This window comes from Acinonyx jubatus, chromosome D2 (assembly GCF_027475565.1).
Source record: "Acinonyx jubatus isolate Ajub_Pintada_27869175 chromosome D2, VMU_Ajub_asm_v1.0, whole genome shotgun sequence".
Taxonomy (NCBI): domain Eukaryota; kingdom Metazoa; phylum Chordata; class Mammalia; order Carnivora; family Felidae; genus Acinonyx; species Acinonyx jubatus.
In genome coordinates, this window is record NC_069393.1 from 22,736,530 (window position 1) to 23,024,887 (window position 288,358).

Genomic DNA, 288,358 nt, shown 5'->3' on the forward strand with positions numbered 1-288,358 from the left:
TCAAATATTTTCTCCTTTAAACATGAAGAAACTGAGGTTCTGAGAGATTGTAACTTGTTCAAAGTTACATTGCTAGTAAATACTGAAACTGGGATTCAGAATGGAAAATCAAAGTTTGCTATCTACCAAGGTCAAGACCTTATGGTGTGCACCAAGGGCATCAGTCAGAGATCACACCTTCTCTGTCCTGACATTTGGGTGTTGGAAAACTTCTGTGAATAACTGTTAAGGGGGAAGTGCCTTAAACTCCCTGCAATACACAATTTCCTTTCCCAAACCTCCATTTACCCAAGTGGCAAATGGGGCTTATTCTCTCACTAATTTATTTCCCAAATATTTACTAAGTGAATACTATGGAGAATACCATTCTAGGTTCTGGGCCATCAAAGGATTAACAGAACAGGCTACATTCCTACTCTCAAGGACATACATACATATGTACATACATACATGATAAATATATAGTAAGGCTTTAGGGTAGTGATAAGCATTCTAAAGAAAAGTAAAGCAAAGTAAAGAAATAAAGGACAAGGATTGGTGGTTTAAAATATACTCAGGATTTCAGTTTTATTCAAGTATGCTGAGGCCAACAGATGAGGAGACAGTTGCCACTGAAAAGATAGTTACCCATAGTTCCCAATTGGAAGGGGCCCATGGTGCCCTGCAGGGCCACAGAGGGAAGCACCAGGATCAGTCAGAAGGCACAAGGAATAAGAGAAAAAGTGGGCAAAAAGCCTCTGTTGTGGTTTTCGTGGAAGGGAATGGGAAAGGCGGGGCAAGCAGTTGAGCTGTGGGGTCTGGGTTCCAGGAGTAGACACTGGTACCTGGCCCTGGGTGATTTAGTGTCTGGGACTATAGGAGATTGATCAAAGGAGATGGGTGGGAGTGTGGCTCAGGATTGGTTGGTTTACATATCAAAATCAGGCTTCTACCCCAAGGCAAGTTGTTTGCACTCTCTAGGAATTAGCCAACCTCCAGAGAGGCAGTCTTTCCCCAGCCCTGAGTAGTCAAAGCCTCTTAAAGTATGGGGGGGGGGGGGGGGGGACATGGTTAGTACACCAAGGAGTTGGGGAAAGACATCATTTTGTAGACTAGTCAGGGAAAAAGCAGGATCAGAGCAGAAGCCTACAGGAGGAGAGGTCTGGGGAGGAGCCTCAGACAAAGAGCAAAGCAAACCCCAAAGCCCTAGGGAGAGCAGGGCTGGTACTTCAAGAGCAGCAAGAGGGCCAGTGTAAGGGCAAAGGAATGCAGTAGGAGAGGACAGTAGGAGCCAAACCTCTCAGAGCTCTGGAGTCCATGTTCCAGAACTGTCTCCTAAGTAGGAAATTAAGGGAAGACATTGGAGGGTATCTGGGGAATGTTTGTTTGTAAGTTGACTTATTATAAAAAATTTCAAACTTTTACCAAACTAGAGAAAAATAGTATAACAAATCCCCATATTCTCACCATCCTGCCACAATTGTCAATTCAGATGACCTCATTCCATCTAAGCCCACAATATTATATAGAAAGAAATCCTCGGCATCAATGTCATTTTATATTTCAGCATATATATAAAGTGTTTTTAAAGCATGACCAAAATATCATAATCAGACCTAAAAAATAACTAAATAAAAATAATTCCTTGATATCATCAAACATTCAGTCATGTTTCCCCACACACATACAATTATTTAAGATCCAAATAAGGTCCAAATGTCTGTGTCTTAAGTCTCTCTTCATCTGTGAGATCCTCTTCCCTACCCACCCTCCACACCCTCCACACTGCTGAAGATGACCATAATCCAGGTCTTTGCCTGGGACTGAGGGTGTTTCCATGATGCTGGACTTTCAGTACTGAAACCAAGAATGTACAAGTTGGTTCCCCTCTTGCTCTACCCCCTTACTACTTATTTGTTGAAGTGGCTGCAGAAGTGGCTTTTAGGCAAACAGACTTGAGCAATGGAATGCAGAAAGGGCCCACAGTGACCCCCTGGCTGAATGCAGTCAGGCTCATCAGGCCACCCAGTTCAAAATATCCATAGGCCCTAACTGACCAGTGGGCTACTTATAACCAGGCACAGTACCAAAAAAGAGGAAATTCCATATGTCACCATACCTCCTCATCTTCCTTCTTTAAAAACAACCCCACCCACTGCCTCGTTGCAGACAGCCTCCCCTTTACTGTCCTGTCTGCTGCTCCCTTGAAATGTATTCAATAAATTTCTATCTCCTTTGTTCTGCTTCAGGTGAATCCTTTCTCCACCCAGGATACTGGTGTCCACCCTGTATCACCCCACATTTGGAGGCCCCCATCAGATCAGGAAAGATACCACATTTAGACACCACAGTGGCCAAGTTATTTGTCATGTAGCATTCCCTGCATTCTAGATTTTGCTAAGTATGTTCCATTGTGTCATTTATTATATACCTCTATTCCTTGTACTGCCTGTAAGTTGACAATTAGATGTGGAAGGTATGGCAGATTTGGGTTTAATATTTCAGCAAGAAAACTTTGTAGATGGTAGTATGTTCATCCACACATTATGTCAGTTTCTCTCTCACTCTCTCTCTCTCTCTCTCTCTCTCTCTCTCTGTCTGTCTAATCTTAGTAGCCATTACTGGTACCTAGGTACATTTTTTTCACTAGAGAGTTTTCAAATGGTGATTTTCTAAGTCTAACATTGCTCTTTTATTTATTGGCAGAAAATTTTTTTATAAAGAGAAACTTTTTGTCATCCATTATTGCTTACCCTGATATACAGTCACTGAAGGATTCTGAAAGGGTGATGGCAAACATCTCTGGATGCTTTTCTAAACATCATGATGCTGCTATGTGAACAACAGATTGTGGGAGCTTAAGAATAGAATCAAGGAGACTCTATGGTGGCTAACCCAATGCTGTATGAAAAAGATGATAATGGTTTGAACTTGGGTAGAGGCAGTGGAGATGAGAAGAAGTGGTCAGATTTGGGATAGAGACCTGGTGCTGGTGGGTTGGAGATGAAGTATGAAGGAAGAGAGAGGAGACAAGAATGACTCCAATGTTCTGAGTAACTGAGTAGGTAGTGAGACATTTACTGAGATGGAAAGAAGTTGGGGAGAAACAGATTTGAGCTTAGGGAAGATAAAAAATGGTACAGTGAAACAAAATCTTGATGCCTGAATTGCATCAAGATATTTGAAACCATTCCAGATGATCTTAATAATATCAAATTCAAGAGATGCCTGGTCCACTAAAAATGAGACTTTTTCTTTTAAATTTGTAGTTTCTGCATCCAATAAGTTGACTCTTCTAAATATTTAGAAGTTGCTCTATTTCCAGTCCAGCACTAAGGATATACCACCAATGCCATTTATTAGAGCTATGATGCCCATGTAAACCCATGAGAGTAAGACATGAGGTCCAAATTATTACAAGTGTCACATTTACACATCAATGTATAGCAGCCAAAACTGTTACAGCAAATCAACTTAGTCTAGAGTCTAAATATTTCATGAAAGCCAAGAGCAGCCACTTTTCTCCCTGCTGATGTAGGCTTCTTTTCCAGGGCCACTGTGGATGGTTATACAGATACAACTCTAGGGAATGCCCTTCACACTGCCGTCTTTGTTCTTCCTTCCTGATGAAATCTCACCTCCTCAGGAAAATCCTGAAGAGAAATTGAAAGGCAACTCACCTCCGTGGAGATGGTGGCTGTTCTCCAGGCTGCCAGAGAAGCCCTGAGCAGCTACCCTTCCTGACCGCCCTGCCTGCATCACCTGCCTTTAGTCATGCTTTGAGGGCATGCTTTTCAAAATGAAATACCCCCACTGATACATTAATACATTTTAAAAATGCCATTCACCTAGAGCTAATCTAAAGGTTTCACTTGTCCAACATTTTGAACAACATCACGTGACATTTTGAATTTTATAATCTCTGGTGCGTTAAACTAAACGTGAGTTGTAAGCCAGCAGATATCATTGGGGGAAAAGAAGAAAAAGCAAACACACTTTTCCATGTCTCTCAGTAGGAATATGTGACACACTATCAATGGTGTAGGGAGTGAGGGAGCGATGTGAGTGAGTACATGCATAGATTTATTAGTAAACATATTCACACTGAATAAACCTTCAAGTTTCCCATATGAGGTGGGAGGCCATCTTGGGGAGAGGAAGTGGGACTGAGCTATGAACTATTACAAGACAAAGGTAATAATTTTACCCATAAGGAAGCCCATTCACATCATCTCTTAAATCCTGCATCAACCTCGTGAGTTAGGCAAGGCATGTTGGAATCACCCCATTCTAGAAATGAGAAAAATTAGGTCTGGGAAAGATAAGTAAATTTCCCATGATCCCATTGCTTATAAAACACAGAACAAATCTTCACATTCACATTCTGACTTTAAAGCCTTCGGCTTTGAGGGAGCCTCTGGCTTAACCAAGAGCAAGTAGGGGACTTGAGGCTTCAGTGGGGTAGATACTTCAAGTGTTAGTCTTTCCGAGAACCCCTCTTCAAAATCCATAGAATGAATGACCATTCTTACCCACCAATGCATTAAGCCAAAGTGGACACTCCTTCCCCAAGCTCTGGACTTACACCCCAAACTCAGTTGCCCCTCTTCACTGAGAACCTTTTTCCTGGAAGGTCAATGGCTATCAAAAATGGCCATTTTGGTTTTCTTTCATTATATGTCATTTATTTTCTAATTTTAAGAAGTACTACAAATTCGTTGTTTTTAAAAGTGGAAAATGTAGAAATGCTCCCTTGTGTTGGGGATAAAAGTAATTATCATTATTCTGTAAGTCAACTGCAATTGTATAATACAAATGTTTCTATAACTATATGCACTGCATTCGTAATACTATTCTATTTTATAGCCTGCTTTTTTTCACTTTCTATATCATGGGCATATTCCCAACCATTAAATATTTTACTAAAATATTATTTTTGACTTCTGCAGAGTAATTTTAGTCTACCCTATGGAAGTACCATTACATATTCAACCATTTCTTTTTTTGATGGACTTGTTTGTCCGTTTCAGTTTTCTTGTCCTTTTACCTTTTATCAGAAAGGAACGGGTTCATATGTACCCCATTATTTGTCATGCACTTGACTTGACTCCTCTCTGTCCCTAATTTCATACATCTGACCAGTCCCTGGGTCCCTCTGCCTTAACTCTTCTGTTCTTGCCCTCTGTCTTTCCTCCTCCATGTTACTACCAGTGCTCCAGTCCAGGCCCTCCCACATCTCTCTCCCAGACTGGGCTCCCTAAAGTCCATCTGGGCCCATCCCTTTCCATTCACCCACTTCAGCCTGAAGAGTCTAAAATTTCCAGCTGGACTATATCACTCTTTTACTTATAAGCCATTCAGTGGTCTCCCATAAGCTAAAGCCAATGCCCAGTGTCCATTACATGGAATATGAGGCCCTCGATGGTCAGACCTCTAGAAGCACGTTTTCAGTATCATCTGCCACTCTCAGCATCCAACTCCCAACCCCACATATAGCAAGTAGCCCTCCAGCAACCACTCCTGCTCTCTCAGGAGTCACATTGTGCATTTTCTAGCTCTGCCATCTCTGCCCATGCCATTCTGCTGCTCCTGAAAAGCTTTCTCACTTGCATAGCTCTTTTTAGTTGTTAAAAACTCTAATCAGGACCTTTTTTCCTCAGGAAAGAAGCTCCCCCTTCATGCCTCTCCTCATCACTGCACCTCCCCCACAAGTCTGTGCTAGGAGCCCCTCCCTGTGAGCGTTCCCACAGGCCCCATGCACATATCCATCAAACACTGCACATTGTCTGAAATGACATGCACGCCTGTATCCCTTGCTACACCATAACATAATCCAGTGCCAAGACCAACTCTTTTTTAAATTTCAATACCTGTAGGCCTATACACAACACTTGGCACAGCATAGATGCTGAAGAAATGTTTAGTGGATTCAATCAATTTATTCCAAATCAGTGAGGCTCCTGGTGTGCTTAATCTCAGACTTGTCCTACCTACTTTGCTTCTGAGTCTCATTTCTTGAGATTGACCTAATCTGATTGTCTACTTTTGGTCATTTACTGATTGTCTACATGCTGTGCATTTTCACATACATGACCTAAATTTAATCTCACCACAAACTGGCCAAGGTAGACAGCTGGTATTTCTGCTTCCTTCCAGCATTCACTCTCTTTCACCTTATAAACTTACTCCAAATTTTCTCTGCAGAACAATCCATCTCCTAGTCCAGAAGCAAGTGATTTTGGTGGAGTGGGGGATGCTAACAGCACACAGCAGCAAATGGGCAGATGGCCAAGACTAAATAAAGCCAAATAGCATAGCATATTGTGCTGGCCACAGCAATTGTTTCAGGGCTGAGCACATGACCAAACGAGCCAATGAGAGGCAAGAAACGCAGATGAGCAGCTGAGACAAATGTACATTCTCTTTCTCAGAAATGATGCCAGAACTGCTATAGCCGTCTTGCCCCACCTGAGCCTCCAAATGACACTAACAAAGAGAAAGGGGCAGCCAAGAAAGGGGAGATGAAGTTGTGATGATGTTGGATAAGCTCTAGAGTGAAGTGTGCTTAAAGCCTATGATCTGGACTTGTCACTTGCACGAGCAAATCAACTCCTTTTATCTACATAAGTCAACTGGCATTAGATTTTCTATCATTTACAAACCAAAATAGTCTTAATCCATATGCCTAAAGAGGAAGTATTATTAGATATAATTATTATAAACTAAGATTCCAGAACATCACTACAGGCAAACTATAGCTAACAAACAGCACAGCTAAGATTTCAATCTGGGATTTTGTAACTGTACTTTGCTGTTTTCAGTCATGTGATTAAAATCTGGCACAGTGTGGATGAGGGAAAGCACACACTTACACACGTGCACACACACACACAATCTCTGTACCTCACCATGAGATTTTCAATGACCTCTGTGGGTCATTCCGCTCCTCTCTCCACTGAAGACATATTAGTACATTAAACAGCTCTTAAGTTCTGCCTCACACGACACAGAAGAGTATTCCTAAAAATGTGAGTACGTAAGACTTTTTATTAGGCAAACTTTATAGTATAGAAAAATCCTTTTTTTAAAGGCATCTTATAAGGGGTCCCTGGGTGATGCAGTCAGTTAAGCATCTGACTCTTGATCTCAGCTCAGATCATGATCTCACAGCTCGTGAGTTGGAGCCCCATGTCAGGCTCTGCACCACTAGTGCAGAGCCTGCTTAGGATTCTGTCTCCTCTTCTCTCTGCCTCTCCCCTGCTTGTTCTCTCTCTCTCTCTCTCCTCTCTCTCTCTCAAAATAAATAAATAAACTTTAAAAAGTAAAAAAATAAAGGGGTTTTATGAGAATCCTTCTGCAAAGTGAAGAATCTTAATGTTGAGAAGAAACATTAAGAATCATTGGGAAGTGAGTACCTTAATTTAAATCTGGGCATTGATTAATCATGATTGCTTAAAAATAAGTTTGATCTACAATTTAAAAAGCAAAGGAATCCTGACAGCATGTAGGTCACATGTAAAAGACAGCACATGTCCTACCCTCTGTTTAGAAGGTTTGGACAAAGAGATCATTCAAAATGTCCAAAATACTTCCAAAGATCTTCCTGGATAAAGATCCTCAATTATGTAAGGAAACTTTGATAAAAGCAAACAAAGTCCCTTCTTTTTTTTTTTTTTTTGGTTTATTTATTTGTTTTGAGAGAGAGAGCACGCGCACACACAAACAGGGGAGGGGCAGAGAGATAGGAAGAAAGAGAATCCTAAGCAGGCCCTGTGCTGTCAGTGCAGAGCCTGACCTGGAGCTCAAAGTCACAAACTATGAGATCATGACCTGAGCCAAATCAAGAGTTGGACCCTTAACTGACTGAGCCACCCAGGTGCCTCACAAACAAAACCCTTCTACTGGAACAATTGGGTTATCTAGTAGTCATTAATTTAAAAAAAATTTTTTTTGAGCACCTCCTAAATTCCAAGGACTGTGCTAGGTACCTGGGATATGATATTAAGCAAAACCAAGAGAGTCTGTTCTCTTGGAGGTTATAGTATAAAAAGTGCTTTCTGCGTGCTGTGCTAGAAACAGGGCATACAGAGATAAATAAAAGTGGCATCAGCCCTGCCCTCACAGAGCTTCATCAAGTACAATATCTCTAAACTATTTTGATCGTTTTATTCCATTGTTACACTCTTGAGAAAGCATCCCTCAGAAATGTATATATACTTGTTCATAAATGTTATCCTTGCTCTACTTTTAAATATGTGTAGTATGGTGTATATACATTGAAACCAATGTTTTCCTTGGATGAGACCAAAATTTAATATAAAGAGTCCCAATATTTCCTTCCCAAACCCCTCATTAGAGACCAGTGGGCTAGTGGACTGGGCTTCCAATGGCCAACAATTGCCCTAACTGAATCACAGCTCCCTTCAGGCATAATCAATGATTGACCTCCACTCCGGGGCTAGCACTGAGCTGAGTAGTTCTTATTCTTTCCTAGAAAGCCACCAATCAGTGCCTGGTCACTGTCAGTGATCCTGTCTGGTATTTGCTCTTGAAATCAGGGCAACCATGGTCAAATCAGCTGAGTTTTCACTTTTCAACCCTTGGCTTTGGTATTGGGGAGACATGCTGCTTGAATATTCCTCACAAAATAGCTCACATACACACCAAGACAAGCTGGTTTATTGGCCAATGCTGGAAAACTCAAGAACTACAAAGAGTCTCCAGTGCATTCTCTCTGGAAAGACATTACCTGGACACAGCTGGCTACACACTCCAGCCAGGCTTTTAGTTAAGAAGCACCAGTATTCTTGGCATTCTCTATTTCTAAGGCCAAACTGTACAGGCCAGTGTTTCCTTACACCAATTTCTACTCATATTCCTGTAAATTAATTCAATCAGCATTTATGGAGTGTCTACCTTGAACAAGACACAACAAATAAAAACTTAGTTTTGCCAAATGATTTGAGCCGACACAGATATGTGGACTGAGAGACTCACTTATATGCAGAGCTCCCACTTTAAGAAAATTATTTCACAAAAAATGATTGCTAAGTAGAGTTTGCATGCCCATCCCCTGGCATCATTGTGAGCACACATTAGCAACCAACAGCATGCTTCCTTCCCTCATACGCTAATGAAAAATGATTGCTTGTCTTTCTAAAACCAAACCAATTACTCTTGTTTTTGTTGAATGGAAATTTAGCTTGTGTTTAGTGACAGAATAACTAAATCAGTCTTATTTGGAACCCAAGCATCAACGTGGATCCTGTCACTTTGCTGACAGGAAATGTAACCCAGAGAGCTTATTTGATAAAACAGGGCTGTTTTGGCTTTGAAACAAAAAATTCCACTCTTTTGACTTCAGAACGAGTGAACCATATGCCCTCACCTCCATCTCTCTCTTTCCTGGGCGCCTGTCCTCACGCAGCACATAACGAGGCAACATTTTACATAACCAGCAGTATCTGTTCCGAGCTGGTATACAAACGCCCACCTGATTGAATAGCACCATTTCAGAAGTGCTGCCTAATCACATTTTTTCAGGCTGTGTGAACAAAATAATGTTTCTTTAATTACGTGAACTCTTTATTTTTGATATTTTAATGACATTTTAGAAGATGGAACGGCCACTTCTCTTAGATCGGGTGGTATTAATCAGGTGTGACAGCTAGTTATTTGATACATTTTTAAATCCCACTTGTATTTTCACACGAGTAATCTGGGGCTTGATTTCTCAGTCCTGGGCCTGTACTGGCAACTTGTGTTTCTGCCCACAATGAGCAAAATAATTGAACCAAATTAGCACTATCTATAATTCAGTGGTAGCTTAGAGGCCTTGCTTTATTTTACTTTTTAAATGAAATGAAAAAGCATTCTCCCCCCAGGATGAATGTTAATAAATAAAGGTCTGTGAGAGCTACATTCTTCACCGTGTTGGTCCAACATACGTTTTCCCCTAGGGCTGCACCCAGCTGCTGGCCTATAAACATGGCAGGCCCATTTCTTCATTGAGCGTGTTTTGTGCTAGAGAGCTGCTCAGACACACATGGGGGCTCCTTTACCTGGGTCAGGACACTGGGGACCATTTAGTGCATCCTAGATGCTGTTTGGGGATCACAGAGTATTAGCATGAGGTACGACCTGGGCACATGTTTGTCATAAGTACAATAATTGTTAATTTGTTTGTCTCTCTGGTATTACACTACACTGGGAGCCCCCAGAGGGCAGGCACAAGTTGCCTATGTTTCATTGGACTTTGTAACCTCAGCACCCAGCACGGCATTAGAAGCATTTGCCTAGAGGCCATGCTCCTAGTAAATGAGTGTTTTTGTAGAATGCAAAGTATAAATATCGCTTGGTCCTCTCATTTTACAAAGATGATGAGGCCCAGAGTAGACTTGGTCAAAGTCACACAGCACATATACTTGAATTCCATTCTCAAGTCCTAGGCCAGTCTCCCATTTACTTTACTGGCCTACTCCATAAAGCTGAGGGTCTAAACAACCAGTTAATAATAAAAGCAATGGAACAGTGTTTCTCAAACTCTCATGGGCATATGAGTCACCTAGGGAGCTTGTTAAGGTGCAGATTCTGATTTAGTAGGCCTAGGGCGGGGCCCAAGGTTCTGCCTAACAAAATCCAGGTGACACTAGGACCCCGGTCTGTGGACTGCACTTGGAGTAGTGAGGCCAGAGAATAGAGTGATGAATCTTGCTGGCTCTGGAATCAGACTGGCAGGTACTTTCTGCACATTACTCTACGCTAAACACAACACTGCTACCGTGTGCCAGTCTCTCCACTGCAAGGTCTACAGAAACCAGATAAACAAAGCAGACAGAAGGGAGTAGAGGGGACTGAGGCAAACTGGGACATACGTGCTCTTTCTGAAGTAGTAGCTGCTGTTTACCTTGATTTGATTGTTACATCATGGGAACCAAAGTCCTTTGCTACCAGATCTTCTGAATTTTTAGAGAAAATCTGTATCATGGATTTTATATTTGAGGAAGAAAAAGATGAAAATGATAGATAGATAGATAGATAGATAGATAGATGATAGATAGATAGATACTGCAGTGATATCTCATAGTTTTTAAAAGTTGGCAACTACTTAAAATATTTCAAAGCACCTTGCAGGCCACCAATGGGCTGGATCCTGCCTCTATCTTGCTACTTCTATACAAACATATTCTCATTTAATCATCAAAACAACCCCACAAGGTGAGTACTATTATGCTTACCATTTTTCATAAAGGAAACTGGCCTACAGCCATTCGGGAGCTCCCTCCCTGTGTGTGGTTAGACAGAGTGATGCCAGAACTCAAGCTGGGAATGAAAATTCCCAAGCCCGATCACTACCCATCAGTAGCGATTGTCACAAAGTTCTGCCCAAATCTGTTTCTCAAATGTCTCCTGGACCATGGCTTATGTGCCATGTTCTAGCAAAAGGGAGAAAACACCGATAACCATTAAAAGGAATTTGCAGGGGTGCCTGGGTGGCTCCAACTCTTGATTTCAGCTCAGGTCATGATCTCAACAGTTCGTGAGCTTGAGCCCCACATCAGGCTCTGTGCTGACAGCGCAGAGCTTGCTTGGGATTCTCTCTCTCCCTCTCTCTCTCTTTCTATCCACCCCCGCCTTCTCTCTCTCTCTCAAAATGAGGAAATAAACATTAAAAAGAAAAAGGAGTTTGCAAATCCAACTGGCCCAAAAGATCAAACTTGTGACATAGGCCTCCTGAGTGCTGTGCTATCTCGTTCCCTCCACAGGGTCTCTCTGTACATTGTTTGAAGATAACGGAAAAAAATAACTAAATACCACCTTGAATCCTGGACTGGAAGCCACCTAATGTCTGTAGGCCTCTATTTGCTATGATGACCACCTCCCATCTTGGGCTGGTGGGAGAGTTAAGTGGGAGCTGTACTCATAAAGCATCTAAACCAGGCTCAGTGTGGTGCTCAGTAAACAGCCACCCCATGTGTACACAGTCCCCGCAATCTCCAGGCATCCACCCCCGGACCCGAGCACAGAATCTGAATGTTCCTTGTATGTCAAGGGATCTGATTCATGATGCGCCTTTCTCAGGAGCTAATCAAGAGGAAATCTCATAACACCAGAGCAGTGTCTGTTGTCCCAGGGTAATGACTTCTAGTGTCCCTCTAATGTCTTCTCTCCCCACCACCAGCAACAGCACCACCCTACCACTGCAGCTAATCCCCTGTAAGTAACAAAGTCTATGCTCGGAAGACAGGACAACCTGGTCTGGAACCTATCGTGTCCCTGGTTGTGCCACCTCGGTTATATCACATGAGCTGCTGGAGGCTCAATGTCCCCAACTGAGAGTGAGAACAATAATCTCTGTCTTCTAAATTTTCTTTTTGTTTTTATAGGAATTAGATGAGATGTTGTACATAAAATACCCAACACATAGTAGGCATTTTGCACATTTTAGTCCCTATAAAACCTCTGGCCAACCTTGTCCCAGAATATCACTGGGTAAAGAATGAGGAGATTATACCAAACTTATACATATTCCTACACATCCACACTGCGAAAAAAGCTTATAAAGAAGACAAAATTATACCACATTGAGCCCTGGACTGGGAATAGAGAACTTAGATGTTTGTTTATAAACAAACATGGAAATGCAAACTGTAATTAACCCCATTTTAAAGGTGGGAAGACAGAGGTTTAGAGAGGCTAGATCATTCGTTCAAGATCACTCTGCTATCAACAAGGAATCGGCACCTCATTCCTCAGTAGGTTCACACCAAGATAAGTCATTTTGCTTCATCCATCAAATACAGATCTCGGTAATATCCAACCATATAAGAAATTCATATTTTTGTCCTGGCTCTTGGGGGTCTTCCCCATGAAATTCTTTACTGAGACTACAGCAGGATGCAGCCACTGTTGGAAAGGAGCCTAAGGGCAGAGGCTCGCCCTCAAACACGCTGTTCTCAGGCCATCGTATTAGAGACGAGTCCTGTTTGGTGATCTGCCCCAGTCTCCTTTCAAGCTGGCCTGTGTGGACAGTTGGGTAGTCTCTCTCTTGGATCTAAACTATTTTCAAGTGGCTCAGATGTCCAGGATGGAAAGGATCCTTTTGATACAGATCAAGTTCAGCTTTGATCATTAAACCATTCCCTACTTCCCTGTGAATTTTCACCAAAGCGGGAAACTGAGCCAATACATGCCCATCACCTCAGAGGGGGGGTGCTATGGATCAAGGCCGGAGAGAGGTAGGGGCACAGCTATCTCCTCTAAGCCGTGTGAAGACACCCTGTTAGGACCAAAATCCGGGGCGAAAAGAGGTACTTTAAATAGAAATCAAATACTGCTACCTACCCTCTCTTTCTCCCTTGCTACTCCCTTGCAAATAAACACATAAGGTTTATGATTGGATAAAGGTTTGGTTTCATTCCAAGCATAGAAATGGGTTTAGAAGACTTCAGTTTCCTGTCTCCTAACTTTCCTGACCACAAATATTTTTTATTGTAAGCCATGAAAGCAAAGGGTTATTTAATAAATTAACACTTCAAATGCCTTTGGTTCAACCCTCAGTTAGTCCTAAACTCAATTCTAAGTGCTCAGGCACTTAGTCCTGCCTCATCTGTCTCCTAATTCCTTCATCTAGAAAGCTTTAATTCCTATCGTTGCTAGATTTTATGGTTTTTACAATACTTTATTGAATTGCTATATTGTAATATTTCTGCCCTCCACCCCCACCCCAAATAATCCTTTATGAGGAAGCATAGACACAGCCTGGAATGCAGTGAGGGAAGCACAGTGGTCTTTACAGCATTTCACAAATTTCTCTTGGCCTCAGAAATCACAAAATAATCACATTAAGAAAAACAAAACAAAACAAAACAAAAAAAAACACAAAAATCTAGCCTTTTGCCTGCAGGACAATGCATGGTTTTTTATTAAAAGAGGAATTTAAATTCCTTCTGTGCACAGACTGTTTTAACTATAAAGGCTTAGAAAATTAATTTTTGCCTATAATCTCTTATAGATAATGCTATAAAAATATTTCCTCTTTAAGAAGCATATTTCATGCAAATATCAAAAAGCCTTTTATCTGTGTTCAAGATTTCTTGTTCTATTTCTGTCCCTTGTTTCCTTCTCTTCGTAGAAGATCAGACTTCAGGGACCCTGGAGCCCAGAACTGGCTGCCAGGAGGCAGAGCCCAAGAGAGGCCATAGGTTGACCCATATGCCATCTCAGGGCCCAGACGTTGAGCATCCCTGCTGAGCTTCTTACCCTGTGCTGGGCACTGCGCCACGCACTGGGGGCCGAGAAGAGGTGTGCTCGAAGGGTGAGAGAGGCAGAGTTCCAGTCGGAAGGATCACGAAAGCCTGGTGCTGTTGCAACAGACCGGGCAGCAGTGCAGAAAGAGAGGCAAGGGCAAGAAACAGCATCTTCCAAGCAGTGTTGCCCAAACCTCCCTCTCTCACAAACCGCCTTCAGGATTTCTGCACATCCTAATACCACCTGTCTTATTTATTTCATATGTTCTTGAGACGATTCACTTTTTTCCTTTAATTCAGCCTCATCCCAAGCAAACACTTTGGTGAAAGGCACTGTTTATTGAGCTGCTCTATGTTTGTTTCTAATATACATTAAAATAAGTGCAACCATTAAAATAAAATGTTTATCTGGGTGCCCCTAAAAATTATCTCAACCATACCACCAGGCATCCCCCCCAACCCACTTTGGGAAACCCTGCTGTTATGGACTGAATGTTTGTGTCCTCCCCCACCCCACCCCAAATCCATATGTTGAAATCCTGCCCTCTAATGTGATGGCATTAGGAGGTGAGGGCTTTGGGAGACAATTAGGTATTGAGGGTGGAGCGCTTATGAATGGGATTAGTGCCTTTAATAAAAAGAGACCCAAGAGCTGGCTCTGAGTCTCTGCCTTCCACTCCATTTATGTGATGGCACAGTGAAAAGGAGGCTGTCTGTGAACCAAGAGTCAGGCCCTCAGCAGGCCTGATTGAATCTTCTGACACCTTGATCTTGGACTTCCCAGCCTCTAGAACTATAAAAAATAAATAAATAAATAAATAAATAAATAAAATAATAATAATAATTATTATTATTATATATATATGTATATTGCTTAAACCACCCAGTCTATTTTATTGTAACAGCCTGAACAGATGAAGACACCTTTCTTAAGATATAGAAGACACCAGGAAATGGCAGGAATGAGAAAAAATTAGCTGGGAAAAAATTAGCTGAGTTTCCAAACTATGTCAGGTGGTGGGGGTGGGGGGCTCCCCATCTGTGTACATACTCCCCAAACGAAGCACTAAAGTTGAATGCTCAAGACACCTTCAGCCCCATCTGATTCCCTTCTGTCCCAGAGCCCCAGGAGACATCAGTCCCCGACCCTGCAGACTCCTGCTGTTTGACAGAGAGTGGGACCTGGATAAATCTGACCAAATCTATACTAATCACTGGAATGCCCACTGAAGTGCACCTCCCCACATTGTGGTCCACACGATAAGCTCTCATTCGGCAGAGACTGTGCTCATTGTGACATTCATCTGCCCTCAACACAGTGCATTTATGGCCCACAAAAAGGTATGATACCTTTCCATGCCCCAAGTATTGGACCTTGTGGTTTACTAAGCTCCTGAAGGCAGCTGTGGGATAGTAGAAAGATTGAGGTTATGGAGTCAAGTCTCTCCTGGCTTTTCTTCCCAGACATTGACCAGATGTGCAATCTTGGGTCAGTTCCATAAATCCTGTGACTCCCAACCTCCACATCTGTAAAATGGAGATAATGATCCAAACTTGTAACAATTTTTTTGGTCAGGGAGGTGGGGACAGGGCTGGACAAAATGCCTAGTGTATATTTAAAAATGCCTAGCACATAATTTGAAAGTACACAGTAAATATATTTTTAATATGAACTATGCAGCCGTTAGAAATGACCAAATCATAGGGGCTTCTGGGTGGCTCAGTCCGTTGAGAATCCAACTCTTGGTTTCAGCTCAGGTCATATTCCCAGGGTCGTGGAATTGAGCCCTACATCAGTCTCTCTGTGCTGAGCGTGGAGCCTGATTAAGATCTTCTCTCTGCCCCCTTCCCCCATTCTCTCTCTCTTAAAAAAAAAAAAAAAGACAAAATTATAGTAGAGAAGACTATAAAAATAATATCAAAAACTCTTAAGGTAATTTTTAAAATATCCCAAGTATTCTAATTTTAATATATTATAGTCCGTTTGTATATTAACTCTAATTTCACATGAAAAAAACTGCATATTTATGGACAAAGACAAATAAAAACACAGCCAAGTAAATAAACACAAAAAAATAAAACTTGTGCATTAGGGCTGAGAGATAGTTTGGCATGGAACTGAAGTCCTGAGTCCATTAAACTGAGCTTTAATCCCAGTTAGGCCTCCTCCTGAATGTTATCTTCACTAAATTACATAGTCTCTCTAAACCTTGGGTTCCATTTCAGAAAAACAGGGATATTAATAATAGTACCAACCTCACAAGTTGGCTTAGCTGGTATTCGTAAATTCTGATACCGAATAAATTTGCAATAAACAGTCCTGATATTCAGGTCATAGGATTATGTGTGATACTTTTACCTTTTAAGAAAGGATTTTTGTTCACTATAGAAAATGTAAGTAGCCAAATTACCACGACATTCACTGTGTTTCTATTGTTCAACCCCAAAGTCGTACGGTGGGTTAAGAGCAAAGGCCCCACTGCCACTAGGCTGCCCAATCAAGGCTAAACCACACCTGGGCAGCTTGTGACCAAACCAGAGGGACAAAGGTTCACTTCCCACCTGGCACAGTCGAATAGGACGTAATGATCCAAGTGCCTTTTTGTCACACAGAACAAATGCATCTGAACTGTCCCTGGGCTGTGTGTCTACCACTGCCACGTCCAATTTTATTTCACAGCTCCATTGGAAAAATTTAAAGCCTCTTCAATTTAAGCTGCTTTTATTTGTATTCAGACTAAGATAGAGTGTGGGTGCCAGGGGATAACTTGACCATTTTTAAAAAATTCCGTTTGACTACATATATTTTTATCAATTTGGGAAAGCTATCAAAGCAAGCATTTCCACTTAAAAGCTTGGAAATAAAGCTGATATCATCTAGTTGGGGGAGGGCTGGGGAAATCACTACAGCAAAAAAAGACCCTTTTGTGTATCCAATTTCACATTGCTGTTGTCATGTACAGGATGTATATTTAAATGTGTTTGCATATTTCTAAACTGATCATACATCAAAATTAGAGCCATATTGTTCCTTTTACAGTGAAACTGTTTATATAGGAAATATTGTACCAAACATTCCCTGCCTCCACCCTGGGTTGTGACTGATTGCAGGGTGAGATAAAAGCACTTATGTCCACAAACAGGAGAAAAGCCTATATGCATGCAAGAAATCAAAAGAAGGTGTGATTTTAACACAAACACTATTATCAACCAAGAAAAAAAAGATTACCGGAGTTTATGCAAATTCAGAGAGAGCAAAAAGCATATACTTACACACTGACAATCTGAAAATTAAAGGCTGGGTTAGATTACAGAATTCAGTTTGGTACAGTTCAAAATAGCTCCTGGATGTCACTTTATTTCTACGTAGCCAACTGAATTAGAGTCATTTACAAGGGACAGATATGGCCCACCAAGGGGAATCCATTTCCTACTACACTATAGGAAACAGTGACATAAAGCTGGCCCTTTGATTCTTTAGCATATTCTCCAGAAGAATTGAGTTGGTTTCAGTAAATTTTCCCTCCTCCACACTCAGCCATTTTTTCCTTCTTCTTGCTCAAAAGCTTGCTCCAACCACAAAGTGAAGTGGGAAGTTGGCAATTATCCTATAAATCCAGGTTATGTTGTTTGGTCAACAGAATTACAGATTTGATGGAGCTTAAAGGAATTTTTAGAAATTACCTTATCTTGCAACTTTCAGACTTTAATATTTTGTCAATGAAATCATATGTAGAACCCCAACATATAAATTCAATTTTAACAGTATTTTGCCATAAATTTACTTAAAAAGCAAACAAGAAAAAGTCCTGATTTTAACATTTAACCTCTTTTATTTTTTTAATGTTCATTTATTTGTTTTGAGAGAGGGAGAGCCAACCAACATGGGGAGGGGCAGAGAGAGAGAATCCTAGGCAGGCTCTCTCCTGTCAGCGCAGATCCCGATGTAGGGCTTGATCCCAATGAACTGTGAGATCATGACGTTGGCCAAAATCAAGAGTCGGACTCTGAACCTACTGAGCCACCCAGGTGCCCCTTAACATTTAACCTCTTATACAATTGACAAATAAAGATGATAAGACTGATTTGATAAATATAAAATATTGATATTTGGAATTATGAATGACAATTCTTATATCTGCCTCAGCATCTAGTTCATTGCTTTTGAGAACACTCTCACACAAATAAGTAGTGTAGAATAGCAAGTTTTATATTTTAAAAATATAAACTGAACACTTTATTTAAAAAATTTCAGATGTCAGAGGACACTTTATGCCAAGGCCTTCACAAAAGCAAGGCAATGTGGCCACACAAGTAAAAGGATAGACAGGCTGTAATATTTAGAATTGGGGGGAATACGGTTTTTGTTATTATAATTCTTAAAATTGAGTAGAAATCTACTTTAAAATTAGATTCCAACTAACTGTCTACAAAACTCCTGAATATGGTTTGAAAACTACTGATCTGGTTCAATATCCAAGGAAACCAAGACCCATGATTGAAATGGCTCACTCCAGGATGCAGAGCAAAGCAAGTGACAAATCTACTTCTGTCACTCCTCTTCTTGCATGGGAGCATTTTTACTTCTCTGCAGATTGTTCCCTGAGCACAAAGTATATTTTATTATCTCCCAATAAAATAAAGTAACGAAAGTCTCAATGACCCAACACCCCAATCTCATCATATTATCACCTGCCATTCTACTCCCACTTTTTAAGTTTCTTGAAGAATGTCTACCAATGCCATCTGTTCTGCAGTCAGTTCCAACGTGACCACCCCTCCTACCCTGCCACCAAATCCCAGAGTCCACTGTCTTTTTACTAAACTTTATTGTCTGTCACCTACACCAGACTACAGACTTTACAACAGAAATTTTTGCACATTTTGTTCATTGACACATCCTGATTACCTGGCACGATGCCTCACTCACAGTAGGTGCTTAATAAATATTTGTTGAATAAAGTAGTAAGTCATGTTAGGGTCCCTATCATTTGTGAATAAAACTGATTATCAAAAATCTCTAAGGGCAGAGTTCTATTTTAAAATAACACTTGATAGGGGCACCTGGTTAAGTGTCTGACTCTTGATCTGGGCTCAGGTCATGATCTCATAGTTCATGAGTTCAAGTCTTGAGTTGGGCTCTGCACTGACAGTGTGGAGCCTGCTTGGAGTTCTCTCTTTCTCTCCCTGCCCTTACCCAACTCGTGCTCTCTCTCTCTCTCTCAAAATAAATAAATAAACCTAAAAAAAATTCCAATGAAGTAAAATGATACTTGGTAAAGGACTAAAAAGGAAGCAATTGCCCAGGAAGCATCATTACAAACGGCTCTAGAAACACTTGTATTGTTATAAGAGACCAAGTTTTTTTTTTTCTTTTCCTTTTCAGAGAGAGAAAGTGCAAGCAGGGGAGCAGCAGAGGGAGAGGGAGAGGGAGAGGGAGAAGGAGAGGGAGAGAGACAATCTCAGGCAGGCTTCACGCCCAGCGAGGAGCCTGACTCAGGGTTCAGACTCAGGGCTATGAAAACATGACCTGAGCTGAAATCAAGAGTCAGAAGCTTAACTGATTGAGCCACCCAGGCACCCCTCTAAGAGACCAAGTTTTAACTCCACTATGACAATCAGAGACTTTCTCAGTTTTGTGTTTTATCAGATGTGTTTTGTATAGATGACTAATGCTTCTGTTTTCCATAAGGCTTGCAATTTGGAGCTTATATATGCCCTTTTAATTTTACCTGTCAACCTGCCAGTTCATTGTCAAGCTCCTCTCCTTCTTGTCAAATGCAGCTAACAGAACCAAGGCATACTAGTGATGTTCTGTTTCCCAAACTCCCATACTTGCAAGTAATTGCAAATGGCATTTCTTACCTCTGTATACCTTGTTACCTCACCTTCTATAATGTGGGTTGCCACCTTTCCATCCTCCAGGAACAGTTGCTTGCTCATTACCTAGCCCCAAATAGCACATAATCTGGCTATGCTTCAATAAGAAATGACCAATCAACAGCTTATGATGATAAAGGTTTATTTCCCACTCATCTCGCATGCCAGCTGTAGGACAGCTGCAGCTCTGCCCCATGAGTCTTCTCTATCCTAGGACTCTTGCTCAGGGATCAGCCCCTCTTGGAGACATTGCATTCTCGTGGCAGGCAAAAGGAAAGCAATGGTTCTTAAAGCTTCTGCTCAGACAGAGAATATGACACATTGCTGCTCATATTTCATTGGGTAAAGCAACTCACATGGCAAAGCCTGATGCCAATATTTGGAATATATTCTTGCCATGGAGAGGGAGGTCTTGTAGAGGAAGACATCCTGTAAAGATGGAAGTAGCAAGAGGGGTAGTAAATATTTTGGGAAAGAAAAAGTAATAATACTGTCCTCTACAGTTACAGTTTGGATATTGAGAATGAGAAAAAGACCCAAGTCTGGAGGGACTCGCCTATTTCTAGCCTGGGGAATAGAGCAGATGATGATGCCATCCCTCCAAGTTTGGAAATATAGGTGGAGGAGCAAGTGGTGAAGACAAAGATTATGGGTTACATTTTGAATATGTTGAGATGTTGATGGCCATGCAATTGCTGGAATAGAAATGGTGGTTTGACACCTGGTTACACTACACCAACTTAGATTTGAAAGACAGCAACTGTGCCAACATATGGTTCTAGAGTCATCTACATGTAGCTTGTGGATGGAGGCACATGAGTGAATGAGATCTCCTCAGGATTGTGAAGGAAGAAAGACAATACATTTATGACGTATTGATGTATGAGAAAAGTACATTCTTGGCACTCCCAATTCAGTTGTGAGCAATGCAATGAGAACCTACAAACGAGACTGAGAAGAAGGAGGAAAAGATCCAAGAGAGGCCCATGGAAATCAAGGGAAAGAAGATTTCAGGAACTTGTAGACAGCATCAAAATACTAAAACTGACAACTAGTGAATGCTTACTAGGTACCAGTTGCCATTTTAAGCCCTTCACACATATTTTTTCAATTAATATCCACAGTCTCTAGGAAGTAGGTTCTATTTTATAGTGAAAGAAACTGAGATAGAGACAAGCTAGATGACTTGCCCATGGTCACACAATAAGTAAAGGAAGAGTGATGTGGAACCAAATTGTATAGTTCCAGAAATCACTCTATACTTCAAAGTTGATGGAGGGAAGAAAAGGGTGAAAGCTTGATTGCCAAAAGCTGTTAAGTGCAGGGAAGGTGAGGAAATGGAGTGGTATGGCAATCCAAAAGAGGAAACAATTACCTGTAGTTGAGCTGACCAGGAGAAACTTCATAATATCATTACTAAAGGATGAACATACATTGGACATTCTTTCCTTCCTCCCTTCTCTCCCCTCACCCTTCCTTGGCAAACCTATCGTTCAGAATTGTGATCTTCTAAGAACGCCATCTAAAGGGCAGATACATAGGAATATTTTCAACTTGAGTAGGTTGTCCATTCACTGTAATGACCATCCTGCCATTGGATATTGTGGCAGAGAATGTTGGCTGGTCACCACTATCTCTTCTTTTCCTGTAGACAACTACATTTCCCTGTGTCCTTTGCATCCTACATGGTTATGTGACTGAGTTCAAACAATTATATGTGGAAAGTAATGCTGTGTTCCAGGCCTGGCCCATAAATAACACCTCCACGCAACCCCCCCCCCACTCCTCCCTCCTTTGCCTGCTTCCTCTGATGCCCAACATGACCTGTGCTGAGAAGCCACATGTTGAAGATGGCAGAGCCTCCCTTCACCTGGATATCTGAATGACTGCAAAGGGAAAACACCTCAATGTTACCAATGAGCAGCATCTGGATGAGATTGTTAAATGGTAAATTTTCATGGTGTTAAACCTCTAATATTTTAGAATTTGTTGCAGCTGTTATTACACCCTTAACCAATACAAGTATCTTTCTCTATTCCAGACACCTTGCATTTTCATTTCTTGAATACCTGCATGTTTCCCTGAGAACTTTTTGTACATTTTTAAACTTTTCTTTTAAATTTGTTTGTATGTTTGTCTATTTATTTATTTATTTTGAGGGGAGGGGAAGCGGGGTAGAGAGAGAGGGAGAGAGAGAGAATCCCAAGCAGGCTATGCACTGTCAGTACAGAGCCCAATGAGGGGCTCAATCTGAGGAACTATGAAATCATGACCTGAGCCGAACCAAAAGTCAGATGCTTAACTGACTGAGCCACCCAGGCGTCTCTATCTCTAAATTTTTATACATCATAAATTGTACAGTCTCAGGAGACCAGATAACAAGAAGAGAAAATTCAAGTCTCTTTGGAAGAAGAGATCATAAGTCCACATCAATGTTTGACTCTAAACTCCCCTGGGCCACCTTTTCTTTATAGACAAAGAAGAGCATAGAGTAGACATGGCCTAAACCTGTTTGTAACATAAAACGTCTGTTTCTATGATGTAGTGACAAGGGTGTCAGCAAGAGCATACAGTGGTGCGATGATAAGGTGTCAATGAGACCAGACACTGGTGTAATGGAAAGATTGCCAGATTCAGAGTCAGATAACCTTATTCCAATTGCATGACCTCGGGCATATCACCTAATCTCTTAGTTCCCTCCTTTCTAAAATAGACATAAAAATACCTACTTTGCAGACAATTTTGTTTATTCAACCAACATTGATGAGGTTGCACTGCCACATGAAATGAGCAGGTACATATATCTGTGTAATGCTTTGTAAGCATAAAGCACTCAACAATTGTTGATGACTATGTTTCTGTATCTCTCTAATGAGCTAAGTTTCTGCTAAAGTGTGTCTGTTCTCAAAACCAGTAAGAGAGATAAGAATATGCCACAGTGACATAAAAACCATATATGAACGACCCAATCCTAATATCATCCTCAAGGGGGAAAAACTGAGAGCTTTCCCCCTAAGGTCAGGAACAAGAAGGGATGTCCACTCTCACCACTATTATTCAACATAGTAATGGAAGTCTTAGCCTCTGCAATCGGACAACACAAAGAAATTATAAGGCATCCAAATTGGCCAGGAGGTGGTCACACTTTCACTTTTCACAGATGACATGATACTCTATATGGAAAACCCAAAAGATTCCACCAAAAAACTGCTAGAACTGATTCATGAATTCAGTAAAGTTGCAAGATATAAAATCCATGCACAGAAATTGGTTGCATTCCTATTCACCAACAATGAAGCAACAGAAAGAGAAATAAAGGAATCAATCCCATTTACAATTGCACCAAAAATCATAAAATATCTACGAATAAATCTAACCAAAGAGGTGAAAAATCTATACACTGAAAACGATAGAAAGCTTATGAAAGAAATTGAAGAAGACACAAAAAAATGAAAAAAGATTCCATGCTCCTGTATAGGAAGAACAAATATTGTTAAAATGTCGATACTACCCAAAGCAATCTACATATTCAATGCAATCCTTATCAAAATAACACCAGCATTTTTCAGAGAGCTAGAACAAATAATCCTAAAATTTGTATGGAACCAGAAAAGACCCCGAATAGCCAAAGCAATCTTGAAAAAGAAAACCAAAACAGGAGGCATCACAATCCCGGACTTCAAGCTGTATTGCAAAGCTGTAATCATCAAGACAGTATGATACTGGTGCAAGAACAGACACTCAGATCAATGGAACAGAATAGAGAACCCAGAAATGGATCCACAAACGTATGGTGATGATGATGATGTTGAGCATTTTTCATGTGTCAGTTGGCCATCTGGATGTCTTCTTTGGAGAAGTAGAAGAACTAATCTTCGACAAAGCAGGAAAGCATATCCAATGAAATAAAGACAGTCTCTTCAGCAAGTGGTGCTGGGAAAACTGAACAGCGACATGCAGAAGAATGAACCTGGACCACTTTCTTACACCATGCACAAAAATAAACCCAAAATGGATGAAAGACCTAAATGTAAGACAGGAAGCCATCAAAATCCTCGAGGAGAAAGCAGGCAAAACCCTCTTTGATTTTGGTCGCAGCAACTTCTTACTCAACACGTTTCCAGAAGCAAAGGAAACAAAAGCAAAAATGAACTACTGGGACCTCATCAAGATAAAAAGCTTCTCCACAGCAAAGCGAACAATCAGCAAAACTAAAAGTCAACCGACAGAATGGAAGAAGATATTTGCAAACGACATATCAGATGAAGGGTTAGTATCCAAAATCTATAAAGAACTTATGAAACTCCACACCCAAAAATCAAATAATCCAGTGAAGAAATGGTCAAAAGACATGAATAGACACTTCTCCAAAGAAGACATCCAGATGGCCAACCGACACATGAAAAAATGCTCAACATCACTCATCATCATCAGGGAAATACAAATCAAAACCACAATGAGATACCACCTCACACCTGTCAGAATGGTTAACATTAACAACTTAGACAATAACAGATGCTGGCAAGGATGTGGAGAAAGAGTATCTCATTTGCATTGTTGGTGGAAATGCAAGCTGGTGCAGGCACTCTGGAAAACAGTATGGAGGTTCCTCAAAAAATTAAAAACAGAACTACCCTATGACCCGGCAATTGCACTACTAAGTATTTATCCAAGGGATACAGATGTGCTGTTTCATAGGGACACATGCACCCCCATGTTTATAGCAGCACTATCAACAATAGCCAAAGTATGGAAAGAGCCCAAATGTCTATTGATGGATGAATGGATAAGAAGATGTGGCATATATATAAATATATATTTATTTATATTTATTTATTTATATAAACACACACACACACACACACACACACACACACACACACAATGGAGTATTACTTGGCAATGAAAAAGAATGAAATCTTGCCATTTGCAACTACGTGGATGGAACTGGAGGGTATTATGCTAAGCGAAATTAGTCAGAGAAAGACAAATATCATATGACTTCACTAATATGAGGACTTTAAGAGACAAAACAGATGAACATAAGGGAAGGGAAACAAAAATTGTATAAAACCAGGGAGGGGGACAAAACATAAGAGACTCTTAAATATGGAGAACAAACAGAGGGTTATTGGAGGGGTTGTGGGAGGGGGGATAGGCTAAATGGGTAAGGGACATTAAGGAATCTATTCCTGAAGTCATTGTTGTACTATATGCTAATTTGGATGTAAATTTTAAAAAAATTAAATTAAAAAAAAAGAATATGCCATAGCATTATAGCCAAAGGATTATAATCTGTCTCGGAGACTGCAAAAAAGGGTTTTATAAAATTGGCCCCCATGTCCCTCTGGCCACTTTGCTATTTCCTCAACTCAGAAACACGGGTTTCATTCATTGCTTCCTCTGTGTGTGCCAGCATCACAACACTAGGTCTCTTCCTCTTTTATAGACTCTACAAGTCCCCGTGTACATCTCATAGGCAAGAAACAGGATTTCAGCCAATGGTGAGCAGGGAGCATAGCCCATCAGGCTGCAGCACCATGTCAATTCACCTTTAAGGTCCGTGCTTTACTGGCCCCACCAGTGCTTTACATGCTCCACCAGCATCAGGCAGGCAGATCTCATTTCTAATTCTTACTAGATGTCAAGGTCCTTTAGGAACCTGGAACCAAAGAGCTTTAGTCTCTCATGACCACCTGCCATTGCTACCATGTTCTTTGTCAGAGAAGGCTGCCTCAGATTAGGGATCACTGAATGTCAAGACAGGACAAAAAAGTGAGGTTGGTAGGCTATTCTCTGATTCATTTTTTTCTCTTCCAGAAAACATTTCAGGTTCTGAAAGAGTACTGCAACTAAATAGCTACCTAAAGGTTTGTAAACCAGAGAGGTAAGTGTCACGAGATGAGTGACTGACTCTCCAATCCTCAATGTTCTCAACTGTAAAATCTGAGAAATAGCATGTGTTTTGTTCTGCCACACAGGATTGTTGTAAAGCACAAATAAGATCACTTCCACAGATGTAGGAGGTATTATCATTATTATCTTTATCACTATCTAACTGAAGACCAACACCAAGACCTATGCCTCAAAATCATGTCATCAATAGGGCATATTCTAGGTCAACAATACTGGATGTGGGACTACAATATTTCATATTCTACACAGTGAGGATCTCTCTGAGATTAAGGCCTTGAATAATAGTAAAGTCTCGGGAATCCAGACACTGCAAATTCAGAATATATCACCCCACAGGGGCAGCTAAACTGAACGTGCCTTTGCACCAACTACAGGATAAGGACTTAATGTGTAAACAAGGCTTCAAGGGGAGTATTGACCCTACTCTTGAGTTGATCTTCAAAGCATTTTGCTCAGAACTTTAAGAAATATTTTCAAAGCAATGTCTTCCTATAAATAAGTAATACAGCAATTCAGAAATATTTTTACTGCTTTGTTATGGCAAGTCCTATAAGGGCCTACTCATGAAGACTCTGTTCACTGAGATTTCTTAATTAAAAATGTTTTTGCTGAAAATATTCTATAATTTATACTTTATAACAAGAATAAAAATTACCTTTTATTGAGTGCCTTTTGGGGTACCCATAATATCATTTAACCCTTAGGATAACGTGATAACTTCAAGATATATTGTAGAAGCCATTCTTTTCTTTGTACCAGCAGGAAAGCTTGGTTTGAAGAGTCTAAGTAACTCATCCAGTGTCCTTAAGCTAAAAAATAATAAAGCAAAGATACAAACCAAGGATTAAATGATTCTAAAGCCCTTTCTCCTAACCATTTTTCTATTTTATCTTTTAATTAAGATTCTTTAATCCAGTTAAGTCAACTTGGTAGAGACTTTGTTGCAATGAAATATGCCAAAAGGGTCAGCATGTTTCTAGAAAACAGTAGCCACACTTGATCAGATCTTTATTAAGTCCATTCAGCCAGGCTGGGTGTCTTCATCTGTGGATGCCACAGGAGGTTTCGCAATCATTGATCATGACTTCCAAGTTCCCCTTGTAGTCAGGGAATTGATAAGCTTAAGAAATGACCTGTGTAAGGTCATAAAATCACCTTGCAGTTGGGAAGTGGGATCACTGGCTAATTCAGGGGCTACCAGGCTCATTTACCATCTTCTCCCTGACCCTCCGCTGACATTGGTCCCTGAAGCAGCTCTGGCACTTAGAGGGAAGGTGAAGGACAAGAAACATTAGTCTTTCCTGATCCCTCCCAAGAAAGAAAAGAGAACCAGCTGGAAAGGGCAGTGCAGTTGTTTCACGGTAATACAGGCTTTAGAGAGAGCTGGCCCCAACATAAGGAATGTGCAACTCTATCCGCTGCTGGTTTTCTCCCTGAAGAGAGACCTTGTGGAACATAAACTTCAACCAAGAATTGGATTTTTCTTACAATGTCAACAATTACTTTGTTATTAAAGAAAAAATCTGGGAGGGAGACAGCAGATGGGCACATCTGACAAGAGACAGGGAGGAGGGAGCAGTGTTCCAGGTAGTGGAGAAATTGTTCAAGGACAATTTGTGTGTGAAAATATAACCCCTATAAATCTGCCAGAGCCAACAGGGCTGAAGACGAATCACTTACAGAAACGTGTCTGTCCCTCCCCAGCAAAGCTGACCACGGGCTTAATTTAGGTGCACGCCCTGTTTGTACTGGGTTTCAGGTATTTTTTTTAAAGAGAGGCATGGGAAACAAAGAAGTAAATTGATATCAGTCCTCTTGCTTTGTCCCGTTAGTAGCATCTTTTGCCTCCTGGTATTTTTAGAGCTTTGATTCAAAATATAAAAGTGTACGCCATAATCCAGACCAGCGAGCATATCATTGCCTTGGCAATAGAATATTGGCCTAAGAGCAAGAGAGCCAACTTTTTGTCCCCAATGCCATCATCAACTTTCTTGTTCTTGTCGGCATGACTAAAAAGGATGGCAGAGCTGATCCATTATTTAACCAGTTGAGAATTGCCTAAGCAGCTTATTCAACCCGTTAGGATATAAGTCACATTAGGGCAGGGGTTCTTTTTTTTCCTTTGCTCATGTCGCATCCCCAGTGCCTGAACCATGACTAGTTCATAGTCAGAGGTCAGTCATTATTTGTCACATTAATAAATGAATCATCCATCCATTTATCCATCCTTGAAGACCAATGCAAAGTATGCATGGGTTTTCTTTCCATGGAACTGTAAATGACACTCATTATCTCACTCAACTTTCTCTCTGAGACCATGGGTAAACATATTTCCACATTACTTTAACTGCTGGTCCACAATTTTGGAATAGGAGCTCACCTCTGGGACTGTCTTACACCAACAAATACTTCCACTTAATTTTCAAACCACCCCTACCAACTCTTCAATAGTGACCTACTTTCTTAACTTCATGTGTTCAACAGCTTGGATAAAATAGGTTACAGACAATTAAACAAAGATTGGGACTCAGAATTATTGCTGTTTTAGATTATCAGGTTACTGTTTTATTCCATCATAGTTTTTAAAATGATCTATCAGCTTGTCATAGGAGATTTTAGAAGAGAGACTTCCGATGTGCCCTTGACTAAGTCATTCTTTCTTAGCCTACATCTTCTCATTTGGGTAGAAACACTTGGACTAAATCAGATGCACCAAGATGGCAATACTCAGAGTGGTTGAAAACCATGGACACTTCCTATTTGACCTACACAGAAGTTGTGTGTGTGTGTGTGTGTGTGTGTGTGTGTGTGTGTGTGGCAAAGGTGAGGGTGGGGGTGGGAGAAGAGGTAGGGGAGTTTAGTTGCTTAGTTGCCAAGAGATAAAGACATCTTCATATAAAAACCCAGAAGTCTAAATACCTGTCTTCTCTTTAGAAGTCACACCTGGCAACATTGGGTCCAAAGTCTTGCATAGGAACAGTTAGGAGAGATTCCCTTTCTAGTTAGATCCCTCTGGTTCTCCCAGTGTCCTCTGACCCACATCACTCCTTAATGCTGACCTCTGAATTAGGTGATCTTTGAAATTCCTTCCATATTGAGCATTCTCTTATTATAGAATTGTACACAATGCTGTCAATTGCTAATCAGCATTTAATGAGACTCTACAAGGGGTAAAATTCCGTTGTCACTATATATGACTTATGTATTTCTTAAGAACATGGGGACACTTGATGCTCTGAGTCTGTTTCTTCAACATTCATGAGGGGCACTGCTGCTAAACAAAGAGCTGTGAGGCCCCCATGTCCAACCCCCTGCCCTCACTTTGAATGTAAAGCTAAGGGATTAAAATGCTACCTTACTGCTGCTTCTCAAATATGCCCAGATATTAACTTTGAATGACTATAAACTGTAACAATTTGCTCACTGACTTTTTTCTAGTCAATGAAGCAGATAGTATATGTCATAAGCCAGTACGTTTTTCCTATGGGACTCAGTAAAGCTATATTTATTTTGAATGTAAAATAAAAACAGCCCATAAATTTTGTTTATTTTTATTCTGAATAATCCCTTCCATTTCTCAAATTCTGTGATTCTGTGTTGTTGTTGTTGTTATTGTTGTTGTTGTTGTTGTTGTTTTAATGTCTTTCTCCACCTAGAACAAAATACGTCAAAACTGGAGATATTCTACAAATATTGTATTGGAAGAAAGAAATAAAATTGGAGTTGCCTAAATATGCTCTACATGCTTTTTAATATGTTACCTCTGGCCTCACAGGAGCCCTTTGAAGTGGATATTATCATCTTACTTTTACTGTGAGAGACCAGTAAGAGCTCGAACTTGGTGTGGTCTGATTAGAAATCAAGCTTTTCCTACCATCCATCATGGCTCCCTAGAAAAGTCTGTTTCCTAAACTGTACATGGTTTTAGATTGAAGTAGGCTGAATACCCCTCCGTTACTGACTATTAATAAGTAGATACATTCTTCTCAATGAGGGACTTACTTCAGAAAATTAGTAACTAGCAGAAAATTGTAAATTTCTCAGGTTTAGAGATAATTACATTTCATCTTTGAGTTTTATTTCCAAAAAAAATTTTTAACAACGTTTTTGTTTCCATTTTATTTATTTGTTTGTTTGTTTGTTTTTGGGTACCTTCTATTTACCACAAGTGACACTGATTTTTCTTTTAGTCGTAAAAAGTTGTAAAAGTGAGTCAATACAAATAAATAGCAATGAAGGAGAAACAATACAGGTAGCAAATTGATAAAGCAAACATCAGAAAGAAAACATGTCAATGTCTGAAATTGGAGAAAGACTAGTCTGAAGGAGGAGATGACTTACTCTAGTTACAAGTTAATGAAAGTCCCTCCCCAGGGAGCAGTCATCTTATTGGCTGAAAGTGGAAAAGGACCAGAAATAATAAAGGGTAAAAAAAAAGAGAGATGTTAATCAAAGAAGAGACCTCTTTTGGTCTTCTCAGTGTTTCTTATTTCCTCCTCCGTACACTACTGTCCTGTCCCTTAATTCCACCCCACCCAGGGCCTATTATTTTTCTATTAGAAAGTGCATGCATTTTTTTAAAAAACATATAATTTATGGTCAAGTTAGCTAACGCACAGTGTATACAGTGTGCTCTTGGTTTCCGGGGTAGATTCCCTTGATTCATCACTTACATACAACACCTAGTGCTCATCCCAACAAGTGCCCTCCTCAATGCCCATCACCCATTTTCCCCGCCACCCCCATCCCCATCAATCCTCAGTTTGTTCTCTGTATTTAAGGCCCGCTTATGATTTGCCTCCCTCTCTGTTTGAACTATTTTTTTTCCTTCCCTTCTCCCATGGTCTTCTGTTAAGTGCATGCATTTTTTAAATCCCACTTAATTGGTCACTGACAAATCTGACTCTTCTCTTGAATATTGAATATTGAAGGCACTCAACTCCAGTAAAAAATTTTCTTCTCTCCTCAGTAGAACAAATGGAAATTATCTAAATAAAGATAATAAAATAGATAAATAAAAATTCCTTCTGCAAGAAAGAACATTAACAAGAACACAAAGGAGAAAGCACCAAGTATTTAGAAAGACATCAGCATCATTTTATTTAAATGCTCCACTGTTTGTAAAAAATTCTTAATAGCTTGCAAATCCAATTTTTCCACTACCAATTTTACCCTTGGCCACTTGGCAAGCATTGGCTTTTTTTCTTTTCCACTTCTGTTACCCCTGTGCAGAATTTGAAGATTTGGATATGTGAGTCCTGAATTATGAACCATTGCAATGAAAATATCATCTCTGTGCTGGGAATAGCATGAAGAAGCATGAGGACCTAGACTATTACAAATTACTGGGACCAGATTATTCCTCCACCCTACTCTACAACAGAGATTCAGAACACACAGAGAATAGAGACATAAAGTCTCTAAGCGTAGTTGATCTGTATTGAAACTCTTTTATAATTTAGTAGACACAATTGCATCTAACTTTTATACTAACCACATATCACTCATTGCATAATTATCGAAGGATTGAAAATGTATGACAGATGTGCCATAACTCCCCCCACCCACACCATGGCAGACATTACTAATCAATCATGGAACTATTTCCTGTTAGAATGGGGCTGAGGAAGGAAGGCCAGAAAAGGTGTGCCTGATTAACCCTTTCCCTCATAACAGAATCCAGCTTTCCAAGGACTAATACTCCCATGACTGCCAAAATGAAAACCTCCCCTTTTTAATGCTGGATAAACATCATTCAAATCTTCCTCTTTTGATTCTTACTTCAGCAACCCCAGGCAATTCACAAACACATTCTTTCTTCTGTCAGATCTTAAGGCAATGGGTCAAGTTTCAGCTTCGGCCAGGTTACTGCCATGGAGAAAATTAAAGCTGCCTGCGTATGTTCTCTTAATGAGTCATGTCTGTATTCTAAAGGCTGTGGGTAAAAATCCTAACTCAAACTTATTTGACACATTTTTCTTCCTGAAAAACCCATTTCACAGATCAAGATTTAGGCAGTTACTTTAGGAAAAGTTGCCAGAGTACTATTTTTCAGCATATTAATATTCCGCCTTGTTTGGGTACGAGCTGCCCTCATCTCCCTATGACCACTTCAGCCACTCAGACTTTTCCTTAGTGGATGTCAGTTCCAGGTAGTTCGTCTCACTGATCATACATGAATTCTAGGTGTTGACCACGCATCCTTATAACAGCAATCTCCTCTGTGACATAGGATTTGGCTTATGGTTTAAAATAATGCCCAATCATGCCTTGGATAAAGCTTTTCCACATCCCTTATTTTACCTTGTTCTCACAATACTTCTATTAGGTATGACCTCTTCATGTCATTTGTCCCATTGGCAGATGAGGGAACTGAGGCTCCAGGAAGTAACTGAGAATATGTCTTAGTGATGACCAAAGTCTATAAAGTACCTCCTACCTCTCAGTATTGAGCTAGAAGCCAATTAAACCCTTGCACAGAATAGGTTTTCAACACAATGAACTTTTGAAGCCCCGTGCATTGAAGGCTTAGTCTGGTAGATTGTGTCTAACTTTAAATCACCAGGTTTCTCTCTACTGAAATAAATACGTTTGCCACACCTTAGTCATTGCTGTTGTTTCCCCCTTGTTGTTATTTAGTAGAGTTCCTGTCTCTCAAGGGAAGAGCAATATAACTATACAACTTATTCAAAGAGTCGCAGCCAAGGAAACACTGCCTATGGAGTTCCAGGAAGGGTGAGATGGTTCTCAGCTGATAACATCAGAGAATTCTCCATAGAAGAGGGGCCCTTGGGCTGGATTTCAATGAATGATAGGGATGGGAATGATGAGTAGAAGCATTTCTTGGAATTATATTCCAAGGAACATAAATGCCATGAACAAAACTTCATGACAATCATGAAGGTTTTACTGTCTTTTCAAGATTCTGTTTCCCACTATTTGACATAGAATATTAAGGATCATCAATGGCTTTTTAGGAAAACAGTTCTTCTGTGTCTGAGGTTAGAAGGTGCCTTGAGGTTAGACAGAGACCCAAGGGCACTAGGCACATTTACTTTGCAACTGGTCATTGATTCAGTACTTGTCCTTAGGACTAAATCACTTATCAGTGGCCCATTCTTTGATGTACACAATTAACGTTGTCTCATTCTCATGCGAAGTGCTATGCAAACACAACCTGAAAGAGTTCCAGGTCACCTCCTTCCAACAGTACTGCCACCCTTAGGGCCCTCCTATTTAGAAGTTCTAAAGTTACTATAACATTTAGTACTTCTGTATTTCCCAGCTGGTAGTTAGGTAAGAGAAACAGCAAGATATCAAAGGAGGAGACTCTTCAGGAGGTAGAGGAGAACAACAAATGTTCATACAGAGAGACTGGGAAGGGAGAAATAGGTGCCAAGCCAAGCAAAATCCCCAAATTACCAAAATGAATTGAATTGACTTGCTCTAGGCTCCTCCTCAGATCAGATACCCTTTGTATCACATCCAATTAAAAAAAAATCTACCAGTAAACCACTTTCTATGTGGTAGAAAAGTTAACTGCCCCACCAAAAAAATTCACACAATACAGTTACTTACCCATCCTGGATTCCCTCAGGTCTCAATTTCTAATAATGGATGGTTTAATTTTTAACCAGATAAACTTATCCTCTTTTGGGGGTTAACCAGCTAATGTTCCATTCCCCAGGAGATGATTCCTTAACACCATAGGGTCAACTTTATTATTTTTTTTTTATTTCTGAATCCTACAAATTATTCACATCTCCCTTAGAAGCTTCCTCCTTAGTGAATTTGAGCAAGTTATTTAATCTCTCCATGCTTCAACTGCTAAAAAGGACTGCTGAGAGAGCTTCATGTCATACAATTTGTAAAGATTAAAAGAAATAATTCATTCAAAGTATTTAGTGGAGCTCCTAGCCCATAATGAGTGGTCAATAAATGTTAGCTGTTAATTTCACTTTGAACCTTCTCTGGTTACAGTCACTGCCTGTTTTGCACAGCTGCACAAGGTTTTCAAGTGGCAAGGAAGGTTGAGCACTTTCTAGTGTATATATGTGAGATATATAAAAATACATATATAAATACATATACATTACATTGTAGAAATTTTGAAACTACCAAAAAAATACAAAGAAACATAATTGTCTTAAATCTCCTATTGACATAAACTTGTATGTTTTAAGTTAAAGAGATTTCCTTATTAAAACAACACTATTTTTAATATCTTCCCATGTCAATAAACATGTTTCTATTACATTCTTAATGTGTGCATATTTTTCCTTCCTGGGATTGTGCCATCATTTTTATAGTCAATCCACTATTTCAGTTACTCATGCTGCTTCCAAATTTTTGTTACTTTAAACAATGTTCTGGTGTAAATTTTATATTCTTTTTTGTGAACTTGTCCAAACTTTTCCTTAGCATAAATTCATAGATGGAGAATTTCTGAGTTTGAGGGTAGGCTGTATCTAAAGGATGTATTATATACTGCCCCGTTGTCTTTCAGAAGGACTATACAAATTGGCACTCCCCTCTGTAAAGCAAATTCTGTTCTCTTACTTCCAACTGAACATTGGCTACTCTTTAAAATCTTTGCCAGGTTGATAGGTTGTAAATCTAATTTCATTTTTTAATTTAGTTTTTTTAATCAAAAGTAATGAAGACAACTGTTTAATACATTCATCAAATATTTGAATTTTTTCTTCTGTGTCATCCCTGACAGTGTCATCAGAGATGTGGTAGAATGTGTATTAAGAGTGCAAACTCTAGACTGATTGCCTGAGTTTGAATCCATGCTCTATGTCTTTCTAGCTGTGTGATCTGAGGCAAGTTACTTATCCTTATCAGGCACATCAGTGCCTTCATCTAAAATGTGAATAATACTGGGGTGCCTGGATGGCTCAGTCAGTTGAACATCTGACTTTGGCTCAGGTCATGATCTCACAGTTCGTGGGTTCAATCCCTGCATCCAACTCCATGCTGACAGCTCAGAGCCTGGAACCTGCTTCGGACTTGGTGACTCTCTCTCTCTCTCTCTCTCTCTCTCTGCCCCTTCCCCGCTTGTGTTTGCTCTCTTTCTCAAAAATAAATAAATAAACTTAAAAAAAAGAAAATGTGGAGACAACTAGTACTTACTGAGTACATGCAGGCAGTTAGGACATTGTTTGCCTGTTTTTCATTGGTGTGTTGGACTTCTTTCAGTGGACTGATGAAGAAGATGAAGGATATCCCAAACAAGTAACAGCATAAACAATGCATAAAAGAACATGAAGTGTCATGCTAGCTCCTACATTTGAACCTTTCCAATATTTTCATGTGATTTAAAGAATGAAAAACAAACATGGTTTCATGCATTGTTTTTCACTTCACGAAATCCAATTTAAACCAAATGGAAAAAAAATCTTGACAGCTCATCAACATGAAATTTCCTTGGTCTAAGCATGACACTGTCCTCCTGGGTCTGGCAGCTCTGTGCTGTCTTTTACCTGTAATGACCCTTGTTGAGCAGGTGCGGTGAAGTATGGCTACTCTTGTTTTAGAATTCTACGGGCCCCAGGCTCTGGATATCAGAATGGAAGTTATACAGGAATATCTCTCTTGTCCTTGTTGTGCAGCACAAAGGGGGATGCATAGAACCCAACTTTGTGTTCTAATATTGTCCTCATGTTTGGGTAACTCTACCTAAAAATTCAGTACCAAAATTTCATGAAGCATCAAAAGAAACCTCAGACTTCATGTGGTTCAACCTTTTCTTTCATAGTGAAGGTTCTAGACCCCTATAGTCACAACAGACCTAAGAATGGGAGAGCAGAGAGCTCAGCTTTCTAACTTTTGGAGTTTAGGGGTGTTCTATGTAATTTGTCTAAAAATGGTTTTTTGGGGTTTTTTTTGGGGGGGGTTGGGGTTTTTTACATTCACAGATTCACAGAGTATATTTATTTTATTTTATTTTATTTTATTTTATTTTATTTTATTTTATGTATGTCTGTCTAAAAATGTTTAAACCCAGCTCTTCAGTGGCTCAGTTAGTTAATAGTCAGACTCTTGATTTTGGCTTGGGTCATGATCCCAGGGTCTTAAGATAGAGCCCCATGTTGGGCTCCATGCTGGTTGTGGAGCCTGCTTAAGATTCTCTCTCTCCCTTTTCCTCTGCCTCTCCCCCATGCATGTTCTCCCTTCCTCCTCAAAAAAAAAAAAAATGTTTTAACCCAACCCCAATGTTAACAGGATCAGCTAAACATGGAAGAGCCACAATTACCTTATACCTTTTCTGCTTGTACATCCCATCCCAGAATGGCTTGAGGCATTTTATGAAGATGGAATTCAACAGCACATATTTGAGAACTATTTGTGTAATGTGCTAAACCTTCCTTTTCAGAGTTTTGCCTTACAGAAGTCATCCAACACCACTTAACATCTCTGGGTCTCAGTTTCCCTCATATGTAAAACAAGGGTTCAGTTTTAAAATGCCTTCCATAACAAACATTTCATGATTCCATTTACAGGCCAGTATAATAGCTCAAAGAATAGACTATCCCAAGATACAATACTTCATAACAACAGAAAATCCCCACCCTCAAAATTACTATTATTGAAAAATAGCCCAAGGGGTAAGCATAAATTAATAGGCAGGCATAGGATAAAATTCAGGACTCCTCAATTCTAGACCATGACAAGCCAGTACACTCAAAATGGGTATTGCTCCCCCTCCCCCACCAAAAAAAAACCTTAAGAAAGAAGACATTTTAAAGATCATCTCACTCAACTTCACAAATAGGACTTTTCAATACTTCCAAGTAAAAATTTCAAAAGCTGCTTTTAATATCATCTTCTCCATGGTGTTTTCCCAAGCTGCAGTCCCTGATTTTTGTCTAGTATCACAGTCTGGGATTCACACCTCTGGTTGTACATTAAAATTCCCGGCTTGGGGGAGGAGGGTAAAAAATCTCTATGATTTGTGTACCTACCCTCAGAGACTCTGATTTAATGGACCTGGGGGTGAGACACCAGCATCTTATCTTATAAACTCTCCAGATGACCCTAGTGTGCAGCCAAAGTTGACTGCCACTAGTCTAGATGAACTGACTCCAAAGTGAGGTGCGTAATTCATTAGCACACTGAACGAAATTTTAGAATGTCTTTTTATATGTATTTTATCTAATTCTTTTAAATTTCTTTATAATTTAAATCTTTGACTATATTAGTATATTTTATTACATTTGTAACATATAGGGTAATGGTAAATATACAATTTATAAACAAATACACTTTTATCTGGTGTGCATTCCAAAACAAAGGCTTCCTGAAAAAAGTGTGTCCTCTAAACGTTTGAATCTAAATAATTCATTGGGTAAGTAGCCATTTCTAGTAAGTGGGCCTTTCTTTAATTATAGTTTTCAAGGCCTGTTTTTAGCTTACTTGTATATTGTTATTTGTCTTTCATTTGTGCATTATGTCTTGTCTCCCAAAGTAGATTGTAAATGCCTTTAAGGCAGAGACTGTTTCTTGCTTTTTACTACCCTCCACATTTCTTGGCATGGTGACACATGGTTGTTCAGTTTTGGACAAGCCTCAGTTTCCTCACTCAAAAATATTGATAATAATAGTACCAACTGCATAGCATTTTTATGAGGATTAAATTTGAGACATAGTTCCTAAAATATATTGTGGATTCAATGAATGGAATGATTTTATTAGTTTGTTGAGTTGAACTCTTACATCCCATACATATGGACTACATAGACTAACAACTAGACTCATAGTCTAACATAGTCTAACATAGTGTAACAACAACAACAACAACAACAACAACTCCAAACACTTAAACAAACATAAGGACACATAATAGATGTTCAGATTGGCACATGTATAAAATGCTATGAGACTATAGCTCAGGGAACAATTTTTCCTAGAGCCTTGAAGCATGAATAGGAGTTTTCCTATAGACAAAGAAGAGGCATATGCTTGGAAAGATAGCATAAGAAAATATACAGAGCACTGATTCTCAAAGTACCATGGGACACCCGCAGACCATTCTGGATCATCCACAGGGTTAAAATAATGATCATAATAATGCTAAGATATTATTTGCTTTTTTTCACTTACATTCTTTCAAAAAAGTATAGTGGCATTTTCCAGAAGCTATATGACTTGAGATATTCAACAGATTGAATGTAGAAACAACTATGAGAATCCAGCTGTCTTCCATTAAAGAGATTTGTAAATGTAAAACAATGCTTCTCTTTTCACTAAGTTTCTTTGTTTTGGAAAATATAGTTATTATTTATAAAAAAAATGTCATGCCAGTATGTAATGAGTTTATTATTGTTATTTTAAAATTAATATTTAATTTTTTTAATATTTCAATTATAATTTATATGATAAATATCAAGATATATATATTTATATTTAATATATCTACCATAAACAAAAACTTTTTGAGGTCCTCAACAATTTTTAAAAGTGAAAAGGGTCCTTAGACCACTAGCATAAAGGCATAAAATTTCATGGTCTGTCTAAGGAATAAATGAATAAATGAATACATGCAGTTAGCTGCCTCCAGTTCTTTTTGGAAGTAGACAGAGTATAAATTATAAATATATACATCACACATTCATACACAATGAATCTGATTATCATATCCTCTCAGCCCATGAATAACAGATAAAATACACCAGAATGCTGAAAGAGTTAACCTGAATTTATTGTGATTTTTGGAAAAGAGGGGGAAGCAGATTTAGTTAATCCAGTGAAAGTCATCACATGTAAATTTGCAAACTAAAATACTCCTTGGGCTGAGGTCATGTGTTTAATTTTAGCAAGCAGGGTGAATATGTTTGGATAGGTATTTATACTAAGTGGTGGACTGAGCTGGAGATAGGTTTGGCAGTGGAAACAGTGATACAATCTTTATTATTTTCAATGCAAAAAAAAAATGAACTATTAATGTGATGTTCTGGTTGAGAATTTAAACTCTCAAAAAATCTGGAAATTCAAAGTCATGGTACCCATAGCAACCATAACTCTGCCCCCTTGCATGCCCAGTGTGGAGTATTTTGTATTGCAGTACATGCTGTGAAATCTATGCCTAAATGTGCTATATAGCAGAGTTACAGTTGCTGTGGGAACTGTAACTTTGAATTGCCTGCCTTTTGTGTCATTAAACTTTCAGCTGAAGTATTGCATTAAAGGAATTTTTTTTTCCTCCACTGCGTTCCCTCATTTAAAAAAATTGATTGGGTATTTTTTTTTAAAAGGATGTAAATGATGTTAGACTCAAATGGAAGGATAATGCATTCTTGTTTCCCAGATATATGCACTGATATAGCATTAGTGAATTACCACATTTACATATTTCAACCTGCAATAACGAGTCATAAAATAATCCTCTATTTATATAGCACCTTTAATCCTGAAGGGTCCCATCACACACACAGACACACAGTAACCAAACTACATTGGATGAGAAAATTCAATAAATATTTAACAGCGCCCAACAAAATTATACAGTGCTTTAGGACAAGCAGTAAGGAAGAAAGGCACTGTCATCCAGTGGTTGGAACACAAGCCAAGGAGTGGGAAATCTCACACTTCAGTCCTACTTTTGCGATGGCATTGGCTCTCTCCTTGAGTCAATGATTTGAATCTCTCACAACGCTGGGTGTTTCATTTTCTCTGTTGACTGAGGAAGGATTTCCGGGACCAATGGCAAGGAAAGACTCCAGAAGGTCATTTGGTTGTGTCTACTATTCCCAGCCAAGGAATGTACCTACGTATTCTAGAACGGACAACTTCTACTACAAAATTCTGCTACAAAGGGCACAATAGTAAATATTTTAGGTTTTAAGGGCCATACGGTCCCTGTCACAACTACTCAACTCTGCTATTTTAGCGTGGTAAAAGCCATAGACAATACATAAATGAATGAGCATGGCTGAGTTCCAGTAAAATATATTTATGGGTGCTGAAATTTGAATTTCATATGATTTTTATATGTCACAAAATATTATTCTTCTAGTGATTTTTTTTCAACCATTTAAAAATGTAAAACACATTCTTTGCTCATGTACAAAACAGGTGGTAGGCTATAATTTGCCAATCCTTGCTCTAGAAGTTTGGGTTGCATGTCAGGCTCAAGGCTACCTTTAGACAGAGATGTGCTTCTAAATATTTAACTAGCTTCCCATCCTTAAAAAAAAAAAAGTATGTGTTTGCCTGTTTATATCTAGATCTAGATATGTACATATGTATATATCCAGATTTGGATATATACAAATATGTGGGTGTATTATACATTATACATTTTGCTGATATACAGGAATTGTAGCACAAATACACAAATAATAATAAAATATACAACACTTTTCACTGTCAATTCCATGTAGCCAACCTATTTGCATAGAATGATTGTTAACTATTTGCTGAACTCTTGTATAACTATTTTGCTTACCTATGATTGCATTAACAAATGAGTATAGTTCCAACATGAATGTCAGTTGATCTTTTCATTTATATTAAGGAGTAAGACAGAAATGAAAAAACAAAGATGTATCTCAGAACTTCACTCTTTCATTAATGACATGAGCAACTTCTTTGCTGAATCACATAGTAACTTCCAAGTATTTTCTCATTGTTTTTTGCACTATTCACAATATAATTGGTATAGACTTGACACACTTCTAATTTGTGTATCAGTCAGGGTTCTCTAAAGAAGCAGAACCAATAGGATGACTGTATGTATATTGGCTCACATGATTTATGGAGGCTTGGAAGTCTCAAGATCTGCAACTGGCAAGCTGGAGAACCAGGAGGGCTGATGTGAGACTCAGGAGAGCCAATGGTGAAAGTTCCAGTCCAGAAGTCAGCAGGCTTGAGATTCACAGAGCCAATGTTTCAGTCGGAGTTCAAAGACTGGAAAAGAACTATGTCCCATCTCCAGAAGCCAGGCAAGAGTCTTCTCTTACTCAGACTTTTTGTTTTATTCAGGCCTTCAACTGATTGGATGAAGCCCATCCACACTGGGGGACGGGGGCAATCCACTTTACTTAGTCCACTGATTCAAATGTTAATCTCATCCAAAAAAATCCTCACGGACATATCTGGAATAACATTTGAGCAGATATCTGAGCACCCCGTGACCCAGACTGATATCTAAACAGAACTATCACAATCTTCAATATTAACATTTTCTCTATCATTTTCGTAAGTCTAAACAATCAACAAAACAATAAATTAAGCCCTGATTTGTAATGTTTGCTGAGTTCCATGGTTTAAATACTCCCAACACTATCAATTTCAAGCTACCAACATACCAATGGCCATGGACTGAGAAGAGATGCTCACTAGCACACCATCTTACAGTATTGCAACCATAAAAACACAAAAGGTAAAAATAGCCTGAAGAGTATAGATAATAGTAAAATCTAGGAAAATAATTAGAAAGCAATGAGTTTTGAGTATGTACTACCTTTGTTTTTAATACAATATTTAATTATAAGTTTATATAATTTAATGTTTAATAATAGATATGTTTAATAGCCAGCTTGCAAAATTCCTGAAAACGTAACAATCAGATCTAGAGAGCCCATAATTGTTGGTTCTAGCACACCTTGAGAATGGAATTGTGTACGTCCTAAGTAAGGTTCATCTGGCCCCTACCTTCTCTGTGAAAAGACTGAGCAACTTCATTTCAGCCAAAGCTTACTGAAGAGAAGAACAGGAACAATCTCACTACTCTTCTTGGTATTATTTTTCCTCTGAAGTACTCAGATCTCTTTACACCCTTAGTGAATTACTACATTTACATATTTCAACCTGTAATAACAAGTCATAAAATTATCAGTCTGTGGCATGGCAAAATGTAGGTGGAGGCAGCCAAGGGACTTGCTGGCGCTTCCGTGGGTTTGGTTGATGGCCTAGCACAGGGGGCTGCGACTACACAGATGACCAGTCTGGATAATTCTGCCACAATTATCTGAGAAATCCTGACAAAGCCAGAATTAGGGTTTGAGTCCTACAGATAATTATAGCCATGGACAGGGAGACAGAAAATCAGTGAAGAATGGTCCCCTTGACTTTCAGTGTAGTGATTTACCTACCATACCCACTCTGCTTCTAAGTAACGAGTTACTTAATGCCTGTCAAGTAATTTTAAGTCATAAATCACCAAATACAAGGCATCATTAACGTTCATTTGAAATGGCCCAGAGAAATCTTTAGTAGGCACTATATGAGTCCCCCAGTAGAGCAAAGGCTCCATGTCTGTCCATTTTCCCGCCTTCTTTTAAAAAGAATCAGGTACGGCAAGATGTTTTAATAACCTCAAATGGCTGGGACCTCTGTTTTTAGAATGAGCTAAGATAGCTGTCCCCAGCAATACCATGTTGAGGGGCAATGTGATCAAATTCTTTATTAATATGTGGATCACAAAGGAGTGTGAAAAATAAAGAGCCTGTATGTTACCACCACCCATCCCCCCAGCACTTCAACACCTGAGATGAAATGGTCTGTCATCCCAACAGAGGAACAAGGTAACAATTTAGTCAAATGTCATATGGGCACCACTGCAGTGTGTGCAACCTTAAAAAGAAGAAGAAATGAAGCTTATTTGCTTCTAAACTGAATAACGCATAAATATGGAGGCATTTGAAGGAAATGAATTATTCAAATGAAGGAGGTTTGGGTATATTTGTGATCAGGGGAAAGGAGTGGGACTTGGCTTTCATTTATAAACAAATGTTAAAAAATAGATTCAATATTGTTACTATAACTGGAAATGGCTTGGGCAAATTTATCCCAACTTCCCTGAGAATACCTGATCAATCTCAGATCTGGAAGGAAAATCAAGATAAGATAGGAAGTCGCCATCTGTACTAAGGACAGAGGAACTTGGGGCCTCTGTGTCCACAAAGGGCACCACATGACCCCTCCCTGGGGGATCTTCTCACAGTTCCCTGCTTCTCTCTCGGCTTTGGCCTCAAGTGCACGACAAATCTGAACCAAGCTACCGACCTTATTGCCTGACAGGAGCTGGCGACCCAGCCCAGGAGACAGGCGACAAACACGAGCCCCATATTTAAGATGTAGCTCAACCTTTGACCACTAGAGGTCTCCTGGAAAGCAATGACCCGTATAACCCGGTTTATCTTCCTTCAAACCAATAGACTTGTTGCACTAAGACTTGGCGAGCCTGCTCTGCTGGAGGCCGCCTTATTAATAACGCCACCCACCCCCACCGCTGACTACGGCGCCAGGCTTGGGAGGGGGAGGGGACTAGGCGGTGACTGACCCTCAAACACTGCTAGTTTTTCAGTCCACGAATCAGTCTGAGGACTCCGGGGCTACTCCCTCGAACCCCACTTCCTAACCAAGCAAGACGGGAGAGAGCCCCTAACTCGAGGTCCCCAGGTGGCAGCACGGAGTCCCACGGACTTCCAATCAGCGATGGACTAGCCAGCGGACCAATGTGCAGAATCACCTAGCATCAGGTCCACCAACAGGCCAGGATCCACCCTCCCCCGGCTTCGCCCCACTCCTTCCTCCCCGCCCCCCTTCATCTCCTCCCTTTGCCTCCCGTCAAAGTGGCCGGAGTTTAGCCTGTGGAAGGAGATTAGGGAACCATTCACCGTCCCTGTTCTGATCCATGCGGTATTTTCTGCAAAAATTAGCTGCTTCTAGCTGGAAGAGGAAAGGAAAAAAGAGGGGGGAGGCGAGGGGGAGCAAGAAAGGAAACAGCCAGGTTGAATTCCCAGTCTTTATCAAGCAATTCGCTCACCAGTGAAAGCAAGCTGCAGTGGCAGATTCGAGCCACATGCGGTAGTGTGTAGCAATTAGTAGATAAAATGCTGACTAAAGTGCTAAAACATGAAGTATTATTGTAGCCAAGGTCAAAAATGCTTCAGTTGTCTTTTACAATTTGGGGAGGGGGAGGCCCAGAGGTGCGCAGAGAGATTTGAATTTTCGAAATGGTTGCCTTCTTTCTTCAAACTGTACTTTTTTTTTTTATGATCCTGTTTATTATAGCCCAAGCTGCCTAATTATGTCACTGCTGGTTTTTGCAACTAACTTAATCCTCCTGATCCTTTATGAAACGATTCACAGACACTGAAAAAAAAATGTGGCTACTTACTCCCCCCTCCTTGAGGGGTGAGAATGATTTTTTTATTTTTTACCCTTCAAATAAACCAAATAAAACAGGGGGTTGGATTTTTGGGCTAGCAAAGCAGCAGGAATATAGATGTGTAGGTACAGGTTCCTGTGTTTCAGTGTAAGAAAGAGCCCAGAAATAGTGGGTCATATAAACATACACTGCTTTCTTTCCCACTCCTCTTTTATACACATTGAGTCCCAGCTATAAGCTTTTTATAGATAAATAAAGCAGTTGCTTTCATGATTATAACTGTCCTGAATGGATTGTCTTCTTACAACATTCAATCTGTTTATGAGTATTTACTTTACATTAGCCCAAGGACCCTGCACTGCAGGAGTTTGCCTCTATTCCCCTGGGTGTCGGTGTCTCAAGTCTTACATCTGCTCTGTGATTGATGGAGCCTTGAATCCACGTTATTACTCTCTCACAAGCAGAAATCAAACAGGCTATTAACTACATTACTTCAAAGAACTGTTTCAATACAATCTCCTTATCTTAATTGAAACTTTCTTTGTATGGATATTTGCTACACAGATAATTTACAGGTGCCTATCAGCATCACGTTAAAGAGGTAAAATAGAGGATGTTTTTTGGTTTTGGTTTCTTTTTTTTCTTTTTTTTTTTTGTAAACACACACCATTGTGATCTGTGATTTTAAAAGCCATTTACAGGATTGGACCAGAGGCTTGATTTATTAGATTTTATTATTTTCATGGGGGTGGTAGTGGGTGGTGCTGTAAAAAGAGAGGGAAGATACCCCTGGGATCCAGTTTTGAAATTTAGCATTCATCTGATTACGAGACTGCAGATATTCAAAAATATTCAGACCTAGATCCCTGCAATTGTTAACATCTGAAAAACCTTATCGGGAGTTTACGAGAAGAGAGATTACTCAGCATGCAGCCCTAGTTCAGCTTCTACCTTGAAGAGACATAGAAACAGCGTTTCTAATTAGATGAAGTCCCTTACAGACACTTAAAGACTTACAGCACCAAAACCAGCAGAAGTTGCTTAGATGCTCTAAAGAGTTGTGTATTTTTTAAGAGAGAGATTTAATATACAATCCAGGGATACCCTCAGGCATTCTGTTAAGGTTTCCTGCATAAATGCTGCTGCATTGGTCATACAGGAAACTGACTCAGAGTCGATCTCAAACATGATCTTGTCAAAATACTGCAATTCAAGTTTTTAAATATAGGATGTCTTGAACTGGATGTATATATTCACGCTAACAGGACAGCGACTAACTGAAGCCTTAGGCATCTCTCCTGTATTTAAAAAAAAAGATACGTAAAATGCCCTTCAGTCAAGTCCATTCATTCATATGTAAAAAAATGAACAAAATGGGTTATTCTAATCAAACGTCTGCAGTATGCATCATAAAGTTAAAAAGAGAGAGAAAACGCTAGAGAGCTGTAATTTCTCTTTGTAACCCATGTTTATAAAATAGAAAGATCAGATGAAATTTCAAGGAAGATAATTAAAGAGTGATGTGCAAGTCATAATCTGGCTAATGCAAAGATGGGAGACTGCGAATTGTTACATTGTCCTCCTTCATGGTGCAGAGTTGTGATATTACTTTAAATTATTAAAATAGTTTTCATCTTTAAGAATACCGGCTCTCTGGCATGGGCTTTTATTACTTATTGTAATTGGAGGATCTGCCATTTTCTTTCGTTTATCTCTGTGTGTATAGAAACGAGATAGATCTTGCCTTTTATTACTTCCCCATGTTCTGAATCAAAAATGTGGTTTAGATAATGTTAAGTGCCCTAATTCTTACTGCAGTGGACGCAGACGTTATGAAAAGGCATAAAAATACACACAGAGGGTCTTTCCACCTCAAGTCACTGAATATGAGGCATTTGTGTTCTGCCGGGTGTATTAACTTCAGCCATGTGAATATAATTTTCATTAAAGTAATCCTGTTTCAACTAGATGCTGTGACTAGAGGTGAAACGTTGCGAAAGCGTTAAAAATAGCTTACTAGTAATTTCAACATCCTGTAATTTTATCACAGATCAAGTTTCAACTGTCATACTATACAGACCTTATTCCCCATATAGTACATGTTTACTTTTTTAGCATGCCAGACCCACTTTAGAAAGATTGGTGCCAATATAATAAAATCGGGAAGGGGGGGCGGGAGGCACTGGAAGGAGTGGGAGGAGAGCGGGGAAGGGGGTGGGGAGCGTGGGGGAAGCGAGTACACCATTTTACATCAACACTGCGAAAATGCAATCTAGCCTGGCGGAGGACGGGCAGCTGGGTCGGAGCGAGCGAGGGCTTTGCAGTCTCTGCCTGTTCCTTGTTCTGTCGCTCTTAAGTTTCTCTGTGTTTGCATAATAGCCGTGCATGCAAACCTCGCAATGCTCCAGGGCTCCAGAACAATAAATATACACATTTAAAACCTTTATTGTCTTACGGTTCATGCCCCCGGTTTTCAACAGCTTAATTTCTGGTTGTATTTAACTAGTTTGCAAATGGATTTTTTCAGTTTCAAACTATTATTGAGGAAGCTCCCCTCCCTTTTTTGGCGGGGGAGGGGATGGGGGTGGGGTAGGAGTCGGTATATTATTCCTGTAGCGCTGGGTTATATAAACACATTATCATTTGAGAGCGCCCTTGGCGTCCATCAGCATTGTAAACACGTACTAGTGTATATACTTCAAAATTAAAGAATGCACACGCAGAACCGGGAGCCTGAATTCATATTCCGAGCAGACTCGCTGCTCGCATTTATTGATTTATCATGCATCGTTTATTGTTCCAGTCCCTAAATGCAGTCGCTGTCCGTTCAATATTGTTTGCAAAATCCTGAGATGTTTGTGCATTGCTCACTTGTCTTTCTGGGTTTTTTTTTTCCGCTGAGTATTTTTTTTTTGCGAAGCGAACAAATGCATTAATATTTATATGTTTATATAATCGATAACCCACTTTTCCCTTCCATGTAAATAGGCATCAAAAGATAATTTAACAGATTAGTTCTCGAAAACATGGCAGTGAGGAAGCGTAATTTAACTATCAAACAAATCTACATGTCTAATAACAGCAAATCTGCTAAGGAGCATTAGAAAGAGGAGCAGCGCCCCGGAATCTCTGCAGGAAATGTTCTTTATATTAGACATATACAAGCAGGTCCTGTCAGATGCAAAGCGGAGCTCGCGAGCTCTCGTCTCCTCCAAAAATCTCACTAGACGACACCCCTAGACAAGGGAGATTGGGCAGAGGGAGATCTCATCTTCACACAGTTTTAGGGTGGATTTTATTTTTACAAACCTTCCTATATGTTTTTTGCCTTGATCCATCCGCTTCCCGCCGAGATCGGACAGAACCTTACTTCCGATTATGAATTTGATCATCCCACATTTGGAAGGAAACCTACACAGTTTTGACAGGAGCTGAAAATTGAGTCGTCAGAGAAATATTAGGACATATTTTCAATCATTTTGGTGCCGAAGGGGAGGCAAGAGCTCAGTTTTATATTGAGACATTACGCCAGCTTAAGGCAGAGAATGTTTTTCCCTGCCAGGACCTGATGCAATCCATTCAAGCCAACAAGTTTGGAGAGAATGTTGAGTTCAATCAATTCAGAACGTCGAGATGGAGCCCAACTCACTCCAGGTATTTCGCTCTCCTCCGCTCCTCCGATCCCGGCACCCCCCGGCACCCCCCAGCCCCCCAACTCACCCACACCTCTGCACCCACCCACACCCCCCACAAACTTTTCACCAAACTTTTACCCTCTGCATCCCCCCAAATCATTTTTATTGTTTAAAAAAATCCCTGCACTGATCATACATACATAATGTAATTTTACCGCCTCAGATGGAGAAGTAGGGAGAGGTGGCGGTGGGGGTGCCCGGAGTTTTTTATTTATTTTTTATTTTTTTTTTATTTTTAAGGGAGGCAGAAAATTTGTGGGCTCTATTATTTTTCCACCCAGCTTTATATCTGTTGGCTCTTCTGTATTAAGAGTGTGGATGTCTGTGTGTAAATGTGTCTGGGAATAGATGTTTGTGCTCTGATGGCTACGTTATTTATTTGGTGCTTTTTTTCCCCTGCAGTGGGTCGGCTCACCGTGTGGCTTGCACGGACCTTACATTTTCTACAAGGCTTTTCAATTCCACCTTGAAGGCAAACCAAGAATTTTGTCCCTTGGCGACTTTTTCTTTGTAAGATGTACGCCAAAGGATCCGATTTGCATAGCGGAGCTCCAGCTGTTGTGGGAAGAGAGGACCAGCCGGCAACTTTTATCCAGCTCTAAACTTTATTTCCTCCCAGAAGACACTCCCCAGGGCAGAAATAGCGACCATGGCGAGGTGGTAAACTTATATCTCCCTCTCTTCTTTCTTTATTATCCCCCCCCCCTCCCCTAGTAATGCTTATTACAGGGCAAGCTTGAAAATACTGTATTCACTTCTGCAGGCGAGCAGGATCGACTCCTTTTTTAAAGGGGTAGCGCCACTAGCTGGGGCTCGAGTATTTTGCCATTGTCAGAGTTTGGCTGTCAGCTTTACAAAGAGGATCCAACTGCTGATTTTAGTCAAGATCAAATAACTTGTTCGAGAAGGGTTTTGTTCAAGGATGTGTGTGTGTGTGTGTGTGTGTGTGTGTGTGTGTGTGTGATCGTTCTCTCTCTTGCTACTGCCGCTTGAACATCACATGCTTTTTTATATTTTTTGCCTTTTGAAAATTTTACCTTCGCGTCTGGCTCGGTCGGGGCTGGGTGGATTTCTTTCGGTGGGTTTCGATATTCACTTTTTTTTTTTTAAAGTAAGTATTTGATATGTTTAAGAGGGCGGAAATTACGAAATGGAGGCAGAGTGAGATCAAAAGCTATTGAGTTGGCAAAGACGTGTTGAATAAAGTGATAAATGACAGGTACTGGAATAATACATTCAAATAACTTGCAGATCTGCCCGGGCGGATTTCAAAGCGGTCGTGTAACCGGCACAAACACGTTAAGCATTAACAACTATCTCTCGCCCCCACCCCCCTCCCCCTCGGACAAGCCATTTGATGTTCTAGTTCTCAATTACTCCACGCAAAGTGGACGTCTTCCAGCGCGATCTTCTGGGATGTGTGGGACCGGGACGGGGGAGGGAAGGGCAGAGGGGTGTGTGCTCGCCCACTGGCCCCGCGGGTCCCGCGGCCTCCGTGCCCAGACGGCGCTCCCGGGAAGGGTGGGGAGGGACAGAGCTTCGCCGGCACGTTTCTGGGCGGCCGCGGGGGCGCTAGCCGCGCTCCCGGGAGGACGCCCGAGGTGAGCTGCTGTCACCGGGCGCCGGGGCGGCCGCCTCCCTTCGGCTCTGTCATTTCATGTGTGACCGCAGTTCTGCGGGCTCCCCTCGTCAGCTGACCGACCTCAGCGCCGCGATACCCACCGGGGGAACTATTTTGGGGAGGCAGTGCCCTCGGTGCGGTGGGGAGGGAGGGCGCGCGGCCGCCTGGCAAGGCTTTGTGTTTCCCAAGCGAGAGCAGGGTGATCAAACTGAGACTTTTGAGGGCAGCTAGCTCTGTGCCAGGCCCTCGAGCTTTCGAGGTAGGTGTAGGATCTTTTTGTTAAATGAATGGTTCCGCGTTTAACTCATCCCGGAGCGTAGAGCTGCCTGCCAGTCCTTCCAGAATCCCTTGGTCTGATGGAGTTGATTTTACTTTTGGCATCGCCAGTTCACTCCCTCTCCCAGGCTCGAATTACCCATCAGTGGTCTGTGCCGGTTAATTACTGGAGTTCGTCAAAACCTTCGCCCTCGGATCTGCCTCTTCGGAAATAAGCCCCGCCCCCCTCCCCGAATGCCGCCTCCCCCCCCCCCCCCCCCCCCGCCCGCCTTCCACCGCCAGCTTTGGGTTTTAAACGTTCTTACTTCCCGACGTCTGCCTGCAATTTTACAAAGGTGTTGTTTGGAAATACTGTGAAAAATCCTGCAACCTACCAACAGGTTGAGCTCTTCCCCCTCCCGAGGTCTAGCTCGGCCCCCTCCCCCGACCCAACTTTCCTGCGCAGCTGTCTTCCTCCCCTCCCCCTCCTGATTTCTTATTATTTGCTTTTCAAATTTATTACTTCAACATGGCCTGTGATCTGGAAAAGGGAAGGATTAAATATCCAGAAAAGAGCTGGTGCCTAATAGACTTCTGACTAAACCCAGAAGGAAATTATTCAGTGTTTTATGAGATATTTTGTGGTCACACACACTCTCTCTCTTTTTTTAATTGAAATTGAAATACTTTTAAAGACCCCAAGTTGACCCCACTTGGTCCAGTTTTAATTTCTGTTGGTGTAATTAAATGGTGAATTCTGATTTAAGAATAAAAACAATAATAGCCCAAGGTTGCATCTGTTAGAACTGCTGGTAATGGATAGATATACAGTACTTTTAAACACACGATTTTTAAAAAATTGTTCATTAAGGGGAAATGAAAGTGAGCCGTTGTAATGATCTGTACATTTCGTCACTGCTATATGAGCCATACCTAAGAAAATTAATCTTGCCATTTAAAAGTAAACTCTAGGGGGTTTGGGGAGGGAGATGGCTCTATTTATAATCCTCAGCTGCGTATACATCGTCTAATATTATGCATGATTTGTTTTTTAATGCTAACACGGCTGGTAATTAGCTGTATGATTATACTTGTATATTTCATTAGGACTTTGGCTGATGTCATTGTGAATTATTCAGCCATATTAAAACAATTTTCAATTGAGATAATGACACGCCTCAAAATTATGCAAATGCAGGCTGCATTGTGCAAAATAATTATGACAAATGTAAAGCAGGTAGAAAGTTTCCCAATGCAGATCGGTTTTCCACCCTGGTGATGTCATTTCCCCCCTGGCCTAAGTTAGTCATTCATTAGCTGAATAGCAGCAGCAGTCTCCTCTGGAGGAGAGCCTACAGAAACCAGCATTTACTGCAGGCACCTAGAGGGGGCAACAGGGTCCTCTCATTAAGAAATTTGCTTTGTTTTCACTTACTCCATTAACTTGTTTATATACAGTGAGATGATTTTTGTTATTGATTTTAAATAGTTTTGAATGATGCATTTGCCATTTGCAAAGTGTGACCGAACGAGAAAGGTTTCTTGGTGATGTGCACGGTTACTTGGAGAAAATGTTCAGCACATTTAATCAGCCAGTACAGTTTATTTTAAGTAACCAAATGGAGGTTAATAATTTCTTGATTGCGCTGACATCAGCATCCATTTCAAAAGGACAGCCAGGACTCAGTATGCTTTTTTGGTTTAAGAGAACCATTCTGTCTATTTATCATTTCTTGAAATGTAAAGACGTCAGTTCTAAAAGCAGGAAAATTATCATTGTGCGAGATTAGAAATAGCGTCCCTGTGTGGTTTGCTGTGATCTGCAGAGGGCCTTTTTGGGGAATATTTTATTGATCCTTGCAATAACTGGAAGAGGCTGGATAAGGCAGGACTTTGTATGCCATTTTACAGATGGAGACAGAGGCTTAGGGAGATTATGTGGTTTGTCAAAGGTCACCAGAGTAGGACCTAGGTCTTCCTAAATTTTAGGGTTGGTTTATCTTCCCACTGAATCCCACCCTGCTTAATGCATCATATTATATTCTAGAAGTATGTACTAATGTGGGCAGGTGCTTGTTCATTTTAGAATCATGACCAGTCAATCAGTTTTGCCAAAGGTCACTAGATTTTAGGTAGAAGAACCATTCTTATTTTATAAAGTTCCGCTAATTCTAGCTAGTGGTAGCTAACAAGAATAGTTGCATTTTAGTACCATGATTCATCACCATTGACAATTTATTGTTAGTTGTACTGATTATGATAATGACTCGCATACTTACATGCACTGCTGCCTTCCCATACTTCCAGAGCTGGCCTCTGGTGTTGAGGAAGAGCAGTCCGGAGTCATGTCTTTTTTTTTTTTTTTTTAATGTTTATTTATTTTTGAGAGAGAGACAGAGCATGAGTAGGGGAGGAGCAGAGAGAGAGGGAGACAAAGAATCTGAAGCAGGCTCCAGGCTCTCAGCCGCCAGCACAGAACCCAACAAGGGGCTCGAACCCACAAACCGTGAGATCGTGACCTGAGCCGAAGTCGGACGCTTAACCAACTGAGCCACCCGGGCACCCCCAGAGTCGTGTCTTGATTCTGCAGCTTATTATTTGTTTGACCTTGAACCGTCATAAACACTCTGAGCCTTAGTTTCTTTAGCAGTGAAATGGGAACAATAATAAGGCTGACTGTCTATGGCTTGTTGTGAATATGTATGGACAAAAGTACTTCATTAACTGTGTAGTCCTTACATAAATAGAAAAGAGTAATGATTATGGTGGACTTTATGCTAGATATTCTTAATTTATAAACGATAAGCAGAATAACTTTTATGTCTGTGTGGAGGTTCCCAGGCCTAATCATGATACTGTCTTAAATTACCATGAAAGTGAATAGCAGGGCCATATACAAGGAGTTAAGTGTCTTTAGTAATTACCCACAATTGCCATTCAGCCAGTATCTCTTCAGAGGAGGAAAATGGCAAAGTAGGCGGGTAATTGGTTCTGTTACTGGGTAACTTCTGATTACATTCATTTTCAAAGTGCCAAGCGCTTAATCTATTGGCAATATACCCCCTTAAAATAGGTGGATGTGCAAGCTTGGATTCCAGCCTGACCATGGACTAGACTCTACAAGAAGCATTACTGGTCACCTGCAACTGTGAGTGTGGATGAGTAAGCCAATTCTGTCAGGAAGTCAGGATCTAGCACATCTGGGCATTACAGAGGCTAGCATGTAGTCAGGATTTCTAAAAGTGCTTACCTCATTAAAACTTGTCCAAATTTCATATTCCAAAGCGCCTGTTGAAATTAACTCAATTAGAATCTCTGGAATTGGGGTCAAGGATCCTGCGTTTTGAACAGTCTTGCTTTAGCTGTGTGATCTTGGGCAAGTTTTAAACTCTCTGTTCCTCAATTTTCTCATCTATAAAATGGACACATAGTGCCTACTTCTGAGGATTATTTTAGAGATTAAATGAGTTAATACATATAAAGTGTTTACAGTTGGCATATGGAAGAATCTTCAGTAATGGGTGACTCATTATTATCATTAACATTCGTATTACTGTTCTCCTTGAAGTTTGAGACGACTACCATAGACCTTCCTAAAGAAAGGTTTTCTCTATGAGAAGACGGCACGTAGGTTAGTTTACTAGTACAGATAGCCAATACAGGTCTCCCCAAATCAGGTTGGCTTTCATCCATGTGATGGGTTTAGCTATGTCACCAAGATAAAAAGCTCCTTGAAGATTTACATGTTTGTATTGAGGTATGCTGTCTGTCATCTGGATCAGCAGGATTTGTTTCAAAGATTGCCTGATTGTATCATATCTCAGGTTGGTCAGACACATTCTGAAATCCAGGAGGGGCTGGATGGCTACTCCATCTCAGGTCTATACCCATGAGCTGGCTTTTAAAAATTTCTGACACCTCTTCAGTGACCTCACTGGCCTTGGACAATTTCTTTAACTTTTCCAAGTCTTAGTTTCTCCATCTGTAAAATGGACTTAATGATCTCTACTTTGCCAAGAGAATTAGAAATAATAATAAGAAAGGCCTGCTAACTAACATAGTACTTAATACACAAGAGCTCAGCAAAGGATAGATGCAGTTATATTAGTTATTATTATTTTTAGAAATGATTGTAAACTATGAGAAGGAGTAACTTAACTGGCTGACCCTTTAGAACTAGGGTGAGAACTAATGAATTATATGGAGAGAATTTATTGGACTGTGACAAGTATCAGCGAACTAAGGCTGGAGGGCCAAATCTGAACCACTGTCTGTTTTTGTAAATAAAGTTTTATTGGAACATAGTCAGACTCATTTGTTTACACATTGTTTATAGCTGCTCTCAGGTTCCAGTGGCAGAGTCGAGTAATTGTGACAGTGACCATATGGCCCGCACAGTGGAAATTATTTACTATTTGGCCCTTTACAAAAATGTCTGCTGACCCTTGGCCTGTGGAGTTGATCTGAAATAGGGAATGTGATTGTGTACTTTTTCTCCTTCTTACTTGGGTTGGAACAAGATCCAGTAAATATTAAGAAATAATTTAACATTAATATGTCAAAAATATTTACATAAACAAATCTCTGTTTTAACATTGAGTCTAATGACGTTAAAAGTTGAGAATCAGTAGAATGTATACTGAGTTATATTTTGTATGGTTAAGATCCTAACTCCAGCAAATGTTGGTATCATCGGTCTTGAGTTAATCAAAAACTACTTATTGAATGCTGTACTTAGAGCTCTGCTAGGTGCAGAGATGGTTGCAAACACTTCATGGTGTGACCCTGTTTCTCAAGAAGCTTATCAATCTTGGTAGAGAGATGAGATCAACACGTTTTTAAAAAGGTAAAAACAGCAAAAGACGTTCTATAACACAGAGAATTGTGTTGACAATAAATGCAACATGTGGTCAAGGGAAGGCTCGCTATCTGCATGATTTTGGAACAAGAATTTATTCAGTTCCTCAGATGCTGATTGAAAGTTTACTATGTGCTGAACAACGGGATACAGAGATGAAGGAGAATGGCCTCAGCCCTGAAAGAGCTCATAGTTTACCCTCTTGGACAGACATGGGTCACAGAAAAGCTGTCAGACTCTCTCTGTGCTTCTTAAAGTGGAGATTAACTCAAGTCACTATTTATAGCCTTTCATGATCTTTCTGGAAACTAGAAAGTATTGTCTTTATCTTCGAAGTCTCATTCACTCAGTGCTTATTTATAGAGCACCTACTTTGTGCCAGAGCCTGTTCTAGGCCCTGGGGATACAGCCGTGAACAAGATAGGCGAGAATCCCTGCCCTCAGGGTTCTTACGGGGCCTTGGTAGGTTTGAGCCTCCCCTGTACTTTGCACATGTCCGTTCTGTGATGCTTATCTGTGTTCTTTCCCTTTGCCTCTCACTCCCGCCCCGCTCCCCACCCCAGGGTGGTTCTCAGGAACTGAGGGTTGGGCCTTACTCACCTCTGGGTCCCCATACCTTATTCAGCGCTATTCACTAAGTATTTATTGAATAACTGAATGACATAAGTCATTTAAAATGTCCTTTCCCACCACCTGCTTTCTTTAAGCTTGGCCCAGCATCTTCTGGCAGAGGACCCACTGTCGGCCATTCACACGTAGGCCAGCTGCAGCACCCCATCTCACACTTTTTATTTCTCTTCTAAAATCCACGGTTGTCTTGCACCGAGGATGTGAAACAGCATACAGGATTTTCTTGAGGTGTACTCACCAAAGAAATCGGTGCCTATTTGGGACTGGATGATGAGGCTGAGAGCCAGCATCTCTATCCATTTGAATACTTTTCCCACCTTCGGCCCTCAGCCCATAAAGAGTCAGGGCTGTGGGGTGGCACTCTGAGCAAAGAGTGGACTTGAGGGGAACAGTCCCTCCTCACCTGAGTGTGGTTGCAGCTACTTCCAGCCAGCATGTTTTTCAGACTGATGGTCTTAACTAGGCCAGTGTTTGATGGTGAGTCAAAATTGTAAGCAATTAAAACCTCCCTTGACATTTAGAGTGTCAGGCACATACTAAGGAAATGTTATTTTTATGAATACACGAGTCCATACATGTAAATACTTGGTTATTAATTATGAATCAAGCATACCATTGTTTGTAGCGGCATCTAGTGATACATGATGCAAGCCCATTTATCAAAGTCTGGTTTTAACCGATATCCAGAATATAATTGCTCAAATCAAATGTATTTGCGTGTCATTTATTATAGCCAGGGTAGTTGGATGTTTGCCATCTTCCACTCAGAATAATATTGTAGCCTGTGATTACCCTTTGGTTTGGCTTTTAAAGAAATTTCAAACAAATTTATCAGTTGTTGGATGAAGGATTCATTGGCTTCTCAGAGAGGTGGTCGTGGGTTTCCTGCATTTCTCGAAAAATTTGCTCCCATGTCCTTGCACAGGCACGGATGGCTTTTTCCAGCCACACCGTGATCTTTGCCGGCCCACTGGAGATTAGAACCCGGACCTTGGCCTTCAGAAGCACGGATCACATCCTGGCCTGTGAGCATCCGTATCCACAACACATTTCAAGCATGCAGATGATGATTATTACTGAAAGGGTGCTTTAGAATCATGCTAATGGCATCAATCTGTAGCACACACGCGTAAATTAATTCTGCTTTTAAAATCAGATGCACTGTTAGCAGCGTCAAAGATGGATATTTGACATTTATCACACAGACGAGGACGTGTGGTTTAATTACATGAATTTTCTATAGAATCTCTGTGGCTGTATAAATAGACGCACGGTAGTGTATGTCCTTACCCACGTGACCATCAAGTTCACAGCCCTGTCTCCATTCTTGGCCCACGGTGAGGAAAATGGAGGAGAGGCCATGTGTTACTAGTCAAGCTAGTGGCCCCACGGACATCTTTCCCCCCACCTTACCTTTCCTTTTTCGTGACTCGGAGCACACCCAGGCTGCGGAACACCCCCCCTCCTCCCCAGCATTGAGTTCCAAGCCTGATCAGTGGCACTAAACATTAAACTCTTGTCTTTGAGAATAATAGGCTTTGCTTTCTACACCCTCAAGCATGTTGAGCTACTGTGCAGGCTGGAAAATAAAAATGTTCTAATTGTGTCTTTTAAATAAGCATAGGAGTGAATTAATTAGACCATATTTTGTCTTTAGTTGCTTAGTTACACAATAGTATTCCTGAGCACGAGAAGATAAATTGGTTCTTTTTGTGCTGCCTGTCCCTTAATCATAATTACTGTATTGCTTAGGAGAGTAAAGCATACATAGATTTTGAATTTTTTATTAATAGTCAAAAATATGCATATGATATATAAAGTATATGCTGTTCAACCTGTTTTATATGCTTTTATGTGGGAAGAAGTTTTATTGTGGTGGTAACATTTGCATTAGTTGCTCAAAGATGTAGTTCTGGGAAATACATAATTGAAATGTTTTTGAATTGCTTTTTCTGGCCTTTTCAATCTTATTCAAAATAATAGTGCCTCCAGTCTTGGAGCAGTCATTCTCATTTGATTTAACATCTTTCTTTGCACTGCATGTGTGGTGCCCAGCTTTAACCCTGCAGAGCCTACACGAGGCTGTGATTCATAGGCCTCAGATGTCGCGCCTTACGTTTTGGGGCTCACGCTGTCAGGGGTCGGAGGCAGCAGGGCTGTGGAGCACCTGCATCCTGCCGCCAGAAATGCCCCTTGCTCTTGGCACACCTCCACATTCCTTGCAGCAGGCCCCAGGGTTAGAGATCGTAAGTGTGTGTTGTAGCTTGGGCTGGACAACACTCTGTGCTTGCCTTCTGGGGTCTTGGAAAATGGGATGTTGCTACTGGAACTTGGGTGTCTGGCCCCCTACCCCCACCCGCCACCAGGGAGGCAGCAGGAGTTTGACAGCTTGATATAGTTATTGAACAATGGGAGAGTCTGGCTTGAGACCCAAGATGCATGCTGGGTAAATGTATGTGAAAATTGACCCCATTGTTCTGCTGTATTTGAAAAGCAAGTAAATTATTTACAGATATTTGCTAATTAAAGCCCATGTTGTTTTACCAGCACAAAAGAACACACTATAACTGGAGACAAAGAACTAAGTGCAAATAATTTAAATTTGCTAATTCTGTGTATTCTTCTTAAGGGAGGAATATGTTTTAAAAATATGTACATGTACATATACATATTCATTGAAGTGTGTATGTACATACGGATATGGACGTGTGGTTTTTGTTTTGTTTTTACCCCCACATGGGAAGTCTTCCATGCTACAGAGATAACAGGCCAAGTTATCACCAGTTCCTTGTCCCTGGGCCTGCCCCAAGCCCCCTGTGGAACATGGAGTTGGAAATCATTTTGACAGAATGCTGTTTTCCCTTTAGTCCAAGCTTTGCTCACCATCATCTGGTTCGAGCTCAGCTTAGGGTACCACTGGACAAAAACAAACTATCCAGATAGTATGCCAGAGAATAAAAATGTTCTTTCTCATTGCCTTCTTCTCTGACTTTCCCCAACAACAGACTCAGGTGACTTTCCCCAACAATAGACTCAGGTTTAGATGTTTTTCCTCCATGACCACCCAGCTTTGGGGACATTCTGGTTGGAAATTTGCATTGTAGAATGAAGACCTCTGATATGGGTGAAGGGTTCAGAGGTGGAGAAGGTTGCTAAGAACATTCTCAGATTCTCAAGAATCCTTCTGGCTGGAACGTTGGCAGATCCGTAGGTGCGGCTGGTCTCTCTGGATCTGCCATCTGCACAGACATGTTTGGTTTTAGGCGTGACTGGCTGGATGTCCCTTGTCTTTGTTGATAAAGAGGATCAGGAAGACTTTCCATGGTCATCTAAGAAAAAGGCTCATGTCTGATTTGTCATGGACATCTTATCGACTTGCAGAACGTTCAAGAGAGCGAGTCTAGCCCCCTTTATTCAATGAACACAGAAAGGCCCAGGAAAATCTTGGCCACATGCTCAGAGTTCATGAGTGACAAGTAGAACTAGAAGCCTGCGCCCTCAGGCACAGCAGGTCTCCTGCTTTGAGGAAGGACTGCTCTCTTAAGGTTGTACTCTGAGGAAAGTAGGCAAGAGTTTCCCATGGGTGTATTCAGGGTGGGTCATTCGAGCGGCCTGTCTTATACCAGGAGATGATGCCTCTGTGGTATATCACTCATAAAATCACTAATGACAGTATGGACTTTAATGCCAAGATACTTACCCAAGGGTCAGTGATGACACAGAAACTAGGCTGGATATTCACACTCCCCTCTAGACCTTACCTTCATTTCCTCATTCTTTCCTGAATTTAGGAGGGCCCTCTGATGGTAACATTTATACTGGCTTAAGAAAAGCTTTGCCAAGATGGCACTCTTGGTGATAAATGGAATTGGCATTCCTGCTACATCTGATATTCATTGATGGTTTCTTTCATTCAGAAACGTTTATTGCATGCCTACTATGTGTCGTGTCTCTACAATGGGGATATGAGAGTTGACTAATACACAGATATAGATTTCTGTTCTCATAGAGCTTACTCATTCTCTCATAGTAAGGAGGGGAAAGCAACCTGACTGAGTTTTCCAAAATGGAGGAAAACCGTCTCCATCATCTTAGAACCCTATTCATACATTTTCTCCTAAAGGTTTCTCTTCTGCACATTCCAGAGAAATAGATTTCTGTTCACATAGAGCTTACTCATTCTTTCATAGTAAGGAGGGAAAAGCAACTTGATTGAGGTTTCCAAAATGGAGGAAACCCATCTCCATCATCTTAAAACCCTATTCATACATTTTCTCCTAAAGGTTTCTCTTCTGCACATTCCAGAGAAAATGCCCCAACTTACTGTTTTTCAAAACCATCTGCAAAAATTTTACCCATGGTGTTTTCAATGAAGTTACATTTTCTGTTTATCGACTAGCTATTAGTGTCAGGCATTGCATATATCTTGGTATGTAAATTAAATGCTCATTTAATTCTCAAAGAAATTCTCTAAGGTTGGTTGTATTGTAGCATTTCATACTTTATAGATGAGGCAACTGAGGCCAGGGAGGTTAAGTGACTTGCCTAGGGTCGCATACAGTTAAGACTCAGAGCCAGGATTGAAACCTGGATGTCCTCGATTCTAGCAGGACTCTGACCTTCGTGTCCCCTATCACTTTAGAATATATTGAGGGACTAATATTGGGACTTTCATCATTTACTGACCTATTCTCCAATTAGGCCTTCATGAACATTGTTTATTTTAGTCCTTCATTTATTTGTTCAGTATAAAACTCTTGAAAGCTTCTATCCTGCTCTCTAGGAACGTGCAAATTGGCAGTTGACTGATACACAGATGACTCATAATAATACTGTGCACTCGAGGAATAAAACGTTTAAAAGGGCTCCTTAAATCCCATGCCCCCCAAGGCAGGCATGTGGTGCCTCTTGCACATTTCACAGGAGAGGAGACTCAGGCTCCGTCCCTCCAGAGTGCCTTCTGCGTGCAGGCCAGCACAGGCCCTGGCGGGACAGAGGTGGGAAAGAAACCAGGCAGATCCTGCCTTCACGGAGCTTCCTGTCAGGTGGGGAGTACGTAATCAATCAAACAATCACAAGTCATGGGTGATTGTGTGGCAAGGTCAGTGTGATGAAGTGAAAATATATGGACCTGTGACAGGGGTGCCGATCTCGTTGGGAAGCTGTATGAAGGCATTTTGGAAAAAATAACATTTGAACTCAGGTCTAGAGAGATTCTGATGAACATTGGGAAGAGGTTTCTTGCCACGATGTGCAGAGTCCCTGCAGGATGATTTCTGGGCTGAGCCTAATCTTGGTGAATCCAGTAAACAGATTAGAGATGGCCACTGATGCCCACTGGAGGCACCTATTTTTCTATTCTAGATATCAGTGAGACACCTATCTAGCATCTTCAGAGCTGATTTACACTGGCTGGCTGTGGGGGTATTGAAAACAGGGGTCAGCAAACTAAGGTCAATCTGGTCAGCTGCCTGTTTTGTGAATAAAGTTTTATTGGCACACAGCCACACCCAGTTGTTTGCAAATCGTCTCTGGCAGCTTTCATATTGTAGTGACAGAATTCAGCAGTTGTGATAGAGACCATGTGATGTACAGAGCCAAACATACTTACTATCTGGCCCTTTTGCAGAAAATGTTTGCCTGACCCCTGGTCTAAATATATATATATATATATATATATATATATATATATATATATATTTAATGTTTTTATTTATTTTTGAGAGCGAGTGCAAGCAGGGGAGGGAGGGAGAGAGGGAGACAGAGGATCTGAAGCAGGTTCTGTGCTGACAGCAGCGAACCCAATATAGGGCTCGAACTCATGACCGCGAGATGATGACCTGAGCCTAAGTCAGACGCTCAACTGACAGGGCCACTCAAGTGCCCCTAAAATGATATTAGTAAAAGTAATAGTAAACTGTATGGTTATGGTTTCATATGTGACCTTTTATTTACTTCTTACGATGATAATGCTATGAGGTAGAATGTAATGTCATCTCCATTTTCCAGAAGGGCAAACTGAGAGGTTAGGTGACTTGTGGAGGTTTCTAAATTCCTTCATCAGGTAAGTTCCCAGAATGGGAACTTGAGGTGTCTTGATTCCAAAACACAGATGGCAAAAACGGCATGGCATCCTGCTGACAAGTGGAGGAACTGTATTAGAAACGAACTACTAACACAGGCAGTCTTAGAAAAAGGGTGTAGAACTCATTGAGGCATCCCCCAGTGAAGTAAAAGGCCATCTTTCAAGGCCCTGTTCAAAAGCCACCTCCTCCATGATGTCTTCCACTGTGTAGAGAAGAAAGGGACCTAGAGCTCATGCACCTGTGTAAGTGCCCACCAGGCCAGGCAGGTAAGATGAGGTGGAATGAGCCAGGTCTGGAAGAAAATATCGTGCTTGAGGGAAGCAGGGAGCACGTGGCTCCTTTGAATCGTGCCTCTCTCATCCTGCCGATCACTGCTGGGCAGGAATGTCATTTCATATTGCCAGATCTCTCCATTTTTCAAGAGAAGTGTCAGGAATCCAGATTTTCATGTAAGTTTAGTTGGCGGTTTGGTCCAACTTTCAAAAACACTGTGGGCCAAACAAAACATGTCTTCAGTCTAGACGTGTCCCCCGTTTCCCAGACTGCCACCTTGCACTCTCTAGAGCAAAGCTTTGGATTGTTACAGTTTTTAAACTTTTCTTGTATTTGGTCCATTTTCTGTAAATAAAGCAAAAGGAACCTACTGGTCCTAAAGGGGCAGCAAAGGAAAGACGAGGGGAGAGCCAGTAGACCAAGTCCTCACCATTCTCTCTAGCCAGAGTTCCAGGGTCTGGAGGGACGGAAGGACTGGTTGTGCCAGGACACCAGGGCTCTGTGTTGGCGCCCATAGTAAGTCCTAAGGGTGCAGGCACTGGCTGTGAAAAGTGTGTGTGACTGGGAGCATGGCCACCAGTAGCCATGCTGAAAGTACCCCAGAGGAGGGAAGCTTGTGAGCAGGTCCTTGAAAATAACCAAGGCTTTCACAGAAAAAGATTTTTGAGGAGTGAGGGGGATAGAAGGGGGCATCCTTGGCAGAAAAAGCTGTAGGCGGGTAGGAAGGGAGGACATAGCAATATCAGATATGGTCTGAGCTGGGCAAGAGGGCAGGGGTTTAGTGGAAAATAAGGTAGACTGAGGCCAGACTTCAGGGGGTCTAGCAGGTCAGACTTGACTGGAATCTGAAGGCAGTTCTGATTAATAATTTCACATGTGCATTTGATTTTTCTGGTTAGAATATAAACTCATAGTCTGGAAGCGTGAGAGAACCAAATATGAATACTTACTTTGCCAGTTAGGAGCTGGGTGTCATCCACTTAGTTAATCTCTCTGGGTCTCTGTTTCTTTATCTGTAAAATGGGTTCAGCTTGCTGGACTGTGAATCTCAAATGAAATTTATGTGGGCACAGAGCACCAAGCCATGGCCTGGCTTCTCCTAGGCCTTTCGCAGACGCTAGCTATCAACCCCACCCTTGCTGGTCAAGGGCCAAATCCTAACATTATTGTCTCAGTGAAGACTGTCATGGTGCTAGGTTGTTAATAGCTTATTAATAGGTAACTTACTGGTTGAGCCGTTGGACTACTAACTATTGTATGAAAATGATAATTGAAAAAACTGTCAATTTGCATAAAGTTAAACTTCCTGGATTCCCATCTATCCTGAGACTTTTCTGTTTCGGTGCAGAGCTTTTGATCCATGTTTGAGGTTTCCAGTCAGATCTCCATTCTGTTCTGTACCATTTAGGTCTTAAAGGACCTTGAGGGAGCATCTATTCCATCAGCCACAACAAAATAGGATGAGGTGGGAGAGTGATGGTGTCAAGAGACAAAATCTGCATTCTAGATGTTCCATATTGGTACACCAACGGAAGTTCAAACCTGCTGCTTCTCAGGTTCCTCCCCCTCCACAATGCCACCTCCAGAAGACTAGTGTTGATCTACTGAATGTGCACAACTTTGAATTTATTTTAAGTACTCTCACTTTCCCTTCATTAAAAAAACAAAAAGCCTCTCCTATTTCCCATTCTTAACCACCTCCCTCCCAATTTAAAAATGTGTTTCACCTTCTAGATGCCTCCTCTCCCTCCTCCTCCTGTGGTGGTGGTGATAGCAAGTGTATTCTCACACACATCTTTAAAATGTGCAAGGCAAGGTTCTGTTAAAAAGCAAAAACACATCAGCAAAAGGATGCGAAGGGAAGGGAAGGGGGTCCCAGCCAAAATGGCTGGGGGATCTCAGACGAAGGATCTTCAAAATAGAGACTGCCTGCTGGGCCATTAAATCCTTTTGCTTTGAGTTAATCCCACAGTGTATATCAGATTACTAGAATTCAGATGGAAACCCTGATGTAGTACTCCGTCTCCTCACCAAATTATTCCAAAATCGAGTGTACATGGGTTATAAATACAGAAAATAATTGAATTCTGTGTGTCTTAAGTGAAATAATCTGTTCCATTCTGTTTCTTGTGAATATTCTCCATAATAGTCTAATTGTGTTTTGTGCTCCTGGGAGCTGAATGTGTGTTCAGCAACAATGCATTGGGTTGTAAAATACGCATCCCCAACTATCTGGGCAGGCAAAAAAGATTGAGTAAAAAGGCTGAAGATGTTTTTCCTAATGCAAATTGTATGAGTCACATAAATGGTAGTGTCTTTTAAAATTATCAACAGGCTCTGGGTTTTTGTCTTTACAGTTATAGGTCCTGTTTCTCACTCCACATTTTTGATGTTATAGATCAGTAATTCAATAGACAGCCAAGCAGGTGTTCAAATCATTCCTGACCCCCCGAATTCCTTAAATGACCCCTCTAAGCAGCAGAGCGAAAACATTCTCAGCATGTCAGAATATTGAGATTCTCAGTTGCCTTAATATTTTTTTGGCCTTAATTTTTTTCTGCCCTTTTTGTTTGTTTGTTTGTTTCTCTTTTTAAGCAAAGAGAAGCCACATCTTGGCCATGAGGATTGGAGGATTGTACGTCTACAGGACCTGCAGATTGTGCTTATAGGTGACAGAATTCTAACTGGTCAGCTGTGTCAAGGGCCTTTAAAAGATGAATCTAGAAAAGGTGGGAGAAGGAAAAGAGAGACAAGGCTTGGGCTTCTCTGGTAGCTAAGGATGTAATACAATACTGCTCTTGAAAAACAGTTCTATTTTTAAACAGAGGCCTTTTGACTGCAAATTTTTATTCTATTCAATTCACCCAGTATTTATTATTATACCCACAGTTCTGTGGGGGTGCTAACAAGACGAGTAATATCGGCCCTTCTCCCTCTACTTGCTTAGAGGAGATAAAACAAAGTTAGCAACATACTTAGTAAGATTATCTTTTGCTTTGCCCCTTCCATCCAGAAAGGTATGCTCATATTGTTAAGTAGTTTTCTTAGAAATTTCTGTGGGTACTCCCCAAAAAGAAAAGATCTCTCATATGGGCAGTTGTGTCAAGATTTAGGCAGTTGCATGTAGTCTTTTACCACTTCTTGGCAGAAATTAGTTTAATTTTCAGGCATAGTGAAAATTGGTATTTAAGCAGTTTGTTTCACTGACTGTATTTCATGATCACACAAAAATGCATGAATGTATCCCATATTAAAGATTAGTGTGCCAGTTATCCATTGTTGTATAATAAGTTACCCCAAATTTTGTGTCTTCGAACATCATTTATTATATGTATTATTTAGCATTTCTGTAGATCAGGAGTCTGGGCGAAGCTCATTTGGGTGCCTCTGGCTGGGGGTGTGGGGCGGAGGGAGAGGGTGGGCTTGGGGGGTGGTTCTCAAACCTGTTGCAGATCCCGCCTGGGCTATACTCATCTCAGAGCTCACTGAGGTAAGACCTACTTCTGAGCTCACTCACTTGCTTCTCCATGGACCAGTTCCCAACATGGCAGCTGACTTTCCTCTCAGTGGGCAAGTGGAACAGAGGCCACAGTCCTTTTGTAACCTAATCACAGAAATGATATGCATCACCTTTGCCTAATTCTGTTTGTCAGCTGATGTGCAGCCCACACTCTTGGGAAGAGGATTACTCAAGGGCATAAATCTGGGAGGTGGGCATCATTGGGAGCCAGATTAGCCATCAACGATGGAACCAGTCATTTTAGCATGAGGCTAGTCAATGAGGGTTGAAGGATATTCTTCTTACCCTGTCTAGCTCTTATTACGTATTCTCCCCGGGTGGCTCCTTCCAAACACCTCCTCGCTCTTCTGGGCATTTAATTATAGAAGGCATACATGGTAGACAGCAGATTGCTTTAATCTTTTAAAGATTTGTTAGTCTTAGAGCATGTCAACAAGCCATATTGGGTCTTTCTTAAACCTAACATCTTGATCAGTGAATTTGGAGAGTTTTGCTGGAAAGGGCATTGTGTCTGGTGTGATGATAAGTCTGCAGAGGGAAGGGGAAGGAGGCCCCTATAGCTGGTATAATTACACAGGCTCCTTACTGCCTAAGAAAATAGGTATGTTTCATGCACAGTGGTTGAGGATGGGCATTAAATTAGGTTGGTATATGTCCATGTAAACACCCAAATGAGAGGGATTGTTGTCCCAGTTTGTGTCTCTAACGTGTGTCTACAGGAGATGAACATGTTCTAGCTACCCTTCAACCCTGTGCATATGTCAGAGACTTGCATCTTGTAAATTCTGTGGAAATCAGCTATTTCATGGAAAAACTTTCATGGAGGATGCAACTTTGTTTTCAACACAGTGTTCAAAACATACAAATGTAGGGGCTCCTGGGTGGCTCAGTCTGTTAAGCATCAAACTCTTGATCTCAGCTCAGGTCTTGATCTCAAGGTCCTGAGCTCAAGCCCCGTGTTGGGCTCTGCACTGGGTGTGAAGCCTACTTAAAAAAAACAAAAACAAAAACAAAAAACAAAAATAAAAACAAAAAAACAGGGACACCTGGGTGGCTCAGTCAGTTGAGCATCAGACTCTTGATTTCTGCTCAAGTTATGATCATACAGTGCATGAGATTGAACCCTATATTGGGCTCTGCACTGACAGCACAGAGCCTGCTTGGGATTCTCTCTCTCTCTCTCTCTCTCTCTCTTTCTCTCTCTCTCTCTCTCTCTGCCCTTTCCCCCACTCTCTGTCTCTGAAAATAAGTAAACATTTTTTTTAAAAACAAGAAAACCCATACATATGTAGGCATTAAAGTTTTGAGGAAAAGGTGGCATAAAGAAAATTTTGGTCAATTTTTAACAATGGAAATTGATTTATAATGCAGCTTCCATGCTAAACCTACTGGAAACTTGGAGAAAAGGAATCTGGATTCAAATTTAGAAGCATGCAACTGTGTTGTTTGTGTGTGTGTGTGTGTGTGTGTGTGTGTGTGTGTTTAACCTTTAGTTTGACATTTCACCATGTTCCCCGCAGTGCCTGTGTATCCTCTGTTTCTTCTGCATGCAATGTCCTGGGTTCTTCTCCCTCCTCCTCTCACCTCCTAACCTTGCTAGCTCCTTCTATTCCTTAGGGTCTCAGCAGAGAGAACTCCCCAACCACTCAATTTGAAATCATCCCCGGTTCCACCCCTTGTCTTTCATTATTGCCTCTTCTAGGTTTTTTACTTCCTATTTTGTTTATTATCTAGCTCTTCTGCCCCACCCCTCTCTCTCCCTAACACACACGCGTGCACACACACACACACACACACCCCATACACACCATACACTACACACCATACTTAATCACTGTAGGCTCCAGGAAAGTAGGGGGTTTTGTCTGTGTTATTTCTGACTATAACCCCAATGCCTGACACATAGTTGGTGCTCATTAAATATTTGTTGAATGAATGAACATGAATGAAATAACTTATGACAGTTTCTCAAATAAATCACGTTTAGCTGAGGGCTATTGTTTACTGTCTACCCACCCCCAAAACTGGCATCCATGAGTCAGGGGCTTCTTCCCCAGCTGTTCTAGTACCCAGCACAGCTCAGTGTAGATGCACAGAACACTGACAATGGAAGAATGCATGGATTCTCTGGCAAAGGACTAAAAAGGGAAGAACCTTCACTTCTTAGGCGAGAACAGGAGGCCCTGGGCACTGTGGGTTTCTGAAGGGCAGCACCAGTGTCTTCTTCCTCCTCATCTTTCCATGGCTGGTACTCAGTCCAGTGCTTGGCACAGAGCAGAGTCAACACAGGTTAATTGGATCAGATTGAGTTGAGTTAGGGAAAAGCTCTAACAAAATCTCTCCTGACCATAACCCAGTGTGCTCAGCTTGTGAATACTCCCGTGAAGGTGGCAAGGATGGTTCCTTCTGTATTCCCTTCTGCAACTGTTTTGTCAGAATGCCCAGAAGCATTCATTCGTCCATTCATTTATTCATGCATTCATTCACTTCCTCATTGCACTCAGGAGCGTGCTGGGTACCAGAAGTCATGGAAGACTATGCAGGTTTCAGAAAGCTTACCTTGAAGAAAACTCGGGCTTCATTCTCCGGTTTATACAACCTGCCTGAGGTGGCAAAGTAGTTGGAATCAGGCTGTTATAGTTGCTTGGCTCTGTCCTCTGTGCCGGCCTCCACACCACCGGCTTTGAACAGGAGTAGAAAGGTCACCCACTGTGGTTGCAAATTGGCTCTTGCATTAATCCTGGCTTATTCAAAAACACTCAATATTTTTCCAAACTGAGTTTAGAGCTTTTGATTGAAGCCTGAATCATTTACCACGGCAGAGCATATCACCAGTATAGGAAAAACTAGAACTTAAAAATACAAAGCCCCTTTAAGTAATCCAATATAGGATAATTACATTATTAAATAAAGCTGTGGGTCTCAAATTATTCCACTGCCATTGGACATGTAAGGATAATAATGTGAACTGCGCTAAGTGAACAGAGCAAAAAAAATGTTTAACAAGAGGGAACATGTCTAAATCATATGTTTATGTTTAAATAGAGGCTACACAAAACAGGAAGATTTACTTGGTTTCTACATTAAAGTGTTCTAAATAGGCATAAGGCTCTTGGTGCTTCTCTGTGAAGACTGCTCTTCTCATTAATGACAGCAGTATATCAAGACTCCATGCCAGATCACCAAAACCCTGAAGAATTCAGACAGCTTCCACCGTGGTTTGCATATACCAACAGGGGCAAAGGGTTTTTTCTCTTCCTCCTATTAGGGTCTTTCTGAAGTAGAGGCTCTGTTGAACTGTGTACCTGGGCAGGAGACAATGTGCCTGTAAAACTAGGTGGAAAAAGATCAGGAGATGTCAAAGGAATGGTCTGGAGTCATTCGGCATATTAGATCACCTGTGTTGGGTGGTAGTTGGGTTTGGGTTTATTGCTATTAGTTTTGCTTTTATAGAATGTTCTTCTAGGTAACTTACCTGAACTTTAACACTGGAATTGGGCTCATTTATCTCCTTTTGCTTATGTTTTAATGGCCAGAGCTAAGAACATGAGTGCCAAGCTAGTTTTTATTATGGCAACCTGAAAGTAGTTAAAAAAATAGACTGTGGAGTAAACACCCTATCTATTTGGCCAAAGGAAAGGTGGCAGGCTCAACCCCTGACTTCACACATCTTCAGTGGATATCAGATACTTGCTTGTTTAGAGATGAAATATCTAGGACACTGGGATGCATCTTCTTGCTTTTCGTGTAAATGGTTTTTCATCTTAGGGAGGAAAAAAAAAAAGCACATATGTGGTAAATCCAAAAGGAAAGAAGTGAAACTGAGAATTAATGAGATGATATTTCTGGTGCTTTCTTTAGAGATGGGCTTCTGGTCAGGGAGCAGGCTGCAGCCTAACAGGTTTTAGATTAGTGTGTATTAAAAATGTATTTAGGAACATAAAATATTTAGGATTTTTGAATTACTTGTTTGATACGCAAATGCCTTTGGCTATACCATGAAGGATGGTCGCATTACATCTGACAAATCACACCTCAGAGCAGTCTTCTGTTTGCTTACTCCCTCTAATTGTGCCAGGATGGCTTTCCAAAGTTCACTGAGCCACAAGCTTCACCCAAATGTCTGGTGGGAAGGAGGGGGAGGTTGGAAGAGAAGGGGCTGGCTTGGGAAATTGGAACCCAATACACTAATGAGCCTCCATGGCAAATCCATTTCATCATGTTCAGGGAGTCAAACGAAACCTTAGCACATACTTGAGAAGATATCTTCATCACTCAGACAACAGAAAATTCTTTGCATTTTTAAATAACACATGAATGGCAATTTCTGCCATCTTACTTTGGGGACAAGAACACAATACAAATCAAAAATTAAAATCCCTTTTGTTGCAAAATGACTTTAAATCCCACCCCCTTGACCTCCCAGGACACTGTTAGGGGTGAGTGCCCTTGTCCCAGGTGGGAGTAGCATGGATGGAGTATTACTACTGAAAGGGCTATGGGGACCAGTTTGCCAGGGAGACAAGGGTGCTGCCAAATCTGATTTCTGGTTCCACATCAGTTTTCTCGTCTCTAAAATGGGCCTGGGAACACCTACCTCAGATAGTCTTTGCAGAGATTAGAAGAGAGTATGTCTGCTAAATTCACGGATTAGTGTCTGGACAAAGTAAAGCATTTTAGAGTGTTCTGTTCCTCAAGGACTGAGGAGAATGACTTAGAATCCCAGACACTAGTAACTGCTTTTTGCCCTAACTACCCTTGGAGGTAGCCAGCCGTAGCCACAGGGGTATCATTGTTCCCAAAGAATTAAGAGGAGTGAGGAATACACAGGTGACATCTTAATACTGCTCGCTCTCACGCCCTCATTTTCAGTCACAGTGACACGATGTAATAATAGTAATAGCCATTATTTCTTGAATGCCTCCTCTGTGTTGACCATTGTACTGTGATAACTTCAACATCCTTATGACCCAGTGAGGGGAGGGTTTTTTTTAATCTTATTTTCCCCCATTTTTTAGGTTGTTTTTGTTTTTGTTTTCTTTTTTTTAATGTAATCTGTATAACCAACGTGGGACTCGAATTCATGACTCTGAGATCAAGGGTCACATGTTCCACTGACTGAGCCAACCAGGAGCCCTGCCCAATTTTTCAGATGAGACCTTGGCAAGATGATGTTATGTCTCAAGCTTAATGTGGACATTCAACCTAGTACAGCTGTGTTTGGCTGGGTCAGCCAGACTCAGAAGGCTGTGCTTTCTAAGTATCCCTTAGTTTCTCCCAACATGGAACATCCAGAGATGGTTTCCATTAAAATCGGTGTTTTTTGTCTGCTTTAGGCACAGCACAGTCCTTGGTTCCTTGGGAAGTACAAGAGAAGTAGAAATTAAGCAAAGGTACCTGCCACTAAAAAGTTTCTGCGATGCAGGCATTGACTGTAGAGAATAGAATTCCATGATTCAGCATCAAATACTGGTGCCTAATAAAGATTTAACATTATGTCAGAGGTAATAAGAACAGTAATTCCCAGTTCGGGGACCAACTGAGTGTTGATATCATTTTATTTTGTCTACTCAGGACATTAAAAAACAGCTGCTACCATCTATTGTCATCCTCATTTCTGAGGAAAAATGGATATTCTAACACCAGATGAAAGGAGGAGGGATACAGTATTAAGTGGAAAGAGTGTGCAGGGGCCCCTCTAGGTCAGCACTGCTTCCTTTTCTCTGCTGTCTGCCCTGTGTCTTTCCCTGGTGTGACTCCAGTAACAGGGCTCCTGGGCCCTGTGGCTTCCAGTGGGGTTTGGCCTTAGAGGTTCCCTGCCAGGACAGGGACAGGAGTGGGGGAGACATGTATTTACTCCCTGTTCTTATCCTGTGAGCTTCCTCCAGGCTGTAGGTGTCCTTCTAAGAAGAGTCACTGCCACTGGGAGAAGGGTCTGCTCTGATTTTGGTAATCATTCACTCCCACTTTGACCCTTTGGCCAAGACGTGATGATAATTGACCTGCCCTAAGCCCAAGTTCCTGTACGATCTCTCTCGAGGTTCCTTTACATCCCACCAACACCTTTGTCATTAGTCCCTTCCTAAAATCTTCCTTGGATTATCATTACACAAGTATTCTATCTATTTCCCACTGGGACCCTAACTGGTACAGAGATGGTCCTTGAAATCTAGCAAATTGAGCTTCGTGAAACGCTGGCTGCATGGTCTTCATTTTTCTCATTTCACGGCTGGCCAGTGAAAACTTCATCTTGTCGACCCACATTACCATTCTGTCCTGCCTGACTTTCTCGGACCTCTGACTGGCAAACACGTGCCTGTAGAGTGAAACCTTTTTACTCACCCTGTAGGTGTCCTGTTCGTGGAGCACATTAATGCCTAACTGGGAGAGTGATCGGCCAGAGAAGTAGGTGCCTAGAATGACAGTTATCTGAGCGGGGCTTGAAAGCATGAGAGTGGCCAACCCAGCCAGGCCCAGTGGTGGCACCTTCTGCCCCTTGCACACCATGGGCACACAGGCCTAGCACAATGGTTAGGGCACAAGCTGATGTGCTTGCACTGGTCTTTCTAAATGTTAACATTTAACAGTTTTTCTTCATTTTTAGCTTCTATCTAGTTGAAAATATCCCACTCTTGGGGAACCAGTTGGACTATTATTTTGGTTTCACGATTTATTTAGCTAACATCACCTGTTGGTATGCTTGCATTCCCGTTTATTGCATTTCAATTGCTACAATGAATATTTTAAAAATCTCGGATGTTTGGGGAAGATTGAGTTGAATATGCTGTGTTTTCTTGTTCTCATCCCATCCTCCCCCTGCCAACCCCTCTATATTACACTTATGTGTTCATAATCCTTTAAGCTTTATTAACATAGCTGAATATTGTTCTCCTAAGCAGTGATTGGTTATTGGTTACCTCATAGTGTTATACGGAAGGTTGCATTCATTTTCTCTCTTCTGAGGAATGATATAATCATAAAGATAGAGGTTTCTCTGTGTGTGAGAGAGACGTAGAATTAGATAAGTGGCTTAGATAAGTTGGGAGTTCAAATCTCTCTCATGTCACAGCCTACAGGTAAATGGTTCAGGGCTAGTGTGGTGGTTGTGCTCCATGAGGTGGTCCAGAGACCCAACTCTGGGCAACTCCTTTCTGTCTTTTTCCCCTGAGAGATTTGTCCTCATGTGTATGGTCCAAAGGCATATCCATTCCCTTTTAAGGGCATGACTGGGAAGTTGCACACACCACTAATACTCTTTTTTTTTTTTTTTTTTCGGTCAGAACTTGGTCATATGGCTGCACCTGGCTATAAGGGAAGCAGGAAAATGATGTGTTTATTCTGTGCCCAGCAATTTAGCAGTTTATTACAAAAGAATGAAGGAGGGATAGATATTGGGGGAAGCTAGCCACAGTTGGGGGATGTTAAATTTCCCTTGTGTCAGCTAAGATCTTTTCTTACAATAAGTCAAATGGGCTGTGGAGTTCCACTGAGCTTGAGCTCATTCTGAGACATCTAAATTGACAACACGGGGCTGGAATCTAGATGAATTTTTGGAACCAAACTGGAAAGTAGTCATAGGCTTAAAGGTAAATATTGGAATTCCCATGGAGAATATGCAGAGAAAGAAGATCTAGACCCAGACTGCATCTAAGGATATATGTTTCCTACATTTTCCCAGTAGGGAGATGGAAAAAGGAAGAAGAAAAATTGAACAAAGCAAAGAAATGTATGGGTGGTAGATGCTGGGTAGGTGTTCTTCCTGGATCCACTGAGTTTTTGTACATCTCATGAGCAGAGCCTTTGACTGTTCTGGACTTCCCTTTCAAGGATGCTTATGTAATGAACAGCCTTGGAAGACAGAGCTAGTGTCTCCAGCACAGAGGGCAGGCATAATCACTGCCCAGTATTAAAGATTTGGGTTCCCTCCGCTCAGGGTCTCACTCCTATAATGCACCCCACTGCCTGTGCAGGTATCATCTAGCTCTCTTGGCATCTCATTTTGGGAATTAGGTATTGGAGAAGCAACACAAACATGATCCTTTCACTGCAGCTATTGCTGTAAGCAATAAACCATTCTTTGTCTCTGACCAGGAGTCTTGTGTCCTCTGCCAGCATCCATGGAACTGTGGCAGGACAACTTGTAAGATTGAAAGTAGAGTAAAATCTTAGACTCTTCACAGTTCTTAATAAGAGGATGAGTTTCATCAAAGGTAGGGTTGTTCATTATCAAATGCCACTAAGAGGTCAAAGAAACCAAAGAATAAGAAAAGGTCTTGGTTTCACGATACAACACAATGGTTCTCAAAGTTTTTGGACTCAAGACCTTTTGCACTCAAATTACTGAGGACGCCGAAGAGCTTTTGTTTATGTGGGTTGTATCTATTAATATTTACTGCATTGTAAGTCAAAACTAGAAATAACTTAAAAATTCTTGGTAACTTATTGAAAACTGAAAATAAAATGACATCCATATGTAAAAAAAATCCAAAAAAACAACAACCCTGAATGTTAAGCTGAATCTCAAACTTTATTCAAGATTAAGTCAAAATGGATCATACTTCTATACAACTTTGGGAAGAAAACATAGAAGCTCTTTGTGACCCAGGATTAGGCAAAGAGTTCATAGGTGCAACAGCAAAGCCACGATTCAAATAAAACAGCTGATCGATTGGACTTAGCCAAAATTTAAAACTTTTGTTTTGTTGAATACACAATTAAAAGAATGGGAAGACAGCTACAGAATGGGAGAAAATATTTTCAAAACACATATCAGACAAAAGACCTGTATTCAGTACATACAAGAATTCTCAAAACTCAATAGTCAGAAAATAAACAGCCCAATTTGAGAAATGAGCCTGAAGACCTCAACCCACACTTCACCAAAAAGGATATACGGATGAAAAATTAACACCTGAAAAGATGTTCAACATCATTAGTCATTAGGGAAATGAAAATTTAAAACATGATGAGAAGCCACTGCATTTATATTATGATAGCAATAATAAGTTAATTAACAAACCCAGTATCAAGGGCTGGCAAGGATGAGAAGCAACTGGAAATCTCATCCATTGCTGGTGGGAATGCAAAATGGTAAAGCCACTCTGGAAAATGGTTTCTACAAAATTAGATATACACTTACCCAGTAGTTCCTCTCCCAAGTATTTATTCTAGAGAATTGAAAATGTATGTTCACACACACACACACACACACACACACACACACACACAAAACCATCTGGTTATAGCAGCTCTATTTGTAATTCACAAAGTTGAAAACAACCCAGTGTCCCTCAATGGGCGAATGGATGAATAATTTTGGGACACATCCATATCATGAGATACTACTCAGCAGTGAAAAGGAACAAGCTATTGATACATACAGCAACATGGATGGATCTCAGAGGAATTATCCTGAGTGAAAGAAGTAATCTCAAAAGATTTCAGATGGTATGATTCAATTTATACGACATTTGGAAAAGAGAAAAAAGATAGCGAGAACAGATCAGTGGTTGCCATGTGGTAAAAGTCATAGAACTATACATCAAAACAGGAAATTTTACTGTAAGCTAATTTAAAAAATAAGAACAGCAATATAAACCCATTATATATATTTGCCACATTTTTATGGAAATTAACCATATTTTCAAAAACAAAAAAAAACAGTGGCATTGTTTTACATTTTTATAAGCTCTTTACTGTCTAGCTTAATAGAGACAGCTGGATTCTCATATCTGCTTCTGTATTTACTCTCTTGCCTTACCGTATGTCATATAGTCTCTGGAAAACCCCACTATACACTTGAAAGAGAATAAGACTGCAAAAAGCAAGTAATGTCTTAGTATTATTATGATCTTTGTTTTGATTCTATGGACTACCTGAAATAATCTGGGGGATTACCCAGGGTTCCTGGACTACACTTTGAGAACCACTGACACAATACACTGTCCCAAATTTCAGTAATTTTCATGCATCTTGACTTTTTTTTTTTGGCTGTACCCACATGTCCTGTGTTTACTTAATGGTTTAGTTCAAATTGACCTATTTTTTAACTTAAATTTATTTAAAGAGGAAACATTCTAAATCTCCTGTAAATGGAAAATCAGTACCACTTTCCCATAAATGAAAAGTAACCACAAAAATAAATAAGCAATGAGTAACATATATATATATATATATATATATATATATATATATATATATATATATATATATGTAAAGTTTACCCGTGAGCCATCTAAACTCATCTCTGCAAGGACTCAGGACAATGAAAATGGGAGTTAATACTGACGTACCACTCATTTATGTTAGCCCATTTAATCCTCAAAATTACCATAAGAGGTAAATAGTATTATTATCCTTTTTTTCTACATACATACAAAATCTTGAAGCACGGGGAGGTTAAAGAAGTTTCTCAGTGTTCCATGGTGAATAAATTGCAGACCTGGGATTTAAACCCAGGCAGAAGGCTCCTGAGTCCAGGATGAATACTCTGTGGGCAGATAGGAAACCTGGGTTTTTGTCTAAGTTCTATTGGAAGTTGGTATGAGGATATGTCATAAAATGAAGGAGGTGGAATAAATCAGGGTGTGCAAGTTTAAATGTTGATTGGCTGTCCGGGGGGCCAGGCAGGTAAGGCAACAGGGAGTGATGGGGTCAGTGGTCAACTCGAGATCTCGCATCTTATCTAAAGAAAGCAACCACTTCCAACTGTTTGGGGGGACGTTTTTGTTTGTTTGTTTTGGCAGAGATATCATTTTATTTTACTATTTCATTTCATTTTATGAAAAGATGGACGTCTGGATACCTTGTGCAAAGTTTTCCGATTTTTAGAACATGTGCAGAGGCCGGCAATACACAGGCAGGCTAATTCATGACTAGATCCTTTCCTCTGACATAGAGGATTCCGTGATTCAAAAAGCTGTTTTTTATACAGTGGTAGACACAAAATCCAAATTACAGAAACAAGCCGTTTAAAACAATGATGAAAGGGGATATGGGCTCCGATAGCATCTCAACACAGCCTACATAAATATTGATCGGGAACTGGGTTAATTGAAAAGCCAAGGTACATTAATAGAATAACAAAGTGTATTTCTTTGTGTTCCTTTTGTGTTGTATTAGAGTAAATCAGCAATATTTATCCAGTGCTAATTCTCGGTTTGCAGAGAGCTAATGTAATCATGAGATGAGCTTATTGAAATTCTTTTCTTAGACATAGAGGCTTGCCCGAGAACGGCGTGTATTAAGAACTTTAGTCAAAGCTTGCTCAGAATAGTAAATACGAACATGTGATTTATGCCATTGTGTGTACAAAGCAATGTTTCCTGAGACATTTTCTATATATATGTTAGCTGTTTTGTTTTTTGGGCTGGTCTGCTGCTTCCCCCTCCTCCGCTTATCAGATTTCCTTCTAAATCCTGGCATTTGACAATGTTGCAGGGCCAGTTTCTCTGTGAATCCACAGTAAAACATACTGGTGGTTTCACAATTAATCCAAACTTGGGTTTATGGCTTATGTGTGTTTATGTGAATTCCTGCATTTGTTTTTATATATGTGTGTATATTCATAAAGTCTGTTTCTGAGAGAGAGAAAAGGAGGGAGAATAAAATCTATAGACTGAATCTTGAAAGATGGGTTTATTCATCAATGACATCATAAGGATTGTATTTTCTCTTGGTTAATAAACTGTTTGTTTGGCGGGCGTTGTAAGCCAGCCAGCGCTAGTCATGCCATTTCTTGGAAAAGATCTGAAGTAACTGGTAATTGACATGATAATCATTTGATCATAGCGCTATTTGAAAATAACACTCATCTCCAAACTTGTCTCTTCTAAGGAACCATATTTGGTAACATTGTTGCCAAATTCCATCTTTGCCAATGTTGAGTCTTCTATACCATGATACTTAATTATTTTCAGTATATTCTAAACTTGATTTCTGGTGTGCCCTGTCCAGAAGCTGTTCCCATATGCTTTGAAACAATATCCAGCCTGAATTTTCATTCTGACATTTAATAATCACCATGTAATAGCTATAAAATGCGTGACAACTACAGATCTTTTATTTCAAGAGGATGGTGTAGTGAATCTGAGTGAAATCATCCATTGAAATGGTACTTTGTAATATGCCCCATTGTTTATAAAGTATTGAATTTTTTTTTTCAGGAGCAAAGGATAAAAACAGTTTCCACTTTGGGTCCCATTCAGGGGAAGTTCATATTTAATCATGATAAGAGAAAGGACTCCATTACGAAAGTTTTACTTTTCATTTTTGATAGAGTATTTATTTTGCTGCTGCCTAACAAACTTTGTTCTCAGAAGCAGCTTGGAACTGGATGAGGAAAAGTGAAATTTTAGATCCTACCTTAAAACATTTTTAAAAATGAAATCCAGGGTTTCTCATTGTGTGAAGCTTATCTTAATAAACCCTTTTTTGTTTGCTTTGGAGTAACGTGTGCAGTACTGTGTGTGTGTGTGTGTGTGTGTGTGTGTGTGTGTGTGTGTGGAGGTGGGGGGCGGGAAGGAGGAAAGAGTCATGTTTAACAGCAAAATTAGCCAAAATCACTTGTGAATTCCTTTTGTTTAATAGCTTAGAGACATCTTCCTGTTGTTGTTTGTCAAAAATATTTCTAAGATTTTGTAAGCTTAGGGGTTTTCACAGCTAAGCTTTTCTTCAGAAATGTGAAGTAAAAGAAATGAAAGAAGTCAGTTCAAGTTGAAATGTCAAATGCTTCAAATAATTTAACTTAAAACCCAGTGAGATGATCTTAAGCTTTTTCCAAGGAATCTTTGGATAGGAGAGGCCTTCCTTTGCTCCATGGATGGATCTCTATTAAATATCTTGCTAGATTAATTCTGAGTCAGAAAAGTTGGTTGTTTCCTGGAAGCAATTAGGGATGCTTAAAATTCAAATTTATGATCCATAGGAGAAACTTAAGTTTCAACTACTTTTCTTAGATTCAAAGGCTTTCTCCTCACTCACCCTCTCTCTTCTTACCCCATATGTATTAAAAGAAAAAAAATCAGTTCATTTCTCAACTTACAAAGTTTTTAAGAAACATGAGAATGTGTAAGTTTCTTTCAGTGGGAAGCACATAACATTTATGAAGTATTTCTTTTGGGATTACATCACAGTTTTATTTAATTTTTAGGACAAAAGTTAAATTCAATATTTGTGTATAAGCCAAGGGAAAATGTACCATAAACATAGGAATTTGGGGGTGAGTCAGAGTTCCAAGAATCCCAGATTTACTTAGACCATTTATATAGAGACAGGCTAACCATTAGTCACCTAGTTCTCGCTTTTTACTTTTGCAATTAACTGCACCAAAAAATTAGCTTTCACCTGAGTGGTCAGATAGGCAGCATGGGCTTTGGCAGCTAGCATTAAAAATAGCTATCAGAATTACTGCTCTAATCATATAACAAATATATCTTATAAATTATTTTTCAACTAGACAGCTATCAGTGAAAACCCATTGAACTGAAGCGAGCTATTAAAGATACTCTGTCACCAAAAAACACATTGTTTGCTCGTGTAGGGCTAAACCACTCAAATGGTATTTCAGATGGGCTTTGTTGAAAATTTGTCATTTGCCTCTCAACCACCAATAATAGTTTTGTTCTCCCCTGACCACCTCTTGTAGGATGAAGTCATTGCTGTTTCCGAAAAGGTAATCGTGAAGCTTGAAGACCTGGTCAAGTGGGTACATTCCGATTTCTCCAAGTGGAGGTGTGGCCTCCAGGCTGGGTCGGTGAAAACCGAGGCCTTGGGAAGGAATGGACAGAAAGAAGCCCTGCTCAAGTACAGGCAGTCAACCCTCAACAGTGGGCTCAACTTCAAAGACGTTCTCAAGGAAAAGGCTGACCTTGGTAAATAGAATTTGTACTTCCAAATCTAACGTGTGGGCGGATACAGTAACCTACTTTTTTTTTTTTTTTTTTTTTTTTTTTTTTTGGTCACAGACTTTTCTGGAAATCCTGCCATATATATAATTTTACATATAAAATTTCTTTAGCCTCAAAGGGTCCTCGGAACACCTTATGGGCACGTAGTCTGGGTGTGTAAGGGATGGGTATTACCTGCCAGATCACAGGGCCTTCTTGGCGTGGAGCCCTGTGCTAGAACCTGTGGGATAGCACACGTGACCTCAGGCAGCTTCCACGTGGTGTCAAGGCGTGAGACTTAACTAGGACACCTGAAATAGAACTAGTGAAGAGTTTAAATATTTGTTCTAAGTAGATAGTATGACATCTATTAATACCATGTCAGAATTTCATGTTTTCATGTTGGGTGGAAAATGAAGTGAGGAAGAGAGGCGAGTGACTTCATGTGGAGCAGGAGAGCAGTGTCAATGCGGGGAAGCGTGGCGACTCGTGGCGTAGGTTTCCCTGGGCTTTTAGCATTCGGAGATCACCATGAACATATTTTTTTCTTTCCTTCCCTCCCTTATTCCACTATGAGTTTAAAGGAGAACTTGAGATTTGGAGTAGTTATTCTAATTAGTGTTCGAATCCTGACTCTCCTGCTTATTGGCCGTGTTTTCTGGGCAATTTGTTTAACCTCCTAGCCTCGGTTTCTCTATGTGAAAAATATGAGAACTTTACAGGGTCACTGAGATGTAAGATACAAAGGGTTTCGGACCGTGATGACTGGTATATAGGAGGGGCTCCATAATTAATTCTATTGCTTTTTCTTAACAGTTTCTTCTCCAGTGCCTTTTTGTGCCCTTTTCTTGTGTTTTGGTGTTTTTTTTTCCTCTTGTTTGTACGTCCCTCTGGCATTCAGTGACTTACTCTTCTAACATTGCTCAAGACCAAAGTTGTTGACCTCTGATTTAGACTCGTTATTTCCTCTTTAGGCAAAGAGGAACTTCACTTTTAACATATTAAGGCATCTTTTTCTTTCATTCTGGCACAATGCTGATTTTCATAGCCCTATTTTATGCCTTAATGTGACAACTTCCTGTTTTTTTTTTTTAACCTAGGATTTAACTATTACGACAAACCTAGACGATTTATTTAATTGACATAAAGAGACTACATAACAACAGTAACTGTCTTTCATGGGATTCTGATTTGTGATGAGCTGTACTGTGCTTTGGGACTCATATTAATATTTTCTTGCAGTTTGAATCAATGACCAACAGTTTCCTGTCATCTTTTGGTAGATGTCAGGCAGTAATATTTTGGACATGGCGGCCTGTCATGTGTACATTTAGAGAAAATTATTTAATCTGGTGGTTTTATATTAAAGCCAATAAATTGATTTCTTAAACTTCCTATATATTCTGTTACACGTCCCAATTTTATGAACACACAAATGACCAGTCTTCTGACCTGTGCTAATGCTGAATAATAATACATCTGTTGTATTCTTTTCCTAATGTATGATCTAAGTTGTATTGCTATTGTCTTATGTTTTCCTTAACATTAAAATGTTTCTTTTGTTCGTTTGATTTTTTTTTTTTTTTAGTTATGGAATATACTGTTACTAATAAAAAACTAAACAGGAAACCCACAGGGGACAAAAGGATGTGTAGATGGTTAAGCTTCTTGTTGCACATATAAACAAGAGTATTTATAGTGGAACTGTTTTCTGTTTAAAATTGATAGTTTATTAATGAATATGAAAAGAAACTCAATCTCTTAATTCTAACAAAAGATTTAGAGGGTTTGATCTTAGTGAATTCTAAAAAATGTCCATGACCTATTTTTTAATAACTGATTTCAGAAGAAATTGATTTATGGTGAATATTCAAATTACTTAGTGGTGTTTTAACTCTAGCTGTTCATTAGACTCACCAGGGGAATTTTGAAAATAATACTGATTGCTAAGTCCAGCTTCCCCAAATTCTTCATTCAGTGAGATTGAGACAAGGCCAAGGAATGTGTACTGATAAAAGACTTTCTAGGTGATTCTATTTTTTTTTTTTTTTTTTTTTGGTCTCATTTGGGAACAGCACTACAATTAGTGCTGAAGAAGGGAAAATAATCAACAGGAGATTTGATTGGGAGGCTCTCCTCTGGTGAACAAGAAACACCATGTACTTTTCCTTTCTTTGTTTTTTAATGTAAAATACCCCTTTAAGGATAGAATTTGGGGCCTTGAAATTCTACTCAGTTGGTATGAACTGTGGGGAATTTGAGACAAATAGCTTTTGTAATTGGAATGCACACTGTGTTGTAATAATGTGGAAAGAGAAACAAAAACTTTCCTTAATGTAATGAGTTTCCATTATCTGCCTGATCTAAGGTTTACAAGTCTACATTGTTAGGATTTATATTGGGGAGATAGGGGGTGTCATTTGCTGTACGCATTCCTGTCCCAGCAACTTTCTCTTCAACCTCTCTCTTCCTTTCTCTGTCTGCAACATCAAAATATTTGTTGTCTGTACTTTTCTTTCTGCACAGTGGTTTTCTTATCTCTCTTTCTCTTGGCCACACTGAAACCACTTCCAATACCACATTGTTAATGGAAGTTCACACACTTATTAGGTTTTTCCTTCTGTAGAACACTTCCAACTCCTCATTGTTCTTACCAAAGAAAGAAGATGAACTCTGAGATTACTTAAGACCCCCCCTTTTTTTTTTCTGGTGGAAGTAAGCAAAGAATGGAAAGATCTCACCTTTCTGTGGCTAAAATAAAACTCCAGTACGTTATTTTTTTAACTGAAGTATTTCATCACGTTAAAACATCAATAACAACATACTAATTAGGTTGATTCTTAAAGAAGGGATTCTACCATCTAAAAGCTAATTAAGGAACTCTTCTTGCTCAACGTTTAGGTAGAATAAGCTCCCTTTAATCCCGGTTTGTGTCACTTCCTGTCCCTCTCTGAATAGTAAAAAAAACAAGAATGTTCTCACAAATGTGTGTCTGCCAACAAATTAATACTCCGCAAAGAGAAACTCTGCCCCAAATGGCAGCTTCCAATAACTGCTCTGATTCAAACCACAGTTCTTATTTTTTTTTTATCCCCTTCCCCTTTAAGGACAATATTTGCGGATATCATGTTTGCTTTTTACAAAATCTCTGCAGTTTTCGTTTAAGATTCTAAATGGCTGGTGATAACATGACACATCTAGGTAGTGGGAAAGACAACAATCTTCAAAAACACTCCTGAGATGTGTTGCAGCGCCTTCGTCCCCTTCCCTCCTCTTTGTCCTTTTCAAAGAAAGAAAGTTCAGTATGAAACCAATTCAAATTATGACTTTACTCAGTGAGATGTTTTACCTTCTGTCAGTTTCATACTGAAGTTTATAGAAAAAGAAAAAGAAGAAGAAAGAACTGTGTTAAAATAGAAGGGTTAAGGAATGTATTATTCATAAGCATAACGAACACAGGAACCTGTTTTTCCAGAAGAATCGGGTTGATTAAATCATTCACTACACAAGCTTCTAGTTATTTATTTTTGTCTTTAGAATTACAGTACTTAGCTTTTGTAATAAAGTGGACTTGATACCCATATTTGGTATGGCAGTTGGAAGTAGTCAAATGAAGAATTATTTCATTTTACGAAATTTTTAGCAACTAAGGAATATAAACACTATCAGTTAAACATAGCAAACTTGCATTTTTTATTCCTTGGGCTATAGTTTGAAAAAAAATCAAATTATTTTATATAACACTGCTTCTTACAGAGTTCCTTTAAGTGAAGTATGAAAGCTGCAGAGTAAGCTTTATTGGCCTATAAATATGTCATTATAGTTGGACTACATTTATATGCTTTGGATTGTTGTTTAAGCCAAGAAAATATGTCTCTACAGGTTGACTTTTTATTGAAACCCTTTGAGGCATACAACAGAATGTATTTTAGGCCAAGGTTATTAAAAGAGCATTTTTATTTTTTTGCAGCAGACTCATTGTCAATTATGCTGCCACAAACTGTCTGTGGATGGGCAGTTATAAATGGTTTCATCTCCAAATGTGTCTCTAGAAAAAGAAAGAAAAGATAGAAGCATCTGAGCTGAAATTGAGAAGAGAGACCAAAGGATGTGGGTGTGGGTACAGCTGAATTTAATGATGGGGGTTCCCTCAGTTCAATTTCTGTTTCTAAAGGCCCATCAGATTGAGAAAGTGTGGCTTCCCCTGTCCCTTCTGGTGCTTGGATTTTACTGTACTCTGGGGAATAAACAGCAAGGTGGTTGAAAGAGCAGTGGATGGGAGGTCAGGAGACTCTTGGCTCTACTTGTCCTGTAGATCTGTCACTCGCTGGAACAGTCTGCAGGTGTTTGTGCCTTCAGGTTCCTTGGATGTAAAATCGGTGTAATAGTGTGTACCTTGCTTTATCTCCCTGGATTTTTGAGAAGGTCAACTGGGGACTAATTAGTTAGTGTCAATGGCAGCATTTGTGATACTGAAGTCCTAGTATTTTCACCATGTTACTGTGAGAAGGAGGTTCTATATGATAGGGAGCTATGTGGTATGATATTAGTTTATTTGTCCCTTTTGAACTTCCTGAATCATGTGGTCTAGTGTTTAGGGCAGGGTTTATTCTCATTACTGTCTGCCTCAATAGAAGACGGTTATTAAAATCCTTCTGGCCTTTGCTTTAATATATTATATATAATATATATTATATATGTATTTATTTATATATTATATATAATGTGTATTGTGTATATATAATATGCACATATATTACATATTAAATAGATTACATATTATATATTAAATATATATTATGTGTATATGTATAAATGTATATAAATTATGTGTGTATATATAATGTATATATATTATATGTTGAATATATAATATATATTAAGTATATATATTATAAATATATACTATGTATATACATTATGTATACATGTACATATGTATATATATACATATAAATTATGTGTATATTAAATATAAAATATATGTATGTATTTGTAAGTTTCTTTACATATAGATTTTTTTTATGTTGTATAACTTTTTTCCTTTTGATAATTTTGTCAAAATAAACTGGGCCATTAAGTGCCCAGTAGTATAAATGACTTCTCTAGTACTTTTAGTTAGAAATTAACTATACTGCTTGGAAATCTTGGAAGCCTTGTGTTTCAAATGGTTATTTCAGATCACTTTTGAGTTTGATGTGTCAAGCTGCTTCCAAGGGTGTGGATTGGGTCATGATTCTTATTCTGCATTGAAGAAAACAGTTTAAATGTCTGCATTATGAAGCATGGTAAGGTGCTGATGGTTTACCATAATGAGGAATTTTCACCTGATACATCTAAGGAACTTGCTAGGATTGAAGACATGCTAATTATTAAGACAGTCCTTTCCTTCCTTCCTCCTTCCTTCGTTCCTAGATGTAAACTTCGTATATTTATTAAACAGTACGTATTTGATGTATTTCATGTACGTATTTGCTGTTTACGTTTTAACTTCCATTGCTGGGTTAGCTGTACTGTTTTCCCTAAGGTAGAAACTTGTGAAGTTTCTTAGATGGTATATTGTTGAATTTTTCTATTCATGAATATCATAAGGAATCCCTACGGAAGGACCCCTTCACTGAAACAGATCTGGCCTTTATAGTAGCCTTGAGTTCAAAATAGAAATCAATTACATATGGAGCCTATCAGAAATTTGTAAAGGTACTTTCTAAAGGAGTTTCTCACAAGGCCTTCTGACAGTATTGTTGTGTGAACCACACATTCTTTAAAGAAACTCATCATGGCACAGTTAACACTACAGAAGTATGCTGTCAAAGGGCCAACATGGCTGTTTCCTCAAGGTTACTTCATGCCACTGTAAAGTGACAGCCCAAAGGACCTTTGACAGGAGTGAGTTCATACTTCCAAGAATCTGTATCCAAGATGTTCAAAGCTTTAGAACAACTTAATGATGGGATATTTTCTATGGATCTAGGAAGACATCAGGGAGATTACTTCATTTCATTTCAACGTTAAAATTCAGCTTGCCCACGTAATCAAATAGTTGAACGTTGTCCTGCAATAATGGTAGAATGTGTGTGTAAGAAGTGTCTTGAAAAAATGACAGTCATGTATTTTGTCTGCACTTAGCCATCTTGGCTGTTCCTGCTGGAAAGGAAGTCTGCAAAATCTAACCATGTGCGAGCCAGTCAGCAGCTAGTCATGGATATTGCTGTCTAGATATTCGTGTTGCCATCATTCATGAAGGCTCATTCCAAGTTAAGACCCTTTCATTTAGAATTTCTGTTGACTTGTGCATCTTCTAGTGTTTTCTAGAATTATGAATGCTTTTTAGAATTCCAGATTCCTATCTTCTCTTGATAATGGACTGAAGATGGGTAGTCAATAGAAGAGAAATTTGTAGAATTTAAGAGTTTATTCTTTTAAAATTGGAGATCTTGGGGCAAAGGTAGGGGGAAAGACATGAAATTGGAAATTTCAGTGCTATTTTTAGTATTCAGGTTACCAGTATTCACCACTTGGCTACAATGCATGAACAAGGTAAGAAACTCATGCTTTTTTCTAGCTCTTCAGAGAGTCATTAGGCTGGACATTGATGTCGTTGATGTTTCTTCTCCCCTTTCCTTGAAATAGTTCTCAATCCCTATTATTATATTATTATTATATATATACTCTAATATTAGTGTTTATTTGGCTGAACAATCCCATTTTTTTTCAGTTTTTCCCCAGGATGTGGTTTTAAAATCTCTCACCATCCTGGTTACTCATCTTAGGATCCACTTTGGGTGTCCTTTTACACCTGCTTACCCATTGATGTTTTATGAGCTCATCTGTGCTAAGAAACCTAGACCAAAATGAGAGGCGGCTTCCAGTGGAATAGAGACTGATAACATCCTTCAGGCTTGGCAGGCTGCACTGACTAACATATGAGACTCTAATACCAGCTGTATCATCTGGACTTCTACTTCTCAGAGCAAGAAGGAGGGAAAATATGTTATTTAGCCACTATTCCTGAATTTTAGTCACCTGGGTTTTTTTGTTGTTGTTGGTTTGTTTTGGTTTGGTTTAGTTTGGTTTTGTAGTAGTATTAAGTGTAGACTATTATCTAATGAACATCATTGTCAACTAAGATGGCAGGAGTCTCTGTGGCTCAAAACCAGTGCTGTGCTTTTCTAGCTTCTGTTGTTCCTGTAGTTGTGTACTATAGCATTTAAGGTAGCACTTGCCCCAGTTGAGTTTTGCTTCAATAAAGGTCTACAGTTGAATACCAGCTTGGTGTCCAGCTAGTTTAACCTGCTCCAATCAAATAAGATAAAGACCAAGAAGTATTCCCTAAATTATCATATGTGTTATTTGAATGCATTATCATTCTCCCGGACTCCAGCTGTTTTTGCTTTTTCATTTGTTTTCATTTTCTGTTCTTCTGGCATTTGGTCTTTAATCAGATACTCTGTGGTCATGTCTGTGATAAAAAGACCATGATGGGGAAAGCAATCAACCCATAATTTTGTTTTATTATTTCATTGATTTCATTATTTATTATTTCAGTAATAAGAAATGTTAATTTCACAATGAACTATCTGTGATGGTCACCATCTGAGGATAGATAACCAAAGATGAAAGAAATTTAGGTGTGGTCACACACAGAGACACAGAGTGTGTGTGTGTGTGTGTGTGTGTGTGTGTGTGTGTGTGTGTGTATTTATGTATCACCTTTAGCCTGGTTACATATCTGGGGCTACTGGAGAAAGTCTTCTAGGGAACCTTAGCTTCTTGCAAACTCGTTAATTTCTGGTATCATAGATGAATTGATGAACTTGAAGCAATAAATCTTTTTGCATTTGGTGACAGGAGTGCAACATTGACTCTGTGCCTCTAATGTGCTTTAAAAATGAGGTTAGATTCAACAGTTCCCCTTCCAACTGGAGATACATAATGCTTTCCTCCTATTCTTGTAACCCTAAAATGTTTCTGTTTGCTTTCCACCTCTCATCTATTGAGCCTCTGCATGGTTACTGACTGCAGGCTGTTATTATAGCTGCTGTCACGATGGCCTCACCTTGGAGCACAAAGCACATACATCCTATGTGTGAATTGATGTGACTTTTCCAGGGGGTTTTGTGAGCAGATATTTGATTGGGGCATTTAGACTTAATTCTCTTTAGTGTTGACGCTGATTCTTCCAAACAGCTCGTTTATCTTTTAGAGTACTTGAAATGTGAGGTTTTATTGCAAAACATTAATTTTCCTAAATGTCAAAGATGCGCTCCCCTTCTCTCCTCCAGCATTATGTGTTTAAGTCTGTAGTTTGTGCAGGTCACTGCAGAGAAAAGCTGAGGTTTGGACTTTTACCCCGTTTTAATAAATATATTTATTTAGGACAGACTGGAATAATGATGGGTTTTCAAAGCCTTTACGAAGTGCTTCATGCACAGTAGGGGCTGAGCAAACAGTGCTGCCATTTCGGGGTTTCCTGATTGCCTCACCTTGTGTGTTTCCAGTTAGTATGCTGGGATGAAGTAGCCTTCCTTCTTTCTTTCCTGAAATCCCAGAGCCGTGCCTTGCCGCGAACTTTCTTCCTTTGGACCTCTCCACTTGCTTTCTAAATTTTCAGTAATTTTTAACATTTTTATACTTCTGACCCTTTTAAAATACTGGCTTTCAGCCTGTAGCCCTCCTTTCTTCAAAAACTTCATGCCTGCTGGATAAAGTACAATGTTGTCGGCAAGCATCCAGTGCTTTTCTTTCTTATTAAATAACTTTCACTGTTGTTGTTTTTATTATTACCCATGCTATCCATATTGAAAATGCAGGCATTGCAAACAAAAAGCAGAAAAATGTAAGCTGCTTCCCTCCCACCCAGAACTAACTGCTGTTAGCACTTTGATATATCTATATGCCAGTGGATATCATATATGCAGAGACCATTCATATGCATATACCTTTTCCCCATAAAAACAAAATCTAACGTTTGCCTCACTGATTTAAATTCATACAGATGTGTTGCGACAGTGCCTTCATGTCCTAAAAGCGTCCACACTGTTTCTTCCTGCCTGCATAATGTTTTATCATAGAGGTGTTTCTATGGTTGGACATTTTGGTTACTTCTGTTTTCCCAAAACTCTGTGAAATTCTTGTTGCTCTGCACATACCCATGACTATCTCCGTATATATTTGTAGAGGCAGAATTGCCAGCTCAAAGTGCACTTGGAATGTTAAGACAGCCTATCTCTCTCCCTTATCTCCTATTCCTTTATGTAAACCTCCTGCTTCAGTCTAACTTGTCTAACTGCTTGGTCTTCTTTCTCTTTAACAACATGGACCTACCCTCCCGCCCCCCGATCTCTGCAGTACACTTTGAGTGGCTCATGCCTTCACTCATTCTTGAAATGCCCCTTCCAGGACTCTCTACCTATAGAAATTCTCTTCTTTAGGACTCAGTTTAAGCCCTGAAAGCCCTTGTATGCCATTCAACTCTTAGTATTTTCCCTGCTTACAGAGCTCTTATCATACTTAGTGTCTCTACCACCTACTAAGCTCCTTACTCTGTAATGAGCAATAGAATGCAGTATCTTTTTCTTATCTTCCCCATAACAGTCTTAGGTCTATCATGTAGGCACTCTAACTTCAAAGCTATACCTCCTAGGTTGAGTAAACATGCGACTTTTATAATCAACCTCTGAAATCTCTGGTGTTCTCTGCTCCGAGTCGAATTGGGATCCCTGTGTGCATACAGTGGTTGACTTCTTTTCCAGCACTTCCTAGGATGACACCCTCTAGAAGAGGGGCTGTCTCATTGGTACCTGGGAGGAGAAGCAATATGCTGGGGAAGGGTATATCGCTTTTAACTATTTTGGCTTAATTTGTAGTCAGCCATGTGTAGACTTATTGTAGGAAACTTATTGAGAGCTTTTGACCATGCTCGAAGCTAGCTGCTGGCCTGAGGATTTTTGGTGTGGTTGTAGAGATTTGTTGTGTGTAGACATTTCATGTATTAATGCTGGCATTTATTAATTCGTCTCTTCCTCAAGGGAATATTTTACATGTTTCAGGATTATAGCAGTCACAAAAATGTGCGGGGAAATAAACAAATCTAGACTGGACTTGCTCTGCCTTATCTTTTTTTTATTATCGGCTTGTTCATAATCTGTCTTTTTTTAGGTGACAGGTTATTAAGGAGATGGTTTTAGCATGGCATCTAATATTTTGTATTCTGGGCAATTGCACTGTTTTAATCCTCACCTACCTTAAAATGGTTACTTGCTAATCATGATGGAGGATATTCTCCACCTTCCAACTACCCATTCGACTTCTTTGGTTCACAGAGAAACTATTCTATTAGGCCCTACAAAAACAATGCTTCATGCCTGGCCTATTCACTTGATAAGAAATAAAACATTGTTTTCATAGCAGTGCTGATAATAAGGCAGATTTCAAAGCATGATGAAACATATACTTTTCGAGCAGAGAAAAACCTATAGTTACCTGGCTAATTAACCATCACGTGATGGTTGTGTGTAAATATAGGCTTCTCACATTTGCAGCCTCTGTATGGGTGTCTTTTTTTTTCTTTCTTTCCTTTTTTTTTTTTAATTGAGAACGCTTTTTTAGTTGACATTGTTTTGTATTAATATTTTCAATCCAAGATTTAGAATGAGCAAACAGAAGCTGCCAGTTTAGGTTGGCTTCTTTTTCACCACTGTACTAAACCATTGTAGAGCAGACTTTAAAATAAGACAGATCTGGATTCACATTCAAATTTTTGCTCCATAAGCTGTATGACCTTAAAAGTTGTACTTCTGCTTTGATTGCTTATCTGTGAAACAGTTAACAATACTTGTCTCACGGGACTGGGGAAGATTAGAGTAGATCACATATGAGGAATCACCAAGCATACAGTGGGAGCATTTGGTCAAGAATGCTGGTTTAGTTTCCTCTTTCCTTTAGAAGAGTAAACCTTACAAAATGCTGTTTTCTCCCCCAGAAAGTAAAGTAGACAATTGCAACATAAAAGAATACCTAGATAATAGATAACAGTAGTATGTGACTTCATTCAGGTTGACTCCTAAACATTGGAGTATCTATTATAAGGCCCAGAAGTTGACTCAGGGTTAAGTAAGTCATGATCCCAGTTTCCTAGGGGTCCAAAACAACCTGGAGCTGGAGGATTATTTCGAAGTGCCTTTAAGGTGATGTTTTGAAATTTAATTCTTTTGGTTAGTGTTTACCTGTGTATTGCCCTGCAAACCATCTGCTTTTATTTCCTCTGATCACGCTTAGATCATAATGAGCAGCTGATTCTAGTTGGTTAGAAAATTTGATGCCAGGAGTTCAAATGTACTTTGGGATCTCACACGTGAAACATGTGAGTTCCTGGCCTCATCTGCTGCTTCTCTGGCTGTGAACTGGCTGTTCTTGTGGTATACTGGGTTTGTATAGATAAATGTATGATGCTTGTGTGCTTGTGGACTGGTCCACACTGGAAATCTGTTTGTCCTTGAGGTACCTAATTATTCCAAAAGAAACCAAACCACGCTGTGAAGGCCATGGTTTTGTGTGTGTTTCCTCTTGAAGGTCATGAGCAAGAATTTTCGGTATTCATCAGGACAGCCTGCGTTGTGCTATAGTAACAAACATCTCCCAAGTCTTGGTGGCTCAACACGACAAATGTTTATTTCTTGTTTAAGCACACAGTTCATTGTGGTGTACAGGACTCTACATAACAAATTTTCTCTCTTGTGATGGCTCCACAGTGGTGCTTCATGCTTATAGGAAGGGGAACAGAGGGGTGGAGAGCTATGTGCTAGAGTTTAAATGTTTACACTTAGTAGTAACATGAAGTAACACACATCACTTCCACTCACAATTCACTACTCATTCAGATTAATTTCATGGTCATGTCTTACTTTAAGGAGGTTAGGATATATAATCCTCCAGCATTCTTGGAAGGAAAGGAAAATTGGATGTCGGGTAAACATGTGTAATATCTCACACCTGCCCTTGGGATAATGATCAATTTCAGAGAATAATAAAATCTTAGAGTTGATAATTTAGTTACAAGGTTCTGCTTATGACATCTTTCCTGAACTTACTAGTTTTTAAATGTCTTCTGTTGAGATTTTGATTAGTTGACCTTTTACTGTTTTCAGCGGTTGGGAACTCATGACCTTATGAGGCAATTCCAGTCCATCTTTGATCATCTCTGTGTTAGAAATTATTACTTTTGATGACTTAAGCTTGAAATATATGGCTTATAGTACACACTATTATATTAACGGTATACTGTGGTTACTAATTGTATTCTTGTAAAAACAGACAACAAATCAAATTTTCTTTTTCCTTGATAGTGTTTCCAATATTTGAAAAGAGCTGCCCCTGCCCCCAGTTTTTCATTCTACTGGTCCAACACCAACAGCCGCAATCCCACATTCCTTATGTAGCATGGCTTCTAATTCTTTCCCTTCGCTAGTAGTCCTCATCTAGAGGAGTCTCAGCTGTCCCTGCCACTCTCAGAGTGTAACTATATTTGTCGCTACTTAAAGAAAAGATGGGACTGCAATCCCTTAATTGTTTGTGTATAATACATGTAAAAATTTAAACTGCTTTTCCCCATAATTGTACTATTTATACAATACATGTAAAAATTCAAAAGTAAGAGTCCTTCTTCCCCTCCTTTCCAGTTTTACTCCTTCTCTGAACATTTACATGTGACTAACACTTGGTGGTTCCTGCTTCAGTTATCTTGTGTGTGTGCGCGTGTAAATTGTTTTGCTTTAAAAATAAGATCTTACTGTGGACACTCACTGTCTGACAACTTGCTCTTATCAGCTACTTAAATAGCCTACAACTGTGCAGTCCAGTATAGTAGACACTAACTGCGCACAGCTATGGGGCACTTGAAACATGGCTCCTGCGACAGAGAAACGGAGTTTGTCATTTTAATTATTTTTAATGAATTCCAGTTTAAAATTAAAAGTGGAAGCAATTAAAATATTTTTGGTTAAGCATAAAATAACTTTATTGTTTTGATAAGGCTACTTATCACTTTGCTACACACTGAGCATGCAAATTACATGTACTGTAAGTAAAATACTCACCAGGTTTCAAAAACTTAGCATAAAAAGTATATCTCATCAATAATTTTTTACATCAGTCACATGTTGAAATAATATTTTTGATGTGTTAGGTTGAATAAAATATATTATTGCAATTGATTTTACCTTTTCCTTTAAACTTTTTTTAATATGGCTACTAGAAAATTTAAAATTATATATGTGGCTCACGGTATATTTATATTGGACGGTGTCGATCCAGCGAGATTTGAATAGCTGTGATGGTTAGCCAAAGTTTTTATTTTGAAGTAGGATCGCTGTTGTATGCACTGAGTGCTTAAGAAGGCTAGGACACTAGATTTGCTGTGGAAGGAAGATGAAGACGAGAGTGACCCAGTGTCAGGAACTCATAGTGTAGTGGGGCAGACAGACACGGCTAGGTTGTGACAGAGTTTGCCAGGGCGTGGATAAAAGTGTAAGCAAAGTGCACTGGAAACATGGAAGAAGTTTCCTCACTACATGTCTCGCAATGTGAGCAAACTTATAAATGCTTATGATTGTTGAATAAGTGAGGAGATTCTCATCCCATGGGATTTCTCTGTCCTACCAGGATATTACTAGAAGTGAAGAATCTCATGATCGATCATCTCTGGTGTAGATCTTCTTTCTGAACGGCCTACTCCTCTCATTGGGAATTTGGACTTTGTTCAAATTTGGCCTTCCAGATAGAATTCGTGTGTTTGATGTTAAATGCCGACCTTTCATTGTCTCTATTAAACACATTGTGGTTCATACCAAGCTTGTCTAGTTAGCAGAAGAAATATATATATTATATATTCCTCATTGAAATTCCTAATATTTTGTCAAAGCTTTAGCACTTCTACCCAGAAAATGTTCTGAGATGTTGAAGGGAAGATAATTAAACTGAAGTCTCCTTCTTGGTTTATTTGAGTTTATAGAGTTCCATTTGTCTCATAACTACGAAGACTTTTTATGCCTACTAATGCATTCTCTGATGATAAAAGGATTATCAGTTGAAACTCAGAATGTTGTCTTTATCCTCTCATTGAGTGTCCTTGATTCATCAAAGCAATATTTTCATATCATATTCTCTGCTTGTATTACCTAGAAGCTAAGAAAAAAGTTGGCAATTTTAGATTTGCAAATGATAGAACTTTTCCATGAAAATGTCAACTTTCTGTCTGGTTACATTATTCATAGTTGCAAATGGGGCTAGTGTGGTTAATCAAATCAATTCACATAAAACAGTTTCTCCGGAAGGCAGTGTTAGTGGTGGATCTCACAAAATCAGAGAATTTACCTTGGGCAGAGCTTTCTGACTGAATAAAACTTCTGTCGAATCCGTTCTAGGAGTGAAGATAGGCATGGCATAGATCTATACTACAGATAACAGGTTCAGGGTTTGGTAGGCAATGTACTGATAATCATCAGTTCTCTCCTACCGCCCCCCCCAAAAAAACCTCTGTAACTTAGGGTAGGTTTTAAGTCAAGTGCCTGAATGTTATGTTGAAGAATCATCTGAGTCATGGGTTCTTAATTAAGGAACAATGGAAAAAATTTTGTGAGGATTCCTAACCGCCCCCACAACCAATGCCAAATCTTCCTGCAGAATTCTGTATGTAAATACACATTTTCTTGGAGACCATTCAGAGCATTAATCTGATTCTGAAAGGAGTCTGTGATGATAAAAAGTTATGAAATACTTTTTTAATATCTGATTATCAGTAATCCCTCTCTCCAAAAAACACCACTCAGGCATTTTGGCCAAATTTTATGTACTGCATTTTCCTGCTAGTCCATACATATGTGACTGGAAGGAAAAGTAGTTGGATTCTCCTGTTCTGATGGTGCTTAACTTTTGTGGGGGTGCCATAGATGACTTTGAGAATCTAAAGAACACTGGACTCCCTACCCAGAAGACATTGACATCCACAAAATTGGAATGACATTTGAGCACATTCATGGACTCTGTCCTGAAATTTGCTTTTTGAACTCTTGGGTCAAGACTGCTGGTTGATTCCCTTCAAAGAGTACAAAATCGTCATCCTATGAGGAAGAAAAACAAGGATGATGTGTGTCCACCCACAATGTTGGTGAGAATCCACTTTCAGATATGAGGATTTCCGGTTTTCACACGTGTGGCTCTCTCATCTCATATATTTTTCTTCTATATTTTCAAACTAGAAATTTGACAGCGAGAATAGACCATAGGCAATTCTTATTTTCTACTGTCTGGATAACCTGGATATGCTGTGTGGACATTATATCTTTATTAGTTACTTCCTCCATAGGGTGCTGTAAAAAGCTTGCAACACTGGGAAACCCTCTGCAGACTCCTTTTGATGAAGTAGAGCGCCCTTTTGTGATGTAAATACAATTCCTATGGCTTAATTTTTATATATCAGATTTTCATAAAATTAGGCCTAAGGAGTTTTTGAAAGGCTTTTTGTCAAATTGACCCAGTGGCCACTTCTAACAGCAACTTATTTATTATGTGAATCCATCTCATGTTCAATATTCTTAATATTTATAAAATAATGACTTTTGTCTTTTACTTAGGGAGCTCTGCATATTGTTTATGAGTCTAATTTTAGTCTGTTTCCTGGGAATATGAGTTGAAGCCCAAAATGAGAAACGTTTTTTTTTTTTTTTTTAACTCTGATCAAAACCCTTAACTGCCATTTACTAGACTAAACTACGTATAAGGAAGGGAATGAGGGTCCCTCATTCCCCCAACCCTACTTTTAATGTAAGATATTGTCTGGCATGCAGTAGGTGTTCAAAATGTACTTTGGATAAATGGTTGCATGACCAGGCTTTAGATCTTATATCTGGAGACAGCATGATGTAATGGTAGAAGTCTTACAGACCTGGACTTGAACCCTGGATCCCCAATAAAAAAAAAATCTATAATAATTCCTACCTCACAAGGATATTGTAGGATTTAATAATACACTCCATTTTAGGTTTTTAAGACAATGTCTGGCACAATAAAGTGCTAGGTAAATGGTAGCATTATTGGGGCACCTGGGTGGCTCAGTCAGTTGAGCATCCAACTTGGCTCGGGTCATGATCTCATGGTTTGTGGATTTGAGCTTCGCATTGGGGTCTGTCAGCTTGGAGCCTGTTTCAGATTCTGTGTGTGTGTGTGTGTGTGTGTGTGTGTGTGTGTGTCTCAACAATAAATAAATATTTAAGACAATTTAAATGGTAGCATTATTAAAGTCTTAGGCTTTCAATTAAGATATCATAGACTTTAGTTGTTTATAAACCAACATCACAATTTTGTCATATTGAAATTCCCTATTTTATTATTTATTTAATATTTTTCTTTAAATTAACTGCTTTTTTTAACCTAACTTGGTTTAATAGAAAATTTTATCTCACTACTATAAATGGAAAACCTGTATCACTTGCTATAAATAACAGTGAAGATAAATACATAATTCTTAAAAATAAAAAAAAATTGTTTATCCACGTACCACCTAAAATTGACTTGGGTACCACTAGTGTATACCACACTTAAGTCATTTCCTTTGAGGCTTTTCTCTTGGGCAACAGCCCAGCCTCGCTTATTGATAGCAAAGAGACCTGCTCAGGCTGTGGCAAGCCTCATGTCAACAGCAGGCCAGGAGGGGTTGGGACCAGTTACACTGAATTCATCTATAGGCTCAGAAGTGTAACTGCCACACAGATGTGAAGTCTGAAAATAACCCACCACGCACCTGCCTTTTTAGTGTGTCTGTTACAGCGTTAATTGAGCACCAATAGATTAGATGCTGTAGCAACAGTAGAGTAAGGACATGAATCTTTCCTTTGAGATGCCTGGACTCTTGTGAATGGTTCAATACTCAGCCCCTGATTGGGGTTGCAAACTTAAGAATTTCAACTCTGGGCAGTTTCTGAACACAGATCCCAATGGATAAGGAAAAGGGTAATCGTTGTTACCCTCAACTGGCCCCAAACAGTGATTGTGAAACCTTTAAAACAATCCTGGGTAAAATTAGTTTCTTTAGAAATTTGCCTAGACAAAGGTGATTTGCTGAGACTGAATCCTTCAACTTGTCAAGATTAAAACAATTCCCTTGCCCAAGTGTTGGGTTCAAGCTAAGCAGAAGAAAATAAACCCTGCTCTAAAAGGGAGTGTACTTAGTGGCCCACAAAAAACAAAGGTGAAGGCTCACATCTGTGTTGTGTTGCATAATTGATAAAAGCTGAAGACGCACAGGCTCATTGCCTATATACCCCTCCTAATCATTTAAATATGGACAGCACGTTTTAGGATGCTTGTTAATGACTCCGCAGGCACGTTGGTAGTCGAAACATTGCATGTGGTTTGAGAAATGGGTCTGGATGTGTTTGCCAGACAATTTGATTCCAACAGTGTACTGAGGACCATCCTCAATTTGACTGTGCTCTACTCTGTTATGCTGTGAAAGAAAAAGATAATTCAGCCGAGCATAGCGCCGTTGGCTAGAACCACCACAGTTCTGAATACAAATATTACTAACGGTAAATGAATCATTAAAAGAAGGGTAGCATAAAATATCTGACAAATGGACTCCTGAAGTTTGGACTAGAATAAATTCTACCATCCATGAGCAGTGCCTTAATTCATCAACCAAAATATTAGTTGTCCATTTAAGTCACCAAAGAACATTTATAGTCTTAGAGTAAATGACTGGTAATTAGGACTCACAAGCTATAAATACATTGCAGGGATTTGGTGATATCATAATAAACCACGAGAGAAGCTAGAGTGGTTTCTAATGTTAGTAGAACCTTGAGAAATATTTAGATCCATGTTCTCAGCGCCACAGTTAGGTTTTTTATGGGGAGTGTGGGGTTTGATCCAAAAATGCGCACTTCTTTTCCATCAGAGGCAGTGGGAGTATACGGACTGTTGGGTGGAGGAGAGGCCCTTGGTTTGAATAATGCATGAATTTTTAAAAAAAATTTTTAATGTTTATTTATTTTTGAGATAGAGACAAAGCATGAGCAGGGGAGGGGCAGAGAGGGAGGGGGAGACACAGAATCTGAAGCAGGCTCCAGGCTGAGCTGTCAGCACAGAACCCGACGTGGGGCTCGAACTCACGGACCGTGAGATCATGACCTAAGTTGAAGTCACACGCTCAACCAACTGAGCCACCGAGGTGCCTCTGCATGAAGTTTTTAATAAACAATATATACTTAAAGAAAAATAAAATTATTCCCCTCCTGCTTCCCTCACTTCAGAATGCTTTCCTTAGAATGAGTTTTATATAAATGAAAAAAGACAACAGTGGAAAGTTCCGGGCCTCTCAGCTCCTCGTCCCCAGTTTGGCTGGTTTATCCCCCATTTCAGATTGTAAGAAGTAAAGCATTCGTCATTCCGGCTCTGGACTTTGTTCCCCTACCTTTTCCCCTGCCGGCCTGCTAATGCTGGAGACACTGACAGGGGTGCCGACCCACACCTGCCTTCCTGGCTTCACTCAGAGTGCAGAAAGGCGGCCTGTCGGTGGGAGGGCGAGAGCTAGGCCACGTCCAGAAACGAAGTCTGGTGACCTGAACTCAGCGGCCTGGTGTAAGATTCAGCCCAACATCTGATCTACAGGCCAGGGTTGCTGCCCTGCAGGACCAGCCCAGCAGAGCATCTTTTGAGTAAGGGAGCAAGACCATTCTTTGTAAAGTCCGTTAGTCCCATAGGAAGCTCCATGGAAAGCGGTGCAGGCCGAGTGCTGGGGGGTGTAGACCATTGCTTGCCGCATGATAGCTGCATTTCTGTGCCTCTGGCCCATTTCAGGAGATTCCAGTCATCCCTGGCTATGCATCTCTTGAGCTCCTTCTGTGTGCACTCACTATAACTGTATCTAGCACGTGCAAGGCACTGAGAAAGAAATGACCTGTGCAGCCAACACACCTATGTTGGTGCCATTAGCAATACTTGCTTAACGGAGCTTACATGCAGGGACAGATGTGCCTGGTGTGCCAGGGACAGGTGTGCCTGGATCTGCCCCAGAGGCATTTCATTTTTGCACATGTCTGTGGTCCTCAAATCCCTTTCAGATTTAGGTACCTGTGTGGCTCAGGTGGTTGAACGTCCCACTCTCTTGGTTTTGGCTCAGGTCATGGTCTCAGGGTGGTAGAATTAAGCCCCTCGTCTGCCTCTTCAGCATGGAGCCTGCTTGGGATTTTCTCTCTCTCCCTCTGCCACTCCCCCACCCCTCTCTAAAATAAAAGACTTGCACCTTTCTTGATTTTGAAGTCTGGAATCAAATCCAGAGTCCAGCTTACTGGATAGTCAGCGTCACCGGTGAAAATTGGCACATAAACAACTAGAGGGCACGTGCGGGCACCAGTCTGCAACCGGGGGCCCCTGGTGTGGCCAAGGTTAATCCACAGTGGCTGGACTGAGAGGGATGTCTTGAATCTCCTAAGGGAGGATCTAGGGATGTGGGGGAGGAGACAGGGGCTGGGGGCACTGGCTGTTTACTAGCCTGCAAGAAAGTCCTTGGGCCTCATGAACTGGTGAGGCCACAGTGGTGCAGCCCAACTGAGGGACAGCCCTCCCTATGGTCCTGGTGTCAGTGTGTTAACATGGGGGCAAGAATCCATGTAGGTTCTGTTTGTAGCTTGCTGAAAGCCCACCCTACAATGCTTAACTGAATAGTGCTCTTCAAAATTCACCGACTAAAAATAGTTTCATCTGCAGTGTGAACATAGTTTCATATTTATACTAGCATCTGGCCTAAGGAATTGAATACTCCATTCTTTAAATAGCTTCACTCCAGCTCTTGAATACTCTGAGAAGAAAATCTATCCCAGTCAAACACCTTGTTTACATAGCCATGTTTAAATGCAAACAAGCTCCCTTTTTAAAATGCAGAAGAATATTAATTTGGGAGCGATGGTACATCGGGGTAGCCTTTCTGGGGTGAGGGGAGAAGGCTGACTGGAGAATGAATTTAAAAATCTGCCCATTTTGTAAAACATTCTGAGACATCTACTAGGTTTACATTTTCGTATTTTCCTAAATTTGATTCGCAAGCATGTAAAGAATATGTGTAAATTTGGGGTGCCTCCTTTACTGTCATCTGTGAACCAGCCAGAATGAAGGTCTTGGGAAGAAAAATTTATGCTGCTGCTAATGCCCAACAATAATAGAAATATAAGCCTAGATATACTTTAACTTTTTCTACCAGCAAATGCTCTGGGGCCGGAAATCATTTGCCAGCAGGCAATGAATGTACTTTTGTTAGTCTTAGGGGGATACTAATGGTTAGTCCCCATGAAGAAAAATGTGAAAATAACACACTAAAAGTAAACATTACGAATGGATGGCTAATGATTAGCTGTTATAGTCCAAAGGGGCAGGGTATTTTTTTTTATAGTTTTATGACCCTTGCCCAGCCTTTATTGAAAGAACAGTGTATATTCAGATTTATATATTTCAAACTGACACCTCCTTTGAACATCTCCTTAAAGATCATACCACCTATTCTCTGCATTCATTTGTAGGGTGTAGAGGGAGGAGGATTTTAAATGTATACTAGTTTTAACATTATATTAAAGAAAAGCAACCGACAGTTCTTTTCAAAATTCAGTTTGTGAACCCACAGAGTGGGATATAATAATAAGTCTTCACCGGTCCTGACAATTAAGTGAGGGCAGGAAGATGGCTCTGTTAGGTAGACGAGTTAGTCCATGATCGCTGCAGTATAATCATGATCTATCCCTGCCCCGCGTGAAGAGCTTTTGTGTACATAGGCCAGTTCAGAGAAATAAAAATGTTAACAGGTTGCATTTTTTTCCCTTATTTAAAACAAAAATGGCTTTTTTTGGAGTCCCTGGGGGCTCTAGTTTTACAACTCAGATTAACTACTTTAGTAAATAAAAGAATGTCGGTAGAATATTGCCCACTAAAATGTTAACATGTGGGTATTTGGAGAGTAGTAACATAAAGGCAACTTTTCAGTCATTGATGTTGAAATTAGATTTGAGGCCACGGGTCGTTCTTCACGGTCTACGAAAGTAAGTGCTCTGGCTGAATGAAAACTGTGTATAGTCTTTTCTCTGGGAAACATTGAAATGTCATAACTTAAGCACCACTTTCATTTTTCACCAGTGGGACTTTTCTAGATAAAAATCTAATCTAATTCTAAATCATCCTTTTAAAATGTTTTTCCCTCTTACAAATGTAATATGTTTTTTATTGCAGAAAGTGAAGATATGCAAGAAGAAAAAATAAAAATCATTCATAGTCCCACTCCCCAGAGGGTACTACCACTGTTAACAGTTTAATGCCAATTTACTATATTTCTTGATCCTAAGATGCCACCGGTTGTAAAGATGCATCATTGATTTCACGACAGCTTTTGGGAAACAAGAAGCAATTTCATTCCAGTTTTTAGATACATACTGATATCAGAAAATTAGTAATTTGTGAAGGGGGCCAGGGAGTACATTTTAGAATTGATCATAAAAGGGCCAGCTCTGGCCCTCCTTTCCCCAAGAAGTTGTATTACTCCCAGGGTTCCCAGATCACAGTGAATCCTACCCTGGTCTGAAACTCTTAGAATTGTAAGGAACCTCAACAATTCGATCTAATCTCATTTTACATCCAACACAGTAATCCTTCCTTGTTCTTCCAGTCATACTGACTTTACTTCCCTTATACAACCATAGTGTTTTGTTTTTTTTTTTTTTTAACATGCTCTGGATATTAGAAAATGCTTTCTTTTTATATTGGACCAAATGGTATGTCCCACCACATTTTTTTCCATTAGAACTGGTTTCCTTAAGAAACCCCACAAGAGAAGGGTATAAATTATTTTCCTACCTAAAAGTCCTTTAGATACTTTAAAGGCAGCTGTCTCGTTGCTTTCAAGAGTTCCTGAAGTTCTACTGGTTCTTCTGATGTCTTCTAATTTCTAAGCTGAACATCCCTTTCAACCCAGAATAATTTTTTATTCTCCTTTTCTATTGATATGCTTCAGTTAATCAGTGTGTATTTAAAAATAGTGTCTTCAGACTATATGTTTTCTAACCAATGTGGCATATAATAAGACCATTACATTCTTTATTCTGGACCTATATTTCCATGAACTCTGCCCATGTTTTATTGTTTCTTCCTAGCACTATTTCCTTTTGACTCATACAGAAATTATGTTTAGCTAAGAAAACTAGGTCTTTTTCATATGAAATGTTGTTAAGATGGGCCACCACCATCCTGTTCTTACACGGTAATTTTTTTTCTTTTTTAAAACCGAGTGTAAGATTGCATTCTCCCTTATTACATTCAGCATTATTTGATTTCAGCCAATTTTAAGCCCTTTAAGAGCTGAATATGTATTTGGATCATATCGTTGGGTCTCATATATTTGGATCATATCTCCCCACTGCATCATCTGCAAGTAAACATAAGCCATTCTTATTATTGAGATGTGGCCATATTCCCACCTGAATTTCTTTCTGAGGTATATCTTCCTAACGTGACTCCGATGTCTTACAGGAAGAAACTTGTCTTACTGGTCAATATTTGGATCTTCCAGAGCTCCTAGTTCAGAATAAACTTTTGATGAATCTGTTGCCTGTTCAATGTGTCTGCCTCACCTTACCATCAGCCACCACCACAATTCTTTGCATGTGAACAAAAGGGAAATTAAGTGGTGTGAGGCCATATGGTGGACCTGGGTGGAGATGTTTCATACAGTGTCATGTATCCTCACACAAAAGAGTCCTTTTTTTCATCCATACGTTTTCTTACAGAATGATAAACAGAGCTGGTTGATAGATTAAGGCTCATCTTTCAGCTAGATGATTTATAGTGTGTGTAGACAAACTGCCCGAACACTTAACTCAAGTTTTTCTTTTTCCAAGCAGATGTTTTGCTAGAATGTAGACACAGCTTCCACAGCTACCTTTCTGGCCTGTGAATGTTAATGCCTCTGTTAATAATATAGGTGCCATTTACAACAGAAGAGTGATGCTGGCATTGTATTTTGACAAAGTGTTGGAACTATGGCTTGATATAGTAAAGGGAGCATCCCGGTCCCATGGAGTAGTTCGAGTAAGCTTCTGGTTTGGATACGCTTGTAATCATGTAGATAAGCATCTGTTTCCACATTCTTATATTGACTTATTCATTAAACGCTTAAGGGCCTATTGTGTTCAGGCTCTATTAGAGTTTAGTCTTTTGGAAAGATTCTCAAAAATATAATATTCTTATTGTATGGCAGCATTGGGAATGAATGGTTTGATAAAAATTACTTAGGTTAGAATTTGTATGGATACAAATATACCTAATTTAATAATATTTGATGATACTAATAACAATAATAAATTTAACATGGTAAGCCAGTACACACACAAATAGTTATATTATATTTATATTATATAAATGTATATGTGTGTGTATATACATGTATACGTGTTCAAACCTATATTTTCACCATACCCTACTTAACACTATTGTGAATGATGCGCTCTAGCATTTTCTTGCGTGTTAGATTCTATTTCATTTTTTTAAATGATGGTTGCAGCCCACATACTAGGTTTTGTAATCCTACTAATGGGCTGCAAGCCTCAGTTTAAATAACACTGACCCAGAGGTAATCATTTTCCACGACGTCTGATTTCTGGTTAAGACACTATTTCTGAACTGACCTGCTCATGGACCTGAATTTGGCCAACTGTTATTCAGGTTCTCCCAACCCTATAACCATCCTTACAGAACTTGTGTTTTCCTTTCCAAAGTCTAGAAATGAATGCTTCCAATGTATCCAACTTCTAGGGCACCATTACTAGCATAGTTCTATGTTCTTACTGGTAATCTAATATACAATAGTATCATAAATAATTAAGCTTTCTGTGTCTAAAATAAAAAGAAAATCCCACATGTAGTCTTTTATAACACAATGCCCTTGATTTTTCAAAATGTATGGGTAGGTTCACTCTTCACATATACAGTGTGTTTAGAGAATCTACCTTTTAGGCATTGTCTGAATTGGTGTGTGACTCCTTGGTGGGGAAAAAGCAATAATTTCCTGATTCTTTGCCTTGTACCTAAGAGAAACTGCTTTCAACATCCCAAAGACAAAGAAAAGCTTCTATTTATAGGTTTCATGTGGTTTCTAAAGTTTTAACCAAAGTGAATAGAACAATAATAAATTGCTTTCACATTTCTGTCCATAGAATTGTTTATTTAGCATTTTCTGTAAAACAAGAGACCTTCCATAGTCATGAAAAGACTATTTTGATTGCCTGGGAGATTTGAAATGATTTCTAATCTTGCCACAACTGTCTTCTGCTGTATAAATGAAATGTTTCATTTTCAAAGAGACTGTCAGGATATTCTGAAGACAGTTCCTTTGCTACTCTGCAAGGCACCCCTGCCCCCCCTTCCTGCACGCCCCCCCCCCCAGCCAAATAAAGTGCTTTGCTTTGGATTTTTAAGAGAACAATGGCATTATTTCATATATTGGAAGATACGATTTTTAACAGGTCCTAAAATGCTTATTTTCTGCCAGGTTTTTTTTTGTTGTTTCATGAAGTTGCTGATAAGATTCTCTTTTTTGATTCACTAACTGCCAAGAGTTGCCAGTTTTATGGGATGGTCAAACAGGACAGTAGCCCTCTGGATATGCAGCAAGAATTGAACCTTAAAGTAGTATCTGTGTGCAAACCACTATCCCTTTAGGTGGGGGAAGAGTCAAGGCAATAAGTATCTACAGCAAAACTCTTTTCCTTTGTTAACATTGGCAGGCCTTTTCTTGATAGCTGGACAAACCATATCAAGGGATCTGCCATTTTATCAGGCTGTCCAAAAGGACTGAGTTGAGCTTATCAATCAGCTTTCCTGACCTTCAGGCTTAGCATTTTCAAGTTATTTATATTCTTATACACTCTAGATTGCTGATTTCTAGACCTGCCCTGAGTGTGAAAGAGGCTCAGTTTTGTAATGACACTTGACCCAACTGGTTTTGACTCTAGAATCATCATGTTCTATTTGCTCACATCAGAATCGATTGACATATTCAGTTTACTAAGTGCTTTAATTTTGTTTAGAAATAGCCCATGAGACTATTCTTTTAGATTTTTTCTTTTGCCCTAAAGTTCTTGATTTCCATGCTAAATTATCTGACTGATACATTTAATAAGGGGAGTTTTTCACAATTACACTTAAAGAACTGGATAAAGTCAAGTTTAAAGCATATGTTAGTGATGCCATTACCACTTTCTGGTAATGGCAAGCCTATGCCATTACCAGAAAAGTGACTAACATCCAAGTAAAGAAAAATAGTTAGCCAGCCCGCTAATTATGTTAATATATATAAACAGGTCTCCAAGCTGCACTTCATCAATATATTCTGCCTTGATTAGCCATATTGAAATACTTGAAACCCTGAATTGTAATATGAAATTCAGACATACTTATAAATGGTGATAGCTTTTATTTACTTAGAGTCAGCAGTTGATGAAAAAGCTCTTACTTAAATAAATTGACTTTGAGAACAAGGATACAAAGAGAAACATAATTCATTCATTTTATAATTGTTCCTTTCTGCTGTGGACATTAGCCTTTGGCATCTGGTCTTTAACTATAATCTATGGCTAGATATAGCCAGGGCACTGGAAGAATGCTAAGGTAAATTCAAATTGGATAATGCTGGAGAATTCCAGTTCAAACAAGTTGACTGAAATTTAAAACACACTGTAATATAGACAAAGGAATTGTTATTATAGATTAAATGTATGTCGAAGATATAGAAGGATTATTGTGTCTGTTTCAGATGTAATTTCATGCCTGAGAATTTACATTGAAGGAAAAATGGTCTGGATCCCATTAGCGAAAGGCCCTGTTTTGCTGTCAGTTTAATTAAATGGAAACCGCTGGCAAGAGCGTTCAGGAGGTTGATAGAAGCAATACTATTTTGTATGTTGGAACAGGAAACAGTTAGGTCTTCCAGTTTGAAAAGGATACAAGAATGAAACCTGTGATTCATTTTTGTTTACAAACTCCCTCCTAGTTTACAATGACCTAAGTGATAAATTAACTACAATAAGTTATACATAGTGTGCAGGACAATGGCTTGATCCCAAAATATGAAATGCTCATCTCTGATGAAGAAGGTAGAACTTATTTTAATGTGACTTTCCCCTAAACAATGCATTCTTCAACAAAAGTAATTGTTTCCCTTGGTTTATTTTTCTGTAAATAGATTGAGAAGGGGGGAGGGGTATTCAGTTTGCTTTTAAACTGTGTGTGTGTGTGTGTGTGTGTGTGTGTGTGTAGCAAAAGAGAGAAGAAAAACAAAAGAAGAAAGGGGGAAAGAGTAAAAAAGAGACCCTGGAACAGTGATTTATCTGTTAAGTGTGTTTGGCTTCCTGCCTTTTGGCTGGAATTTTTGAGAGAAACATATTTGGTTTACTTTAATGGGCAAAAGCTCTGAACCTCATTTGTAGAAAAAAAGAGCATGTTTTCTTTTCCCTTTTTCAGTTCAGTTTATTATATCTTGACATTCTGTCTTGTAATTGAATAGTAATTCTGAATTTAGAGCTGGAGAAGAAGAAAATTTAAGTGGGTCCTCCTCCTCCTCCCCCATCCCCTCCCCCTGCCCCTCCTCCTCCTTCCATTTCAGAGAAAAGAACTAGCTGATCCCAAAGTTTTATCTCTTTTCACAGCCACCCTTAAAACTGGCACCAAAAATGATTAATTTCACTGGGACTGTGTAGCTGTCTTTGTACCTTGGACTGTGCTGAGGGTTGTTGACATGTTTGCATCTATCTAATAATACGAAGTCAGTATATGTTATTAGAAGGAAATTTTCAATCTCATTTAAAAAGGAAAGATAGCCAGTGAACATATTCTATATGATACTGTCATTGTGGATACATGGTGGTACTGTCATGGCATTATGCATTTGGCCAAACTCTTGTACAATACACAGAATGAATCCTAATGTAAACTATGGATGTGATTAATGATAATGTGTCAATATTGGTTAATGAGTTTTAACAAATACACCACACTAATGCAAGATGTTTTAAAAATATGTTTTGCATAAAGACACTAGCAGCAAAAAAAAGGGGGGGTATGTAAGTAGTATGCCAACCAAAATCCTATTCTTCCCCCTTAGTAAGAGGGGGAAGTATGTTAAGGGGAAATTATCAGAGTTACAAACACATAAGTTGGATATATTATTTCCAAAAGGTTTGAGCAAATGTTTGGACCACCCAACATTGGAGAGTTTATGCGGGGCCACCATCTCTCTCTAGGCCCACATTTATTTTCCTCATCTCTTTTAGTTGTTCTTACTTTCTTATAATAAAAGTACTATATGCTTATCATCTTAAGATGATATAAAGAAATAGAAAGAAAAAATGTAATTACCCATAATGACACCATGCAGAAATAACTACTGGGGATATTTGTTGTCTATCATTTGAATCTTTTTTTCCCCTGTCTATATGTGGGTTTTAATTTTTTTAAATTTATACTGTATCTTAAGTTTCATATCTCTTTTCTTATTTAATGTGATCTTTTATACACAAACGATGTTCATCTGCAGTATCATTTTTAGTAACTGACTCCACTGTATTCCATTATACAGAAGTACCATAATTTATCTGTCTATTCTCCTATTGTTGGACTTTGGGTTTTTTTCCTAGCTTTTCACTATTATAAACAGTGCTCTTAGGAACATCCTTGAATTTTTATCATTCTTTGTATTCTTATTTCCTTAGCATAAATTCCTAGAAGTGGAGCTTGTGAGGTCAAAGTTCAAAGCATTATTTGGAGACTTTTGCTAGGTATTAGTTAAACTATAAATAGAACATCTTCAGTAGAATTAGGATATCATGTATACTGAAAATCCCTCAGTGCTTGGCATTGCTGAAGCCAATGTAAAATGAAAAATATGTTACCAGGTTTCAAGAGAAGTTGGGCAAATTTAGATATAGCCAATCTTGGGCAGATTTGTACTTTGTGTGTAGAAAATGTTTCTATACCCCAAATTCTATCTCTAGTTCTCATGCTGTGATTAGGAAAACTACCCCAACTCTAATAAGAGTGTTTTTAACCATTCCCTTCTCCACCTACCAGAACTTCTTACAAGGTCCCTTTGGGAGCTTATAGTTACAATAAGCTTTCTAGTGGAAGAGACATACCCCCTGCTTTTTACAATATTCTAGCTCCATGTTGTGTGTGTGTGTATGTGTGTGTGTGTGTGTGTGTGTGTGTGTGTGTGTGTGTGTGTTTAGGGAGTAAGTGTTCTTCCTGAGGAAGTGTTTTCTCTGTGCTGTCCTATTCACAGGGGTATTTAGGGGGCTCATGTTAATGAACTAGCCAGTGATAGGCTGGGACATCTGTGAAAGGGTTAACCTGAAAGACTGTTACAGCCAATGAGCATTTATCCTGATGATGTCACATTGGTGATATCAGAGGCTCCGGGGAGTTTTTTATGAAATTACTCAGAACTGTAAACATTCATTCCACTCTTAGCTTTTCTGAGTGTGACAAAAAACAGGATAAATTGAAGTTTTAATAAAATAGGGCTATATGTGTTGTTCCAGATTAATGAAAAGCATTATTTTGAGTACAGTTAAATTAACACACAGGCATACACACATAAAACTCTCTTTCTCTCTCTCTCTCTCTCTCTCTCTCTCTCTCTCTCTCTCGTGCGCGCGCGCGCGCGCACACACACACACACACACACACACACACACACACACACACACCAGATGCCAGTGTAAAAAGGGGAGGGTGGGAAGCTTTTAATCTTTGTTATTGATTTTCTGTGTGTACAGTTTTATCTAAAGAGTATGGTTTACCAGCTATTGTGGGACTGGGCTTTAGGGCCAATAAAAAAGCTTTGGTCCTTAAAAAATAAAATGAGATATTCAGGCAGCTAGTTTCTTTTCTTTTCTGTTTTTCTTTTCCACTTCTTGACAGTATTTCAAATAATTAGGTTGATTTATGATTACAGATAGTTTTAAGATGTAAGATGCTTTAACAATGCAGTGCCAGTTTATTGTATCTGGCTTTATCCAATTATAAAATTGAGTTTAGTCATGTAATGATTCTCTAACTAAAATATCAATCACAGTGCATGGACTTTTCCAATGTGTATACTGCGGGGCTATTTTGAGCTTCTCTCTTCAAGGCGCCCTCACATCTGAATATGCTTACTTGGCTTTACTCTTTAACATGTAAGAACACATGAAACTTTGGCTACATTTAGCTTCCTGAGTCTAATGCACATGGTTGGTGACAGCAAAGGGGGAGTTTTGATGACGAGCAGAATATGATAGACTAGAGTAATTATTTCCGCAAGAAAATGAGCATCCTACGTTATTTGTACAAATAACACAAAGTGATTATTTGGCTGTGCTGTTGTAATGAAACAATAAAGATCATATTTAATTTAAAACAGTATCCCCCAGGGTCTTCTTTTTTATCCAGAGCATTTTTGGCTACTAAAACAAACACGATTTGCTGCTATGGTTAACAACAGCAATTTTAAAGGAGACAGGGAGGGAGGGGGAGAGAGAGAAAGGGAGGGGGAAGCAAAAGAGGGGGAGAGGGGAGAGAGAGAGAGAGAGAGGAGAGAGAGAGGCACATCTTTTCCTTTCTTTCCTTTAACTCTAGCATTCCAGAAATCATGATAAGGGCATAGGGAACAGGAATGTTAAAATAAGTCGCTTATTGCACTATTCTTTCCATATTGTTCATATAACCATTTATTTACAATAATTTGAGTAATCTCAGAGTTCCTCCTAAAGGCTTTTTTTGGCCTGGATAAAAAGTGCAGCTTTAAGATATTTCTCCTAAAATAAATTTGAGACGGTCTCATTTATAGTCAGCAGTGCCTTGATTACTTGCAGACACACTGGAAATTTACATGCGCTTTTCTCCTTTATAAAACACTGATCTGTTCATATCATTAGTTCCCTCATGACTAGCGCTTGGCTGCTTGCCAAGCGGTCTAAATCTGTAGTTGTAAATCGTGAGTTGAAATAGCAGAAAGTGGATTTGTAACTTAAAAAGTGTAAACAGTTTGGAAAATGAAGTAATTTTGGAGTATGATTGATTGCCTTGTGATTGTACTTTAAATTAGCCTGGGGTCTTGGGGGCAGATATGTGCTCTAACTGCTTATTATACATTTTCAGATTTCGAAGGAATAATAGCATTGTTGGTAGGCTTTTAAACAATGTATGCATCTCCTGGAGTGACCTTTTAGGAAATGAATAGTTTTATTGTGTGTCCATTACTTTGCCTGAAACAACATTTTTGAGTTATTAATTTGACTTGTTCTATAAATAAAGAATTCAAAATGCAAAGCAGCTGTGTAACCCAGAGCACAGTATATCATACTTGTGCTTCAGAACCACTGTTTGAGATTGATAATCCACAGAACAAATGGTTTCTTGGGTGATAAATTAATAATGTTTTCTGGAGCCTATGGTTACCAAAGATTAGCCCTTCGATATTGCAGAAGCCAAAAATTATTATTAAGGAGGACAATCGATTAGTTGGCCTTCTGGAGCACTGGAAATATAGGTCTGCCTTTGTTAAGGGATCTCAATTCACTTCATGGCTTAGATAGAAGGCAGGAATAGCCTAGTGGGTAATTTCTGGGCAAAATATAGCAGCTGGGATAGGCAGAGAGCCCTGGAGTTAGAAAGCCTGAGCTTTCTGATAATCAGCTCTCTTACCCTGATAGACCAACGGAGTCATTAGGCAAGACAGTGAGTCTCCAATCCTCTTTTTTCCCCACCAGTAAAATGGGTGTAAGAATTTCAACCTCACAAAATCGTCATAAGATGCAAATGAGGCAAGCTCTGAAAGGGCTTTATAAATATAGAATGCCTCGAATTTCACGAGTATCGTCATCACCGACATCATCATTATTTTTATCACTATCGTGTTATTATTATGCTGGCTTTGGTAACTTTGCCTGTCTATTAATGTTGTGAATGGCTCATGGATACAAATTTTAAGCAACAGTCTCGTTCGTTGTTTGCTTCCATAAAGGAGAGGTCTAGGAATAGTAGTTTTGTGCTAACACTGGAATTCGAGTTTTTGTTTATGGAAACAATTTTCCCAATATAGTCCTTTCCTTGTACTTTTTTACTTCTTCCTCCAACCCAACATTTCTTGGGGACCACATTTGGTTCCCGTGTTTAGAGATGAAGAATCCTGGTTCCTTAGAGCTTTTACTCCATGTCAGGAAGAGCCTGTGGTAGGCATCAGGGACACAGAGGTGAAACGAAGATACTCTTTACCTTTGCAAGTCTTCAAGCCTCAGGGAGCACTTTCCAATTGAACTTTTTGTGCTGAGGGACCTGTTCTGTATCTGTGCCTTCTAATAAGGGACCGCCAGTGACATGTGGCTGGTGACCACTTGAAATATGACCAGTGTGACTGAAAAACTGACTAAACATTTTAAATTTTATTTGATTTTAATTCATCCAACTTTAGCCACCTGTGGCTAGGAGCTATTGTATTGGACAGCCCAGCTCCAGAATAAAGGTTTGTTAGTTTAACTGCCAGCTTGGAAAGTAAACCTAAATATTCTGGAAGCACCTGGAGACAAAAAACACCCATGTTTCTCCTCTTTTTAATGAGACACAATGTCAAAACTCAAAACGTTGGCATTTGGGTAATGCCATTGGACAAAATGGATGAACTGCTTTTTAGTGTGTGTGTTGTCACAACAGGAATTGGTATGTATAGACAGGGAGAATGAACAAAATACTCAAACAGGGCCTAAACCTGAGCAGCTTTATGGGGGTGGTGCTGAAGCAGGGTGCTGGCCGGGAAGAAGCCCCAGCCAAGCCAAGTAGGGGGGATTGTCTGGCTGCCCTGGTGAGTAAAGGCAGTTTGGGGGCATCCATACCCACCGGTTGTAAGTATAGGATTTATGGACATTGAACTACAAAGTAAAGAACTCCCTGCCCCACAGAGAAAATACAGCACTTCACATCTTCATTTCGAGTTATCAAAATTCATTCTTATCTATGGAACAGAAATATCCAAAGGTATTGGTTTGAAATGCAGCCATCGAAGATGGGAACACACAAAATCGCTGGGGGAACTCCCTGTGCAGCCAGAATGTGCAGGGCCCGCTCATGGGGGGTTGCTGCATCCAGACCTCTGCAGCACTGGACCACAATGCTTCTTTGCAAGTGGTCTGGGTTCCTCAAAGTCCTTTCTTGGTTCCTACATTAGTGAGTTTCCTCTGGGAGAGGAAGCAGCTTTTGGCATTGTGAAGCAGTATGTAAATACTTGTGGTGAAAAGTCTAATATTAGAGTGGGAACAGGGGTGCCTGGATGGCTCAGTCAGTTGAGCATCCGACTCTTGATCTCAGCTCAGGTCGTGATCCCAGGATGGTGGGACTGAGCCCCACCGCGGGCTCTGTGCTGAGTGTGGAGGCTGCTTGAGATTCTCTCTTTCCCTCTGCCCCTCTCCTCAACTCGGGCTCTCTCAAATAAATAAATAAATAACATTTTAAAAATAGAGCGGGAACAGAGAGACTTTTGACATCATGAAATCCAATCTGATTTTGCTTTTATTTTTTGAATTCAGTGTTCCTGGTTGAGCAGTGGCGATCTTACCAAGGATGGCATAGGGTGTATGGCGGAGTGGCAGAGGGCTTGGCTTATATCTCGCACCCAGTCACAGCTCCAGTGTCCTTTCCCACCTGACCCAGCTCCTCTCCCCCTGCCTCAGCTGCCTGCCCCTGATGGCAGATCTCTTCTACACCCTTCTCCCACTAGAACCGTTTTTCACTGAGTGACACTGCCTGAACCCCACGGCCCCAAACTTGCTTTCCCGTCTCCAGGACCTCAGAAAACAGGGGCTTGCCCTTTGTCCAGTCGGCCCAGGGGGCACAGTGCCCGAGGCCCACAGCACCTTTTTAGTCATCCACAAAAATGTCTCCAGAGGAGAATACAACTTTTTGGTCAATGAAAATGTTTTTTGTTCTTTTTTTAAAAATTTTTTAATGTTTATTTATTTTTGAGAGAGACAGAGACAGAATACCACTGGGTTAGGAGCAAAGAGAGAGGGAGACACAGAATCCGAAGCAGGCTCCAGGCTCTGAGCTGTCAGCACAGAGCCTTATGCGGGTCTCAGCTCACTAGCTGTGAGATCATGACATGAGCCAAAGTCAGACGCTCAATCGACAGACCCACCCAGGCGCCCCATGGAAAATGTTTTAATGTATAATATTTCTATATTTATCTTTATGCCAATGCATGTCTACAATATAATTAGTAATACTTTCCTATGTCGGAAGAGGCCCAAGGAGGTAAATGTGCCCAGGGGCCTCTGGAAGTCATAATGCAGTGCTACCTTCTCCCCGTCCCACCTTCTTTAGAAGGCGTGACCCCATCATCGTACAGGGAAGGCACTTGAAGCCCAGGGAAGGGCAGGACTTGCCCAAGATCCAAAGCCAGGGCCCGGTGCACCGCTCCCTTCTGGAGCTGCTTCTTTATAGGACATCAAGGAGATTTCTTCTTAAAACTATTCATTCTGGGACTGGTTTTTGCCAACGGTAATGTAATTGTACTTTAATCAATAAAAAAATTTCCTGTGGAACAACTGGGAGGGTGGGGAGGAGAGAAGCCCAGCGAATGTGAATTGTTGTTTGTCTCTCTTAAACCACGTTTCACGTTAAAGCAGCTGCAAATGAAATGAATTGTATTGTAACCATCTTAGGAAAATAGCTGCTGATCTCATAAATTCATCGAGCTTCCTGGTTCCAAAGGCCTCTCTTAAAATAATAAGTGTCGCACACTCAGTAAATACCTGCCTCCACTTAGCGGGCAGTGAAGGAATTGTAATTGCAAAACCAGAATGGGTCCCTCCTGCCTCCTCCGGGGTGGCAGGTTCTGTGCTGACCATGAACAGGAAAGGGGAGGATGGTGGCTTCCCGGGACTGTCTCCTGTCCTCTGGATTATATGCTGCCTGGATCCCAAATATCATCACTCAGCTAATAGTCCGCTCCTCTGGGCATCTCCCTTGCCTGGCGCATGGCTCGCGGCTCTGTTCTCAGCGCTGTGTCATAGCTTTATCTGGGCATAGGCGTCTCTCAGAAGTCCTAAGTGGTGGTTGTGACTGGGGACTGCAGAATCAGACAGACCTTGGTTCTACAGTGACCTTGACCAAGATGCTTAATCTTTCTAAGCCTCAATTTCCTCATCTATAAAATGGAAGCAGTAAACATATTCCTCAGGATTGCTGCGGTGATTAAAGACACATTAAGGGCTTAGCGCTTGCCTGTCAATAGTGTACGTTCGATAAAAGGCAGCTGTATGCAAGCAGGACAGTGTTGGATAACTGAACATTCTGACAGGTAGCCCGGAGGTTTTTATTTGTGTTTTTCTTTTGTTTGGCATCCAGCTTTGTGATGACAGCAGTATGAATAAACATCAGAAAGCGTGCTTGGCATTTTGCAAACTGGACTGTATCTTACCTGTCCAGGTGTGTGAGATGTTTGCAGAAAATGGTTCCAAGTTAGTTGTACCTGAATGGTGCCGGAGATGAAGCCAGCTCGTCAGGTTTAAGATCTTTTCAAAGCCTGTGATGTATATTTCTCAACGCAGATCTCTTCACACCTTTCTGTTACCTTGTGCTGGCCATCGGAGGATGTGTTCAGCAGGAAAGAAGCACCCGACTTGGGTGTAACTAAACTCCATTACCTCCTGTCAGACGTGCATGGCAGAAGAGACGACTTCAGTCACTGCCAATGGAGTGTCTGAAGGGTTTCACTGTCTGTGTAGAGTCTTCTTTGACACACATGGCATGGCATTTTTAAATGTTTTTTTTTTTTTCTTTTTGCAGGTCTAGAAATCTTATTTAAATCAATGTAATGAGACACTTTGAACAAAATGTAATCATTCTCACTTCTCAGGGGTTGGAAGAAGCAGTGTCACAGCTACAGAGTTGGGCTGAGCTGGTTGTGTTGACACAGGCTAGTGTTCATGCCATGTGCTCTAAGTCATCACGGTGTATCATATAAGTAGGATTTTGCGTGTGTCTATATGAAGTGAATTGTACTCTGGAAGAATTAAGAGGGCTAGTATTTCACTGTGATTTTTGAAAGAGTGGGAAACCTCAGACCCAAGCAGAATCTCTGGGCCAGACCTCTCCCTTTCTCTTCCAGGCCCCCTTCATATCTTGAGAAGACCAGTTCTCCAGTTTTCCAGAAGGCTCTATTGAAATGGACGTATAAGCTTTCCTTAAAGTTTGAGGGTTTGTGAAATCAAGAGTCTTCACTTTATCTTTTACAAGAATATATTTATATATTAGTTCTGAAATTTAAGAAAAATATATTTTTTTAAACCCTCAGAAAGTTTTACATTTATTTATTTTTGAGAGACAGAGAGAGACAGAGCACAGGTGAGGGAGGGGCAGAGAGAGAAGGAGAGAAAGAATCCAAAGCAGGCCCCAGGCTCTGAGCTGTCAGCACAGAGCCCGACACGGGGCTCCCACTCACGAACCATGAGATCATGACCTGAGCCAAAGGTGGACGCTTAACCGACTGAGCCACCCAGGCACCCCCCCCCCCAATATATATTTATTGAGGGTGCCTGGGATAAGCATCTGACTCTTGATCTCACAGTCTGTGAGTTTGAGCCTCGTGTTGGGTTCTGCACTGTGTCAGTGTGGAGACTGCTTGGAAGTCTCTCTCCTTCTCTCTCTGCCCCTACCCCCGCCCCCTCTCTTTCAATAAGAATGCATGAGCAAAGATAAAAGAATTATCTCATTTCTTCTGGCTGAAGAAATTCTCGGTCTCCTCATGGTTACCTGTGAAGGAGCAACTCATTGATTGACACTTACGAAGAGCACTTTAACTCAAGATATGATGTGATGGGAAACTTTATTGGAAGAATCTCTTCCACTAGTCTGTGCACAAGAACATTTGTCCCAGCTCTGAAGCCCAGCTCTGTTAGCAAAAGGTAAGAGGAGATTCAGCCAGAAAGAAAATGGTGGTGCTGGAAACCCCTTGCTTTGGTTCTCCTTATTGTGCATGTGAAGATGAAATTCTCATTCTAGATTTCAAAGCATGAGCAAACTTATAACAAGAAGTACCACCCGAGGTGGTAAATTGTGTTGCTTTTTAATTTAGAAATAGGCATCCTAAATGAAAAGAATAGAGATGACTTTAAGTAATTGGCTTGATTTGAAGGCTGGGGAAGGTGGAGGGATCTGATGGGTCTTAGGGAGTCTCTCTTGGCTGCCTAAGACCTCCTTCAGATGCTGTTCATATGTGCCTCTGACTAAATCCTTAGAATAACTGGTGCTGGAAGTCCTCTAAGCTTCAAGATTTGTTGCTGGAGCGGGAAAAGGGTGTTTGGGGTGTCCCACTCGACTTGAAGGACCTGAAAGCTTAACAGCCAATAAAAAGAGCGTGGGTGGAAGATGAATGCTAATTTCAGGCAAGAGCAGACTGTTTCCTCATGCAAGCCCTTCCCCTCCTCCTTCCATTAAGAACTGAAGAGGTGCAATGGCTTTGTCTTAAGGTAGGATGAGAGAGAGAGGTGATTTTCTCAAGTCAGCGAAGGAGACAAACATGGGGTTCTTATAACATGTAATGATTGCTGGTATTTAAGTGTACTTTGGTGGCATCTTGGCTGGTATTCAGAGACTCGAAATCATCTTGATTGTGAAGAGTCACTAAAAGGAGCTGTTAAATTGTGCTTCTTGAATCACATTTAGCTACAAAGTATTGGTTCTGTCTTGGCCTTGTGAATGATAACACCTATTATCTAGATGTTCTCTGTCCACATCCCACCTGAGGAAAAAAATCGAATTGGGTTTGAATTTCAGTTGAGGCAAAATATATTAATAATATCTTTCATTAGCAAAAGAGATCTCGACCCCTTACTTGCACGGAATGTGAAGTGCTTGCCCTGTTGAAGGTGTGGGCTATTTGTAAGCCAAGTGCCAGAAATAAAAATGAAAAAGGAAGTATTTAAATTATAGGCGACGTAGTTGATATATTCGTTTTTCTTCTGCAGGAACCTGGTCACAATCCGAATTGCATGTTTTAAACCCCCTTTTGTTCAAATTATTTCACCAACCACCGCTTTTAAAATTTCAAACTTGAACATGGTGACATAAGAAACATCACTTCCAGAGCTGGGGCATAAACACCCCTAAAGTGTGGAGCTCTGTGGCGTGCTCTGCATTTCACTTCTTCGTCCCTGGGGCTCTGAAGTTCTGTTTGGAGCCACCATCCGTCCTTCACCTGGGTTCTCCCTCCTGGTGTCTCCACCAGAGCACAAGACGAGGAGCTCCAGGAGGGTGAGCCCTATCATGTTCACAAGTGAAAACTGATGAGCAGTGTCTGGCTGTGAGTAGGAACGAAATAGGCACTTGTTGAATGAATGGCTAAAGCACAAGGCATTATTCTTGAATGTCTGGTTGATCAAACATATGATACCCCTCCTGGTATCTTGGCTTTGAATGCTGGCCACCACGGCCTCTTTCTCCTTTAAAGAGACTCGATTGGGACACCTGAATGTTGTCTCCTCCGAGCCAGGGTCAGTGGAGCTATGCTCTAGCTATGGGAGCCAATGGGGGGCTTCCCTCAGTCACCTGTGATGAAAGGAGGAAAATGAAAGGCAGGGTTCAGATCTGGTCTCCTGGAACGCATCTTCAGCTCTGGAATGAATGAATCGGGTACCATGCTTGAAAGTATTTCCGGTGCCTTCAGGATTTAATCTGAATCCTGTCACATGGCTCGAGGTTCTCTGCCTCCTCACAGAGCACCAAGCCTGCACTCCAGCCATGGCACTTTAATCCCATCATCTCCATCGGTCCAAACCTGTTAGAGTCTGAGGGACTGAACATGTGCCTCTTTCCTTCTGAGACGGCAGCTTAGATCCATTCTTCAAGCCTCTTTGGCAGCATGACTGTGGCAAGTCACTTAATCTTTTTTATTTGTCAGTTTCCTCATCTGGAAAATGGGAATAATAACTCCCTATAGAGAAGGAGAGAGATGTGTTCATGATTGACACACACAAGGGGCTCAGTGAGAGAGAGTGTTTTTATCGGCCTTGGGGGTGTCTGTGTATACTTCGAAACCCAGCTCAAGTTTTGTCTTCCTGAAGACTTTCTTGGTGCTGTTTTGGTACTGGGGACCTGCCTCTGCTGTGACTCTTGTGAGGACACTTATTTACTTGTTCACATACGTGCCTACCACTTCTCCCAGGCTGTACATCCCTGAAGAGGGGGACACTGGCTCTTTGATCTTTGTCTTCCTGACACCAGTGTTTGACCAGTGAATGGATGAACGGTTATTTTGACATCAAATGCTATCTTTCTCGTGATGCAGAGGGTATAATTGTGTAAACTTTGCGTGTTGATGAAAATTGGATGGTTTGCGGATCTTTACCCTGGGATCCAAAGAGGGGGAGGTTATAGAGAGAAATAACACTATGGGCTTCACTGAGCCTAAAATTTGCTTCCCGAGGGGTTAAACGTGGAGAAGCGTGTGGATGAGGGATGTTTTCTACAATGGCAGTCTCTTTCTGAGATTATCTTCCAAATAAGGCAAAATCAAGTTTCACTTTAAGGATTGTTTTGAACATGAGATTGGAAGGGATACTTTAATAGCACAACCTGAAACTAGAAGTTTGCTAGTTCATAAAATCACGAGGATTTTCAAGGCCACCAGCCCACTGGGGAGGCTCCGAGAGTCTCTCAAATTCTCATGAATCTGCCAGAGCCCCTCTCAGAAGTTTGGGGCCAAACACAAGACAGCTAGGGTGTAATGAGGATAGTATGGCATTTCGTGCCAGATGACCAGTCCCTGTCATTAGCTAGGTGACGCTGAGTAGGTCATTCACCTTGCTGAGCTTTTTATGTCCTCTTGTGTAAAATGGGGATATTCATAATAGACTTGAAAGGCGGTTCTGGGAAGATTACATGGATCTAAGTATGAGAAAGGGCTTTATAAATTGTGAAGTGTTATACAGATGAGTGATTATACTATGCATAATAACTTATTTGTAATTTTACAGTGTTAAGCAGGGTATGTAGGCAGAAAGGGGAATTGCAGAGAGCTGGGGAGTCCTGTAATCAACATTTGGGTGAGCAGTCCCCAAAATGTGATCAGAAAACACAACCTCTTAAGGTGAGCCGTGAATGACCAAAAAAAAAAAAAAAAAGTGGGGAGAGGAAAGAGGGGAAAAGAGTATTCCATGATAAAATAAATTCAGGAAACGCAGCCTATTCCCTCCTGTAGATTGAAATGCCGGCTAGCAGGTTGAAGTCTCCAGGGCAGGGAGATTGTCTGTAAAACTTTGCTAAACGCAGTGTATTCTGTACTGTGGTACCCTTTCCCTCATAACACTTGGGTATATGCTCCCTTCTCTCCCCAGGAACTGGTTTCCTTGGAATACTTTGGGAAACAACCTGCAGGAATACTTTGGAAAACAGTCTGCAAAGCAGGAATAATAGTGAATATCTATTTAGTGTTGCCTGTGCCTGATACAAACCTCAGTACTTTTCATCTTTTAACTCATGGATGCTTCCAGGAAGGCACTGTTTTTTATGTCCATTTTAGAGATGAGGATCCTGACGCTCTGAGGTTGTCATTCCCCGGGTCACATGGTTAGCAGTTGACCAGTCGTGTGCCCTGCTGCTCTTTGATACAAGCTACCTTGTTGAATCCTACAAACGATTGAACTCATGCCTCCCAAACTCTCAAAGCAATTGATCTTAATGCTCACCATATACTGGTGCTGACAATAGGTAGACTAGTGCGGCCAACATTGTGGAGTATGTGATTTTTAAATGCGTAGCCTACTTTAAAGAGTTTATTGGTGTTACTAAGAGAAAAGAGTAGTAATTTCCGTTTTTAGCTACAACGCCACCTGTGGTCTTCTGTTAGCGAGCTCTGACCCCCTTTTCACTCTAGGATCTTTCGAACACTGCAGTGCTTCAAACTGGTTTTCTGTTTCTTATTTTCATCCTGTCCCCAAGCCTGAATTTCACCATCTGTTTCAATAGGTGCTTTAACACCTGGGATACTTGTTACCAAGCATTAATCCAGAGACCCAGCTCAGACATTCTCATTTAACCTAGCAGCAAGGTGGTCCAGGAATCTCTATTTAAACAAGCCCCTCAGCAGTTCCGCTATGACTGGTCCACAGAACATATGTCCTCTCTTGATTTTCATTTAAGCTTTGAGTGTGAGGACATCCTACCGAGCTAGCACTTGCCAAATGAGAACCTTGGCAGAGTATCAGTGAAAGTTGAGGCAAAAACAGACTTCCACTCAGAGGGTTCAACCGAAGAGATGTTAACAGAAGGAAGACTTACAGAGGTGTGGTCATGGTAAAGAGAATCCAGAGGATGGTTGAGGCACCCAGGGTCTAGTAATAGCAGGAAGCAAGGGGAGGAAATATTGCTAGCTGGTGAAAGCTGGAGCCCTGGAGGAAGGGCAGTGGTATAGGGGTGCAGCCACAGGCAGAACTATGAAACCAAAGCTGAGAGGGAGCAACGAAGAAATACCCCAGCTTCTCTCCACCATCTGATCTCCTGTTGGTGTCTTCCATTTGCTGAACTAAGAAAAGGCCAGAATGTGAGGAAGCCCAGTAATACAACCCTCAGGGGTCACACAGCAAGGCAGAGAGGCTAGATAATGAGTAGAGGACACCAAATAGTGAACAACCAGAAAATATTAATTTGAAATATTAATTGAACATTAATTGAAATTAACATCAGTTGAAAGCCTACCATGTGCTTCACTTGTATCTACACTGTTGGAGATTCAGAATGCTAGAGACCCTGCTCCCGCTTTCAAAGAACCCACAGTCTAGAAAGGGGGACTGAACATGAACAAATAAATTCAGTAAAATACCACAGAGTAACTGCATTTTAGGAGCTAAATTGATCTCAGTGATCCAAAATAACATTTCTGGAAGCAATAATCTGTTCTCCAGAGCAAGGATCATCCTACAGGGACCAAATAGATCAGATTTACTGTCCATAAAGCCTCTGTCACAACAACACAACTCTGGAACTGTGCGAGTCGGCTGCTGTAGCAGTGTCAATGAATGGGCATGGCTGTGTTGCGATAAAACTTTATAAAAACAGGCTTCAGGTTGGATTTGGCCCAGAGTTTGCCAACCCTTGCTTAACATAAACCATCTCACAGAAATATCTAGAATGGGGATCTGTAGCACTGGTAACTCGTGATATGAAACCACAGAATTGTAACTGGAATTAATATATTAGTCACCAGCAATTTGTTTATTGTGTCTTTCATGAGAAAAGGGAAGTAGGTGCGGATATTAGAGATTGGGGAAAGGAGGAATTTTGCAGTGGAAATGATTTTCAGCAGATGATAGGTATTATGGGAAATGTGAATAAACCAGATTCTTCCTCCTCCTATGTTGCATCAGCTTACTCACTACTAACACTGTACAAAAGGAAGTAAGACAGAGCATATCCGTATCATCAGCTTTCAATGATATTCTTCCACGGTGCACTGTGAGAGCACATTAGAAGGTGCTGGAGTTTTTATATGACTGCATTGCCGTGAGATTGAATAGTGGTTTCAGTTTCCAGTAGGTTTTATAAGTATCTCTTGCCTTCAGATGTTAAACTAATTTTCATATTGCACACACTAGAAAAAAAAAAGAAAGAAAAATACTCATTCCAAACAACTGATGTTCTCCTTGGCATTGTGATAGAAAACAGAGCAGATGGTTTGTGGGAATGCACCAGGTGAACTTGTAGTTAGTTAGTGCAGGATAGTAGATAGAACCTAGAGAGAGGGCTCTTACCAGGTTTTATACTTGAAGCTTTTTTTTTAATTTAATAAATCAGTTAATTTATTTGTTTTATCATTCGTCAGAAACCAAGATGGCAAGCAAGGATCTCTGCTGAGATAATGGCACAGGGTGGTTTGCCACCTTTTAGCCTTGCTTGGGGTTTTGGTTATCAGAACAGTGAAATAATAGCCACTTAAGGCTTTTCCTCCAGTTTTGTTCCCTTTTTCCAGTTGTGTTTCTGAACCCCTCTTAAGATTGTAGGGTCTTGGAGTCCAGGATAGAAAGGCATCAGGGGAACTATGCCAAATACTCAGAACTGCCCTTCCCTCCTGGCTGCCTCTTCAGGTCCAGGCTATCCAACACAGTAGTCTTCAAGTTTCTTTTCTGGTGGATTTCCTAAAACCGTGCCGTCCAATATGGTAGCCACCAGCCATATGTGGCTATTAAGCCCTTGAAATATGGCCTGTCCAAATCAAGAGATGCTGTAAACGTAAAACACGTACCAGATTTCAAAAACTCAATATAGAGAAAATAATGTGAAATATCTCACTAGTAATTTTTTACATTGCATGTGTGTTATAATAATATTGTGGGTATATTGGGTTAGATAAAATAGTTTTTTTTAAAGGGTATACCCTAGAGAAACACTGTACTTATCCTATGAAGTAGTACAAAATATTTTCTTAGTTTATACATATGTATCAAATCATTGTGTTGTGTACCTTAAATTAATACAGTATTATATGTCAGTTATATTTCAGTAGAACTGGAGGGATCAAGACAAAATTGAATTTTGCTTTTAATAATAAAAATTAGAGCTAAAATAGATAAATGGGCTATTAAAGTTATTTCGTGGGTTTTTTTTTCCTTTTTAGATTTTATTTACATATTTGGCTCCCATTATGTTTCCATGAATAGTGCTGCTTTCGATTTCTGAAACACTGTATTTGGGCCTTTACCCGGTTTTCAGTGGACGTCTAAATTTTATCATTGGTTTGGCTGAAGTTTTTTGTTAATAGGAGGTAGAAAATGTTAAACATGATGTATATGGTACTTGGCTATAATTTAAATGAGCGTATATGATTTGATAAAATCTTAAGTTTTAAAATCTGAGTTTATTAAATAATAGTATAACAGTTCTGAATAAATCACGTGAAATGTTTATCCTTAGGTTTTATCTAATTTACTTCAAAAGATCTGGTAGCCATGTAGAGCATTCCACCTATCTTTAAAGGGATCAGCATCATTAACCTTTATTGCTCTGGCTTTTCTGAATTCAGAACATCCTAACACAGGCCAAAGTACTCTATTTCTACTGCCAAGCCTCTCCTTTAACAGAAATTTGTGGAAGAAGGGAAAGATCAGAAACCTATGGTTTAAAAAGCCTTGACACAGCAATAAAGGAAGTTTCTTCGGAACCAGTATTTTGAGCGGTCTCTTTCGTAGTCCTAACAGCAGGGATGGGTGATGGGTAAAGAAGGACATTGGCTGTATTGAATGCGGTCTCATGGATAGAAGAGTGAGTGATGCAGATTTGAGGATCTGTCCCATTGCTACATAGGTAGGTTCCCCTAGGAAAGTTCTCTTATTCCCATTGGGTGGGGGTTTACCTCTTTGAAGATTACTGATTTAAGATGAGCCACTGATACAAGATAGAAGCCTTTGCCCTCTTTTCCTTGTTAAGCCACTCCAGAAGGCCTATGATAATAAGAAAGATAACAATGCAATCTATACAACTCTTCTTACCTCAAAATGTGAGCTCTCGGAGGTCAGTGCAGGAATTTGGAGGTGGTCCAGCACTTTTAGGGTGGTCCACACACTCCTCAAGTGGTGAGATCTTTCCGAAAATAAGTCCCCAAGATGAGATGTCCGCCTAAACTCATGACCCTTCATCCAAAAAGGCCTGCCAGCCAGTGACTGCCACACTTTGCTCAACAACTTTCTCTAGATTCTTTCAACCTTTTCAGAAGAGCTGCTGGCCCAGAGCCTCGGGTGAGAGCTTTGGGTGAACTAATGGCCCAACTGCTCTCACTCCTGGATGGAAGGTTCAGGTGCTTAGTGCAGCACCGTCTGCAGGCAGCTACACTTGTGAGCACACCTGCCGGGGTCTGGGGTGGGGGGTAACCAGAAATGAGGACACCAGTTCTGTGCCCTCCAGGAGTTCATAGATAGTTGCTGGCTGGAGAGATGCCTCTTCTCCTCCCAAGAGCAACTCAGAGCACCTTCAGAAAATATAACCCCTGCCCCACATTCTCCTCTTGTTTTACTATGTAAAGTAGACATAACATTTATCATTCAATTATTTAAAATTTTTTTGATGTTTATTATTTTTGAGAGAGAGAGACAGAGAGCAAGCAGGGAAGGGGCAGAGAGAGAGGGAGACACAGAATCAGAAGCAGGCTCCAGGCTCTGAGCTGTCAGCACAGAGCCCGATGCGGGGCTCGAACTCACAAACCGCAAGATCATGACCTGAACTGTAGTTGGCCGCCCAACCGACTGAGACACCCAGGCGCCCCATCATTCAATTATTTTTTAATGTGCAGGGGCATTAATTACACTCACAATATCACGTAACCATCCTATCTATTTCCTGAACTTTTTCATCATCCCAGACAGAAACTCTGCACTGGTTAAGCAACAACTCCCCATTCCCTGTCCCCTCCCCCCACAACCAGCTCCTGGCAACCTCTCTATTCTACTCTGTAAGAATTTGCCTGTTCTGGAAGCCACATAGGAATAGAATCATACAGTATTTGTCCTTTGGTGTCTGGCTTATTTCACCTAGCATAATGTTTTCAAAGTTGACCCATGTTATAGCATGTGTCAGAACATTCCTTTTTTAAAAAAAAAATTAATGTTTTTATTTATTTTTGAGACAGAGACAGAATATGAGCAGGGGAAGAGCAGAGAGAGAGGGAGACACAGAATCGGAAGCAGGCTCCAGGCTCTGACCTGTCAGCACAGAGCCTGATGCGGGGCTCAAACTCACGGACTGAGATCATGACCTGAGCTGAAGTCAGATGCTTAACCAACTGAGCTACCCAGGCGCCCCAGAACATTCTTTTTTATGGCTGAATAATATTCCGTTATTTGAACATACCACGTTTTGTTAATCTGTTCATCTATTGGGTTGTTTCCACTTTCTGACTCTTATGAATAATACTGCTGTCAACATTGGTGTGCAAGTATCGGTTTGAGTCCTTGTTTTCGATTCTTTGGGCTATATACCTAAAAGTGGAATTATTAGGTCATGTAGTAATTCTATATATAACATTGAAATAACTTCCAGACTGTTTTCCGCCACAGACAGCTGCCCCACTTTACATGCTTATCAGCAATGAATGAATGTTTGAATTTCCCCACATCCTCACCAACACTTGGGAGTTTTTGGTTTTGCCTTTGTTTTTTTAAGTAATAGCCATCCTAGTGTGTGTGACATAGTTATCTCATTGTAGTTTTGATTTGCATTTCCCTAATGGTTAAAAATGTTGAGGCTTTTTTTCATGTGTCATTTGTGTAACTTCCTTGGAGAAATATCTGTTGACATCCTTTCCCCATTTTAAAATTGGATTGTTTGTCCTCTTGTTGTAGGTGCTCTTTATATATTTGGGATTTGATCCCTTATCAGATATATGATTTGGAAATGTTTTCTCACATTCTGTGGATTGTCTTTTGACTTTTTTGACAGTGTCTTTTGATGCACAAAAGTTTTTAATTTTGATGTTATTTAGTTTACCTATCTTTTAATTCTGATTGCCTGTGTTTTTGGCACCCTTGTGAAATCCAAAGTCATAAAGATTTTCCACTATGTTTCATAGCCTTGAGTCTTTAAAAGGATCCATTTTAAGTTAATTTTTGCATATGGTGTGAGAGAAAAGGTCCAGCTCATTCTTTCCCTATGAATATCTAGTTTCTGCACATCATTTGTTGGAAAGACTGTCCTTTCTCCATTGAAGGGTCTTGGCTCCCTTGTCAAAAATCAGTTGGCCATATATTTGCAAGTTTATTTCTGGTTTCTTTATTCTGTTCAATCACATTTTATCCATATGCCAATACCACACTGTTTTGGTTACTATTGCTTTGTAGCAGTTTTTAAATAAGGAAATGTGAGCCCTCCAACTTGGCCTTTTTTTTTTTTCAAGATTGTTTTGATTGTTTGTGATCCCTTGAAATTTCATATACATTTTCCAGATGTTCTCATCTTTTAAAAAATTACACAATTAAAATGCAAACAAAGGATAAAATAATCACAGATAATCTCACAATCTAGAAGCATCTATTATTAACAAGTTTTAAGCATTTGTTTACAAAACAGCATGGGATACCACTTCACATGCTCTAGGATGGCTGTCAAAAGACAAATCATAGCAAATGATGGAGAAGATGTGGAGACACAAGAACGCTCACACGCTGGTGGAGAAAATGTAAAATGGCACAGCCAGTTGTGAAAACAGTCTGGCAGTTCCCAAAAAGGATAAACATAGAGTTACCATATGACCCAGCAATTCCATTACTGGGTATATGCACAAGAGATATAAAAATATATGTCCACATAGAAACTTTTACACAAATGCTGATAACAGTATTATTCATAATAGCCAAAAAGTATAAACAACAATAATGTCTCATTTATGGAATAGATAAATAAAATGTGGCATATCTGTACAATGGAATATTATTCAGTAATAAAAAGAAAAGAGGTACTGATATACTCTACAATGAACATTTTACTAAGTGAAAGAAGCCGGTGACAAAGAACTACGTATTGTATGATTCTGTTTATATTAAATGCTCAGAATAAGCAAATCTGTAAAGACAGAAAGTAGATTAAACAGTTGCCTACGGCTGGCCAGGGGAAGAGAGATGTGGGTGCAGGAGGGTTCAGAGTTTCTTCTGGGAGAATGGAAAGAAATGTTGCACATTTGATTGTAGTGATGGATGCACAACCCGGAGAATATACTAAAAGGTTGTATGCTTTAAATGAGAGAATTGTCTGATATGCAACCCATATCTCAGTAATGCTATTAAACAAGAGACATAGGTTTGAATATATTGTTCCATACCTTTTTTTTTTTACTTAATGTAACGGAATCTTTGCATGACCTGAAAGTTTTTTAATTTTGTTACTTTTAATAGACACACAGTTTTAATGAAAATAGATATAGCATTCATTACACACACACACACACACACACACACACACACACGTCAATATAAGTCAATCCTACACTGTTGGTGTTTAATTCTCCATACACATGATGGGTTTTTTCCCCTAATATAAACAATGTTGGAATTTATGAGATTTAGCCTGATCAGTGTTGATTAGTTGTGAAATAATCATGTCCTTGAAAGTCATGACAAATAGTGATTAGTCATTTTGTTAAGACACACATTTGGATCTTAATGCTGAGAAGACTGATGTGTGGAAGTTAATTATTTTGCTATTGATCTGTCCTGGATGACACCTTAATTAGGTTTATTCATGAGTGTGGGGGTTCAGGAGGGTCTCTCAAATGTGAAGGGTTTATACAGTTGCTGCAGTAATGGCATTGTGGTTCTTGCAATGTTGGCAAGTGTAAGACACAACTTGGAAATAAAAAGCCATATAGATTTATAAGGGGAAAGATGGCAGAAGTAATTATAATTATAATTTTTAAAGCCAGTTGGGCTAATGAGGTCAGGTTTCCTTCTCTTGTAACAACTTTGTCATAGTACCCGTAGAGGCTGGATCTTTGGTGTAGTTCCTTGTAAACCAAAAAAGGGTTGAGTTTAACTAGGTTCAAAGCCAATATAATCGCCTCACCTGGGCTGCTAGTAAATAAACAAATGTGTGAGTTCATCTCTGAGAAAACTTTGGGCACAATTTTTAGAGCAGGAGAAATTGTGTCTAAGCCCTGGCTCCCTGGTGCCCTCATGGGTTCTTCATACTTTCTTCTTCAGATAGTGAAATTCATTTATACTAAAAGAGAATGACTAACTATAGTTAAACAGTTTGTGAAAGGGAGGCAAGTGAAGGTAGGCCAGGGCCCTTAGAACCACACTCCAAATGTGGTCACCACTTCACCTACGTGTCAGTCTGGCCACGTGGTCTCAACAGTACATGCACTTATTGCCTAACCACGGTCATGTGTGACACTGCCACTCGGCTGAGATGAGCCATGTGGAAAGAAGGTGCGGAATTCTCACAGTGAAATCTAGAGTGGCTCCTGGATGTGGCTTAGAATTCAGGCACCATTTGGGAAAACCTTGGAGGTGGGGCTGGCGTGCTTCCCAGGGGGTTCGTTTGTTACTCAGAGTCATGGCAGCGTTTGGTTTTAGTTGAGCCTCGTATTGTTTTCTTTTTGGAGTGAGGAAGCAACGGTCAGGGCAAAAGCCAGTATCACTGTATTAATACATGGCTTTATATTTGTGTGCCCATGTATTGGAAGGGGCTTGCTTTGGGAAACAGCTAGTTAAAAACCCTGGATTTTGCATTTGAAATCTTCTTTGTTCTGTTTACAATCATGCCCTGAGATATTTTCCCACATTTTCTTCTTTATAAGTTCCCCAGTGATGTTTTCGTGGCCTATCTTGGGAAGATCTGTCTTTCCATTTATCAAAACAAATAGCAAGCTGGGGACCATTTAAAGTAGTTTTTTTAGTTAATAAAGCCAATCTCCTTGTTCTGTTATGTTAAAAGTACATTATCTTTTTTATTGCCGGTTCTCTATGGCTAGGTCTGTTTTCTGTCTTAGCAACCTCAGGGCTGCCCCACTTGCTTACTGTGTAGAGAATTACAAAATCATCAAGGGTGGGGCAGCACCAGCTGACTTACAGTACAAACCATTTCTCAAAATAACCACAACAGTGCAATACTGATGTGTAATTTACGTCACAGTATGTTTTTATGAAATAGTTTGTGGCATTTTCATTTCTATTCCGGATGGAATCTTGTTCTCTCTCCCTTCTAATCAGGCATTTAATTTATTTTTATTATTAATATTTTCCACTCCTTGTCTTGGCATGCCTCCAATTTAACAGCTTTGATGAGGGGGAAAAAAAAAGCAACCAACAACCGATCCTCCCCCAACCCCAGCTCCTCCCCAACATCAGTTTAACTGCAAATGTATTTTCCCCTTTGATGTGTACTTACTCTGGGTACTGAGTTTACTGCCTTGAGAGAGCTTGAGAAATATGGTGGGACACATTACACATTTACACGGCGTTGTAACCAGGAATTGATAAAGTTGACGTACAACTTTGGAATTTTAAACACTTTCAACCAAGTCAGGCTATTTAGTCTCCTTCTCTGCTGTCTTTTGCTTTTACGAATGTCTTTCTGTATAATGTCCTGTAATTAGAACAGGAAATCATTGAGTAACTGTAAGATGAATAAGAGCACTTAGACTGGAAGGAAAATTACCTTCCGAGAAATTATATTCTCTCTCTCCTTTTTTTTTTTTTCTGCATGTTACAATGTTGGTAATGATAGTAACAGCTGTAGCTACTCTTATCTGTAGAATTTTCAGGCTTAGGTTTTCTGAAGTAAAAAAAAAAATCATTTCAGTAATAATCAGAAATGAATGGACAGAAAATAGGAAATGCCTAATTATGACAAATATTCAGTGTCACAGCGGAGCAGCAATTAAATGGAAACTTCAATATAATTGTCAATAGCAGTAAGAATTGGAACAGTGCCAGGTATATAAAGTTGATGCTTTGCCGTGGGTTGGTTGCTAGGAGCACAGTGAAAAGTATAAAGCTTTGAGAAAGGAATGTCTAATGTAATAAAGTAACAGAAAGAAGCATAAATCATTGTAAGAGCCTCTCATATTGACATTATTTTACTTAAATTGTCTCAAAACTAGACATCAAGTTTTATAACAGGAGCAAATTCATATTTGCTTGGGGGGAGAAAAAGAACACTGTATGTTGTCTTTGAAGGACTGGGGACTTTGTGTCTCAAACGTAGCCTTCATACATATTTGGAATCTTTTAAGTGAAAATCTTTAAATGTTTGTTTCTATTGGCATCCAAATGCATTTGCCCTAATGCGATTAGAGAACTAAAGGGCAAAATACTTGGCAGATTTTTCAGTTGAGGTAATTAGGTGCAGGAAGGAACATGCATACTTTTTCCACCAGGCTCTATAAAATCCTGGTGCAAAGATTTTTTTTTTAAGATTTTTCTTTTTAAGCTTACTGATGTTAGAAGTAGATTATAGTGGTTTTCAGTAAGCATAATAGTGTGATGTTTCCGAAACAAGCCTTCCCCTTCTTCCCCCAGAATGAAAAAGAAAGTTACATTTCTAAATGTTGTGTAACAGATAAAAGCAAATTTCTCCTCCGGAATTTATGTTTTCAGCCTTCTGTGCATTTGGCCACCATTATCTGTTTAAAAAAAAAATAGCATTATGGATATTTGAAAGTCAATGCTCCATTAATTCATTGTGTTTGCTATTTCATGCATCTCTCTTTGTATAAAGACAACTTGAGCAACGTGCTATTCAGAATGAATGCCTGCTCTTACCCTCTCCCCCCCCCCCACCCCTTCCCCATTCCCAGCCCAACTCCGAGGATTAAAGCAATGGTATACAGTTACTGTTTGAAAAGCTTGGGTGGAGTCTCACGTTATAATTACAGTTTCTCTGTGGAATTCTGTTTTGGACTTTGAAGATATATAAATAAGTGAAAAATTGACATTGAGAGAGGTTAACAAAACGTGTAATTATGATATAAGCACAGGATTAGAGTAATTTTGGTTGAGCATTACAAGCAGTGTACTTTAGGTATTAACTTTTAATAGGCAAAATTCTTTTCACTGAAGTTGAAATGAGGTTTAGTAATTTTGGGTCTCTTATTCCCTTTGAATATTTCATTTAAAAATATTTCACTTTCTTTTTTGGTGGGGAGGGGAATTGAGAAATGGGATGACATTTTAATAGAATATCATAATATGGCTTAAAATTTCAGTCTTTGGTACCAACAATTTATTGCTGATCATTTTCTGTTAACAGAAATCAAGTAATGCATACATAATCCAACCAACTATAGCTGACTAGAGTGTGTTAGAATAAGATTCCTTGGGGTAATACTTTGATTTCTTTTCCTATGTGGGTGTGGTTGAAAGAAAATCTTTGTTCCAGGGACACTCTGTTTATCTTTCGCTAAACAAATGTGCAATTTATCCATTCTTTATTCATTCTTAGATTTATCTGCTAGACCTATTATGAATTGGAAAGGGAAAAATATCCTATGCAGTATTTATTGGCAGCCTCCGTATCATGGGTAACTGCATAGGAGTGTTTGTTTATATGTACATGAAATGCAAAAGGAGGAAAGTAGTAGCTGAGGAATTTAAATAAGAGTTCTTGAAAGGGTTGTTTGGCTTTATTTGTTTCTTAGTGTACTAGGGCAAAATAAAATGTGACAGCTGTTGAACAATTTAATAGTTTTGTAGCTGTATGAGGAAGACGTTAATTTAATGCAAAGGCTTAGGGGGAAGTTATAGGATCATGAGTTTAGATCTGGAAAAGTCTTCCAAACTCATAATTTTATTCTCTGCTTTACATACTTTCCTGTGAAGGTGACTGTACTTGGGAGAATAAAATTCTTCTCCAGTTGACTAAGCATGTCTACCAAATTCTTCTAGGGTAAAGTTTCTCTGAGGTATCTTCACTCGGAGAAATTTTACCCTAGATGAATGGTTGGTTCTTTCAGATCACACCTTCACTATGGATCTTCTCTTCACTCTCACCTAGAATGTTTTCTTAACTTTCATGGAAGTCCTGAGGGTCTCATGGCTTTGTCTGTTTTTGTTGTTGCTGTTGTTTTTTGGTTTTGTTTTTGTTTTTTGTTTTTTTTTTTAATTAAGGACAATTCCTTTCATGATGTCTAATTGTAAGGTTGGAAATTTACCACTGTCCAAACAATGCCAAAGTTCTGGTCCAAATGGATGATTCTTTTCATAAAGAGCAAAAGTATCATAATTTTTTGGTTTGGTAGTAGTAAGTTGTATTGCCACATTAAACCAGGTCCCAGCTGGACCTCTAGATTCTTAGTATGGAAGAGGTTAATGAGGCACAGGGGTTCTGGGCTTGCACAACCTGAAGTTGGCTTTAGTTCCTATTATATGGGTAGAAAGTAGGAAACTGATATACACAATCCTCCACTTATCCATGGAGGATACATTCCAAGACCCCGGGTGGATGCCTGAAACTGCAGATAGCACCAAACCCTATATATGCTGTTTTTTCCTATTAATACACACCTGTGAAAAAGTTGAATTTATCAGCTGGGCACAGTAAGAGATGAATAATAATAACTAATAATAAAATTGAACACTAATAACAATATACTGTAAGAAAAGTTATGTGAAAGTAGTCTCTCTCAAAACACCTTATACTGTACTCACCCTTGTTCTGTGATGATGTGAGATGATTGGATGCCCGAGCAAGGAGAACAAGTGAGGTGGATGATGTAGGCATTGTGACGTGGCGTTAGGCTACCACTGACCTTCTGATGATATGTCAGAAGGCGGATCATCTGCTTCCAGACCGCCGTTGACCACAAACCGCAGAAAGCGAAACCGCAAAAAGCGAGACCACTGCACATGAAAGATGTGTCAGTGCTGCTAGATCATTACAATGTGACTTGCATGTTCCCAAATAACAGCAAGCTAACTGAACCGGAGTAGAACCTGGCTTGTAGCTGGCTGAATCCTACAGTTCTTGATGAAACAGAGGTTTTGTATTTTACATGACCAAAAGCCATCATCCTCCTCCCTAATATTGTAAGTTGCTTAAATTTCTAATAATAATATGTCAAATAAACAAAGATTTTCTTTCAACCACAGCCACATAGGAAAAGAAATCAAAGTGTTACCTTAATGATAATAATTTTGCTATTATTAGTATTGGTGACATTTTGTCATAATGAAAAGCCCGTCAAACTTGGAATTAAAAGACCAGGTGGCAATCTCACCTCTGTCACTTTGCTTCCTTGAGATCCCGAACTAGTCACTTGGGTGTCTGAACTTGTTACCCCACCTCGGAATTGGGGGATGTTCAGAAGCAGTAAATCCTACTAATAGGGTTGTTGTGAGGAACAGAAGAGATGTGTTTTGTGAAAGACCCTTGTAAATTTTTGTGTTCTATTATCAGTACTACAAATCATAGTATTTCTAAACAAATAGTCCCTCAGTCCCTTGTATTTTTGGCTAAGAGAGCTTGTTTTCATTTGGGGTCTTCTGTAACACCTACAACAATCTGGGAAAGTGGCAAGAAGAAGGGAATTCGGTCCTATATTCTTTTCTGGATACAGTGGGGGTTTTGATAGAAGCATATACCTAAAAACAAGTTATAAATATATATATTCTTGGGAACCCCAACTGAAGATGTTTCAACTTAACAATTTTTTGACTTTACAATTGTGTAAAAGCGATATGCATTCAATAGAACTGTACTTTGAGTTTGAATGTGAATCTTTTCCCAGGCTGGCGATATGGGCACAATACTGTTTGGTGCCTGCCATCAGCCCCCAGCCACAACTCCCAGTCAGCCACACGGTCACGAGGGTCAACAACTGACACACTGGTAACATTCTGTACCCACGCAACTATTCTGTTTCTCACTTTCAGTAAAGTACTCAATAAATAACATGAGATATTCAATACTTTATTATAACATAGGCTTTGTGTTAGATGATTTTGCCCAATCTCAGTGTTCTGAGCACATTTAAGGTAGGTGAGGCTAAGCTACGGCGTTTGGTAGATTGGGTGTATTCAATGTCTTTTCAATTTAGGGTATTTTCAACTTATAATGGGTTGTTGAGACATAATCCCATTGAAAGTGGAGTGTGTGTGTGTGTGTGTGTGTGTGTCTGTGTGTGTGTTTACACATACATACAGAAACAGAAATCAAAACCCAAACTGAATAAATTATTATACATCTGTGCAAAAGCTAAATTCAGACTCTGAGGTAGTGGTTTCAAAGTTTAATGTGCATGCACTACTTGGGAGCTTGTTAAAAATGTAAATTCCTGGGCCCTAACCTTCAAGATTCTGAGTTAGTGGTCCTCGATAGGCCCCTAGGGCCTGCCTTTTTACAGTTACTCTATGTGATTCTGATGCGGGCAGTCCTGGGAGCAGTCTTAGAGGTAATATCTCCAAAATGAATGAATATCATAGGACACATTTCCATGACTTGGACCAGAGGGAAATTGCTAGCTTTTCTTCCAACAGAAAGAGGATTCATGGCTTGGCTTGTGTTTTGGGAACTGCATGAAGAAAGAGGGATAAATGTTTGGAGCTAGGATGAGGTGAAGAGAAAAAACAAAAACAAACAAACAAACAAACAACAACAACAAAAACCAGGTCATTTCTAAGCACGAAAGATAGCCAGGGAGCAGATTCCAGAGAATTAGGGAGAGGTTAGAGATGGCATTATCATGAAAAATGATCAGAGAAAAACAGAAAGAGAATGAAGGGACAAGAAGGAAGTGAAATGGTCCCAAGAATGCAGGTGACATCTTCTGCTATAAAACTAACCCTGAAGCATCCATTCTTCTGCCATCATTCCACCTGAAAAGCAGGATGCCCTCCATTTCAAGACCACTTGGAGAAACTAGTGCAACCATTGCCCCTGTACAGAAAGCCAACAGCACAACCAAGATAGAATTTTGGAAGCTGTGTATAGATTTGCACAGTATTTACTCTTTACAGACATGGTATTAGGTGACGAGCATGCTGAAATAAGTCCTCAGAGTCCATGGTTATACCCTCTCTCATCCACAATGTCTTGGACAAATACAGCATAATAATACAGTTGACACGTTGGGGGCCGCTTCAGTGGTCTGGAGTTCTGATGATGTTTGGTGGATAGTTCCTATAAAATTCTTTGTGCTTGAACTCTATAGAAAGCACAGATTTGAACCCAAAGTGTGAACTAGGGTCTGGGTCTGCCATAAAAATCTCAAATTTAAATGCCTTGGGGCATATTTCAGCATCTTAAAAACTGTACTTCATTTGGGGACTTGCCTTCAATGTAAACATATTTCCTTTTAATTCAGTATGGCAGCTGACAAAGTGACTACCCACAACCAGGCAGGAGTCTAAGAAATGTAAACTGTTAAAAGATGTCATCTTAAAAGCAGCTAAACATCTCCATTCTCAAAGAAGCCTCCAGCCTGAGGAACTAAGTGAACATAATTAGAAATACATCTGGGTATTGGCCTCCTATCTGAAAAGGTCACATGCACACCTTCCACTGGTACTGGTTATATTCTATCATTTGTTCTGTCCTGACTCATTTGTCTCCCACTGGTTACCAGATGGCCACGATAATGTTGGTATCCTTAACAACTGTCTTGTGCAATTCCCTGCAGCATGGTAAGGACTCAAAATATTGAGTGTTTTCCCTTTGGATAAGCCAGTGACATATCTGGGAATTGCTTACAAACGCCCTGACGGAGTGGTTATAAAGAGTGATGGCAGACTGGGTCATGGAGCCTAAATTCAGCTTGACATTGTGCAGGTGGCAGGCTACCAAAGGGGAGTTTTTGCCATTTCTCAGGCTTAAGATGAAGGCAGGATTCCTCCATGCAGAATCTGGTTTTTATAAATAATCACTTAATATAGAGAGGTGTAGATAAGCATTAAGATCATTGAAAAAGAGAGTTTCATTAAAGTGGCTGAAATGTTCTGAGCTAAGTTGGTTCTGATGGAGCTGTCACAAGGATGCTTGGGGAGTCCTCTCAGCATGGTTCTCTGAGATGTGCCAAGTTACCAGATGGATTGGAGGAACATTAGAAGGTAGGGGGTAGGAGAAGGGGGGAGGGCAAAGAAGGTGGAGGTATCAATCAAGTTGGGATAGATCATGCTGCAAAAACAAATAACCCCCCAAAGCACAGCCTCACTTACAACAACAAAGGTTCCTTTTGTGCTTGTGTTCTGTGTCCATTTAGGATCAAGGAGGGGTCTCTGCTCCATGTGATTCTTACTCCAAGACCCTGAATGGCAGAGTCGCCACGATCCGAATCATTACAGATGCCCAGGACAAAGGGAAAGAGAGTGTTGTCAGTCAAACACTGGCCCCTAAAGTAGCCACTCACTTCTGTCACATTTTATTGGCCAAAACAAGTCACATGGTCACTTGACTCCAGTGGGCCAGGAAGCATGGTCTTTCCACACGACCATAAAGAGAACCAGAAATATTTGTTGAATGGCACTACCCACCACCAGATTTGATGATGATGCTATTTGAACTTATGGACATCTCTCTGGGGCCAGATGACCTTTACAGAGACTTCCAGCACTGAAAGAATATATAATCCAAAAATGTAGCAATACCAGACTCTGGAAATATGTATAAAGAAGCTCCACAAAATTCTGATTTTTCCTATGATGAGTGACTTTAATGCTTAAAATATATATCAGACTCTTTCAAAACAGTTTTTTGGTTCTGCTGCTTTCTGGTGACCCAAACATTGCTTAATCTGTCTATGAGATCACCCCATCTCTTTCTTTTCCCCACTTTTTCTTTTCCCTACCAGTAACCCGAGGCTTTTTAGTGGAATTGGGTTGGTGAAGTGGGGCTGGGAGAATGCCCACGTCAGCCAGACAGAGACAAACATGACTTGGTAGAAGAGTCTCACTGAAGACACATTTTAATACAAAACCAGAATGATCACTGAAATCATGCCATAGCCCGGACAGTTCTTTGTTGGAGGGAAGAAAGTAATGGGAGCTTTTTCTCGTTTGTCTAGGGGAGGACGATGAAGAAACCAACGTGATCGTTCTCAGCTACCCTCAATACTGCCGGTACCGATCGATGCTGAAACGCATCCAGGATAAGCCGTCTTCCATTCTAACGGACCAGTTTGCGTTAGCCCTGGGGGGCATTGCGGTGGTCAGCAAGAACCCTCAGATCCTGTACTGTCGAGACACGTTTGACCACCCAACTCTCATTGAAAATGAGAGTATATGCGATGAGTTTGGTGAGTCTTTTTTTTTTCTTTTTCCTACCTGAAACTTGCGCGTGTGTGTTTAGTTGTTTTCGGTTCTTGGAAAGAGCGGTGATGGGGAACAAGGCTTATTTTCACAATCTCTGTGTGCCACCCCTCCCCTCCCCTCCCCCCAAAATTATTGTGGCATGAAGTGTCATTGCCTCTTCAGGAGCCTCTGTTTACCAGGGTAAAAGGTTATTATTTAGAATTTGTTGTTCAGTATAGGGTCCAAAGTTGCTTGGTCGACCTTGAAATTGGACTTTCAGACAAGAAGCTTCCGTGTTAGTTCTTTCTTCGAAGGCTTTGGCTATTTGGATACTGATTTTTGTTTTTAATTGATCACGCCCTTTTCCGTGTTATAAGGAACTATAAAAATGCACCAGTTGTGACTACTTCAGTACTATAAAGGTGAACAGATAGACTGATGATAGATAGATCCCCATGCCCCTTAATTTTTTTCATATATATGTATGTATGCACATATATATCCATCTTTGGTGGGCACAGTGTATAAAAAATATAGAAAGATTTATTTATATATCTATATTCAGATATCTGTGTATATTTTTATACTTATTTATATATCTATATTCAGATATCTATATATATTTTTTGTACACCATGCCCACCAAAGATGGATATATGCACACATATCTTTATCTGCATCTCTGCCTAGCTGATCAGTCATGTGTCTCTATAGATAGAAGTGAAGGAGGAGAAGAGATACACATTTGGGAGACCTTGCATGATGCAGTGAATGACTGGAGGCAAGCCAGGGTCACATCTCTCACATCTTCATTTTCTCATCTGTGTGTTGAAGAGACTGGATCATATCGTGGTTCTCAATAGGCTGGGCAGGGATATCAGAATGCCCTGGGGGTGCTTTATCAAGTTATAAATGTTCCCTGGAAATTCCTGTACTTACAGAGGCATGAAACTCCCCCACCTACCCCTTCTTTGGGAATTGCCACCATGGAGCGACCAGTATGATGACCGACCCATGCTGAATCTCTCATGGGTCCTGGGGTGAAGAAGAGTCTGAGACCACTGGCCCAGAGGGAGCACTAATGGGGTCCCCTTGAGTTGGAACACTCCTTGATTCCATTGGCTAATGTTTTCCCAAGGATCCCTAGTTTGTGGGTTATTCAGATTCAGATTATTCTGCTAAACAATTGCAGGCCTCAGCATGGTTTGAGAAATCCACTGTATTCATGACCTTGGCAGCCTTCCACCTGTTTCAGGGGGGTGTTGTACGTAGGGGTGAGGATGAGGGGATGATGTATAATCCAACAAAGAAGGGAGGAAAGAAGTAGGGCACCTAGGTTCATCGGACCTGGCTTTTTCTTTTTTCCTTACAAACTTTTTTGTCGGATGCCTTTCACAGCTCCGGCTTACCGAACGACTGCCATTCTATAAGAGAATAGTAGTGTTTCTATTAAGTTATTTTCTCCTTTTTCCAAGAAGAATTGTTTAATACTCAAATAACCTTTTGTATTCAAGTAGATGAATGTATCCAATACATTTTTTAATACCTTCTCTTTTCAGATCAACCTCTACAAATCTTCCCTTTTTAACACTTCTGTTTTGAGGGTTGTTTTTTTTTTCCCCATATCCCTGACGTCCAAACCCCTCTGTCCTGCTTGCCACTGAAGAGGTCTGTAAATTTCTGACACAAAATAAAACTGAAAGAATGCTTTCCCTCACTTAAGAGTATTCAAAGAGCATCACAATGTAACATGATGAAAAATGTTTTAACCTTTTTGGCTAATTTAAGAGTTATTAGTCATTGAGCTTGAAAGCTGTTGTGTCTGGAATTGGTAATAGAAAGAAGTTCCAATTTAACAGTGATCACAATGGTTGTTAAGAGTTACTAAATTAGTTTTAAATGTTCTCACAAACACAAGCATCTGACTTTTGAATATTTTCCTGAACTTTCTTCTGGTAAAGCTAATTTTAATGCTGTTTTTTTTCTCCAGCCTCTTAAAGTGGAAGCTTTCTTTTGGAATAAAGGTACCTTTAAAGAGCTTTTAGATGGCTAGCCTAATCATTAGAATATTAGATTTTTCTTTAATCTTTAATATTAGTTGAGTTTGTACTTCGTATAGTATTTCATTCTCCTAAGTGGACACCCTTCCCCCCCCCCCCCCGCAAAAGAGCTTATTTTGACCTGATTTGCATACCTTCGCCAACATCCCTCCCCCACCTTCCATGTTGGGTCACACATCTAAATTTCCAGAAAACACCCTTTTAAACCTCCAATTGGTTGTATTTGAAAGCAACATGGGTTAAAGAGTTTGTTAAAATGTGGGGTTGGGTTTCTCCAACCAACTAACAGTTGGTAGGAGAACATAAATTTCATTAGCATTAAACAAATGTTCCTAATATTAAACACTGCCAGATGACTGAAGCACTTCTGTCAGATTACCGCGAGTGCCAGGGGGCCCACAGATGAATTTTCTACACAGTATATATTCTGTACCACACGTTTGGTGACTTCAGTAATTGGTCAAATGTAATTTAGGTAACAGTATGCCTAGGCTGTAAAAATCAAATTTTATTAGCCATATCACCAGGTGGGTGAATGGTGGAGCTGATGGCAAAGGGTTTATAGCATTTATCAGCTACACCTTTGACACATGGAATTCATAAATTGCCATAACGTACCTGCAAGGCCCTTCTCAAAAGGACAGTGTCTGCTTTCCTATGATTAAATAATGTTTGTTTTATTAACTAATATATTTTCTGCTTTCTCCTCTTAAATGGGATTATGGAGTGGGGGTGAGAGAGGGCGTTCAGAAGATAAATAAAACACGCTTCTTGCTTGCTTGGAGGATTTAAAAATCTAATTGGGGAAGACAGGATTAACACACCTGAAAGGTTAACTAATGTTACAAGAAAGTCAATGATTAAGTATTTGGTGAGTGTTGCAGAAAGCAAGCACAGGAGGAATTTAGCACTGGGCTGGCCAGGACAGGGAGGCGGGTGATCCTTGGAGGGGGGTCAGGGAAAGCCTCATGAAAAAGGCAGGACTGGGTCTGGTTTTAAAGGACAGGGAGAGGGGCGCCTGGGTGGCTCAGTCAGTTAAGCATCTGACTTCCACTCAGGTCATGATCTCCTAGCTCGTGGGTTCGAGCCCCGCATTGGGTTCCACGCCAACAGCACAGAGCCTGCTTGGGATTCTGTCTCTCCCACTCTCTCTGCTCCTCTCCCACTCGTGCTTTCTCTCTCAAAAGTAAATAAATAATAAAAACTTAAGAGAAAAAAAAAAGGATAGGGAGAAAGGCTAATAGAAAAGTTTTGGAAATACCTAGATCACTGACAATTCATGTCCTGACTCTCCATGTTAAGAATGGCTGCCTTCACCCTGGGTGAACCGTTGGCCTTCCCTTACTTGGTTTGCCCCCAATAAATGGACTGGTGCCTTCTCTTTACCAGGGGGACAGGAATATGAGTCTGTGGACCAGGGCTGGGACGAACCCAGGCAGTGGCTTTAGAGCCCAAACTAGGCTTTCTTGGGCAGAGATGACCCACATCCTCTGTGCGTGTGACAGCCTCTTCCAACTGCTCAGACATCATCCCCCCTCCCCACTGTTTCAATGTTGTCCACTGAATAACAGGTTTAATTGAACAATAAAAGTAAGGCTTTTAAATCTACAATGAATCCCTATAAATAAATTCTCCATGGAATTTTATGAAGCTGTTTAATGAAAAGTTTGATTAGAAACTATTAAAGAAAAATAGAATAGATGAAATTTCATCATTTAGTCCCACATTACAGTGGTGTCATTTTGATTTTTATTTACATTGAGATATTCAGAATAGAGTAAATATATCCTGGTTTTAATTAACTATCCTCCTTACTTGGGAAAGGTTATTTTAGGCTTGAAGGGTTTTGATAGCATACCATCTGCTTTCGTCCCTGTATTTTATTCAAGTCCCTTCCCTGCTTACAGCGCTGTGCGATATCTAAACCTATGACATAAGCATAAATCGAATCATATTAATGCAGGTGATTGAAAAGCTTGAGCCTCGACATCCTGCCTGAATCCTTCTGTCTTGTCAGTTACAATGCTCTTAAAGGCAATGTGCTCTTTTCTCAGCACAAGAAAATGGACTATTTTTTAAACTAAAGCAATGGACTCCCCATTAAAGCATTGCGAAAACTGGTTGTATTGCACATGCAATTAGGAAATGAGATTATAATAATAATGAAGGGACAGTGACATTACGAATGACAATTTTTCTCATAAAAATCTCTCCCCTGTGCATAATTCCTGCCCCCACTGTCCTGTTAGACTCTCCTAGCACGAGGCATTCTTCAACCATCCCCCCACCTTGCTTTTACCTCTTTTTATAATTTGATTCCTCTTTTGTAAAACACATACCGTCATTTATATCATGCTATTGTCTGGACGGTAGGAAAAACACACACGTGCACCCATTTTGCCTATTTTCCCTGTTAGAACAATAAAATGCCTACCAGTTTGTCATGCGTGCTGTTTACATGACTATCACACGATTGATTTCACATGTGTGAAGTGTTGACAGCCAACTCCAAACAGAGGTGTGCACAGTACAGTAGGTACATGGACAACTTTAAGGTACCAGCTTTATCAGATGTAAGGTGGACCCAGTATATATAAATGAGATGAAATCAGTCCGTAAATATGGGTGGAACTAAATGGATTAAGATATGGTTAATTAAAAATATAACAAAAGATACGGTTTATTTTAGTCTGAGTTTTGAATTACAAAGAGACATAAGACATTCTCCTAAGTTCTGTGGGGTCGGTGTGTGTGTGTGTGTGTGTGTGTTCCCTGACCAAGGAATGGGATGGAGTTAAAGGAAGGATGTGGTAATTCACCTGAAAAGAGCAGAGATGAGATGGACTGCCGTCTTGGCATTTGGTCCACGTGCAGGAAACCATGAGATCCTCTCTTCAGGGAGAAGGTGGCTACATCAGCATTAAAACATATCCTTTGCTGAAGCGCAAGGAGCATGGAACCATTTAGGGGAAAGAAGTGCCAGGCTTACAAACAGGCACAGTATTAATCAAGGCTCGCCTGTCTGATTTGCTATTCCTCTGGGCAAGAGATGTAAGTCCCCTCACTTGTCCCATCTTTAAAACCAGGTAGTAATAGCTCATCACCAGACTCAGACTAAATCTGTATCCGCTTGTCCTCTGGGCAAGAGATGTAAGTCCCCTCACTTGTCCCATCTTTAAAACCAGGTAGTAATAGCTCATCGCCAGACTCAGACTAAATCTGTATCCGCTTGACCAAAAAAAAGTCCTCATGGTGAATGAAGATTCTCTACTGTTTCTATTAGAACTTAGGACTTGGACAACTTAGAATCATCTACACTGATCTTGCTCTGTAAATAATAAAGGAACTGTTCCTCTAAGGCCCTGGGACTCTTTCTAGAACCATAATGGAAAAGAAAACTTTCCTACTTTCTACAGTATGTTTTAAAGAATCTTTTCTGACTCTGCACTGAACTTTCCATTTCTGTTTTCCTGTTGGGTGAAATAATGACATTCTAGACAAAAGAAGAAAAAGCCAAGGGAGGGAGGAAAACAGAAGAGGAATGAAACTTTGACTTATGAAAGAAAATTCAGGATGCATAAAATTATTTTGAAGCAGAGGACGAGCTGGACTGTGCCTCTTCCCTCTAAACATCACATGTTTTGCTGGAAATGAAAGGAAAGGCAGTTGTTTTGTTAAGGATCATGGGAATTTGTAAGTGAGTAAACATTTTTTTTTTCCTTGCCAAAGTAGGTTTCATGGTCACAGTGGATTTCGATGATCAAATGGCCTTGCTCCTGGCCCCTGTCCACATTCAGGCTTTTGCTGCCTGCCTGCAGTGCCCACCGATCTCCCAAATGATAACAAGGCAGATGTTTCTCTTTAATTGAAGCAGAGTGGAAAAGGAGCCGTGCTTCTTGTATATTGCTATTTATGCAGAAGACCTTAACCTTCAGAGATCTCTCTTGGAGGACTGTTTTGTCTTGGAAATTTTCTAGAGATTCTGTTTGCCATTAGATAGTGGCCTACCCAGGACCATGCTTGGTACTTTCTGTTTATTGCATGTGCTGCCCAAGTAGGGGCAGAGGAATGTTTAAGTTCATCATACAACGTAGTAAATGTAGTGGTATATCGGATGTGCTCAATAGTACAGGTAATGATTAACATATGGCCTTGGCTTCCAGGACGCTAAGACACAAAGAGGGCTGGAGAGCAGACCTCCTGGGGCAGAGGCATTGGAAGCTAGGGTACCATCTCTTTGGAGGGTTAACGAACAGAATTTTTATGTTGTTACTGCAAGTTAACTTTCAGAGTCATGCTATATGGAATGGGTAGGATTCACGAATTTCTTTTCTATTTTTGGAACTTGAAGGGATATTTTAAAATAACTGTGGACTCCTTTTGTAGCCGAGGGGACTCAATGGGTTATTAAAAACTATTTGGACTCACGGGTACAATAAACTCTTGTTCACTCCAGAAGAAAGGATTTGTGTCTATATTGGCTAATATTTCACCTAGCATTTCATTTAGAAAAGCAAGAAAGTTATATCCCATTACATTAGCAAGATCAACATATGCCTCTCTAGGGTGAAATAGATATTGTTATCAGTTAACACACACACACATACACACACACACACACACACACACACACACACCACAGGAAAGAACCAGGTCATTGAAAAAATCACAGGCAAAAGTGCTACTTAGGGTGGGGATGGTAGAATGAGGATCAGAATAAGTCTGTATTCGCTTGATTTGTAAAATCCTCTTGATAGCAAAAGATACCCTCTAAACCCCTTCATTCTATCTGCTCAAGGAAATTGGATTGATTAAAGTTCCTTGGACTGTAGCGAGGCTGTCTGGGGATGCTGGGAGCCCACCACAGTGCCTGACACTCAGTACGTTCTTGTCCATTTATGCATTGCACCAATATCTATTACACACCTACCATGTGCCAGGTATTGTTCTTGTCCCTGTGCACACAGTTGTAAATAAGACAAAACAATTTATACTCCTAATGATCTTACAGTGTGGTATGTGGGGAGAAGATTGGGAAAATATGGGATAGGCATGCCATGGGTATTAACCATACCTCAAGAGCTGTGAGGATTAGGACACTTAGATGGTCCATGGCAAGTACTACTTAAGTACTCATCATTAACTAAATCTTCTTGTACCTCTTGCACCACCCCACACAACCTTACCCACCTACCAAGTCCATAGTGGTTCCTCAAAAAAACATTTATAGAATTATTTCATACCTATACAGACTACTGGGGAAATGAGGTATCATTTGCTAGTAAAGATCATTCAACAACCACTCATTCCAGAAATACTTGTTTGTCCTTCTGCATGGAATGTGTTTCCCTAGATATCACTGGTCTGGCTTCTTCTCATCATTGCATTCTCAGCTCAGATGTCTGCTCCCCAGACAAGTCTTCTCTGACTTGCCCCTTTTCACGTGTTCCGCTGTACCCCATCATCCAACATGTACTTATCGTCCTACAATTTATCTCTATCTGAGATTAACTATCATATTTGTTTTGTTATATGTTTATCGTCTGTCTCCCCCATCCCCACCTGTGTTATAATGTAAGCTCTTTAAGAGCGGGTTCACGTGGGGCACCTGGGTGGCTCAGTCAGTTAAGTGTCTGACTCTTGATTTTGGCTCAGGTCATGATCTTACAGTTTGAGCGTTCGAGCCCTGCCTCCCTGCTTGGGATTCTCTCTGTCTGCGCCTCCCACGCTCGCTCGCTCTCTCAATAAATAAGTAAACTTTAAAAAAAGCGGGTTCACAACCCTGTACCCACCCAGGGACCAGAACAATACTAGACACACAGTAGCTGTGTAATAAATATTGGGTTAAATGAGTGAGTGGATGCATAAATACTCTGTGTCAATATCATTGCTCTCCCCATTTTTTGAAGTAAGAACACTTACGCACAGTAAAGTTACCTAACTATCAAGTGGCAGAACCAGGGTTTGAACCTAGACCCTCTGGCTCAGCGTCCATGCTCTGAACAATGACGCTAGACTGCCTTTCATCTTGGACCCGGCTCAGAAAGATCTTTCCAGCTTCCTAAGATCCGGCTGCCTGGAAACAGATAACTGGTCACCAGCTCTCTAGATAATGAATATACAGTGGGTTCTGTAGGCTTTAGAGAGACTGGTGTGTGTTGGAGAGGTTAGGAGAGGAATGATCATGACGATTCAAAATCTGATCAGGAAATGTTGATGCCAGCCACCGTCCTCGCTTGTCTGTATTCTACCAGCCTCCCTGATTCAGCCTTCGCTGGCCTGCGGTCTCTTCTGCACACCAGCCAGAGTGGTTCTCCCCATCTCATCACAGAAGCAGGTATAAATAGAGAGTGCTGTGAGAGCTGGAGGTTGAAAGGGGCGGATAGTAAACTGCCCTGTGTTCCCATGGACTCTTTTTGAGGCACGGGGTTGTGATGCTGACAGGACTTTGATTATACACCTCTCTGTAATTTTCTGCTTAGGAACGCATTGGCTTTCCCAACTTGGCATCCTCCCTTAATGAAAAAATTATAGGTCTAATTTCAAAAAATGAAATGTATGCAAGCTTTCCTGCTTCTGTCACTTCTTTATTCCTGTAGCACATAAATCATTTCCCTTCTTAAAATTAAATTTTGCTTGCCATGATCTGGTAATGGGTTTTCAAAGGAGGCAGACTAGCCAAGCTCTTGGCATAGGTGCAGGCGGCACTGCCTGCTCAGGAAATCTTCTCATCGCTGGCTGGCATGGGCCTCGACTCCATCATCTGGGCTTTATGCTCCCTCTGGAAGTTGCCTAGAAACTCTCTCCCTGAGAGTCTCTTCTCTGAACGGCCTTTTTGGCTCTCCAGTTGCCATCATGGAAGACTGAAGAACAGATGGGATTTGGGCAGAAAAAGACTGGTACGTTCTAATACTTCTGGGTGCTTCCATTCATGCATTGAGCACCGGCTCTGTTGAAGGCGGAGGTCCAGGCATTGTTGGGACATGGGTCTCTGCTCTAAGACACTTAAAACTTGAGTTGGCAGAGATAAGACATAGAGTGATGGACCACTATAGATATTATTGTGATCTTCTTAACAATTCCTCATCTTACCACGAGCAGCCTTATAACATAGTTATTTCGGGGTCACAGATCTAGCACGTTGCCAAAGTGGGAGTTAGCACCCCCACCCCAGTCTGTTGACCCCAGGGGGTACACTTTTCCACCCTAAAGTGACAGAAGCATGGGACTAAGATTCAGGACTTATTTTGATGTTCAGAGGAGGTGATATCTGTCAAGCTTTGTAAATGGGAAAGCTCTGCCATATAATGGGCACTGCAAGGCAGTCCACTAAGGGCTAACCAGAGGAGGCCAAATTGTAGGTACCCCTGGAATTAAAAGATGTAAAAGAGGGCCCAGACGTCAGGAGAAGGCTCTGAAAGGAAGTGGATCTTCAACTGGACCTTGAGGGATTCAAAAAAAAAAAAAAAAAAAAAAAGGAAGTTATTTCAGGTGAGGAGATGGAAAATACTCCAGACTTTGAAGCTCAAAGAAAAAGATTGTTTCCTCTGCCATTTTTAGCTTTCAGCATAGACCTTAAAACACACACACACACACACACACACACAAAACAAACAAAATACCAGCCTCTGCAAGCAAAACTTTTTTTCTTCCTAGAAGATGTCACCTTCCCCTGAGGGAGCCGGTGCTTCTGAGTCCTTCTCTCAGAGACCCCATTGTGGTTAGGACCCAGGGGAAGCCTCTTGGAGGAAAAATCAACTTGTCTCTTATTAAATTGGAAATTTCCCCCTTGGGCCTATAAGAAGGAGAAGGAGAGATGCATCAACTTTGCAGCAGGGGGTAAAGGACTGAGGTGCCTGCTTGGTTTCCTGGACGTTTAGGGGCTACTTCTAGGTTGAAACTGTAGATTCAGAACAATCTTCTAGAACACTTCACTCCGTGTCCTTCTGTGTTCCTCAGTACTTTCTCAAAGTTGCTTTCTTCTTCTGTTTGGTATTAAAGTTAATGGATTCTATTGCATTTCTCTTCCCTAGATTCTAAGCTCCTAGAGGGAGTAAGAATCATGCGTTACTCACCTCTGTATCAACACATGTTTGTGTAAGTGAGTAAAAATCCTGCCAAATGTCAGAAGGCTTCAAATTATCATTTTATCTCCTTCCTTAAAGTCAAGTATTTCTTAACCTCAATCTTTATTTAGCTCATTGCCAATAGATTAAATTCTCAAGGGAAAGTATCTAGCTCAAAGGACATGTTTTTTTTCCCTCAACATTTACTCACCTCTTCAAACCAGAGGAATGTTCTTCATAAATCGGTCAAGATCTTTTGTTGACGAGTTTTCATTGGTTATGATGTTTAATAGATCCCGGAGTCTGCACAACCTAGAAGGGTGTTCTCTGAGGAAGTCAAGGAGCATCCATAAATTAAAGCAAATAGTAGCCTGTACCCGTAAGTCACCACACTGATCTTTCTAGCCTCTAACCCATAGATCTCAGAATTCGGTGTGAAAATCAAGGAACACTGGCAGGGTCATTAGCATCTAGGACATTGACAAGTTCCAATTAAATGTGGGCTATCTGCATCTGAAACATAATATAGATCACAGTTCACACTGGGATCAGATCAGAAAGTGTTGGAAAAGAAAAAGCTTAGCCAGTTGAACATTCATTACTAGGAAGATTACTTGGTGGATGGCACTTACACCCTGAGCATACTTTGTGGATTGTTGACTTGCATCGTGTTCTTTATGGATGAGGATGAGACCTTCTATCTCTCTGGAGAGCTTCAGTGAGGAGAGCTCCATCTTTGGATGAGGCAAGTTCACAACACACAGGGTTTAACAGGCCACACTTTCTTCCTCACAGTTCCAGACGTGAATATTAAGTCTTTATTTATTTTCTTTTTAATTTTTTAAATGTTTATTTATTTTTGAGAGAGAGAGAGAGAAAGATTCAGAGCACAAGCAGGGGAGGGGCAGAGAGAGAGGGAGACACAGATTCCGAAGCAGGCTCCAGGCTCTGAGCTGTCAGCACAGAGGCGGACACGGGGCTCGAACCCCTGAAGCGTGAGATCATGACCTGAACTGAAGCTGGACACCTAACCAACTGAGCCACCCAGGCACCCCGAAAATTAGGTCTTTAAAATAGGAGATAGGGGCACGTGGGTGGCTCAGTCACTGAAGTGTACAACTCTTGGTTCCAGTTCAGATCATGATCTCGTGGTTCGTGGGTTCGAGCCCCACATCAGGCTCTGCGCTGTCAGTGAAGAGTCTGCTTTGGATTCTCTCTCTTCTCTCTCTGTCCCACCCCCACTCACTCACTCTGTCTCAAATAAACTCAAAAAATAAATAATTAAAATAATAAAATAGGAGATCAAATATTTTAATAAAGATGACCATGCACAGTGCCAGAAACTATACTCTGTCAGGGTGCTGACCGCTGCCCCATTCCCAGCACAGACACCTTCAGAAAGAGAAAGGATGTTGGTAAAAGTGGATTCTTTTGCTCCTTTTCTTTATCATAGTCCAGATGACAGGCTCTATGCTATAGAGAATGCATCCTGTCCCTTTGTTCTTCCAGAAAGGGAGTTGAAATATGTCAGAACTAGAACAAAAGGGGCCACAGGGAGCCCTATTAAAGTGTCTTGCTGACCTTGCCGGAGCTGAGGTGAGGAGGTAGCCTCAGAGAGCAGAGAGACCATGGCCTGGTCTCTTCCAACTGGGGCAGAGGCTCATCCCGCCCTCACACTGGCATCCACAACCCAGGAGAGGAATGTCCTTCACACACAGAGGAGTGTTGGTCATACTTTTCAAGTGGCCTTCACCCCATCTTCAAGATCTTGCCTCTGAACAACCTTGTATGACCTCAAGGACCCATGTCCATGACCCCTTTGGGCAGTTGAAGAACTGATCGGGAAATTCAGGAGTTAAACATGAGTGTAGTAGTGGTAAGACCTCAATGGGATGTGGGCATCAGCTTCTCGATCTGCGCTTCTGGGGGCTGTCCCCCCCACCGCAAATGGGGCCCAGTCCTGAAGGGCATGGCATCACCACCACGAGATCCTATGCAGCAAACTCTAGTCAACCAGGATCTTGAGTCAACCAGATGCTCCCCATCCCGAATACCCTTTGTACAATATTTCAAGGAGGGGGAAAAAAATAGTAAAACACAGCTCATATGTTTTTCAAAATATTTTTCTCATTATGAAATTATTTCCATTATGGAAAGGACAAGGATAATAATAATAATAATTGCCACTCTTCTGTGAGCATGCACCATATGTCAGGCCTTATGCTAACTCCTTTACATACATAATCTCACTCCTTAAAGGCCCCTGTAAGGAATCCCATATTAGCCATCACTTCACATGGGAGGAAGCAGAAGCTAAGAAAGGTCACATCAGCCCAAAGTCACATGGCTAGTAAGTGGTCAGGCTGGATTCCAGTTCAAGTCTGTCTGGCTTCAAAGCTGGTATGCTCCTCCACTCTTTGATTTTGCCTCCCTAAATATCATTGGTAATCTCATCAGGGTTTATCTATTTCCTTCCAGACTTTTTCCATAGCATTTTTATTTACTTGAGAACATTTTATACATGCAGTTGTTTTACCTTAAAATTTTAGCACTTATAAACATTTCCTCATATCCTTATGAACAGTTTCACTAGCACCATTTTAATGGTTGCATAATACTGAATCAAGTGACTTTATCAGAGTTTACATAATCCCTTTCTATTAGAAGTTGCTTTGTTTCTTCCAGGGTTTTGTTTAGCTTTGTTGCTTCAATGGGTAATGTATAATTAACACTGTAATGAACATCTTCGTTTATAAAAGCATCAGCATTTTGATGGTTTCTTTCGGATAAATTCCAAGAATCTCTTATTGCCAAAATTATTTTCCTTCTCAGCAATAGCAGAGATATCAGATAATCAGAGCCAGCCCAGTGCTTGGTTACAATCAGCCCTATCTACTGAACCTTCTATGGCTATGGTTGACGACACTGAGAACCCAGTGTTCAGAATGAAGATCCACAGTTTCTGTATGACTCTAAGGCACAAGAGGAAAAAATTTCTTCAGTGAATACTGGGGGACTTAGGCAAGAAAGTGAGCTCGGGCAAAGATCTTTGGTCTCCCGAAGAACTCACTAAAATTGTGATTTTTAGTCTCAGACCTCCTGAATTTGAATGGGCAATGTCCTGTCACCAACATTTTAATCTTATTTTATGCACACTTAAGACTGAGACTCAGTGTTGCAGGAATGCCCAAAGTTTTAGTGGTGGCCATGATGCTGACGAGTGGAAGTCGACAGGGTAATGATTACTGCCAGCTCCTCCTTCCTTAATTGCTTCCATCCAGGTGTGATGGCAGAACCCTTGAGCTGCAATTGCACTGACGGGCTAGACTGAGATGACAAATGGCAGCAGAAGGTAGGGTATGTTCCCTGGGCAGTCACGGGCTCCCGTAAAAGGCTTTCCTTAAGGAAAAGTGCATGATTTTGGAGGGATACACTCTAGTGCTATGAATTACCCAGAAATTAGGAAAAAGTGCAATGTACCAGAAAGGGCCCTTGACTGGGAGTCAAGAGAACTGAGTTTAGAATCTGGCCCTCTCACCAAATATGGAGCTTCACCAACTCAGTTAATTCTAGATCTCCAGTCTTACCTCTGAAATGGAGGGTTGGACTGGATTTTTGAGCTTTTTTGGATTTCCGCCCCATTTGAGGATCTGAAGGAAGCTATGAGTCTTCTTCTCATGAAAGTGTACACGCAAACATCATCATCATCATTACCATCATGGTTTTGAACAATGTTAGCAAAAATTAACCTATCAAGCAAATATAGGAAATCTGCATATATTTTTCAGGATTTGTCCACTATGTGAAACCTTAGGTTATGAACCCCTAGACCAGGTGATCTTCCAGATCTCTTTCTGTCCTCACATACTTGCATTCTGTGAAACAGATAATCATTTGTAACGATTCTCTGTCAATGTTACATTTCACTACCTAGGGCAGCTCATTTCCTGAGAATTCTGGGTAATTAAAAAATAACAATAACTCATACCTTTTATTGAGAGTGTACTATGTGTCAGGCACTGTATTAGGTGTCTAAATAGAGTCTGTGTCCCAAAATGATATCTATTTAATGGATCACATATATTTTATATGATTAATCACTTTAGTGGAAGGTTTAGTGAAGGTTTAAGGTTCAATGTGTATTGAGCACTTAATATATACATCACCTCCTTAAATTCTCACAATACTTTGAGGTAGGTAGTGTCCGTTTTGCAGATGAAAAAATTGAGGTTCAGAGCTTTTTAAGAGGAAGCCATCCACCAGCAAGTGGTGGATCTGGGATTCAAACCCAGCTTGGTACTCTCCAGCTAGCTCTCCTGTGGGGTGTGCTGCATTGCTGTCCGTGGTAAACGGGTAACTACTCTGATTCGCGTGAAGAATGATTGCAAGAATCCAAAGTGTGCTCAAAATTTTTGACAAAAGGGATGCAAAAAATGTCCCCACAGAAGTTCTTCACATTCAGCTGCACAGTCTTTGTTTCCAACCCCCAGCAATATCCATTTAATGAGGCATGTGAGCCTAAGCACGATAGCTCGCTTCAGCCTCACCTGACATATACTGGGCACCTGCTGAAGGCGAGGTGTTACACTGGCAAGACGGGGAGTGGGACAGGTGTGCACCATCAGGGGCACTACATCAGGCCCAGTGTTCCCTCAGCATGCAACACTGGCTCCATTCTCACAGTGTGCTAAATAGGGCAGATTTACGGCCCATGGGCCCTATCTGGCCCATTGCTGTCTTACAGAGTTGCTTGTTTGTTTAATTTTTTTGAGAGAGAGAGAGAAAGAGAGAGAGCGAGCACAAATGGGGGAGAGGCAGAGAGAGAGGGAGAGAGAGAATCCCAAGTAGACTCTGCACAGTCAGCACAGAGCCCAACACGGGGCTTGATCTCATGAACTCTTGAGATCATGACCTGAGCCAAAACCAAGAGTCGGATGCTTAACCAACAGAGCCACCCAGGTGCCTGATGTCTTATAGAATGTTTTGCTGAGCGCTGCCACACCACACTCATGTGTCTCTGTCTTGTCCATGACTGTTTTTGTGCTACAACAGACAAGTTGAGTAGAGTATGCCCTACAAGGCTGAAAATATTTACACTCCTACCCTTTACAGAAAAATTTGCCGATCCCTGATACAGACCAAACAACTAGGTACTATATTTCATCCAATCTAAACATCATTTGTAATACACATCATTTTCATACATACTGCCAAGAAATAAAAAGCATTATCACTGTAAGATGCTGTCCATTTGGGAGGCCACCGATTCTGGAGACATTGAAATGTGATAAGAACTGTGTGCCTTACTCTTGAAATGTGGTACTTTTCAGAGAGATATTTTAGAGACATTTTTTAAAAATGTAAATATGGATTGTCATAAAGACTATTTTCCCTTTCCCATTAAATCAACCACGTTGTTGACTCCCTGTGAAACCTATAATAACAGACCATGTGATGGGACCCAGTGAATTAGAAAAGTGCTGGCTTTTTGGCATCTGTCTTGCCAAAGACTGTTGCTATTAATGAGTAGAAGTATTTTGGCATTGTTCTCTGATACTATTTTCAACTCCTGTTAGTATAAATATTTAGGGTGTTGCAGCACAGTGGCTTGTGTGGCAGTAAAATTGTTAGTTCTTTTATCTTAGGGCTGGAATATTTGAACAGTATGCTTGCTCTTAAAATGTGTTAGGCTGCGTACAAAAGGCTTTGTAGTAGTTTGGAATGGGAAGCTTCTTAGATGCTGCTTATGGTCAGATTCTTACCAGTCTGAAAAATATGCTAATTACATACAGGGCTCTGAGCGAAGAGTGAACTCAATATTACAATTTTAAACTTCCTCAAAGCAAAAACACGACACCACTTAAGGTGAGATGGCGATTGATGCATTAACAGTACGTGCCCGCTGTGTGTACACAAACTGATCATTGTGTGTTACACACATTTGCGTATTCGTGTAAACTGACCAGAGAGCATCCATATTTGCAAATGTAAGTCATGGTTTTATGTTTTGTTTTTCCTTCAAAAATAGAAATTTAGGAATTCTGAGTCAGGCCACTTATTCTTTGGCTAATTCAACTGCGGAGTAAGTTATTAATGACCCCCAGATGTTGTTTATAGTGATTGGATATTTTCAGTTGTGAAGTAATATTTTCTTTTTTTGTGTGCAAGTGATATTTCTTAACATGCTTTATGGCATCTGAATAAAAGTTTGATGGCAGAACAGTTTGCATGTCCAATGTAATTGCTTCTAAGTGAGCTCTTCATTCTTCACATTTTTAGCTCTAATTGCTTTTTTTCCCATATGTCTAAAAATAAATATTTGCAAGTTTTGCGTTCTGCTACTCATTGTAATACATAAAATATTTGTACACTGAGCAAAATTCACTGATAATGTTCGCAATGGGCTATTTAGAGAGAGTAAGGTTTGTATGGTAAGAGGAGATAAAATACGCTTTTATTAGTATAAATGCCAAAGAAAGCCATTTATCATATTTTGAAAGAATATTTTTAAAGGAGTGGCCAGATATTTGACCTCTGGGACTATTTAAATAGATTCAGTTGGAAAAAGAGATCCTGAGTCAAAAATAGTCTGTTTTGCTATATAATGGATATTATAAGTGGTCTTTGGAAGGTGGCAATTAACTTTTGATTATCAGGGACAGGGGCCCCACTATGTAGATGATCCAAGCCCCCCGACTCCCTGGGCAGGCCTCCTCTGCCTCCTCTGCCTTCATTTGAGTTTATTCCAGCTCATTAGCACCTCCACCCGAAGGCTGGCAGAGAAAAGGGGAAGAAGAAAAAATGAAATCACTTGTTCTGCTCTTAATGGCCTTTGGAAAGAATGGATCATGAATGAAATAGAAACTAGTGGGAAAAATAAGCTATTGGATTTTCAGTGTTTTCTTTTATCCTTGCCTTCCTTCGTTGACACGAATAATCAATAGTTGGCTTAAAGACTTTTAAATGAACTGTACCTTGGAAGGCTTTGCAGTTATAATAGCAATATTATTCCCTTTACGCTCCCAAAGACTGGGTGAATTCCAGAGAGGTAAATATTGCCCAGTCTGCATGTTGGCATGTTTCTGAGCTTGCTGCCTTTGTTTTTCTTCTTTTTTTGGTAAAAAACAAACAAAACAAAACAAAACCCCACCTTCTCCCAGTCAGTTTTTATGCACAGAATTCTGCTTCCCCTGTCCCCGTATTAAATCTAACAATTATTTGTGTGTGTTCAGATATACGCATCTGCTTGGCCGCCATATCCTGTGATCATGTCCATGATACTGACCTGGCGATACTTTGCATTAATGAAAGTTGGCGGGTTTGGTGTTTCTCATCATATTTGCCTCTTAATGTGTTGCTGTATTTACAGTTCACCCAGAACAATGTGTGACAAAGGTTTGCTTTTATCATAACAGCTGCCAGATTTATACCACATCTCAAGGTTCTATTAGACGTGACAATAAAGCAATTCTTCAATGTTTGCATTACTTAGCCATCTTTTTGATATATATTCTTTAAGTTATCCTGGCTACGTGCATCTCAAATTTCAGTGCCTCTTTTGGACCACCATGCAGCCCAGAGCTTTTGAGCTTTGTCTTGGAAGCTCCTTCCATCAATCAGAATACCAAATTTACATTGTTAGGTTCCCCAGAGGTGTTAGAGCCCTGGATCCAGCAATTATTGTGAATAAGAACCTTGCAGCCAGGGTGAGTGCCAACATTCCAAGTGTTAGCACAATGGAAAAGAGAAGTGGTTTATGTTAGAATATGGTCACATTCTTCTGATTAAACCCACTCAAAAAAGACAACATTGTAATATTTTCCAATGACTGTTTATCATGAATTACGTCAGCCTTCGTTTAAATTGCTATTATTTCTCCTTAATGCTTCTTGGTGCCTGCATAATTTACAGCACTGGCAGCCTGGGGGACTATGAAATAACCTTTCACAACCAACACACAATAGTAAAGAACATGGCGTTTTTGTTGTTAATTATTATAGGACTCCTTTAACTTTTACAAAGTGACATAAAATATTGTTGAGGTATTTATGGTTCAAGCTACTTTTACATGGATCTATTTTGCTTCTGGCTAGTTCTTAACTAAAGCAATCATTTGTGGTTATTAGGCCGCCGGAGATATTATGTCAGAACTGGTTTAAGAGTATTATTATGTATCACATGTCTTACACTACATGTCAGCACTTGAGACTGTCTTTCAATAAAAACAAATGTAATTTTAGTTTGTGCTCTTTTAGGGATCAGTGATTTGTAAGCTAACCTGAGTTCATTTGAAGGTGTCCCAACCATTCGGGAGGGGGCCTGTCTCAGCCTTCCATCCTACCCTGTTAGTCGCTTTCCTGTGGATTTAAGGCTTGTCCAAAACAAACTTTGGCAAATGTTTAATTCGGAGTGAAGATTTGCTTCTGGGGAGCAACAGAATTAGCAGGGACTAGTTAATTGCCCATGGCTGAGCTGGTTTTGATTCCCCTGTTTTGTGGTTATTCTTATAGATTTCATAAGCACTGGGTCATCTAGCTATGGCCTTCTGAAGAAAAGGGGAGAGTCCCAGCCCATAGGAGGCCCTACCTCACACGTGCAAAGGGGCTACCCCAACATTCTGGAGATAAGTCTTGGGTAAAGGCTGATAGAAGCAAAAAGGATGGGAACAGGGTTGAGTTTCCACAAAGCTACACTTCCAAGCAAACTTTGAATTAGTATGTCACTCCCCTGGGTTCCAAATACTGTGCATATTTTCCAGTCCTTGCTTATTTAAAGCAAGAAAGGAAGGGCGTGCCAGAAAGTTTTACAAAGAATGAAAACACATTAGTGACTCATGTGAACAATTACTGATTTTCTTAACATATAATTTCTTAATTACTGTCAAACAAAATAATTTGCATGATAATATTTTCCCCTCCCCACCCCCATCTGTGTTTAAAGAGCCATAAAATAGTGATCAAAGAGCCTGTTTGATCAATAGTAGGGAAACTTAACTCCTTAATTCTTAGGGATTGATGGGATTCTGACATTTGGATATTCTTTAGAATAATCACCTCCAACACAATGGGCAAAATGAGCTTTCCAGTAAAACAAACAGCTTTGAAAAGAGCTCGGGGGCATTTTCTTTAGCTTGAATTCAAGGAGGAAATTGTGACTTTTATGAAACTTGCATAAATTTACATGTATCCTGTCAGAGTTTTAAAATTAGACAACATGCCTGAATGCCCTGGAAATGAGTCTGCCATCCAGATTTAGAGTGCTTTTAGCTTTTTTAATTAAAGACATTTCACCAGCCAACCCCAGAGAAGAAGGGAATTAAGCATTACATAAGAATGTAGCAAAGTTTGAGATTTAATGAGTGAATATTATAAATTTATAAAGGAGATAAAAGGTGTGAAAGGAGCAGTTATTGGGAGTTTTCTGCGTTGTTGTTTTTTTTTTTTTTTAAATACAAAAAATGGAAGAAGTGAAAGGGCCAGGCTGCCATTTGCTGTAGCCCTCATTCTGGAACTGGTTCAAAGCTCGCAGAACTGACTGTGGGCTGTGAGGCTTGTTAATGAGCACTTGTGGCAGTGAACTGGGATCATGGGCTTGTCACATGAATATATATACACACATATATATAACTCAGAAGATAGAAGACAAGAATTGTTGCTGCCGTGTGGTTGTGAGAAACTCAAAACAATTAAAATCATCCTCGAAACTGCCTTTATCAGAACTCTAGTGCTGAACCCTACAAATGCTCATTTTGAATTCTTTAATAACCATTTCATGGTGAAATATCGTTATTGAAAATTGTTTTTAGCTACATATGTTATCCCATTTAAAAAACTTAGACTAAATACTGTCAGCCCGTGTTTGCTTTCCTAGCATGTTATTCATTTATTGAGAAATTCAGAATGTAAAACATCTGGGAATAAGCTGCTGTGTGCAAAGTCATCTTTAAAATGTGTATATTTCAGAACTTCTTTTGTGTATTTATTTAGAAATATGGGAGAATTCTGTAAACATGTTCTGGAATATATGTAGCATTTGAATATGAAAGAGAAAGTTGGCATAACTGAAAACCCAAATTTCATTTTCTATAAATATTACTCTGTTGGAGGAATGGGTTTCTGAAATTAGAAAATTCAGATTATGGTTAGCGATATTTACAGGGAAGTAGCTCTCTTTGCCCTGGACTAATGTGTGAACCAGAAATGTCCATTCTGGCTCCTTCTGGGGTGTGATGTGATGTTTATGTCTAAATAAAGGAGTTAATTTATTTCAGCACTTCAAGGCCCGCGTTGGAGCTCCACAAACCCAGTGGTGTAGATGTAATAGAGTCCGACCAGAAGGGCTGCACCGCTGGGGTGTTAATAGCTCCCTGGTTTTGTTCGACAATTAGTCCATATATTTTATGGCTGGGCCTTTAAGAAACTGGCACCATCAGCACAATCACAGTAATTGGAAGATGACACAACATAGGGAGGAATCAGGAAGGGAAGTTATTAATGATTTGTAATTTTCTCTTTTTGGGAAAAGTAGAAATTAGACCCAATATCGCAGAGCTCTGTTCAATTCTTGTAAAGTTCACATTCTGTAACCATTCTGGTAGCACTGAAGCCCCAGGGCAATTCCCTCTGCCCCGGGCTCTTTAATCCTCCTCTTTTTTTTTTTTTTTTTTTTTCTGAAATGGAATTCATTCTTTGTGATATGAGCAGAACTTATATAATTTTGTTGGTATTGTCCAGTGGACTGCACTAGATGAGCCCCAACCTCCTCCAAACACCACTTTCCTGGGTTTCTAAAACCCATTCTGTGGATGAGATTCTCTAGGCAGCATAGGGGTCTCCAGCTAAGGGGCACTCTCACTTTATTTTAACCCATGAGGGCCTGAGGTCCTTCGAAAACCTCCCTGTTTTCCCTGTGCCTGTCAGCTAATACAATCCCTCATTTGTGGCTTTGGCTCTGGACTTGAGAAGATTTGAGGGCCATCATCAAAGGAATATTAAAATCAATGTGTTTTCCCAGGACAACAATTCCCTGGGTCTTGTAAAGAACTAAAATGACAGAAAGGAACTGGGAGCGTACTTTCTGGCAAGGAAATTGACTAAAAATTTAAACTAAAAATAAACAAACAAAACCCCTCAGTGTGAACAATCCACAGAGATCTCCTGTAACTGGAGTACAAGGTTAAATTTGTTCATTGACCAGAGCAGGAAAACTCATTGAGCCACTGTCAAGAACAAACCATCTATTCTCTTAAGAGTTTAGATGAGGTCTCTAGATCAAGGAAATCCTGGGAATAAGCCAGAAAGACATGCCTCTGTGTTTATCTCTTTCTTCTGCCTGGACTTTCGATACACTGGGGCAAGTCGCCAAGTCCTTCCCCAGCACCTAGTAGGTGTGGCAGAACCATGTGGTCTTGGATGATTCAGAGAAGACTTGTTTTGAAGATTTTAGTCCCTTTCTGTGGATAACACTTATCTGTTCATTAAAGTGAACCCACTTTGTTCATTGGACATGCTTTGCTAGTAGATGGTCAAATGTTTGAAAGTAACAAGATACTTATTAGAATATTCATCAGTTCAGACTGTTTATGGGTTTGCTCCATAAATTTCAGTGAGGGACCTCTTCCCCCAGTGCCTCATTCACCATCATTCACATTATACAGTTGACTGCCCTGAAATGAGTATTGCTGCCTTCAGAGTTCCATATATACATAACAGACAGTCCTTTCCAGTCTACTCATACCGACTTGACCAGATGGCTTATTTATACACATCTGGGCAGGTCATTGCCACATTTTGAGGCATATTCTTATACCAAAAGAATGAAATGCTGAAGTGCTGAAGGGATTGGTCAGTTTAAGTTTGCTGTAGGGGTAGAAGCTAGACAATCAAGTCAGAAACAACAGACTCTTATTCAGAAAGGGGGGGAAAAAGGAGGATAAGAAGGATAAGATAGCTGTGACTCTATAAATAGAGACAGATAGTGAGATGTCACAGTAATCAAGTGAAGGGAAGACTATAAAGTTAATAAGAATGGTTTTTTGGACAAAGTCAAGAGGGATATTTCTGATATGCCAGTCAAGCCACAAATCTTTGAGTGGTAGCTCTTCTGCCTTTAACTTGAATGCCCTAGGCACATTGGAGAGCACAGTCTGTTTAGGAGAGTTAGTAGATATTCTTGAACTGATCCATAAAACAAATTGTGAATAGAAGAATAAGTTGCTAGCTGTGTTAGGAAGACTATATGCAGTTGAAAAAAGTTAACAATGATGGCCAGAGTGGTCAGAACAGCTTCCTGAATGGTCTTTAACTGAGACAAGGTCCACAGTATTTGACACACTTGTGCTGTTTGAACCTGATGAGACTTTATGTCCCACCTCTAAAGGATAGCATTCAGAGCAGCTCGTTTTGCAACCTACTGGGTTGGATGAAGTTGTGGGTAAAATAGCCTACAGAACACAAAGCCATAATCCATGGAGATGCAGCCTTTGGTTGGAGGTTATGGAGGTTTTATGGGTAATTTTTCACACCAGTGCCCCCCTTCCAAATCATGGTAACATTTAGCTGATATTTGTGATTCTTCCTCCAAGAGTCCTTTGAGTGGATGGAGGAAAATGATATGAGCCCCTTATCACAGATGAAGAGACAGTGTTATTGGGGCTCATGGCATAAATGTGTTGCTGGAAGGGTCTGGAATAAACTTAGCTCAGACACTGTTGATACTCTCGTGTTCCAGTGATAGGATGCTGGCTAGAGGCTCCCTGTGGCCCTGAGAAGTGGAGCCATTGCTTCAACATCACTATTATCTACTCACCTCTGGATAATAGATAATAAGTATTTAGGAAGTGTACCCCCCAATTTTCATAATGCTTGGTCTGCTTTCTTGTTCTGTTGTTGTAATTTCATTGTTGAGTTAACTTTACTGAGCTTTCTCATCTCATATAGAAGAATGACAATGCCTATTTCCCATGGTTCCCATAATTATGGGCCAAGATCATATATGAGAAATGTTTAGCACGGTGGTCCTGCTGTGGTAGTCTTAAAACAATAACAATAGTAGTTATGATCAAAGTCACAGAGAGATCGAGCTGGTGATTCCTTCTGCTGCTTCACCCATTTTGTGTCTTCCATAAAGGTAAGAGACAGCATCCATAGCAACATCCACCCAAAGATACGGTTGACATTGATTTAGGTGCTTGTGTCCTCTACATAAACAGCTTCACATTCAAGCCTCAGTCTTCTTAGCTTTGGGGCACCTGAGTAGCTCAGTTGGTTAAGCATCTGACTTCAGTTGAGGTCATGATCTCATGGTTCATGAGTTCAAGCCCCATGTCAGGCTCTCTGCTGTCAGCACAGAGCCCACTTCAGATCCTCTGTCTCCCTCTTTCTCTGCTGCTCCCCCGCTCCCTCATGCACACATTCTCACTCTCTCTAAAAAATAAATAAGCTTTACAAAATAATAATAAATAAAATAAATGAGCAAGACAATCCCCTTAACACAGAGCTCCTTATTCATCCATCTGGCTATTCTTTCTGTTGAGGCCACCATTCATCTATTCAATAAATATGTTTAGGGAGAACTTATCATGTACCAGACATTGCATTAGGCCCTGAGTCAACGTTAGTGAATGAAAGAGATGGAAGTGCCTGGTGAAGTCTGGAGTCTAGGGATAACAAGCAAGGAAATATATAGATAGATATATATATACACACACATATATAATCACACACACACACACACGCACACATACAGAATTACAGGCCATGATAAGAGCAACAAACCTAAGAAGATTGCTGCCTCGGTTCAATGAAACACTGTATGTAAACATGCGTAATAGGCTATAAAATGTAGACCTTCAGAGACTCTTAGTTTTGACTAATGTAACACCTGCTGTCTTCGTGGCAGCCGGTGGCTACTGCACATGCTCAGTGCCTGAGATTGAATGGTGACACCACCAGTCCTTTTTTTTTTTTTTGAGGCTTATTTTGGAAAGAAGAGTGGACGGGAACCTTTCTGTTGAGTTTATAATAGCAATTACAAGCTGATAAGGACAGACCATTCATCAAACGATCATACCTCCGGACTTTATCTCTTTGGGTCAAATGTTTCCTGATTGATATTGACTACCATATCTTAAGCAGCTTTGAACAGATAAGAAGCTAGAAAAGAAATTCCTTTTAAAGAGATTTGACAAAATTATGTTTTCTGATTTTTTTTCTTTAAGAAGAGAGGTTAACTTCTCATTGTTCTTCTAAAAGAGTACAAAAGCTACCAAACTGTTGAATTGAAGAGAATCTAGAAAAGTTTTCACGTGTAGATACTGACTGCATTCCCACCGAATGCAAATTATCATCTGCATTGATAGTCTTTCCTGGTTCTGAAATTGGAAAGAACTTTCAAAATATTGAAAATGATCCTGTACCACAGATACTTAGGAGTAGACAGTTATCCCAAGAAAAGATATCCCCTTGATTGCTATATATAAATGCCCTCCTAGAGACAGAGATGTGAGCAAAAGTCTTATAGGTTCAGTATAATTCATTTTCATAGAACATTATTTGTAGAAGCAACGTTTTAAAGGTGGGGAGGGTAGGTTTCTGACTGTGGGCCTGATATCCAGCTTTTAATTGAAATGACCATAAACATTGTAATTAATCAACTATGTACTCAATTATAAAGTATATAATTACATTCTGAACAGTAAAAAGCTTCCTAAAGTGTATATAAATCAATTAAACAGGGCAATACAGTAACCGATCACATAAAATTATATTTAATGAGATGTGTCATCTATCACAGTGTTTTCCACACAGTTCTTATCGTACATCTTTGTGATTCATTTGTGCCTTACTTTTTGCTGCAACAGAGCTCACAGTAAAGGAACCTCTTTATCTTGGTCATAGAATCTAGTGACATTATTTTGAGCAGACATTCATGGGTATCTTTAAAGACCGTTTGGGAGTACGGGGAAGGTTGGGAGTCATTTCTAATGGCTTTTGGGAAGGGTGACCTGGATTTGCCTGTCTGCCTTTACTGGTTATATATTTCCCTGAAGCAAGTGTGGGCATTTGTGCTGGTGGTCTTGCTCCTGAATCCACAACCGGCATCTGTCACCTTGAGATTAGCTAGATGACCTGTGTTTGCAAGAGCTTCTGCAAGAGCTGCCAGGCAGGACAACAGAGGGATAATTAGAAAAGCATGCGAAATGCAAATCCTCCTGATCAAGTCACTACGTGTTGAGAAGTATAAGGATAATAACCTGGTACCAAATCGTGCTGCCTACATGAATATCAGTCCTTCAGGTTCTGTGTGTATAATCAAGCAGGTCATTCCAAGCAGGCTAACCCAGGGCCAGTGGAACTTCTAGGAGCAAAGGAAAAGCACATTTGTATTCTTCACTTTGGCAAATTGGAAAGACTTCTAAAAAAATTGTGATAAGTATAGTCTAAGATGAGTTTCAGTCAGTGGATGCTCAAGAGACATTTGCATCTGGGGAAGTGACCCCAAAGCCCCTGGTCATGCACATTCTGACCTGTGCCTCAGAATGGATAATAAAAAATTGCTGAGTAACTCCTAAAGGCCTGGCTTTCTAATGTGGTGGTGATGCCACTCATGTACCTCTTTCTCACTCCTTTCAGAGCCCAAATGGCTTTTCCCTAAGCAAAGTCATTCTCATGCTGAGTAACTACACCCAATCTTTGCTGCAAGAAACCGAACCATACAGAACAACTGGCCAGCGCAGGACTGCCAAATGGGAGGATCTGAAAGGCCTTCTCTTCCATCTCTCAGAGAGTACATGTGTTTGTTTTGATCCCCACTTTCCTGCATTACTTGCTAGCAGATACTTGGGGTGTAAACAGTTTGTTCATTAATTTGTGTGTCCAACCAACGTGCTTTGACATCCAGCTATGTAATTGTGTGTTGCCCTGTGTGAGGATACAGGGTTAATACAATTAAAACACAACAGAGCTAACCTCTGAGGCACTCACATGCTAGTGGGGGCACTCTTGAATTAAACAGACACTTAGTATTTACATACTGTATTTAAGTATTTAAACAATATTTAAGTACTGTGACGGAGCTAAGTGAATTCTTCTCAGATTCAGTAGACAGAGAAAAAGATACTTATTTTTTTTTTAATTTTGATTATTCCCTTGAATATTTTACTGGAACTAATGTAATTGAGGGACTGGCAAGTTTTACAAGTGACTAATATATTAATCCCACTCTACCCTGTTGCCTTGTGGGATTGTCAGCTGAGTCAGGGCTTAAAAATGGAACTTGATGAGATTTGCTCTAAAGATGTTGACTAATACCAATTAAACCCCTAAACATCACACACAGATTGATTATGCCTTTTTCACTTTTTTTAAAGACCCAAAGATGCACCTAGTTAAGAATCTACTCCATGTCCTTAATAAAGAGCAGGCTAATTAAAAATTGTTTGCTAGCTGAAAATGAATAAATTAAGAATCACATATTAAAACAGTCATCCTCAGCCTACAGAAGGGGCTGAACATGGGCAGGCTAGTGGGGTGGGGGGTGAAAGGGGTAATTGTGAGTCCTTTATCACCAAGCATGACATGTACAAATGCAGAGCTGTGTCATGGAGACAGGGTGCTGGGGTGAGAAGGCTCTCGGCAGGGCAGACAGCCAGGTTAGTCTCCCCTGTGTTCCTGATACAGAATAAAAGAGCAGGGAACAAAATGGAGTGTATTTCATCTCGTCCCCCCTCCGATTCTCCTAATCCTGCCTATCCATCAGGCCATCCTGCCACACGTCCTGCACCCACCTCCTTGAATCCCTCTGTGTGTCTCCCCAGAGCCTGTGGCATAGAAGGTCTTTATCACAGCGATGCATGTTTCCAATCGTGTCTGGTCAGAAGGTAGCAGTCCCCACCTTGTGCTCTGTAGCCAGCAGCCTGGGATTTTCTCAGTTCCTTGAACTTGCTTTCCTCTCCCTGGAATATGTCTATCTCAGTATATGTCTTTCCTAGAAAAGAAACATCATCATCATCATCATCATCATCATCATCATCATCATCATCTCACATCCCTCACACTGGCCAGCTTCTTCCATCCTGCTGACCTCAGTTTAAGCATCACTTCTCAGAGAGGTCTTCCCTGGTGTTTCCAGGAGTTCAGCACCCCATGATTTTCCCAGAACTCCTACTTTTGCTTTTTGAGAGCACCTACCCATCCACTCTCCCACAACCTCAGTTTTGTGAGATGAAGGCCAAGAGAAGTCTTGGAAACCCCCATGTCCCCGGTACATATCCTGCATATCCTAGGTGACCAGTGAATGTTGAAGGAATAAGCCAGTTATGACTCCCAGCAAACAAACTCAGTTCTAACTTCCCTAGAAAGTGAGAATCCGGTCTCATGTTTCTTTGGTGACCCTCATGAGGCCAACTGGTGTTCAAGAAATATTTGTTGAAAACAGTTCTTAATTGTGGTCTTATATTTACCTTAGCTAGGAATGAGAGGAGTTTCCTTTAATGATGTGTGGGACAGGGAGGAGAATGAACGAGCTTGGGCTTGTTTCTTTCTTAGTTTGAAGGGGTTACATAAGCACAAAAAGGCCAGGTTACAGTACTAAGGGAGCAAGCGTGTGGAAAGTGAGTGCCAGTCACCACTGCAGTTGCTTTAGAGGCTTCTGCCCCTGGGCCTCCTGTAGAAGAGACCAGAGTCTGTTCCCTAAGAGGCCGCTTTGAACAGGCTGCTGTACAGAGGCAGGTAGCACAGGCGCCAGGAGGTTGAATTCTGAGGACACCTGGGTCTGGGTCTCAGTCCCCACTCACTGCTACCTACCTCCCTTGTGCTCCTGGCCAATTCCTTTACCTGTCTGTGCTTCAGTTTTCTCATCTAATTATTCAGTTGGTGTTAATGATATTAACTGCCTCAAGGGGATATCATACGAGGATTAAGTGAAATGCTGCACGTAAAGCTTTTAGCACGGTGCCGAGCAGGAAACACTTCTTAGAGATTGACAGTGTGTACCACGAGTCACCTAAGTCAAGAGATATCTGCTGTCCAGAATTGCTTGTGGGACAGTCTGAGTTGGCAATAGGGACACAGAGAGGCCTAGGATTGATCTGTCCAGAATATTCCAGAATCATGATGTTCTTGCATCTATTTTCTTTCTCCTTCTGCCCTCCCACCACCCTAACACTCGCACATACTGTGTAGACTGCTCTCAGTTCCACCATGCCCTCTCTTTGTGGCTTTACAATATGAAGGTTTACTATCATATTTTTTACTTTAATATAATTTTATCTCTGATAACAACCTCTGTTTTTTTATTTGTGCTTAAGTCTATTATCCTCAATATATTTCAAAATTGATTTCATAGGAAAGATGTAATCTTTTTTTTAAGTTTATTTATTTATTTTGAGAGAGAGAGAGTGCACACCCATGCATGCACAAGCCGAGGAGGGGAAGAGAGAGAGGGAGAGAGAGAATCCCAAGCTGACCCAGCCCAGACCCTGACATGGGACTCGATCTCATGAACTGTGAGATCATGACATGAGCCAAAAATCCAGAGAAATCCAGGAGTTGGACGCTCAACCCACTGAGCCACTCAGGCACCCTGGAAAGACACAATCTTTGATTAGAATTAACCACGATGAGAATATATGGCCAAGAAACAGTGGGAAGACAAATCTAAGACCCAGAAATAATCATCATCATAATAGTGGTGGTAGTGGTACTGATGTTGACGCTGCTATGTGCCATTCACTCTGTGCCAGGCATTATTCTGAGCCCTGAATCATTTTCTCCATTTTACAGATGATGAAACTAAGTTACCTGTGTGAACCATGTAGTGGAAAGAGTATGCAGTTAGCCTAGTTTGCCCTTAGGACTCTGATGGAAAATTATTTTTCTTCACTTAATATCCAACGAAACAGGGAGATCATATTGCCACAAGTTCTACCTTTGTTTAGTTTAGACGTTTGACTCAATTTATGGAAGTCTATGTCTTTGTAGCTTGATCATGACTTTGGAATGTCAAAAAAAAAAGTGCAGGCAAAACACTATAAAATGAAGTCTGCGTTTACTGGTAAGAAGCACAGAGCATTTGGCATCAGCAGAAAGCTTAGTCTTTGATGTGGAAAATAGAAGAGTTCTTGCTGTTTCCATTTGGGTCAGAGAAAGAGACGATCACTATATGATAAGTTTAGTGGGTTCTAAAGCTAGATGTAATAAGTGACGAGCCACAAGCTGTCCTGCCCTGAGGATATTCAAGTATGAAATACACATGTCAGGGAAAATGTGGTCAGTGTGGAACCACACAACAGGAAAGCAGAGAATATTTAATAAGACAAGTCCTGGTTATCCTGGGAGTGAGACTTGAAGAGAAGGCGATTTACATATTTGAGTGGGGGGCTGAAGAGGGATGATGGAAGAGACAGAGAGTAGGGGAGTAATTTATGGTGAATCATCTTACCCCCTGACAGACAGAAGCCAGGACTAAGGAGGAAATGCTTTATTTCAGGTAAGGCAGCGTCCTCAGTTTTAAACAATTTTCCCCCTGTTTTTTGAAAGTGTTCACACAATTAATGCCTCTTCCATGTATTCAACAATAGTTGCCTAGCAACCATCAAGAAGCATTTTTGGAGCGCAAAGGGTCTAAAAATGAATGAAGAGAAAATACAGCAAATACTCATTTAAGAGTAATGAGAACTGGTCTGGCATCCTTGGAGACTCACTGCAATGTCCTATTCATCTTGGACACATGCAAGGGGGAATATGTAAAATATAAGAGAAACCTTTAAGTGAGGCTTGCTACGCTTTTCTGCCTTCAGGCAGGACTGCTTTCTACCTAATTCCAAATGCATGTGAAGGTAATGAAGTTTTCGAAAACTCTTAAGAGGAAGGATAATAATACCTCCTCTAGTAACCCCACTTTTGGATCTTGTAACCTTTGGCCTGAGACCACTAGGTAAAGAACACAAGCTAATCAGGAGCTACCTCTTCTTTGCAGGCTACTGATTTCTACCATTGGCTGGCTCTCACAATCATACCTTATTTGAAATGAAAATCTAAGTGAGCTTCCAGATCAGAGGGCACAAACTCAGGTTCCAGAGGTGTCAGCAGGGAGTGCAGAGGAAGAAGGGCAGGTGAGGTCTGTAAGAAATCAGAAGCAGTGGATCCCTACTCTGTGGAAAGGAGGCCAGTGTTGTCAGATCTCTCAACTCTCTAAGAAAAGTTAGACATGCTGATTTCTATGTGAAAATCTCATGACTTTAGATTGATGACAATGATTAAAAAGAAAGAGACAAACAAACAAACAAAAAACTGTGCAAGCTAAGTAAACTATGGTACCAGGCAGATTTGGCCCATGCACCAGTCTTGTCTAACAAACCCCTAGTGTTATAGATGAGGAACCAGGCCTGGTGAGTGAGTATACTTATGCAAATTCAATGAAAATGTAAACTCCTTAAAGCCAAGAACTGTGTGACCTTCTCTGTTTTATCCCCAGCTGGACTAGCACAAGGTCAGGCATATGCTGGCAATGCAACAAATATTTATTGAGTCAACAAATAGTAGATGTTAGAAGCAAAACCAGGACTTGGTTCGGTCAGTAAGAAATCAGGACCTCAACTGCTTCTTAAGTGACTCTTGTTTCCCCCTAAGTGGCCTTCCATGACTTTCATATGGATGGAATCTACTCTTCCCTTTGGCAACATAATGGCCTTGTTTAAACCAAGATTTGATTCAGGGAAATGTTCTTATAGAAACTCCAGAGGAAAAACCTTGCACCCTGCCTGGGTTTAAACCTTCCCATAGATTCGTGTGTACTGGGACAGCCATAAACAATAGATTGCTTTTCTTCTTGGCCTGCCATATTCAATTCCATTCAATTTTGTGTCTATTTCTCGAGCTCCTACAATGTGCAGAGTCCTCTGTATGGTGATTCCAAGATATAGGGGATCCTGCTGAGCCTGGGGGCCTCAGAAATGTTCAACAATTAATGCAGAGAATGAAGGTACTTAGCATAGTCTCCTTTTTATTTTCATCTCAATGTTTTTTTTGATTCTACTTAGGCAACACTTTACTGTGTGGTAATTTCCTGACTTGACTTTTTCTTTGGAGATCTAAAGTGGTCTAAAACCTAGAATCCATTATTACCAAGACATGTTCTCCTCTTTTAACAACCTACTTATTGCCTCTATGATGAAAGGCTCTGCCAGAGTAGACAGGAGTCAGCCTCCAATGAGGTATACCCAGGGCTTGTGTCAAATGATCTTCTAGCTTTCATTGTATTTATTCCTTATTCTTGGGTTCTGTAAGGTGCTTATCTCTGTGCTGAAGGTTCAGGTGTATCCAGAGTATCAATAACTCTCCCACTGGAGAACCACTGGCCTCTCAAAAAGCTTGAAGTGATGCACGATTTCCTTGTGTCTGTGCATATGATAGTATGTATGCAGTAATAGTAATAATAATGGCATCCACCACTAATTAGTGTCTTCTAGGTCCCGAATAATGTGCCAGACATGTTGCTTCATTTTATCTCATTTATAGTCTTTGTCTGCAATTCCTAACCTTGCAAGATAGAGATAGAGTCCCATTTTGATAAATGAGTGTATTCAACCCCAGAGAGAGCTGATGATTTGCCTAGGGTCATATGATTGCCTGGTCTGTGAAGTAAATGCACAGCTACCTGCTTTCCAAGGGCCCTCTTTACCTCCTAGTGAAACTTCTGAATCCAGCAGCAATTTCACCAACTTCGCCAGTGTTTTGGAGATGAAAGGAGAGACGCTGTATTGCTTTTTCAGAAGCAAACTCTAGGGGACATTTTAAACAAAGTAGATTATTTTGCATGAGACTGTGTTTAATTTCAGAACAGTGTCCTTTGCTGGCGAAGATAATCAGATGTAATGTCATCTGCAACCTCTCTGCGTGCGTGATTTCATAAGACTGGTGTAGCAGTTTATTATTATAAAATTAGTATAGCATAGAACAAACCCGGGATGCAAGCCAGACGAAATAGACAATGAATAGTTATATAAGGTTTTGGAAAGCACATGTAGTAGAACACAAGCTCACTGTATTTTCTTCTCAATTGTCTGCTGTTTGTTCATGTTTCCTTTTCAACATGATTGCATCTCAGTTTAATAGCACTTGCCATCTCAGGCTTTATGGTGCCAGGCCTGACATAGTTACATCCCCTCTGTGCTAAAAATATTGCATGTATATATTCAACCGCAGCCCGACATGTTTAGCTAATGGGTTACTCGGAGCTATGCGCTTATATAATTAAGTGATGTATGTAATTTTGTGTTAACACATTTGCAATGTGTGTTTTCCTGGTGATTGCAATGCTTTATTCTGTGTAAAGTGTGACATTTTAATTCCCGCTGAACAATTTCCTACCTTGATTCGCCTTGTTTTTGTGGCAGGGGATTATTTTGCAATCAAGATAAAAGCATTATTTATGAAATTTCTGGACTATCCCATTACTGGGAACTTTTAACTGAAGATCAATCTCCTATTCTATTGATCCCTTTGTTAAAAATCTTTATTGGAATTTAAATTTAATCTCTACATTATGGATTTGCCCCGACTTTTGTCTGAAGGCACATTTTTTTAGGCAGCTTTGCAGGGATGGGGTTCCTTAAAAAGTAATTCTCACTAGGCAGGCTGCCATCTTATCTTCCCCAGGGAACTTAATTTCTCTTAGGTGCCACTGATTTCTTCCCTGTTGAGGGTTCTCCAGGAGAGCCAGCATCTCTGTGGGTTGGAGAGTTTGGCAAACCAGGTCAGGTCTATAGATTCACAGATAGGGCCTGTTAAGCATTTAAGTGATTGACAAAGCTGGGTCTCAGAGTTACATAATGTGGGGATACACGCTTTCTCTTTATTAATTGTAATTGTGACCAGTGGAAGGTGCTACAGACAGGCAGGTGAGCCACCAGGGATAACCCAGCCATCTTGCCCTCTTCAGAGGTTGTTTATTTTCTCCAGTGGGATCAGGAGTTCGGTTTAATAAACATTTATTAGACTCTTACCAAGTACCAGACAGGACTTTCAGAATACAGTACAGAGAGAGTTACTTGTTCAGTGAACATCTATTGAGCACCTACTATAGCGATATTACAGTGACCAAGACAGAGTCTGGTGAGGGAGAGAGACCTACAAGTTGAATATGGGATGATAGGGGCTAGGGTAGAAGCATGCTTGATGTCGAAGCTACTGACAAATGGTTCCTCCTCCAGCTGGAGGTGAGGAGAATAGGGACACTTTTTAGTGGGTGTGATGCCCAGTGCTGGTCTAGGAGAAAAAGTAAGAGTTGGAGCAAGAAGGACAAGGGTGAAGAAGGAAGGGTATCATCAGAGGGAAGCCTGTGAGCATGGGTACGCAGGGGTGAAGCCATGAGAGGTGCTTGCAACCTCTAAGGCATTTGTTAATTGTTGGAAGATAGGGCGAGGTCACTCCAAAGCAAGGTCTGCTGTGGTCCATTCTCCGGACCCCTGAAAGTCCTGAATTCCCCAGGCCTTTCCTCAACCAAGGAGGCCCCCTTCGTTCTTCAGCACAGCCCAACGAAAGCAAGCAGGTGGCAGGCACTGATGCCAAATGCTGGAGTATTGCCCTGATGGCTTCCCACGTGCTTGCCTCTTAGTCCCTCCCATTTGGGTCTGAGCACACTTTCTATGTGGTACACAGAAGTTTCGCCAGGAGGACCCACAGGCTGTGCACTCCAAGTGAGCTTTCTCAGTTGTATGTTTTGGCATTTGAACACAGTGGGAATGTCCTTGTCAGCTCCCATCTGACTTTATTAATTGCAATTCCTTGGGAAGTGTGTTTTAGTAATGTGCTCTGGGATGACAGAGCTCGCCCTGCAGAGACCCAAGAGGAGGTAATCAGGGCCCATTGAAAAGCCATCTGCTGGTAAGTCACTGCTGCTGATCCCACGCAGCTAACAGACACCAGTGTCTATCACAGCTCTGCCACTAGCTGTGTGACTTCAGACAAAATTGCAGACTCTCTGGGCCTCCCTTTTCTGATGTGTAAAATAAGACTTTGGATTAGTGGTAGCTGAGGTTCTTCTTAAACTTGGGAATTCCAACACTTTATAAGTTTCTTGAATGAAGAATTCTGCAGTCGTAACATCTGTGGATTCACCAACTCCTAGCAATGATCTTTGGCTCCAAATTCATGTGAAAAGCCAAGAACCACTTTCTATACTTCATGTCTTTTTTTTTTTTAAGTTTATTTATTTTGAGACAGAGAGAGAGAGTGTGTGTGCAAGCAAGGCAGGGGCAGAGAAACAGAGAGAGAATCTCAAGCAGGCTCCACACTATCAGCTCAGAGCCTGATGTGGGGCTTGATCCCGTGAACCATGAAATCATGACCTGAGCCGAAATCAAGAGTCAGAAGCTCAACCTACTGAGCCACCCAGATGCCCCTATACTTAATTAATGTCTTGTAATGATTCTCTGCCTCTGCATTTTAGGAGGTCATCTACACTAGCCCTCAAATCTAGATTTTAATTTTTCAAGATACAAAGGGAATAATTAAGCCTCTGAACATTCCTAGAATATATAGCAGTATGGATCAAGTAACCCATTTTATTTTTCATGTTGCAAGAGGCTGTCACCTAGCAGCTCTGCATTGTTTCCAGGCTCCGCCCCCACCCCCACTTCCCTGAGCCCTGAGGCTGTGGTTAATAATGTCAAAAGAATGTTTTAAAATTGCTCTTCTGTTGATTCCAAAGAGTCAGAGCCCTCACGTGGTTAGAGTCCTGGGCTAGGAGTCAAATTCTAAATTTAATTCCAGCCTCTATGAATGTCTTCATTTCTTGCCTCCTTACCATTTCTCGAGGTTTCGATTTTCTCATCTGCAAAATAGGCATAAGATGCCTTGCTCCACAGGAATATTGGCAAACAGCTTCATTGTGCACACAGATTAGCTTTATATCGGAACAGAATATAATTTTCCATTCCATAATAGGAATGAAACAAAAGCCCTTTTGAGTGTGCACCTTGTGTAAACGCCCTCTGCTTAAATTCTGATGGATTTCAGAGGTCAGCAAATCCCTCCCCCTTCTTTAATATTATTTTTTTTAAGCTAAACAAGGCTAACTAGGGAATTCATTTTGGTATAAAAAGACATGAAAGAAAGGGTATTCAAGCTTGCACAATAGTACAAAGAAGAACAAGAATCATCATGTTTGCTAAAGAACTCACAGCTGTTTAATTTTATAGTAAAATTACTTTAAGAACTTTGCTAATTCAAAGACAGACCCAAACAACTGTTGTTGCAAAACTGAATTTCCACGTGTGAGTGGAAAAGCCAAGTTAGATTACTCTGCCCCTAAACTCGTATTAAACTCATATTAGAAATACAGAGCATTTTTGTTAATGCAGGTTAGAGGAGCAGCTTTTATCTGAAGAGAAGACACATAAAAAGGGAAATGGTACATTTGCTAGTAATATGATGAAAAATAGTTTATGTTCTTATGTACTTTGCCCCCAGCTTTTTCTTAAGCTGCTCAGTCTGTTTTAATACCAGGTTTGTTTGCTTTGTGGGGATGGGCCTGTTAGGCAGGAAATTGTCGAAAAAGCATACAGCAGAAATTTTAAATGCTGTTTTTAAAAATTAAAATTAAATACCAAATTGAGTAACCAACGATTTATTAAATTTGGAGTTCAGACTTTTATAAAATTTTATCTTTAGAGGATACGAATGAACTGTGTACCTATACTTGGTTCTGTAAATTCCAAGTTTCCATATGTTGCCTATTGTCAAAAACAAATAAACTTTTCCTTATTTTTTTAAAGTGATTTTCTTCCATATTAGGGAATTATTCAGACTTCTTTCCTTGGTTCCTATAATTCCAAACCAGTTGGAACATCAGTCTATTTTTGGTTATGAAGGAACTTTTAAAATGTGGGTATGATTTTTTTGACGTTTCTAAATCTCATAAAGATCAATTTGCCACATATATAAGAGTTGTGGTAGTAAACATAGTGAAGTCATTGTATACTAGGATGACAGTTCTAATTTCCATATTATGAGTCACCCCCTCCCAACCCCCGTCCCCCACCTCCATCCCCTCTGCATGGGAGGGCTGCTAAATGTACATTCTAAAACATATACAGCAACATAAGGTTGTGATTTGTGAGTGTTTCTGTCAAGGATGAATGTTCTTACCTGTATTTGATTAAACTGTTAGTTTCTGGGTTTTTATGGTCTTCCCACCACATCACATAGATTCACCACAAGAGGGCAACCAAGAGTTTACTTTCAAGCTAACAAAGCTAGAAATGGTTTTAATATCAGCTAAGTGTTTTTAACTTGCTAAGGATTTATTTCCCCGCCTTCCGATTGCCACACATGCAGCCTCTGAGTTTCCACGAACAACGAATAATAATCCAAATAAAGTTCTTCTGAGGGGAAATATAGACAGACTGGTGCAGACAAGAGCTTTTGCCCAAATAAGGATCCTTTTTTGGAGACCCCATGTGTTAGATAACCATCAACTGACAGTTGGTCATGAGTTAATAATGTTGGATGCTGAAATATGCATACCATGTGCTATAAAAAAGTTTGGAGGACAAAGACAAATACTGCTAAAGTTAGATATTAGAAACATACCAGAGGTGTGCAGACTGCTTCACTGGATGAAGGTGGAATCTGCCAGATAACTTCGTTTTAAAAATGTTATAGGTACCACACAGGAGAACGTATAATATTCACTGCACAATTTGTTGCTTTTGCAGGGATTTGGTCTTAATCTCTCTGCATGTTACTGCCTTAAGAGCTATAGCAACTCTTGCCTTCTAAGAAAAGAAAATATTTCCTAAGCTTATTTCCATTGCTGCCATTGCTGTTCTTTTATTTTTACAATGGGAACCCTAAAGGGGGGGGGTAAGGTTCCATAAAAGAATCCAGGTGGATGTGTAGCCCTTTGATTGGCCTGTTGTATTTGGAGAGCTGTTAACTGCTAGTTCTGTTTCTGTGTTGTTGCTGCAACAGGAATCCAAAGGTGAGGGGTGGAGCGAATAAGCTTTGATTTCAGCTACTGTGACCAGTTATTTGAGAGGCTGGGACATGGAGCCAGGTGGCCACTGGGCAGCTGCTGTCTTCTTAGAGTGACACCCCAGAGGCTCCTAGTGCTAAGAATGAATGGGGAAAGAATGTGTCTCCTCCTCTGCCCCCTAGAGTTCAGACCTTTTTGTTCTGTCAGCTTTTCTGGGTTTATTGGAGTGCTTGTCTTCAATGAATAATCTCACTTTTTGTTGTATAAAACCATGGGAGTTGAAGCACCTTGGGAAAGCCAAGAAGGCCATGCCCTTGGTTGACTTGAGGACTGACTATATCTGATCGCTTTTCTTACTTGCAAATGCAATCTCCAAAAAGAAAAACACAGCCAGACCATGAATTTATTCAACAATTTGTGGTTAAGAAGATTCCACCTAACAACTAGCTGTAATCACTGAAGATCTATTTTCTCTTACTCAGTTTGCAAATGGCTTACATTACACCCAACCCACATTGGTAGCTGGAGAGAACAGTTAGTAAAATTAATAATTAGACAGCTTCTCTTTTTCTCTGTCTCTTCCCTCTTCTCCCCAAGTGTCCTGTCAAGGCTTAACATTTGCTTTGACATATTAGTTAAGGAAGTTAATGAAATAATATCTTCACTGGGGCCATTGAGTAACCTTGAGTCAATGATTACCAGATTTGAATTTTACTAAGGAAACACCTCAGGTTCAGCAAAATTCTCAGATACTAACATCTGTGTATGACTCTCCTGCATATAACAGCAAATAAAACCCTAAATTTCACTGAAACTTTGAATCAACGCTCTTGCTGATTATTCCCGCTTCAGATGTTAATCTTGTTCTGTCTACTCTTTAACACATTTCCAAGGACGTATCTATAATCATGACATTGAACTGACTGAACCAGCATCCCCCAAAAGAAAGATAATGCAAGCCACATGTAACTTAAAATTTTCTAGTAACCTCATTTCAAAAGGTACAAAGAAACAGGTAGAATTATTTTAATAATGTATTTTATTTAATCCAGTATCTTCAACATATCATTTTGATATGTAATCTATAAAATGTCATTAATGAGATATTTTACATTTTATATATTGTCCTGGAAATCCAGTGTGTATTTTATGCTCGTGGAAAGTCTTAGCTTTGTACTGGACATATTTCCAGTGCTCAGTAGCCCCACGTGGCTACAGGTGACTGTGTTACATACAGCAGCTCTAAACAGTTATAGAAACATTTTTTTCTTACACTGAAAAAAAATGAGAAGCAGTTCTAACCTCTTCTGCGTACTCTTCTTGTTCATTGTAAGATTTACATTAGGATTTCTGATGTAGTTATCTGTCCGTGTTTCTCCAGAAGGTGACACACACCCACTCCCACTGACGGAGCACTCTAGCTTGCCCTGACTCTACACGCACAGCCCAGACCCTTGCTGTCCTCATTCTGGACCCTCACTCCACTCTGCTCCAACACACACACTGTTCTCTGCCGTGGATCTAGGAGTTCCTTGGTATCGCAGGAAAGCGATTGAAGTCGTTTTCTGGTATTGGGGCTTGTATGTACCCACAAACAAATGAAGCTCAGAGTTGCCACTGGTAGCTTGGAAAGGGAAAAAGGGATGGGAAGGCTTAATGTGAGAAAGAAAAATGTGTAAGTCTCAGACAAACTACAATAGTCATCTTTTTTTATTTTTTAAGTAAGAGACTATCCTTTTTCAATTATTCTTTCTGAAAGATAGAAAAAGCATAAAGAAAGTGAAAAATCCCTTTTAAGTACAAATTCCTTTTGGGATCTTTTAAGAAAGAGATTGGAAGCCTATTACTTGATGACCTTTTACTTTTTCTTATGTGTATGTGTTTGAAAACTTGAAATGTCTCTCATAACATATTAGTCCAAGTCTGACGAAGTTAAATACCTCCATGCTAAACCACACATGCACACACACACACACACACACACACACACACACACACAATGTCTCTTTTACTTATTTCCAAGTAGGGAATGTTTTCTTGAGAGATGTAGCAAATCAATTATCCTCAATGTTGAAAATGGAATATCTCATTTCCAAACCTGGAGAAATGGCTGACCAAGAATATTCTGTTTATAGAGAGTTTAAAAACTGCTCTGATATTTGCTGCCCCTTGCAAGGCTGCTCAACACAAAACATGTAACTTTCACTTCTGTGCTGTCATGCTCAATAGTAACACCACAGAACATATCAATCATGTACTAGAATGAGCGGGTCTATTGGTTGTAACAAAAAGAAAAAAGAGAGACAGAGACAAAAAGTCTCTATGTTTACGAGGTCCTATCTTTATACATTTCATAAATTATAGAAATCAAAATGTCCTTAAGAAGTATTTTCAGACTGGATCTTTAAAATAGCCTAAAACTTAAAAAAAAAACAAGTATCTTAAATTAATATTCTATTCTTACAGACAATCATACAAAGAACAATTAAATCTGTTCATGGAATAGTTTTCAAAAAATGGAAACATAAGTTATTTCAAAATCTTAAGAAAAAGTACATAGTAAGCATTGAAACAATGCACTTCATCTAATTATTAACAACTTCATGCAGGTTTTTCCTCAACACCCAACATGGTCTTCTCCATTAAGAGAGGAGGCTGGGACCCAGGGCCTGAAAAAGGGACCATGGGCACCAGGCATCCAGGGAGAAGAATATAGCAGGAGAAATGAGTTGCTGGGTAGATGTGAAAGTAGACGTTTGAGACCCTGTGGCATTTTTAGAGGCCCTTTTTGGTTTTGCTGGGTTTGCCACTTCATGAGGAGACCTGACTTCATGACAAGATCTTGCAGCTGGGGGCAAGAAATCAGACCTTTTGTGCTCAGTAGTAACACCTGGACCACACCACCACCTGTACTCCATGTACCAAGCTAAGTCCTCAGGCATCCACTCTGCCCTGATGTTTCTTTTTCTTTTTCTTTTTTTAAGTTTATTCATCCGGAAAGAGACACACACAGCACGAGTGGGGCAGGGGCAGAGGAAAGGGGAGAGAGAATCCCAAGCAGGCTCCGTGCTGTCGGCACAGAGCTCAATGTGGGACTCAAACCCACAAAACCACAAGATCATGACCTGAGCCAAAACCAAGAGTCGGACACTTACCCGACTGAGCCACCAAGGCAGCCCTGCTCTGATGTTTCTTTACAGAATTGTAAATTTCGTACTTTGAAGGCAAAAGAGTCTTCCATTGGCTCCTGATGCCATGGTACATAGATCTCATACCCTCAGAGACAAACATTTGAGGGACACTTGGGAGCCACCCCCTCTGCCCCTTCAGCAGGTCCTGAAGGGGACCTTTCGCTGAGAATGGTTTCCATGAAGGATACTGGGCCTAGCCAGAACAAACCAAAGGGAAGGTGAGCGTTTGAAAGGTCAAGCATGGATTTCCATTTTCTTCCCTATTTCCAGAATTCTCTCCTTAGAAAGTCCGTCTTCTGAAAACCCAGAATCTCTCTTCACTCCGCACCTTGATTTCACTCCCAGATTTTCCTCTCATTCTGCAAGTGGTAGTGAAAAGTGTCTGTAATCCCTTTCTTCTTTGCCAAGGCCCTTGTAGACAAGCCTATTCTATACTTCTAGAACACTTCTGCATTCCTTTGGAACTCACTACATTGTTTCAGAATAATATAGAGATAACATTTGGGCATTTAAATTTCTCTCCTCCTCAAGACACAGAGGGGAAATAAAGATAGAAATCTGCCTGTCACTGCTGGTAAAACCTGACTAAAAAAGAGGTTTGCTTGTGTTTTAATGGCAAGAATGCGTGGAGTCACATGCTTTCAAACCAATTAGCAATACAGATGAGCTAGCAAATCGAGTTCCGTTTATAGGGTGGGGGAAGGGGATAAGTCAAATAATCTGTGTTTTTAAATGTTTCTGAGAAATGAAGACCTCCAGGGCAGAGAGAAGGCGGATCAGGAAATAGCTATGCAAATCACATACCTATGAAATTACTAAAACTTTGATCAGGGGCATTAACAATTGCTGCAGCATTCACAAGTATGAAACAAAGAGTGAGTAAGACAGGCATGTTTTGGAAGGGATTACAAGAGTGTTTACGTACATGGTTTGTTGAGCAGTCAATGAAGTCCATGGCTGTTTTGGACTTAAGCCGCCAAAGCAGTCCAGGTATGACAAACGCACTAATACATTCCACTCTCATTAGTGACTCGTGGGGATCTCAGTGATTTTGACCATGAGCCAAAGTGGTTGTACCTCATGTAAAGTCTGCTTCATGTCTTCCCCCCACCCCCCCTTTCTAACAACATCACTGCTCACCCTTCACAGGAGGTGGACATGGATCTGGGTTCTGAGAGAGTGTAGTGCATTGGAAATGCTAAATTGTTGTTATGGACACTGTGGTCCAAACCACACCAGGTCTAAAGCACACTTGGAAACTCAAGGCGGCCATGACATCCAGAGTGGCAGTGTGATCATCCCTCTGGGGCAGGTGCAGCCTTCGCTGTTCAGGGCTGTGTGGTCTCGGGGACATTTGAGAGTGAGAGCATCTGTGGCCAGGTCTAGTCTCGGTTCATGACTCTAAATTATTATTTTTCATGGCTTTATTTAAGAAAAATAATTACTCTTGAAAAGGGAACTGTCAGAACAGTTACAGAAAGCGATAACATTCTTGCAGTGTTTTGGTTTGTTTGTTTTTTTGTTTTACCTTGCCTATTGCTTTGAAGTCATCATTTAAGGTTAGAACACCACACAAGATAGAGTTTTGCTGGTCTGTGGTCCCGGGTGCTCGTTTCTTATATAACACAGTTGCTTCTCCAACATTCCTGTTGGTCCTAGAAGATTGTTTATAGGAAAACAGAATAAAAGTAAACTTGAAAAATTTTAAATCTATATGTAATTAACGCCCTGTGAATTCACAGAAAGATTCAGCTAATTAACAGACGTTAAGTACTAGCAACCACAGATTCCTGGCACCGCTCTATTAGGTGTGGGGTAGTGAGTATATGGAAATGCTGTGGATTTGAAACAAACATTTAAGGGTATCATTTATGAATTTTTAAAATAAAAATGTTGGCTGTAAGCTAAAGCCAAAACGAGGGCTGAGAGCTTCTGTTTTTCTTTTCTTTTTTTCCAAGTATTTGAAAACTGAAATTCTATAAGAGATTATCTGTGAAATGGCTCTCCTTTATTACACCCATAAATTTCAGGAGTGGCTCTGATCAAGCTTTCTGCCATTCTTGGTTTCTAAATCTTTTAGTCATACATTAATAACTTTAAAAACACTCATCCTATTTTTGTTGTAGTGAAAGAGGAAGTTTCTAAATAGTCAAAAGGGAAACATTGAAAATAGAACACAGTAAATGATAACTAAATTAGGGTATTTTTTTTTCCAGCAAGAGCAAAGCTCCATGCTGAAACTTGCCAGAGTATTTTAAGATTATTGTCTACAAAGAAAATGTAGCAGAGAATTGAGGTCCTCAGAGGAAAGGCATTACAGAAATGCAAAGTATTATCAGCAATGTGCATTATACATGGACCAATGTTTCTCAGTCCCTAATGCATCAGTCAGTGGACTTTAGTTTTCTGGCTTGTGTTGGCGTTTAAAACACACACACACACACACACACACACACACCCGAGTGCGGACACGCACGCACAACTTGCAAATCAAGTGAGTTAACGCTCTGCCAACTTCCTCTAGATATTGACCCTAGGGGGTCAGACTCTTAAGAAAATGATGCCTGGTTTTCCATCCTCCTAATTGCAGTCCCCCACCAACAAGCAAGTCCTATCTCTAAGTGGAAGCTCACAAAGAATTTCTCGAGAGAATATGGAGCTGCGCTGGCAACAAAATCGTCTCTGCAAAATGAGAAGAAAGAGTTGTTAACTGATGAGTCAATCCAGCTTTTATAGCAGTTTATCTTCGTGGTATTTCCAAGAGCATAAATGTTATAAAAAAAGAGAGACGGTCATGACAGGAAGAACATAGTAGAAAAAAAACAGGGACGTTTAAGCCAAAAGCAATTTACTTTGCCAGTAACTGGTTACATTTCCTTTGTTTTATTATTATTATTTCAAGGGTTGGGGTTGAGCTGAAAGTTTCCCACACCTGTGCTGTCCTGACACATAACTTTGGCAAAACCCATAGAGAAGTGAATATATAAATGAATGCCCGGAAACTCTGAACTTTAGATGCCTTAAGAAAACAAACAAACAAAAACCTTGTTTTGCTATATTGTCTTTAAGAAAGCTATTTTATTGATATTTGAATGAGTTTTAAAAAAGGAGAAGACAAAACATGTGGATGAGATGTGGATGAGATGTCAAAGTGGCCGGTTGCCGACTCTCCTGGGATTAATGCCTATAGAAATAGCAGTGACTTCACAAAGGTGAATGCTTGTTAATTTCATGGCCCTGAGTAAGAGGAACAGATGGGCAGTCAGAGAGGAAAGATTTTCTTTTTTTAAACCACAGAGATCTTTCACTGTTCTTCTGCAGTGGGCAGAATAGTCAGTGGCCCCCTGCAAAGGGGTGATGTGCGTGGCACACGAAGTTTTATTGGAACTCTGCAGCTTTAGTGGAAGTCTGTCACCTACTGCTGAGTCAGGATTGATGGGGACCCTACCCTGCCTCAAGTCTGGAGGATGCTGTTTGCTGCCTGAGATGGGCTTTTAGTTCCCTTGTACCGTGTCGCGGTATTTGACTGTTTTCATTTAGGGAAAGCTCCCTGGTGACTGCCGGCCCAAGTTAATAATATAAATATCTCATTATGAGACAGACTGAGTGTGTGTGTCTGTTAGAAGTTACTTAAAGCAGGGATGTTGGATAAAGTCCAGTTGCCCGCATTGGATCCTGTTACCAGTAACCAGTTGCATGACCTAAAACAACTAATTCCATGGCTGTCTCAGTTTCCTGGTCTGGAAAATGGGGATAATAATGGCGCCTTCCCGTCGGTTTGCTGTGAATTTTAAATGAGTATTGTATGCAAAGTGCTGACTGGCACAGAGAAAGTGCACAATAAATACCAGCTATTGTTATTATTCATGTGTAATATTGAAAACATTGACTGAATTCTGTGAATAAGCATGGATTATATACACATGCAAAAGTAACCGAGCATTTATTGCTTCACACTAGTTTGTTCCGTAGCGGATCTAACTAGACCCAGTTATGCTATCAATAAGTGTACTGCTGGCCTCCCGCACTCCTGAACACCACCACACCATAAAGCATTTGTTTTTACTCACTTCCCTTGCAAATGATTTGTTTTCTTGACTCTGTAAGAAAAACAAAAGTAGCCCAGGGACCAGAATTTTTACTCCCCCCGCCCCCAAAAGCCAGCTCCTCGGTCCCAAAGCTTTGCCCAGGGTCTTATGGATCTAAAAGGTTTCAAATTGTGTTATGGGGGCTCCCATCCAGTTCTGCATGCTCTGTTCTCCCTGGGACTTTGAACATCTGCTCATCAGGGCACTGGTTACACTGGGTACAAGATCACAGCTCATCTAAGATGCCAGACACAAAGGCTTAACAGTCATCGGGAACTAAAGGCCTTAGGTTTTCGGTCTCAATTCCCAGAGCAAACTTCCTGGTCATTGGGTTATGTTCCCAGAGCTCAAGTGTAAATAGTAAAGGCGAGCAGAGGTTTACAGGTGCCCAACATGACAGGTATGCACAAGGCCAAGTGTGTGGGTCCGGCTCGAAGACTTGAAGGAGTTACATGTGGGCATCTTTATTTCCATTAGTCACTTATTCATTCAACAGATTTATATTATGTAATGCCGCCTCCTGGGTGTGTGCTGGGCAGGTGAGAGATGAGTCTGACATGGTCCTGCCCTTAAGGACTCTCCAATTTAGGATAATAATAAGCCATAAAACCCAACTAAAGTACAAAGAATACAGTGATACCTTCCATGAGAGAAAGTCGGAAAAAGGAGGGCAGAGGGGAAAGGAGAAGAGATATTTGAGTTTGAGGCTTGAGTGATTGGTGGGATTTGCCCAGCCTACCTGAAATGTCAGCGACTTGCCTCTTTAGGAACAAAAGGCTTTTTCTCTTGATCAAATCCCATTGAGAGTTTAAGTTTGTGTGACCAGAATATTAGGTGCTAGCCTGTTCTAAATTTACGATTCTCAGAATCTGTTGGGGAAGGGCACATGTGCTTTTCTGGGTTCTGAAAACAGCTCAAAGAATGGAGAAAATAGACCCGATTTGAGGATGACTTTATTGTCGGTTCCCGGAACCTTTGCCTTTATTTAAAACAGCCTGTTCAGTACAAGTTCTATCTAAAAGGCCTTTGGGATTTGAAAGCTCTTCTGGAAATAAATGCTTTTAGGTTTAAATGTTTTGGAGGTCTTTTTTTGCCAAAATGTTAGGAAGGAGAGACCATAGTTAACAAATCTGAGAACGGAGGCGATATTGTTTTGTTGCTTTTAATGAAATGTCTCAGACCTACCCTAAGTTCTGTTTGTCTCTCTGTCAGCTTTCTGCTAGGCTATTATTTTGATAAGGGACATGAAAGTACATCATTCCCTCGCGGTCATTAAAGTCTTAGCACTTAAGTCGTTGTGGAAACACTTCTGCACGACACCAAAATAGTCCACGCCCTGGCTCCAGGCTGAGGACCGGGGCAGTTCATGGAAGGTGGCATTAGGCTGTGACAGGAGAGCAGGAGGTCAGGATCCACAACACAGGCCCGATGAAATCACCAAGGCAGTGCAGGGAGGGGGAGAGAGCAGAGCCCTCCCTGCCAGTCTGGCAACTCGGCAAAGTCCTCAGAGCTCATCCCACACACTCCGTGCTAGTCACTGCTGTGTTTACATGAGTAATGGAGCTGCCGGGGGAGGGGAGTCGTAAGCACAGCGCTGAGCCTGGCAGCTTGCACTTGCGTTCGCGTTGGGAGGGAAGCTGACATCCACACCAAGTCAAGACTTCCAGGGACGTGGCCGGGAAGCAGTCACATGCTGTAGCTTTCATGAGCACAGACATCTTCAGGCAGATGTTTGTCGACTGGAATGGGTAATCGCTACTTTCTCTTTGCTTGATTTTTGTCTGCGAGGGTGTTTACCTGTGATAATTCCAGGCTGGCTTTCGGGGGTGGACTTCTGGACACCCGTCTGGGGTGGGGGGGAGAAGAGAGGGGAACGGGTTTGGGAGGGGGAGCCAGAGCCCCACAGCCACTTTTTAAACTTTTGCCGGGCTAGAAAGGCAGCTCTGCTCTTCTGGGCTTTACCAACAGCACAACTGTTACCCACGGTAGAAAAGCGAGGGCGCGGGAGTCATGTTGAGGAGCAGAGTGTAAAATGTCCTAAAACCACTGGTTAAATGTGTGATGTAAGATTAACAACAATTAAGAGCGTTCCAGTGGTTCAGATTGGCACCGTCGTAATCCTATCTTTAAGCAATAAAAAAAAGCGCGGGTACCTCGAAAGGGCTGGGAAAAGCTGCTCAGGGTACAATTCACTAGTTTGGAACCGTTCAAGGGCTGCTTGTTTCACGGTTTGTTTTAATTTTGCTTGACTTGCGTGACTGATGAAGCTAAATATGAAAGCTGATGCCGGACAGTCCGAGCACTAGGTAAACAGCAGCCTTTTTTTCCCCCTGCTTTCTGTATGGATCTTAAAGGGATTCAGGCTCAACATCAAGGATGAAATAGAACTCTGCTTTGCACCTTGTCTGTGGCTTTCAAAAAGTATAATCTTCACAGAATCAGGCTAGCCCCAGTGTGATCTTTGGAAGTTATTTTAAATAACCCTCGATATCTTACTACATTGAGAAGGAAAAAGAGAGCATGCTGATTTATATGTATCAGCCAGATTTGTTGAGATTTGAAACATGCTGGTCGCAATATTATTAGTAAATACTTGTAAGAATATTTTTTCGATTGTTAACTATGAATGTTCTTTCTATAGCTCTCTCTCTCTACTCATTTGTATCATATCAACTTATTTGTATCATAATTTAAGAAACTGCTCATGTCTCCACTTTTGAAGAGAGAGGTTTTCAAACGGGACATTACTATGATACCATAGTGGGCTTGCATTTCACCTAGGTTTCTGAAAAACAGATACAAAACAAAACAAAGACTAATCTCCGAGCCTGGCTTCGGGTTGACTTTCAGCTCAACATGTTTATTTTCTAACAGTAGGGAAGTGCCTTTTCCTTACCATTGTCCTTGAGAGCGGAGAGCTTCATTTTATTTACACTGATTAGACATGTTAAAGTGCAGTAGATTCGCTTGGGGAAGCATGTACAGAACTGTAGAGTCTACCAAGATGCGGCCCGTCAGAGAGAGGAGCATAAAATGAAATGCGTACGTTTCTCTGAACAGTTTAGAGGGCACCGCTGTAGTAACACTCATGGTCTTTCGTAAGGAAGCCCACGCACATGAAAATGTACATCAATTTGTTCTTCATTTGTTTTCAGCGCCAAACCTTAAAGGCAGACCACGCAAAAAGAAGCCATGCCCACAGAGAAGAGATTCGTTCAGTGGTGTTAAAGATTCTAACAACAATTCCGACGGCAAAGCTGTTGCCAAGGTAGGGTCATTTGCTCCCTGGTATCCATTTGGCTGCATCTTTTTATTTTTCCTCTTTCTCTTTATCTCTCTGCTCTTGTGTCTTGATGGCAGTTTTTAGTGGAGAATCTGACTTTGGTATTCACAAGCCCTCTGTGTCTGTTCCCGCCACCTCCTCTCCCCTGTGTGGCTGGGGGAGGGGGGAGTGGAGGCATTTGGATTAGTCAACAGAAAGGCTTCCCACCTCCCAGGCTGGCCGGTTGGGTAAAGGACAGATGATTAAGCGCCCACGTCATTGAAGCTGAGATTTCATAGTAGGTGACACAATGACATAGTTTACTCTGCTTGTGTCAAAAATAGACCAAGCTGAACCATCCTCTTTCTGAACGTGTTCATCTAAATATGTTTCAGAGATTAACAGAGGATGAAATTAGAAAGGTCTAGAATTAAGCTTTTTAGTGATTTTTTTTCCCAAAGTCACCTCTAATTTACCTTAGATTAAAACTGAAGATACTTACCTACATAGCAAAAGAGTTACACGTACACATGCAGCCATATATACATTTATGTCTTTTTAAAGATCTCCAGTAACGCAGAAGGAAAATACAAATGCTAAACTCTTTTTCCGGGAGCAGGCCCATTTTGCCGAAGAGTTCCGTGGAGTCTGGAAAGTGCACACCTGAGGGACTGAGCACGATGAGGGGTGAAGTGTCACTTCATATTTTTAGACTCATTCTTTTGACTTTTGTGGGGGTGGTTGGTCAGATTTGCACAGTTCTGTTTACTGGGTGTTCATAGTTAGGTGTTGATTCTGTGCCAAAGACAGCATTAACCCCTTTAGGACTTGAAGACCAGATTTCAACTGATATTATGTTTCCAGATTCAAGGACTAAGTGTATGGAAATGGACCATTTTGGCTAGTGGTGAATTTGGAAGATGCTGCTGTAGAAAAATATGAATTCGGCTCTGGGTTTGACAGTCTACTATTTTTCTGCCACATGTGCCAAGCCTCTTCCCAGTGTAATGGAAGCAAATCTGAGACATTCACAGTTTATAAATCTTATTTTTAGCAGGTGATTGTTATATCAGGAAGTTCTGATGACCTTTCTGTTAGGGTTTCTTCATGCTTCCAAGAATGCAAAGGGTTAAAAAGAGATCAGCCAGTAGAAATGTGTATTTTCTGTCTAAAAACAGATCTGTCTTTCCCTAAAGTTATTTTTGTTCTGCTTATTTAACCTTCTGCAAATGAGTGCACGTGGGTACCAAGAATGACACTCTCTAGTAATTTGGACATCTCAGCCCTAGAACTGCCTATCAGCTTCCGTAGTCTTGAAGAATGTCAGCAGGAACAGTTTATTCCCTGTGATGTGGTTTGCAAGATACCATAGAATGAAGCGAGAAGGTTTTAGGATCTTTGCATTGCACAGAGTTGCACTGCCAGTGTCTCATGTTGGCACCCTGCCTCATACCTCCAAGGTGACATCATGTGTTTACCCCAGTATGTTCTGTACCTGAGCCCAGCAGGATGAAGCTCCTTCCCATGTCATTTGGAGCTACTAAGGAAGTATGCCTCTGGGAATTTTACAAAACTCCTACAAACTGATCTGAAAGAACAGCACCTCCAATATTTCTCACCATGGAAGGCAGCTCAAGACTCACACTAGGATCCACAAAACCGAAGAGAACACAAACCTGCTCTGTATGCGATGTTCACTGACTTCCTAGGAGGGATAGTGGTCAAACCTGGGTTTTCTAAGTGACCCTTTCCACCACCTCCCACCAGTGCTTCCATTCAGTATCTTTACAAGGAGGTGGGTCACTCTCCCACTGGTGGACTGGTCTAAACACCCAGCTCTCCTCAGACTCTTGGATTACAGTTTTGCCTTGGCTGCTTTCAACCGGCCTGGCAAGATCAGTTCTACTAGAAGAAAGAGATGAATAGGTATGAAGTATGGTGGGCTTGTCTCTTGGCACCAACAGACAGATGTAAAGTCTCTACAGAATGAACAAGCCACGTCTGGGCCCAGAACAACCACTAGAGAGGCATTTATGTCTTCAAGGAGTCTTTCCTCATGAAACACTGGAATGGAAACCACAGCCTGTGACCGTGATCACTTGCTGGACTGGAAGCAGTGTTTCAAGTGACAGTTTGGCCTTGTGACCAAGACCTATGTGACTGAGTTTTACAAAAGTGTCTCAAACAGACCATTTCTAACTATGGATAAATCCGAGCTTCGTGCAGCTACACCCCACTAAGCTCTCTAGAGGGAGAACCTCCTGGATCTGTCGTGTGCATGGCTGGAAGAACAATGGCAGCCATTTGCCTGTCGCCGTCAAAAATTTGCACTCTCTCAATGAGAACATAAAAACCAGCTTTGCAAGACTGTTTTCTAAGGGACGGAGAATTTCATGGCTGTCCAAAGACAGCAAAAGACACACGGGAAGAGGCTACCGGTTCTCTGAGGATGTCTTGAAAGTGTCCAACCAAATCCTGCTGTTTCCCTAGGATCATATTATGGCAGCAGAGGGGGGCCCAAGCCCGTTCATACGGTGATCTGTGCAAGAAAATCCCTCTCAGTCCAGGCCTCTAGTGGAAGGCCTCCACCAATAAGAGGCAAATAACTCTTCACATTCTGTAAGCCCCTTCGAAAGGCCAGAAGTATATAACAGGTGGTTAGATTCTAAAAGGAACAAAAGAAGGGAAGCCATGGTGTGCCATATGTTCTTACATTTAAATCAGGAACATCCTCTTGATAGTTCACAAAGGTGATACTTTCATTATCTTCAATATTTTTCATCCAGTTTGGTCCTCAAACCCCCAGGGACCCCCAGGGATTATCCTTCCTGCGTTACTGAGGAAGAACATGAGGGTCTCCTACCAAGTCAGTGACAAATCCAAATGAGACTGTGGCTCTTCTTTCTTGCTGGTTCATCACATCTTGCTGCCCCAGTTGAAGGCTGGATCAGTTATAACTCAGGCCAGTGAAAGGATGTGGTTAATATCAAATAGGTGGTGGTTCATTGAAAACATTAAATGTGGATTCTTTAATTAGCACTTCCTCAATCACTTTAGAAACCCCAAAGCTCTTAGTGAACTCAACAAGTATAAGGTGTTCAGGTTGGAAAAACAGATCGGGTAATTAACTGTCACCATCAAAAGATTGGGCATTCTCAAGGTCAACATGAAGACTAGCTCCTATTGGAACTGCAACAGATTAAAATGTTAAGTTAAAATGAGAATATTTGGGGTAAATGTGAGAAAAATGTGGAAAGTAACTTGGCCAGGTCCTACCCAGAAATGGGATAATAGCCCAAGGGGCTCTTATGTTAACTCAAGAAATGTATGGAGCGAGTCTGAGAAAGGAAACCACTGTTCACTTCTTACAAAGCCTATGTGTGCCCCTCCCCCCACCCCTGCAAGGAGAGACCTGCTGGGATGCCCACTGAGGATCAGGATGGAGTTCAGGAGGTGGCAGCCTGGCTTTCCCAGGAGACTTTTCTACAAAGCAGGGAGTCTGAATGACTCTGGGCCTGGGTTGTGCACCTCCGCCATGCTTTCCTTCTGTTTCTGGGTGTTTCTGCACAGTTGAGGCACAAGGTTAGGCGGCCATCTAGACACAGAAGGAAACCTCATACTCCCTTAATAGTGGTGCTTCTGATCTAATAAAATATATATATATATATATATATATATATATATATATATATATGGCTCATTATTGCTTCACATTTAAGACTCAGCCTGTTTTATATGCAAATCTTGTATCTACTCCTGTTTGGGCAAAACTGGGATTTGGAGTGAAGCAGACCTGAGTCCATACCCAGAGTTATGCCCCCCATGCGCCAAGTAACAAAATACATAACCTCACTGAGCTTCATTTTCCTCAACTGTAAAATGGAGCTAATCTATGATTGTTATTTCTGATTGTTACGAACAAACATTCAGGAGACTGTGTGAGACCATAGCACCGTATCCAGCTCACTGCCAGGGCTCAGTGGATACTGGTTTCCTTCCCTTTGCTCGATATACAATAGAAGGAACGGAGCCCTTTGGTTTCATACTTTGGAAACCATCTAGTTTCATCTTTTGTTCCTCATTTGATAGATCATATTTCTAAGCTGTATGTTTTGTAACACCCACTAATAAGATATGCTTTTAATTGCAAGTGCGTTTTGACTATCGATTTAATTTTTTTTTCTGAGTGTCAGTAAATCATAGTGTTTGATACCACAGGCCCTAGAGCTCAATCCCAAACTCACCACTTACTAACTTGGACATGATCTTGTACCTGTTACTCATCACCTCTGTACCTCAGTCCCCTCATCTCTAACAGGAGAATAACAACGTGTCTCATTAGAATTATGGGCATAAAATGAGATAATACCTAAAAAGGGCTTAGAATGGAGCCTGGCTACATAGTACACACTCGCAAAAGGCCCAGGGCAATCCAGATAAAAACTGGAATGATTTTATGATTTCAAAAAGCCATTAAATTATAGATTTCATCAGAACTGTAGACTGCATCGAAAATTTGGCAGTGAAAACTGATGACAACATAAATTTTCACAGGATGCTCGCCATAATATAATGTGGCAAAGTACTAAGGTTTGAAAATACAGTCGGTAAAAATTCTACGTGGAAAACTATTTTAATCCCATTTCCACCAGCCCCTTAAAAATTATAATCTTATCTAGGGGCCCAGTCGAATGAGTTGTACAGGAAGTTTTATTTTTTCCAGAACCAGTCTGAAGATATTAACCTCACATATTCCCTTAAGAGAACAACGTGAAGAAAACCCCTGTGCACAGGAGGACGCCATCCCCTTTTATAGATGAGCATAGGCTTTTATATTCTTAATGCCTGGGAAGGAGACTCTGAAGGGGAAGAAAAAGAAGGCTCAAAAATCTGAAATGGAAAACAATGTCAAATATGTGGGACATTTTTGTTCATAACAATTCCCCAGCCCTCTTCTCTCCGATGTGAGATCTGGAGATGTGAAGAATATCGAACTGTACACATTCCCCATGGGCACATTTGAACTCAAAGTCTGACCCTTTGTACTTCCCCTTTTTACAATTAAAATAGCTCAGCAACTTAGCGTTATATTTAACACCCATCAGAGGCCTCTTGTAGAACATGGCGGTGGGGAGGGGACCTTAGGTTAGCCACTCAGGTTGCCGAGTTCCATATTTGCCCTAGAGTGTGGAAGCAAGAACATCTGGCACATTTACTGCCATTTATTCTCTAATCATGGCTCTTTCCACTTAACTCTTCTTTGGTTTTTAGCTGACCTCTACTCTTGCCTTTGCCAAGTTAGCATCTTCAGCATTCTCAGAGCTGACTGAAAAACAAGAAGCCCTCATTAAAGAGTGGGACCTTTTGTTACCTACTGAGGGTGCATCTGGGCATCACCCTCAGGTGACAGACAGTAGAGACTTTGCTGGTGTTCCTGATGCCGACATCCGCTGGTGGTGACGTGTTTTTTCAGGTTGCTGGAAACATTGGCAACAAGATAAGTTTACTATGAAGAAGTAATACACTTCACGTTGATACAAAGTGCAAAATACGGGACTATATATTAAAAAGACACGTTTTGTTCAATGACATTAACAGCTGATGCCCCTTGAGAAAATAAAGTGTATAAGGAGGCAAAAGAATGGTCCAGCCAGATGCAAACACTGTTTCTGGAATCGTATCAACATACTTGTAAGGACTCTAACAGAGGTTGGCACAGTTGGGCAGACCATGGCCCCCTTACCACATGTTTCTATAAATAAAGTTTTATTGGAACATAGCCATACCCATTAGTTTATATGTCCGTGACTGCTTTCGTGCTAGAGTTGAGTAGTTCCAACAGAGACTCTCTGGCCCAAAAGCCTGCACTATTTACTACCTGGCCCTTTACAGAAATTTACTACCCCGTGGTGTGAGACCATTCATATGCAGTGTTGCCTTTAAAAAGCTACTTCAGGACAAGGATAATTTACTGGTTCACCCTTCCCACACAGTGCAAGCTGTCACTGGCTGTGTCTTTGTAAGCATCCTGAGGCTGTACTTGATTTGATGTGGCATATTTTCCCCCCCTTTTCCAGGTGAAATGTGAGGCCAGGTCAGCCTTGTCCAAGCCGAAGAATAACCATAATAACTGTAAAAAAGTCTCAAATGAAGAAAAACCAAAGGTTGCCATTGGTGAAGAGTGCAGGGCAGATGAACAGGCTTTCCTGGTGGCACTTTATAAATACATGAAAGAAAGGAAGACGCCAATAGAGCGAATACCCTATTTAGGTTTTAAACAGAGTAAGTATGCTTGTTTTCATCTCTGAAATATCAACACTACTCGTATGCTTGAAACTGGAAAACAGTTTTGACTCAGGATTATGTCGAAATCCTAATCTGGGGATGATGCTCTCTGTGTTTATACTAAATCCACAAATCATCCAGGCCAGGAATGTTTCTCCCTGCCTCTTTCCGCTACATTGTTCCCTTCTGGGGCAGTTGCAGTGAGATATTTATAGGCTTGAATCCACTGATTATGACTGGAAATAGACATGTTGAAAGTTTCTCATTTTCTGTTTTGTCAATCTTGAGTGTCTGTCACGCCTTTCTTCTGAGATAATAATATGACGTCGCTTTATCGGGCACAGATGTTGCCTGTGAAAAGACGGCTTTTAAGAGGAGGACATTTAAAGGTGGACAAAACAATCAGAAAGAGAAAACATATTTCCTAAGCCCCAAATTTGTTAAGAGATAACAAAAACCTGACTTCAGAGGAAACATGAAAGACACAGATTTGAACCGAAAGCCCGATTTTGAACTACTTTGACATGCACATTTTAAGCATCGTAATAAATTTTTAACTAGAAAAGGAAACTCATAGCTGAGCAGAATTCCATAGAAAAAGAGAAGGAACCCAGATCCGGTCCTGATTTCACAACTGAATATATATTTTGCCTCTGTCTGGATTTTGTGGCACACAAAGCAATGAGCCCCTGGCTTGAAATCGTATTTTCTCCAAACGTATCTTCCTAGATTAAAACCATGTGTCATTTTGATGAAGAATGTCAAACCTGTATGTTTTACATAACAATTTACATACCTAATAGCAGTTGGCACTGATTGCAAGAGAGCACTCGCAGCCATTATAAACTTATATAACTACGAATGATTACAATGTTTGTCTGAAAACTGGTTGCTTGAAATAGAAGTAAAATTAATGTACTATGAACAGCTTTGTTGCATTATGCATTGGTTCAGATCAAATCAAGGCCGAGGCAGGGCTCTCGATAGCTTTGAAATAGTGCAAGGTTCAGTGAGGCTTTTCCAACGTGTTGTGTCAAAGAGCCTTTTCTTTTTTTAATTTTAATTTTATTCTCCATTTCCCTTACCAAGGAATTACTTGAAATTCAATTTTCCCCTCTTGTAAAAGAGTCAAATCCATAGCAGTCCCATTCCATGGTGTCTGGGACAAACAAACAGGATTGCCAGCAGTTGGGCACAGTCGTTTAACAGCATAAACGTATGCAAACCTGCAAAGAGAAATCTGTTTTAAAAAAGTATGTATTTGTAACATCACACAGACAAGTTAGGGGACTAGAACTAAGGACTCCATTCTTCTGTGAATGAGGATCTTCCTTCCCTTGGATGTGTTCTATCCCTGCTACTTCTAGGGTGAAATATTTGTTTCCCTACTCGTTACAAGGCACCACGCGTTAGTGAAATACTGTATGAGTTCTTAATGGAGTGCTGCCTTCAGACATTCTATTGAAAACATAATCATGTATGAAAGTGGCTGTTATTTCTTCATTATGCAAAGGTCTTATCTGAAGGAAGCATTATATATTACCGTTTAATCAATGGCTTCTTTCTAAGGGTTGAATAAGACCAACCCTAATTTTGAAATGCCACACTTTTCCCAAGGACACCATAACCTAGCTTCCCTTGGTCGGCTGATGGCCACAGGACTAAAACTGTGTTGTCCTTTATCCTCAAAGTAGAACCATTTCTGTATTTGCAACTGTTTCTTAAGAAATATTTTAAGTGGTAATAATATATCCTGGTGTTGAATGCCCTTTGGCAAATTGTTGCCTAAGAACTTAGCTCTCTGGGGTACTCGTATTTTTTTTTCTCTTTCTCATTGAAATCAGAACAAAACAAAATGTTTTAATTGACATTTCTTGGAAATATGTTAATGCAATGCTTATCTAAATACTTATTGTCCCTCTAACAGTTAACCTTTGGACTATGTTTCAAGCTGCTCAAAAACTGGGAGGATATGAAACAGTAAGTGTTTAAGCAACTTAAATGAAATAATTTTGCAACCTAACTCCCCCCACCCCTCCTTTGACCAAAATGGAGAAAATGCAAGAGTAAACCATCATTGACTGCCTTTTCAAATGGCTCCACACTTTTGGGGGTTTATTGGGCCGCTTTTGGAAACGATCCCAATTAGTTCCAGGTTTGGCAAAATTGTAAACTTGTCGTAAAAACTACAAGTGGAAAACATATGTAACTCTCCCCCTGTCAGGGAAATTAGTTGGGTCTGTAATTTTTTCCCATGTTGAGAAAGGGCTATTATTGTACAACAAGCCAAGATTGCATAAAAGAAATTTCCCTTGGCAACATACCTGACATCTGTTCATGTCTAATATGGGAAATGTATTAAAGGCTTTCAAAAGTAATCAGTATTGGCCATTAAGGAATAGAAGACAGCAGAATCTCCTCTTATTCTAGGGCAAAGAAGCTTTATTAGACAAGGGTCAGTGCCGCATAAACAGGAAGTTATCAAACTTATTCAGAACAGGCTCTGACACTCTTTATCAGCTAATTCTAACTGACAGGAACGGGTTATTTTTAGCCCACAGGAAAATTTGATGGCCACGGATTTTACAGCCTGTATTTTGAACCAATAAAATGTGAGAGCAACAAACTAAGATTAAAATCTTGAAAGAAGAGCTGTATTAATAGAGCACGCAGAGATGATATCTGTAATAAAATCAATTGACATAGGAAGATGTCGTCATTGGAAATATTTTCTCCTCCACACAATGATCAGATTAAGTTGTGCAGTTTCTTCTGCAATCGAATAAGAAATTATTTTTTTTCTCTCCTCACGAGGTAACCTGGGATATCTCTGTATCTTAGTAAAATGACAATAAGAGACACAAAGTCAAGAAAATGAAATTCATTTTAGCCCCACCATAATAACTAGTGTGTCTTGCCAGATAGAGCATATTACTCCACAAACTAATATAATGGTTTGATGTCATGGGGTTGGAACGGGAAAAGATGGCAGGCATGATGTGATTCGGATAATCTGGTATTTACTGTAGAAATCCCTGCTGTGAATTCTGACTAAAAACTCTTAAGATGTGAGTCAGTGTGTGTGTAAAAATGTTCATTTAATACATGGGAGGTACTAGTACCAGTTTATAAAGAAATAAAGTTTATAAAGAAAGAAAATGCTCATATGAAGCACATATAAAATGTGCATTTCATAGACATGAATTTCCTTACAATATTTGTTTTATCAAGCACCCACTGCACAAAATAATGAAATTTTTCACTTGGTTGGGTCTGTTGATAGGACAAAGAGGTTGACTCCTTGCCACTGTGGCTCACAGTTTTACAAAATCTTAAGCTAATTATAGCTTTTGTCCATGTGAAAAAAAAAAATAACTTAGTCTCATGAATTCAGGAGTCAGCCCCATAGCTTAGATTTTTAAGCCTAACTCTTGATGTTAAGAATAGGAATACACATTTTTATGAACTGTAGATAAGTTACATGATACTGCACAATATTATGAAATGTCTTTTTAAACCCAGAAATTTGTTGTTGCCTGCTGATAGGGAGAGTGCCAACAAATTTCACAGAATCAGTTTTTCCTACTTTTGTATCTTCTGTATCTTCACAAGGATCTATTTTTTGCCATGCAACGGCAAGTTGGTATAGAATACACAAAAGAAACTTCTGATTAGTTTCAGGGCATTTGCAGTATATCGAACACACAGTATCTTCTCTTTTGTTAAATGAGGGAAATAATGAATGGCCACGCAATCAGCACATCACCAGAACACATACTTATTAAGTCGTACATATTGGAGGCATTGTGCTACACACTCTAGAAGATGCAAAAATATCTACCCCAGTGTTTCTAGTTGCTTACCATCCAGGAGAGGCAGTAATTATAATGAAAAGACAAGTGGAAAAAGGTCCATTCCCTGTTCAAGTAAAGTACTATTTCATTTAGAAATGAGGGAAGGAAGGCTTGTGACTCTCATGTCATTCTAGCAGAATTTTGGAGGATAGATAGAATTCAGACGTGAATGATCATGGTCTTGCAGGAAGAGAAAGCCAAAGCGGGGAAGAAAGTGTGGAGGTGGAATAATGTTGGACATGGAGAGTCTGAATAACTTAGAGTGACCTGGGACAAGTGACCTTGAAGGGGAGTCCAGAGAGGATGCAGCCCAGTGAGAAAAGGCTTTGGGATGGTAGGCCCTGGGATTATTCTGTAGGCTGGGGGCGAGCGGAGGGATGGAAGGCAATGCATAGAAGATTTATAACAAGCTAAGCATTCCCTTTTGCCACGTGCTGTGCCTTCACTCTATGTAGGTGGAGTGCAGGAGAGAAAGGCTGGGGTGGGGGCACATGGGAGACCAGATCGGCATCTGCTTTTCATGTGGTCACAAGCTTCGAGCCTCTTTTGCCAAGCCACAGAGGGGACTGGCAACTTCTGGAATCGCTCCCTTCCTCCTTCCCTATTTACCCATCAACTCCCTCATTGTTCATTGGGCCCCTGATATTCTTCACCCCCAGCTCTAACACCACATCTGAGACAGTGAATCTACTTAGCCCTCTTACTCTAAAATCTACATCCAGGGTCATCAACTGGATGAAGCCAGTTTCGTAGGATTTGTCCTTCCTCCCTTCCCTCCTTCCTTCCTTATTTCCTTCCTTTCCTTTTTATTTTTTTAATGCCTTATGCTACCTTGTTGTCCCTGTAGGCACTGAAGTTTGCAACTCCCTTGCTCCATTGAAGCTTTTGAACCTAAGTACAGAATACACTTTTCTATTGGTAGAATTGGGCCAATAAACAAAATGAGATGTTCAGTGAGGATTCAGTTTTGACATCAGTCCAGCAGACGTATGAGTAAGATCCAGTCTGAGGACTTAAATTGTCATCACTGTGTTACTGAAAGACATTTATCTGTGAGATTATCTGATATCAGATGCAAGTGTAGACTTGTCATTAGAGCTCAAAGGAGATCTTGGAATCTTCTAGATCTGTGGTTCCCAAAGGCTATTCAAGGACTGGGGCTCAGATTTTCAAAGGGAACTTTAAAGCATACATAGCTGTCTAGACCTCCACACTGAGATATTAACTCTGTGGTGGGCCCTGGGCCTAAGAACCCAAGAATCCTTTTTTATAAGCTGTCCAGGGGATGTTAATTCAAAGCTAATGGTAACAGATTATTCCCACTTAGCCTAATAGCCCTCATGACTCCCAGCTTCAAAATGTGGCCCCATCTAAGTCAAGTATCAAAGATTAGAAAGTTGTCTTCACACCATTACTAAAGAAGCAAGCCGGAGTATTAACATCCCTTTGGCTCCCAAGCAGCACAAACTTTCCAGCGAAGGTTTTTCCATTTGGTAAAGTGGTAATCTAGCTACATTGGGACTCGATAAGCCATTTTCATTTTGAATGCAGGAAAGCCTAGCGTCAGAACATTTTTATTTTTTGCAAATAGGCCTTTGTGCAGAGAAAGATACTTGCCCTGCTCCAGCCCACACCCTCGTTTTATAAATGAGGAAACTGAGGCACAGAGAAGTGAAATGAGTTGCATGGGGTCATTACGGACTTCTTCAAATTCTGACTTGCTGAGAATTTTGTGCACAATTGCCTCAAGCTCCATAGCAACACTGAAAGGAAAGACCATCCTTCATATATAAATGACCAGTGTTTATATCTTCCATCCTCAGCAGTCAATTAGGTATGTGTACAATGCTTTCTCCATATTTCCAGTGATATTTTGGGAAAAGCATCTAATAACGTACCTTCACTGGTAGCATCTTACAGTGAGTTCTTTGGAACTAACCTGAGCCTAGCTGGACACACTATTAGCTGAGATTTTATCTGAGTCTTGAGAAAAATGTGTGAACTTAGGAGATGGGTCAAGAAGTCTGCATGATGTAAACATTCGGTAACAGTAAAAAAACTGCAAGTTTAAAACTTGTGGATGTATCTCTCCTGCTGTTAACTTGTGATTGGATAAAGACATCTCTCTGGAATTCCTTCTGGTTATAAAAAGAGGCCATCTTAATTGGCTTGTTTTTGTTTGTGGTTATAAACTATTCCAAACCTTCTGGTTTGAATTGCAGATTATGGATTATTTCATTTCAGTCCTTCATAACCCTCAAATTGAATTAAAAAAAAAGAGGAGCAAAGGTTTTATTTTAAGCCTTTATAAGCATTCGACTAATGGCTATATTCAGTTCTCTTGGCCTCCTCTGTCTTTGCTGGAAATGGATTTTGTGTCTGTGCCTCCTTAGGTCAAGATCATAAACGTAATGAATGAATTTGATTCCCTAAAAAACAATATCCTGGCATTTTGATCGGTTGGCAATGAGGATCCTTTCCTTTATAATCATGCATCCTTCCATACATTTTAGAATATGGGTCACCTACAGTTGAGGAGGCAGAACGGAATAGAGCCACACTGATGAGCTAAACTAAAGAGGTCTTCACTTCAGTGTCTGGTGAAGCAATTAAAGCTTGAAGAGTAGCTTGGAGTATTACCAGGATGCGGTGTGTTGAAGGTAGTTTGCTAAAGTGATTTTCATTTGGCTAACCATTTGAAGGTGAACCAGAGGCAATATTTGGAGAGAAGGTAGAGTAGGGAAATGGGTCTTGAGAAAATCTTATTCTAGATGCAAAAGACCATGCAAGGGGTGCCTTCTAAGAATGTCAGCAGCTCCGCCTCTCCCCATGGGTGAGACAGGACCATTATTTCTCATCTGGAAGAAGAAGCCACGTGTCTTCTTGCTGGAAGGATTAGGCTTTGACACCAGATTCCGGCTTTGACATCATTTCAAGACACCCTCTGAATCTAACCCTAGTACTCTGGACGGACAAAGCCTCTTGCTTAATTCAAAATTCTCGAGGCCAAAGATGATGTCATGTAGTTTTGAAAGGCTCCAGTTCCTGGAGTACTACCAGGAAAAAAAAGTCATCTTCCTTGAATTCAGTCCGCCCTCAAGGTGTCCCGAGAAAGAGGCTGTTTCTCAGAGCTGCCTGGGTAACACTGCACGCAGGCCAGTGTGCCTTTTGAGTTCACATCTCCTACGTTCTTAAGCTCTGGACACACTCGAGTCCTGAAAGATTTCTGATTGCTGTTTCCTAACCAAGCCACAAAAACTCCAAGATTATTTCATCCCTGCAACCTCAAAGGTTAGAGAAACCAAAGCCCCAAGACTGTGCCTTGGGTTAAAATAGTTTCCCCATTTTTTTTGTTGTTTTGTTTTGTTTTGTTTTGTTTTGTTTTGAAGTGACAGGATATTTTCCTATGTCCATCCAGGAAAGTAGAGAAGGGGAAGATTCCTTTCCCACTCTCTGGACCCGTTTTCTTGGCAGAGGTGAGCATTTAGAAAGCTGGTTTCAAGCCACCTCTAACATAGTTTGGCTTCTAAAGAACAGTTTGAAAACGACTATATTTAGAAGCAATGAAACTTAATGAACATAATAGGTATAGAGCTTTTCATAGTTTCTTGGGTCTTCCCCACACTGGGGAAAGAAGTAACTGTCAAGCGTCTTCAAAGTGAGATTAAGTCTCTCGTATACCTACATTGGTTTGTTTTACTTGGGTGTGGTCTGTTCGGTTTTTCATCTTGCTTTATGGTTAATTGTATGGGGTTATGCTTCCTGCTAAATCATGAACCCTTGATAGCAGCAACTTCTCTTTGTTTTCATGGTATCTCCCCACGCTCCACCCTCCACCTTCTACCTCTATGCTTTTCTGTACCTGGCACAGGGCCCTAAAATGACAAGCAGTAGATGATGGGTTGATGTCATGAATCCCTAACATTTAAATGAGGATCTTGAAGGAGATCACAGGAGAAGCACAAGCTAAGAGAAATCATTGCTTGAGAAAATTTGACCATTTTCTTGAGGAAACAAAGAGCCAGAAGTCCTTTGTATCCTTAAAAACCTAAAATAATATGAGGTCAGTTTGAAACGTGTACATAACCAGGAAGCCTCAGCTTAATGAAAGCGTTAGTCAAGCTCACCCCATGGTGGTATCAAACTTCCCAGCTGAGTGGGGCTGGGGACTACTAGGCAGACACTGGTTTTGCCCAAATGGGGTTTTAAAGCTAACACACATTCTGGACAACAGAATAACAACCCTAAGCAAATGCACACTTCGGCATGATGAACACAGACTCTCACAGGAGGCAGGTTTGTACAGGTGGGAGCCCGATGCCCGGTGGCTGGGCCAGGCGGGGCTCTCGTGTCCTTTCCTCTCTCCTTATAGGGCGTTGGGACCCACTGTGGGTTTAGACAATGGGAAGGTTTAGACGTTTCTTGCTTTAAAGCCCATGGGCAGCATTTGAATTAAAAGCGCATCTGGACACAAAAAATGGAGATGTGTACCCAGGAGCACTGTGCACTTAAAAGCATAAAATCATTTAGCAGTTGGAAAGAGCACATTTTATGACTTTCCTGTGGAAAGAAAATATCTCAAAACGGTCTGATTCATCCAGGCCGGCCTGTGGAAGCTTGGTAAACAGGGACCACTTCCTGGAAGGCCCAGCCCTTGTCTTTGCTCCAGATGAACTTTCACTTGTAAAAACTGTATTTAAACACCAGCACCTGCTACAGCAGGGGCTAACACAGACCCCTGGCCAGCCACACATACTTATAATGCCAAATGGGACCTGATGCTGGCCTCCTGCTGCCGGTTTCAATCCTAGTATGAGGAAGATTGTTTTTTCCTTTTGATAATTCATTATTTATTCTTAAAGAAGTCAGTCATTTCTGTGATAGGCCAGGGTTGAACAGGGTACTACTCCCTAGTCTAGATGATAGGTTGTGGGAGGGAGGCATGGTCAGTTTCCACACATTAAATATCCCATCACCAGTGGTCTCCTGTTCATTACATTTTTCACAACCTGTATTATTTTGCTTATCTATTCCGTCCCTTCTTTATTTTTGTTATCCCTCCCCACCCCACCCCACCCCCCCCACACACACACACAGACACTAGGATATGGTCATGTTGGGTGTTGGGTCTGGTTTTCATTGTTTTGTCCCAGCTGCTAGCACAGTACTCAACCAATGGGAGATGTTCAAGAAATGTCTGGTGCCTGGGGGAGTAAGTAGAAGGATTCCAATATAATTGAGAGTTATCTGTGATTCAGTGGTGGACATATAGAACCTCTGTTCTAACTAGAGACACACATGGGCAGGGTCAGAGGAACCATAGTTTTACTTACTGAGAGTAAAATCTCAGAGCACTGTTAACCTAACCCATCCCCTTAGATACCTGCTGACCTCTTTGCTGCACTATCTCCCCCCTAGTAAGAGACCCACAGCTTATAGTTGACAACTTGTAGCAGAAGCTATGATTTCCACAGTCCTCTGCCTCACTTGAAGCAAAAGGTCCCCAGAGTTCTGTATTATCACCCTGCTACACACATGGGCTATTCACCAGCTCAATCTGATGTGGACACCATTTTGATGTCATGAAAGGAGTCTGCTCTTGGGATCCTAAGCTATGAGTTCTGGCATTGCCATTTACTGCTGTGTGTCCTTGGCCAAGTCATGCAACCTCTCTGTGTCTTGCTTCCTTCATCTGTGACGAGATTCCTCTAATCTACCTCACAGGCTGATGGGAGGATGAAGTGATAATCAAGCATGTGAAAACTCTTTATAAAATATGAAGTAGAGGGGAGCCTGAGTGACCCGAGTTAGTTGGGCATCTGACTCTTGATTTGGGCTCATGAGGTCATGATCTCATGGTTTGTGGGACCAAGCCCTATGTTGGTCTCTGTGCTGACAGTGCAGAGTCTGCTTCAGATTTTCTCTCTTCCTCTCTCTGCCCCTCCCCCGCTTGCACTCACGCGCTCTATCAAAATAAATAAATACATTTTCAAAAAATATATGAAATAGAGTGCATAGAAGAGATAAAGGACGACAAGAGCGATGGTTTCCTCTGAAGTGATTGCAGGAACTTACATAGGCTGTCTTCTGGCCTTGCTGGGCTCCCCACCCCATCTGAGGTGGGGGTGGAGGGTGGAATATGGAGGTGTGTTTCAAGGGGCCTCAGTATCTTAAGGGCTTGGAGGAATAACATGGACATATGGGAGGGGAGGTCTCAACAGGTCTCAAACAGACCAGCCTGAGATGGTATTATTAAAAAGATTGGGGGAGACTGTAATTAAATGTAAAATGATTACTAAAACACATATTCTGAGTGTTTTGAAAGGGGCTTGAAACCATTTATTATAATCTAAAGCAAGCTATAAATAAAGGAAGATTTTATTTTTAGCCATACCTGCCAGTAGATGTAAAGGGTGGTTCTGTCTACAGAGGACTATGGACACAACTTGGTTCAAGCATGCTTCGTGGGAAGCTGAACAATGCAAAGCTCCCATGGTCTCGAGGTCCTACCCAGGCCTGTCGAGCAGGGTTTATGGAAATAAAGGGGTCTTTACTTGAGATGGAAAAGGTGCCATTTACCCTATAATATTTAACCACCCCTCCTCCTTCCATTACAATTACGAGCCCCTGTTTGCGAGCTGAGATTTTTTTTTTTCCCTCGGATTGCTGCCTTCAGCCCCTAAGTGAACTCCGCTGGCAGCTTTGCGGTTATTTTCCAAAAGAAGCCTCCTACTCTGATTGTATCCAGTGCCACTGGCACCTGTGCAGCGCCCTGCCCCCTGCACGTTCCAATAACAGCGTTTTCCTGTAACTCTGTTTGGAAACATCCACAAGGACCTCAGAATGCATTCTGTCTCCTGGTTTCAAGGAAATACTAGATTTGCTCGGATGTTAGTAAATGACGTGGTTTCCCCAAATTAATCATTTGCCAGATCATGCATCTGCTATTTTGTAAAGTCTTAATTTATGTACAAAAATAAAATTAAAGAAAAAAAGGAAATAGGGCCATAGCATGCCATCAGTATATTGCAAGCTGTTTGGTTTTATTCACCCAACTCAACAGTAGACTGAGCTTGCGTTTTAGCTTTGGAATTTGCTCGTTTTCGTAGGATTTGATGGATATCCCATTTTCCTGACCTAAGTGAATAAAAACAAACAGCTTGCAACATACACAGTTGGAAATTTGGGTTTTGTTTGGGTGGTGGGATGAGCTGGCATAACCATTTAGCCTGAGATGACTGCAAATCCCACAACCAATTGGGTCAATTTAATTAATTTACATAGTAATTTTATTTAGTTTTTGAAGCAGTCTACGCATCACACAGTTCAGAAATCAGAAGATACAAAAGCACGTTTAGTGAAAACTCTCCCTCTTTTCCTACGTCCTTGGGCACCCGTTTCCCTGCTCCTTAAGCAACCGGTGTTAATTCTGGTTCTCTTAAACTGATATTTTAGCTGAAATCTCATTTTATTTGGATGCTTCCTCACACTGACATAAAGGAACAGAGTATGAGTTTGGGACCCCGGGGGGAACTAGCTTCATAAATGTCCAGGGAGATGCCTTAGGGTGACAAAACAGAGCCCAAAGCAGAATTCCGTTTTTATTATAAAGAAAAGTGCTAAAGGAGAGATCTCACTGTAAAACCCGAGTCTCCCCATATACTCGTGTGGACTTCTCTGTTTCTGGGTTTCCAGAACAGGCTGTTCTCTTCTGCCTGTTGCATATGTATTGAATCCTGGAACTGTGAATCTCTTATGATGAAGATTGAATTTCCCATTGCCATTTTTTCAGATAACAGCCCGGCGTCAATGGAAACATATTTATGATGAATTAGGTGGTAATCCTGGCAGCACCAGCGCCGCCACTTGCACCCGCAGACATTATGAAAGGTAAGAAGCCCCTTCTTGGGGGCGTCTGGGTGGCTCAGTCGGTTGAGCGCCCGACTTCGGCTCAGGTCATGATCTCGCACTTTGAGAGTTCGAGCCCCGCGTCGGGCTCTGCGCTGACAGCTCAGAGCCTGGAGCTGCTTCGGATTCTGTGTTTCCCTCTCTGCCCCTTCCCCGCTCGTGCATGCTCTCTCTCTCTTTCTCTCTCTCTCAAAAATAAACATTAAAAAAATAAAAGTTGAGATATAATTCACATACCATGAATTTTACTCTTAAAAAAAAGCCCTTTCTTAGAAAGCCCTTGCTTAATTAAAAGTGTGTTCATTGGAAGCAGCTTCTGGTGAAGGATAAGGAGAAGTCTAAAGGACTTTTTTGGAAATAGAAAATATCCCCTGGCATTTACCTTGCATACCGCCTTGGGGATGTGGCTCTCTCTGGTTACCGGGGCTAAAATTAGATGTTCTTTTAGTTTGGTTTTATCCTGTGACCACCTATTTGACAATGCCTTCCCCCCCACCCCCAACACAAGCCTAGACTACTCAGTATGTTTTCTGTAGGTTCATTTACTGTGAGAACCTTCCACTTCTGGAAATCCTAAGTCTGCAGTGTTACTATGAGGTTGCCATGTAAGTGTGTTAACATTGAAATGTATTAACGTTGAATGTGTTAATATTGAAAAGTAAGCATTTCTTTAATAAGAAAATTGGTCCCAGATAAGATCCATTGTTTTTTTCCCATCTTGGTATTTTTCTTCTACAGCTATGCTTTTCACCAAGAAAATCCTTTCTTGCCAAGCTGTGCATGGCTCAGTTTTCTAACACTTTTAGCTTCTCTCAGAAGGTGATGATCATGCAAACAAGAAGTAATGCCAAATTAGCCTACTATGAAGGTTGTATCCACAAGAGTGTTTCCTCTTTGCATTAGGACTGTTGTTGTCCACAGCATTGCAGATCTGTTAGTGAATTCATGCATTATCCTTGTTCTGCGCTTCTAGTCCATACTTAATGTGTTAAAGTCACACCAACTTCTCTATCTCTGGCATTTCCCTGCTGAAATGTTGACTGACTCAGCAACCTGGTTTCAAATTCAGATCCAAGTAGAGGGGTGTGTGTGTGTGTGTGTGTGTGTGTGTGCATATGTTTTAATAACAGTCATGGATGGAATGAAGTCAAGACACAGCTGAACAAACAGGCCAGTTAGCTTGCTAGTTTGAAAGGTAAAACATAACTGCCTAATGTGATGGTTGCCTTTTACATGTGAGTTACCATTCCAATTTCATCCCAGATGCCCAACACCTGCCTTTGGATCATCCAAATATACAAATGCATCCTCAGATAATGTCATCTGGAGCATCAACTCTTAGTCATATTTTTTTTTAGTTCAATTAAATTTTTATCTGTGTTGCATTCAGCGTAGAGTCTCTTTTAGTATAGCCATTCCACGAAGCCTAGAATGTTTTGGTCGGTATAACCTAGTAAACTAGGTTGGGTTTAGTAGCCCATGGAAAAATCCCCATGAAGTATTCCTAAGGGATTGCCTTATGTGTTGTTACAGTCCACAAGGATTTTTTAAAATGGTATTAGGAATTCAAATTATTACTCTTCCTAGCCTTTTTTTTTAGTATGCTACATCAATTTTTTAAATGTGAGTGTTACTTCTCTCAGTATTTACTACAACAGCCTACATTCTCACTGTACATAACAGGTACACCACTGAAACCCTAATACAAAATAGCATAGATATCTCAGGTGAGTGTTGTGTTAAGAGCACTTAAGGTAACATATTCAACTTATTTTTGACTTATGATTCAAGGCTTTAATCAGAACATTTTCATTAGAAACACCGTCTGTATTTTCAAAGGGCTTCTATTCTGATAGTGAACCTCCCATACCTCCATGTGCAAATGTTCCCAACACCTGAACCATCAAGCGTAAAGGACCAGACAGCAGTTAAAATTTGCAAAAAGAGTGTATCTCAGCTGTTTCACTCACTTTAAGGATGAATATTAAACGTATTACAAAGCATCACATGATCAAAAAACAGATTGGGTTTGATGGAAAAAAGATTGGATCTGATAATACAGTGAATGTGTGTGTGTAATTACACAACTCAAGTTGTGTAACTCAAGTACTGGTGTAGATAAAAATAGCCTCAATCTTAAATGAGATACCAAGATCTGTACTTAGTTGCATGACATACCTCATCCGCAGTAGTAAAATCCCAAATGCCTTCAGTCAGCCAAATTGGAAAATTCTAGGAGAGATACTTTACACTTCAGCAACTATACAACATTATTTAACATTCTTAAAAAGTTCTCTTCCCTCCTCATTCTTGGGAGTAAAGGGGATGTTTCATGAAGGTTTGGCGTCCCACTGGATTAAATACTTTTGAGATGCTAGGTCACTCACTCTTCTAAATCGAGAATTTGTTTGGTCAGTGCTTACCAGTCAGGATCTAGTAAGGACAATAAAAACCACACTAGGTATTCAACAAAGAGAACTGACGTAGAGACTTGCTTAAACCACTGTTTTTGTGAAGCTGTATGTTAACACGGAGGTAATAACCACAGGTTCCCTGGGGCCTAGAGGAGAGGCTGTTGCCACCCACAAGTTTAGAGAGTATGCCTCACAGAGTTGGGGTTAAGATCCCTCCTTCCCGGGGAGGCTCCCAACCAGTGCTGGTGGTTGAGCTCAGAGGTGGAGCATCGCGGAGCTAGCTCAGACCTGAGGAGGGAGTGCTCCCTAGCTGGTGCTGGGCCCCAGAGCAAATGGAGGGTGATAGTTCTGGGATTGTCGAAAGAAGCTAGAGGCTGGAACCAACTGCTGCTGCTACATCACTGTTGGGTTGGCCCTGAAATGAGCAGCGAACAAATTAGAAAGGAGGGACTTCCACCCCTCCCCTGGCCTGCTATGGCCCCATTTGCAGAACCCCAAAAGGAAGACAACTGACAAAAGAGACATGTAATGGGCGGGACTCCGGTCCCAGAACACAGAAGAGTAGGTTTGGAGCTGAGACAATCAATAGTCAGCTGCCAAGTGGGACCCCCAACATGGAAAGCTCTGCACAGAGCCAGAAACCTTGTCCCAGGGTGGTTAGCATCCTTCCTTGGATATCCTTTCACTATCTAGGCCCCTTTCACATTGTCGTGATCAGATACAAAGGGTGTCTTGAGTGATTAGTAATTAATAATAGTGAAGCACTAAAATTTGCAGATAACTGACTTTTTCTGGAAAAAAAAAAAAAGAGGCTCCACTTTCATGATCCTGAAAGGAATCACCCATTCTCCTGTGTGTTGTGGTAGGCAGAAAGGTCTGGGGCAAGTGCTCCAGATGTCTTACATCTTTATTCTCTTTAATGGTTCTACGGGAGAAAGGCAGAGGACACCGAGATCTGTCCAGTGACTAGAAACAGTTCTGCTTGGGTCAGAGAAGAGCCTGAAGCTCTCAGCCACAACTGTGCTTAGGGACTTGGCAGATTTCCTTCCTTCTTGCTAATTACAGGCATGCTAACACAGAACAGAGAGGTCTAGATTGGGGAAAGGCCACCGTTTTCAAGAAGGTTCAAGAAGTTGAAAAAGATCAGGGTCTTGTGGGCAAACGTCTAGTCCGGAGATGCCTGTGGAAATCTGTCAAAACTTCCCGGTCAGATCAGAATGACCGAGTTCCCCCTGTGCATTCAGTCACACTCTTTTCACTCTTTTCACTCTTTTCACTCCGGTATAGAGACTCAGTCTTTTTCCTATTTCCTTACCACCAGCTTTGCTTTCCTAGAAGATGAAGAAATGAGTGATCTAGTAGGCATTATCCACTGATTTATTTTTCGTGTGGTGTGGTTCATGTTTCCAGTAAATGTTTTCATTTTCCAACAAGAAAAAAGTAGCCAGTTCCTCAGTGAATATTACTTGTATGTTACTCGGCACTCTTGGTTTATTAATGAGTGTAATAATGAAAGTGTGGGTTGTTGAAAAGAATCAATGAGTGTTTTTATTTAAGGCACAGCAGAAATGGTACAATGCCTGTGAATGCATCATTGTTGCTGAAGGCCTGACTCGTCCAAACTTGCCTCTGATTGGTTTAAATCAAATAGGTCCAAGCACTTCATAAAAATGTCTTTGTCAGCCTGGTTTTACTTCCAAACCTATTCATCTCTGTCAGTTTTTAATATTAGTACCAGGCTCCTGGCCATAGTCCATTAGTACTGTACTTAATTGCTCATGTTACAGCTGATCACCAATATAAAAAGCATTAATGTTCCCCATCGCGAGACTGTTGCTATGTAGACGTCTCAAACTCAGCAAAGCTCATGAAGTGTGGTTATTCTGGACATTCCTTGCCCAGGATTTATAGATAAAGTTCCTATCGGTTATAATGCAAAGAAAAATGCCCAGCTCCTCCTGGTCAGGACCCTACTAAGTAGAACATTTTCCTCCTGATCTGACTCTCTCTGTTGAAGATGTGCTGAGTCACCGTTATCAGGACAGGAGCAAAAAAGGGAAATGGTTCTTTTTATGGCATTCTCTTAGCTTAGTTTTCTGGAATAGTAATTCACTTTAAAGACTTTGCTTTCACATGCAGATTTGTTTTCTTTTTTAGAAAAATGTTGTTGTTTTTTTTTTTTTTTTAAGCACATACAAGAGGGAAAAAAAAATCTTCACATAGAATACCACATCACTGGTTTGAATTTTCTTGAATACATTGCATGGTCTGTGTCTGAGGAGCACGTGAAGTTGTTATTAGGGTTGGAAAAAGGAGCATTGAGGCAAAAGGACTTTATGATGTGCTTTTCTGAGTATTTAGAAAATCAAAATCAGGGGTGCCTGGGTGGCTCAGTCGGTTGGGCGTCCGACTACAGCTCAGGTCATGATCTCATGGTTCATCAGTTCGAGCCCCACGTCAAGCTGTGTGCAGACAGCTCAGACCCTGGAGCCTGCTTCAGATTCTGTCTCCTTCTCTCTCTGCCCCTCCCCTGCTAATGCTCTGTCTCTCTCTGTCTCTCAAAAATGAATAAACATTAAAAAATGTTTAAAAAAAGAAAATCAAAATCATAAACAAATGTGCTTATATGCGGGAAATGAGCAATTATGCATCATCTTCTTATATACCTAATGCCCAATTTCAAATTCTAACCTTTTGCCTTGCCTAGAAGTATTCCCCTGGCAAGACTGTCCTGCTGCAGGGCTGGGGCGGCCTCCTTTGCAGTGACCTGGGGTCAGTGGTACCCAAGCCAGACGCATCTGGGCAGAACCCCAGTGACAGCTGGACCTCAGCCTTTCCTCTCTGAAGAAAGAGAGGTTCATGTTTTGAGTAAGATAAATATGTGCTTTAAGATAAAGACCAAAAATATATCAAGTCCTAAGGAACTCAGCTAATCATGTTGTGAGGAAAAAGCCAAGGGAAAGTAAAGTAAGGTGAGTTCCAGTTCTGTTTATGTCCTGGACATGATTTGCTATGTTTTTGGTCATTTTGATACCCTTGAAGTTAATCAGTACACAATTCAGAAAGACACAGGCAAGATCACAGAGTATTTTAGATTTGAGAGGTCCCTTAGTCGTCCTCTAGACCAGTGCTTCTCAAGTGAGGGTTTCTGGCCTGTCTGTGTTCTGTGAACAGAATAATTATGAATAAGCATTGTTACACGTATGTAGCAATTTGCCAGAATCATTTTATGTCTGTTGAAACAAATAAAAAATCAGGCCTTGTGTTTTATGTGCCTTTCTTAAATTTCATTTTCTACTAATTCATTTTTATGAGTTACGAATTTTACACCAGTGTCAGTCAGCAACAGACAGGAAACTCAGAAAACTGGTCCTTCATGTCAGGCCACTGAAGAAACACTACTCCACACCCCCGGGCACAGACTCAGATGTCTGTGGGGGAGGTAGCATAGGTGAGTGCAGTGGCCAGGTAGGAAAGTAGGAAGCTGGCACACACAGACAGGCCAGAGAGGCCCGGCAGGATCAGCCAACACCACTGTCTTGGACAGATACAGCCTCAGTACTGTCAGACCTTGAATGGTTTCATGATAACTTTTACATGAAGTCACCTGATTTGCAAATATTGGATCCAATATTTCTGAAAATATTTTACATCAGTTAAACTAAACATACCCCTGGGCAAAATGTAGCCTATAAGCTGCCAAGTTCTGTGGGGACTGAACTACCTTTGGCACTGGGCTAATCCAGTCTCTGCTCCAACACCTTGCAGTTGGGGAACAAGAAAGAAGCAGGCCACCGTTGGAGGTGCTCTTCATCTAAACACTCTTCCACATGCTGAACAAGACACCATCTGTGGCTTCCCACTGGCCCTCCCTCACCTTCTGGGTCTGACTCTTTCTCTGCATGCCATTTCCTTGGTGATGGGCCGCCACATGCTTGGCAAAGCTTCTCTCCCACTCCAAGGCCTCCTATTCCATTCAACCAAGCCTCAGAGCACGATTTATGGTTTTCACGAGGTTGGCCTGCTCTTACGTAGATGCCTCCAATTTGTGTCACTCAGAATACCCAAAGCGATTCCAGATGTGGTATATAGTACTTCTTGGGATGTAGCAGTATCAGCCTTTCAACATAGCCTGAGATTACATTTGAAATTGGTAAGAAGCCCCCTCCCAGTGGCCACTTTCTTTTTCTGGGATAGGAGTGATTTGCCATTTGAGTGACTGACTGACTGCCTTTTTCCTTTGCTGCTGTCCTCAAGAGCCATTGGGTGTTTTTTGAATATCTATGATGTACAAAGCATTCTCTGGGATAATGAAAATGGATGAACCAATGAGTTTGGAGTAGGGTTGACAAACAATGAGGAGGTGCTCACCCTACCACATTTATGGAAGAGATCGCTAAGGGAACATGATGCTACTTTCCATGAGGCCAAGCTCAGCTTCAGAATTCTCCTCAGTATGGCACCCCCAGGCCAGTGCTACCAACTCAATAGAACTGGGAGGTACTATGATCCTTGGCTTATCTAACTTATCATACGATCTGACTCTTAGTTCATACATACATGAAAGAGAGTTGAATATTTAAGGCTATAAAAACCTTAGGTAAGTAAGTAATAGATACAAATAAGAAGTTCAACAGGGATGAAAGAAAGAAGAGAGAATTTTCAGCTGGAATGAGCAAAGTCTTCCAGGAGGATCTAGAATTTGAACTGGATCTTAAAAGAGTTAGGTTAGAACTTGAGAGATCATCATACATCACACATACAGAGATCAACATACAGCTAAAATATTCAGCTGAAGAATTCAAGAACAGTAAAGATACTATTTTGGGAGCAAGGATCATGTGGTATTGCTTTCCTTGAGTCTCCCCAATGCACCCAGTGCAGCATCATGAACATATCTGGGAACTCAGGAATTAGGGGTTGAATGAATTGATTTCAATCCAAACAAAAAGGACAGTTTCTTCTACAAAATGTGCATAAAGAGGTAGGGAACGAAGTGGTGGAAGAGGCTGTCAGGGGAGTACTAAGGCTCAATTTCAAATCAGACCCACCACAGGCAGGTCTTGCAGTTTATCTTCTCAGTGTCTGTTAACTCTCTTGCCCTGAGGTCCAGTGGCTGGACCACTCCCATCCTCACCCATGGGTGACCATGGTGGGGTTGACCAATGTCTGGACTTGCAGCTCCTTTCTAAATACTGTGTTGGTAATGTGGGCTCTGGCCAGTGGGCACAGGTATTAATACCTCTCCAACACTGCCACGCAGGCTTTCTCAATTCCCTTTTTCCTCAAATACACAGAAGTCCTCCTGGCTCTTATCAACAGCCAGGAGCCTGGGAAATCTAAGGTGCTGAGATTCAGGCAGGCTGAGGCATTTCTGCCACTCTTCCGTCTACACTCCACCAAGCTTGTTCTGGGGGACTTATAGAATTCCTCCCCAAAGGACAGTCAGATAATTTCCTAAGCAAGGGCCTTCCTCTGTATCACTCAGCATGCCTAAAATGCTCTGATAACTTTCCAATGCCTGGATATTTCAAGAAACTTTTAAAAAGGAAAACAAAACTCTCGCCAGGCCCTGGAGTAGAAAAACTGGTTTCTGCTTTAAAAAAAAATAAACAACAGCCTTTGAAAAATCTCTATTTAAAAATTCTTAAATTTGCCTCTAAATGCAAGTTGTAATTAATAGAAGTTGGAGTTTACACTATCGAGTGTAAAAACACCCTCAGGCACAAACTAATCAAGTGTGTATGTCATGCTGTAAACTACAGCAAGTTCTTTGTTTGACCCAAAAAAAGCTTGCCAAACAGCAGTTTTTCTTTGTCAGTCTCTTTTCTTGTCTCATTTTTGTTTTCACCCTACCTCCCCCCTTTCTCACTCCTTTGAACCTGGGTACAGTATTTAAGAAACTTTTCAGGTCCTATGTTTTATTGATAGTTTTCATCAAGCATGAATTTAAATTTGAGAATAGATTAGGTGTCTTAGCCCCTTTTCTTTTTGATAAATAACAAGAGGTTTCTACTTATGATTTTCTGTCCTCGGGCCTTTATCATTAAGATTAAATAACTGTACTCTCAAGCATGCCACTGCACAAACATCTTTTCAATTACGTGAGTAACAGATGCCTTCACAAAGGAACTATTGAAAATTCAGAGAGCCATGTTTCCAAAAAAGAAAGAAAAAAAGCATCAGATGACAGAAGAATGTAATTGTTTACCATTAAAATATATCCTTAACTCTTCCACCAAAAACCTCTCAGAACATTTTGTTTTTATACAACTTATTACGAAGTTTGATCAAAATTATAAATGTTTGGGGGAATTGTTGAACATTTCAGAAGCTCTGGAACCCATGGTGTCTCACATAGATGAGACCTAAATGCAATAGTTGTTTGCCTGTCTTCACATAATGGACACTGTCTGCCTTCATTTGTGGGGTGCTCATTATGTTGAAAACACTGTAGTTATATTTGTCTGTTACTCTTGAAATAATGTTCATCTGCCCTTGAAATGGATCCATGAAACTTGATTCTGAGTTAGTCATTGTTTTTTCATTGAGAAGAATGATTGCCGCCATCTTTGCTGGCTGACATTGTGGAGGGCTGGGTGCTATTTATGGTCTATGCCCTCTGTTGTGAGAATGTACTTTAATCCCAGGGCATAAAGTCAGCCTTAAGTCCATTCCAACTTTCTTTAGTGTGAAAGACATGGGGATAACATCAGTCTAGACCCTCTTAGAAGAGACAAGGAGGCATCATAGAAGCAAAGCCCCTGAGGAGCTTTCATTCTAACTGGGGAGGCCATGAGCACCTCAAACATGGTAAGATTAAGTACCCCAGGCTGGAATTCATGAAGGGATATGATTCCTGAGTTTCTCTTACCATCCAACATCAAGTTGGGCCTCATCCACCTAGGGTCACCAACCTTTTCGAGAGTCATGGTATTTTAGAAAAAGGAGTATTGTGCCCAGTGCCCAAGCCATAGGGCTGTTCTAATGGGTTGACTGTGGAATGGCCATAGGTGTATTTTATAGGTCTGTTGGATCTGAGAAAAAGAGAATGCTCACCCTGATTTTTTTAGTGCCTTAAGTGCTTAGAATTCTCCTAACCCAGGGGTGATCAGTTCAGTATCTCCTGAGTGTCAGTGCTTCTCAGACAAGGTATAAAAGTGCAGTTACCCTGCTGATATGAAGGCAGCTCAGACAGATCTGTGTTTGAACTCAAATTTTAGCACTTAATAGCTGCATGCCTTTGACTAGTCATTTAATAATTTCACTCTGAACCTCCATTTCCTCATCCATAAAAATGAGGGTAAAATAATGTACCTGTATATACTTCTTTTTGTAATAGTTGAACTTAAGGTATACAAATACCTCCTATTAATAGGCATTTACATGGTCCCTGTTATTAATATTGGAATGCCTAATCAATATATAAGAATAACCAGAAGTTTCTCTCCCCATCCTCCCACCTCAGGCCCCCACAGGCCAATGTAACTGCAGTTCAGCGGGCCTGTCATCCCTGAGCAACCTCTCTCACATTGACAATCCTTTATAGGAGTCAAGCCACCATCTTGCTTGGCCCAGGCTTCATGTACCTTGCTTTTCTTTTTTTACTTAGTTAGGGTTGCAGGCACTCCAGGACCACGGAAGAAGGTGTCAGAGTCGTTAATGGGCCTAGGAAACAACTCTCCCACCACTTCCAGGGGCAAATGGGCAGTATTAATGCCTTCAAAAAAGTTTCTTGTTCATCTTCTGTTGTCTCTAGAGTAGGCAATGAAGCCCTGTTAGGCAGGTAATTTTCCCAAGAAAGACCTTTTCTGATGACAAGTGGCCATATATTGCTGTTGATATAATGGGCCACATGGCTTTTGGGTATCTTACATAGAATGCAAATGATGCTATTTATACCCACTTCCTTATTAAAGCACTCCATACAGTTTACCCTTGGTGACCTCACGGTCAAGCTAAGTCTTCCATATAGAACCCATGCTGCATTCTCCCGTGGTTTTCTTAGCTCACATGAGTCCTGCCATTCACCATTCTCCATGGCCTACAGGTCAGCATGGCCTCTGTCTCCATGGTTCAATGCTCAAAGCCTTTAGTTCACCTCCTCATCTGTTTTAGGAGGGTGCTGGAGACCTCTTTCTCAGCTCTCTTGGTTACTGACATTTTGCTCCTCACAGTCTGCACGCTATTTTTTCTGCTTTCCAGAAACACACCATAAAATAGAGGAGATTTTTACCCAGGGCCCACATCTTTCTCAGATGGAGCTTGGTTTTTAAGAGAACAGGAACAAAGTTTCTGTTGTACTCAGTGAGTGTTGTGCCCACTGAGGAAACATCCCACTTCTGTGTACGCTGACATAGCACATTTGTGTCTTTGACTTTTGATTTGGTACCAATCACCCAAATGCCTTCTGCCATTTTTATGGTTGTGGTCTGGAACCCTGAGAGGTGGACAGTATGTGAGATTAGAAACTTTCTAGTCTTCTTGGAACCTTAACAAGGGTGCATACATCATCTTCAAAAAAGAAAAATATACCTTCTATTGGCTCCATATTTGGTGAAAGATTGCTTCCCACACTTCACAGTGAAGTTATATTTTCAATTTCTGGCTGAGAAGGGAAATGTCTGGCCAAGCCTTAGAATTTATCAACCCTGGAATCAACTTAGAGGTATAATGACTTCATTTGGGATCAGATCAGATCCGAAGCCCCAGCGGAACCAATATGTCATTTCTTTTCTACCGCCATACAAAAGCCTAATACTGTAAGTATAGTAGGAGCATTTTGGCCCTTACATGCACACCAACTTTATTTCCCTCTGACCCTAAGGTATTCTGTTCCAGGGGCACCAGCAGATCTTTGGGCCTAGAGTTTTTCACAGGTTTGATACCATAACAGTGTCTATAAAGTGACGAGGGTGAGTTTGAGGATCAATTACAACCCTATAAATTACCTACTTCTTTCCCCCACTCCAAACTGAGTCAGTTCTAGACAGTATTATACTATCATTTTGCAGAGCTCTATAAATAGATGGATTCTCATTTTTCCTCTTAAGCACTGTTTGCTCAATGTTTTTGGCCCCAAAGTTCAGTCATTCCATGCAAGCATTAATCAATACAGAAGATTATTAGTGGTTACTCGTTCAAAAGAGATTTGACATTATTTTCCGTCTGAGTATGGGGAAGAGAGGGGGACAGCGCTGCCTAATAAAGATGAAGTCTTTTCTTCTTTTGTATGAAATGCAAATGATGAGGACATGTGGCGATATACATTTCTTGAATGTGAGGCTGCTAGTTTTTGTTAAGAAAGAGAGGCAGGACCCTGGAGGATTTTAGAATTTGTAAATATAAAATTATCTGCCTTGGTGTTTAAAAAAATAATAAAAGAGAGAAAGAGCTGGCAGGTTGCCAGATTACTTACATTACAGTAATAGATTTGCTGACCCCTGACTTCTGCTGTAGAGAAATGTATTGAATTTTTCATAATATCAGATGAGGCAGATCTAAAAACCTAGTATACTGAGCACCATTATTTAACTTGAGATTTAACAAAGCCGAAATCTTTTCAAACCAGCAATTTCTTGTATGATGATAATTTAGTGGCTCAGATGCTAATAAATCAAGGTTATAACGCTATTGATTTGTTAATTTTAACTTGGGTTGATTTTAAGTCGTCTTTATTTAAAAAAAAAAAGATGAAAAAGGAGAAGGAGAAAAAAAATCTTGCTTTCACAGTGACTGAATTTAATAAGAATCTTGGTGATAGCAAAAGGCTCCCCTACTGTTTCTGCTGTGGGGTGGAAAATGTTATTCTTGTATTATTCCTAGGGAAAAATAAAATCTCATGCTGCTACAAATCTTATGCCTATGGAAAGATGTTATTTTTTAATACATGATGGCTTACCTATTTCAGATCCATTAATGGCATCGTAAATAAGCATTTTGCTAATCTGAAATGTGAAATCTGGATAATAATAAAGGCCCATTTATCTGCCAAGCTTTCAATTCCCAGAGTAGATGTAGATCAGGGGTAAAAATCTCTCTGGATTTTCTAATGAATATATTGCTTCTCTTCCCCATTACTTCCACCCACCTAAAGCCCAACCCACATTCTTAGAGTTGCAGCCCATTGAAGATGGGCTGTGTAATGAGTTCTCAGGGGCTGGGGTGCATTTTTGCTTTTAGCTGTATAGTTTAGAGACTGATTAAATCTTTGTTGTACTACAAATATTTGAGGAATAATCATCCGCAAGGCACAGGCATGTTGCATTATACTAGATTCTTTATACAATACGAGCCTACTCAGCTTCCTGCATTGGGTAACGTTGACCTTAATATTGGCTAACCTGTTTTTAATGGTATTGCATTTACCCTAAACGTTTAAAATGTTCCAAAGCCTATAATAGCTTTCGTCTTTTTGTACTGTAAAAACTTCTAATAATCAGATGATAAGATCATATCCTGTGGGGTAATTGTGTTGTACCATGACAGGATAACTGAAAAAACATTCAGTGAAAATCGCACCAAACGGAAATCACTATATGAACAGTGATTGTTTGTGTGCTGTGTGAGATCGTGCCCTGTTCTTTGGGGCTTAGCTGGCCATATTTCTACTTGTTTCCTTTTAGCTGCTGCCTTTCTTGTTTTATTTTGGGAAGCTTTTTTTCCCTGAGCCACTATAATTATCTTTCAGTGATTTAGAAGGAGGAAAAAAAACCACTCAATTGACCTTTACACACACATACACACACACACACACACTCACTCACTCACATATTCTCTCCCTCTGGAAGCCTTGAACAAGCAAAGCTTGTGTTTGGATTCAGTTTTACCTTAGTCATGCCTCTTTCCAGATACAAGAAACATTTAATTCCAGATTTCCTGCTTCTGGCTTTAGGCCTTTGACCAGCAAAGTGAAATGTATTTTTTACTGCTGTCGGCCAGCCAGCTGCTGAGTTGAGTGAAGAAGAAAAAAAAAAAAAAAAAAGAAAGAAAAGGAAAAAAAAATGAAAGCAAAAAATGAAATGGAAATGTTGTCCTGCTTCTTGAATCTGCAGAATTGTCTAAGGAAATTAAAGTCTCCTAAAGGCACCCAGCTAAAGGGCCTGGGTGGCCTGGGCCTGTGAGAGCCTGAGGGGAGGGGCCCACGTTGGGTGTGCCTCCAACCCAGTTCTCTGCCTTCTGTCACCCTCTCCCTACACTCAGAGGTAACACTGTCCTGCTTCCCGGTGAAGAGGGTTCCTCCACGTGTCACCGTCGCGATTACAGAATGAAGCTGAGGGCAAGGGGGTCCCAACAAACAGCAACCATTGGAATACCCAGACTTCAATGCTACTTGGGTTCCCATGGCAACCAAACAAAAGTAAAACAAACCTATCCGTCCCAACAATAAAAATATGTTTTCATTAAAGTCTATTTAAAATGTTTTTCCCCCCGTTTAAAATATTCAATGCATTTCACTCCCCAGACAAAAATCCCCAACCTGCCAATGTTAAAGGGGGATCAAGTCCCTGGCAGGACCACGCAGATAAAAGGAATCGGGGTAATGTTGGGGACTTTACAGATGAGACGGGATAAATTCAAGTATGAACAAGATTGCTTTTTTCTCTCTTCTGCTTAGTTATGCTTTTTATTATATAAACATTAACTGTAATATTACAGTGGGAGTCAGGTATTTGGCAACCATATATTATTTTAGTAAGTCTACATCGAGAGAACAGTTTCCAGTTTTAGCAGCTGTAACATGTTTAAACTCAGTTTGTAATGGGATCTGAAGATAACTATTCCCCACGGGCTGTGTTGATCTTCATGGCTGGCCCACTGCCAGACAGAGGGCTCGAAACTATTATTCACGCCTCCTTGCACATACCTTGTCTGAGCATGCTCAGTAAATGAATTTTGTTTCTAATATGCTGTAAATCGGGATTTCATTTTCCCATAATTTCCTTGGTATTTTATTAAACATCGAACTATTATCACAAAAGCCCCCACGTCTGCACTCGCAAACCTGAACAGTTGTGTGTGTTGAAGTAGCTGAGATCCAAATTGCCTGGTTAGAAGCCGATGGTAGGATAGCTAACAAATATCCAAACCAAAGAAGTTTTTGCCTGGAAGTCTTAGTTTAAAAATAATTAGGGTTCCCAATATTTGAACAGATTTATGTTGTTTATAAGCCAAGTACATTTTCTTCATTGAGTCAACTTGTCTTATTTAAAACAAATTATGTTTGCCGTATTAAAGTTCATATTTTTAAGGCTGAGTCTTGTATTAATCCCACAGTGAGTCATTAATCATACCAAATGCATTATAAAAACTTTAATCACTGCAGTTGAAACTGAGATTGTAATGCAATCCATCCCTTTTAATTACATCAGCTATTTTTCCCTTTCAGATCAAGAGCTATGTCGCAAAGGGAAAACAGATTAAAACTAGAGCTGTTTGATGTTTCTCTTTTTAGAACAATTTTATGTACTTTGTTTGAAAAGTTATATAATTAAAATGCTTGAATTTTTCAGCCCTCTGATTTTTGTGGCTTGAGTGGTCTGTCCGCCCTCCTCACTGGGGCTGTCTTTTGTTTGGCACCCCAAAACGGGTGGGAGTCACCCACCCACCTCAGAACTCGGGAGAAGACAGCTGTCTCTCAGCCACACTGAGCTTGCCTCCCATTAACCTCTTTATCTTAAGTGTCTGCTCTATATTTTAACATGAATGAAAATATAAACTTTGGAGACAGGCAGAACTAGGTGCAAATTCCATCTCTAAACAAATGGTGTAATGCTTAAGCAAATTATTTAACCTTTCTGGGGCCTTGCTTGCCTCATCTCTCAAAAAGGAATAGTAATAATAGTAATAGTAGTAGTAGTAATATCATAATAATAACAATTACAGTAACACTCCAGAAAGATACTGTGGAGATAACATGAAATAATCTATATAATGCATTTAGGACATTACCTGGCACATACTAGTGCATACTTAGACTATCATGTTCATAAAGTCAGGGGCTTTGAATGCTTTGTTCACTGCTATATCTCAGTGCTTTGAGCACTTATGCACATAGTAGGTGCTCAATAAATAATAGTTGGCAGAGCAATAAATGAATGCCAGCTGTCATTAGTCTTGCTTTCATTGCTGTGATAGTATTTTTGGCACTTAGCCAGGTTCCATGAGCTGTGATAATGATGTTAACTTTGGACGCTTCCATTGGTATCTTTGGTATATAGATTCATAAAACCAGAAAGATGTCTTGCAAGGAAGTATGTAAGTTATCAGGTGCTGGTTTTGACCAAGGAAGTAGATCCCGGAAGTGTGGAGTAAGTTTCTAGAAATGCACAGGTGTCATTGGAGATGAGGTCATTCAATAAATTGCTTGTATTGAGAAAAGAAACTAAACCCCAGTAGCATCAATGCTACCTGGAATTGCCTCCCAATATTGATCATCTCTTCTGATATCCTTCCAGATTAATCCTACCATATGAAAGGTTTATTAAAGGAGAGGAAGATAAACCCCTGCCTCCAATCAAACCTCGGAAACAGGAGAACAGTTCACAGGAAAATGAGAATAAAACAAAAGTATCAGGAACCAAACGCATCAAACATGAAATCCCTAAGAGCAAGAAAGAAAAAGAGAATGCCCCAAAGCCCCAGGAATCATCAGAGGTGAGTTGCTGTCCTCCAAAGAAATACCTCTGTGAGACATATCCTGTCCTGTGTCTTCTGGAACCCTGCATCCAGAGCCATGTCCCTGAATACCCACAGCCCTAAACTAAGAATTCACATCATCTCAGCTCCACGGGTCCCCGTAGTGCGGATCTGTTGGTTTGCCCAGGAGCTGGAAGGCAGTGTGTGGTATTAACTGGATGGACCAATAACAGGATCTAGAAAGATGAGAACATCCTGTATAAAACTGATAGCAAATGCTGACTTTGAGATAGAAGGAGTCAGGGCTTCAGCTCTGGGAAGCAAAGAGACTCCTATGTGATGTGGCTTCTTTGTCATTTCACAGCCAGTCTATCTGAGGAGTTGGTCTGACTCTAAAGCACACTTTGTGGGTTCTAGCACATCTAGGGATGTTGAAATGATATATGCCATGTCTCCACAGGACTTCCCTAAAAACTCAGAGATTTGTTTGCCTCCCATAATTGACCTCTGCATGAGCCTTGGGTTGAAACCAGTTTAGAAACACCTTAAGTATATACTATTTGTAGGAGAATTTTGAAATTGTTCCTCTGAAACCATTATTATCTCTCATGTTAACAGGTAGTTTCTGAACCTTTTAAAACAAGCCCCAGCTACCCACAGCCCCCAACAGCCCTTTGGTAGAAGCCATTACTGTCAGCATACAGCCAGTCATGGAGGCTGATCTGGGCTCTGTTTCAACATGAATAATAAAAAACCCTGCTGCCCATAAAAAAAAAAAAATTAGCAGCCACATTTGGAGACAGCATGTTCTAGGATTCAACCCCAAAGGGAATTTTGGTACTGATATTAAACACCCCCTAAAAATCAGGTTTATAATGAACACATAAGAGACTCCCTAATTAAACACTGGCTTAAAACACACACACACACACACACACACACACACACACACCACACCAACCTCCTAACTAGAAATTAACCTACCCAACTGACTCCTGTGTAAGAAGAGATTATTAATACCAAGATTTATTTTTTATTTTTGTTTCGTAATTATTCTAAGCTTTAGTAATTAAAAAAATGGGGGGGGGGGAATGATGCAGAGATTTCTAAACATCTGCAAGCTTGCAACATAAATGGCCAAAAGCAAGGAAATTCCAAGTTAAGGCTGACATTCCATTCTTCCTTTATCCCGTTGGCCTGGTGATTTATTATAGGGTTTTGGATCAGTGAGTTCTATTAGATACCATATGTACAGCATCGCCAAAGCACCAGAGGACAAACTGAGGCCACGGGGCCAGCTGACCTTTGAGTGGCTCCACTTTGGGGATGAAGTTTGAAATGGTTGTTTTGTGAGGTGGGGGAGGAGTCCTCAGCCCGCTGCCCTGAAGCCCCTCAGCTTGGGGAATGATTGTTGCCAAGAGTAGAGCCTGACTCCCTCCAGATCACAGAAATTCTTAAGGCCTTCAGGCTCCCTGTTTCTCCTAGGCCCCAGTGCCTCAAGGCACTGTAATGTTGGAGTATCAGAGGTTATCATGGTCAGGTCATCTGAACTACCTGGACTCTCATACCCTCTCCAAGGCTGACCTTAGAGTAAGAACTGCTGCCCACCTCCAACACAGACTCATGTGTTTGGCCAGGCATATTTCTCCTCGGTGATTGTGTGTTTGGAGTTCGGATTTTATTGTTGTTTTTCTTGATGTTTCCAATATGAAGCAGTGAACTCAATGGAGACAGGAGGGCTTATAAAGCCCTTCCAGTCAGACCCACTATCCTCAGGTAATTGGATTGCAAATGGCATGGTGGGAAGGTACCATTTAACACATCAAGGCAGATCATAAAATGCCATCCCAGGAAAAACGGTCCTTTACTTTTTTTCTGCCTAGCTTCCAGAGACCCTCTAAACCTATTTTACAAACAAAACCATAAAACTCCATGTAACCGAAGACCTAGGTCCCAGAAACTTCAGTGAGATTGAGTATCCCCTGTAGCTTTACTTCAAACCACAGCCCCATCAGAAACTGACATTTAAATGCAATTTGCCTTTTTCCCTTGCTGTACTCATTTTTCTGTATTTTCATGTAATGTATAAGCTCAGGGGACCAATGATGATTGTTAATGTAGAACAAGTAATGATATTTGTACTGGAAAAGGCAACTATTAGTACAAAAAAAAAAAAGAAAGAAAGAAAGAGAAGAGAAGCAAAAGCTATTAGGTCTTACACGTCCCTAAAAGACAGAGTTATCTTCAAGTAGATTTAAGGAGAAATACCTCTGAAAGGGTTTGATTTCTTTAAAATATTTTTTCTGTGCACCCCTACACCAGCATCCTCAGTCCTACCCGAAGATGTTAATGTGGTTGATACTTCTTTTCTTAACAAAGAGGAACAACATTCAAGGGATGAGATGATGGGGGGGGGGGGGTGCGGTGGGCAGGGGTTGGAAAAAAAGACCAGCTCAATACAACTGTTTTGTGACTGTTCTCCTCTTAGACACGTCAGGGCAGAGTGACAGTTTTGAAAGGGCTTGTCAGCCAGCTGGGTCACAGATGGAAAGTTAAAATGACCTTCTAAGGTCAAACTTTGCACAGCTACATAATGCAATGAATGGGTCAAATTGTGCCCACAACTTCTGTCAATAGGGACACATAAAGCGCACACCCATCTCATTGACCACAGTGTATTTCAGTGAACAGAAAAGCTGCATTTGTGGTGGTGCTCACTGCCTGAATTTTGATAACTTCATTTTCAGCTTTAATAGAAATATAGTTTGCTGCAGCCTAGAAGGACTTTGAGTCCTCTGTCCCTCAGGTAGACAGGCTGGTGTTGCATCCGCACAATTTTTTAATATTTTAGCATTATCTGCATGTCATATGGCACCGAGTAGAAATTAACACTTAAGCATTGCTAATTTTAGGCATCATACTGAACACATTAGGATGAGATTTGCTGTCTCAAAGAAAGGCAAGGGGCTCTAGGAAGTTTGTTGCCTGTTGTTGATATGGGGTTGGTTGGTTTTTGAAAGAGAGATGCTTTCAAAAAAAAAAAAATCTTTCTCCAAAGTGTCATAAAGCGCAGCATGTAATTTAAAACCCATTTGGATAATTGACTGATTTGACAAAAAAACAACCTCAGAATTAACCCATATATTAGAATCAAGGAATGATAAGATCGTATACACTTTGCTATTTGATAGGTGTCTCACAAGGGACTAGAGCGCCTATCTACCCTCATGTTTCTGTAATTTAGATTTCTTTGTTTAGAGCTGTGATGGGGGGGGGGGGGCGGAATAAAGCTTTACAGAAACTCCCTGAGCTGATTGACAAGCCTGTTTTCAAGAAAAACTGCTGCGTGTAATATTTTGTTTCATAGCAAAATGTGTCAACGCATTTGGCTTCCTTCTGACTGTCTTTTGAAATATTTTATCAGGTCTCATCAGAGCCAGAGAAGGAACAAGAGACTTTAAATCAGAAGAGCATCACGGAGCCTCTCCCGGCAGCAGATGTGAAGAAAAAAATGGAAGGGTACCAGGATTTTGCAGCGAGACCCCTGGGGTCTAGGGCAGACCCAGAAAAGGACAATGACATAGATCAAGGTGCCGACAGTGAGAAGGTGGTGGAAGAGGTGGGAGAGAAGGGGCCTCCTCCTCCACTCCCGAGTGCCCCTCCGGCCCCCGAAAGGGGTCCAGCCCCTGTCCCCGGGGCCGGCAAACAGCCACTCACCTCTCCCAGCGCTCTTGTGGACTCGAAACAAGAACCCCAGCCCTGCTGTTTTACAGAGAGCCCTGAAAATGACCTCCAAGAAGCGCCCTTCCCTGGCTTCCCCACCACGCAGCCACCCCTGGCAAACCAGAATGAGATAGAGGATGACAAGCTACCCGCAATGGCGGATTACATTGCCAACTGCACCGTGAAGGTGGACCAGCTGGGCAGCGATGACATCCACAATGCCCTAAAGCAGACCCCGAAGGTCCTCGTGGTTCAGTCATTTGACATGTTCAAAGACAAAGACCTGACTGGGCCCATGAATGAGAACCACGGGCTCAATTACACCCCTCTGCTCTACTCAAGGGGCAACCCAGGCATCATGTCCCCACTGGCCAAGAAGAAACTTTTGTCCCAAGTCAGTGGGGCCAGCCTCTCCGGCAGCTACCCCTATGGCTCCCCACCCCCTTTGATCAGCAAAAAGAAACTCATTGCCAGGGATGACCTGTGTTCGGGTTTGTCCCAGGCCCACCATGGCCAGAGTACCGACCACATGGCCGTTAGCCGGCCGTCAGTGATTCAGCACGTGCAGAGTTTCAGAAGCAAGCCCTCAGAGGACAGAAAGAGCATCAGTGACATCTTTAAGCATGACAAGCTGGGTCGATCAGATCCCTACCGCTGCAGTCTCTCCAAGCATCACCTTAGCCCCCTTGCTGACTCCTACGTCCTGAAGCAAGAAATTCAGGAGGGCAAGGAGAAGCTTCTGGAGAAAAGGGCGCTCCCTCACTCCCACATGCCTAGCTTCCTGGCTGACTTCTACTCCTCTCCTCATCTCCACAGCCTCTACAGACACACTGAACACCATCTTCACAACGAGCAGACAGCCAAGTACCCTTGCAGGGACATGTACAGGGAATCAGAAAACAGCTCTTTCCCTTCCCACAAACACCAAGACAAGCTCCACGGGAATTATCTCGCGTCGCTACATCTGCAAGACAAAAAGTCGGCCACGGCCGAAGCGCCCACGGATGATCAGCCGACGGACCTAAGCCTTCCCAAGAACCTGCACAAGCCCACGGGCAAGGTCCTGGGCCTGGCACACTCGGCCCCAGGGCCCCAGGAGAGCAAGGGCGCCCCCCACTTCCAGGTCCTCAACAGCCAGGGGCGAGACTGCCACCCCAAAGCCTGCCGGGTATCGCCCATGACCATGTCGGCCCCTAAAAAGTACCCCGAATCGCTATCCAGGTCGGGAAAACCTCACCACGTGAGACTGGAGAACTTCAGGAAGATCGAGGGCATGGTCCACCCCGTCCTGCACCGGAAATCGAGCCCCCAGAACATTGGTGCCGCGCGCCCCATAAAGCGCAGCCTGGAGGACTTGGACCTCGTGATTGCTGGGAAGAAGGCGCGGGCGGTGTCGCCCCTGGACCCATCCAAGGAGGCCTGTGCGAAGGAGAAGGCCTCGGAGCCGGAGAGCGAAGGCGGCAAGGCGGCACACAGCGCGCACTCGGGGGGCCCATCGGAGGGCCACAAGCTTCCGCTCTCGTCCCCCATCTTCCCAGGTTTGTATTCCGGGAGCCTGTGTAGCTCGGGCCTCAACTCCAGGCTCCCGGCCGGCTATTCCCATTCTCTGCAGTACTTGAAAAACCAGACCGTGCTTTCTCCACTCATGCAGCCCCTGGCTTTCCACTCGCTTGTGATGCAGAGAGGAATCTTCACGTCGCCGACAAATTCTCAGCAGCTTTACAGACACTTGGCTGCGGCCACACCTGTAGGAAGTTCGTACGGGGACCTTTTGCACAACAGCATTTACCCTCTAGCTGCTATAAATCCTCAAGCTGCCTTTCCGTCTTCTCAGCTGTCGTCCGTACACCCCAGTACAAAACTGTAAGCCCAGAGCTGCACTCCTTACCCTGGGGGTGATGGCTTATAGAATTAGAAGTCAGTATTTCTTCTAATCCGGGGGTAAGATCAGTCCCAGCCAAAGGGGCTGAACATGCCGAGAAGGGAGGTGAACATACCTGATTTTTCCTGGGACGACTCCAGCCTTGGCTAGTCGGTCTCCAGCCCCTTCCAACCCAGATGCCCTGGCGCCTAGATGGTTCCCTTTGCATGTGGGTCTTGTGAAGGGATTTTTGTGTATCCAGGAAGAATTTAGAGGACCCCGTCTTGAGGATGGTCAGGAACAATCTGGGCAAAAAAAAAAAAAAAAAAAAAAAGGAAAGAAAAAAAGAAAAAAAAAAAAAGAAAAGAAAAAAGGGGGAGGGGGCAGGCATTTCAAAGGAAGGGGCAAGGAAGACTGGCAAACATTTGCCAAGGGATGCCCCTCTTCCCACAAAACTCTCCAAGGTTCAATCAATGCAATGTATAGTGAAACTTCAGTAGATCTTTCATTTTGACACTATTAAACAATCCAGAGAAGTAAACACTGTTAAAATGACTGTATATATTTGCTTCTTAAAACTACCCGTATCACTGTTTGCTCACCTAATTTATATACAGGTAGTTCCATTTTCTCCCGGTTCCTTCTTGTCCTTTTTTTTTTCTTTTTTTTTTTTTTTAAACAGTATCGCTTTTGTTTGCAGGTCTTTTGTTTTGTTTTGTTTTATTTTGTTTTGTTTTGTTTTTTAAAGGCTGACTGACTGTCCTAGTTGTTGATGTGTGTTTGTAATTTTTCCACATCTTATCATTTTGAGCAGCTTTGGGTGGTAAAGTTATTGTTTACAAATTGAAGCAACTGATTCTAGTGGAACAAATGAAAAAGAAACAGTTGAGCACACAATAGTGCAAAGAATGTTCCTTTGCAGATCCGCAACTTAAGGATTTTGTTCCTCATAAATGGCATAGTCGAAAGAGCTTATACACTGCTTACCCGGCCAAATGCTTTGCTTTGAAGTATTGGGTTATGTGAAAATATCGAGCATTGTCCTTACCTTATCTAGGCTGTGAAACTGTCCTACATACCAGAGGAATCATAAAAACAAAAACCTCACTGGCAGCAAGCTGCTGAACAACAAGAGTCTAGAGGACATATTTGTGGGCTGCGCAGATATTTTAGGAATTTCAGAAATTAGAACAGAAGCCAAAATGATTTACATTGGTGTTGGCACCGATCCCTTTAAACAGTGTGGGAAAGGGGGTTGGGGAAGAAGAAGGAGCCCCACTATCCGGAAGAAAAGGAGCAGCTGGAGGCCCGGGCACCTGATACCTTCCCTGGGTCGCGGTCTTTTGAGTAATAATAGGTAGTCACATGGCCTTCATCAAGTTGGTTTCTTGTTCTCAAGAAGAGCCTCCCAGGCCACATCTCTGTGGGATAATTGGCATCCTGGATTACCCATTTCAAAAGAAAGCCCTCTTCTTTGGGTTTATGGGGCGTTAGTTTTGTGAGTATGCACGCACATCTGGTGGGTCGTGTCATGTTTTTAACCACCTGGCAAGACAGTCCACTTTACGATTTCTTTTATTGTTGGAAGAAATGGCCAAGTTGTTCAAGCAGTCAAAAGATGTGGAGAATGTGTATGGTCATTCTCGCCACTTTATTCCATGCGCTGCTGGGATGTAACATCGAGGTGGATGCATTTTCTAAGTGTGTTAAAAGTCAGTCAATACAGAGTGGATTTTCTTTCCCAGTCCCATCCCTGCTGATAAGACTGCTTGGGTGAACTCCCCAGCCAACCTTTCCCTCCCCCAACACTACCAGTAGACATTAGAACCACAGTTAACCAGTCCTTTACCTCTGAGATATTTAATTCTATGAAAATTTTGATGACAATTTTCAACTTCTAAATAGGTAACTCGACTGCAAAATAATCACAACTGGTAAACAAGGACACTGAGGCTCTTAAAGCCATGCATGCCATACATTTGTATTGAAGCGTCTCCATGACATGAAGCCAAATATTCAATGTAACATACTTAATATCCAAAGGTGGAAACAAAAGAATGTAGAGATCTAGTGTTAAGAGTTCCATTTGCTTCAATTAATTATTTACCTTCCTGTGGAATTTTACATATATATATATATACATATATATATATATATACCATAGATAGACTAGTAGAATATAGATTATAAATGTGTGAGTGCAGATTATCCTGCTATTGCACAAGATGGAGGGGGAAAAAATCTCAATTCCAGCTGGCAAATTGCTAGCCAGGACACATATAAGCAAGTTGCACTAGATTGAATGGTCACAGAATCAGAGGCCATGGAAGAAAAAGGAAACTCCAGTGTTTCTGCAGCAGAACACGGGCTAGACCCTAGCACATGGTCTCTAGGAGTCTGTTTCTCAAAGGAGTGGGGGCCGTCTGTCCCTGGTGGAGCTCACCTATCCGTTTGGAATATGGGGCATTTGTTTTCCCCGCTACAATGATTTCAGTCTGGTTTCATCATGTTGGAATTCGATCACACCATTTTCAAACAATGTTAACATAGTCCAGCTTTTGTTTTCCTCATCTCTTCCGAGAGGAGACTCACTGTTTCTGTCTGAGGAAGCTCATACCCTCGGCAAAACATCAGGACAAATAAAGAGAGATGGGGGTATACATTCCCAACAGAAGCAGTGTGTTATTTGTTTTAAAACTCCGAACAGAGATCTTGGAAATCTTTCAAAAAAACCATTGAATTCTTCATTGGCTGAGAACTACATTTTAAAAAGTCTTAAATGGGGCTTTGTTTGCATTGTTTGAGTTCAAGGGGCCTTATTATTGAATGGAATTGCCCAAGCCTTTCTTTGTGCAATCAAAGCATTGTTATTGGTAGTTTAGTAAAGGAAACTGTGGAATCTAATTGGCAATGGAGTCATAAATCTATTTACTGAGTGTGGCTTCCAAGAAATGTTGCAATTCAAAATAGCACTAAGTCCGTGATTTACTGGACACTTGGAGATTCTAAATAATATTAAAAAAAAGAAAGAAAGAAAGAAAGAAAGAAAGAAAGAAAGAAAGAAAGAAAGAAAGAAAGAAAACCTTTCCGTGCAACTTCTGGTTTAACATTTGGCAACTTAAAAAAAAAGAGAGACAGAGAAAACAAAACAAAACAAAACAACAACAACAACAAAACCCCAGCCCAACTGAGATTCAGAATTAAGTATTCTTCTAGTAAGTGATTGGAACTTGTAATATTTGCCACAGGACTGACTTATTTATTTACTAGCTAGAAGCTCTTAAGTTCACTTGTTTATCAGGGCATATACAGAAGGGTTTATTAAAACTCAATGTTGACTTTACAACTTTCTGACCTGGTGCATGAATTCTCAAGTACTGTATTTCACTGTGTTGGTGTGTCTGATGGAAATTTCGAGGTGATCCCACAAAAATATTTTATGTAGTGTGCCTTCAAAGAGAACCATTTCTTTCTCTTCACTTGTTGTCCCACAAAGTCACATTTGGTGGTGGTCAGCCAAGTCCCATCTGGTCCAGTTTTACTCTTGTCCCAGATTTAAAGAGAAATGGGAACAAGTTTGCCCCAGTGAGACCCACACCATTGCAATGAGTATCTTGAGCACTTAAATTCCAGTGTTGGCTGTTGATGTATTTGATATTCTGCTTGTCTCCCCATGGTTGAAATATGTCTGAAAATAGCAGCATAATCTCTTGGCTGTTTATACTTTTTTAAACTTTCCTGTGTTGTAAATATTGTATACTTTTGGTGATTCCAGCTATGTAACCTCTATGCTCTGTAAGGTGATTATTTGTATATAGCAACATGGCCCAGTGATATTACATAGTTTCCCAATGGAGAGGTTATTGAGTAACCTTTGCATTAGTTTAAACACTACCAGAAGAATGCTGAGCCAAAACTATAAACACTCAATTTTGTATGTTTTCCAAATTGTACTTATTACTGCTTTTGATACTGTATTACGTGCCAATAGTTTCCCAATCACATAGCAGGCAAGAGATATTTTGTACTTTTTGATCCACTGTAATATTTAATAAAAAATGTTACTATCTGTTTCCTTTCGGGTGTGAGCAATCTGTTACTTCTTCCTGAGGAGTCCTGTGGCCTCAGGACTTTTTTGCACCCCGTTGTCGCCAAATTGGATAATAGCGGTGATGATGATGATAATTGGTAATGGTGATGATGGTGTCTACTTTGTTGGGAATTTGCTGGGTGCCCAAGTGACATACAGTCTTCACACCCACGCGTGAATACAGGTACGCCTGTTTTATTGATGAGAAAACTAAAGCTTAGAGAGGGCAATTTGCCCCAGGTCACCTAACAAACTGAGTTAGGATTTGAACCCAGAGCTCTTAAGTCTATGACTTCCTTTGTATGCCACGCTCCACTCCTGGCAGATAACAAAAGTCACTGTCTATTTACTTGGTCAACAAAGATTTACTCATGCCTGAACTGCCGGGCTTAGTGTTAGGAGCTGGAAATACAATGGTGAGTAAAAGATAAATATTGTCTCTGGAACTTATAAATCTTATGAGAAACAGTTAATCAAGTAGTCAGTCATATAAATACAAAAGCTTGACCTGACCTAGTTCCCAGGGAGAGGAGTATGGTAACAAAGTGATACATGAAGAGGAAGTGGTGATTCAACTTCTTCATGTGAAGAAGGAGCATGAGTTGACCAGGTGAGAGGGAATTGGAAAAAGAGGAGTCCAAACACAGGGCACTGCATGTGCAAAGGCCCGGCAGCAGGGACAAATTTGGTTTATCATAGGTATTAAAAAAAAAGCCTGCGTGACAGAAGCATAATTGACAAGGTCCAGGGCATGAGGTTGAGGTGAGGTGAAAGAGTATAGCAGGGGCCAGTTAGGTAGAACATAACAGACCAGGCTGAGCATTTTGGTCTTTTTCCTAAGCAAGAAGAGGTTTAAGCAGGGAGGTAATGTGTTCAGATTTCTTTTGGTGTCACTGGCTGCTGTGTGAAGGCAGACTGTGAGCAATCTAATACCAAGATGGCAGTCATTTCAGTTGGGGTGGTGGAATGGTAGAGTGGACACCATTCAGAGATGGTTAGAAAGAAGGGTGAAGAGACAGCAATGGATTAAATGGGACAGTTGATGGATACTCAGGGAGGGGTGAAAAGCTAGGCAAACAGCGTATTCTGAGTTGTGCTGATGATGGACAAAGATTTCTGATCTTTTGTCCCCTTAATCCTCTGCCTTCAGGCCTCCCCCTGGTTTTGCTCAGCTTATTATTAGTTGAAATGAGGCATTCACAAAGTAGTACCCTATGTGCTCCCTTCTTAATGGAGATTAGGGCAGGGGAGAAGGTGGACAGTCTTTGGTGAGGGTCTTGCTTTACAACCCCCACCATCTGGTCAGGATGGACTTGGAATAGACAGGAGACAGTAATCTGCTAGCAAGCATGTGGCCACAACTCTGAGGGGGATTAGGGGTGGGGAAACACATATATTTTTATAAAAGACACTAGAACCTTTTTCTTACCATGGAAAGGACCCTGCTCACCCTCTCAGACCAGCAGGAATTACAGCAACATGTTCTGGGCTACTCCCTTTTCTTTCTGGCTATTATCCCTCTGAATCCAAACACTCCAAACACAGGACCGGTAGCCTCAGGGTCTCCTTGCCTTCACTCTGATTCATGTGTATTTCACCATATCATGTGAACTGCTATGAGTACATAAAAAAAAAATGTTCTTCCATCTATGACACATTCAGCATTTATAGATCTGATACTTGAATCATACACAACAGGAAACATCATGATAAGTTATCTATTTTTACCAGGCCTAGCTGGCAAATACTGTTGGGAAGGAGGGTGCTTTTGCTAAAGATGTCACTCATAGTGCAAAAGCAATGAAAATGCCCAATGATTTATTCTAGGAAAGTGGCCAAAGTTGACAAATGTTTGAGGGCTGATAGTGACCAGGAAATGGGTGATCATTTACAACAACAAGTATATAAGTGGCAGGAGGCAGGAGTGGGGTGAGGGGTGACCTCTGGCCAGGAATAATGTGAAAGAAAGCATAGTCTTCAAGCTTGGCCTAGGGAGTATAGTAAATCATGTTAATTTAGGCTTTGCCAATTCAGAATTCCTGGATTTTGGAATCTCCAGGCTAAGTCCTAGGATAAAAAACATTCCAAAGTATTTGTTTAACCTGCTTAAAAGAACGAACTATTTTTAATCATGCTAGCCATAACCCTAGGCATTCAGCCAACCGAGGAAGGACAAGGTGATCTGTTCCCTGAGGCATCCATACAAGAACTAGTACTATTTTAATTATTGTTGAAACTCTTTCTAGAACAGAACTGTCCAGTGGAACTTCCTGGGATGATGGAAATATTTTATAATTCAAAGCTTTCCAATACTGTAGCTACCCACCAGTGTGGCTACTGAGCCCTTGAAAGGTGCCTAGTGTGATGAAGGAACTGACTCTTTCATTGTATTTCATTTTTATTCATGTAAATTTAAATAGCCCCCTGTAGCTAGTGGTTCCTACGTTGAACAGCACAGCTCCAGAAGGTCTAATTGGTTAGTGTTCACATACAGATGGACTCTGTTACAGATAGGTCAATATCTGCATATAAACGTTAACATGAACACTAAAGCAGTCAACATTGAGTCTTTTCTTGGCAAAACTTCGTTAATCAGTTGGGGGTGGCTATAGATTTGACACTATTTTTCGCTCGGGATTAACACATCACAGGCATTGAAATACTTAACTGAATGAACTAATAAAGCATTGAGAGGGCATTAAGAAAGAAGTCTGCAATTACGGCATTTTGTAATCCAGTCCTGTTTTTTATGTTAAATCTGATTGTGTAAGGCTGGAGCACAACTTCCAGAAAGTCTCTGCAATGTTTGTGTGGCCGTGTTCAAGCCATGCTGCTTCACCCCTTGGGAATTTGAAATTAACTCTGGACACCGGGAGAGCATTCAGCACGAGGGAGATTATCAAGAAGAGAGAGAGGGGCCCAGGGACCAAGTGTGGAGGAATCCATGACAAAATATTTTCAGTGTCCTGGTCTTTGTACCTCAGACCTGGGTATGTCCCTTTATTTCTCCTTTACACATAATGAAAACAACAAACACCCAACGGTGTACAGTGAGAACTCCATATGTTTTATGCTTTAAATGTTTTGTTTTGTTTGTTGGCTGGTTGGTTGCTTGGTATTCATTCATTCCATCTTCAAGGATCCCATGAGGTAGATACTGTATTTATTCCTATTCTATAGTTGAGGGAAATAAAGCCATCACTGAGCTTTTTGATAACCAATCAAAACGGGCAGGTTTTGGGGCGCGTGGGTGGCTCAGTCTATTAGGCGTCCTTCAGCTCAGGTCATGATCTCACAGTTCGTGGGTTCGAGCCCCATGCCAAGCTCTGTGCTGACAGCTCAGAGCCTGGAGCCTGCTTCGGATTCTGTGTCTCCTTCTTTCTCCCGCTCACACTCTGTCTCTGTCTCTGTCTCTCTCTCTCAAAAATAAGTAAAACATTAACAAAAACAACAAAACGGCAGGTTTTTCTTACTGTGTGCAACTCCTCCTGCTTCCTGCCACCCTGACATAGAAATTCAAGCAATCAGCCAAAAATGTCACGTAACACCCTAAAGTTGTTTGTCAATTAATGAGGCAAAAAAGAGAGAAGACATCAAGAAATAGTATTATAAAAGGGAAAAAAAGGACATATTTTTTTTAATTATTAGAGGACAGCATTAACTTTAAGCTTATACATTGGAAAAGTTAGATGAAAGGAGCCATTTTCTACAAAGCTAGAAATGAACAAAAATTTCCCAAGAAATATAAAACTCAAATAACAACTGAAGGTTTGATCAGGTGTCGCATAGTTCTCCACAAAAAAGCACCAGGCCAAGATGGTTTTAAAAACTGCGTCAGAGAATTGAAAAAGAGGAAAACTACTCAGTTCTTTTTGTGGGTTTATTTTGACCTCATTAACCAAACTCAAGAAAGGACGACAGTGAAAGAAAAAAAGAATACAGATCAATCTCACTTCTAAACCAGATGCAGCAATCCCAAGTAAAATATCAGAAAAATGTAAAAATTTCTGTTTATAAATGTACATCCGTATTCACACACATAAATACGTCTTCTACATATATGTGCATGCACAGTATACTAAAAGGATGTACGCATTTGAAATGTATTAAAAGCAGTATTCTACCATGCCCAAGAAGGGTTCATCCTAGAGATGTCAAGTTGGTGAAACATTAAAACTCCTATTACTATAATAACATATGAAAGCCATCTGGAAAACGATTAAGGTGGGTGGAAACCTGGAACAGTACACAACAATGCACAGATGAATTTCAAAGAAGAAAACGTGAGAGAATTGTTCTATACTCCCGGAGCGGGGAAAGCCATTCTAACTGTGGTTCCAAATTCACAAACTATAAAAGATGACTCCCTGTGTAAAAATTGAATTTCTATGTGCAAAATATAAGCAAATTCAAAATGCAAATTTTACATTGCCGATAAATACTGCAATTCACATCAAAAAGGGCTAATCTGTGTAATGTATAAAGAGCTCCTAGAAATCAGGAAGGAAATGGGCAAATGGCAGTAAAACGTACAAATCTTAAGGGTACAGTTCAATGAACTTTGACGCATGTGCACAGCCATATGAGCATGACCAAGAACAAAATATAGTATACCTCTATTTTGGCAGAATGTTTTCTCATGACACTTTCCAGTCAACTGACCTGCTCTGACCCAAGAGGTAATCACTGTCCTAATTTCTATCATCGAATTTGTTTTACTTGCTTTTCACCCTCTTAAAAATTTGGAACACAAAGACATTTACCATCACGTCATTGCTTTTATTTAACATAATACTCTAGGTCCTATGCACTGTGGTATGAGAAGGAAATGACATAAAAAAGTGTAAAGTTTAGAGAGAAAGAAATAAAATTGAAAATTTTCATAACAATATGATTATTTATCCAGAAAAATCCAAGAGAATTTACAGATAAATTTTTATAAAGAATGAGAGAACTCAGTACATTTGCTGGATGTAAGATGAAAATACCCCAGTCCATAACATTTTTATCTACCAGCAACAATGGAAATGATACTCAAAAAAAAATTCCTTTCAGAGTAGCAATAAAACCAAAAGTTACCTAACGGTCAATTTAACAAAATGACTTGGAAAGCAATTTGGCAGAATCTAGTAAAGCTGTAGATGTGCTTACTACAAACTCAGCAAGAACACTTCTAGATGTATGCAGAGAACCTTCACAACTTGTATTAAAAGGGGCGTGTTGCAACGTTGATTTCCCTCACACACAGAGGGACACAGAGACACAAAACAGAATAAAATTCCATTAATGAAGAAAGGGTAAATAAGTATATGGAATAATACATGATAGTTGCAATTAATTTTTTTTTAACTTTTTAAATGTTTATTTTTGAGAGAGAGAGAGCGCGCACATGCACGCACACAAGTGGGGGGAGGGGCAGAGAGGGAGACAGGCTCAAAGGCTATGAGATGTCAGTGCAGAGCCCAACATGGGGCTTGACCTCACAAGCCATGAGATCATAACCTGAGCCGAAGTCGGAGGCCTAACCAGGCACCCCTACGAGGCCAACTGTCTATGCATCAATGTAAAGAATTGATGAAAAACTTAATGTTGAGTGAAAAAAAAATTACAAAAAAGTTCTCATAGTATAAGAATTAAAAACATAAGTAGGGTAATACTGTAATGAATATATTTAATGAATGTATAAAGACATAAACAGCAGCACATCAACATCAGATTATTTACAGGAGGAGAATCTGATGGGGGAAGAGGAGGCCTTTTACTGCCTGTGAAATTTAGTTCTTTTGACATCTGAGGCAAGATGGCAAAGGTTAACATTCACTGAATTTAAGTGGAAACAAAGTAGGGATGTACTATGACACATTTTGTGTATTTGAAATGACTCCTACTTTATAAAATGAATTAATTGACACATAACACTGCACGTGGAGTAAAGACATGTGGGTTTGCAGCCTCCAAGCCTCAGTTAACTCATCTGTAAACTGGGGATGAATAAGTCCAGCCTGGTCTCCCATCAGTGTTGTCACTATATGAAAACACTTCACAAGCAAGGAACCTCCGTGCCGCTAACATCACTACTGATGCTGACGGGTGGGATCGCTGTGCATCCGACTCCAAGGTCCATTCTCACGGGATGTATCAAGTCTCTTCTTTATGGGTTCCACACGTCAGCCCCTTGCCCAGAGCCTCAAATGCTTTTAGCCCACGTACCCCCATAACACCCTGGAGAGACAGACACAGGTATACAAAGGCTAAATGCGTGACCCAAGGCTCCTGGGGAAGTGAGTAGTAGACACAAGGTTTGAACCAGGCCCAGCTCATTCCAGCACCTCAGCTCTCCATCACTGGGTGGCTCCTTCCCAGCTCAGGCTGGTCGGTGTTCAGTATTCACACAGATACCTCCTGAAACTCGCTTGTGTTGTCAACACTCCTTCTTACTTCCTCTCTTCCTACCCACCCCATCTACCTTCAGGGCAAGGTGGGATTTTTTCCTGGTTGCCTAATACAGAGAAGGATGAGGGTCTGGAATCTCCTTAGCAGGGCTCAGATCTTCCATAGAGCACATATTTCTGTCCCTAAGCCCTTCCCTTCCGTTCTCCTCCTCCTGGGGTCCCTACAGCCAGCCCTCCACCTCAGACCCGGGTGGGGCCAGCAAGCACTTATTACAGTGGTGCCTGTGGGTTGAATGAGAGCACCAAATTTGTTGCAGATTTCAAGAACATGTTGGGACTGATTTCCAACTTTGGCTTCTGATCTGTGTGCGGGTGGGACACTGCTCTGTGTGGAACAGCAAACAGGCCTGCCCAGAGCAAGAGGGTCAGGATCCCATGGGTGGGGGTGTCCACACTTTGTCCTGGGAAACTGAGGCTGCAAAGTAATGGGACTAGTTTCCATGAGCCAGGAGGATTCATTTACAATTCCTCCTCCCCCTCTCCTCCTCCATGTATGTGTGTGTGTGTGTGTGTGTGTGTTTGTGTAACCCAGGTACTGTGCTAAGTGCTGCCGCATATATAATCTTCTCATAACAACCCTCTGGGGTTATGTTATTTCTTCTTTACAGATGTGGAAACTAAAGCTGAGAGAAGTTAAACAACTTGCCTAAGTTCATCTAGAGCATTTATGGCAAAGCTACAATTCAAGCCCAGACCTTCTGGCTTCTAAGAGCATGTCTTAGTCCATCATCCCTTCTATTTCACAGAGGCCCGAATGGGAAGATGTTTCACTGTATAGTAGGAAAACATCCTACTGACTTCTTTAATCCTTGAGGTCCCAACCATGCTCCCTCACTTTTGACATGTCTGATTCCTGAAAGATGGCCACTCCATCCATGTGTTTAAGCCAAGTCATATCCAGGAAGTAAGTCAAGCTTCCATTAATTTGGGGAATATAAGGGAACCAAGGAGCAATGGTCTTTACCAGGTTTAGCATCTTCTTAAGTAAGCAGCTTAGATCTGGGGATGTCAATGTTGGTGGATGAAAAATGGACTGTTTGCATGCTCTGAGTTAGTGACCTTGTGAGAGTAATGTCTGTTGATCCTTTGTTGCAATGCAAACAAGCCACTGAGTTCTTCATACACCTTGTTTCATTTTTCCATTAAAACTCCTTGTAGATGAGGAAACTGGAGCTCAGAAAGGGTAAGTAATTTGCCCATAGTCATCCACCTACAGCGAGCACTGTGACTATGAACACGACGAATGGCTGTCGTGTCTGAGCGCCCAGCCTCTTCCCTGAACTGACCCAGTAGGAACTCACCTCAGGATTTCCACTTTTGCCGCCGGGCTCTTAATGGGAGTAAATGTGAGGCCTCCGTCCCGGCACCTTGGGCTCTCTCTGTATGGTCTCTTGGAGACTGCTCTTTCCCAACTTCTTTAGATCTATCACCCAAACTTTGGGAAGTTCATTTATTGATTGATTGTATATCCAGGCCCTGTGGCCACACACACAGTCGGCAGCATGTTTGTACTGGGCCATTTCCTCTGCTGGCCTGTAGTCCACCGACATGTCAGTAACCTTTCATCGGAACCTGGTCTTCTGTGTCCTGCCTCTTGTGGGTTACATAGAGGAACCCACAGAAAGGTGTAACGGATAGCGTTCCTCCATCCATCTCAAACTGAGATACGCTGATCCCCACAGAGAATATTTTGGGAGAAAAAATCCTCATCCATAAAATAGCATCATTGGGAAGCTAAATCATTATTCATCTTTTAAGTTAAAGATGGAGAGTTTAAATCTCTTGCAGTTCACAAAGGCATGGAAAGATTATGGCCTTCTCTTGTCCTAATTTACTCCATCATTAAAAAGCAACATTATTTTCATGCTGAAAATCACATAGATATATTATGTAATCAAAGGTAGAATTCTTCTGAGTGCTAAGATGAAAACCAAAGACATCAGAAATACCAAATTTGGGGGCGCCTGGGTGACTTAGTTGGTTAAGCTTCCGACTTCAGTTCAGATCATGATCTCACAGACTGAGTTCGAGCCCCGCATCGGGCTCTGTGCTGACAGCTCAGAGCCTGGAGCCTGCTTCAGATTCTGTTTCCCCCTCTCTCTGCCCCTCCCCTGTCCACTCTCTCTCTCTCTCAAAAATAAATAAACATTTAAAAAAAAAACCCAAAATACCAAATTTGCAGCAGGCTGCTTTCAGCTGCAATCCAACAAATACTCACTACATGGCCCCCATGTGTCAGGCATAGTGAAGAACTCCCAGTTAGAGCACAGCCTAAGGCAGCCCTTCTCTGTTTCTTCTGGAGCTTGAAATTTAGCAAGGAAAACAGAGGTGAAAGCAGTATTTCTAAGTGTGCTGAGTATTACAAGAGACAACAAAGAGCTATGAGAGCATAGGCTAAGGAGAATGGTAATTTCAATTAGGATTAAGGGAAGGTTTCTTGGAGGAAGTGACTTTTAAGCAGAGATCTGGGAAGAGATGAATAGGGAAATAAGATACATGAAATTTCACAAACAAGACAGCATGGAATGTTCTAGGAACTGAGAAAGAGCAGAACGGTCTGTGGTTGGGGTGAGGAAGCAAGACTTTTGGGGTCCCTGCTTGAATAAGGAAGTATAAAAAGTACTGACTCAGTGTGCAGCAACTATAGCACAACCTCTCATATGATAGAACATCAGGTATTAGTCAAACAAATGACAATATCCCCTTTGGGGATAATTTACATTCTAAAAGACAATGCCAGGCCCAGAAAACCTGAGAAAACCGCTGGAAAACAACATGAAACAGCAAGAGAATTCAGATATGAGTTGCAAAGTAGATACATAAAACCAGTAGCATTTCCTAAACCATACTTGTTAGAAATTGCGGTAAAAGAAAAGATCTCATGTAAAATAGCAGCCATAAAGAATCTTAGACATGAATGTAACATGTAATTTTCAAAGGTTTTATTTAAAAACACTTTAATAATCTATTGACAGACCCAAAGATGGCTTAAGACATTGAAAGACAAACTATTGTCTTTGATGGGAAGATACCAATTCTTCCTAAATTAATTCATAAATTGAATGAAATTCCAATTTAAATGGCATTTATTTTTTTAGAGAGAGAGTGTGCACAAGTGGGGGAGGGGCAGAAGGAGAGGGAGAGAGAGAGAGAATCTTTTTTTTTCAATACATGAAATTTATTGTCAAATTGGTTTCCATACAACACCCAGTGTTCATCCCAAAAGGTGCCCTCCTCAATACCCATCACCCACCCTCCCCTCCCTCCCACCCCCCATCAACCCTCAGTTTGTTCTCAGTTTTTAACAGTCTCTTATACTTTGGCTGAGAGAGAGAGAATCTTAAGCAGGCTCCAGGCCCAGCACAAAGCCCAAAGTGGGGCTTGATTTCACAACCGTGAGATCATGACCTGAGCCGAAATCAAGAGTTGGATGCTTCACCAACTCAGCCACCCAGGTGCCCCAGAAAATATCAATTTTTAAGTTAACAAAATGATATTAAATTTTTTGTGTGTGAAACAAATGTTCAATCAGAAAACTTCTCAAAAATCAGACAAAAACTGCCTCTGTCTGATGCCAAAATTATTTTAAAGCTACAATAGGTAGCTTTGAGTTATTAGGTAAAAATAGATCAATGAATAAGAATGAAGGGTCCACAAATGAAACCAAATTCATATGGAATCTTGATGTATGAAATGGTAACATTTCAAAATATTAAGGAGAAGGTGATTAGTCTGTAAATGGTGTTGGAGAAATGGGCTGATTGGAAAGAAAAATAAAGCTATATCTCTTCCTCATTTATAACACTAATATTAATTCCAGATAGATCAAAGATTCAAATGTAAAATGGATTTTTTTGGAGTAAAAATATACCATAAACCGAGAGAAAAGAAAAATGACAAGTTGGGAAAATATTTAGCTCGTGTGATAGGAAAAGGGCTAATTTCTTTCATTTTTAGAAAGCTCATGCAAATAAAATAGAGAAATGACAAGCAGTACCCATCAGCAGTCAACTACCAAAAAGTGAAATAAAATGTAGACAGTAAATATGAAAATATGCTCAACATTACTCATAAGGAAAGACATGCAAATTAAACAGCAACAAGAGATTTTCTTAAACTCAAGATTGTGAGAAGCTAAAGTGAGGAGACCCCATTATTATTTTTTTAATGTTTATTTTTTAAGAGAGAGAGACAGAGAGAGACAGAGCATGGGTGGGGGAGGGGCAGAGAGAGAGGGAGACCCAGAATCTGAGGCAAGCTCCAGGCTCTGAGCTGTCAGCACAGAGCCTGACATGACGGCTCAAACTCATGAATCCCAAGATCATGACCTGAGCTGAAGTTGGACACTTAACCAACTGAGCCACCTAGGTGCCCTGAGGAGACCCTTTTCTGAGAAGGCTATGGAGAGTTAAGAACTGACAGACATTGAACTGCAGCAAGCGGTGGTGCACTGGTACATTTCTGGAAGGAAACTTGACAAAATCAATCTGATTTTAAATGGGCACATGGGTGGCTCTGTTGGTTAAGTGTCCAACTCTTGATTTTGGCTCAAGTCAAGATCTCATCATTCATGGGTTCGAGCCCCACATCCAGCTCTGTGCTGACAGTGCCTGGGACTCTCTCTCTGTGCCCTTTCCCTGATGTTATGCATGCACACACACAGGCACACACACACACTCTCCCTCTCATGAATAAATAAACGTTAAAAAAAAAAGGTACTACTATAGACTGAATGTTTGTGTCCTCCTCACATTCACATGTTCAGTCTTAATCCCTAATGTGATGGTATTTGGAAGCAGGGTGATTTAGGGATGATTAGGTAATGAGGGTGGAGTGCTCATGAATGAGATTAGTGCCCCTATAGAAGAGACCCCAGAGAGTTCCCTCACCCCTCCCACCATGTGAGGACACAGTGAAATGCCAGCTCTCTAGGAGCCTGGAAGGGGTTCTCATCCAGACGCTGAATCTGTTGGCACCTTAACTTTGGACTTCTCAGCTTCCAGAATTGTAAGAAATAAATTTCTGTTATTTATAAGCACCCCAATCTATGGCATTGTGTGATAATAGCCTGAATGGACTAAAACATATATGTATCATTTAACTAAGCAACTACTCTGCTAGGAATTTACCTGTAGAAATATACCTACAGATGTTGGTCAAGAATTATGTGTAAGAAATATATTCCTTTTTTTAAAGTTTATTTATTTTGAGAGAGAGACAGAGAGAGAGAGAGCAAGCAGGGGAAAGGCAGAGAGAGAGAGAGAGAGAGAGAGAGAGAGAATCCCAAGCAAGCTCTGTGCTGTCAGCACAGAGCCTGACACGAGGCTCGAATTCACAAATGGTGAGATCATGACCTGAGTGGAGATCAAAAGCCAGACACTTAACCAACTGAGCCACCCAAGCACCCAAGAAATATATTCCTAATTATTTAAACACCTCTTGCAGGGAGAAGGAATCACTGAATGGTTAAGGACTCCCTTGTTTTGGATTCTTATGCAGCTGTGGAAAAGAATGAACTAGTTCTGTGTGCACAGAGACAGGGAAAAAACCTGTTATAGGACCATGTGTCCAGAAGCATCCTTTTGTGTCATGGGAAGAGGTATATACAAATAGATAATGACAGGTAGATAGATATGCATGCACACGGGTATGGGCATAAACAAATTTTCTGAAAGCAATCAGAAATAGTTTATCCTCAGCTATCTTTGGACAGAGACACAGGCTTGAGGGATCAGGCTTTTACCATTTGTTTTCTACTTTGCTCTACTATTGAAAGTTTTCAAATATATAGACTAATTACTTTATTTATTAAAATATGAACATGGATTACCTGGATAGTGTGATAAGGGACTTTTTTTCTTCTTTGAATGTCCATGGTCTTAAAACAAAGTTTGAGTGGTGGGAGGCAGCACTAAAGAAAATGATACTAGGTGAAGTCTTGACCCAAAAGAATGAACCTCAAATGGTGGTCTGTGCAGCTGCTAGAGCTGCAGAAGAGGTATTTTCAGAGGAGGGGAATTTCTAACAGCTCGCAGACTTCCCCACTCGCCTCAAAGAATGATGGCCCCCTCATATATAACCTTCAGGGAACTTGGCTTTGGCATTAACAGAGTTAAAAGGAAATCAGGCTTATAAAGAATGCCGTTACTATTTGTGCAAGCATTTCCTCTCTATAGATAAAAATGAGCTAGATGACAAAAACAGATACAGGTTCAACTCAAGCCTTCTCTTTTCCTCCACTTAGCTGGGCAGACTACAATGGCTCACACCCACTCTACCTTCTTCTGGGCCCTGCATGCTTCCATGACCCAAACATGCAGCAGGCTTCAGCTGGATTCCAGGACCCCAGGAATGTGTCCTGTGACCTTGGCTGCGTCTTCTCTACATCACCTGTTTCTGAGGCTCTTCTTCTTCCACATCCTTCCAATCAATCTGTACTGAGATCAGTTCTGTGTGCAGCACCATGCAGGGTGCAAGAGATGGCAAAACAAGGCCTATACACTCAAAAAACCGCTGGATGTTTCTGAGGAACCTCAGAAATCAATTAGGCAGCCATGTGAAAGGAGGTATCTAAAGACAGAATTTCAGTCAGGAGTTGGAGTTGGAGATGTGTTGGTTGACCCAACCTCCAGCTGATCTTCTCTTCATACAGCAAAAGTCAGCCCCGTGACACCTTTCAGGCAAAGAGATATAAACAAAAATCTTTGGAGTGAAAAAAGAAAAGATTTGTAAAAATGACAGATCCAGGCAACATTATTCTTTTGGCCTTTTGGCCCTTACCCCTTTTTCTTTAATTGGGGATGTGCCCATGAGGCTGTAGGTGAAGTAATGATCTTACAACCAAGGGCAACCTGCTTGAAGGTGAAGCCAACATGTTAAGGAGAGCAGAATGTAACAAAAAAAAAGAACTGAGTCTCCACTGGCATCATTGGACCACTGCACCAGCCCTGATTCCTGGCCTCCTGATTTTCTGTTCTCTGGGAAAAAAAAAAAAGCTTCCCATTTGTTTAAGCTGCTACTAATTGGATATTCTGTTATTTTCTGTTAAGTCCAATATTAACTGAAATACCTGGTAGTAAGAGGAAATAACTCCGATTTAGTGGAATGTGCCTTGGAATTGAAGAATTTGGCTTCAAACCCCAGTATTGTGGTTTACTGGGATAAATTAATCCTTAATTTTTCTGGGTCTCTGTCTCCATAAGTATTACATAGGGCTAATACAGCTATTCAGAAATTTGAGGACTTCACAGAAAGAGGGGGCAAAAGTCACTGCATATAATAGGTCCCAGCTCAATAAATAGCTGAGACCTTTTTTGTTGGGAATGTGGAAGGACATGTAGAAGATGAGGTTTACCTAGAACACAAGTAGAGCAAGATGAGGTGGAATGTAATCCAGAAGGAGATAAGGGAAAACCTCAAGAAATGTGAACAGAATGGTGCGGTGGGAAAATCATCTTGCCCCTTGAAATGGACCTGGAATCTAGTCTCCCTTCAAAATCTTAGGGCAAATGGAATTGATGTGGCTGAGGAGAATGCTTCCTTCCTTCCTTATTCTCTCTGCTTCAGGGTTAAAACTATTTCAAAACCATGTAGAACAGACATGATTTGTTCTGATGCACAGTGGGAAGATGATGGAGCTGGTTTTTCAAACTTCTAATCTATTGAACCACAAAGAAGATTTCTGCTTTCCTCCATTTCCTCCCAATGGAGCAAAGCACCATGATGTGGTCACTGTGTGTCAAATATTCGGGAGCCTTCTGTCTGGCTCTGCATGAGTTCTTGGACCTCCTCCTAACCTCTCTGAGCTTCAACTGGGACAAGAGAAAGAAGACAGGAGAGGCGTTGCTTAGAGAAGATCTCAGGTTCATTTTCCTATTTATGGTTTTGTATGGTCCCTGGAGCATCAGAGGGTTCATTCCATCACTCATTTATTCCATAAATATCTTTTGAGCACCTACCCTGTACCAGGCACGAGTTAGCCACTGGAAATAAGGCGAATGAAATAGACAACATCCTATACCCTAATGAAGGGGGTAGACAATAAAGGAGCAGACAAATGAAGAAATTAGATAACTTCAGAAAGGAATAGGAGCTGTGGACAAAATATCACAGTGAGGGGACTACTTGAAGAGGTGGGCTCAGGAAGGCCCCTCTGAGGTATGAGCTTGTGTTTAGCCAAAGTGAGGAGTCAGGCACACCCTGGCTCTGTGACTGGGGATTCACATTTGCCTTCACTGAGAGCATGTTTCCAAGATGGCATGCCTTAAGTGTATCATGGCATCCTAACGGGCCCAGACTGTGAGTCTTCATGTCCCATAGTGACCATCAACGTGAGTAAGGCAAACCTAGTGATGTCTGAAGGAGAGGATAAGAAGGCCAATGGCTGTGCAAACCAGTTCAGGAAGGCAGACAGAAAATACTGCACTTGTATTTTATCTATTTTTTATCTCATCTTTTTCAGTTTTCCTGGGGAGATACTCTTCATAATGAATATGATATATTATTGTAATGGGGTGCCTGAGTGACTCAGTTGGTTGAGCGTCTGACTCATGATCTCAGCTTAGGTCTCGATCTCAGAGTCGTGAGTTCAAGCCCTACACTGGGCTCCATGTTGGGTGTGAAGCTTATGAAAGAAAGGAAGAAAGAAAGAAGAAAGAAAGAAGGAAGGAAGGAAGGAAGGAAGGAAGGAAGGAAGGAAGGAAGGAAGGAAGAAAGAAGAAAGAGAGAGAGAGAGAGAAGAAAAGAAAAGAAAAAGGAAGGAAGGAAGGAAGGAAGGAAGAAAGGAGGGAGGGAGGGAGAAAAAAAGAAAGATATATTATTGTGATTATAATGGCAAACATTTGACAGTGCTTTCTATGTATTTAGACATTGTTCAAGGTGCTTACGTATATATATTAATTCACTGAATCTTCATAACAACTCCATAAGGTACATATTGATATTCTTTCCATTTTATAGATGAAGAAGCAAAGGCACAGTGAGTTAAGTGACTTTCCCAGCTCATGAGGGGCAGAGCAGGACTTGGAGCCAACCAGGCTAATCCCACAGTCAGTTTTCTTAACAAATGCATAAAAAATGTATAAAATTTGTGTATTTGTTTCTAAGCATATTTATATATAGTTTTACTGGAAGTTCAAGTTTGACTTTTTTACACATCTTCTGTCAAAAGGTTAGAGACCATAACATTGGCTATGAAGTCAAGGAGAACTAGGTTTAAATCTCTGTTAAAGAAAAATGTATTCATGACACTTATTAAAGATGGTGAGGCAGGGGCGCCTGGGTGGCGTAGTCGGTTGAGCGTCCGACTTCAGCCAGGTCACGATCTGGCGGTCCGGGAGTTCGAGCCCCGCGTCGGGCTCTGGGCTGATGGCTCAGAGCCTGGAGCCTGTTTCCGATTCTGTGTCTCCCACTCTCTCTGCCCCTCCCCCGTTCATGCTCTGTCTCTCTCTGTCCCAAAAATAAATAAACGTTGAAAAAAAAATTTAAAGATGGTGAGGCAGACTGTATTCAAGGGGGACTACTTAGCGGGGGGGGGGGCAGGTGAGATCAGGCTCAGCTCTGAGTACCACATAGACAAGTGGAGATTTATAGCCAACAAGTAGAGTGGGGATTACCAGATGGAGGGAACATGGGGTAAGGAGAATTCTGGCTGAACCACTTTGATAGGATTTTTGCCAAAAGCAGGCCAGAGTCAAAGAAGAAAATTTTGTGTTTATTGGCTTTGCTTTGTTATGCTTTGCTTTTCTATTTCATTTTTATTTTTTTATCATGATAAGTGTTCTCTTTAGTCCCCATCCCCTATTTCCCCCATGTCCTCATCCTCTCCCTCTGGTAACCATCAGTCTGTTCTCTATAGTTATGAGTCTGTTTCTTAGTTTGCCTCTCTCTCTCCCTTTTTCCTTTGCTCATTTGTTTTGTTTCTTAAATTCCACATATGAGTGAAATCATATGGTATTTGTCTTTGGCTTATTTTGCTTACCATAATACCTTCTAGACCCATCCATGTTGTTGCAAATGGCAAGATTTTATTCTTTTTCATGGCTGAGTAATATTCCATTGAATATGTATATTGTGTATATATGCATTGTATATATACAATATACATTGTACACACACACATCACATCTCCTTTATCTACTGTAAATTATGCAATAAGCATAGGGGTACCTGTATCCCTTCGAATTCGTGTTTTTGCATTTTTTGTGAGGATGGGGGATATTTACTAAACTGATCCAGCAGGACTTTGCTAAAACTGGACTAAATGGGACAAAGACAGACCCCAAAATGAAGCCTCATCAGAAAGAGGCCTCAGAAGACCCCGTCTCAAGTTTGGTTAAGGCAAGTTTAATAAAGGAAAAGTTTGGTAAAAGCTCCTCTGCAACAAGAGAGGAAGCCCTCAAGCAGAAAGAGGCTTGTAATTGGAAGCTTGGCAGCAAACCTGAATGGAAATTGAAGGTCCCAAGGAGCTACAGATAGGGCCCTGACAGCTTATATCTATTAATCAGAACTCACTACAGATGGCTATGGATCATGGGTTCTGAAATAAAAGGTCCTGAATTAGAGTTTTAGCTTTACCACTTTGGACAAGCCACTCTACTTGCTAAGGCTCATTTCTTCATATGCAAAATGTGGGAAGGAGAGAATCAAAACATATATCTCACAGGATTGTCATGAGGATGAAATAAAATGATATATATGAATGTTTCTTGCTATATGCAATTTAGTTAATAAGCCTTTGGTCTTTATTTTATTTAAAAATATGTGGATGACAATAATATACTGAATAAAGGTAAAACTTGTAAAGTTGGAATGGAATCACATTAATCTTTGTTCACTTAGCTCTTGAACAATGACCATCAATGTTCAGAATGAACCCAGAGGCACTGCCAGATTTTCTTTAAAGAAGACTCCATTTTGTTTATCTATCTTTGGACATAGAGATTATGGCAAAACAGCAAAATGCTTACCAGCCTCTGTTGCCTCTTCTTCCTAGGCTCACAGATTACTTTACCAAGCCTCCTTGCACTTAAGAGATGCCATGTGACTGAGCGCTAGTCAATGGAATGAAATGTGTTCCATTGTTAGTCTTGGTCCATAAAACCTGCCACAAACCCCTTTTTTGTGTGTTCTTTCTCCCTTCTGATTGGCTGAAATGCAGAAAATTGCCAAGGTGACTTTGGAAGCCACATGTTAATGGCACAGCCTCTGTTCGAATGGGTCTCTGGATCTCCCGCCAACCCAATCACCCTTCCATTACTGTTACATGAGCAAGAATGCTTGATATTTCTATTAAATTAAAACCACTATAGAGTTTTAGATTATTTGTGGCAGCAGCTACCATTCCCCTAACAATTATCCCATAATATATTGGAAATATTTCCATCAAGAGAGTTTTGGCTTAACTCTGGATTATAAGTTTTCATTAAGTATAACTAACTTTTTCAAATATTCTGATTAACTGTGGTTGTGTTAGAGGGAGCTATGTCCACACAGGGCAGTGTGGAATGTAATAATTGTATTGTGAAGTTAACTACCAACTGATAGGCTTTCGAAAGCAGCCCTCCAACTGAAAAATTCTTCATATCCTGGGCTAGCCCCCAGAAGAGAGAGCAGGGAATCATGTTCCCCTTCACAACAATCATTTTCTACCCAAGAATCTTCACCTTTGGGTATCTTTTAGATAATGGCAGGTGAGAGGTATCAGATACATTTTCTATGAAAGACCATTTAAGGTAAGACAAGCAATCTCTTCCTTCCTGGTCTAATGAAAGATCTACTGAGGGAAGCAGCTGAGATTCTATACTTTTTTTTTTTCGTTTTGTTTTGTTTTGGGTTTTTTTTCACTTTTGTTTATTAATTAGTCCAAAAAGACAATTAAAATCATCTCCATTCCAGTTATTTATTGCCAAATAACTACCTCCATTTAATGACTTTAATGTCACTAAACAGCCATTTTTATTATGCTCACAAACTCTCTGGAATTCAGGCAGGGGGCACTGGGGATGGCTGTTTCTGTCCCCAAACATCTGGGACCTCAGGTAAGAACAACTGAATGTCTGGGAGTTAGAATTATCTCCAAGTGGAGACTTCTTCATTCACATGCATAGTGCTTGGGCTGAGATGACTTCGTGGTTAGGCTTGGCTGGGCCTGTTGACTGGAGAGCCTGTACATGGCTTCTTCATGTGGCTTTGTCTTTCTCGCAACGTGGTAGTCTCAGGGTAGCTAGATTTCATAACTAGCAGGTCGGGGCTCCAAGAGTGTTCCAGAGACCCAGGCAGATGGTGGGAACCCTTTTATGAACCAGCATTAGAAGTCACATAGGGTCATTTCCACTATACACTTCGGCTAAAGTAGTTCTAAGCCCACCCAAATTCAAGGAGAAGGGGCACAGATACCACTTCTTGATATGAAGAAAGTCAAAGAATTTGCAACTATGTTTTAAGCTTGTCACTATCTCTAATCCTACCATCCAAATATAACTGCTACTAATATTTTGGTTTATTTGTTGCCAGTTTTTAAAAATCCCCAAACGTATAAAATAAAATTGAGAGAAGAATTAATACTGTTAAAATGTCCTTACTACTCAAAGTAATCTAAACATTCGATGCAATCATTATCAAAACTCCACTGGCGTTTTACTCACAAAAATAGAACAAACAATACTAAAATTTGCATGGAATCACAAAAGACTCCAAATAGCCAAAGCAATCTTGAGAAGGAACAAAGCTGGAGGTATCACACTCCTTGATTTCAAGCTATATACAAAGCTATGGTAATAAAAAGAAATATGGTATTGGTATAAAAACAGCCACGTAGGTCAGTGGAAGAGAATAGAAAGCCCAGAAATAAACCTACTCATATATAGTTAATTACTTTACGACAAAAGAGTTAAGAAGATACAATATACAATAGGGAAAGACAGTGTCTTCAATGAATGATTTTGGAAAACCTGGACCGCCACATGCAAAAGAATGAAACTAGACCACTATTTTACACCGTACACAAAAATTAACTCAAAATGGATTACAGATTTGAACGTAAGACCCAAAACCATAAAACCCCTAGAAAAAAAACATAGGTAGGTGATAAACTCTTTGACATCACTCTTAAGGATGATTTTTTTGGATCTGAATCCAAAAGCAAAAATAAACAGGTGGCACTACATCAAATTAAAAAGTTTCTGCACAGCCAAGGAAATCATCAACAAAATAAAAAGGCAAACTGTAACCTCCTGAAAGAGAGAAAATGTTTGCAAATAAAATATATCTGATAAGGGGTTAATATCCAAAATATATAAAGAAATCATACAATGCAATAGCAAAAAACAATCTGATTTTAAAAATGGACAAAAGATCCGAATAGACATTTTTTTCCAAAGAATATATCTGTATGGCCAACAGACACATGAAAAGATGCTCAACATAACTAACCATCAGAGAAATACAAATCAAAACCACAGTGAAATATCACCTCACACCTGTTAGAATGGCTATTATAAAAAAAAAAAAAAAGAACAAGAAATAACAAAATAACTGGCAAGGATGGTGGCAAGGATGTGGAGAAAAGGGAACCCTCATGCACTGTTGGTGGGAATGTAAATTGGTGCAGCCACTATGAAAAAACAGTATGAAGTTTCCCCTATTAAAAATAGAACTACCAGCTGTTCTACTTCTGGGTATTTCTCTGAAGAAAATAAAAACATTAACTCAAAAAGATATATGTACCTCCCTGTTCATTGCAGCATTATTTACAATAGCCAAGATATGGAAACAACCCTAGCGTCCATTGATGGATGAATGGATAAAAAGGATGTAGTGTAAATATATATTAGAATATCATTCAGCCATAAAAAAGAACGAAATCTTACCATTTGCATTAACGTGGATGGAACTTGAGGGTATTATGCTAAATGAAATGTCAGACAGAGAAAGACAAATACTCTATGACCTCACTTATATGTGGATCTAAAAACAAAACAAAACAAACCCTCCTAAAACCTAAGCTCATATATACAAAGAACAGATTGGTGGTTTCCAGAGGCAGGGAGTGGGGGTGGGAAAAATGGATATAGGAGGTCATAAGATACAATACAAAATAAATAAATCATGGGGATGTAATATATACTATGGATACTATAGTTAATAATAATGTGTTGCATATTTAAAAGTTGCTAAGAGAGTAGATCTTAAAAGTTCTCATCAAATTAAAAATAGAACTACCCTATGACCCAGCAATTGCACTATTAAGTATTTATCCAAAGGATACAAAAATGCTGATTCAAAGGGACACATGCACCCCAATGTTTATTGCAGTGCTATCAACAATAGCCAAAGTATGGAAAGAGCCCAAATGTCCATTGACCGATGAATGGATAAAGAAGATTGCATATGTATGCAATGGAATATTACTCAGTGACCAAAAGGAATGAAATCTTGCCATTTGCAACAATGTGGATGGAACTAGAGAGTATTATGCTAAGTGAAATAAGTCAGAGAAAGACAAATATATGATTTCACTCATGTTGAATTTAAGAAGCACAAGAGATGTACATAGGGGAAGAGAAGGAAAAAGATAAAAACAGATAAAAACCATAAGAAACTTAAATACAGAGAACAAACTGAGGGTTGCTGGAGGGAGGTGGGTGGAGGGCTAAATGGGCATTAAGGAGGGCATTTGTTGGGATGAGCACTGAGTATTATATGTAAGTGATGAATTGCTGAGTTCTACTCCTGAAACCAATTCTACACTACATGTTTACTAATTTGAATTTAAATAAAAAAAAGTAGATATAACTCACATATAAAAAAATTCTCATCACAAGAAAAAAATTGTGTTATTACATATGGTGATAAATATTAACTAGATATATTGTGGCAATCATTTTGCAATATATACAAATATCAAATTATTATGTTGTACACCTGAAAATATATAATGTTTATGTCAATTATACCACAATTAAGATAGAATAAAGTAAAATAAATTTGGGGGAAACCTTTTGGTTTGGTTGTGTATCCCAATCTTTTTGACTTTCAATATAATATCCTGAGCGCTTCTCCATGTCATTAAAAATTCTTCAAAGATCTTTTTAAAAAGAAAATAATGTTTAAGGCACCTGGGTGGCTCAGTTGGTTGAGTGTCTGACTCTTGATTTCTGCTCAGGTCATGATCCCAGGGTTGTGGGATCGAGCCCACATTGTGCTCCACACTGAGTGTGGGATGTGCTTAAGATTCTCTCTTTCTCTGCCCCTCTCCTGTGCTCTCTCTCTCTCTCTCTCCCTCTTAAATAATAATTTTAAAAGCATATAATGTTCTACAGCAAGGATGTATTGTAGTTTATTTGTAATGTTTCATTCATTGTCTGACATTTCACTTTATAACTAGGATGAACAGCTTCTCTAGCTACAGGTACAATACTCAGCTTCAATTTTTTTCTTCTTTGTTAAAATTGAGGTATAATTTATAGCACTCTTAATCAATTGTAAGTGTACAGACTGGTGAATTTTTACATGTCTATGCACTTGAAACACAATGCAAATCAAGAGATGTAGAACGTTTCTGTCACCTAAAATTTCCCTTGAAGTTCTTTGCCAGTCATCTTCCCCCACCTGGAGGTAATCACCATTCTGACTCTTACTGTCATCGATTAGTTTTGCCTGCTGTCGAGTTTCATAGACTCAAAGGGTATGTACTAATTTGTCTTCTTTTATTCACATAATTTTTTTATATACATCCATGTTGTTGCATGTCTCCATAGTTGCTTTTTTCCCATTGCTGATGTATTTCATCATGTGAAGATACCACACTGGATTTATTCATTCCCCTGTTGATGGACAGGAGTTGGTGGTCTCTAGGTTTGGGCTTTGATGAGTAAAAGCACTACATTCTTGTATATGACAGTTCGCGGGTATATTCATTCAGTTCTTCTGGGTATATACCTAAGAATGGAATTTATGGGTCACAGAGCAGGTGTATATTTAGTAATTACTACTATACTGTTTTATAAAATGTTAACAATAATTTATATTCCCATAAGCAGTGTGTACAAGTTACAGTTGCTCCATATCCTCAACAACACTGGGTATTTCCAGTTTGTACAATTTTAGTCATTCTAATGGGTGCATTCTACTATTTTACTGTAGTTTTAGTTTTCATTTTTAAGATGAATAATACTGCGCCGTACTTTTTCATATGCTTATTAGTCATTTGGATCCTCTTTTGTGAATTGCTTGTTGAAGTCTTTTACTAAGTTTTAATTGTCAATTGTTGGCCTTTGTAATATTTATTTGCAGGAAGTTTTAATATATTTTGGATTCAAATCCCTGCCTCTGATGAAGTTTTTCATAAACAGAAATTCTTAATTTTAATCAATTCCAACTTACTAACTTTTTTATAATTAGTGCTTCTTGGTCCTATTATAAAAACTTTTATCTGTACCAAGATTATTAGCAGGAACACACATCACACATATTTTTTCTTCTTGAAAATTTCAGGTTTAGGTCTATATCCACTTTGCATTAATTTTTACACATGGTGTGACTAATAATTAAGGTCCTTTTTTTTTTTACAGATGTGGTTTCAGTATCACTTATTGAAAGGCTGACTATTCTCAACTGAATTAAAGAAGAATGTTTTCCATAAATCAAATGACTGTATATGGAATAGGGCTATTTATGGCCTCTCTGTTCTGTTCTACCAATTCATTTGTCTATACTTGAGCCACTATCATATTATCATAATTACTCTAACCTCATAGTGATATTCCAGGCAGTGAGAGGAGTAAGAGATCTGAGTTCAGTCATGTGACCAATGATTGGAGCTTGCAAGCCTACATAATAAAACTTTGATAAAAACCCTAGACACTGAGGCTTGGGTGAGCTTCCCTGGTTGGCAATCATACATCAATATGATAGGTAGGTGATGTGTCCTAAGGACAAAGAAACTTCATGTGTCAGACCCTCCCAGACCTCACCTTACCCAATGCACCTCTTCATTTGGCTGGTCCTGAATTGTATCCTTTATAATCAAAGTAAAAAAAGTAAAGCACTTAGCTGAGTGTTGTGTGTCATTCTAGAAAGATATCAAACCTAGGGGGAGAGGGGAACCCTTGAATTTGTAGTCAATTGATTAGAAAGGTGTGTAGTTCCTTGCCACTGGTGTCTAAAGTGAGGGAGGTTTTCTGGAGAAATGAGGTTTTAATCTGTGAAGTCTGCACTAACTCTGGGTAGTCAACATCACGAGTGTATAGCAGGCACATGCACATTAAAGATTGCTTTATATTTTAGAGAATTGGCTCCTTTGCAATTACACAATTTCCCTCCTATCCTTGTTCTGATGTTGGCTTTGTCTGAAATATAGCTAATACAAGTTTATTTTGATTCGTGTTAGCATAGTCTATCTTTATTGCTTAATTTTTAATCTATCTGTACCTGTGGGTTGCCTGTTGACAACATATAGTAGGGTGTTTTTTTCTTTGGGTGTTGTTAAACCCACTAACATTCAAACTGGTTATTGATACAGTCAGGTTAATATCTACTGTACTTGTAACTTTTCTATTCATTGCCCTTCTCTTTATTTATTTGTCTTCCACTCTTTTCTTGCCTTCTCTGATTTTAATTTAGCATTTTATATGATTCCATTTTCTCTCCTGTCCTAACATATAGATTATACTTCTTTTTAACTATTTTTTTCGTGGTTGCCCTACAGTTAGAAACATAGATTTTCACTGAAGACAAGTCCACTTTCAAATAACACCATACTGTTTCATGGGTAGAATAAGTACCTTAAGACATCATATTCCAAGTTATGTCCTCCTGTCCCTTTTAATATTGTGATCATTTATTTCAGCTATCCATAAGCTATAATTTCCAAATACAAGGTTGTTATCATTTTGAACAAGCTGTTATCTGTGAGATAAATTAAGAATATGAAAAAATATTTTATTTTACCTTCATTTATTCCTTTTCTAATGTTCTTCTTTTCTTTATGCAGGTCTGATTTTCTCACCTATATCATTTTCTTTCTCTCTGAAGAACTTTTAACATTTCTTGCAAGGCAGGTCTAATGGCAACAAATTTCCTCAAATTTTGTCTGAGAAAGTCTTTATTTTGTTCTCCACTTTTGAATAATAATTTCACTGGTTATTAATTGCTAAGCTGGTGATTCTTTTTTTTTTTAACAGTTAAAATATTTTACTCCACTTTCTTCTTACTTGCATGGTTTCTGAAAAGAAGTCTGTTGTAATTCTTATCCTTATTCTTCTGTTGCTAAGTTGCTTTTTCTTCTCAAGCCCTTTCAAGATTTTCTCTTGAACTTTGATTTTCTGCAGTTTAAATATAATATACTGGTGTAATATTTTTTGATATTTACCCTACTTAGTGTTCCCTGAGCTTTCTGGATCTGTGGTTTGGTGACTGTCATTAATTTGGAATGTTCTCAGCCATTATTACCATTCAAATAGTTCTTCTGTCCTTTTCTCTCATTTTTATCCTTCTAATATTCCCATTACATGCATGTTATACTTTTTCAAAAGTTCCATAGTTCTTACATTCTGTTCCATATTTTTTTTCTCCTTGCATTTCAGTTTTTGAAGTTTGTATTGACATATCTTCAAGCTCACTGATTTTTTCCTTGGCTATGTCCAGTCTGCTGATAACCCCATCAAAGGCATTTTTCCTTTATTTTACAGAGTTTTTGATTCCCAGAATTTCCCTTTGCTTCTTAAAACTTCAGTATCTCTCTTTACGTTGCCCATCTGTTCTTGCATATTGTTCACTTTTCCACTGAAGACCTTAACATATCAATCATAGTTATTTTAATTCCCAAATCTCTGCCATGTCTGTGTCTGGTTCTAATGCTTACTTTATTACTTCCGACTGTGAGGGTTTTTTTTTTTCTTTTGCCTTTTGGCTCACCTTGTAATTTTTTGCTGAAAACCAGACATGATGTATTGGGCAAAAAGAACTCAATTAGATAGGCCTTTAGTGTGAAGTTTTATGTTTATCTGGCTAGGAGTTAGGTGGTGTTTATTGTTTGCTGTAGCTGTGGTGTCAGAGACCAAAATATCTTTTAGTGTCCTTGTTTTTGTCTCCCTTGTTATTTTGGGTTTTCCTAGACATTTTAAATAGTGTCTGAGGCCTGCAGTTCTTTCAGCTGTAATCCTCTATTATTATACAGGAGCTGGATTGATGTGGTAATAAGGTATAGGGGGAGGGGAACTTATCTATAGCCCTATAATTAGATTTCAGGTTTTTAGTAAACCTGAGTTGGGTATTTTCCCTTTCCCCAGGGTGGTTAGTCTTCAGTAAAACCACAGTAAATTAGACACTATAAGTTAGTTTCCTTTGGCGGCAGGTCTTGTTAAGGGGAAGAGTGAACTCTGGGTGTGTTTCAAAATGGTTATTTTCCCCTCCCCCTGCTGGAAGCATGAGGGGATTTTCTCCAGTCTTCACAGTGAGAACCTGGTAGAACTCATGGAGACAAAACTCACAAATGTAGGGGGCCCCCCTAAAACTGGACCCTCTCAGAGTTTCAACCTCTCATGCTTATTACACTGAACCTTCAGCAACTTGCCAATTATAGTTTAGAAAATTCCTACCAATACTGGCAGTAGTGAAGGGTTTCTGCTCCATGTAAGCTCTGGTTCTCTGAATTCACCTATCGGTCTCTCCAGTTTTCAGGGCAACAGTTTCCCCCATGACCCAATTCTCTGTTGGATCTAAGAAGAGTTGTTGATTTTCAGTTGGTTCAGCTTTTTTCTTGTCATGAAGACATGAGTGAAGACTTCAAGCCCTTTACTTGTTGGACCAGAAATCAGAAGTTCACCAGGTATGTTTTTGAAAGTTAAATTAACATATTGAGCCACCATATGTTCATATCAGCAGGAAGAGTATGTCTTTATCTTGGAAACTCCTGGGTGGATGGTCCAAGAATACCAGCACTTAGTCTAGTTAGTGGACCTTTCAGATATTCTACAGAGAGAAATTGCAGAATATGACCAGTCCACTAGCAAATTTCCCTTTTTATCCCATGCCATTGCAATGACTCTGTTACCATTGAAAAGATGTGGCTCTCCCATCCCAATGCTGCCTACAGATCCTATAATGTTACTTGCAGCTGAGAGTATAGTACTTTTTTGAGGGTGACCTTAGTCTATCTCAATGTTATGCATGTGTACATGTACTCTACTTTTGGACTCCTGAGGTTATAACAGCCGCCCTTACACATTCAGCCAATGTCCCAAAGTGAACCCACTATACCAGGGTAGATAATTTAATAGGGGCATCTACAAACTTATACTATCTTGTTGTCATGGTGAATTCCCTCTCACTTGAACTTCCTTTTCTATTAAGTAGGACTCATTCAGATCTGACAAGCTGAAATAGAGTCTCAGTTTATCAGATCTTCAAAAGGGAAGAGTTCAGGTCTAGATCCATCTGATTCACCCACTTGCTATCCAGAGACTAGTTCTGTACTCCAAGAGGTATAGAAAGAGGTATAGTGAAGACGCCTGTGGATCTTCAGAGGAATATCCTGAGGGTGGAACTGTGTGGCTTGCATTTGCTTAGAGCTAGAAATGTCTGGGAATTTATATCTAGCTTCCTCCCCCAATTGCCCTTCACTAAGGTTCTGCCCTGCCCTTCACCTCAGGTTGGAGGTGAAGTGAAATTAACACTCCAAGTTTCCTCCGTGGGATGAGGGTGAAGCTAATTCATATCCTTGCTTGGTTTCCTTCCTTTCCTTGTCCTGCTTCCTCCCCATCCTTACCCATTCCCTTTGGAAGCATTTCCCTAATCAACCACTTCCTCATGGCTCTCATCTTGGAGTCTGATCCTGGAGAACTCAACTTAAGACATCATCCAAAGGGCTCAAGATGGTGAATGCCTTTTGGTCTTAAATTTTCACAGCCAAAAGGGTTGATCTACTCCAAAATGATCTGTTTCCTCCAAGTGAAGTACCTGACACTATTTAAATAGCAGTTGCTCGTACAAATAAAGGAACTTTTCTATTCCTGCCCAACCAAATTATTTGCTATTGCTTGTTTCCAATCTTTTTACTTAATATTTTTCTTGTGACTAACCCTTAGAGGCCCACAAAGATCAGGGCCCACGGTAGCCAAATAATTCATTTGATTGACCACCATATTCAAAGAAGTTTGCTTGAGTATTTACTCTGAAATCAGTTTAGACTTTCTGACTCCTCCTTTTTCCAGCTTCTCTTCTTCTCTTTTAGTGACTTCATTCAGGCAAAAATGCCACCCACATCTCCCCCCACTTGCCCAGTCAAAACATATTTATGAGAAATGATTAAACCAGTCTGTGGCTGAAATTCACAGGCTACTTTTATTCTCTTAGTACAGGATGGGGAGAGGAGATTCAGAGTATTTAAAGTATACTCTTTCCTTGCACACTAAAAAGCTTTGGATATTATTCAAAATATTCCAGGGGCCAGACAATAAGTATGAGGAGAAATTTAGAGGATGAGGCCCTTGAACATACCTCCTTGCATCTGTCCCTGGTGAGTGAAAGTTGGTTGTAGGCAATTTCTTACTTAGAGTTTGTAAGTTAATCACAGCAGAAAGATGAGTAGTTCTTACTGGATGGACTTCCCTCTGCCTCCATCTCTGTACCTCACCTGGTGCTGGTAAGAGCTCAGGAACAGGTAACTTTGGCTCCAACCCAGCCATACTGGTGGCCAGGGATAGTCTATACTGTGTGGTGGGCAGCCCTTGGGTTCAGGAGAAGACAGACCTGGCTCTGATCCTGGCTTTGCATTTGCCAGCTCTGTGACCTTAAGAAAGTCACTCAACCTCCCTATGGCTCCATTCCCCTGGATATAAAATGAAGATAATAATACTGACCCTCACGAGCTGTTATAAAGCATCAATCTAACATGTACAGTGGTCAATACCAAATAAATACCAGAGAAATATTAATCCCTCCAATCCTTCTATAATTAAAGCTTCAGTAAATTATGTTGAGTTTATCTGAGTCATTTTTATGCTTCCTTGGTTCAGAAACTGCCCACCCCAATTAATTCCCAAAATTAATGTTCCAGAACATCAAAATTAGAAGGCACTTTCCCATCACTTTGTTCAACCCATCCATTTTGCAGGTGATGAAACTGAGGCCTGGAGGGTTCAGGGCCTTGTTTAAAAGCCTGCTGTTTCTTTTCTATTGCTCTTTGCCCTACACCTTATTAATTATCACCCTTTTGAAGTCTGTGTTTACAAATCCTGGCTAATGTTTAGTTGTTTGCATCTCCAGTATTATTTTGTGAGGTGTTGCCTCATGGGGTTATTTTAGGTCTTTTGCAATGGTTTCCCAAAAAAGTAATGCTATGGATGCCTCACAGCTCTCCAGAAGTGCCAGGCTGATTTCATGAACCCTAGCCATGGCACCCAGATACTTCATTCCTGAGAGAGGGCTGTTCTCTCTGGATAAATTTGTCCTCTGGAAGAAACACACTTCTTCCTTGGCCTTGGTGGTAAACCTGGAGGGGAACAGTTCAGTCAGCTTCCTGGCCTTTAATGGGTGGCTTTGCTGAGACAGTTGTGCTCTGGAGGCAAGAGGGGGCAACCCTCCTTCTGTGCCCACGCCAGTGTCATTGGGAGATCCAGGGATTCAGGGGACTAGCTGTAGGGCCAGAAGCCTCAAGCAGCCTCAACAACTTCCTTTGCAGCCTTCCTACCCTTTCCTGTAGAGTGGCTCCAGTAGTGCCTTCATGAGCATGAAAGTGATGAGAGCAGCCCAGTCGGAACACAGTCAGAAAGGCATCTTCCAAAAGTATTGTCTTCATAGTGGGCAATGCAGTAAGTTTTACCAGAAAGAACAGGAGAGACGTGACTGAAACACCTTCAGAGCCTTTTCAGGTCACAGCACCCCTCTACAATGCCACTTTCATTCTCCGGTTTCTTGGGAGATTTCAAATTCTGAATGTTGACAGGTAGGTAAGGAGACGCATCAGAATCTGGCTGGGTGAGTGTGTGCAGGGAGGACAGGGAACAAGTTTGTGAAAGTTCCCAAGGAGGTTGCCCCCTAGGGTTGCCAGATTTAACAAACAGAAGTGCAGGGCACCCAGTTAAATGTAACTTTCAGAAAAACAATGAATACTTCTTAGCATACGTGTGTCCTATGTGATATTGGGTTCATACTTCTACTAAAAAAAAATGTGTTTGTCTGAAATGCAAATCTAACTGGGCACCATGTATTTGGCAACTCTCCCATTCTTTCCACATTCAAACAGAAAAGTGACATTTTCAAACACCATTTTTAAAAAGCATACACTCACTGTTAAAAAATGCAGAGAAATACAAAAAATCAAATTAAAACCAGTCATAATTTTACCACCCAGATTTATTAACCCATGACAACATGCTAACATTTTGGTCTATTCCATATGTACATCTGTATGTGTGATTTATTGTCAGTCATATATTTATAAAATTTAGATTATACCAAAATCCAAATATTAGGTTTTTATTATGCTTTTTCCATATAACATTACATGTATGTGTATATATGTGTGTATGCATATAAAATACTTTATTTCAAATATCACTAGATATATCTATCTATATCTATATCTATCTATCTATCTATCTATCTATCTATACTATATATTTTCCTGTCTTTAAATATTCTCCATTAGCAGGCCTTTTAATGGCTGAAAAGTGCTCATGTTAATTCCCATTATACAGAGAATTTAGAACAGAGCTTCTCAGACCCTTCTATTTTACAAACAGTAGTTAGCCATCAGATACTTGATATGCAACAGTCTGAACCATGCCAGACCCATAGGAAGGATTCCAGAAATGCTTACTGATTAAGTGAATAAATAAATAAATGAACTCCTTCGATCCCAGGAGCACCCTAGCCCAAACACAACACCCACATTGCCATTGCACAGGTTCCTGCTGAATGGAAAAGGAGGTGCTTGAACTTTAGAGCAAGTAGTCGACAACTTAAGACTCAGCATTCTGGTCTCTGGTGTCGAGCACTGGCAAAGTCCTCATTTTTCTTCAAATTTTACAGCAAGTGTCCTTTTAGTAGGTCCCATTGTAGGTACTGTGGATACAGAAATGAATGTGATAAGAGAATTACATTCCTGTGAAATTGTATTTGTGTGTAGGTGGTGATGGGGAGACAGACAATAAAAGAGTAAATAAATAAACGTAATAATTTCATAAAGTGATGAATGAGAACTAAAACTATTATAGCCACACAGCTTATGTTCACGGTAATGTGATTAAACGATTTGGTACTCAGCATTAACAGGACTGCAATATTCTGCAAAAGCTGACCCCCAAAAGATGAGGCTGCAATGTTCGTGTGTTAGGAACTTGCTGAAAACCCATTTATCTGAACAGCAGACTCTTCACTAGCCTTCATCAGGGTAGTCGTCCCCTTCTCTGAACAACCCAACTAGGCTGAATATTCTTCAAGTCCTCTCCAAAGCCCACACTTCACTGTGTTGATCAGTCCTAGACTATTAGACTATTATATCACGTGCTTTGCACAGTTCCAATCAGGACTCCACATTTAAAGACCCACCTTAAACTAGACCCTCAAAACCCTATCAATATTCCACCCTTGACCTCTTCCTTCTAAGAAGCTTCTATGATTCCATCAAAGTAATGGTATCTCTTACTGCACTAAGCAATAAATTTGGCTTTGTGCAATCAGCAGGCTATTTCAGTGGTCTGTGTAGGAACTGGCAGTCAACATGAGTGGTATGAAGGAGAGAAAGCGGGGCCATTCAATCCATAGTGATGGAGGTGGGGCTGGCAGTGGTGCTACTTTCATTAGAATAAAAAGCCTCTCAAATGGTAACATGTGAGCTGAGACTTGAAAGAAGAGAAGGATCTGGCCTTACTATATCCTGGAGGCAAACCTTCCGAGCACTGGGAATAGTAACAGGGGCAGGGTTGTCAGCAGAGCAAGGAGGTCAGAAGGTTGAGGGCATAGATGGATGCCAGACGAAGAAGTTCATTACAGGCCAACGCAAGGGATTTGGAGTATACGCTAAGCGTGATGTTAAAAACTGGAGGATTTAATCAGGAAAGCGACATTCCTGCATCCATCCATCTGGTCAGTGAATGTTCCTTGAGATCCTTCTCTAGGCCTGTGTTCGTGGCTACAAACTGCTCTGGAGATTGAGCATCCTGGAGAAAAGAGACACAAACAGCCAGCACTCCGAAAACCAATTCCCACACATTGGAGGAAGTGTGGGAAGGAACCAGTGACCCAGAAGCCACAGAACCAGAGGAGGTGGACCTCCTTTGTCATGGTTCTGGCTCTCACATCCTCAGGGTTCCACATAAGCGTGGTTTGCCTGGTGGAAGCTTCCAGCCTCTGAGGAGCACAAGGCACTACATTAAACCCAGGCCTTGGACTCCCCAGGGGCAGCCGGGTGGGTTACTTTAATCTACATGCCTCAGGACCAAGCACAGTACCTGGCATCGAGTAAGCGCTCAATAAATGTTGGAACTGAGGATCTGCTTTCTAGGTGTCTATACTCCACTCAATTCAAAAGCTGTTTTGAATTTCATACAGGGCTACATATATTATTGAAACATGAGGTGCCCACGGGTGGCTCACCGGGTTAAGCACCCGACTCTTGATTTCAGTTCAGGTTATGATCTCACAGTTTGTGAGTTCGAGCCCCGTGTCAGGCTCTGTCTGCACTGATGGCACGGAGCCTTCTTGGGATTCTCTGTCTCCGTCTCTCTGCCCCTCCCCAACTCCTGCTTTTTTCTCTCTCTCTCAAAAAAAAAAACTTAAGAAAAAAAAACGTGAAAAAAATGAGGAAGTCAGAGGAAAAGAATGTGAAGGTAAGGAAAATAAAATAAAATAAGGGTTAGAGTAAATGGTTAACACCCCTAATGAGTAGCTTTGAATAGAGGTGAATTACAAAGTCTTCTGGGCAGCCAATGAAAAGTGCACAAAGTTCAGCTGTAGATTCACAGAAACAGAATTAGAACAATAACAAGAAGCCAGGGCCTGAGGAAAGGCCCAGCTCTTTCTAGCACTGGGGCAAAGAAATTTTTTAATGAATCTTCATAAAGCGATTTTCTGTGAGATAGTAGATAACACGCCCCTAAGACAACACAGTTGTGAGTTTCAAATAGCTGTTTCTTGAAACACCCCCCCGCCCCCCCAGGAGCATTATCTAGGCATATCTGAACAAAACTCCATCAAGGAGACCAGGTCATGGAGGAATTTTGATCCACGGTGTGCTGATGAGGACACTTTAGAACAGTAGAGGGATGGGGGAGGTTGGGGAGCAAGGGAACATAGAGCTGGGCAGGACCCCACAGTGCTCGAGCTTGGTGGATCCGGGCACGTGCATACATCCTGCACACCTCTGGAAAGAGTAACTCAGAATGCAGGGGACACTGTCCCCTCACGCCCTCCGTGGAGCAACCGTCTACCCTCCTAGAACAAAATGAGGGGGAGAGAAGCCTCCAGAGAGGAGGGATTTGTGATGAGGGGGGAATCTTCATGAAGTGTTATAGTAAACACCTCATATTTCAACTCTGTGAAGAAAGCATCTCCCGGCAGACAAGCTCACAATATGTGTTCAGTTTGTGGTGGGGTCGGCCAGGGCCCGCTGGAGGCTCCACCAGGGTCCCCCATTTCCTGGGCCATAAAAACATGCTCCTGACTGATGGCTGACATACGAGGTGACAGACAAGGAAATGGTTTCCCTTGGCTGCGTGTGTGTGCCCCAATTTACAGCTGCCCCGGAATTAGCAAGGGCGGATGCTTCCACGGCTGTTAGGTTAAGTATAAACTCCCAGTCGTTTCTTCATGGGGGAGGACACTTGGTTTGGAAAAGAAAAATCATGGCGAAATTAAACAGGAAAATAATGTCTCTTTTTTAAATGGTATTCTTGAATGATTGTAAACACGGTTTAAATTGGCTGGATTTTCTACCCAGATCTGTGTGTGCAGACATAACCAGGGCTACGCTCTGATGATATCAAGCCCTTGAGGGGAGAGCTTTATCTTTTTCCCAAGTGCATATTGTCTTGTTGGATCTTGACATTGCTTGTAGATGGGAAAATAGAGGCTTGGTGAAGGTTAAGGGACTTCTCCAAGGCCACACAAGGTGGCCCTTAAATCCTGTCTCCTGCCTTTCAGGTGAGAGCTAGGAGATGATGTTATGGGGGCACCTGGCCCTGTGCCTGACACTAGTAGTGGGTGCCCCATAAACATTCATTTCCCCACCTCTTACTATTTTTCTTCCCCACTTTTCTATTAAAGAGATGCTCTTCGATTGAAGGCTAAGTCTTACCTATGATTTCCACTTGGCCCATATATCTGCTTTTCCATGAGTCCCAAGTGCAAGTGCTCTAAACACGTGTGCTTCATGAAATGCCTCAGAAAGCAGTGAGGGGTGTGGAAGGCCCGTCAAGCCTCAAATCTACAAGGTTGCCATTAAAATCCCTTCCTGGCCCTCTGACCCAGTCCTGTCGCTAACTTTGTGACCCCAGCCCTGTCACTGTGTCTCTCTTTTCCATACAACATTACAAGGGTTTTGTGAAATGTTCACATCTGACCTATCTGATGCCACAGGCTACACACTCTGGTGAGGAATATGAGGCAAGAACGACATCCATAAACTCTCAGGCAACAAGGTCAAGAAAATAAATTCTTTGGGTGAGAATAAGGGGGTGGTGGAATTTATCAGCATGGTTATTGTGCTGGATTTATACTGAGTTTGGCTTAGATAGGAAGGTCAAAAACCATTCACTGTTTGGGATACCCTATGTGATCAGGCTCTTTCATTAGGCATATTTCAGGCTTAGGAATACATTTTTAACTTCATATTATGTACATATTTGTTTTAAGTGCTATTGTAGTCAGCGGGGGTGGGGGGGATAGATGGTGGTGTAGGACAAAGACACAGTTCCAACAAATGAGGGCCCTGAAGAGCTTTTTCTCTAGACAGACATCTCTTGAAGGTCTGCCTGTTGAATAAACAGACCTAGCTCAGGGAGGGTTTTCTGGTGCTACAAAAAACTGCGGAAGAAATATATCTATGGCCATTTTTTTAATAGCATAAGAAGAACAAAAATACCTGTAGTGGTCTCAAGGTGAAAAGGAAATTGATCAAGTATAGGAAAAAGACTAGGCTCCTTTCAAAGGATTTCAGCATCAAAGGTTGGTACAAAGAAGTTTCCACCTTCTAGTAACCAGAACACTTTATTAACCAGATTGGGCCATTCCTTGACATTTGTCTATTTGCAGACTTTGATCCCTGAGACAACTTCTAGCTGGCAAATTCTCCAAATATGATTACCTCCAATATATGAGCTCATTTCTCTGTACTTACTCCCAAATGGTGAACATCGATTTGCGACATTAATGAAGTAAGTACCCAACTATCCTTGTTCATGAGCTATTACCTCGGTATTGATTGTAGTCTTAATTGACAATTACTTGAGTGGGCTGGGCTATACTGAGCTTTTATTAATTTTCCATGGTGATACTCATTACTAAACTTCATTGCAATTGTGTAACAATGTACACTCCCCCCTGTAGCTCACTGAACTGGAAAATTCCACTGGCCATTTCCCAAACCTCTTTATCCTGGAAAATAAAGAATTTTGCTATTGCTAAATTTGATATCAGGATTCTAGACCTCGATTCTGCGGGGAGAGAATTGGCTGTGAAAATAAATAGAATTTTCTTGCTAAATTATTTTTTCTTCACTGTTATTTCAGAGAACATGTTGTATCCACGGACTTTATTCTATCCCTTGCTTCCTAGAGGGACAATGAACTCCATGCTACTGTAAAATTATATTCATTCTTCTTTCTCCCTTTTCTTTTTTTTTTTTTTAAATTAAGGGTGTGGAGAAGGCAGCAAGGTAGAGGAGATTTTGTGGTTTTAGGGAAGAGGAGTTTGGGTTTCTAGGGGTGGTAAATCACAGGAAGGTATATAAAGAAGGGAAACTAATGGTACATAAGGTTATTTAATAAGGTTTATTTATGCAGACCCATCTCAATGCCATCTCTGTCTCCAGTGATAAGGGCTGTGCTCTCCTTCCTGGGATGGGAGGAGGAAGCAGAAAACCATCAGGAAGAAATATTTATGCTCTGTTCTTAGGCAGATCAGTGGAGTGCAGAGAGCCCCCCTTGTGTCTGCCATCTCTCCATAGCCTTCAGCTTAAAATAATCCTTATTCCCAAGCGGCGTATTAGGTGGGAGGTGTGGGGGGGCAATATTCTGATTCCCTTTAAAGGTAATTCAGAAACGTGACTTCTGATATCTGATTGAGCAGAGCAATGGTTTTAATGTGACATAAATTGATTAGAGTTGGAATTCACTTCATTATGAGCTAATGAATGGAGACATTCTTGTAGTTTTCTGGGAGAGTCAGTGCTGCAACAGAGAGGTTTGTCCGTAAAGGAACTGATGGATATTTGGTGTAGCTGTTCTAGAAACATAACCAGTAAATATCCACAAAATTTTCCGGAAAAATATTGTTTGGCATTCAACAAATTCAACTCTCAATTAATCGGACAAGTGCAGATTTTGTTTGTTTTGTTTTGTTGACCATTATCCACTCATGAGAAGTCAATGATAAGAAAACTAGCTCCTGTTGGAAAGGATGTTTTGAAAGAGAAAAATTAACATAGATGAGTTTACTTTGAGCACAATCATCTTTGCCTTGTATGAAAGGCTATGTAATGTAGTGGAAAATGCCCTCCACTAGGAATCAAAATTCTTATGGTTTCATGCTTCTGGACCTCATTATAATATGGCCTCTATAACCTCTGAGGCACTTTCTGTGCTCTTAAATGCCACAAACTTGATCTTGAGACATTGAGTTCTGGGAAGGTAAAATAATGGAAAGAGTACTGTACTGGAAGGCCAGAACATTGCTTTGAGCTGTTGTTTCCCCAGCCAGCTGCGTGACCTTGGAGAAGTCACTTCAGCTTCCTGTGCCTCACTTTTTTCCTCTGTACCATAGGGTGCTAGTGACCCAGGTCACATTCCTCTTCTCAGGTCCTTCAGTTCAACATGGTAAGCAATGGCTCCTGTTGTGGGGGGGGGGGTTGTTTTTGTTTTAAGTTTATTTATTTTCAGAGAGAGAGAAGGGAGGGTTAGGGGCAGAGAAAGAGGCAGAGAAAGAATCCCAAGCAGGCTTTGTGCTGTCAACAGAGCCTGATGCAAGACTCAATTTCACATTGAGATCATGACCTGACCTGAAATCAAGAGTTGAACACTTAACCAACTGAGCCATCCAGGTGCCCCATATTGTGGTTAGTTCTGTGCATTGACTTGGTGAGGCTATAGTGCCCAATGATTTAATCAAATGCAAATCCAGGTTTCATTGTGAAGATTATTTTGTGGATGTAGTTGACATCCACAGTCAGTTGACTTTAAGTAAAGGAGATTATGCTCAATAATGTGGGCAGGTCTTTTCCAATCCATTGGAAGTTAAGAACAAAACTGAGGTTTCTTGGAGAAGAAATGTTCTGCCTCAAGACTGCAGCTTTAATCCCTGCCTGAGTTTAGGTTTTTCCAGACTGTTCTGTGGATTTTGGACTTGCCAGCTCCCACAATCATCTGAGCCAATTTCTTAAAATAAATCTCTTAGCATACACACACACACACACACACACACACACACACACATATATATATATATATACACGTTTATTTTATTGATTCTTTTCTCTGAGGAACACTGATACAGCTCTCCAGGTGAGATGATCAATTTGTGGCCATCAAAGGAAGATGCACTGATATTTCTTCTACTTACTACGGTAAGAGTAGGGATAGAAACATAGAGCACACGTTACCTCAGTGGCTATATTCAGCCCACAAACATTTTTTCTCTGGCCCACATAGTTTATTTCTTTTGAATTAGTTGACAACATTTAAACATGAGATATCACTTAAAGTGTGACTTTCTCTTTCTCTTAATTGGAGATCTAGCAACCTGAGGCCTGTATTCTTGCAAGAGAATAATCAGCTTGAACGGAGTCCTCAAACTGGGTCACCTCAAACTTGTCACCCCGGGGATACACAAAGGTTTTCCAAGGAGTATCAATTTTCAGACACTCAACTTCCATATGTTCCCATTTCTATAGCTGATCTGCTTGCAACCTGCTTGCCTCCTGAGCTGTCACATTTGTCCTTTCTCTCTCAGCTCCCCTTTAGGATCACCCTTCTCCCACCTCACAAAATGAGGTCAATATGGAAATAATGCTGCCCAGCTATAGCTTCCACACAGGACTTGCTTCCCATAGTGGGCTGAATGGTGACCCCTAAAAGATATGTCCATCTGGAACCTCAGAATGTTAACTTATATGGAATAAAAGCTTTTGTAGATGTAATTAAGGTAAAGATCTTGAGACAAAATCATCCTGGATTACAGTAGATTATAAATCCAATGGCAGATGTCTTTATAAGAAGCTGAAAAGTAGAAAACAGCCACAGAGATGCCAAGGGGAAGGCCATGTGAAGGCAGAGGCAGAGATAAGAGTGATGCTACAAGCCAAGGGGCACTAAGGAACACCAGGAGCCAGCAGAAGCTTCAAGACAGGAGGCATGGAACAAATTCTCCCCCAGAGCATCCAAAAGGAACCAGCCCTGCTGACATCTTAATTTTGGACTTCTGGCCTCCAGCACTGTGAGAGAATAAATTTGTTACTTCAAGCCACCACATTTGTGGTAATTGGTTATGGCAGACCTAGAAAACTAATATACTCCCCTCTGGGGGGAGCTCCTTCAAGGTTGGCCTCAGCTGCAGGGGGCCACCCTGACTGAAGTCACACCCTTTCCAGGACAGCCCCACATCTGACAATGAAGCATGTGGGGTACTTGTCACCAACACAAGTCTAATGGGCAGTGTTCACTTCAGCGCTGGCTGCTGGGAGTCTTCACCAATTTCCTCTCGTCCAGGCTTCCTTTCTCTTCCTTCTCTACACATGTGTTGATCCCTCATAAACATCCCGCTCCCCACATTCTGTCTCAGCATGTGACAGAGAACCCAACGTGTTATTGCAGAAGAAAATGCACACCTTTTACCATCTCAGGTCTTCCTACCATGAATTGCCTCCAGGTGTTTGGACTCTCTGGGTAACAATCGGACAGTTCGAAATATTGATGTTGATGTGCTATAAAAGGTTCCTATCCCCATTTACTTATTTATATAAACCAGTTTTCTCAGCATTTGCATCCATAAACATCAAACTTAGAAAAAGTTTGGTGCTGAGCCCCGTCTCATGCTAGCAGTAAGTAATATTCATCTGTGCATATGTGAGCTAATTGGAAAAAATAAAACTGATCTATCTCATATAGGTATGATTTAAACAAAATTTTAATTTTATGTTTAATAATTATTCATTAAAATTTTACAAGTATATTTAGGTTATTTTAATCAATTTTTCCAGAAGAAAAATACTTCTGCACTTATGGCCTTATGGTCAAAGGATATTAAGTTCCAATTTGTATTTTTACTTATGTTGCAGAGAAGTAGGGAAGTGTGATGAATAAAACACTTTATGGTTGAGTGTGGTGAATAAAACGCATTACGGTTGAGTAAAATTTTGTGGGGGAGGAGTAATTAAAATGCAAGTTCAAGGAAGAACACCTGGGGCTCAGTCGGTTGAGCACCAATTCTTGATTTTGGCTCAGGTAGTGATCCGAGTCGTGGGACTGAGCCCCAGGTTGGGCTCTGCGCTGAGTGAGCCTGGAGGCTGCTTAAGATTCTGTCTCTCCCTCTGCCCCTCTCCCCTGCTCACACACTCACTCTCTCTAAAATTAAAAAAAATTAAAAAAAAATGTTTAAATACAAGTTCAAGGAGAAAAAAGAAGTAAAATTTCTGTTTGTCAAATAAAAACTTGTTTGTGTATTCTTTTTATGGTTGATAGTGGTTATCAAATTGCTGTGGGGTCTAAATTGTATTGGAATGATGTAATTTTTTTATTTTAAAATATTACCATTTATAGTACATCACTAATTACCTCCCACCCCACTCTTTTTAAAGTAGGCTCCACACCCAGTGTGGAGCCCAACACAGGGCTTGAACTCACAACCCCGAGATTAAGACATGAGCCAAGATCAAGAGTCAGATGTTCAACCGACTGAGCCACCCAGGCACCCCATCCTTTTAATAACTACTAAGCCTACAATTACAAATTTTAGGTGTTTACTTAAAAATCTGATGAGGGTGGTACAGTTTTCCAAAAATCTGGGGGCAGGTTCATGACTACCACTGATTTGCACTGCCTGCGGACACCTGCAGGTATTTCAGTCTTTGACTCCTGCTTTGGCCAAACAGCAGAACAACTCTATGATAAAGCCTGTGTTAATCCTCAAGTGCGGTTTCTGAGACGATTATCCTCCCCAGATCTCTGAGGAACTAACAGCATATCTGCCAGGGAGGAAGGGGCTGATATACAGAGGAGGGGTAGCTTTTTCTAATTCTCGCAAAGGCTCTCTTTAAAGGCCAGGGCCACAGAGGAGAATGCTCTGATGGGCAACAGGGACTGACTTACAAATTCCCCCAAAGAAACTTAAGAGGAACTGCTCCTTCCACAGCCTCCTCCCCATATCCCTCCCCCTGAGCTCTCTTTCTTTCCCTTCTCTACATAGATTCCACTCCAGGTGGAGGGGAATGAGACAACTAAGGAAAATGTGTTCACTTTGCACCAAAATAATAACTAACTACAACTATCATAATGACTGCTGTTTATTGAGCGCTTACTATGTGCCAGGTAGAAAAATGGATTGTCTTAATGACCTCAGAATTACCTGCCGGAAGGGAATTGTCTTTTGAGAGTCTCTTCATTAGCCCTCTTAGGAACTGGTTATAAAAGCCATCCAGAGGATGCATAGGGAAGCAAGAAAATTTGGAGGAAAAGTTATGACAAATAATAACAACCAACACCTTTTTAAATGCTAACTATATGCCAGACTCTGCTCAAAGTATTTTATATATAGAAATTCATGAAATTCTCACAATCATCCTGTTATCCTCATTTCCAAAAGGGGGAAACTGAGAAACAGAGACTAAGCAACTTGTCTCAGTGCTAGTAAGCAATTAAGTGTCGACTGGCTCCAGAGTTTGTGCTCTTATCTATTATACTGTATCTATGCTCTTAACCACTCTACTATGCTATATCAGGACTTTTTAAATAAAACAATAGTAATTCAACCAATATGGTACCGTTTCATCATAGAATGAGGAAATACAGATCAGAAACAGACCCACATATAGAAAATTAACAAATGAGGATTAGGCATCTCAAATCAGTAGCAAAAATAAAAACAAATTTCTAATTCACATCTAAATCAAATTATATTCCAGATGGATCAAATGTATCAAATGCATAGAAATGTAAATGTATCAGCAGTTTTAAGTTCTAGGAGAAAACATTGGAATATTTTTATAATGTTGGCATTTCCTTCTAGGCATATGGAGCACAGTATCCATTAAAAAAAATTCTTTAGCTAAATACACAGTAAATAAAAACTTCTATATGGAAAATAACACACTATAATCTAAGTTGGAAGAAAAACAATATTCTGAGAAAATACTATAAATATGTGATAAACAAAGAGACAGAAACCATAATACATAAAGAGCCTCTATAAATCAACAAAGAAAAAAACCCTCAAATTACACTTATGAATAAGAAAAGAAAAATACAAACATGAATTCACAGAAAAATAAATGCAAATAGCCAGTAAATCTATAAAGAGATGCACAATCATCTCAGAAGCCAAAGATGTACAACATCTTTTAAAAGGGATATTATTTTAAAGAAAAATATTAGTAAATATTAAACTGTTTTGAAAATATGGCAGATAGAAAACTCTAAGGCCCTGTTGGCATATTGGCAGTAGTGTGAATGGCAAGCCTTTTGGAAAGAATATTGGTAGTAGCTATTTCAACAGAAAATGCATATTCCCTGGGTTCTAGTAATTACAGTTATTATAATGGATAATTATCAGGTCATCCATTAAATGAATCCATGTTTCCCCCCTGAGTCAAGTTTCTGCATCTCAGCCTGGTTTGCAAGGCCCTCCATTACCTAGGCCCACCTACCCACTTAGTGCCACTCCCGCACACCAAACTGTCATCCAGAGCCTGACAGGTACCCAATAACATCACCTCCCCTGGGCCTTTGCTTATGCTACAAGGACCCTCCTTTCTTGCTTCCACCCACCCCCACTTGTTTCAAGGCCAAGTCTGAGCTCCATCTCCTACATGAGGTCAGGTCCTTAGCACAGCCCCTGACACTCAATAAATGCAAGCTTTTGTTATTTTAATATTATTAACCCTTAAGCATCTATTTTCTCAGGTGACACCCTAATTCTTTTGGGTATGTTTTCTTTACTGTGAGGTTGGAAGTTTCTGGAAGGCAAGAAATACTTTGGGCTTCCCTTGTGAAGGCAGTACAGTTTACAGGGTTCTAATATCAGACAGACCTAAGTTCGACCTTCATCTGCTATTTTCTGCCTATGTTTCAAGGTATTTCACCTTTATGCACCAGCCCATAATACATGCTAAATCAATTATTGTGATGATCATGGTTGCTTACCTTCTCTCTGCATACTTGTCCCCTCCCATCAATGCCAAAATAGAATCAAACCCATGGAAAGTAGTCAGCAAACACTAGCAAGTTCATCAGGTAGACGTCCAAATTGTCATGTGTTCTATCAAATACACTGTAAATGACACTTTGTGTGTGTGCATATGTGTATGTGCTTTTATTCATTTATTCACTCATTCAATCAATCAATTATCCAAGAAGAACTCCTCTTAGTTTGCTTTTAAGTGAGCTAGTAACTATTCTCAGTTTAGAGCTAGCCAAGAATCAATCTTGGCCTGGTTGCTAGGAAACTCTGTCTTTGGAGCAGAAGTTAAGAATCAATTTCCCCATGCTTTAAAGAACTTATATTTAAGTAAATGACTTCCTCAGAAATATTGATTCATTCCAAAAGCATTTAAATAATATAGAAAACAAGAGGATTTTCATGTGAAATCTGCATCTCCACAGTGAAGAAGACATGCACTTAAAGAAAACATATTTACACATATAACCTACATCTTGTTCAGAGAGAAAATAGACTTTAATGTAGTAATAGGACTATTTATGTAATGAACTCTCATGGGCTGTTGCATAAATAATGATTCCTGAGCTGTACGAATGTTTTTATGTGAAAAGTGCCTTTGTGAACTTTCATAAAAATTTGCTTTTGTAATTATATCAAAGTCTGAATTTGCATGAACAAATGAAGCTCTGTGAAGAGACATGAAGACATTTTCTAATGGAAACACCATAATTCGAAGCACATTTTCCCAAAAGATGTGTTTTGAAAATGCTCCCGCCTCCTCACGGCTTCACTCTCTTGCAAAGGATTCTCTTGGTCAGCAACTGGCTTCACCAGCACTCTCGGACATCAGCAAGCCCCTCTCCGGGGAGGGATGCCAGCCAGCCTGTGAAATATTTCTACAAGAACTTTTGGCTGCCTGAACTGCCTAAAGCAAATGTTTGTTTGCTGCGGTACGTGAATCAAATGCTTTTGTGTGAAAACACTTGCTAGAGAAACAAATGTTTGTTTTGGTAATCGACATTTGGACTGTTGGAACATTACCACTTAAGATATTGGTTTGAGAAATATACATTTAATTTGGAAAGCACCAGTTAGGATCGGGCATGTGACACAAATCTAGGCTGTAAGGAAATGAGGTTGAAATTGGACCCCAATATTTCACTTCCCCTTGTCAGATCTGACTAGGAAAATGGTGCCTTGTTTGACATGTTGCTGTATAATGTTACTGAGCAACAGCATAAAGGGAAAAAAGTGATTTACTTCCTTCTAGAAGTGTATGACTTATAAATTATCAAAGATAGCAGCAAGAGTGTATTTATCTAGTATTAATATTTAAATGCCATCTTCCTATTGAATGTACCACATGCTCCATATTAATCTTTTAGATTAGACTTAGTACAAATTGATGTTTCCTAAATGGAAGATTTCTCCTTACAGTTCACTTTTGATTATCCATGCTAACTGGCAGGAGGGAAGGTACAGATACCCCAAAACAGCGGGTGATACAGAAATAAGCTTTGGCTTCAGAGAGCATTAAATTTTTTAGTAGCAGAAAGAAACTAATTACATTTTAAGGGAGGAAGATATTCAGAAGGGAGTTTGATGGCAAGAGGGTAGTTTTTTTTTAATGTTTATTTATTTTTGAGAGAAAGAGGCAGAGCGTGAGCAGGGGAGGGGCTAGAAAGAGAAGGAGACACAGAATGTGAAGCAGGCTCCAGGCTCTGAGCTGTCAGCACAAAGCCCGATGCAGGGCTCAAACTCACGGACTGCGAGATCATGACCTGAGCCAAAGTCAGTTGCTTAACCAACTGAGCCACCCAGGCACCCTGAGGGTAGTTTTTATTTTAAATATATTTGGTCACAGAAAACCCATAAATAGGAAGTCAAACAATGATATACTGAGGTCTAGTCTAAATACTAGAGCACATACATTTTTTAATTAAGTATTTTATTTCCTCATACATTTTAAGTATATTTTTAGTTCTGACAAATGCCAGGATTATATGTAAATGCATTTGCATTTTTTTTTACCACTATGTTTAAGTGCTTCTCTTTTGTGAATATTAACTGCAGGATCCAGGTTCATCTGAACATGTATGAGCTGAAACCTATAATCAAATCACTATGTACTTAATAATAAAATAAAATTACAGCCCACATTCCTTGCTGCTGGCCTTAGTCCTATTTGATCTTTGGCTGAAAAAAAATCATACTTTTAAGTAGAAAGGGAAGCCAGTATCAGTTCAGAATAGCCAAATAGAAGGACCATTCACTAGAACATCAAGAAACATGACTTTGTATCCTGAATCCACCCATTGCTGTTTCCATTTGTAAATTTCATTCTACCGTTGAGAAAGATAAGTGATATAATTCATGTATATTTGAAGTACTTTGAGCTCCCCAGAACTTAATAATTCAGAGTATTACAGTAAACTCCCATTTATTCCGAATCCAAACTACCAGAAAGCTGAAATAATGAGAATTTTTTTGTGTGTGTGCAATTTATAAAATGGTAATGTCCCTGGAGCATTAAAAGATTCTAAATTCTTCTGAACAGTCACAGAAAGATTAAATTTTGTTCAGCATAATTTTGTGGTTAAGATGTTTGATAGAGTTCTAATTCTTTGAAGATAGTAATTAATCCATACGTAGCCTATGGTAATTCTTCTTTTTAACTTCAATACAGAAGTAGTATCTCTGCATTTCCAGGAAGCCTTGGCTTTGTATTTCTAGCCTAATCATGCTCCAAAATGTAGAGCACATCATAAACTTTACAAAGTTTGATAACGGATCACATATGTCCTACTTTATTAGCTATAAATGATTCATGTGATTTCAAGTAAGAGACACCCACTCAAGCTAGCTAAAGGAAAAGATATTATTTATTACTCTGAAACTGGGCTCTTTCATGGAACCCACACTTGTGCTCAGGCATAAACTGGAACCAAGACTAGGAGGTCTGTGGGAAACCCTGGAAATTTATATTTTATCTCTGCCTTTCATCTCTATTCTCTTTGTTTATCGGCTTCATGTTATTCTTAGTCTGCAAACCAATACCTGCTCTATTCTCCCCACTCGGTGGGAAGTTGGACCCTATATGGCAACAGACATCGTGTATAATGGCATTAGAGAGACACGAGCATGTTTTAGGCCCCACTTGAATTGTAAGAGAATAAGATAGGCCTGCTGAGGTCAGGTATCCACTCAGCACTCCACTTCCCAACCCCTTCTATCCCCCAGTACACTGACGGGGAGGAGGGGAAGGATCATAGCCTAGGTAAGTAATCAAACCCCGTGGACAGAGGAAGGGGCAATTATCAGAGAGGCAGGCTCAGTGTGAGCTGAAAGGTATCACTACCAATTTCATCAGAAGAGTTTTAAGTATTAAGAAACTGTCACATTCGTGGTGACAGATACAAGTTTTCTAAAATTCTAACTTTCACTTGAAAGCTTAAATTTTAGCATTGGCAAAAAATACTGTCAATTGCATGACTGTGGTGACAGGCTGACTTCATTCATTTTTGAGAAAATGTCTGCCAAATAACCAAGTCTAAATAACCATAATTTGTCTGTCAGTTTTTCTTTTAAGTAAAACTGTTCCACTTTAAAAAGAGAGAGAGGGAGAGAGGCTAGTTGAGCTCACAACTCAAGCAACCACACAAATGCTTTTCCTGGAGGCAACCATCATACTTTGGTACACAGTGCTTTCTACATACTTCCTATTTCATCAGATAGAATACTCAAAAAATACGTGTAATCAAGGGTTGATGTTTAATAAAAGTAATAATTTTTAACTGATCCATCAAGGGCATTAAACAAAACTGTCTTTTCTTTCCCTTCACATGGCAGTTAAGAATATAATGATTACTAAGAATATAATGAAGACAAATTCTTCCCTATATCTTTTTAGTGTTATTATGAAAACTATTTTGCTTTCTCATATTGCCGAAAGGTTCTCAGAGATACCCCCACTACCTCCATAGCCAGGGATCTGTGAATCACACTTAGATAACCACTGCTATACACCAACCTGCTAAATACACATTTATATTAATTAGTTGAAATCATTGAGCAAGGGAATCTTTTTCTTTTGGTATAGTATGTTCTTGGAAGCAAGAACATGGACATCCATATTGCATGGAGAACATAACATTTAACATTATAAACAAATTGAACTTTTTAGTAATCAGTTCTGGGGAGAATTTTAACACTCAGACTGATAAGGTTGGTTAAGAACCCCAGAAATAATGGAGTTCAACGTAACATCCAGTGAAAGAATTTTAAAACAGCAAATGTTGTGAGTTTGGTTTGATGGATTACTTTATAGGAACTGAGAAGGCCTTGCATAGAGCCTTGTGATATGACAATTTCCCAAATCATATAAAATTAAAAATTCAAGGAAGTTTTGGAAGTTCTAGCCACAGCAATCAGACAAGAAAAAGGAATAAAAGGCATCCACATTGGCAAGGAAGAAGTGGAACTTCCACTATTTGCAGATGACATGATACTATATATAAAAACTCCTAAAGACTCTGCCAAAAAACTAGTAAAACTAATAAATTAACTCAGCAAAGTTGCAGGATACAAAATCATCGTACAGAAAGCCACTACATTTCCATACACCAATAGTGAAACAGAAGAAAAGGAAATTAAGAAAGCAATCCCATTTATAATTGCACCAAAAATAATAAAATACAGTAAAACCTTGGATTGTGAATAACTTGTTCTGCAAGTGTTCTCCAAGATGAGCAAACATTTCTAATAAATTTTAACTTGATAAATGAGTGATGTCTTGCAGTACAAGTAGTCAGTGACACTGAATGTCAAATGATCACTACTAGCCAATGGTTCTTCTCTCTCTCTCACTGAGGGATTGTGGATAATTGTCAATGCAATGTCACAGTTCTGCAAAATCCTCAAAAGGAGGTAAAAGCAAGTGTCATTGGATAAGTTCTTTGTTGCACGAAAAGGAAAAGTTTCCATTGAGCCAGTAGATAGCAGTGATTTTATTAGTGATAGTGAATGTCTTCCTACACAATAACCCTACTCTCTCTTGTCTTGTCACACCAGCCATGAAGGCTTTCAAAGGTAAATGCAGCTTAATTTGCTTATTTTTCTTTATATTTTGTGTTTTCTTTATTATTTTGTATTATATTACAGTATTGTAATCATTCTTATATGAATATTTTTGGTTTGTAGAATGAATCATCTGAGTTTCCATTGTTTCTTATGGAGAAATTTGCTTTTATATACAAGGGCTTTGAATTACAAGCATGTTTCTGGAATGAATTATGCTTGCAAACCAAGATTTTACTATACCTAGGAATACACTTAAGCAGGGAAGTGAAAGACCTGTATTCTGAAAACAATAAAACACTGATGAAAGAAATGGAAGATGACACAAACAAGTGGAAATATATTCCATGCTCATGGGTTGGAAGAACAAATATTGTCAAAATGTCCATATTATCCAAAGCCATCTATACATTTAATGCAATCCCTATCAAAATACCAACAGCATTTTTCACAGAACTAGAACAATCCTGAAATTTGTACAGAGCCGCAAAAGACCCTGAAGAGCCAAAGCAATCTTGAAAGAGAAGAACAAAGCTGGAGGTGTCACAGTTCCAGATTTTTTTTAGTACATTTTCTTAACGTTTATTTGTTTTTGAGAGAGAGGGACAGAGTGTGAGCAGGGGAGGGGCAGAGAGAAAGGGAGACAGAATCCAGAACAGGCTCCAGACTCTGAGCTGTCAGCACAGAGCCCAATGTGGGGCTCAAACTCACAAACCATGAGATCATGACCTGAGCTGTAGTCGGACGCTCAACCGACTGAGCCACCCAGACTCCCCATTTTTGGTACATTTTTTAATGTTTATTTACTTTTGAGAGAGAGAGAGCAGGCGAGGGGCAGAGAGAGAAGGAGACACAGAATCCGAAGGAGGCTCCAGGCTCCGAGCTGTCAGCACAGAGTCTGATGCAAGGCTCAAACCCATGAACCGAGAGATCATGACCTGAGAGTCAAAGTCAGACGCTTAAACAACTGAGCCACCCAGGCGTCCCCCAGATTTCAAGTTATACTACAAAGCTGTAGTAATCAAAAGAGTGTGATACTGGCACCAAAAAAGACACATAGATCGAGGGAACAGAATAGAAAGCACAGAAATAAACCCACAACTATATGGTCAATTAATCTTTGACAAAGGAGGCAAGAATATCCAATGGGAAAAAGACAGTCTCTTCAACAAATGGTGTTGGGAAACTGGACAGTTACATGGAAAAGAATGAAACTGGACCACTTTATTACACCATACACAAACATAAACTCAAAATGGATTAAAGACCTAAATTTGAGTCCTTTTTTGAAACCATAAAAGTCCTAGAACAGAGCACAGACAATTAATTTCTCTAACATTGACCATAGAAATATTTTTCTAGAGATGTCTCCTGAAGCAAAGGAAACAAAAGCAAAAATAAACTGTTGGGACCTCATCAAAATAAAAGACTTCTGCATAGGGAAGGAAACAATCAACAAAACTAAAAGACAATCTACTGAATAGGAGAAGATGACATACCAGATAAAGTGTATTCAAAATATATAAATATATAAAGAACTTATACAACTCAACACCCAAAAAACAAATAATTCAATTAAAAAATGAGCAGAAGACATAAATAAACATTTCTCCAAAGAAGACATTCAGATGGCTAACAGACACATGAAAAGATGCTCAATATCACTTATCATCAGGGAAACGCAAATCAAAACTGCAATGAGCTAAAACTTCACACCTATCAGAATGGCTAAGATTAAAAAACACAAGAAACAAGTGTTGGTGAGAATATGGAGCAAAAGGAACCCTTATGCATTGTTGGTGGGAGTGCAAACTAATGCAACCACTGTGGAAAAGAGTATGCAGTTTCCTGAAAAAGTTAAAAAACGAACTACCACATGATTCAGTAATCACACTACTCAGTATTTACCAAAGAGTACAAAAACACTAATTCAAAAGGATATATGCACCCCTATGTTTATTGCAGCATTATTTACAACAGCTAAATTATGGAAGCAGCCCAAACGTCCAATAGATGAATGGATAAAGAAGAAGTGGTAATATATACAATGGCATATTACACAGCCATAAAAAAAAAAATGAAATCTTTCCATTTGCAACAACATGAAGAGATCTAGAGAGTATAATGAAATACATGAAATACGTCAGTTGGAGAACGACAAATACCATATGATTTCACTCATATGTGAGATTTAAGAAACAAAACAAATGAGCAAAGTAAAAAGAAAAGATAAAGCAAAAAACAGACTTTTAACTACAGAGAACAAACAGATGGTTACCAGAGGGGAGTTGAGTGGGGGATGGGTGAAATAGGTAAAGGGGATTAAGAGTACACTTATCTTGATGAACACTGAGTAATATATAGAATTGTTGAATCAGCATATTGTACACCTGAAACAAACATAACACTGTATATTAACTATACTGTAATTAAAATAAAATACAGATAATAAAAATACTGTATAAATAAAAAAACTCATTATAACAATTTAATTATAATAAACATTTTAAAAATCACAAGGAAGAAATCTTTAATGTTTAATCTACCATAAACAGGTTTGTGAGTTAAAATGATAACTATAAAAACATAACAAAATAAATTTTCAAATGAGGCCATTACCACATATAGTATTGATTTGAAATCACCACTGTGAATTTATTAAGATTCAGAGATTCAGGACTAAGGAAAGAGTGGTTTAATTCACCAGCTGGTAACTTTAAGCAAATGTCACTGAACCTCATGGGACTGTTTACACATAGCCCATACCTCACAGTTTTATTGTATTACATGAGTTGATGTACTTAAAGTGCTGAACAGTACATAGCACATAGTACATATCCAAAAGTGTTATTTCCATAAAACTTTTAAGAAAGCCAATATAGGAGCACCTGTATTGATGCCCAGTGGGTTGAGCATCCTACTCTTGATTTTGGCTCAGGTCATGATCCCAGGGTCATGGGATTGAGCCCAGCATTTGGCTCTGTGCTGAGCATGAAACCTGCTTAAGATTCTCCTTCTCTCTCTCTTCCTCTCTCTGTCTCCCTCTGCCCCTCTTCCCTACTTGTACTCTCTGTCTAAAAAAGAAAAAAAAAAGATGTAGGCAAGCAATATATAGCAGAGAAATCCCATATCTAAAACGATGGTCTTTACTATACAGTCTAAAAGACCATGGGGGAGGGGAAGGGAAAAAAAAGTTAGTTCGAGAGGGAGGGAGACAAACCATAAGAGACTCTTAAAAACTGACAATAATCTGAGGGTTGATGGGGGGTGGGAGAGAGGGGAGGGTGGGTGGTGGGTATTGAGGACAGAACCTGTTGGGATGAGCACTGGGTGTTGTATGGAAACCAATTTGACAATAAATTTCATATTAAAAAAAATAATAATAAAATAAAAGAACCATTAAAACACAAGTTACAGCTCAAAAGTCAAAAAGCATAATAAAATCAGTTAATCTAAAATAAGTCAAAAAAGAAGGAAGAGGGGAACAATGAACTGATGTAACAAATAGAAAAGAAACAGAAAGATGATACACTTAAACTTTATCATATCAATAACCACATTAAACATAAGTATCTAAATAAACATCCCAATTAAAAAGCAGCGATTATCAGATTGGATTAAAAAGCAAGACCTTAACTATATGATGTCTTTAAAAAAGCACATTTTAAATATAAAGAACAAATGAGGTTAAATGTAAAAGGTTGTAAAAGGCTAAACAGAGATGTGCCTTGTAACATTAATCAAAAAATAGAAAGTCAGAGTGGTTATGTTAATATCAATGAAGCAGATTTTAGAGCAAAACTAGTGACAGGGAGAAAAGGACATTTCACAAAGATAAAGGGATCAGTTCATCAGAAGGATATGAAAATTCTAAACTTTTATGAATCTATTAACAGAATTTCAAAATATATGAGTAAAAATTGATAAAACTACAAAGAGAAATAAATAAATCCACAGTTATTATTTCAATCCACAGTTATGGATTTCAATATCCCTCTCTCACTAATTGACAAAACAGGTAAATAAAAGGTAGATAACAGGTATATAGAAGACATGAATAACACAATCAATCAACTGGACTTAATTGACATGTATAGAGCAGAATAGATGTTCTTTCAAGTGTACATATGTGAAACAATAATCAAGAGTGACAACGTTCTGGACCACAAAGCAAATCTCAATATATTTAAAAGTATTCAAGCTATACAAAGTATTTTCCTTGACACGATGGTATTAATTAGAAATCAACACCAGAAAGATCTGTAGAAAATCTCTAAATGTTTAGAAATTAAATAACACTTTCTTCAGTAACATGATCAGTGAAGGAAGTATTTTGAACTGAATGAAATAAAAGAAAAAACACACAGCATGTCAACATTTGTAAGATGCTGCTAAGAGCGTTTCTTCGAGGGGAATTCATGCACTAAGTGCTTATCATAGAAAAGAAGGGCAGTGTCAAATTAGTGACCTCAGTTCTCACCTTAGGAAACTAGAAAATGAAGGTCAAATGAAACTCAAAATCAGCAGAGGGAAAATAACAGAAAACTAAGTGGAAATCAATGGTCTTGAAAACAAAGAAATAAAGAATATCAATAAAATAAAAGCTGTTTTTTTAGATCAATAAAATTAATAAATCTCTAACTAGGCTGATCAGGAAAAAATAAGAAAAAAATAATCAATATTAGGAATGAGAGAGGTGATACCACTAGAGTCTGCAGATATTAAAAAGATAAGGAATATTATAAATAATATCATGTCAACAGATTTAACAACATAGATTACATGCACAAATTTTTTGAAGGACACAATGAAAGCTCTCTCAAGCAGAAATAGATAACCTGAGTAGCCCTGTATCAATTAAAGGAATTAAATTTTTCAAAGAAACTTTCAAAGAAAAAATATCCAAGCCCAGATCATTTTTTTTTGGTGAACTTTACAACACATGGAAAGAAGAAATAATACAAATTTTATACAGGTTTGTCCAGAAAATTGAAAATGATGTCATACTTCCCAACCCATTGTTTGAGGCCTCCAATAAATCTATACATTAGAATCTCAATCAAAATGCCAGCAGGAATTTTATAGAAATTAGCAAGCTGATTCTAAAATTCATATGGAAATGCAAAGGATCTCTAATAGGCAAAACAACTTAGAAAAAGAAAAAAGTTGGAGGACTAACAATCTGATCTGAAGAACTATTACAAAGCTGGAGTAACCAAGACAGTGTGGCATTGGTGTAAAGACAGAAAAATAGATCAGTGGAACAAAATAGAGTGTTCAAGTCCAAAATGACTTCTAAATGCATGGGCAACTGATTTTCTACAAATGTGCAAAGGCAGTTCAGTGGAGAAAGAGTAGTCATTTCAATAAATGGTGCTGGATACGCATAGAGAAATAATGAAATTTGATAGTTCACACCATACACAAAATAAACTATAAATGGACGACAGACCAAATGTGAAAACTACACCCTGTAAAACTTTCAGAAGAAAACATAGGAGAAAATTTCAGTGATCTTGGGTTAGGCAAACTTTGTAGATATGACACCAAAAATATGATTCATGAAATGAAAAACTGATAAATCAACTGCATCAACATTAAAATCACTGTCCACAGAATGAACAGATAAACGACAGACTGGGAGAAAATACAAACCAAATATCTGGTAAAGGGCTTGTATACAGAGTATATAAAGAACCTTCAAAACATAAGAAGAAGAAAACAATTCATTTTTTTTAAAAGAGCAGAAGATTTGAACAGATACATCACCAAAGAATATATACTGATGGCACATGAGCACATGAAAAGATGTTCAACATCTTTAATCATTAAGAAGATGGAAGCTGAAACCTCACTAAGATACTACTACCTACTCATTAAAATGATTAAAATGAAAAAGACTGGCCACCACTACGTGTGTACACTGGAATTGAACAATTAGGCAAATTGATGGTGGAGGTGGGAACCAGCTTTCCCACTATTTGCCTGGGAGGCTACAAATTATCAAGGGGAAGTGGCTAGACTGATCTCTGTGGTAATGGTTTCGAGCTAGATACATAAACTTAAACTCATGTTTAGCTTACTATAAATATATGATTACACACAGAAATATTTATGGGTATGGATACATTCATGCCTTCCTATTTTCCTGCTCTGTCAACAGAGACATCCAGAAGCACGGACACTTAGTAACCATGAGCACAGTGAGTCAAGATCTTAGCTTCTAACACCATCGCCAATAAAAGAAGCCAGGGTTCTTTGAAGAAATGGCTGATTCTAGGACTGGGGTGGGAAATGCACAGAGGAGCCTGGCGAATTCTGTGGTACTACAAAGTAAGGAAGTGCTCAAACAAAACCACAGTAACTGGGGGTATGTCGAAGAAATACAGGGCCAAGTGAAAGCGCTCACATGGCTGAAGTAGTGTTGGTCAAGTTTCACCACTGTGAAGTTATTCTCTTTTCCCTCCTCTCCATAGTGTTCTCTTTGGAAGGAAGTTCATGCCATGTTCAGCCTCAGCCTAAGGACTGGAGAAGGGAGTATCTACATAAATTACAAATGAATGTATATTGGAATTCTTCTCCTGTTATTTATTTATCCAATCATTCATTTATATCGGTATGGATTCATGAATGGTTATTTTATACTTTGTGTTATAATCTAATACTACTTTATTTGGTTGCTCACATGGTTCCAGCTTCATACTTTCTGGTGGAAGAAGGTGTCCCAGACTCATCTTGTGCTATCCCTATCCCAGTAATTGTATCAGCCATTTCTACAAAGAACTCTGGTTTCCTTGAGTGGAGAAGAGTGTTTAGAACCAACATCTGGGTACTAGGTATACTCACTGATACCAGTATGTCATTGTATACAAGGCCTTCCCAGTGGATAGAGGTAGGATATAGATATGTAATAAAAATGAGTGAATAGTGATACTTCCAATTCCAATCCAACAATACAGGGTATATTCTACTCTTCCCCTTTTCATACCTGTAGCCCAACAGTGAGAAGCCTGGATGCCATTATCCTCAGTATATTTATCACTTGTTCAAGCCTAGAGTGCATAGAAGATGGTTTCAAAATTGCTAGCCTGATTACCACAATGGAGTATAAGAATGCAGCACTTAAAGAGTTCGATATCTGTGACTGAGGCAGCAGCAGAAGGAAGTTAAGAGTTTGAATTTACCATTTCCAAAGTGGTTGACTTGGACAAGTTATGGTGCTTATTAAAGCCTCAATTTCCTCATGTATAAAATGGGAATAATGATGATATCTACCTCACCAGGTTACTGTAAGGATTAAATGGGCCATGGCTATAATAAGTATTCGGTAAATGGAAAAAAATGCTTTAGATACATTCTGGGAACGCTCTTGAACATACCATGGAAAGTGAAAGCAAGGAACAAAATAAGGGGGATCTTAAGGCCCCACTTGTGCCTGGATATTTTCTAGATGAACTACGAAAGGAACTGTTAACAGAAGGATAAAACAGAGACCTGAGTGTCTGTGTTACTTTTATATTTAGAAAAACAAGCTTCATTAAGATGAAGGCTTTTTGGTTTATTAAGAGACTGATTTGATATCTCAAATAAAACGTTTGAAGACAATGACTGAAACCTGGTTTTCCTGATGTGTCATGCTGAGTACACTCTGTGCCCTGGCCAGCCTGGGTGGCTGGCCCTGCAGGCAGGCTAGTGGCTACTAAGGCCTCTTCTCACTGCTATAGTCAGGGTCCATATCCGATTCTTTCATAGCATTAGAAGGAAACACATATCCACTAGTAAATTTCTCTTCATTATGCTCTCTGTCCCTTTCATTTATTTCTTTGTTCACTCGACAGATGTTTACTGAGCACCTACCTCGTTCCAAGCACTACTGTAGACAATGGGGATACAGCAGTCAACAAAACCAATAAAAATCCTTGTCCTCGCAGAATTTAACATTCTAGTACAGGAATATTTTGTATATCTATTGCTGCTTAATAAGCTATCCCAAAACTCAGTGTCTTCAAACAATAGCTTTTTATTTTCTCACGATGCTCAGTCAGGTATCCAGGGGCCAGCTTGGAAGCTCTGTTCCACACAGTGTTGGCCAGGTCCTTCATTTGACTCCATTCAGCTGATGGCTATGACAGGTTAGGAAGTTCAAGAAGGCTTTATTTACATGTCTGGAGCCTTGGCACTTACCCATAGGAGGCCTCTCAACACGTGGCTAGCTTGGTAGCCTCAGGGTAGTTGATTTTCTTACTTGTCTGTTGGCTTCCAAGAGGAAGCCCTCCAAAGATCAAAGGCAGAAGCCCAGATCCAAGTGAAGGGAAATAGACTATTTCTTGATGGGAGAGTGGCAGTATTACCTCAGAAAAGAGCAAAAGGGATGGCAGCTAATGTTGTAGTCACCCTTGGAAATAATCCACCTCAGAGAGAGGGATAATGAAGATAAGTCAGTGAAAATGACTCCTAAGAAGAGAACTAAAGTAGGGAAGGGTGTAGTATGAGTTGCAATTTTAAGTAGTGTGGTTAAAGAAAGACTGCTTGACAAAGTTACGTTTAAATTAAAACTTAAAGGAAATGGAGCTAACTGGGGCCATGAACATTCCAGGCAGAGGAAACAGCAAGTGCGAAGGCCCCAAGGCAGGAATATGCTTGGCACATTCAAGACAGCAAAAAGGCTGGTATGTCTGAGAGAATGAGGCTCTCTAGAATAGTAGGAGATAACACCAGAGAGGTAAAGGGTCAGCAGATGTTTTAGAGTCTTGTAGGTCATTGTAAGAACAATGGCTTTTACTCTGAATTAAATAGAAAGCCTTTGGGTGGTTTCTGAGTATAAAAGAAATACATATTTTATTTTACTTTTATTATTTTATTTTATTTTATTTTATTTTGAAGATTTTATTTAAATTCAAGTTAGTTAACATATAGTATAGTATTGGCTTCAGGAATAGAATTTAGTGATTCATCTGTTACACATAACATCCAGTGCTCATCCCAACAAGTGCCCTCCTTAATGCTTATCACCCATTTAGCCCATCCACCCACCCACCTCCCCTCCATCAACCCTTAGTTTGTTCTCTGTGGCTAAGAGTCTCTTATGGTTTGTCTCCCTCTCTGTTTTTAGCTTATTTTTCCTTCCCATCCCCTATGTTCATCTGTTGTGTTTCTTAAATTCCACATATTAATGAAGTCATATGGTATTTGTCTTTCTCTGACTTATTTTGTTCAGCATAATACACTCTGGTTCCATCCATGTTGTTGCAAATGGCAAGATTTCATTCTTTTTGGTCACCAAGTAATAATCCATTATATATACCACATCTTCTCCATCCATTCATCAGTTGATGGACATTTGGGCTCTTTCCATACTTTGGCTATTGCCAATAGTGCTGCTATAAACATTGGGGTACATGTGCCCCTTCGAATCAGCATTTTTGCATCCTTCAGATAAGTACCTGGTAGTACAATTTCTGGGTCATAGGATAGTTCTACCTTTAACTTTCTGAGGAACCTCCATACTGTTCTCCAGAGTGGCTGCACCAGTTTGCATTCCCACCAACAGAACACACGTTGTATTTTAAATTGTCTTTTCATGGGATCCCTCTATCTGTTATACTGAGGATAGACAATAGGAAACTAAATACTAGTAGGGAAACCATCTTTTGTAATAATCCAGGCAATAGATGATGGTAGCTTGGATTAGGATGGAGGCAGTGGAGGGGTGGTAAGTGGTTGGATTCTGGACATACTTTGAACACAAATCCCACAAGATTTACTGATGAATTGGACACAGAGTGAGGAGGAGATTGAGAAGCCAAGGATGATGTCAAGATTTTTGACCTGAGCAACTGGAAGGATGGAGCCAGCATTCAGCAGATGAACTGAGAAGATCAGGATTGGGAGAGAAGAGTAGAAGGTCATGTTAAGTTTGGAATTGTTAGTGAACTTTCAAGTGTAGCTATTTAATAAGTGAGACTTGTAATTGCATGTACATGTGTGTACATGTATACATGCACACACTTTTAGATACATGGGAAATTTTGGGAAATACACATTAAAAACTGTTAACAGTGGTTCCCTCAGGGTGATGGGAATCTTCAAGAATGGCACTGGGATATAAAAGGAGAGAGTAATACACATCTTTTGTTTCTTTTTAAATCTAATACCCTTCGGTACCATGTTTTATATATATGTATGTATGTATTACTACATCCTGTATTACTTTTGTAACTAGAAAACTACATAAAATTTGAGTGGTTGGTGAAATGAACCAAGTCATCACAAATAGATCTTATCAGAAAAGCCCTGGTTGGACCAGGGTCTTGGCAATGTCTTTTCAAGCTCTGATGCTGATTTCTGTAACTGTGAATGAACTGCTAATTCTTACCTTCACTTCCTCCTCAGGCCTCTGTGAAATTTGGAGTGTGCAAACAGCTTCTCTAATTCACTTGCCTCATCTTGAAAACAGCACCAAGAGCTCTCAGCACTTACCTACCTCACAGGAAATATGAGGTTGGATGAGATAAGGTGTTCAAATACTTTTGAGTTACCACAAAGACAGGTGCTCATGTAGGCAGGATATTATGAGTCTTGGAATATTAAGACATAGTAAAAAGAAGCTGTTTCTGCCTTTTGATCACACAGGCATTTTGATACTCTTGAACTATTACTCTTCATTTAGCCTGCCGTAGAATGAGTGTTTCTCCCCAAACAGTATTCATTTTAGCATTTTTGTTCATGCCTTCTGTCAAACAAGATTTCCGCAGCCTTTGATTTTTATCAAGATTTACTTGACTTTATTCTTCAAAGCATTTAATTCAAAGTTCACTCTATCAGTGGGTGGATTAGTTGAGTAACTGAAATATCAGTGTTGAATGCCATAATAGTTTGTTAAATTATTTCTCTTCACAGGAGATATACTTACCAAAGTCATGTACTAATGAACAATGAAGTGACTGTCTAAATAGCAGGCATCTTTAAAAGAAAGTTACTGGTACACGCTGAATGAAAAATAATAAACAATGACAGCTCTAACAAACGTTCATTCGATGCCTCTTAAGAATTCTTCTAAGGCCATTATTATGTGTCAGGTACTGTATTAGGTGCTACTAATACAAGAAGAAAACACATGTCTTTTCCCTCATGAAGCTTACACTCTGCCACAGAAATGCCACCTTGTATTTTAAGTTTGGCGTAACTGTTTTAATGAAGTATCTGAGATGCTGGAGAAGATGTGAAGAGGAATTTGGAAGTCACTGGTTATATCCGTTTCTGGAAATTACGTAGTTGATGACTATTATTTTGAAAAAATCACTTTTAGTCCCACAAAGGTAAGGAGAAACCCAGAAAATCACCACCAAGCAGAATCACAAAGTGCTGTCAGTGGAAAAACTTGCGAGTCTCAGGAAAGATGAGCCATCTCTATATGTAAGACCTTTCTTAGAACCAGAGCTTACAAGAAATCAGGCTGAGGGTTCTAAAAAACAATGTAAATTTTTTATTAAAACACCCAAACAAAACCTATGTCAAATGGAGGCTAGATATCCATAGATATGGACTTCAGGGAGCACCTTCTGTCCCTGGAAGGTGGTGAAAGACTTCCTGCCCCTGGAAGGTGGTTCAGAGTTCCTTTGAACTTCCTTCAGAGCCTGAAGTACAATTGTGAAGTTATATTTTCTCTAGAGAAAGATTTCTCAACAATCAAATACACCCAAGATGCTAATATTCTATTTATATTTTATATTTAACAATGATCTCAAACCAGAGATGGAGCTAAAGAAAACAAACAGGCTTTGTTAATTACTGAAGAGAGTTAAATGAAAGTATAGGTTTGACCAGGTATTCATATGCCTTAAGTTCATTGGCAATCTTACAATTCACAGGCCAAACATCTGTCAGATTTAACCAGTACACCACTAACTGGTCAACGCTCAGCCCAGGGCCATCCGTCACCACCAGCATCCCCAACTCTCCCAGAAATCTTGCTAATGTCTTTCCTCTTGCTTTTGCCTCCTGGTTCTAATTAACTTTCCACCCACGATTCTGATTTTGGTGCCAACTTCAGATGACTCTTGCTTCATCATATAATTTAGCTTGCCATCCCTCACATCTATAATTATTCTTAAATAAGACCTTCATCGTAAAAATAAAAACTCACATTTTTGATTGGCAGCCCCTCCAAGTTGACTGGCACTTGGGTGCTGTGTACTAAGCAAGTGAGCATTTGATTGCATCAATTCCTCTGACTCTGATTCAAAAAATGCTCCTGGCAAAGACATTGTCTCATTGTCAAATGGCAGGGAGACCTCAAAGGAGGAGCTCCTGGTTTGGTTCCTTTAGGAAGAGTCCAGGTTAACCTAATATCAGAACTCATGTTGCAGATGCATATGACCACTGGATCCTCACCTTGCAGCCACGCCATTTTGGGCTCTCTCCTAAATAGTGCGCCAGAAGTTTTTCGTGATTAGAACAACTTCAGGTGGTGGGACAATAATAATAGCCTTAGTACCTAATGCTTATTGGACACTTACTATTTTCTTGGAACCTTACAGATAGCTTTATGGAAAGTTTCTCACCAAATCCTTGTAATGACCCTCTGAAGAAGGTCCTATGGGTCTGGGGCGTAGCAGAGTTATATTGAATGGCCTCAGGCCAGTCAGTGAGGACAGCACCACTGAGAGTCAACCCAAGGTTCATGGATGGAGACTGTGAGATAGCACTGACTGAGGGAGGCAGCCAGGCCATTGCCCCTTCCCCTTTCTCTTCTCTGTGCCTAACTCCCCTTCCTCGGGGATCTCATTCTCACCTACTCTTAACATATGTGTGTTTTGTACTTGTCTTGTTTCACTTAGGGGAACAGTCTAAATTTCAGCTAAAGCTTCTACTTAATGCATTTGGATATTGTGAGGTTCCAAAAAGATTTCCTCTCTACATATCTACGTAAAGTGTTGCCAAAGGACGAGTCAAGTGAGCGATTTACTAGAAACAGAATTGATGAGGGAACATTCTCTGGATTTAAAGGGGACAAGTGTGGAGACTTTGTGACCATGGAGGAAAAGAGCACAGTGAACATGTTGGCATTCTTCTGTCTCTTAACTGGAATGGGGAGTTGGCACCATAGGGGACATGGCTGTTAGCCCTGTGAGAGAAAAACATGCATGGGTTAATAAGACATGTTCTCTCCTCAATTCATAGTCCCAGGAATCAGTTCAGGGCTAATTGGTGAGGATTTAAGCCTTTGGGAGATACTAGAGATTTTGGTGCCCTCTTCCCTCTACCTTATATAATTTAAAAACGGTAGTATGATACCAACCCATAAAATATAAATTTTAACATGCATGCTGGAATTAATATAGTTTCTTTTTTTCTTATTGAAAAATCTGGACTCGGGGCGCCTGGGTGGCTTGGTCGGTTAAGCGTCCGACTTCGGCTCAGGTCACTATCTCACGGTCCGTGAGTTCGAGCCCTGCGTCGGGCTCTGTGCTGACAGCTCGGAGCCTGGAGCCTGTTTCAGATTCTGTGTCTCCCTCTCTCTCTCTGCCCCTCCCCCGTTCATGCTCTGTCTCTCTCTGTCTCAAAAATAAATAAAAATGTTAAAAAAAATTTTTTTTAAATAAAAAAAAAAAGAAAAATCTGGACTCTCTCCCTTTCTTTCTCTCTCTCTCTCTCTGTCTCTCTCTCTCTCTCGTATGTGTTGTTGGACTGAGATTTGCTTAGTGTTGTCTATTGAGTAATCTAGTACTGAGCAGTCAAAATATAAGTTTCTAGAAGGCCAATTAATTGAAAAAAGGAAAAAGAGGAGTTAATCTAAAGCTCATCAACTTTGGGCGCCTGGGTGGCTCAGTCGGTTAAGCGTCCAACTTCAGCTCAGGTCATGATCTCATGGTCTGTGAGTTCGAGCCCCACTTCAGGCTCTGTGCTGACAGCTCAGAGCCTGGAGCCTTCTTTGGATTCTGTGTCTCCCTCTCTCTCTACCCCTCTCCTGCTTGTTCTTTCTCTCAAAAATAAACATTTTTTAAAAATTTAAAGCTCATCAGCTTCTAAATTAGACTG

General features: G+C 40.2%; 1 protein-coding gene and 1 long non-coding RNA gene across 3 annotated transcripts; one reads left to right on the plus strand and one right to left on the minus strand.

Annotated features, from left to right (window-relative positions):
* Window positions 1–47,404: 47,404 nt before the first annotated feature.
* ARID5B (AT-rich interaction domain 5B) lies at window positions 47,405–227,187 on the plus strand. Of its 2 annotated transcripts, XM_015088330.3 has the most exons (10): window positions 47,405–47,796; window positions 48,240–48,494; window positions 78,726–78,951; window positions 135,560–135,790; window positions 183,325–183,437; window positions 189,509–189,713; window positions 191,644–191,696; window positions 201,363–201,460; window positions 217,350–217,548; window positions 220,955–227,187. In XM_015088330.3, the coding sequence occupies exons 1-10, from the start codon at window positions 47,776–47,778 to the stop codon at window positions 223,118–223,120; spliced, it is 3,567 nt and encodes a 1,188-aa protein (XP_014943816.3). In that variant the 5' UTR covers window positions 47,405–47,775; the 3' UTR covers window positions 223,121–227,187. The 2 variants fall into 2 exon arrangements, with proteins under 2 accessions (XP_014943816.3, XP_026917884.2); XM_027062083.2 differs by lacking the exons at window positions 47,405–47,796; window positions 48,240–48,494; window positions 78,726–78,951; window positions 135,560–135,790 and adding an exon at window positions 178,546–181,917.
* Window positions 120,287–129,188, minus strand: LOC128312647 (uncharacterized). Its single transcript, XR_008292192.1, has 3 exons — window positions 129,102–129,188; window positions 127,951–128,148; window positions 120,287–120,670 (listed from the first exon to the last, which is right to left on the minus strand). It is a non-coding gene; the product is annotated as an uncharacterized LOC128312647 (long non-coding RNA).
* Window positions 227,188–288,358: the final 61,171 nt, after the last annotated feature.

Bases quoted from the DNA above. Each gene is read 5' to 3' on its own strand.
- ARID5B (XM_015088330.3), top strand. From the start codon at position 47,776: ATGGAGCCCAACTCACTCCAG. The intron at 189,714-191,643 runs GTAAGTATGCTT...TCCCTCTAACAG, and splicing joins CTATTTAGGTTTTAAACAGA to TTAACCTTTGGACTATGTTT. The intron at 217,549-220,954 runs GTGAGTTGCTGT...ATATTTTATCAG, and splicing joins AGCCCCAGGAATCATCAGAG to GTCTCATCAGAGCCAGAGAA.